The sequence below is a fragment of the Onychomys torridus genome, chromosome 2 (assembly GCF_903995425.1).
Source record: "Onychomys torridus chromosome 2, mOncTor1.1, whole genome shotgun sequence".
NCBI lineage: Eukaryota > Metazoa > Chordata > Mammalia > Rodentia > Cricetidae > Onychomys > Onychomys torridus.
This window is the reverse complement of record NC_050444.1, coordinates 125,643,798-125,932,155: the sequence shown is the minus strand read 5'-3', so window position 1 is coordinate 125,932,155 and position 288,358 is coordinate 125,643,798. Positions and strand designations below refer to the sequence as shown.

Below are 288,358 nucleotides of genomic sequence, written 5' to 3'. Positions count from 1 at the left end.
TCTTGTACTTTCATTGCCTATTTCTGGAAGTCAGCATCAGCCATTCCTCCTAAGAACTTCCTGTATGGTAAGAATGGAGTTGTAGAAACCAAGATCTGGGCACCAGATATGCTCATTGCTACTGAGTGTATAATTTCTTCTAGGCCCTTTTAATAAACAAAGCTAAGGGGGTTGAATGGCAATTTAATTTAGTTAACTGTGTTTAATCATGAATTCATCACTGGTACTTCTAATTCTAAGCCCCTTAGGGTTTTTTCTTTATTTGCATCTCTCTTTTCCCACAATGACAACTCTGGCTCCCAATAACACCGATGTCTTTGTGTACTCAATGTTGTAGCACACAAAATACTTTCAGAATCGCTGTAGTGATTCCATTACCAAAATAACTCACTAAATAGGGTTCAGGATTTGTTTGCAGTTTTGTTGTTTTGTTTTTAGAGTACAGGTGTGTATATATTGAAAGTACTGCAGTTAAAAAAAATACATGGATTGGTCTTCCTTCCCTTCAAAGTCATTGTATCATGGATTTAAATGTAGTTAAATTAATTTGTTTCTGTTGATTTTCAGTTTCAAGATACATATTCTTTTTTGACAAGATCCCTCTATGTAGCCCTGGCTGGCCCCACATTTACTATGTAACCTAGACTGGCCTGTAACTCAACAGAGAGCTGCCTGCTTTTTCTGTCCTTTGAGTTCTGGGACTAAAGATGTGTGCCACCATACTTGGCTTAAGATACTCATTCTTGTTGATTTAGTTTTCACCTTGAATATGTAAAAGTTAGTATTGTCCCCAAATTCAAATGCCTGCAAACAGTATGTAGATGTTCTACAAATCTGTCATCAGATGGTAGGAGTTATGCCTGTTTTCTTTGTATTGTTGTTCCATTTTTGTTTTGTTTTTAACACATGTGCTGTCAAAAGAAACACTTCTAATTCATCCTAGTACCCAATTGTTTTGAATTGGTTCTCTCCTTCCACTATGTAGGTCCCAGGATCTAATGTAGAACATCAGACTTGGTGACAAGCACCATTACTCACAGAGCCATGTCACTGGTGCCTTGTTTGTTTGTTGTTTAAGCTTGGGAGGGTTTATATTGGCCCAGTGTTTCAGGGTCTCAGTTTGTTATAGTGTGGTGGAGCAGACCAGCTCATACCATAGAGTGGGGAAGCACACAAGAAAGTGCATGTTAACTGTGCTTCTTACTTAGCCCCTTCCCATGAATGAACCTTCTCCTCAACAGTGTTCTTACCTCTTTGGTTCCCTTGCGACATCAGCTGAGGGTGGTGCCGATTTTCTTCAAACACTCTCCACTCCTGTTTCTGACAGCCACTGCCGCTCACTTTCTCTTCTTTCACGGCTTCTTCTTATTCCCCTTTTCTATTCACCTACCCTAAAGTTTATCTCCTTCACTTCCCTCTGTCTCCATCGAAAGTCTCAACTATTTCTGTTTTCAAAGGCTGACTTGCTAGTGACTTCAAAATTCATACCTTCATCCCAGACTTTGCTGGTTTGAAAACTTATAAGCAATTGTGCACTGACATCCACAGGTATTTCTCATGGGCTCTCAAGTTTAGAATGTCTAAAATAGAACTTCTCATTTCTCTACAGCCCTGCTCCTCCCAGGACCCTTCCTTGAGGTAAATGCCAGCCATTTGCTTCCTGGCTTTAGCCAGAACCCTGTAATTTGTTTTCAATCTTCTGTTTTCCTCCGCTGCAATGCCCAACCTACCTGTAAAATCAACACTTCACTTCCACATTATGTCCAATTGGACATGCCTGTCTGCCTCACTACCACCCTTAATTCCACATCATTTCAGAATACTCATTCTCTATATAACTGGCTCCCCTCAGGCACTCCTCCTTTTCATTTCCCACAAACCCATTCTCTGTATAATAGCTACAGTACTGACCGGCAAATGCCTTTTAATCCCAGCCCTCTGGAGGCAGAGGCAGGTGGATCTCTATGAGTTCGAAGCCAGCCTGGTCTACAGAGTTCCAGGACAGCCAGGACTATACAGAGAAACTCTGTCTCAAAGAAGAAAAACAAAATTGTGTACTTAATCATCATGGAAGCATATGCCTGTAATCCCAGAACTCAGAAGGCTGAGGCAGGAGGATTGAGTATGAGGCCCGCCTACAAAACAAGACTCTGTAACAACAATAATAATAAATAATAATAGCATCATATAGTCCTTAGGTATCTGATATGTGCCAAACTAGCTCAACCACTATATCTCTATATCTATCTATCTATCTTCTATAGATATAGATGTAGATATATGAAAAGAAAGAGGGAAAAGAGAGAGAGAGCCTTTTCTTTTTTTTCTAAAATTTTTACAACTCCATGAAGTAAAACTCACATCTACCTTAATTTTGTAGAGCACAGAAAGATTAAGAAATTTATTTAAGGGCACACCTTTGATAAATGATAGAACTTAGAACTTAGGTCTCTATCCTGACTGAGTCCTTAGCCTTTAAATACTTTTTAAATTTTATTGTTATTGTATGTATGTGTCATGATGTGGGGTGGGCCCTACTATTGTGTGTGTGTGTGTGTGTGTGTGTGTGTGTGTGTGTGTGTGTTAGGGGACAACTTTCACGGAGCTGGTTCTTCCACTTTTACATTGGTCTCAAGGATGGACCTCAAGTAGTCAGCCTTCCTGAGCAAGCACCTTTACCTACAGAGTGCAGTATTGTGGTGGCCCAGTTTCTTGGTCTTCAAGATTATTTACCACACCATATTGGCTCCTCACTATACCCTAACTACACTCTCAATTTCTTACCAAAGTCCTCATGATCCTGTATGACAGACATACTTCCCAGTGATGCCTCCAAACTCACCCCTTTCCTTTCCTTTCCTTTGCTCTGTGCAAGTGTCTTTTCCTCCCAGCTTCTTGTCTGCCTCCAGCCACTACAGGTTCTCTCTCAAATATTCCTCTCCCTGATCATCATGTGACTGGTTCCATCTTGTCCTCTGACCTCATTTTAGTTTCCAGTCAGAGAGGCCTTCCCTCCTTTGCTATTTTCTTTTAAAAAATGTTTTTGGGCCAGGCGGTGGTGGTGCATGCCTGTAATCCCAGCACTCAGGAGGCAGAGCCAGGCGGATCTCTGTGAGTTCGAGGCCAGCCTGGACTACAGAGTGAGTTCCAGGAAAGGCACAAAGCTACACAGAGAAACCCTGTCTCGAAAAAATAAAAACAAAAACAAAAACAAAAAAAAAATGTTTTTGACCTTGATTTATTTATTGGGAAGCGTGCACTCAAGTACCACAGTTATGAGTCTGGAGGTAGAAGACAACTTTCAGGAGTTGGTTCTGCCCTTGCACCATGCGGATTCAGGGGATGGAACTCAAACTTGGGTCTTCCAGTGTGGTGGCCGGAACCTTTACCAGTTAGGCCATCTCACTGGCCATCCCCAGATATTTCTTTTTTTTTTTTTTTTTCTCGGAGCTGAGGATTGAACCCGGGGCCTTACGCTTGCCAGGCAAGTGCTCTACCACTGAGCTAAGTCCCCAACCCCCCCCCCCCCCCTCCCCCACCGGCTATTTCTTAATTAGGTCTTGTCCTAGTAGGGTGTCTCAGGCCTGTATTTATTTTCTTCTTAGCCCCTAGCAAATTGCAATTATATGTTTACTTGCCTTGCTTCTCTTCCCCACCAAAATTAAGTGCTATGAGACAAATGCTGTCTGAATCACTCTGTTTGTTTTTCGAGACAGGGTTTCTGTGTGTAGCCTGGACTGTCTTGGAACTAGCTCCATAGGCCAGGCTGGCCTCAAATCATTCTTATGTACTCAGAGGCCAACACCATTTGTTGTTAGGGAAGGAACTCTATATTTGTTACATAACATACATTATCATTTTCTACTTTGTAGCTTCTGTTTGCTCCCGATTTCTGAACCCTGACCACTTTAGTCTCATAACCTAGACTCTGTCTCCTCCCATGTATACCCTTAACCCACCTCACCGTCCCTCTCTTTCCATCCCATTAGCTGTGGTTTTTACTGCTGCTAATTGCCCCAGTCGGTTCATGGTTCCTGATTCAGATTCCCAAGGGAGAAATATTGACTCGCCCAGCTCATTTTCAAGAAGCCAGAATGCATTTGTAGGTCATTGGCAAGCCCATGGGGTGTTTGCCTGTGGGTTTATTCCCAGGCCCAGTCCAAGCAGCTGTTTTCTGGCAGGATGTGGGTGGAGAGCACTGCAGAGCACTGCTTTCCACAAGAATGGGGAGTTTACAGGCACTGGGACTGAAACTTGAGTATTAGTGCAGCAGCAGCAGCCGTAGCAACTTATTAACTAGGCTTCACCCAAGGCCCATGTTCCCCAAAAGCTGAACTCTGGAGCAGAACTCAGTCCCTCTCTGAGTCCATTTCACTCTCAGGAAGAATAGTAAACACAAATTGTAACCCTGCATAGTTATATAGTGTTTCTAGAGTGCTATTTTTAAAAGAAAATAGCAAAGGAGGGAAAGCCTCTCTGTTAATGGGCATTAACATCTGCATTTATTTCTCCAGCAACCTCAGGAGGTAAAGAACATTGTTTCCCTTAAACAAAGAAGAACATTAGCTGAGAATAAATGAATAATGGCACATCCCTGTAATCTCAGTCCTGAGGCATGGCTCAAGGTCACACACACACACACACACACACACACACACACACACACACACACCCCAAAAGAAGAGCCCCTACTAGATGTCAGGTCTCTCCACTCAGGCATATCTTGCTGCCTACTCCTCTTCCTTGTATGGTCATTTTGAATCATCCCAAAGGGGTTATAAGAACAAACAATTAGCTGGGCGGTGGTGGTGCATGTCTTTAATCCCAGCACTTGGGAAGCAGAGGCAGGTGGATCTTTGTGAGTTCAAGGCCAGCCTGGTCTATAGAGTGAGATCCAGGAAAGGCACAAAGCTACACAGAGAAACCCTGTCTTGAAGAAAAAAAAAAAAGAATAAGCAATTGGATGTATGGTGAGCTGCTTTAGAGGAGCTCAGTGGTGATGGGAGCTTCCTGGAGGCAACTTTCTGGGCTCTTAGCATATGGCTTCGTAAGTAGCTGACCATCTATGGAGTACCAATCATGTGCCAGTTCCTCGGTTTCACATGTGCTCTCTAAACCTCACAACATCTGTGTGCGGCCAATAACTTTATAATTCCCCACTCAACACATGGAAATTGAAATTTAAAACATCAGGTCACTGGACCAAAGTTCAAGGTCTAATAAATGGCCATGCTGGGATCCTAACTTATGTTTATCTGACCCCAAAGTCCATTTTAACATTCTTACATTAATTAGACTGCCTCCCTTCGCTCTCCTCATTGCTGAGGATTTCACGTGTACCAGGCAAACACCCTGCTACTTGTCCTGTTTGCCATCTTGTGATAAGCTTTGTTACCTACATCAAGTCAATTCATTTCTTACTTTCCATCTCCCTATCTGTAAAATGGGGCTATTTTACAGAATTTGTGGAGTCCTTAGAAGCTTATAGCTTATTCCTATTCCAGGAAGCCCAGCAGGTATAGACTGTCTTCAGTTTAGTCTGAGTCCAAATCCTTCCTATGTGAGAAACAGCACAATTATCAACTCCAGTTGCCAATAAGGAACAGGATTTCTTTCAGGAGACCATGTCCTGCTGGCAAATGTTCAAGGTCCTTTCATCAATTCTGAAGACAGAGGGTATTCTCCGACAATAGTTATTCTCCAAGTTGACAAAGAACTTTCATCTTAGTTATAAGACAGCAGAAAGGAAAGTGGTGTTTTTTACTGTTTGATTGTTCAGGCTTGGTATGTTTAGATAGGGTCTCATGCAGTCAAGTCAAATTCAAGGCCATGAACTTCTGATCCTCTTGCCTCTGCCTCTCAAGTACTGGGAGTACAGGTACGTGCCACCATGGCCAAATAGTGTATGTTCAATAAAGAAATTTGAACTGTGGTTAGAGGGATGGCTCAGAGTTTTCTAGCATGGGTTGCTCTCCCAGAGAATCCAAGTTTGGTTCCCAGCACCCGCATGGTGGCACACAGCTGTCTGTAACTCCAGTTCCAGGGAATCCATTGCCCTCTTCTGGTCTCCACAGGTACTAGGTATACACATGGTGCAAAAACATACATGCAGGCAAAATACTTATCCACATAAAATAATATTTTTATAGAAATTATTATCGCTGGGTGGTGGTAGAGCACTCCTTTAATCCCAGCACTTGGGAGGCAGAGGCAGGTGGATCTCTGTAAGTTCGAGGCCAGCCTGGGCTACCGAGTGAGTTCCAAGAAAGGCACAAAGCTACACAGAGAAACTCTGTCTCAAAAAAACCAAAAAAATAAAAAAAATTTAAAAAAAGCAAAAAAAAATTATTATCTTATTATTTATAAAAATTTTTAATGCTAAAAATTTAATTTAAAAAAGGAAATTTGAACTTACATTTGGTCTTGAGATCTTTTCCTAGGCTAAGGCTTTATATCAAATGATCTTATTTAATATTACCAAAACTCTAAGATAGAATTCTTTATTTTTTTTTAAGACAGGATTTCTCTGAGTAACAGCTCTAGCTGTTCTGGAACTTGCTTTGTAGACCAGGCTGGCCTCGAACTCACAGAGATCCATCTGCATCTGCCTCCTGAGTGCTGGGATTAAAGACATGTGCCACCACTCTTGGCTTTAAGATGGAGTTCTTATGGCCTCCATTTTTTAGGCAAAGACATTGCAACCTAGAGAATTTAACTTCCTGGATCAAACTTCCAGCTCCAAGGAACTTGGAGAAGTTATTAACAAGTTACCTGGGCTCTGACTTAAGAACTCTGGATAGAAGCCAACACCCAGCTCACATACAACCCTGACATCCCACCATTCATTATTCTCAGCACAACTCAAGAGTAATGCTAGATAGAAAAGCACCTACTAGAGGTATGGGCAAATACCAGCAAATACACACAGGAAAGTCATGCTGCATAATACATGCAAAAGTGAGAATAACAGTCTTTATACTTCTTGAGAGATAGTCATATCTGATATATGATTTCTCTTTGCATTACCCCTTTCTTGTATTATTGTTGCTGTTAAAAAGATGAACTAACTCAAAGTTTGTTCAATATAAAAGATAGACATGTATCATGATTTCTTGGTTTTCATTCTTCTTTTTTTTTTCTTTTTACCTTTCTAGAGCTTTATCGAGAGACAGAGAGAGAGAGAGAGAGAGAATCTCATTCTTTCTTCTTTTCATAATGATACCAAGTGTTTTCTTCAGAGTTTAAACACTTTAACAATAGTGATTGGATTAATGTAAACATATGATATTTGATTCAGAGTCAAGCTTAGAGTTTAGGTTTGTCTGTCTGTCTGTTTTCCTCCAAACTAGCACGAGAGAGGAACACCTTTGAACTCATGGTGGGAATCTGAAGTTAAGGACTGCCATCACAAGAAAAAGGTACTATGAGCTAGGTGTGCTGTCTCACACTTGTAATTCCAGATTCTCGGGAAGTTGAGGCAGAAGCATTGCAAATTCTGGACCAGGCAAGGCAACATAGGGAGACTCGTCTCAACATTTTTAACAAGACTGGGGATGAGCTGGGCGGAGGTGGTGCATGCCTTTAGTCCTAGCACTCGGGAGACAGAGGCAGGCAGATCTCTGTGGGTTCTAGGCCAGCCTGGTCTACAGAGTGAATTCCAGGACAGCCAGGGCTATATACAGAGAAACCCTATTTCAAAAAACCAAAAATAAATAAATAAATAAATAAATAATAAAAAATAAGTAAGTAAGTAAATATAAAAAGGAAAACCAGCATGGTGACTCACACCTTTTCTCCCAGCACTCAGGAGACTGAGGTGGGATTCCTGTAAGTTCAAAACCAGCCTGGGCTACAGAGAAAGACCCTGCCTTGAAAAAAAGAAGAAGGTGCTCTAATAAGTGGATTACTAGGGTTTGTAAATCAGTACCACCAAGTATAGTGTTTTGTTATGCCAAGTAATTTAAACTGAAGGACATTGGAAGAACCCTAGAAGCAAGTTTCTCTTTGACCTTCTCCCAACTTCCTCACTCCCACCTGTCTCCCTTGAAGTTAGTTAGTCACTGAAACAAGAATTTCTCAAGGTGGGTCATAGAAACTAGAAATATTAGCCTAACTTTCTCCTTCCTTCCTTCCTTCGTTCCTTCGTTCCTTCGTTCCTTCGTTCCTTCCTTCTTTCCTTCCTATGAAGGATAATTGTAGGTAGAAGTTTCCGTCCTACAAGCTGCTCCCAATAACCACACACAAAGGCTTAATATCAATTATAAATGCTTGGCCAATAGCTCAGGCTTGTTATTAGCTAACTCTTCCATTTAAATTAACCCATATTTCTTGTTTTGTTTTTGTTTTTGTTTTTGTTTTTGTTTTGAGCTGAGGATCGAACCCAGGGCCTTGCGCTTGCTAGGCAAGCACTCTACCACTGAGCTAAACCCCCAACCCCATAACCCATATTTCTTATTTGTGCTTTGCCTTGTGGCTTGGTACCTTTTTTTTCAGTACAACATGCCCATCTGGCTTCTCTCTGTGTCTCTGAGTCTGCTCTTCTTCTTCCTGTCATTCTCAGTTTTGGCCCTCCCACCTAACCTGATCCTGTTCAGCTATTGGCCAGTCAGCTTCTTTATTAAACCAATTAGAGCCACATATAGTCACACACTGTAAAAGAGTATTCCACCAATAATTTTTTTGAAATAAGACATAAACACTTCATCCTCCACCTTACATGAGAAGCCAAGGAGAATCTGAACAGACAGCAGGGTTGAACTGGCCCTCTTGATCTATTTGCCTTTGTTCAACTACATTTCTACTTGATTGCCCATTGTTCACAAGCTGAAGTGCAAAAATAGTTTTCTTTACTTTTTTAGCCTTCATTTCAGAATGATCTTGTATCTGTCTGTCTGCCTGTGTATTGGTATTTTGAGATAGAGCCCAGACTGTCTTTGAATTCTTAATTCTTCTGCCTCAATCTTCTAAATAATGTAACTTCAATTTTAAAAAATCTTATTTTTTTCTCGTTTGAACCTGTTTTTTGTTATAAGGATGTCTGTTACTCTTACAATAGTAGAACTAAATGTTCTTTTAAAAGACTTACTTATTTTGGGTTTTTGTTTTATTTTGTCTTTTTGAGACAGGGTGTCTCTACATAGTCCTGGCTGTCCTGGAACTCACTCTGTAGACCAGACTGACCTCAAACTCACAGAGATCCACCTGCCTCTGCCTCCAGAGTTCTGGAATTAAAGGTGTCTACCACCACATCTGGCAAGACTTATTTATTTTTTATGTATTTGTACAAGTGTCTTTCCTACATGATTGCTTGTGTACTATGCATGTACAGTGCCATCAGAAGCCAGAAGAGGGCATCAGATCCCCTGGAACTAGAATGACAGATAGTTGTTAGGGGCTATGTGGGTGCTGGGAATCACACACATACTGTGACATGCCCCCAAGCACATCATGGGCACACATATAAAATTACAATAAATTAAAAAATTTAAAACCCTCACAAAATAGTGCTCAGAGAAAAGATTGAAAATAACAAAATGAAATTTAAATAATATCACATAAATAAAAATATGTTCATATAAAACAAAATCACATTTTTAAGAAAATATACAAACAAAAAACATTAAACAAAATTTAGTTCTCTATGTGGAAAAGGGGGGAAATTTTTCAGTATTATTGTCAGAGACCAAAGATGATAAAATGTCATGTACAAAATCAAACCAATCAATCAACAAATGAGCACAAAACCTAGAGGCAATTCAATAAACACTGCACAATCGTCTCTGGACTGGGGAAGATGAGGACTTTGGGCTTTTTTCCTTAATACATACATAACTTCAAAGTTTTTGTGCTAAACATCTCTGTTTTTGAAAACAATTATTTTGAAAAATATAATCAGATATATATTAAATCATCTGGAGAATGTTGGTGTCTGGAAGAGAAGCCCTGTCGGAAGCAGGTGTGGCAACAAGCTCAGGCAAGAACAGGGTGGAGAAACTGCTAGACGAGGCTCAGATTACCATCTCAGAGTCCCTGGAGTGCAAGATCCAAGCTCCATAGCAGTTGGAGGGCAGGAGGGCCGCGTACCTCCAGTACCTCCAAGAGGGACGTGGACCGAGGAAGGCAGCCAGCGCTGGAGCGGGCTGCATCTGCGGGGCCTCCTTGAGTGCAGGCTCATGCCTGAGGAAGCAGAAAGTGTGCCGATGGCAGTGACAGAAGTACAAAGGTTACTGAGAACTGGGTACTAAAAGACGGAAATCGGACTCAAAGCGGCTAAGCCACAGAGGCAGAGGCAAGTGGATCTCTGTGAGTTCCAGGCCAGTTTGATCTACATTTTGAATCCCAGGCCAGCCAAGGCTGTGTAGTGAGATCCTGTCTAAAAATAAATAAATAAAGGGCAGATAGGAAGTGTGAAGAGGTGGCTCCTAAGTTGATGATTGAAGGAGGCTTGGAACCTACAAGAGGAACCAGCTGAGCAGGTGAGTCCTCTGCCTAGAGATAGATAAGTTGGCTGGCCTGAACCGGAAGGGCTTGAGGGCAAAGATGAGGAAGAGATCAAGATTCTTGCTGATAAACTCAGAGAGAGGCAGATATGTGTTAGTTTGTTGAGAGGTTGTTAGATAAACTGAACAGACAAGGTATCTTGGAAGGCAAGCTGAACTGCACAGAAGAGGAACACCTTTGTACACGCTCCACTAGGCATGAAGGGGATGCAGAGCTCCTGCCTGCCACTCCCCCTGACTCCAACTCTCCCTGACTCTGCTAGAAGCTGACCTGGAAACAGAGGGCTGATCTTTGGCAGGCTGCTTTCTCAGTTCCTCCATCTTTCTCATCTGCTGGCTTCTGCCTTTTCCCAGAGATCCCAGCTGGGCTGGGGGAGGGTGGGCTTTAGGGAGTGCAATCACAATACAAAATGTCTTTAAAAGCATGGTATGGGGCTGGAGAGATGGTCCAGCAGCTATGAGCACTGGCTGCTTTTCCAGAGGAAAAATTCCCAGCACCCACATGGCAGCTCATAAGATGGTCCAGCAGCTATGAGCACTGGCTGCTTTTCCAGAGGAAAAATTCCCAGCACCCACATGGCAGCTCATAACCATCTGTAACTCTGGTTCCAGGAGATCTGATGTCTTCTTCTGGCCTCTACCTGCACCAGGCACACAAGTGGTAGACAAGCATGCATGCAGGTAAAACACCTACATACATAAAATTTTTAAATTTAATTTAAAAAAGCATTCTGCGATATACACATTTTGTAATTGTAATTATTAATTTTGTTGTTGTAGCAATTTTTAAATTGTATTTTATAGCTTATTTTACTGCTTAGAGGCAGCAATCTAATGTCTTTCTTCTTTTTGGAAGATGTCTTTTCAGCCTAATGCATACTGTCTTCTCCAAAGAGGAGGAAAACAAGTATGGGCCTGCCTCACTATCAGCCAGCTAGAAGCCAGGCAGGGACTCCATCTTGGGAAACTTCACCACTCTGTACAAGGCCCCCATCAAACAGGAACAGGAATTCTAGGGAGAGTTAGCCCTGAACAAAAACATACTGCACTGTTAAGGTTTCCAGCTTTAGGCATCTTTGAATAAACTTTTTTTTTTTTTTTTTTTTTTTTTTTTACTTTTTTTCATTAGAAGTAACCAAATTAAGACGGTGAGACTTCTGAGACCCGCCCATTAGTTCTCCCGGTACTAGGGTATTGTGCATGTCAGGCAAACACTCTGTCACTCATCCACAGCCCCGAGACCAAGTTTGTTTCATGCCTCTCCCCTTTCTCACTGCTCACAAAAAGTATCATGTGCTCCTTAATGCTGAGAGGACCATCTAGCGCTCTCCTGAATCCTTCAGTGGAAGAAAAAAAGCTGTGTTTGTGCCACAGAATTAGCTGCATGAAGCTCACCTCATTGCCCATTTCTGGGTCCAGGCTTCTGTCTCAAAGTGTCATCTCAATGTGCTTTGTATCAGGCAGAGTCAGAGAGATCTGGAATAGCTCATGTATGATATTTTAAAACTTTATATTATTTTGAAACCTTGCCTCTTGTGAATTGGTGTGCCTGGCTATAAGAGTTCTCTACAGTTCATGGGCTGGCAGTGTGCTAATCTAGACAAGTTTCTTTCCACACCCAACTGCCACTTAAAAAATTGCTTTACTTTTGAATTCTTGTATGTGTATACACTGCATATGTGTGGAAGTCAGAGGACTTAAGATGCTTCTCTCCTTCTTCCACATGAAACTCAGAGATGGAACTCAGATGGCCAGCTCTTTTACCCATTAAGCCATCTTGCTGGCCCCTACTCTAAAATATTCTAAGAGTACAAAGCCCACCATTAGGACCTGGGCAGCTTTTGTATGCCTGTAATTCTAGCACTCCAAGGCTGAAATAGGAGGAAGTTCAAAGCTAGCCTATTCATCATAGTAAGTTCTCTGCCAGTCAGTGCAACATGGTTAGACCATGGGACCCTGTCTCAAATGGGGGTTTAGATGCTTATGTATATATGTATAAAATTGCCAAATAATAAATAAAATATATTCTTTTAAAAATCTAAAGTTCAGTTTTTCTAAAAACCAAAAATAGAACTAGGGCCCAGCCTCCAAGGAGGAAGGAAGAACTTCCTGCCACTTTCACTGATCTTATGACTCCTTTTCCTGTTGTCCAGGCTCTTTGTTCTTTAACTCCAAAGCCTGTTCTCTATTTTTCTGCATTCTTCAATACCTGGTTTAAAAGTTACTCTCTTTATGAAGTGGTCTTAGAAACCAGCAGGCATAGACAGTGGGTTGGTTGTTTTATTTTGGTGGTTGGTTGGTTGTTGGTTTTTGGTTGTTTTGTTGTTGTTGTTGTTGTTGTTGTCTTTGAGACAGAGTTTTAGTCTAGGTTGGCCTTGAGCTCTCTGTGCAGTTGAGGGTGAACCCGAACTCCTGATCCTCCTGCCTCTACCTCCCAAGTGCTGAGAGTTCATTCTTTCCAGCAAACATTTAGTGAACATCTTGATTCCTGTTTGTAAACGTATGTTATAGTTATTGGCTCCTTAAATGTTGGATTTTTTAAAAAATACACCCAAAAGGACATTTCTTCCATGTAACAGATTGCCCACGGTCTGTATCAACAGTAATAGACATTCACCCAAATAGCCTGGTACAGTAGAAGGATAAGCTTTGCAACCAGATGAACTTGAGTTCAGTTGCTGGCCCGCCCCTCACTGACTGACCCTGAACAAGTGTCTATGTCTGTAAAACAAAGATAGCAATGGCCTCCACAGTGACCACTGCGAGACTGAATGGGCACATTGTGGGCGTGCTGCAAATTCGTGGGAAAATGCTTTCTAATCTATAAATAACTACAAGAATGCCAGAGATAGTGATGCTGTGCGCAGGTGGAACAAAGCAGATAGAAATAAGGCCAAGCAAACTTGCAAACAAGTAACAGTCATTTACAAATTAGGGCAGGGACACAGCAGGCCAGCAAAGTGACTTTCATGAACTCAATAGATGTTCTGATTTGTGTGTGTGTGTGTGTGTGTGTGTGTGTGTGGAGCTGAGGATCAAACCCAGGGCCTTGAGCTTGCTAGGCAAACACTCTACCACTGAGCTAAATCCCCAACCCCTCCGATTTTGTTTTTAGGTGCTCAATACATTAACAAGAGGGAAACGTTGGGTCGAATCATCAGCACTGCTTAGTAAATACTAAGAAATGCATATATCTAAACAAAGAAAATCCCCAGGAGTACAGGGCTCAACTGAAAATGAGAATCAGGTTTATACAGAAGCTTATTTACCAACAATTAATTTTGTAAACACCACGATAACGATACTAGTTTGAACTACTCCATTTTTTTTTTACAATGTATTTACATTGGGTGCTTTACACACATTACCTCGTCCAGTCACTATACCCACGTCATGAAATAGAAATTACCATTCATTCCCTTTCTACCAATAAGCCAATAAAGCATGGGAGGGGGAGTGGAAATATAAATCCAAAGTTTATCTAAAAAGAATGAGTCATTTTACTTCCCACAGCTTGCTAACCTCATGAGCATTTCCCCTGCTAAGCACTGTCTCTTCCTCTGTGTGTAATCCCTCTCTCTGCAGTTACAGTTCATCCTTCTGATCAAAGCGGACTTCCTTTTTACCCAGAGACGCCCTCTTAGCACTGTCTTCCTCCTCGGAGTCCTCTTCATTGTCCTCCTCATCCTCCTCGTCCAGTCCCCAGATGTCCTCTTTCCTGGCCCGCTCCTTTTCCCTCTTCTTTTTGGCCTCTTCCGCCTCCTTCTTTTTCTCCATTTCCTCATACAGCTCTCTCCACTGCTGCTCCACATCCTGTTTAAAGTGTGGAATTCCAAAGTTGCACAGATGAGATAAACAGATACATTTTAGAAACATCTGTAGACTTCTCATTGGTGTCAGGAGTCCTAGGATGGTGTTCATTTACATGGAAGTTTCAGTACTTCTGGGGTGGAGAGAAATCTGTGTCTGGGTGCATGATGTACAGTTCATTTGTAAATAAAGCAGATTCAAAGCTAGGCATAGTACTGTGTACCGGTCATCCTAGCACCTGGGAGGTGGAAGCAGGATCAGGAGCTCAAGGGCATCCTCTGATGGACATTTAAGGTTGGCCTGGGCTACCTAAGACTCTGTCTCAAAAAAAAAAAAAAAAAAAAAAGAGTAAAATGAGGGGCTGGAGAGATGGCTCAGAGGTTAAGAGCACTGACTGCTCTTCCAGAGGTCCTGAGTTCAATCCCAGCAACCACATGGTGGCTCACAACCATCTGTAATGAGATCTGGCACCCTCTTCTGTATACATAATAAATAAATAAGTCTTTTAAAAAAATTAAATGAAGGCGGGTGATGGTGGTACACACCTTTAATCTTAGCACTCAGGAGGCAGAGCCAGCTGAATCTCTGAGTTCGAGGCCAGCCTGTTCTACAAAATGAGTTCCAGGACAGGCTCCAAAGCTACATAGAGAAACCCTGTATTGAAAAAGCAAAACAAAAAACCAAAAACGTAAAATGAAATAAAATAAAGTGGGCTGGAAAGAGGCCCGGGCAACGGAAGGTTCTGGACCAAGCCTGACCACCTGTTTGATCCCTGGGACTCCTCTAGGAGAAGGCATTGTCCTCTGACTTCCACACACATGTGCATGCACTTACACATGAAATAAATGTAATAAAAAAACTTTTAAATAAAATTATTTCAAAAATGAAAAAATACTAAAATAAAATGAATCCAGATTCATCATGTATTTAGTTGATGCTTATGCCATCGCTCAGCACAGGCTACACGACATTTGTGTGTCATTTGTATTCCTCACAGTGACAAGTAATGTTGCTCATCCTCACTTTCTACATGAGGGAGTCTGATGTTTGGATTTCTTTCTTATTTATTCATTTGCTTATTTTACCCTTGAAGCAGAGTGTTCCCATATAGTCCAGAATGACCTTGAATGCTTTCTTTTTTCTTTAAATTTTTTTTTTTTTTGAGACAGGGTCTCTCTATATTGCCCTAGCTGTCCTGGAACTCACTATGTAGACCAGGCTGGGCTTGAACTCACAGAGATCCGTTGCAGTGCTGGGATCAAAGGTGTGTACCACCATGCCCAGCTCTGGAAGTCCTTCTTAGTCCTTCCACCTCCGCCTCCTCCTGGTAGTTCTGCAGTGTTTGGTATACCATCACAACCAGATCATGTGGACTTCCTATATTTTGTTCTCTCCAGACTGAATACAAGCCCCATAAGATAGAAATGTCTCAATTTTATTTCATGGCTATATTCCTAACGACTGCCGTGGTGAACAGGCTCTTACCAAGTATTTGTCAAGTGATTGTATGGTTTAATAGATTTCATGTATTGAACACATGCTAGATGTTAGGAACTTAGAAGATAGTTGCTATCATTTTTTCCTAATTGATAGATAAGGAAAGTTAAATAAATTGACCAAGTTCATATAACTAGTCAAGGATGGAGCCTGGATTTGAACCTGAGCAGTCTACCTAGAAAGCTCATGCTCTTTACTAATATATGATAATGACACAACATCGGTATTAGAAGCCTGGGGAGTAGTTCAGTAATGGAGTGACTCCAGTATGAACAAATCTCTAGGTGAGATCTCTAGTATCACAAGATAAAGATGATAATATTGAATTAAAACAAGACAAAACTAGATTAAAGAGTATTTTTAAAGCTGAGCACGGGGTCAGCAAGATAGCCCAGTGAGTAAAGGCAAATGCTGCCAAGCCTCACAGCTTCAGTTAGATCTGTTGGGAGTCAGGCTGGTGCCAAAGACCTGTAATCTCAACTCCTTGGGAGGCTAAAGACAAAAGACACATGTTCAAGGCCAGCCTTGGCTACAGCGAGAGTTGAGGGCCAGCCTGGGTAACTTTGTGAGACCCTGTCTTAAAATAAGAAGTAAAACAAGTTCCAGTAATACAGTTCGGTGGTAGAACAATGGCCTAGCACACCTGTCCCTAGAAACACGTACGGCTTTTACCTTTTATGTGGGCACTGGGAATCCGAACTCTGATCCTCATGCTTACACAGCAAATGCTTTATCAATGGAGCCATTTCTTCAGCTCAGGGCAGGGGCAGGCAGGCTGCTGATTTTGCTTTTCCCTTCTGTGTCTGTGCTTTGCTGGTTACCTAGGTTTCCTGCTGAATTATTAAGCCCTGACTATAAACCTACTTGGATTGACCTTCCTGTAGGACCAGGACATCTGGATGCAGGACGTCTTCCTCAGGAAGCCATTGTCCCGAATATCACTCCACACATTAAATAGTTTTGGGAAGGGAGGAGCTGGTAAACAGCACTACCATGTCCTCTGGTTTCCACATCATCTTAGGCAGACTGAGTGGCTCCCTCTAATGGCACACTGAGAAAAGGAACATGGGTTCTGGGTTCAGGCTTCAACTCAACAAGTCAAAGGTTGTGTGTGACCTTGGGCCATTTAGCCTCTGGGTCTCAGTTTCCATACCTAAGAAATGGAATAATACCGATTTTGCGAGGAGGTGGCCTTAGGGGCCAAGTAAGATACATTTTGAAAAGTGCTCAGAGTGACAAGTCAAAGATGTCCAATGAATGTGAGTTCTCTGTCTCTCAAGGCCATGTGAACAGAATTAGGATAATGATTGTGAGTCCTGATTTTGCAAATGGCAGAAATCAGACATCTGGAATTCAGGGTGGAAAAACACCTCACCTTTCTTAATCCCCAGGTCATATTTCCAACCTCTTCAGCAAACTCTTCATCATTTGTTAGAAGGAAATTGTCAAAGATGCTGCCTGATTTCACCTGTTGAAATGAAAACCGTGAGATTATTACAACTAGGTTCCTAGGGGGCTGGAGACATGGCTCATAAACATGAGGACCTGAGTCTGGATCCCTATCATGGTGGAAAAAATGTATGGCTATGAGGATGCTTTACAACCCCAGTGCTGTCTGGGGCAGAGACAGGAGGATTACTGGGGCTTATTGGCTGCCAGCCTAGCTCCAGGTTCAGTGAGAGACCCTGTCCCGAGAGAATAAGGTAGAACAGGACACCTGATGTTCTCCTCTAGCCATGGGTGTCTGCACTCACATACACACATGCATATAAACTCTCTCTCTCACTCACAAAAAGGCTTTGGCCGTATTTATTTGTTCTTTATGTGTGTGCCTACTTCAGTTTATGTTCACCACATGAATAATGAAGGAAGGCTGGAAGAGTGTATCAAATCCCCTGGAATTAAAGTTACAGACTGTTGTGAACCACCATATGGGTGCTGTTAACAAAACTAGGGTCCTCTGCAAGAGCAGTAAATGCTCATAACCACTGAGCAGTCTTTCCAAGCCCTTTCTCTATTTTCTTAAAATAATATGCTAAGAAGCCGTGTATAGTGGTGTATGTCTGTAATCCCAGCACATGGAAGGTAGAGGCAAGGGGATCAGGGTTTCATGTCCCTTCACACTTTTTATGTAATAGTACATGAAACCCTGTCATAAAATCAAAACAAGACAAAAGTTTAGTATTTGTGTGTAAAAGATTAAACCATGCTCTATAATAGTTTCAGTGTTTAGTTCATGACAAAGGAATAGAAAGGAGCACAAGACATACAGTTAAACAGACCAGCTCAGCTACATTCTAGTTTTATGACATTAAGCAAGTCTCTCAATCCACTGAGTTATTCTCTCACAGGTAAATCAAGGAAGCCGGGTATGATGGGCCATGCCCATAATCCCAGGACTGGGGAGATAAAGCAGAATAATCAGGAGTTCAGGGTCATATTCCACTACATAGTGAGTGTGAGATCAACCAGGGCTACTGAGACCCTGTTGATAATGATGATGAGGATGAAGATGAGGAAGATGATGATGATGATGATGATGATGATGATGAATGTGGTATATATTCCTTTGATCCCAACACTTAGAAGGTAGAGGCAGGTGACAGGCAGATCCCTGTCATGTCAAGGCTAGCCAGGTCTAGATAGTGAGTTCCAGCCTAGCCAGCGTATGACATTGCAAAACCATCATCATCATCATCATCATAATTATCATAGTAATGTGAATCATGGAAAATAATAATCTCTGATGGTAGTGTTATGAAAATTAGAACTAATGTATTTAAAGCACAATGCCTAGCAAATGTCATTCAATAGATGAGAAAGATTTTTATAACTTTTCAGTATCTGGATTATTTCAAAGGACCAAAAGGTGGCCAATCTGTGATTTTTGTATGCTGATTAAATCATTGCTAAGATAGGCACAGTGGTGCACACCTTTAATCCCATACTTGGGAGGCAGAGGTAGGTGGATCTCTGTGAATTTGAGGCCAGCCTGGTCTACATTGTGAATTCCAGGATATCCAGAGCTACATAGTGAGACCCTGTCTCAAAAAAACAAAAATAAAATAAAATAAATCATTGTTAATTTCACTCCAACAGCTGTGTGAGCAAGAAAAAGTTCTCCAGTATGAGGATTATGTGCGTCTCCTCTCTGTTTTATAAAGCTCTGTCCTGCTGTTTTGTAACCCAAAGCCCATATATGTTTTTTACATTTTTGTTCTTAATAAGAAAGGCCTTTTATTTAGCTTACATCATTCCACTGATGCTGCTTCCTACAGAAAACTGACAAATAGACACTGGAGAGCAGAATTTTTAGTTTGCTCTGAGTTATTTACTTTTAAATTGGCTCGTAAAATTCCCTTTGCAACTGTGAGATTTTTCTGACCTTTGGGATTTTTTCCTTTTGAGTAGTCTACAGTCTCACTTAGAAAACTGCCCGTTTGTTGGCTTGCCCATCTCGCCTCCTGCAAAGAGTGCTCCTTACCTCCCTGTTTTCTTCAGTGACCTCTTGCTCCCTCTCTCCTTCCCTCCCTCTCTCCCTCCCTCCCTCCATCAAACTCCCAGCCATCCCTGCTTCCTAACCGCATGGTCTTATGTTCACTTTGATCTATTCATCTCCCATCTGTGCTTATAAGTTTGTATCGGCATAATGCAAATAGAAGGAAACACACTTCTTCCCCTGCTGTATTCACATCATTAAGAGCAAAGAACATGTGAGAGAGAGCTGCATTCAATTGTAAAATACAGTCTTAAAGATGTTTCAACAAGTTCATTCACTGGAAGCTACTGGTTTTCCTGTGCCATTCCTCTTGGATCATAGAGTGGAAAGAGTAGGGGCTAGAGAGACGGCACTGGGTAAAGTGCTTACAAGGACCTGAGTTTGGATCCCCAGCTTCTATGCAAAACCAGGCATCATGGCCTAAGCCTGTAATCCCAACCCAGGGGAACAGAGATAGGTGGACTCACTAGATAGCCATTTTGGATAAAACAGCAAGATCCAGGCTCAGTAAGAAACCCAGTCTCAAAAGTAAAATGGGACAGGTGGTGGTGGTGCATGCCTTTAGTCCTAGCACTCGAGAGGCAGAAACAAGCAGATCTCAGTGAATTTGAGGCCAGCCTGATCTACAAAGTGAGTTCCAGGATGGCCAGGACAAGCGAAACCCTGTCTTGAAAAAAAACAAGTAAGATGGACAAATGATTGAGGAAGAATGTCCAGATGTCAACCTCTGGCCTATACATGGGCTAGAGTACCATACATACAGGGATATAGGGTATGTATGTTAGTTTGTGTTACTATCCCTTCAAAGATCATATGGAGTCCTAGATGAAGACAATGTTTGTTTTCTGCTGTCTCCTCCCAGCTTCAGCGCTGACCCCAGAATGCAATCACTTACCAGTAGGGGGAAAAGTAATGGACTGGGTTTGAAGGCACCAGAATAGGAAAGAGGAAGTGTCAGGGCCTAGGCTGTTCATCTGGGACAGAGGCAGGATAAAGACGGTGATTGGGATGGCAGAGCATCTTGGCCTGGAAACTCATGGCTAGAGGGGGCAGGTCAAGAAGACGGGCTGTCTCTGTGCTTAATCCCTTGACTTTTCCTCTAAGATGTAAGGATTCTGTGGCTAACTGGATGTTCTTGGTTAGCTGAGTGAAGAGGAGTATGACCTGGGAGTCAGGCCTAACCAGAAATTGTAAGGGAAAAAAAAAAAAAAAAAGTCTGTGAGGATGATGTCAGCATTATGCAGAGTTATCTCACACACACACACACACACACACACACACACACACACACACATACACACTAAATGTAATTTTTTAAGGAAACAGTATGCACATTAATATGTTTTTATATATTTATATGATATAGAAAGTTCTGGTTTATTTAAAAGGAGCAACCTTAAAAAAAAGGAGAGATAGCAACATGATTTGTGTTTTGTATCCATGCTCTTCAGATAAACCAGGAAGGAAAGAAATATCTGTGTCCCTTCCTTCTCCCCTGCCCTTCTGAACCCCGGCCTGGCATCTGGTAGTGACTTCATTCCATTTCTATGTTGACCTCCTGAAGTCAGAAAACCGAGAAAATGGGGAAAAAAAATAAAGCAGAAAATGAACAGAGAAGCTAAGAAAGTAAAACATGGGGGCCCTTGTTCCAGAAGCTTTGGTGACTGAACAGTTAGAGGTGGAGACAAGAGGATCAGAAGTTCAAGGTTATCTCAACTGCATAGCCAGTTGGAGGGAGGCCAGTCTAGACTACACGAGACCTTATCACAAAACAAAACAACCAAACAAATCATGTAAGATCAACAAAGGCATCAAAAAGTATTAGTAGCACATGGAGTCGGTCTGATGAACAAAGACTTGCTCAGGCCCAAGTGTTCTGCTTATCTTACCAGATGCATATCTTCAGGAAATTTATTTAACTTTTCTGAGTCTCCTTTTGATGTTGAGAAACAGATATGCAGTGAAAATTAAATATGCAAAGTATTTAATACAGTGGTGTATAGGAGGGACTAAGTAAATTTTGGCTCTTATGATTCTGAAGATAAATATAATTACTCCCATTTTAAAGATGAGAGCTTTGAGGTTTAAAAAGATCAAGATTTATTCAAGTCTGTAACTTCCAGGCCGGGGCTGCTTCTACTTTGTGAGAGCTACAAGGACTGTTGGTCAGGGGCTGTGAGCCCAGAGTACTTTACCTGCCAAAGATCCAGGCCAAGGACGCTGATGTTATAATAGTGACAAATGGTGGGGTCAGGCCTGTATTTGGGGTTGTCTATCTCTGGGTGAATCCACTCCCCCTGATAATTGGGATTGTCAATGATCCGAGGTTTCCATTGTCCCTAAACAGAGAACCAAGAGTGGACATGTCAGTAATCATTTCCCAGTCTTCTAATATCATGCAATTAAAAAGCATCAATCAGTTCACAAGCAGTTGTGTAGCAGATTCTTAGAACTTTCCCTTTCTTCGAGTAAAGGCACAGACTCTTCCCAGTTCCCTGTTCCACCTACTGGGAGTGAAATGGCATGGCAGGAGCCTCTTCTGGCCTGGCCCTCTCTCTGAGAAGGCACATTCATGAGGTTAAGAAAACACAACTTCTTGGAGAACATTGTCTAAGTCTCTTGGTACTTGGGGCTGTCCTTGTTCCTCTGTGTGGCACAGGAAACTGTGGCCAGATAAAATGCCTGCTCCAGTCAGTTTTATTGCTGGACCATTTGTCTGCTGACTCCTTCAGTCCTTGCTTCTGACATGACCTCAGGAGTTGACCTTTAAAAACCCTCTATCCCCCAAATACCTTGGACTCTTGGGGATCCTACTCTTTGCCTTTCTGGCCTGCTTCTAAGACACTGGATTCCTGAGCCCGAGACCACTTCCTATTTGTATCTTGTTCCTTTAACTGGCCGCTTTTCCCCACTCTGGACAAGCTCCTTGCCCAAGCCTTCCTGAACCATTACCTTAGTGCTGGCTTTACCAGCCCCTCTCCCCCTTGCAAACAGGAAGAGGCTGAGAACAGGCCTCTGATGTGGCCACTGTCCTGTTTGGAGTGAAGATCTCAGAACTTCTGCTTTGTTTTTACTTTGTTTTCAGACAAGGTCTTGCAGTACAGGCCAGCCTGACCTTGAACTTGCAATCCTCCTGCCTCAACCTTCTGAGGGCTAGGATTACAGGCCTGTAGGTTAGAAATTTTATTTTCTAAGTTAGAATTGACATCTCTCCCATCTGATTTCTCTGTATACATTTTTATTGAAAAGAGAGGCCTCTTACCTTGTACTTGACATTTGGTATCAGGGGCCCTTCCCACACCCCATCCATTGCCTCATTCCAGTCATCCGGCTTCTTGGCCTCTGGGTCTGGAATGAACTCAGAGTCCTCCCAATCCTAAAACAGAATGTTCCTTCATGAAGATGGTGACATGATCTGGGAGGAAACTGGGGACTCAAGTGCATACAGGGGGAAGTGGTTCCCTACCCACCCTGCCCTCTCGATCTGCTGTGAGATGGCCCAGGGCAGGAGAGAAAGGGCCTTTATGGACCCCAGGGGTCACCATCATTCTGACCTTGGGTACTTCAACCTCACCTCAGATGGGTATTATCCTTGTCTCTGACCTCATCCTGCTCTCTGTAGTGGGAGCTGCTGCTATGGTTTGAATGTGGTTTGCTTCTATACAGTCTTCCCCTTGAGTCTTGCTACCTTGAGCATGCCTGCTAGACCTGGCTTGAACTCATACCCTTATTTTCTCATGGCACCAACCTCCCAGACACTTGACTTAATCGTCTGCCCTAATGTCCTGACTATACCTTCTTCTCCCTGAATCAGCTTCCCAGCTAAACGCCCTCTGACCTCGGGTTTCTTATCTTCAGGGTCCTCTATTTGCAGCCGTTCGTCCCATTTCCTAGGTTTCCTGGCATAGGGGTCTTTTATTTTCCTGGGAGGCAAGAAGTCCCAGTCATCTTCCAGGCCCCCAGTTGTCACCTTCTCATTGTCAATTTTGACCTCATAAGTCGCATTAGGGCGAAGGATCAGAGTGTACAGGTGAGTGTCTTTATTGATCTGTAAAGGGAATGGGTGATATTTCAGTTCCATTCAGGACATTGTCATCTCTGGCACTGTGTTGCCTGAATGTCCTCTCCCACATACTTATAAACACTTTACCACATTCCTTTTCCCTTCCTCTAGTTAGTACACCCACAGGGATTCTAGGCTCACCCCGCTGGTGCATACTCCTGTGGTCTCGCTCCCGTGGTCCTCCATCTTGTAGCCCCTACTCTTCTGAAGCTTGATCATTCTGTCTGTTCTATTAAACTGTGAGCTTCTCAACAGCAGGGGTCATACATGATTTCTTTATCATGTCTAAGCATCCAAGCTGAGACTTGCCCCAGAGGAGGACTCAGAACATCCAGCCCCATGTTACAAGGCTGGTCAGGACGGCCTAGCTACAATACAAGATCCCTAATGCCCCCGGCCTTATGGGCTTTTCTAGACTCTATTCCTGCCGTTCTCTGTACAACAGCTGTTATCAGCCCTCAGGCTGTGCCTCAGTTTCTTGGGTCTCTTTGGCTTTGCTCTAGGCTGAGGATTAATCCACATACTCACCCTGCACTTAAGGGTCTTGTTGTTCTCATGGTATTTCCCTTGGTGATAAAGGATGACCTGTAGTCTGTTATTGCCAAAGCCACAGATGTCCGGGCCTGGAAATTAAACCCCAAAGTGTGATTTCACATCTATTTCAGGCAGCATGCCCAGTCTGAGGCCAAGACCCAAGACGGATACAGCCTGTGTATCACTCAGTATTTCCAGAAAGAAACAGATGCCACACTCAAAGTCAGGATTATTTCAGACGGATGTAATGAAAGGGATTATTTACAAAGGGAGAGGCGAGATGTTGAGAGAAGGAAAGGTATAGCACTGCCCTGGGCTAGCAGCAGCAAAGGGGAGAGAGTACCAGGCCAGAAGAGAGGCTGGGGCAGGCATAGCAGGAGAGATGCAGGCTTTCAGTTGAGAGATACAACTCAAAAATTCCTCTAATCTCCTGCCAGGGTCCCACTGGCCAAGCCCACTGGAAACCCCTCTTAAGCCAGGAGTTTCGAACATGTCACTTAATTCTGACAAATAAGCATGACCACCTCCACTTTAGATGGGTGTGGTTCAGAAAAGCCAAGGAGCTTGCCCACAGTCAAGAGCTGGTAAGATGCCTTGCTAGAATTCAAAGCCATTCCTACCTAGTAACAGCCTGAGAGCTCCTCTGCTTTGTGCTAATTCTAGTGAGGAGTGTGGCTTGGAGCTGAGGAGCCCAGAGTTCCGAGACTCTCAGGCTGCTGCTGTCTACTCACAACTCACAAAGGACTTCTCAGCCCGTCAGCTACTATCAAGTGTGAAACACCCTCACACACACAACATGTATACATCCAACACAACACACAACACACACTCACAGTCATACAACACACACTCACAGTCATGCACACAGGGCATTTACACTGTACTCTACCCACACTGGTCTTCTCCCTACTTATTTACCACGCACTTGAATTTCATGCCTGAGCTTTAATACATGTTGTTGATCTTGCTCTCCTTACATGCTCTCCTCTTCCTCCTATTAAAATCAAACTCACAGCCGGGCGGTGGTGGCGCATGCATTTAATCCCAGCACTTGGGAGGCAGAGTCAGGCGGATCTATGTGAGTTCAAGGCCAGCCTGGGCTACCAAGTGAGTTCCAGGAAAGGCGTAAAGGTACACAGAGAAACCCTGTCTCGAAAAACCAAAAATAAAATAAAATCAAACTCACTCTTTAAAGAACAGTTAATGCCTCCACCAAAAGGCCCCCAGTTGTACTAAATCATACTGTCTCTTAGGATCTCATGGTGCCTCATCAATACCTTTTTTCCCAAAAAAAAAAAAAAAAAAAAAAAAAAAAACAACCAAAAACCAAAAAACCTTTTTAAAGATACTGTGTAGCCTTGGCTGTCTCACCAGCCAAATGAAAGATGAAGTCCCTGGGACTCAATCAAGCACCCCATAGTCAACACGGGCATTCAAGGGGTCACGTTTGGTGTGAGGCTCTGAGGTATATATACCTCCAAGCCTCTAGGAGCTCACAGCCTAGGGAGAGAGATTCCATATAACCTTGGGGAGAAGGTGGGGACAAGCAGTAAAGGGTGGGTTGCCTGGCCTAGCACATGAGATGGGAACAGAGGTGATGAACGCAGGTGAGGGACTGTGTGTTCAGGTGATATGCAGACAAGGCTGGCCTCACATTCTTAGCAATCTTCCTGCTTCTGCCTCTGTGTACTGGCATGTAGCATCACACTTGGTTCAATAGCTTTTTTAAATTAAAAAAAAATCCCCCCCCTTCCCGAGACAAAGTTTCTCTATATAACAGTCCTGGCTGTCCTGGAACTCGCTCTGTAGACCAGGCTGGCCTCGAACTTACAGAGATCCCCCTGCCTCTGCCTCCCGAGTGCTGGGATGAAAGATATACACTACCACCGCCCGGCTAAATTAAATGTTTATGTTTATCTTAAGTGTGTGTTTTGCCCGTGTATATGTCTATGTACCACTTATGTGCCTGGTACCAATGGAGGTCAGACAAGGGAGCTGGATCCTCTGGAACTGGGGATGGTTGTGAGCTGCTGTGTAAGTGCTGAGAATCAAACCCAGATCCTCTTGACAAGCTGCCAGTGCTCTGCTGCTCTGTCCAGCCATCTCTCCAGCCTGTCTCAATTCTTTGTTAAAAATGTAGATTTCATTCTGCTTTTTAAAAAGATATTCAGCTGCCTGAAGGCAGAAGATGCAGGCTTTATAGACAGACTGACTCAAATCCTGGTTTTCTACTATCTTGAGCAAATTTCTTACCTTTATTCCCTCATCTGCAAAATGGGAAGAGTAATACACGGTGCAGACTCCGAAGAAAATAGAAAGATGCTGAGCAGACACACTTTACACACCCTGAGTGTTACATTCTGCATAAGAGACAGACTGAAAGCAGGTATGGAGACTTGCACCTATGATCTGAACACTAGGGGGGCTGAAGCAGGAGGATCACTGTGGGTTTGAAGCCAATTTGGGTTACATAGTGAGACCTTGTAAGGAAGGAGTGTGAGATTTTTCCCCTCTACTTCTTAGGGTTTTTTTTTTTAAAGATTTTATTTATTTATTATGTATACAGTGTTCTGCCTGCATATATGCCTACAGGCCAGAAGAGGGCCAGATCTCATTATAGATGGTTGTGAGCCACCATGTGGTTGCTGGGAATTGAACTCAGGACCTCTGGAAGACCAGTCAGTACTCTTATCCTCTGAGCCATCTCTCCAGCCCCAGTGTGAGATTTAATGAAAAAAAAAAAAAAGAAAGAAAGAAAAAGGATGCAGATTTTAAAAGGGGCAATGAAGCTGAAAAAATAATTTGAAAAAGAATGAGTACCGCAGGGGAAAGGGGGGACAGGGAAGGGGAGGGTGGAAAGGGGAGGGGGCAAGTGCTAGCTGAGGCTTCCAGAGGAAGGAAGTGTCTAAAGAGAATTAAGGGAATGTTAATGCCTGCTGTCCAGCACAATCTTCTCACTGACTTTGTACAAAAACATCTGGTCTAGTCCACGTTCTTCATCTGTGCTTCAGAAGCTGGAATGCTTGATTTTTGCTGGTTTTTCAATATCAACAATGTTGAAACTGGGCTCAAGATTGGTTGGAGCTAAAAGCTGGATTGCCTCAAGAATGCCTAGTTACATACATAGACTACAAATGCCCCATTCGGGACATTCACAGATGCTTACAGAATGTCATTTCTCTGACCCTGGCTGTCTGTCTCTTCTCTGAGGCAGAGCACAGTGCCTTGCTGTAGGTCTATATCTCCATGTACTACAGACTTGCCAGTACCAAGTACTTGCACACCTCTTTGGTCTATTTATATCAACATTTGGGTTTAGAGATGCCCCTTTTCAGGTCTCTGGAGAGTCCTACTGCACAAGGGACATGCAGCTATCAAATTACAAACTGTCTGTCACAGGTCTCTCTGAGTCTTTTCAACCATCACAGTGGTTCTCATCCAAACCCCACGGGGCTGAGAGCAGCGATGTAATATGGGGAGCTTACCGAACATGATGTAATACTGAGACTCCGAGTGCATGTCCTCCTGGTTCAGTGTGGCAGGAAAGAGTTTGACATACCCACCGCCGCAATCGATGCCTTGCTCATGCTTTACTGAAAACTGAACCACCAAGGTCTCATTCACATTGCTGAATGGCTTAAACCTGGTGGAAAGGGCGTAGAACTTGGCATCCTCAGTGGTCTGAAGACCTGGTAACAGAGAGAAAGTGCAAAGGCTTCAGGCTGAAGTTCCCCAAAAATACCTAGAGAGACCTAGCCCTTGACTTAACCAAGCTCTAGTATTTCCTCACACATTATGGTGGGTCAGGCGCTGTGTAAGGAGCATTATAATATTATCTCATCTCAGCCTCTGAACAGCCCTGAAAAGTGGGCACTATGCCCATTTAATAAGTTAGGAGGCTGAGTCACAGGGAGGAGACATGAAGCCACATGGCATGGAAGTAACCTAACTGGAATTTTAAGCCACATTGATGCATTCCTTTGCATCCTGTTATCACTTATTTTCTAGAGACATTTCAGCATCATTCCACAGCTTTATAAGTCAAGGCCCTGCTGTGTACAGTACAGTAGAAAGGAGCCCAGAATGAACTCAGATAAAATAGTAACTGTTGTTGCTATTGTTCACTGAATATTTTAATCACTAATTAATTTATCTCTTTTGTAAAAATTGTGTGTGTGTGTGTGTGTGTGTGTGTGTGTATGTGTGTGTGTGTGTGTTTTGCAGGCACATATGTACATGTTTCTGAATACTCAGAGGCCAGAGGAAGATGCCAGGTGTTCTGCTCTATTACTCTCTGCCTTATTCCTTTGAGACAGGGTCTCCCACTGAACCTGGAGCTAACAGCCAGTAAATCCCAGTGATTCTCCCGTCTCTGCCCCAACACTAACACCAGGGTTACATGAGTACACAGCTATCCCAGCCTTGTATATGGGTCCAAGGGGGTCTTATTTATTTATTTTATGTGTTTTGTCTGGACATATGTCTGTGTACTACATGCATGTAATGCCTGCAGATGACAGAAAAGGGCAATGGATCCCATGGGACTGGAGTTCACGGATGGTTCCGAGGTGCCATGTGGGTGCTGGAAACCTGGGTCCTCTGGAAGAACAGCCAGCCACTGCTGAGTCCTATCTCCAGCCCGGGTTCTAGGGATCTGAACACAGGTCTTCTTTCTTGTTCAGCATGACACAATGTCATCTCCCCAGCCCTTTACCATTTAACTCTACAGATGGTTTCTTCATTCTCACGTGTTTGTATACTTAACCCTCCCAGTAACAACTGAAGGTGAGCTATACCAGAGTCCTCACTTTGTCATGAAGTCATTGAACCTGTTTCACATGACAGTGGTCATCAATTGGTTGTCATTCCAGAGCCCCGACCTCCAGTGAATATCAGAGCTGCCAGGGCCCCCAGAGCTTTTCTAGGTTGACCATCTGAAGCCATCACATGGGAAGTTCCTTGCTAAGGATCACACCATCACAAATGACGGACATGTGGAAATGCTCAATGAGCAAGTGTTCAATGAAGCTGGATGTGGCAGCATACACCTGTATCCCAACCTTTGGGAGGTGGAGGCAGGGGGACAGGTAGTCCAAGCCCAACTTGAGCTATATAAGATCTGGTCTTAAAAATCAAGAACAAGCTGGGTGGTGGTGGTGCATGCCTTTAACCCCACCACTCAGGAGGCAGAGACAGGCAGATCTCTGTGAGTCTGAGGCCAGCCTGGGCTACAGAGCTAGTAAAGCTACATAAAGAAACCCTGTCTCAAAAACAAACAAACAAAAAAATCAACCACAACAAAAAACATGCCAAATGACAAGAAGGAGCACAGGGTCTGATTCACTGAGACAAAGGTCTCAAGCATTTCTTATACACCAGGCTCTGTGGTGAACACTTTCACATCTGACATCATGCTGGGAGCTGTTTGCATGGTGAAGAGTATTCCTACTTCTTTTAAGGCCTCCAAGGGGCTAGAAGAGCCAGGAAGGGAGGAACAGACAGATGGCAGAAGATCACACTTTGAGACTCTGCCCTGCCACACTCTGCTATATAAACCAACCCCCTCCTCTCAATCTCACTGTGACCCGAGTGTCCTTCCAGACAACCAGAGTCTAATGGGCTGCCGAGTACGGTATGCAGGAGGGTCAGCCGAGGAGCCAAACAGTGAAGGGATGTGTGGCTGTGCAGACTGCCTGTACTGGAGTACCAAGACCTGGGGGTCTCATGAGATGCTCAGTCTCCAGTTCTCTGTCCTCTAAAAACCGTTTTCCACAGAGGATTCAAATGCGATTTTAAAATGCTCAAGCCAGTTCATAATTCTCTCCTTTAATAAATATGAAAATGAGATTCAGAACAGTAGCCAGATGGAGGAAGATGGGAAATCACTCCAGGGGATGATCAATGAGCTCTATTTATAGAACAAAAGCTTTCTCAGACCAAGAACCCATGCCCACAGTCCCTGTCCTCAGAGCTCACCCTTCCTCCACGACATTATTTGGCCCTTACAAAGGCTCTGTCTGGAGAGCATGGCAGGTGAAGGTTATCCTCATCTCAAATCAACAGTCTGAGAAGCAAAAAGACATGCTCCAGCCAGACAGCTAGTCTGTCAGTCCCAGGTCCATCTGCTCTCCACCACACAAAGCTGTTCTAGAAGGAATGACATTCAGGTGCTTTCTTGTTGTTTGTTGTTGTTGTTGTTTTGTTTGTTTTTTGTTTTGTTTTGTTTTTTTACAAGTGCAGAAGGCTACTTGTAAAATCCTAGGAGTCTGGGAGAAACAGCACACATTAGTGGTAATAGTGGTAATGGACACAGTCCCTGGAGTCAGAGCCAGAGTCAGATCCCAGCTGTTCTCTCAGCTGTGTGATATATAGCCTTGGGCAACTATCAACAAAAGAAAAAAAGGTCTTTGAGGCGCCTCTGCAAAACTGGGAAGACAATAATAACCACCACATGAAAATGTTAGGTGGATGAATGGGATAATGTGTGAAGGATTAGTTTAAAATGTTTATTACTCAGTTACAGGGCATAATAAATTTTGTGGAGAGTCCATCCTTTTTTACTTACTGTTTTGTTTGTTTTGTTTTGTTTTGGTGTGTGTGTGTGTGTGTGTGTGTGTGTGTGTGTGTGTGTGTGTGTGACAGGATCTTACTCTGTAATCCAGGATGTCCTGGAACTCATCATTTAGCCCAAACTGGCTACAAACCCATGGCTATCCTCCTGCCTCAACCTCCTGAGTACAGGGATTACAGGCATTCACTACCGTGTTCAGCTCCATTTACTCTTTTATTCTATTTTATTTTTTAGGTAAGAGAAATGAGTTGGCAATCACCGATAAAAACCACTGGGTAAAAGTCCTGCTCTTCCCAGTCCACCAACACATTCCTGAATTCCAGGACTTACCTTTATCTCTTTCTTTATCTTGATAAAATTTCCCTGCAGTAAGCTGGAATTTACCATAATCTGACTGGTGTTTAGATTGTACCCATCGTTTTGTCCATCCATCTACGGGGTAAAGGAGAGAGAGAACACACATTCACGTGAATTCAGTTTGGGTGCTAATTAAGCCCTCTGGGAAGAATGACAGTGGAACAGAGGGTGACTCAGAATACTCCTGAAATCATGCTCACCACACAGTACCCGGAACTCACTCTTCATGTCTTGACATGAAGAGCTGCTCAAACGCCAAGCAGCTGGGCCACTTTTCCATCAGCACCTCCTTCGTGACAGTTAAGTCTTTAAAATCGCCACGGGAAGGCACAGTTGGAGGGCATGAAACGTTTACCAAGCCCTTACACGCATTTATGCTGGGTAAGGGAAGACAATAAAACCTGCTCTCTAAGGAAAGAGACCCGCAAAGACATTGTGTGCTTCTTGAGTTAGCTATAATGGTCATGAACAGTTTCTACTTACTCCTGTTCTGTTGCTTAAACTTTTCAGACTCCCTCTTGCAGTTCTAAGATGCTGATAAATGTATTTTGCTTTGGCGTAGATGGCATGCAGACAAAGAAGCATTCTTTTGAGGACCTGGCTTTCCATCCAAACACTCAGTGTCTTTCTAATTTTTTTTTTTTCCCTCAGAGTTGCTGACTCCTACTTCCTGGGCCCAATCATAGTCCCAGAGTCACAGAACAATTTGGCAGCTTGTGATAGACAAGGCTTTGAGGGCAGCCTTTATTTCAGCCCCTCCCTGCCTCGGAATGGAGTTTCCCAACACTCATTGCCTGGTAGGTAAGGGCAATGCAGTTCATCTTCCTGTGAAAACCTCACATCAGCATACATCCAGCAGGAACACCAGGAGCTGGTGGTGTCAGTTCCTCTATTCAAGGCCCAAGTCTGATGACTCAATTGCTTCTCAGGAAACCCAGGGGTTTGGTCTCATGTAGTCCAGGCTGACTTTGAACTCCTGATCCTTATGACTCTGCTTCCTAAATACTGGGATTCCAAACTGTAACACCACACTCAGCTTGCTCTCTCTCTCTCTCTCTCTCTCTGTGTGTGTGTGTGTGTGTGTGTGTGTGTGTGTGTGTGCAGGTGGTTGGGTAAGTGCAGTTATATGCACACATTGCACTTGCACGTGTGTTTATTTACTGTCAGATGTCAACCTCAGGTGTCCTGACTCAGGTGCTGTTCTCCTTGCTTTTTTTTTTTTCTTTTTTTTCTTTTTTTAGGTATGAGTACTCTGTCTGCATGATAGAGAGAGCTTCAGATCCCATTATAGATGGTTGTGAGCCACCATGTGGTTGCTGGGAATTGAACTCAGGAACTTGAGAAGAACTGCCCCCTCTCCTTGCTTTTTGAGACAGACTTTCTCACTGTAACCCGGGTCTTGCTGATTAGGCTAGACTGGAGAGTCATCAAGCCCAGGAACCCTCTTGTCTCCGCCTCCCAGTGCTGTATTAACAAGTACATTCACTGAGGATTAAACTCATGTCATCATAAATTATGGCAAGCACTTTACTGACTGAGCATTCTGCTGACTCTAACCCTTTAGTGGCAGGATTTCACTATGCAGCCCTGGCTGGCCTTAAAACTTATAATGATCCTCCTGTCTCAGATTCTTGAGGGCTGGGATTACAAGAACACAACCAGTACTATACAGTAGGATATGGGATTACAAGCACACACTACCAGGACTATACAGTGGGAACCTATTTCAAAAATGAGAGAGAGAGAGGAGAGAGCTCCAAAATACATTGTTATGGTATAATGCCTATTTTGAATTAGCAGCACTTTAAAAAGAGCTGGAATTCAGCAGTTAAGAGCACCTGCTGTTTTTGCAGAGGACCTGGGTTCAATTCCCAACAACCACATGGCAGCTCACAACTATCTGTAACTCCAGTCCCAGGGGATCCAATGTCCTCTTCTGACCTCTATGAATACTGCATGCATGTGGTACAGAGACATACATGCAGGCAAAACACCCATACACATAAAATAAGTAACCAAAGAAAAAAACAGGAGAATAAGTGCAAGATCAGTCTGATCTCCTTCTCTTTCTTAAAAGCACGAATGCCATTTCCGTGTGGACAGTGTCTTCTCTATACCAAAGGAAAGTTCTTATTATCAAGGACAGCAAGCTGAAGCTGAGGGAGTTTGTACACACAGACCTTGATACAGTAATCTTTATCCTCTTGATTACCCCTATACCGACTTGCTTTCCAACTCCAAGCTCACCTCGCCACGGTCCACCACTTACTACTACTTTTCCAGTTCAGTGCATGTGATTGGTGTTATAACGTCTTCATTGGTGTTGTGATTGGTGCTATAACGTCTTCATTGATGTTGTGATTGGTGCTATAACGTCTTCATTGGTGTTGTTGAAGGTTTGTTTTATTCTTGATGTTTCATGTAACCCAGACTAGCCTCAAACTCGAATTACCTTGAACTTCCGATGCTCCTGTCTCAGACTCCTGAGTGCTGGGCTCTCAGGCATACGCCATCCTACCTAGCTTTCCACTGGTTCTTCATTTCTTAGGACTCCTGTATTACTATACTTTAAAAAATGTATCTGCATTAACCTTTTAAAGACACTTACATACTTAATGCATGTGCTGGTTAGTCACAAACCAGAGTCACCTGGGAAGAGGGAACCTCAACTGAAGAATCGCCTCCATCCAACTGGCCTGTGGGCATGTCTGAGTCGGGGCATTTTCTTGATTAATAACAGATCCAGGAAGACACAGCCCACTGTGGGCACTGCCACCCTGAGCAGGTGATCTTGGGCTGTATAAGAAAGCAAGCCAAGCAAGCCATGGAGAGTGACTCAGTAAGCATCTTCACAGTCTCTGCTTCAGGTTCCTGCCTTGACTTCCTCCATGATTGACAGTAACCTATAAGCCAAATAAACGCTTTCCTCCAGAAGGTGTTTTGGTCATAGTGGGTTTTTTTTGGGTGGGGTGGGGGATGGTTTTGAGACAGGGTTTCTCTATGTAGCCCTGGCTATCCTGGAGCCCACTCTGTAGTCCAGGCTGGCCTCAAACTCAAGATCTGCCTGCCTCCTGAGTGCTGGGATTATAGGCGTGCTCTACCACTGCCTGGCTGGTCAAGGTGTCTTATCATAGCAACAGAAAGGAGGCTATGACAAGGATAAAAACATATTTAATAAATATATATGCTTCCCTGTTAATCTGTTTTATGTACGTTGATTGAATTCTCAGGTTGAGGAAAAACATTATAAAAACACCTAAAATTAAAAGGGAGCTGGGGGTGTTGCTCAGGGGCTGTGTTTTTGTTTGGCACAAGCCTGGCTTGATCCTCAGTTCCACAAGGCGCCAAACAAACAACAAATAAGTGAAAAATCCAGAGGGGGAGAGATTAAAAGTCCTCCTCCCCAACACTTCCCAAAGTCTTCCTGTCTCTCTCAATGTCTCAGTGTTCAACAGGTCTCGGTGAACAATTTTATTACCCCATCTTAATAGAGAGAGGGGTCCCAGGAGTTTATTTCTGCAGGAAGTCGTCGTGGCTGGGGTGAAGTGGATCCTACTTCTCTGACCATAGTTAAGCCACTGAAGGATAACGGTTGATACAAAAGATGAAAGACAAATTTGAAAGTTAGTATATGTTAGGCCCTCATGTGGCTTTCTGAAAACTTCACTCCATATTCATAGCTGCTGCTGCTTCGTTATTTCCATTTGTACCTAGGGTGCTGGCTATTTTATGTCAGGTTGACACCACCAGAGTCATCTGAGAGAAGGGAGCTTCAATTGAGAAAATGCCTCCATAAGATCAGCTATAAGCAGACAAGCCTGTAGGGCATTTTCTTAATTAGTGATCTATGGAGGAGGGCCCAGCTCATTGTGGGTGGTGCCACCCGGGGGCTGGTGGTCTTGGGTTCTGAAAGAAAACAGGCTGAGCAAGCCATGATGAGCAAGCCAGTAAGCAACACCCCTCTGCATCAGCTCCTGCCTCCAGGTTCCTGCCCTGTTTGAGCTCCTGTCCTGGCTTCCTTTTGTGATGAACAGTGGTGTGAAAGCATAAGCCAAATAAACCCTTTCCTCCCCAAGTTGGTTTGGTCTATGATGTCTTATCACAACACCAGTAACCCTAACTAGGTCAGCTAGTAAGTGTTGTACTTAAGAGCTGATCACAAAGCTGTCTGATTTCAAAGCTGTCTTTCCTCTGGAGAGATAAAGAAAAGTGTTATGTAGAAAAAAATGCACTATAATAATAGCTACTAAAATAGATTTTTTAAATGAATGGTATTTAAGAAATAAAAAATAGCTACTACTTAGCAGCCGTATATCAGGCATTGTGTTGAAAGCTTTCCTTCCCTGCATTCTCATAATAGCCCCATGATAAATGTCCTATTTTTTCCCCTTAAAAATGAAGAAACTGAAACTCAGAATCTTGCTCAAGAGCTCAGTTTGTAAGAGAACAAGCCAGACTTGCATCCAGATCTGTGCAACAATGGGATCTGTACTTTTAGCCCTTAGATTATATAACTCCCCTTGGGGCCATGTAGGAGAAAAGCCCTTTATAACCTAAAAAGTGTGCAACAAGAAAAGGTAATCATGGCATTTTATAATTTGTGTGTAATTTGAATAATGTCTATCTTTCCCATGTTCTATAATTACTGTGTTGACGGTTATGTGTATCCCAGTATTTAATATGGAATAAACTGCCCCAACTCATTGCTGAATGAATGAAGAGATGCGTGGTCATGTCTTTTGTCTAAGCTGTAAGATTCTCAACCTTCCAAATGGAGGAATGGTTTTATTCATTCACTTGACAAATGTTAACTGAGCCCAACAAACATGTAGAAAGAATTGTACAGTGTTGGCCTTTGACTCCATGGTAGAAGAGATTCAAACAGAATTCCAAGGTTCTCAACCTTATTTTGCAAGGTGGAGACTATTGATACAAATCACACCTGGCACAATTTGAGTTGTATCAAAATAAGGAGCTTCTCTTGGGGGCTGGAAAGATGGTCAACGGTTCAGAGCACTTACTGCTCTTACAGAGGACCCACGCTTGTTGCCCAGCATCCACGTAGTGGTTCACAACCATTTATAACTCCAGTTCCAGAGGATCTGATGCCTCTTCTGACTCTGAGGGCTTTTCACACATGTGGTGCACATACATACATACACCAAGACATATACACATGAACCAAAAGAAATATTTCTAAAAATAATAGCTTCTCCTTAGGAAAATAGTGTCATATAATTAATAAAGTCCCACATTAATACATCATGTTTTTCTTCTTAATCTTTAATATATTAATATCAGAAAAGGCTCAGGATAGAATGACTAACTGGTCATTTACTCTTACTTTTACATATTACACATAGGGAAATGGAGGCCTAGAGACAGAAGTGACCTGTTCACCGACACTTAGTTATCAGTTGTAGATCTGATACTAGAACCAAGTCTTCCTCAAACATTTATTGAATATTCACTTTGAACCAGGCACCTGGCACTCAGACAGGAGTCTGACCAGGCCCCTTCAGAGACCTATGAACCTCTGGGGGTTCAGGAAGTCTGGTGGAAGAGACATTCCTGTAAGCAGCTGAGCAGTAGACAGACAAGTAAAGCACCTGAGCACATGCTAATGGAATTCTGCAAACTGTAGGCTGCTCAGCACCAGAGAGAGCATAACTGAAGAGATGAAATGGCAGAAAGGTGAGGCATGGGTGTTCCAAACAGAAAGGCTGCATGTGAGAAGCCCGGAGTGGGAGAGGATGCAGGGGAGAGCAGTGTGTTAGTCAAGGGGGGAGGCTGCCAGCTCTTCCACCTGCTAAATCCTCCCTTTAAATCTGCTAAATATTTATCTCCAGAGAGCACTCTAACAAAAAGTAATGTGTTCAGGAGCTGGCACATCTAACTGATAAATCTTCCCCAAGCCTGAATTTATCCCATATCTCCACCTTCGAAAGATTGGGTTTGGGGACTCATCACTGCCACCAGCTTCAGAAATATTTTTACTTCTTTGAGACTCAGTTTTCCATCTATAGAACAGTATTATCTAACTCACAGAGTTTCTGGAAGAATGAAAAGAATTGGCATGCAACACTGGGATAGGTTCAGAAAACTACTGGAGGTTGTATCTGTGTACAAATATATACATACATGTAAGAAAGATATATAACTGCTTGGTGGTGGTGGTGCACACCTTTAATCCCAGCACTCGGGAGGCAGAGGAAGGCGGATCTCTGTGAGTTCAAGGCCAGTCTGGTCTCCAAATTGAGTTCCAGGAAAGGCGCAAAGCTACACAGAAAAACTCTGTCTTGAAAAACCAAAAGAAGGAAAGAAAGATATATAACAATTACAATGACGTAGCACTAGAGGTATATATAACATTAGTGGCAAAGAAATATAAATACCTTTGATTTGAAGGTAAACATTGCTCTTTTCCCAGTGGGGACAAAAAGATCCATTAGAAGCTTGCATAATTAGATAAATGTACTTATTTTTCAATATTGTTAAATTGTATCTTTAGAGAATTTTCTAGATAACCTCTTTTTCCCTCCCTCCCTCTCTTCCCGTGTGTGTGAGTGTGTGTGTATGTGTATGTGTGTATGTGTATGTGTGTGTGTGTATATGTGTATGTGTGTGTGTGTGTGTGTGTATGTGTATGTGTGTGTGTATGTGTGTGTGTGTGTGAGTGTGAACATGCCCCATGTACACGTGGAGATCAGAGGACAACTTGCAGGAACCGGTTCTCTCTTTCCACCGTGTGGGTCCTGGGGACCGAACTCAGGTGCTCGGCCTTGGTGGCAAGCTCTTCACCTGCAGAGCCATTTGGCCCCTACTTGTTTGTTTCTTAAAACGCAACTTTTACCCTACAGCATCTTTAGACTCTCAGAAGAACTTCAAGGATATTCCCGAGAGTTGCTGTGTGCCCTGCACCACTTTCCCGACTGTTCACATTCCTGTGCTTGATTTCCCATAGCTGTGTTGAACCACGATGAGCTAAGAGCTGTGTTTATATTTGGACTTCCTTTGTTTTTAAGTAATAATCTTTTTCTGGTCTAGGATGCCACTCAGGATGTCACACTACGTTTAGTTAACTGTGCCTCAGTTGGCGCCTCTGCTTAGTGATCATGTCCCCGATTTCTCCTGTTTGAGGACTTTCACTTTGAGGAACACACAGACTCTTGGTAGAATGTCCTTCAGGTAGCGTGTCTCTGATACTCTTGGGGTTAGATGGGGCTTATAGGTTTAGGGAAGGAAGGCCAGAGGTCAAGTGTCATTGTCCTCTAGTCACTGTTACCATGATGGTTGATACTGGTCAAGTTCACTCAGCTATCTCTACAGTGGTAAGGACTCCTGGTGTTGATGTTCTATCTGGGGTTGTAACTCGAGGCTAAATTATTTATTTTGTTGCTCCAAGGTCTTTCTCCTCAGATGCACTTTCCATTGGCTTCTGGCTCTCTGGAAAGCTCCTACCATGTCCTTACTTTCGAGGAAGTATAAAAATGCTAAGATAAATCTTGTATATTCCCTTCCCAGACCCTAGAATTAACCATCTCTGTAAAGAGTGCTAGCTAGCAGCCCTTTAGTGGCAAATGATATTATAAAGCCACAGTGTGAATGCATTTTTAAAAGTGTTTTATTTTTATGTATGTGAGAGAGAAAGACAGAGGGACAGAGAGAGAGAGAGACAGAGACAGAGACAGAGAGAGATTGTGCATGTGGAGGCTCTCAGAGATAGATGTCAGGAGTCTAGACAATTGCTTCTCCACTTTCCTTTTTGTGCAGCCCTGGCTGGCTTGACACTTGCTATGTATGCTTGACTGAGCCTTGACCCAAAGCAGGCCTCTGCATCCGAAGTGCTAGGGTTAAAGGCATACATCGCCACACCTGGCCGCCGCCTCATTTTTTCTGACAGGATCGCTCACGGAACCTGGAACTCACTGGATCAGCTAGACTGACTGGCCAGTGAGTCCTCTCAGTGCTAGCATGACAGGTGCCCACCACCATGCCCATCTTTTCTCTGAAACGTGGGTCCTGGAGATCATAACTCAGGTACTGGGGTTGCCATAGCAAGCACTTCATCCACTGAGCATCGCCCTGGCCCTCAAGTGTTTTAATTAAAGCATCACATTTGTTTTTTTTGAAGTGGATAACCAGAAATGTATAGTTTAATGAGTGTGTGTGTGTGTGTGTGTGTGTGTGTGTGTGTGTGTGAGTTTTGTGCTGGGGATTACTTCCAAGTCATCACACATTCCAGGCAAGTGCTCTGACATTGAACCATGCCCTCAACCTCATTTAATGATTTCTTTTTCCATGCTGGAGATTGAATACATATAAATACTAATTGGAACTTAAAGAGAGAAACTTTAAGGCAAATTACTCGGATGATTGGGATTATAATTGGTAAATGACATAATAATTCCAAATAATTTTCAGTTCACCCTATTCTTACATCCTTTACTCTGTTTCATTTTGTTTTTAAATGAAATAATCAGGCCAGAAAGATCATACTGAACAAGAAGAGAGGTGGGAGCAGCTTCATCTCTTTTTTTGGTGTGTGTTTATGTATGTATGATGTATGTAGCTGTTTGTGTGTAAATGTGCATGCATATGTGTGCACACTACTTTTGAAACAGGGTCTCTCACTAAACATAGAACTCATGAATTCAGCTAGGCAGACTGGCCAATGAGCTCCAGAGATATGCCTGACTCTAGACCATCCCTGCCCCTCATTCTGGGGTTTACAGACACATGCTGCTGTACCCAGATTTACATTGTTTCTGGGGACCCAAGCTCTGGTCCTCATGCATGCTTGCACAACAAATACCTTACTAAGTGAGCAGACTGGCCAGACCCTCTACCTTTGTCCTAGGTTTTGTGTTTTTGTTTGTTTTGTCAACTTGACACAAGCTAGGTTATCTGGGAAGAGGAACCTCAACCTCAAGAAAATGCCTCTGTAAGATTGGCCTGAAGGCAAGCCAATGGGGCATTTTCTTAGTCAGGAATTGATGTGAGAGGGCCCAGCCCACTGTGGGTGATGCCACCCCTGGCCTGGTGGCCCTGGGGAGTTTGAGAAAGCAAACTGAACAAGCTATAAGCAGCATCCCTCCACAGCCTCTGCCCCAGTTCCTGCCTTGAGTTCCTGTCCTGACTTCTAATAATGGACTGTGATGTTTAAGTGTAAGATGGAATAAACCCCTCCCCCACAAGTTTCTAATGATCTTGGCATTTTCGCTCAGCAATAGATATCTAAGACAACTTTCTTTTTTAAACAAATTTCCTCCTTTCTTTCCTGTACTGACTCACTTGTTTATAAGGCAATATGTACTGTGCAATAAAGAGAATCAAGTCCCTTCCTCCATGGAATTTATATGCTGATTGAAGAGTAAGATGACCCAGTTTAACAAAAGAATGTAGCGACACAATATGCAATCTACAATAGCATGGAAATGATCATTTTAGGAACAAAATTAAAGAGTGCTAAGGTAGGCTTGGGGTAGAGCAGCCAGCCTCTGTGCTGAGATGACATTTGATCAAGTGACTGACGAGCATGAGGCACATTCTCGGTAGCGGGCTGCTCAGGTAGAAACCACAGAGTAGAAATGTGAATGGGAGCAGTTCCTCAGTGCACCAGAGCACATCTCCATCCAGTCTTCACCGCAGCCCCCAGGAAGTCAGGATGGCCACCTCTGTCTTTGCAAACTCAGACAAGTAAGTGGGCCAGGGACTTGGCTCAGTTTCAGAGAACTTGCTTAGCATATGCAAGACTCTGGGTTTGATTTCACACACACACATACACACTAGGTTTAAAAAGAAAAGAAAAAATCAGTGAGATTAATATATTATACAAGGTCACCACTGAGCAAATGGCAGAATCAGAACATGAAGTCCCATATGTCCAAGGCCCCACTCTTCCCGCCTCATCCCTTCGTCCTCCAGAGAGATCCTCACCATCCGTTTGTACTTGAGCTCTGGAAAGGCCAGCTGGACCAAGTCCCTTTGGTTTGGGCATCTATCCAGGGCAATTCTTCCCCAAGCTCAGCATGTCCAAGTGTCCCTGATTCACAGATGGTCTCAATTGCTTATCAGTCGGAGGCCTGAGCAGCAGGGTGTTCCTCAGCCCTGCTGGGCTGTCCCTAGTGTGTCCATGCCAGCTGGGTACAAAGGCCCTTTGTGTCAGAATGTCTCTCCTGCCAAGTTTTCACAGACAAGTCTGAGAGCGAACAGAATTAACATTCACACGCACACTCATACCTTGTGACTCCTGCATCATTCAGACACTCATTGGAATTCCAGTTTCCATCCTCCAGATTCTGTAACTTTACAATGGTGGTTGCTGTGGCCATTGGTTTTCCCCTCATATCTGTTTGTGTTGTTGATATGATGGTTCTCCCATTTTCTCTGTTAGCCTTCCTGTCTATGGTAATGTGCCAGTTCCTGGGAAAGTCTGGGTTTCCACATGCTCCTGTTGTCTCAGAGGGCATTGGTATTATTGTCTGCTGGCCACCAGACACTTGGCTGCTTTCAACAGTGACCCCCAAATGCTTTATGAAGGAACAAGACCTGGGACTGACAAGAAACTCTGCCACTGACGCATTGTGGAACTTTGGGAAAATGACCTTACCTCTCTGGGGCGCAATTTCCCCATCTGTACAAAGGAGGGTGCCTTCTGAGGCATCACACCCTCTCAGGACTGTGATGCTCTATGGCCAGGATACTTCAAGGGATCAGCAGAAAGCAAGGATCTATATCTGTCTCAATTCCCTTCAAAGATTTTGACATGGCATGCCCCTCCTCTTATCTCAGTTCACATGAGGAGAGAGAGGAGAGCATTTGAATTAGATGTTGTCTCTGGCCCTTTTGGTTTGACATTAAAAGCATCTAAGATTTACCTTCAGTGAGGTTGCCAAGGGGTTGGGGATTTAGCTCAGTGGTAGAGTGCTTGCCCTGGGTTCGATCCTCAGCTCCAAAAAAAAAAAAAAAAAAAGGTTGCCAAGCTAGAAAGCCTTCAACTTACTTGGCTCATGTGGGTGGAAGCAGTGGAAGAGAGCCAAATTAAATCATATGGTCCTGGATTCAAATTCCACATTTGCCATTTTAATAGCCAGGTGACCTCAGACGGCCTATTCTGCTTCTTTTGGTTTTGGGAAGATGAACAACTACTTTGTAGAGGTGAACTGAGATTTGGACTATGTACAGCATCACGTCTAGGGAACCTTGTTAGTTGCTATTGCTTGAGCCATCAAATACAGCTTAGCAGGGCAGGAGTGGGGGGTGGGGGGAAATGTACGAAATTCAGATCCAAGAAAAAATGGAATGACAGAACAGATATTTTGTTTAATTTTTTCTTTCCTTTGGTGATTTTTTTTTCTCTTTTAGGATCTTATGTAGCCCAGACTCACCTTGAACTTGCTAAATAGATGAGACTAGCTTTGAACTTATCGTCTTTCCTCTACCTACTCAGTGAAGGGATCACAGGCATTTTGCTTTTTATAATTAAAATCATAACATAAGTTTGTCATAGAAAAAAAATCAAGGGTAAAACCATCTGTCTGTCCTTTATTTACCATTTGCATTGTGGTATATTTTCTTCTATTAGCTTTCCTATGCATAGACATACATGACATAAGGACAAAATATACTTTACATACAGTTTTGTACATTTTTATATAACATGAGACCAAATATTTAAATATTTAGGCTAAAAGTTTTTCTGTAACATTAAAACTCTATATTATTTACTTATTTATTCATTTATTTGGGCCTCTGAGGCAGGGGCTTATGTAGCCTAGGTCCATCTCAAACTTGCTGTGTTTCCAAGGATACCTGGAACCCTTAAGCTTTCTATGTTCTCTTCCTAAGTGTTGGGATTGCAGGCAGGCACCAACACACTCAGCTTTCCCCATGCACTGACTGAGCACTTCCAGTGCACCAAGCCCTCAGTGAGGGGCAAATACTGTAGCTGAAGAGATGTAGTTCTGACCCTCGTCTTGCCTCTCAACTCCCTTTGTAAAGCTCTCATCACCTCATGTGCACTGGACCTGCACTTCGAGTTCCAAATTAGCTCCCTGAGCGCTACTCTTTCCAGGCAGCAACACTCCCTCCACTTTCATCTGCTCTCCAGCCTGCTGGGGTCAGGCCTCCAGCCCCATCACGCTCCTGAGCCATCTACCGGGCTTCCTAACTATAACATGGAAGGGACTAGGCAGGCCAGGCCTTTGTCCCCCAGCTGCTGTGTGCACGCCACACAAGTGCTTTACCACTGAGTTCTACCCCTAGCCCTGCTATCTGCTTCCCTTGCCCCTTTCCGTTTTATTTATATTTTCATTATTTTTTTATTAACTTACTAATTCCAATTGCTGTCGACATTCACTGCTTAACCTTGGGAAAAATCATTCAGCCTCTCTTCCCTTCACCTTCCTCATCTCAAAAACACCTGAAAGGGATATGATTATATGTAAAAAAAAGTTGGCTAAAAACTAAAGTTATTAAAAAAAATTAAGCATAGTAGCATACTTCTTTAACCAGTCCTTTGGTGGTATAGAAGGTTCCCAAGCTCAAGCCATCCTCAGCTACACAGTGAATTTGAGGACATCTTTTGGGGCAGGGGGATGGGAGGATGGGGGATACACTGGGAATGCTAGAGCATAAAGGTGGGGGAAGGTTAATGAAAGGAAATTCTATATATGGATCTGGTTGAAGACTTTCTGATGGGGTTGCTCTAGGGTCGCCCACTCTTCTGTAAGTAGCCCTTCATCTATGCTCTTGAGTCAAGCCCAATAAACTCATGCATTCCTCAGTGGAATCATACATTGGTTTGTTGTTGGGGCCTCATAAGGAGAGGACAGATGTTGATGTCTCCCTAGGTAAGGAATTCTCCCAACAACTTCAAAAGGAACCTTCTAAAATGTATATCAGAAGAAACTGGGTAAAGCTGGGCATGGTGCCAGATGATGTAACCCCAGCACTTGGGAGGTTGAGGCAGGCGATCAGGGTCCAAGGTCAGCCTGGGTTACAAGAAATCTTGTCTCAAAACAAGACCAGTTTGGTGGCTCATGCCTAAATTCCAGCACTTGGGGGTCAGAGGCAGGTGGATCTCTGTGAGTTCAAGGCCAGCTTGGCTTACATATCGAGTTCCAAGCCAGCAAGGCTACACAGAGAGACTCTGCCTCAAAGAGAGAGAGATGTTGCGGTTGTGAGGAAGCAGGAGCAGTAGAGGAGCCAATCAAGTTATTACAGCAGTGCACGTGAGAGTGAGCTGGACGGGTGGGGGTGAGGGTCCTGATGCTGGAGGCTGACCATAGCATCTTCTGAACACATTCACGTTCTGAGTGGTGGTGATACTTTTTGACACAGGATCTCACATAATCCAGCCTGGCCTCAAACTTGCTTTAGAGCTGAGATTGGCCTTGAACCTCAGGTCCTCCTGCCTCTTCCTCCCAAGTGCTGCTGGAATTATGGGCAAAGGTCACCATACTCTTCTAAATGTATTTTGAAGGTAGAACCAGTTAGACTTGCTGATTGATTAGAGGGAGAAGAAGAAAATTAAGGAATTACAGATAATTCTCAGACTTAAATATATAAAACCCAGCGAGTGGGTGGTCTGCTTAAGATGGAGAAGTGGAGTCCCGAAGGATACCTCAGCTGTGTTTTCAGCATATTAAGTATGAATGAACTTCTGAGTATCTGGCTTATATATCAGTCTCCTTTGAATCGGGATAGAAGTCGGTGCCTAAATCTTCTCAGCATTAGGTCCTATCCCCTAGGGCCAGGCTTCAGAAGTGGGAGGCCCTTAGCATGCCCCTCAGCATGCCCCTCAGCATGCCCCTCTGGCCTTTCTCTTTCAGGTGTAACTGCATTTTGTGTGGATTCACTTAATTGTTGAGAGGACCTCAACCATTAGATTTTTGGTCCTCTGATGGGAAGATCGCGTTCTTCTTAGGGTATTATTTTTTGGTAGGTGTCAAAAATCCAGTCCTTTCCTTCTAGAGCCCTATCCTTGGGGACCTCCCTAGGCAGCCACAGACTTTGAAGCACAGAAGAGAATCAGAGAGGTGCACAGTTGTGGAGTGTGAGCGGCTTGACACAGAAGCAAGGATGTCAAGGGACCCAGAGCCTGTCCAGGCAGGGCTTCCTGGAGAAGGCCCCCTCACAGCTACTCTCCCTGCACAGGCGGAGCAGCTTGCTTTCCTACTTCACTCACGATTCCGGCCTCATCTAATCATCTCGGGGCTGGAGGTTGGAAGCCAGTCTTTTCCTGACTCCAAGGAACGTTTCAGAAACATTTCTCAATAAAACCCACGGGCATTTCACTCCCTCCACACTGAACAAGTGGAGCTCAGCCCCTGGGGATGTGCCTGCAGGCCTGTGCATGTCCTCTTTGCCTCTGGTAGAGGGATGAGGGTTTGAATCTCAGCCAGACCAAGCAGGGAGGTGGCCCAGGAGCCAGTGGTCAGAAGTTGCGGCTACATTGGGCTCACTGAAAGGTCAGTCAAGAAAGGGTGCCACCAACCTGTCCTTGGTGAACAGGTTCCCCTGAAGCAAGTCAGGGGGTTGAGGGGCTTCTTGCCAACTGCTAAACACTTTTCCTGTCTTCCCCCCTGTATTCTGATCATCACCGCCCTGGTACCATCTCCACTTTCTACCAAAATTCCAATAGCCTCTTAGATGGCATTCCATCTCTAGACTCAAATTTGGGCAGCCTCACAATCTGTTTCTCTTTTACATTTTTCGGAATTTTGAGACAGTATCTCACTTGTAGCCCAGGCTGGTCTAAAACTCTATATAGCTCAGGTTGGCCTCCAACCCATGAATATCCTCTGACTTTAGTCTCCTGAGTGCTAGGTTGGAATTATAGGTCTGTGAACCACCATGCTTACCTTATTTTATTTAATTTTTTTTTTTTTATCTAGACTTTGGCCTTTACTAGGTCTCGCTATTCTATCTGGCTTGATACTTGCTCTGTAGCCCAGTGCTGAGATTCGTAATGTGAGCCACTATGCCTAGCCCATCTCCACATGTGTGCTCCAGTGTTCTTCCAAGACCCAGGTCAGACCCTGTTTCTCCTTGCTTACCACTTTCACTAGCTCCCTGAAGGTTCCAGCAAAAGACCAGGCTTTGAAGCGGTCCTGAGCTGGCCCTCCTCTCCTACTCCCCTTCTCCAGCCTCACCTCATACTTGCCAACTCCTCCAAGATGCCGCTCTAGGCCCTGTCGGTCTCAGTCCTGACAGTTAAAAACATTGCTTGAATTTTGCCTTCTCCTTGAAGTCCCTTTCCTGTTCCCCTGGCTAGGTCTGCTCAGCCTGACTTCTGAACTATCTCTTCACATTGCTACCCTCAATCTGCTGTTGTCACAGATCAGGGAATTGAGTCTCAGGAAGTAGAAAGGGCTTGTCTACATTTTCAAGGTGGAATGTGGAGTCAAATCCCCAAAGTCCTTCTTGGGTGAGTGCTTGATTCTCTATACTCTCCCCCAATCTCACACACACACACACACACACACACACACACACACACACACACACAGCCTGAAACAGTATCACTGAACCTCTGTGTAGGTAACAACCCCCCCCCCCCCCCACACACACACACAAACACTGGGGGTGTAGCTCAGTTGGTAGAGTGCTTGCTAGCATACATCAAGCTGTGGCTTAGATTTTCAGCATTGGAGACAAACTGGGCGAGGGGACCAAAGCCTGAAATTTCTGCACCAAGGAGGCAGAGTGTGGAAGATTAGCAGTACAGCTACATAGGGAGTTTGAAGTCAGCCTGACTGTATCAAAGTAACAAAGGAAGCCTATGTCATGAGTAAATAGCCCTGCCGTAATTTCCTGACATTCCAGGGAAGCAAGATCCTCTGAGCTCTTGTCTTCTATGGAGTGTGGAAAGTCTTGCTATCCTCACCTGCGTGGCACTTTTACTCTGGGTTCACTTGCTTCTGTGTCTAAGAAACAACATTGAGCACACCTACTAAGTGCAGAACCTTGCACATCTTACCTTCTTTAACTCTCAGAATAATTTTTGCAAGAGCTATATTGGCCTCTTTTACTAGAGAAGGAATACAAACACACACCCAGGGCCACAGCTGGATCTGAACTGGATTTGAACTGTGGCTCTTCTGGCTCTAAATGGATCCCCAAGGGGAAAGTTAGCCTGACCTCCTCTGGAACTGGTGACTGAGAAGGAACAGGGGTGCTCTGGTCCAGAACAGCTTACCCCCATCTTCGAACTCCTCCCGGAAGTAGACCCGGCGGCGCTTCCCCTGCGCCCTCAAGGTGCAGGTGGTCAGCAGCAGCAGAGGCAGCAGCGACAGGTTATTCATCTTCACAGTCCTGCAGCGAGGTCGCGGAGAGCTGTGTAACCCAGCCCAGTGTGTTGTGTGTCTCTTACCTTGACTGTGGGGCTCAGGCTGACATCACCTGCTGCAGCACCTGGCTGCCTCCCATTCGTGGCCTGGGTCTGGGCAATGAAGGCTGCAGCCAATGGTTGGGAACCACGAGCTGAGATTGTTGGAGGATCTCTGACTACATGTCAAGGGAGCTACAGGGTTCCCCAGAGTGTGGGGGAGTGGCAGGACCAGCTGAGGCTAGCCTCTAGAGAGTCCCGTGAGCCTGCTCAACTTTGGAGTAGTTGGATTCGAAGTGTTCTCAACATGATTCCTTCCCTTGGAAGTCCACTCATTCATCCATCCACTCACCCACCCACTGCGCCAATGAAGAAACTACGGAAACAGTGTGATGCCCACTTATTTTAACAAAAATATGCAAGGCCCAAGGTTCCCACAGGAGGCACTAATCCAGGACAGGATCTCAAGGGCAGTGTCCTGAAGGAAGTGAGGGTGGCTGAGCCAGGAAAAAAGAAAGGGGTAGACCAGAGCAGGGCAGGAACAGGGGCAAAGGGAGGGAAGGACTTGTACATTAATCTTGCTTCTCCACAATCATTGCCATGCAGCTGCTGCTATTTCCCCCACTGTGAGGAAACCGAGGCCAAAGAGAGGGAAAGAGGACATCGTTTGTTGACCATTGTACCATGTGCTGAGCACCCCACCAGGCCCTTAACAAGCATGGTGTCATTCAAGCCTCGCACAGATGCGTGACAATAGTGGTGCTACGCTCACCCCCCAGACGGGCAAACAGAGGCTCTTGGAGACAAGCGGCTTGCCAACGTCATAGGGAGGCAGGATAAGAACTCCGGCCTTCTGGGTCCCGTACCTTTGATGAACTTCATGTATCTATTTACTCTATTCACTGAAGTGCTATTGTGTGTGAGGCAGAGCTGAGAACCAAAGCCACAGGAGAACATGAGAAGCAGACTGTGCCCATGGAACTCCTTCTGCTGTAGTGGACAGATAAACCTAAGGAAACAGCAGATAATGGTCATCAGCATGGAGAGAAACAAGGCAAGGAGTTAGAGGGCTGGAGGGAGGTGGGAAGGGCTCACAGACCAGAGAGGGAAGAGGCCAGGGAAGTCCAGGGGATGCTTCGGTTGAGATCTGGATGAGAAGAACTCACGTATTGAACTGGGGCAGGTGTTCCAGACAACAGCAACATCAAGTCCAAAGCCTTTTAGGACAGGGATGATTTGGTCTCATTTCACCATCAGAAATGTGACCAATGTGGCCTCACAGTGAACCTAGAGAGGAGGCCGACAAGGAGTTGAGCGAAGACCCCCACAGGAGCTGGTAAACCAAGGAGTTATCACTGGTGTACAAGCCTGGGAGAGAGTGATGTCATTAGGTGCTGCTTGAGACAGACTCTCTGCCCAGATTGTTGTTTTTATGTTAGGTATTTTGCCTCAACATATGTCTGTGTGCCATGTGTGCCTGGTGCCCCCAGAGGCCAAAGAGGGGGTTTGAGCCACTGGAACTGGAATCACAGACAGACAGATGGCTGTTAGCTGCCACTTGGGTGATAGGAAACTAAGACCTCTGGAAGAGCAGCAATTGGTTGTAACTGCTGAACCATCTCTCCAGCGCCCCCACCTCCACCCCCAGATGTTAGGGATGACTTTGAAACCCTCATCATCTTGCCTCTACCTCCCAGTCTCCAGGATTATAGATACTACTATGTCCAGTTTAAGAGTGACATTTAAAACTATCTCTGGGATCACAGCATGGTATATATGCCTATAACTCCAGAAGCGGAGACAGGTGGATCTCTGTGAGTTCCAGGCCAGCCAGGGCTACGTAGAGAGATACCATCCAGAAGAAATTCTCGGGCTGGAGAGATGGCTCAGAGGTAATGGCACAAGCTGCACAAGCCTGATGACCTTCGTGCAGATTCTTGGAACCCATGGGAAAGCTGGGCTGTGCACTGACCCCCATGCATGGGCACTCCCTCACAAACAAAATGTACACACATGCATGGACATAAAAGCAAATAAAAATGTCACAGGTCAGGCATGAAGAAACACACCTGCAATTCCATCACTCAGGAGATTGGTGAAGGAGAATAGGGAGTTTGAGTCCACCCTGGGCTACATAGTGAACTCTAGCCTAGAAAGAGAACATTGGTTACTGTATGCAAAATTGGGAATGTCAAATAAAAGATTAAAAGCTGTCAGATGTGGAGGCACAGGCCTGTGATTCCAGCACTCAGGAGGCAGAAGTAGAACAGCACAGGCTGCATAGCAAAACTGGATCCTATATCAAAAATGAAACAATGATAACAGAGAGTAGAGATGTGGCTCAGCAGAGAGAGTGTCTTCTCGCACGCATTGCCCTGCTTTGATGCCCACTACCGAATGAACTGGATAGAGTGGTTTAGGCCTATAACCCAGACCTTGGGAAGTAGAGGCTGGAGGATAGGAAATTCAAGGTCATCCTTGACTGTGTATGAGTTCTAGAATAGCATGGGCTCCATGGGACTGTCTCAAAATGAAAAAACAAAACAAAACAAAATAAAACTAAAATTGACAAACTGGAACTCAGAAAGAGTCCTGGCTGCAAATAGACATTTGAGGGATATAAGTGATACTGTAGGCCAAAGAGCTAGGTGGGATCATTCTAAGAGAGAGAAGACTGGTCAAGATCTCTCAAGTTCCCAGCTCTGCCGAAGTCCAGAGGTCTTTTGAGGACTGAGGACTTCAGAGCCTAAGTATTTAATCGCCCTTTGAAATTTTGTCATAGTTTGATAGTGCTGGAACATACAGTCCCCAGGAAGAGGAGGATTCAGAGAATAAGGCAGAGGGAGATAAACAGGACCACACTGGTCCAGGCCTGGGATGGCAGCTGGATGATGCTGGATTTAGTTCCTCAAGGCCAGAGCAGTTTTTCAGTCTGCATTATTAGCATTTATTTCCTTTGCTGTGAGGTTTGTCCTCTGCACTCAGGGGTGCTTAGCTGCTTTTCTTAACAGATGACAATTACCATTCTCCCCAACAGTTGTAGAAACTAAAAGTGTCTACATTGCCAGACTCCTTGATGTGTATGTGCATGTAAGTCTATGGGGGCCATACCTATTCAAATCACCGCACAGGTTCTTGTGTTATAACCCAGAGGGCCTGGTATTACAGGTGTCAGCTGAACCATGCCCATCTGTTGACAATATGATCTGGGGCTAACCAGGGCCATATTATGATTTTCTTTTAGAATCTTTTATTTGTTTTTGACAATTTCATACATATATCTGATGCATTTTGGTCATGCCTACCCAAATCTCCTCTCCCAATCCCCCTGAAGGTATTAATTAATTAATTTTTGAGACAAGCTCTTGCTATGTATGTAGCTCAGGCTAGCCTCCAACTCATGATCCTCTAGCTTCTGCCTCTGGAGGGCTGGATTACAGACACATCACACCTTACATTATATTATGATCTTTATGGGCCTTAAGCTCTTTTGGTTTCTGTAATCTTCCTTTCTCTGTCCCGCCAGCCAGCTCTTAAAGAATGACACAGAGACTTTTCTTATTAACTGTAAAAGCTTGGCTTTAGCTTAGGCTTATTTCTAACTAGCTCTTGTAACTTAAATTAGCCCATTTCTATTAATTTACATGCTGTCATGTGGCTTGTGGTTTTTACCTCTCTTCCTGTATGTCCTCTGTCTCTAGCTGGTGGCTCCCTCTTTTCTTCTTCTCAGAGGGCTCTCTCTCTCTCTCTCTCTCTCTCTGGAAGTCCCATCTATACCTCCTGCCTAGTTATTGGCCATTTAGCTTTTTATTAAACCAATCACAGTGACATATCTTTACACAGTATAACTGAATTTTTTTTTTTTTAGATTTATTTATTGTATAGACAGTATTCTGCCTGCATGCCATTAGAGGGTGTCAGATCTCATTACAGATGGTTGTGAGCCACCATGTGGTTGCTGGGAATTGAACTCAGGACCTCTGCAAGAACAGCCATCTCTCCAGCCCCATAACCAAATATCTCACAATAGGCTTCATGGTCCCTTCCTCCATTAAAAATGTGTTTAAAGGTGACTGAATTGAGCTGAGAAAATAGCCCAGTTGGTACAATGCTTGACATGCAAGCATGGGAACCTGTGTTGGATCTCCAGCACCTATGTAAAAGCCAGGCATGGCAGCACCTACCTTAATCCCAGCATCGGAAGGCAGAAACAGGCAGATCCCTGGTCTCTCGTTAGTAAGCCACAGGTCCCAGTGAGAGACTCTCTCTAAAAAACAAGGTGGACAGCTTCTGAGGAACACCGCCAGAGGTTGACCTCTAGCCTCCACACACATGTGCATGCACACTACACATACATGTGCACTCTCCATGCACATACACATACATGACTGCAGTGACATAAGTAATACAAATACAAATATAAATATAGGTTGGATTGATTGTTAGATACTAGTTATTAGCATATTCATTTTTCTTCTGCTTTAAAAGAAATTAAAATTAAATCATTCTCTTCAATCTGTAAGCACTAAGTGCCATTGGCAGCATGCCTATGGGTAAGTCATCTTTGGGGTAATTACTGATCTCATCCATTCTAATTTCCCGCTCTACACTTACAGGATCTCTCTCTCTCTCTCTCTCTCTCTCTCTCTCTCTCTCTCTCTCGTTGTTGTTTTTCAAGACAGGGTTTCTCTGTGTAGCCTTGGCCGTCCTAGACCAGGCTAGACTTGAATTCACCGAGATCCGCCTGCCTTTGCCTCCTGAGTGCTGGGGTCAAACACATGCACACCACGCCCAGCTGACGGCTTCAGTTCTGGGCGGCTGCTGTAGGAGTTCTTGAGGCACTCCGAAGCCGCATGAGGACAGAGACCAAATCTGATTTATTCTCCACTCTGAACCTAGAGCAGTTGGCATAGAACAACGCTCAATGAGATGAGTGCCAGGACACAGAATATGCTTGATAAATATCCTGTTTATACCATCAGACCACACTGTGACAGAGTGGAGTTTCCTCCATCTTGTCTCAGCTGGAGTCATCTGTGTTTTAAACTGAAACAGACACACACACACACACACACCCTTTCCTACCCCTGCCTTGAAAAGTCCCGTGGGAAAGTACTCAACCCTGTTTTGGAAACTCAGGTCAAAATGCCCTAGCTAACGGCATTTGCGGGGCGGGGGGGGGGGGGGGGGGGAACAGCAGCTTCTGTTAAACTGCTTGCTTGCTGTACTTTCTCTCTGCAACTGCAAACCAGGATGTAGTGTTTCTGTGTTCCTTGCTTTTAAAAACTCCCTGTAAAATGCATTCAAGGCTGCTCTGTGAGAAATGTTTCTCTCTAGGGAGCCGGCTTAATAGAGACTCTCCATTTGGACTTCGGTCATGCAGAGTGGTCTTTGGGTCTTTACCCCACAACAATACATAATAGATATTTAAAAATTGGGATGTATGATACAGATCCTGAAGGCCCAAGGAATTCAGGAAAGACTGTGTGGCCAGTCAGTTCAAATGCTCTTTAAATTTTCACTTGGTCAGTTGTCCAGTCCACTAAATTTGCAACCATAATCTAGCATAAGTTTATAGGCAGAAAAGGGAAGCATTCTGGACCATCAATTTTACCCTCCAGTATGGTGTAGCGTTATAGACCGGCATGGCCTTGCATCTCCGGATCCTCTGCAGATTTAATTACAAAGCTACAAAGTGAGTGCATAAATTATGCACTCTAGCCCATGTTTTGGAAATCACTGTGTAGTCCTGGGAATTAGATGCTTGTAACTTACTCTCTTCCACTCAGGCAGATCCGTGAGAACTTCCCTCTGTCTGGAGGGGATGTGCCTGCAATTCCACAAGGCTAGCTGGACATTCAAACTCCACCCAGGTCTCTGCCCTTAGCCTCAGCCCCCTCTGTGGATGTGCTGGTTCATCTGGTTTAGTCACACCTGGAAGAATAGGCTGCTTCCCAGGTGCACCTCAGGGAGTCTGAGCCTTTACATGTCTCCTAAGCTGCTCTGTTTGCCTGGAATGTTTTCCTTTTTGTTCTTTCGGGAAGCCCAGAGAGACTGCCTATTCTTAGTAGTTCTGCTACAAATGTTACTTTCTCCTTTCTAAACCAGCCAAGATTTTCATGCCTGAAAGCGTAGTGCAAACATCATTTCCTTTGGAATCCTTTCCCCGCTTCCCTAGAAAGAAGTGAAAAAATGCACTTGGATTTGAACACTAATTATGCAGAAGCACAATGCTAGGTCCTTTGCATGTATCATGCTAGGCCCCCAGGCAAAGTTGCATAGATTATCCTGTGTCCTCAGTTCCTAGTCCCAGAAACTACAGTCTGGCTGGAGAGGTGGCAATGGCTATGAACACTTGCTGTTCTTATAGAGAGGACCTGGGTTTGGTTCCCAGGATCCACATGGCAACTCACAACAATCTGTAAATCTAGTTCCAGAGAATTCAATGACTCACTCTTCTGGCTTTGCAAGCACCAAGCATGCATGTGGCACATATACATACATGCAAGCACTTACACATACACATAAAAAAAAAAAGATAAATCATAGAAAAAAAGAAGAAGAATATGTCTAGCCAGGCATGGGGGCACATGCCTATAATTCCAGGACTTAAGTTTTTTTTCTCAATATAAATATAATGACTCAGAAAATTCAGAAGTCACAAAAAGAGCATAAAGAAAAAAAAAAGCAGTTATCTCATGAACTGACTACAGATATTTTGTGTGTTGCCATGTCTTAAGTTAGGGTTTCTATTGCTGTGAAGAGACACCATGACCACCGCTCTTATAAAGGAAAACATTTAATTGGGGTGGTCACATATAGTTCAGAGGTTCAGTTCATTATCATCACGATGGGACATGGCAGCATGCAGGCAGATATGGTGCTGGAGAAGTAGCTGAGAGTCCTACATCTTGCAAGCACCAGGATGTAGTCAGAGTCTGGGCAGTATCTTGAGCATATAGGGGACCTCAAAGCCCACCTTCACAGTGCCCACACTTCCCCCAACAAGACCACACCTACTCCAACAAGGCCATACCTCCTAATAGTGCCACTCCCTATGAGCCTCTGGACGGCAATTGCATTCAAACTACCACGATCCTTGTAGTCTTCTATAGGATAAGTATATAATTTTAAAAATGAAGTTGGAATCTTATATACAGTTTTTATAACAATATATATTGTTTGATTTTATATTTTTTATTTTTTATTTTATACATATGAATATTTTGTCTGCATTTATGTCTGTGCAGCACGGCGTGCGTGAAGCCTGTGGAGGGCAGAAGAGGGGTCAGATCCCCTGGGACTGGTGAGCTGCCAAGGGTGTTGGAAATTGACCCTGAGTCATCTGAAAGAACAACCAGTGCTCATAACCACAAAAACATCTCTCCAGCCCCTGTATGGTTTTTAAAAATAGATCATTGTATCTTAGGGATTTTGTTTGTTAGTTTGTTTTGTAGCACTCAGGGATGGGACACAGGGTGGGCATGTACTAGGCCTGCATTCTACCCTGGGATGTGCCCTCAGTCTTCAAGCATCTGTGTGGGGCCATTGTGATTGTTGGACATTCTGGTATTTCCAGACATTTGCTAATACTTTTTGTAAACCGGCTCATGAGAGGCCTTGGCGGGTTTGAGTCAAGGTGCCCCACAGTGGGGGGGGATGGGAGGGTGGTATGGCACACAGCAGAAAGTAGCTCACACCATGCAGACATGGCATCCACTTTGAAAGTTTTATTATTAAAGGGGAAGGGGAGAGGGACTAGAGAGAAGGAGAGAGAGAGAAAGAGAGGGAATGAGGGAAAGCAGAGGTGCGCACTGCCTCGTGGCTAGAGAGGGAGAGGGGAGAAAGAAAGGGGGGAGGGGTTTTCTCTTAAAGGGGACTTTATGTAAGATGACATCAGGATGCTGGGCGGGTCCCCAAGGGGCAGGTCTGAATGCCACCAAATACAACAGGGACCCTTGCACATAATCTCAGATAACTTCCTCTGTGGTAGACTCCTAGAAGTTCCTGATGCTATTTTGCTGTGGTAGCTGGAGCACATCCTTCCAGTCATGTGAGTGACCATCCTAGACAACTGGCATCCACACGTCATTTCTAGGGCTCAGGATATAGCTCAGTGACACAGCACTTGCCTGGCATGTTCAGGGCCCTCCCTCCCTGTTAATTCCCTAGCACTGGAAAAAAAAAAAAAAAAGGCAAAAATACACCTAGTTTCTACACATTAAATCTGGCTTCTTTAGTCTTCTGCTGAAGTCTCTGAGGAAATCTGAGAATCACCCAGGATTCTTTTGCCATTGTCATCTGGCAGCTTCCTTTATGGGCATTGTGACCCTGCCCCACAGCTCTCCTTTTAACCCCAACCCCTGCCCTGGTATGGCTTATTTCAACTACCTCAAAAATGGAGTGCCCAGACTGTGGTACACTGTGCCCTAACTTCCGAGCCTTGCATAATCTCTCCACCACACACACCCCAGCGCTCACCTGCAGTTTTCTCAACTCTGAAACCCCGGACTTCCTTCTTAGATCGTAACTACTAGTCTCCCACCAGCCCTATCTCCACTACACCTCTCTAACTCCAACACCGTTTCTCAGAGCTTTTCTCTTTATCCATCTTCCTTTTCTGCCACAACCAGCCTAGACTTCATGGTCTATCATCTCAATTAAAAAACTTACCTTTTCCCTAGTCTTTTTAACCCTAGAAGTCCTTCTAACCTTGGGAAATTACAGTTGCTGCTAGACTAAGGTTGCTGAAAATTGTTGGTATTAAAATAAAAAAAAAAAGATGTAGGTCAGTGATTAGAGGACTTGCCTTGTATTCATGAGGCCTTGGTGTACTGGCTGCTTTTGAGTTGAAGTATAAGCCAAATTTAAACCTTTATTTATTTAAACCCTCTCCTCCCCAACTTGCTTTTTGCTCATGGTGTTCGTCAAAGAAATAGAAATCCTAACTAAGACACTTGGGTTCCATCACTAGCACATGGTAGTTCATGCCTTGTGATCCAAGCTCTGCAGAGGTAAAAGCAGGAGGCCATCCTCAGCTACTCCGTGAGTTCGAAGCCAGCCTGGACTACGTGAGACACTGTCTTCAGGCGGATCTCTGTGAGTTCCAGGCCAGCCTGGGCTACCAAGTGAGTTCCAGGAAAGGCGCAAAGCTACACAGGGAAACCCTGTCTCGAAAAAAAACAGGAAAAAAGAAAAGAAAAATTCCACATCTTGATAAATCACTGCTACGAATAGTCTCTACACCCAGAGGGGCTTCATCATCACCTTGAAGTCAGTACTGTTTGTTCTCTCTCTCTCTGGAGGGGGGGTCAGAGGACAACTTTTAGGAATCAGTCCCTCCATGATGTGGTCTCAGGGGTCCAGCTCAGGTCTTCAGGCATGGTGGCAAGGGCCTTTACAGGCTGAGCCGCCATCTCTCGGGTCCCCACTGTGGTCCTTGCTCTTCACAAGTCACCATTTTAAAGCTCACTAAGCAGCTCTACCCTCCACTCCCACCACCCCACATACCTATCCTGTTAATGATTTCCTCATTAACTAAGGAACAGTTCCCAGAGGAGGAGCCGGTTTGATTTCTTGCATTTGACTTGGAAGTGTTTTTTTCCTAGGTCTCAGCTTCGCCCGAACCCTCATTCTTTGACTATTGTAACTGTTTGGTCTTAGTATTTTCTCCTAGCTCCCCTTCTTTCCCCTCTCACTGCTCTCTAGCGCTCCACTCTGTCCCAGACACCTTATCTAGATCCCTTTGTGACCTCTGTGCTTCCCTTTAGCTATCCCTAAGAGTGGAAACGCTGCTGAAGTCTGGGTCTGTAGCTCTGGTTTCCCTCCTAAGCTCCAAATTAGAATATCCACCATTGGCTTAACGCCTGCCATCTGAGTGTGCCACATACTTCAAATTCAACACATTCAGCTTTATGCAGATCAGGAAAACTCCATTTACTGTCCTGTTCTCAGCCCAGAAATCTGGAGTCCTGCTGGTTCTTGCTTTTTCCTAACTCTCCTCCTCCTCTCTCCTCCTCCTCTCTCCTCCTGCTGTCATTTAGGACTCATAGCTCCCTTGTTCTGGTCTTCCTGATGCCAGCATGAAATCTATCCTAATCACTACAGATGAGCTGCTCATCTAAAACATTTCTGGGGACTGGAGGAGTAGCTTGGTAGTAGAACATATATGCTTAGCATGTGAGAGTCTCTAGGTTCAATTCCCAGCACTAGATAATAAGAGTAATTTTAATATTAATAATAATAAAATAAAAATAGTAACAATAATAATAAATAACACTCATATCTGGCCATGTAGCATATTCTTGTCACATACATTACAGATGAGCTCACCTTAATGAGTCCTTAGATGTTTGGGGATGACCATTATCTGTGTGTAATTTGTGGTGGAACATTGGTATAGGTGTGGGTGTCCCACAGAAATCTCAAAGAAGAACTGGTGCTTGAAGTTGTTACCAGTGGTTAGGGTCTAAGTTTAGGTTTTAGGTTCTTGCCTCTTATCCAAAGAACTGTAACTAAGGACTCACGTGGATTTGCAAAAGAAGCAAGAAAACTTTATTTCAAGGGAAGTACAAATCAAAGAGGAATACATGTGCGTCAAGATTGACAGTGGCCACATGAGTGAGTATACTTAAGGGGCCCAATTGGTGTTTGGGGCTTACTTTTATGGGGTTCAAGAAGAGGAGGAGTTTGGATACTAAAGGGTAAAGTAAGAGTGGTTTTCTGTTTTGACTGACAGATTGGGTCCTATAATAATTTTTCTGTGTATGTACCTTCCCATAATGTATTTGATTTTAATCAGATGCATACCCAATTATGCATAAGCATAATGTGGTAAATAGGAGATCTTCACTAAAGTTTGAGGACATAGTTTTACCTTGTTGTGCATGCACCCCAAAGTAGTTCAGGCTGGATGGATCAGGATAGAAACTATTTAAATTCACTTCTTGTTGGAGGGTGGGGAAATTCATCTGTTGTTCAGAGAGAGGTGTGTATGCATAGTATGTGCAGGTGATAGAGCTGAGTGGCTAGGAGCATTATTAGAAGTGAGGAGCTATGTACAACCCAAACCAAGCCGAGTTCCAGGTTACTAGATTCCCGTATTCTTGCCTACTTCAAAGTGGGACTTGGATGATCAGCCAGTTGTTCTCAAGGACAGGACGAGGAGGAGGAGGAGGAGAAGGAGGAGGAGGAGGAGGAGGAGGAATCGCACAGGAAGAAGAAGCAGAGGAGCGCCATTCAGAGCAGTGGTGGCCATGTCCCGGGTAGTGTGCTTCTAGCCAGGGACCTCAGGCCTGGGATGGTGGTGCAGGGTTGCCATCCCAGCACTTAGGCAGAGGCAGGAAGAGCTGGAGTTCAAGGCTAGTCTCTTACACATAGTGAGTTTGAGCCCAGATTGAGCTACATGAGATGCTGTCTGCAAAACCAACAAAAGCCAAACAACAAAGTCTCTAAAGGGACAGCCAGGTGCGGGGGAGCAGAGGGCCAGTTCCACCTAAGAAAGGAGGGTGCTCATGAGATGAATGAAGCCCAGGTTAGCTGGGATGTGGGTCTCCAAGTGAACACTGGAAGGATGACTTCATTCCTGTCTTAGGAACCTTTGCCCACGTCGCAGCCGCATCTTGCCAAGCCAGAGGCTTCACTTGCTTTCTCCCCTTTAGGTAGAGGAGTGGGTAGAAGGAACCTACACTTAGACAAAAATCAGCTGTCACCAAATTTAATCATCATCCATCGCCTTTATACCCAGTTAAGGACAGTTACACTTTTGTAGGTTTCCATGTTTTCTCTTAAGAAGGCAGCATTCTGGACATGTTTTATTTGATGGCCAATAAATACCAATTAAGAAACATGGCACCAATAACAGCAATAACAAAAAACAGTTGGTGGCAAGTTTAGGAAGAGAAGGGCTCAATCTAGCAAGGACAGACTGCACTGTGGAGTAATTTCCACCTACACTGAAGGCTGGGAAAAAAGCACCAATCATTTCTCTTAGAAACACACACACACACACACACACACACACACACACACACACATGCACGAACACACATTCATTTCTAAACAGCTGTGTACAGGAAGGAAGCTTCCTATTGAGAAATAAGGCATTTTTGTCCTTCCTTTAAAAAAAAAAAAAAAAGTAAAGGCTGGGGATTAAAAAAAACAACAACAGCACTTGCCTAGCACAATAAGACAAAGGTTTATTTTAGCTAGGCCTGGTGGTATACACCTACAATTTCAGCATTCAGGGACGGTAGAGGAGGGGGGAGCCAAAACAGGAAGAGTGTCTCTGGTTTGAGGCTAGCCTGAGCTACATAGGGAAACCTTGTCTTAAACAAAGACCTCCATAAGCAAACAATACACATCCGTAGATTCCACCACCAAAACAACAAAGTGGCTACTTAACTGATTGTCCAGTCACACCAATGAGTGCTGAATTCCATGCCTTAACCAAAGAATTAAAGCTTGGTGTCAATCAAACACCTCTAATCTTAGTTCTTGGAAGGTGGCAGTCTCTGGAGCAGGAGTTCAGGGTCCTAGGAGTTCAGGGTCATCTTCCACTTGACGTCAGTTAGAAAACAACCGGGATTATGGAAGACACCGCCTCAAAATGACGCAGAATAAACACACAGTAGCAGATCTTTACCCCCCTCTTTCCCTGTTGTGGTTGTCAATCACAGACTCTTTCGTTACTCACTTGGCTTTTTGTTGACACAGGATTCACTGTGTAGCCCTGGCTGGCCTAGAACTTGCTCTGTAGCATTCCTCTTGCCCTTCTTGTAGGTGCTAGGACCACAAGCACATGCTACTTCCTCCGTGTTTGGCTTCATCTCCAGTCTGCCCCTCCTCATTTTAGCTTCAGTTTTGCTGCTAGGGTGATTTAAAAAAAAAAAAAAAAAAATCAAAAATCTCATCATGAGGAGCTAGAGAGATGGTTCAGTGGTTAGCTGCATTTGCTACACAATCATGAGGACTGGAGTTCCAGCACCTATGTGACAAGCCTCGCGTCCAGTGCATGCCTGTAACCCCAGCTCTGAGGGGGTGGAGACAGGAGGATGACTGGGGCTTCCAGGCTTACAACCTAGCCAAGAAAACTTGAGCCTCAGTCCAGGAGAAACCCCACCTCAAAAGGAACAGGCAGACAGTGATAGAGGAGACCAGTCCAAGCTCCGCTCTGACCTCTGTGTACACATGGGCCCCCTCCTACATGCGTACTCACAGACACAGACACACATGTGGGGGGCCCTGCAAGTCGTCAGGGAAATGATGCAGGTGAGCTAAGAATGAAACTCGGTCCAGCCTGACTTAATAAGTTGGTGCTGGGCCAAGCTTCAGGAGTGTGACACCGGGAGGTTTATTTTAGCCACATTTAAACTCAGCATAATTTTGGGAAAAAGTTTCCTGATGACAATTAACTCCGTCCTGTGTGTACAACAAATTTAAGACATGTTTACATTGAAACTCTTTGCAAAGTATATATGGCTTATTCCATAAAGATGGGTTCTGTTGGCTCACAACCAAAGCTCAAGGTGAGGGCCAGGGAGAATGACTATAGTAAACATCATAGCCTGTGGGAGTCAGGATCGGCCTGCGCTAAGATAACACAGAAGTTACCTGTAACTTTACCTGCTGTAAAGTACAAGGGACATCTCTCATAAGGGTGGGTTTTGTGGATTGAGAAGCAAGGCCCAAGATCTAAGTGAGGGAAACTCTGGGATAAACAAACAGAATATTCTGGGAAATTCAGGTGAAGCCTGGCTCTATAGATAGCAAAAGATCACCAAGTTGTAAACCAAATCCATTCCCAGCATTCCTGGAGGAAGATAGGTAAACATCTTCTTCCTTTGAGGAGATAAGCCTGAGTGTGTAACTTTCCTGGCTTCTCCAGCTCTTATCTGTGTGCCCAAGGACCTCTTGCTCTCTACACACAGAGATACACAGACACACAGACACACAGACACACACACACACAGACACACACACACACAGACACACACACACAGAGACACACACACAGACACACACACACACACACAGATACACACACAGACACAGACACACACACAGACACACACACACAGACACACACACACACACACACTTTTAAAAAGTCTTATCCTGGATTCCGGTGTTTTTGTATAGGCCGGCAAACCCTACTACTTGTGTGACTGGGACCGGAGGATCATGAGTTCAAGGCCAGCCTGAACTATACAGCAAGACCTCCATCTTAACAAAAAACCAAAACAAACAAATAAAATTACATTTTGGGCTAGTAGTGTACGGCCATGGTAGAGTGCCTTAGCATACTCAGGCCCTGAGTACAATCCCAGCACCAAACAAAACAATTACTGATCCTCCAAATGGTAGGATCTATTAGCTGTGATTCCTGTCTGCAGAGTTTATAGTGTGTAATGATTAGCATCATCTCTTCTTTTTACCTCTGAATCTAAGTTTGTTTTTTCTCTATACTTCAGCCGTCTTTTCATTTCAGAGAAGGCCAGTACAGAAGAATGTCTGACCGAGACCAGTGTGTCTCCACCATGTTTAATTTTAGCTGGTGAGTGTAGAATGTAGACAAAGCGTTATGACCTAGACTTTGTCTTAGGAGCCAGGCCCTTCCTCCCTCCCTCCCTTCCTCCTTCCTTATCTTTTTTTTTTTTTTCCCACAGCTGAGGCTAAGCAAAGTCTTCTGATGCCTGGTGCCCTGAGGAAAGCTCAGACAGACTCAGAGGTTGATGACACTGTTTAAAAGTTATTTCTAATTATGTGTATCTGTGTGTGTCTGAGCACAAACTCACATGGATTTGTGAATGTGAGTGCTGTGCCTAAGGAGGCCAGAAGAGGACGTCAGATACCCTGATCTGGAGTTAAAGGCCCTAAGCTGTGAGACCAGACTGAGTTCTGCGAACTGAACTTGGGTCCTCTGTGAGAATAGTACATGCTCTTAATCAGAGATAGCTCTGAAGCCCCACAAAGCATTTTGGAAAACTCATACAGGGCAAACATAGCTTACATCTGGGGGGGATTTTTTTTTTTTTTAAATTTATTTAAGGTAAGATCTCACTCTGTAACTCAGGATGGAAACATGGAATGAAGTTACCATGAACCCCAGGCTGACCTTCAACTCGAGGCAATCCTCCTGCCTCTGCCTCCCAAGTACTGATATTACAGGCATTACATGCATTAGAGCCACTACACTTGGCTGTAATTCTAGTTGTTTTTGAGACATGGTGTCTAGCCCAGGCAGACCTTGAACTTGATCTATAGCTGAATTTAGATTAAATTTCTGACCCTCCTGTCTCCATCTCCTGAGTGCTGGGATCACAGGCACACAGCATCACGCCTCGTTTACGCAGTGCTGAAGACTGAGCCCAGGGCTTTGCGCATGCGGGGCAAACACGCAGTGCTGAAGATTGAGCTTTGCGCATGCGGGGCAAACATGCAGACATACTTTATTTTCACTGGTCTTTTGTCCCCGTCTCTCTTCCCCACTCCCTGGACCCTTCCTCCCAGAAGCAGCCCTCTCTCTGTTCCCACGTTACTTACATTCTGCTACTCCCCCCCACTTCCCCTTTCTTAACCCTGCCATGGTTCCCTTCTAGTTTTATTATCTGTATCCACACCCATAGATGCTTACATACATGTATAAAAATTAAAATCTGGGATCCACACATGAAAGAGAACATGTGGTATTCCTTTTTCTGAGCCTGGATTATCTCTTTTAATGAAATTTCTAGATCTACCCACTTTGCTAGAAATTTCATTTTCCCTCACACTTAGTATGTGTGTGTGTGTGTGTGTGTGTGTGTGTGTGTGTGTGTGTACATATGCTTGTGCCACGGCATGTGTGTGGAAGTCAGAGAATGACTTGTGGGAGTCAGTTCTCTCTGTCTATACTTAGGGTCCTAGGGGTTGAGGTCAGGCTGTCAGGTGTGACCTTTACCTGCTGAGCCATCTCTCCAACCCTCATTTTTCTATATAGCAGAATAAAATTCCATTGTGTATATCTACTTGTTCAGTATCTGTTCATGTCTATTGATGGACATGTAGGCTGATTCCATTTTCCTCACATTGTGAACAGTGCAGCAATAAGATGCATATGGAAGTGTCTCTATGATAGCACTTAGAATCCTTTGGGTATATTCCTGTGAGTGATACAGCTGATTGTAGTATGAATCTTAAAGGTTCTTATTAATAAAATCAAATCTGAGGCCAGTTATTGGGGTGATTGCTGGAAGATCAGAGAAGCAGAACAAGCCACAGCTATCTCACCTCGCCAGTTCCTCAGCTGGTCTTGTTTCCTCAGGCTGGAAGCTTCTGAGTCCTCCTCCACATGAATCTCAGCTGAACTGTGTTGCTCCAAAGCCTGAATGCTAAACCAGCCAAATGCTTAACTTAGTTCCTGGTCCTCAGGCCTTATTTACCTTTCTGCTTTCTGCATCACTCCCTGGGATAAAAGGTTGGGTTTCTGGGATTAAAGGCTGTGTCACCCTGCCTAGCCGTTTCTAAAGTGGCCTTGAACTCAGAGATCCGGCAAGCTCTGCTTCCCAAGTGCTGGGATTAAAGGCGTGTACCACCACCACCCAACTTCTGCTATGGCTTGCTCTGACCCATTTTCTAGCCACCATTTCTGGCTCTGTTTTAGTGGCTGTCTGTTCTCTGACCCCAGATAAATTTGTTAGGGTGCACAATATTGTGGGGGACACAATGCCACCACAGCTGACCATATGGTAATTCTATTATTTTCTTTTTAGAGGGAGTCTCACTATATAACTCTAGCTGGCCTGGAACTAGTTGTGTAGAGCAAGTTAGTCTCCACCTCAGAGAGCTTGGCCTTCCTCTCCTCAGGAGTGGTGGGAATTAAAGGTATGTGACACCGTGCCTGGTTTGGGAGTTCTATTTTTAATTTGTTAGAAGTCTCCATGCTGATGCCCATGGTGGCTGTACCAGTCCACACTCCCACCAACACTGAATAAGGGTTCTTCTTCCCTTGCATGCTCACCTGCCTCTCCTGTCACTTGTTCTCTTGGAGACAGACATTTTGACGGGTGAGATGGAATCTCAAAGTGGTTTGAATTTACATTTCTCAGTAGGGATACTTCCTGAGAAATAGGTCATTCATCGATTTGATCATTGTACAAACACACTTAGACAAATCTACATGGCATCCAGCACACCTACGTTACACAGTCCAGCCTATATATCAGTTACTTGTCTCGTCACTGTGACCAAACACTACATGAGGAGCGGTTTAAGGGGGGAAGAATTGATTTTGGGTCATGGTTTGAAGGGCTACAGTCTATCTCAGTGGAAAGGCGGAAGGAGCATGTGGATAGGACTCCACATCTTCATGGACCAGGAAGGAGAGTGTTGAGCTGGAACGGAGGCTGGCTATAATCCACAAGGTCTGTAACGCAACCACTTCCTGTGTTAGGCCTCACCTCCTGAGTGTCCCACAAACTTCCAAAATGGCACAATTAGCTGGAGATTGAGTGTTTAAACACATTGTCTTGTGGAGGGCATTTCACTACTAAACCATAACAGCATTTAAGCTAGAGTAAGACTGTCAGTATCACTATCTTCTACCTTCTTGTCCCACAGTCAAGTCTTTGTGGGGACACTACAAATGGAGCTGTCACCTCCTATGATAGCTGTGTTTCTCCGGGAAACCTTCTTGGAGGACCTGCCTGCCTGAGGCTGTGTTTCTGTTACGTCTCGCTGTTTTGTTTTTGTTTTTTGTTTTTTAGGTCAAGGTTTTACTATGTAGCCCAGGCTGGGTTGGAACTTCCTTTTCAGCCTAATCTGGCCTCAAACTCACAGCAGTCCACCTGCCTCTTCCCCAGGTCCCATCAGTGTTGGGATTACAGGCATGAACCACCACACCCAGCTTTTCATTTTTAATAACTAGGAATACCCTCTGAAATAATGATTGCGAACGTCATGAATACATAAACCCATGGCACAGTTGTCTACCACTGTCAGGTTTTCATACTCTCCATATTGTATAAGCTATGCAGACTTACACTGCCCTGGCAGTATAAGATTACTTATGTCAACATCATCACAAACACAGCAGTGTGTCTGAACTCTGCCGTTAGGACAGTCTTAACATCACTAGATAATGGGAACTGCCTAGTTTAGCTCTGTTGTAATCTCAGGGGGCCAGCATCCTACATGCTCTGTCTTCTGTGGACCAAAATGCTGTTATGTGGTGCAGGACTGTGCTACTATGCTGTGCTTCAAAGCCCACATCCTTAAATACTGCGCTCTGAGCCTCCCCTTGCCTAGAGGCAGATAGAAGCACACTCCTGCAATCACCACACCTCTGGCACCTAACTCATACACTCCCATCTCCTTTTTGTTGGCATGGATGAGTATGTCTGCTTCTAGATGCTGTTAATCCTTCACTTGAGCTCAGAGTCTCAGTCCTGTCAAGGATTTAGCACTGCTACTTACGCCTTTTTCTAGGGTGTCTTCATTTTGCCCCCTCTGGAAATAAGCAAAGTCATATTTCTCAGGATCTTCATCTATGTTTCTATTTGAGACAGGGTCTCACACTGAAATGCAGGCTAGCTTGGAATTCGTAGTGATCCTACTGCCTTAGCCATCTGTCTGGGTCTCTTCAACCTTAAGAGAAAACAAAACAAACAAACAAAAAAACAAAGAAAACTGCTATACAACCTAATCTCCCTTTCTAGATAATATTTTTTTAGCTCTTTCTAGTATTTTCACAGCTGACATTACCTATCCATTGATATCCTATTACACCAGCTTTTTAAAGTCTCAGCAAAGTGGTGCTGGGTAGTTTCCTTCCTTAAAAAAAACTACATTTTATTTATTTGTGTGCGTGCATGTGTGTTTGTATATTCGGGCACAAGTGTGTACTACAACTTGCACATGAAAGCCAGAGGACAGCTTTCAGGAGTTAGTTCTCCCTTTCATCATGTGGGTCCCAGGGATGAAACACTGTTTAATATACTACATCATGGATTTTATTGTCTATGCTTGTTTTCCTCTCTACCTTCTGCAAAAGTTCTCCAAGCCTTAGAAGAGTGCTTAGGACAAAACACACAATGAAGTGTGGTCTCCCGGTTCTGGGAGTTAAACTTAGGGACTCACACATGCTAGGCAAGCACTCTGCCACTGAGCTACATTTGCAGACCATGGTTATTAGGGCATGGCTGGTGGAAGGGAACCTAAATGAACACTGGGGTGAAGTCCTTTGAGGTGTGAGGAATGACCTACAAGTTTCCTTCAGTGAGGGCGGCTAGGATGGCTGGCCTTGGTTGTCAGTATGACTGTATCTGGAATTAGCTAAAACCCAATGGCTGGGCACACCTGTGAGGGATTCTTTTTTTTTTTTTTTTTTTTTTCTTAATTGGATCATTTGAAGAAGGAAGATCCACTTTTTTTTTTTTTCTTTTTGGGCTGAGGATCGAACCCAGGGCCTTGTGCTTGCTAGGCAAGTGCTCTATCACTGAGCTAAATCCCCCAACCCCGAAGATCCACTTCTAATCCACATCTTTGAAGTGGGGAGAGCCCCCCCTCTAGTCTGGGCCACACTTTCTGCTAGAAGCCTAGATAGAGAGCATGGAAGAAGAGAGCTGGCTCTCTCTCCCCCTGCTTCATCCAGCCCTTGCTAGCAATTCCATTCCTTCACTGGTATTAGAACCTTCTTTTCCAGGATTCTGGCATATACGGAAGACCAGCTGAGACATCCAGCCTCATGGACTGAACAATTACTGATTCTTGGATTTTCTGTACATAGGCAGCCATTGTTGTATTAGCTGAATCCACGGCCTGTAAGTCATTCTAATAAATCTCCATTTTATACACACACACACACACATATATATATATATTCATTCTATACGTTTGGTCACTCTACAGACCCTTGATTAACATAGCAGGGGTGGAATGCTTGCCCGGCAGGCATGCAGCCCTAGGTTTAATTCTCAGCAATCACTGGTTTTTGGGTTTTTTTCTTTACAATAAAAAAAAAAGTGTATGGGTATTTTTGCCTACATATACATTTGTGTAGCACATGTAAGCTTGGTACCATGGAGGCCGGAAGAGGATGTTGTATCCTCTGGAATTAGAATTACAGATAGTTGTTAGCCTCCATTTGGGTGCTGGGAATCCAACCTAGGTCCTCTGCAAGAGTAGCCAGTACTTCAAAAAAAAAATTTATTTATTAAAAATGTTTTCATTTTACATACCAACCCCAATTCCCCCTCCCTCCCCTTCTCCTCCCTCCTCACCTCCCTCCCACTCTACCCCCATCCACTCCTCAGAGTGCGCAAGGCCTCCCATGGTAGTCAACAAAGTCTGGAGCAGCCAGTACTCTTAACAGCTGAACCATCTCAACCTCCCAATCAATCATTACATTTTTTTATTTTTTCGAGACAGGGTTTCTCTTTGTAACAGCCCTGGCTGTCCTGGAACTCACTTTGTAGACCAGGCTGACCTCGAACTCACGGAGATCCACCTGCCTTTGCCTCCTGAGCGCTGGGATTAAAGGTGTGCCCCACCACTGCTCGGCAACCTTTGGATTCTTAAAAAAAAGAATTCTTGTGCCGGGCTGTGGTGGTACATGCCTTAAGTCCCAGCTTTCGGGAAGAAGATCTCTGAGTTTGAGGCCGTCCTGGTCTACAGTGAGTTTCAGGTCAGCCAGGGCTACATAGAGAAACCCTGTTTCGAAAAACAAACAAAAAACAGAAAAAAAAAAAAAAAAAAGAATTTTTAGGTGGCATATCCTTTAATGGCAGCACTTGGGAGGCGGAGGCAGGAAGATCTCTGTGAGTTCAAGGCCAGCCTGGTCTCCATAGCAAGTTCCAGAACAGCCAGGACTACAAAGAGACTCTTATCTCTAAGGAAAAAAAAATTCTTATGTGAATAATTTTAAAATGTTTTATGTAGCCCATACTACTCTTGAACTCATTATGTAGCCAAGGATGATCTTGAACTTAAAAAATTTTTATTTTTAATTATATGTACTTTAAGCGTGTGTGTTCTCCGTGGAGTGGGGATATTTGTATGTAAGTTCAGGTGCCCTCAGTTCTGATGGTCTGGAGTTATAGGCAGTTGTGAGCTCCCCCACACCTCATGTCGGTGCTGGGAACCGAATTCGGATCTTCAGCAAGGGCAGTACATACTCAACTTCTGCGCCTTGATTCTTCTACTATAAATTTCTGAGATTACAGTTTTCTTTTTTTTTTCTGAGACAGTCTCACTTAGTTGAGTTGGCTTTGAACTACTGACACCATCATGCACGCTTGGATAAACAATCTTATTATTCACGCTTGCTTTCTCAGCTCTCTCACCTCCGTAACACGCCGCCCTCCACACAATAGGCAAAGAAAGAAAGAAAGCACGCCGTGTGTGACTCTGATTGCCAGGGGCGTGGGTCCACGGGCTGCACAGAGGCTCCGCCCATGCCCCGCCCACTCACGTCCCTGCCCCGCCTAGGCTCTTGGAGGCCCCGCCCCCTGCATGCTGAATGCCATATAGGCGACTGACGTCAGGCCGTTTGTTGTCATTGGCGGCTCCCAAGATGGCGTCCATCGTGGAAGGGCCGCTGAGCAAATGGACTAACGTGATGAAGGGCTGGCAGTACCGTTGGTTCGTGTTGGACTACAATGCAGGGTTGCTCTCCTATTACACGGTGAGTGGCTGAGGCCGCGCTGCCCGGACGGCAGGCTACGGGGAGCCGGGGCGGGGGTGCTCCGCTGCGGGGACCGCCGTACGCGAGGTTCCCTTGTGGAGGAGGGCTTTGCGTGCGTGTAGCCAATGACCAGGAGGGAGATGCGGACCCAGCCAGTGAGCAGCGCCGGCTGACTGATTTATGGGCCGGGGGGCGAGCCGGGAGCCTCAGGGAGTGGTCCTGGGGCTAGGTGGGGTCTGCGCGCTGGCGAGGTGCGAGTGGGCGTAGTCCCGGTGTGGCATGTCAGCGGTGCGGTCCAGACTGTCACCCCTGTTGCTCCCCGCCCGGGTGCCGGCCGCACCCCTTAGCTCCTCCGGGGTTCGAAGAGCGCTGCCTTCTCGGAGCAGTGGTCAGACGAGCCTGGTCAGGTCCAAAGGTGACCCTCGTTAACAACAACAACGGGCTCTGAAATCCCGCCCGTCTGTCAACTCGGCAGTCCTACTCTGAGGATGCACCCTTTTCCCCAGCGGGGCGCGAGTGTAACGGACTCTGTAACTTTTGAGAGCAGAGGATTCCCTCTGCACGAGTCTTCCTTCTGCTTGCGGAGATGTAGGCAGGGATGGTGCGGTGCGGTTGCCTTGAAAAGTTGTGTTCTGGGGAGGGCCGGCTGTGCGACTTCTCTGTTGTTGACACGAGTCAGTGGCCCAGGGTAGGTAGAAGAAACCTGTGTTCTGACTGCCTCTTCCACCCCCGTCGCATTAGAGATGGAAGGTGGGCGGTGTTAGAGAAATTACTAACGGGGCTACTTTCTTTGAGCTGTATGGTTAATAATAGCCCGTGAGAAAAAGAAAAGCACTCAGAAGGACAAAATATAGAATGTCTTGAAGGCTTTAGAAAATGATAGAAGAAAAAGGAAGAAATACAGATATGGGAGAAGAGTGAGTGTTGATGAGAGAAATAGAGATACATTGTTTATTCATTCATTTAAAAATATCATTGAGTTTCTGTTCTGCTTGTTTCCATGTCAGCAAGAATCAACAGCGGTGTAGGCACAGCCTCTCTTCTCGAGAGCTTTTCCTGTAGTCTAGTGGGCACCTTAGTTCATTTACTCTTAATTCATTTGCAAGATAGGTATTCATTATCCCCATTTAATGTCTCCATTTTACAGTTTTGGAATCCGAGGCTCCGGGCTTTTAAGTAATTAGCTCAAGATCACGTAGGTAGCTGTAAGTGGTGGAGTCAGGACTCCCATCAAGTTGCTCTTTTGCTACGGGAAGGAGAAACGGTGGGCTTGCCAGAGTAAAGAGCATCACCGTTACCATCCTTCCCATATGAACTTCTTTTCTCTGCGTCTTTATTGTTTTTTTTTTTTTTTTTTTTTTTTTTTTGTGGAGCCCAGGGCCTTGAACATGCTAGGTCAACACTTTACCGCCGACCCACATTCCTAGCCTCTTTCTTTCTATGTAAGTTTTAAAAAAATCAAACTTTCCTGAGACATAAACATTGTTCAGAGCTGAATATAGTAGCCCATAGATGTCACCTCTAAGTTTCCACATTTTGGATGGGAAATTTTAAGGCTAAGCCAGGCTAGGGTACCTAATGAGACCTTGTCTCAAAAAAATACAAAACAAAACAAACAAAAGCAAAAACAAAAAACCCTCAAACCCAAAACACTCAAAAACAAGACACACACACCACACTGTTTAAGATTATGTAGGATGGGAAACTGAAAAACTGAAGAATTATGAAATCCCATGACTCAAATGAATAATACTAAGTTTCACTAAATGTGAATGTGATTATCAGCAAATCCCATGGAACCTAGCCATCATATTCATGATGAACTAATTTCAATTAGTGACAACATAGAATACTCTTCAACTCCTAAATTTGTGGGAGTCTGAGTCTAGGGCCATCCTTAAGAGGTCTCAAGTTAGGGTTCTGGGGAGCTCCTAGCCTAGACAAAATGTTCCCTTTTCTTGTTTTCTTCCCCCCTCCCCCTTGCCCTTGTAGATTTGGAGTGCTTGGACTCTTCCTTCTTCTGACTAAATAGAAGTTTCTCATAGACTTCTTAGTACTTTCTTTCCTTCTGAGATTAGATTCTATGAAACGTCCTTGGTAGAGGAAGGAGTGATCATATTTCTCACTAATGGCTGTTTAGAAACATTTCTCCTTAATTCTTTTGTTCTTTGCTTACAGAGAACCGTACTATCTTGTGGAAATAAAATGATAACCAAAAGGAGAGTAGGAGTCCGATTGAATTCAGCTGTGAGTTCTGTCCCAGTTAGTACTTTAGAGTTCTGGTGGGTCTCTATTCATGATTTGTATGTGGCTAATTGCTTACAGCCACACCTTCTAGGAAGACTATCTGAACTGGTTGTGCCACATTTTTTTCTAATGGATTTATTTTTCAAAGGGTGAAACACTCTGATAATTTAAATTAAAATCCAACAGAGCTGCTGTCAGTCAGTGATGATGCCACCGTGTGTTCCCACTTTCAGACACTTGCCAGTTTCTGAGTACTCTCCATGAGGAAGAAGGCTCTGGCACCTTCATATACAGATTACTGCGATGTAATCTGCAATTTCTTGTGGACACAGTACCTTCTCTGCAGCTATATCAGTAATCTCAAATCCAAATTTGTCTTCCATGACCATAATAATCTCTACTTGGTCCCAACCAACAAAGCCCAGATCCTTCATAAAATGTGAATTTTCTGAGGGCTTTTCTGCGTCAGTCTTGTCATAGAGTTTCAAGACATACATCACTTGGTTCTTGATTCTCTCTAAGTCAAAGGGTGTGCATCTCTGTACAGGGGACACTAGGGTGTGACCCTTCCAGGCATCTGTGCAAGCTCTGAGCTGACTGCAGAATCTTGTGTTTGGTTTGTATCCCCACAGGGCACAGCGTTGTGACTGATGGCTTTTCCAAGGCCAGTGTTGGAAGCCAGGGTAATGTGGGAAGGCCAAGGGTAGGCAGCAGGTAGAGGCAAAAAGAACACAAGCTTGCCAGTAGTGCCACATTTTAATCAAGGCAGCAAATAGTCACTTTATTCCTTGTTTTCAAAATTACTTGAGTTCTAGGCTGACACTGTGGTTGTTGATCTCTTCTAGGCTATCCTAGAAAATTCTGAACTAAACTAGATTGCCCTTGTTTTAGAGTCAGCTTCTACTGAGAGTCAGTATTAAATCATCTCTGGATTGAGCTACAGTCACTGGGATTAAACTTAAAGAGATTCAGTCAAGCCTTTTTTCAGCTTATAGCTTCACCAGAATTCAACAAACTCTGGGGATGGAATGATTTCTTTTTAAATTAAAATTTACACTTTTCATTTGTGCATGTGTATGTGTTAATGTGCAGGCAGGTTCATGACAGAGCACCTGTGTGGAAGTCAGGACAACTTGAGGCAGCCAGTTCTCGACTTCTACCAGGTGGGTCCCAGGGATAGAGCTCTGGTTGTTAGCCTTGGTGGCAAGTGCCTTTACCTGCTGGGCCATCTCTCCAGTCTGGAACGATCTTTTTACTTTATTCTTTTTGTTTCTTTCATACTATCTTTGCCAGGCTGGCGCCAGGCTGGTGATTGAATCCACAGCCTTGCACATACTAGGCAAACATACTACCACTAATACATCCCGAGCCCAATATTTTTGATTTTGAAGGAAAGTTTACTGTATTGTTATAGGGACTCTTTCTTTAGGTCTGACTCATAATTTGCGTGTGTGCGTGCGTGCGTGGCTTTTGAGACAGGGTCTCACTAGCTCGGAATGCACAGAGATCTGCCTGTTTGTCTCCTGAGTTCTGGGATTAAAGGCATGTGCCACCACACCCAGCTTAACTCAGTCTCTTAATCATTAGATACAGTGTATTCTAGTGCTGGTTCATTCAGCAAGCATTTTTGTAGGGCTGACGTTTTAATAGTACAATTAGTGTATAGGCTTGGGATGCAGGCATGATTCCTTCTGATCTAGAAGAGCAGATACCCAGACATAATTTGAAAGCAATATGATAAGTGGCTGGAGAGATGACTTAGGGACCAAAGTGCTTGCTGCGCAGTCACAAACCAGACTCAGATCCCCACATCCTGTGTAAAAACTGAGCAGGCATGCTGTAATTCTATCACCTCCAGGCAGAGGCAGGGGATCCACTGGGCAAGCTTGCTGGCTAGAGCAGGCAGATTGGTGAGCTTCAGGGTCAGCCAGAGACCCTAATTCGGTAAATAGAGAATGATCAAGGAAGACACCCAAGCCTGGCGGTGGTGGCGCACGCCTTTAATCCCAGCACTCAGGAGGCAGAGACCAGCGGATCTCTGTGAGTTCAAGGCCAGCCTGGGCTACAGAGTGAGTTCCAGGACAGGCTTCAAAGCTACACAGAGAAACCCTGTCTCAAAAAATCAAACAAAAAAAGACACCCAGTGTTAACTTTGGGCCTCCACACACACATACCTGCCCCCACACATGTGAGCACATGTACACATAATGCACACACACAAAATCAGTGTGACAAAGTCAACAATAGAAAAAGAAATCTGCAGAAATATCGCCCAGAAAAGACAAGAAGGATAGCAGCACTAATGTAAAGATCTATTTGAGAGCTGCTCAGAGATTGACTCTAGAAGGTGTTGGGAGTCATAGCAGGCCTGGAGATAGATCAGGATTTATTGGGTGATAGCACAAAATTGTTTCATTGTATTATTGTTAGTATTATTTTAGGTCTTTTTAATTGCATATGTGTGGGACATGAATGTGTCCACCTGTGTATGTGCCAGTGTGTGTGCATGTGGAGGCTAGAGGGTGGACATTGAGTGTCTTCTTCAATCATGTTCCTCCATATTTATTGATGTAAAGTTTTTTATTTTATGTACATAGGTGTTTTGCTTGCACATGTGTTTGTATCATGTGTGTGCCTGGTGCCCTAAAGGCCACAAGAGGGAGTCAGGTTCCCTGGCACTGGAGTTTCAGTTTGAGCCTCCATTGGATGCTAGGAATTAAATGCAGGTCCTTTGGAAGAGTAGCCAGTGCTCTTAACTGCTGAGCCATCTCTACAGCCTTACTTTTTGAGATAAAATTGAACCTGGAGCGCATCCATTTGGCTAGGCTGGCTGGTCAGTGAACTCCAGGGATCCACCTATTTTCGTGTCTTCATGCCTTGGTTCCCCTGACCCTCCACTGTATTTCAGATGCATGGTTGGTATGCTCGGCTTTTATGTTGGTCCTAGGTCCTCGTGCTTGTGTGGCAGGCACTTTACTGACTGAGCCAAACCTTTAGCTCCCCGCATCGCCCCTTTTTTGAGAGTAGACTTGTATGCAGGCTCCTCCTGCCTCCACCTCTTAAGCAAGTTCTGTTTTTATTATTAGATGAGATAAGCAGAGAAAGCTAAGGATGTAAATTTGAGACCACTATGTGAACTCTCAACTGTTAATGGGAGTCATGATCATAGGAAAGAGACGAGAAAGGAAGTAAGCTTTCAGGAGAATCAGTTTGTGAGGAGTTGGAAGATGGGAGAGTTGGCAGAGTTGGTATAGTTTGCTGGAGAGTTAGCGAATGGGCTGGAAGCCGCCCATAGTGTGTGATACCTAGAGTGTGCCGAAGAGCGAAGCAGGCAAAAGCTTTGGGAACACACGTGATGTTTGGGGTATGGGCCCTAGAGGTGTACCCCTGACAGTTTTAGCAGGTTAGGATAGACTTTCAAGAGGAAACTAGATTGCTGTGACCTGATCGGTGAGTACAGAGGAGGCATATGAGCAGAGAGGAAGCAGGGCTGGAGACACAGGGAATGGATGCCTTTGGAAGAGACAGGTAAGGAGCCTCTGGCCATGCAGCTTGGGCCGGAAGTCTATAGTGACATGACCTTGAGTGCCAAGCCAGCAGAAGTGGGGGATGTGGTGGATCTTGAAAGGTTTTCTTGGCATTTCAAATTGAAATGCTAAGCAATTTGAACTTTATCCCTAGGGCTCTGAAGAGCCATATTCTAAGTACTTTTAATATTGAAAAGACTTTTACTGTAGACAATTTTGAGCTCATATAAGAGAGGATAGAATAGTGAATTATTGACATCCAGCCGCAGTTATCAGCATATGCTAATCTTGTTTATTAATGCTCTTATCAGCTCTTTTTCTCCTCCCTCCCTCCCTCCCTCCCTTCGTCTCTCCGTCTGTCTCTCTCTGTCTCTTTCTTTCCTTCTTTCTCTCTCTCTTTCTTTCTCTCTCTCTTATCTTAGTAGAGATATATTGCTGGGCGGTGGGCGCACGCCTTTAATCCCAGCACTCGGGAGACAGAGCCAGGCGGATATCTGTGAGTTCGAGGCCAGCCTGGTCTACCAAGTGAGTTCCAGGAAAGGCGCAAAGCTACACAGAGAAACCCTGTCTCGAAAAACCAAAAAAAAAAAAAAAAAAAAAAAAAAAGATTTATTAAAGACAGGGTCTCACTGTGTAGTCAGAATAATTTTGTTTTGTTTGTTTTGGTTTTGGTTTTTCAAGACAGGGTTTCTCTGTGTAGCCCTGGCTGTTCTAGAACTTGATTTGTAGATCAAACTGGTCTTGAAGTCACAGAGATCCACTTGCTTTTGCTGAGTGCTGGGATTAAAGGTGTACACCACCACTGCTCGGTGCCAGAGCTCTTTTTAAACTCATAGGATTACAGGTGAGGGTTGCCGTGTCCAGCTCAACTGGATTATTTTAAAGCATATTCCAAATATATTAGGGTTTATTTGTGAATATTTCTGTGTATATTACTAAACATTAAGAATTTTTAAGCTGGGCGGTGGTGGTGCACGCCAGCAAAACTACACAGAGAAACCCTGTCTCGAAAAACCACAAAATTTTTTTTAATGCTTTTTAAAATTAAAATTGTATTGAATGTACAATTCACTTGTACATATGCATGCTCACAGTCAGAGAACCGCTTGTCATAGTTCCCTCTGTCAAGCATGTGGGTTCTGGGTTAGAATTCAGTTCATTGGGCTTGATAACAGGTACCTCTACTCTGGACATTTCAATGGTCCAAAGATTTCTCTTTTAAAAAACGTTGCCAAAACCCCTTTATTACGGTTGAACAGTAGTAATTTAGAGGTATCAAATTTGAAGTCTATTTGATTTCCTGACAGTCTTGACCATCAATCCCCTCAGCAGTTGCTTTGAGTCAAAGTCCAAACAAGATCCACACATAAAATTCTTGACTACCTGGAGTTGGAAATGGCTCAGTCTAGAAAGTGTCTGCTGTGCAAATGTGAGGACCTGAGTTTAGCTTCCCAGCACACAGGTGAAAAGCTGGGCCGTTGCATTGCTGTCTTCCAGAGCTAGAGAGGTTGAGATAGATCCTTGGAGTTTCTGGCCTGCTAGCCAAGATGAATGGGGGAAGGGTAGTAGTTTTGGGGCCTGATGGGTTGAAGTGAAGTGTTAAGGGTCTGGAGTTTGGGACAGAAATCTGGGCTGAAGAGAGATAGTAATTTTTACACAGGAAGAATTGAGTGACTGAAAACTGCTATATTTGGAGACAATTCAGGAAAACACCATTGGATTAGTTACTCATGGCCTTGTCGCCAGTCACTCTAAAGCATAGCAACAGCAAACATTACCATTTCACAGATTCTGTGGGATGGAACTTTGGGAGTTTCAAGCTCAGGGTCTCATGAAGTTGCAGTCAAGACATTAGTCAGGGTTGCAGTCATCTGAAGCACTTGGCTGGGGTGGCTTCTGAACTGCCCTTGGCAGAAAGCCTTGGTTCCTTGCTGGCTGTTGGAAGGCTGTTCCTCATCAGGTAGCCTCTCCATTGGGATACTTGAGTGCTAACATGACAGGGAAGCCAGCTTTACCCAGAGAGATTGATCCATGTGGGATCAGGTAGGAAGCCACCATCCTTTTATAGTTACTCTTATCATTTCTGCTGTATTCTCTTCATTGTTTCAGCTCATGATCTTATAGATGGGAATTTTACATATGGGGAGGAAAATTAGGCTTTGTCTTTCAAAGAAGTTGTGCCGAGATTGTAATGCATGACAGCCATGGTTAAAGGAGTGGTAGATAGGAAAAAACAAAAAGCCTGTACAGGAGAGTGAACAGCAACAGCGAGGTAGAAGAAGGAAGAAGGAAGTGGTAGTCTTGGAAGCCAAAGTGGGAAGCATAAAGTGGTTTGAATACTGGCGAGAGGTTTGTACAGTTGAGATGCAGTACGTACCCCAGGATTCATGATGGACTTGGATATCACTGATGTCTGTGGTGAGGGCAGTCTGTGAGTGGTGGGTGTGGGAGGCCTTTGGAGTGGCTAGAAGAGTAAATAGTAAGAGTGGACAAGTGATGGAGGGTATCCGAGATGTCTCACTGCAGAAACATGGCAGGGTGGATGATTGAAAGGACAGTTCCTGAGCAGCAGTGTGTTGTAAGGTAGCAAGGTCTAAGGTAACAAGGAGAACAAGGTGGACTTGAGTGAGGACAGGGTAACAGCCTTGGGAAGTAGGGAAAGGGGAAACCGGTTGTGAGGAAAGAGCTGGGCCTATAATATGTGGGTTGCTAGGAAGATTAGAACCAGAGACTTAGCAAGAATGGGTCTGTGATGACTTTGCATTAAAAACTCCTGCTAGTCAAACAGTTATTTGACAATTGATAGCGATGTCTAGAGGATTTTTTTTAAAGTTTATCTAATTTACTTGGATTTTAGGTTTCTTCTTTTTAAAGATGTATTTTATTGTTTTTTATGTATGCATATTTTGCCTGCGTGTATGCCTGCCTGTGCATCCACAGAGGCCAGGGAATTGGAATTGGAGTTACTGACAGTTTAAGCCACCTTGTGGGTGTGGGGATAGAATACATGTCTTCTGCAAGAGCAGCCAGGGATAGCCAGCTTAGCTATCTCTTCAACCCCTGGATTTTAGGTTTTTGAAGCACTAAGATGTGCCTCTCTCTCTTGTAAATATGTAGAAGAAGTAGTTTCATTCTAGAATGATGTTAACATCAATCTCATCCCATATTCAAAAGTAAATTTTTTCTTTCCTAAGTAAACTTTTTTTTTTTTTTTTTTAAATGAAGGATTTTGTTATCAGCTTAGGCTGCCTTGGAACTCATGATCCTCCTGCTTGGCTTCCTGCATTAAACCTGGGATTATAGACATGGACCAACCAGCACACTCAACAGTGAACTGTAATTGCTTATAATTAAATGAACTTTTCATTAAGCTTTGTGGTATGTGTCAGTGCAGGTTGAGTCTCTCTTATCTGAAATGTTTGAGACCAGAAGTAGTTTGTATTTTAGCATTTTAAAAATTATTTTGGAATTTGCACCTGTCATGAAATATTTTGGGGTTAAGGGCCAAGTCCAGGTTTAGTGAGAGATCTTGCCTCAAAAAATGAGAAGAGTGTGTGGACTCTTGCCTCTCCAAACAAATGCACAGTACATATGTATGCGCACGTGAACATGTATACACACACCAATTTCAGATTCTGGAACATTTTGAATTTCAGATTTGTGATGCTTAATCTATATGTAAAGTGGCTTTAGATTTGTAAAAGTGTATCTCATTTTAAGGACCCAAAGAAAGTAAAGGAACTCCTAAGGAAATAATAAGTGGCATCAAGTGGGTGAAAGTGCCACACCTTTCCTTTTGCTTTAGTGCTCTCTGCCAGGTGTGTCCAGGTTTTGACATTGTTGTACATACAGTGTTGTCACCTGCAAAGTTCAGCGCTAAGAACCGAGTAATCGCCCCCCCCCCCCAATAAACTCATATTTTACATTACATTTACATTAGCAGCTATACCGAGGATCTTGTACTACATGAGTCTCAGGTTGAGCGTGGCTGTACAAGCCTTGTTTTTTTTCTCTTTTCTAAGACTCCAGGGCCTTTCAATCTAATTCTTTGGGGCATTTAGTCATTTTTATCTGCGATAGTCAACTAGCCATATCTGTAGTACATTCTTTATCTGTACAGCAAGCTTGTACCCTCCTTGATGGCAGTTTGTACTTACACTGAACTTTATAATCTTCAGGGCCCACAGTGTAGCACATTCCAGGGAATGGAATGTCCCTATTGATACAGGAGGCAGTTAGGGATTCTAGTTTACAGAGCAGAATTTGTAAGTTTTGCAGAATATATTAGTAGAAAATCCACCCATGGCTGTGGCTTATATAAAACCCACCCTGAATTTATAGTAACTACAGTGGCTTTTAATTAATCATCTGGAGGCTGAAGAATTGTGTGATGTGCTTCTTGTGTTAATTCAGACAGGCTGTCAGTTCTTGCTGCTGTTGTCCTGGAACTTGCTGTGTAAATCAGGCTGGCCTCAAACTCAGAGATCTGCCTGTCTCTGCCTCTGGAGTGCTGGGAATAAAGGCGTACTCCACCACCACCCAGTTCTTACATTTGTTTTTGCTTGTGGAGACTGGGCTTGTCTGTAGCCCAGGCTGGCCTGGAACTCATGGTGCGTAGACATACACGAAGGCAAAACATCTGTACGCATTAAAAAGAAAAAAACAAACAAACAAAAAAAAAACAAAAGAAAGAATTGTTAATGTTAATATGCCATGTCTATATATATGTGGCAGTTACCTTGAATTAGATTTTCAGATATGTAATAGGCAATTGCAGCCAAAACTAGAACAACACATAAGTAAATGATTTAGATTAAGAACTGCATTATTTTAATATTGATAGAGAAAAACAAACAAATGGCCAGCCGAATTATTTGTTTTCCTTCTTAATAACTTTATTATAAAAGGCTATCTTCTCAGACCAGGACCATTCTCCCTCCTTCCCTCCCTCCCTCCCTCCCTCCCTCCCTCCCTCCCTCCCTCCCTCCCTCCCCCCCCTTGTTTTGAGAAGTCTTCCTAGATAATACAGAGTAGCTGAGAGATCCTATTCTTCTGTTTCAGCTTCCTGAGTGCATGGATTTCTTTTAAAAAGAGAAATTTAAAAAATTACTGCTTTAGAGATTAAGTTTATAAGATACATGGATTCATATAAATGGAATCATGTTCAAAGAAAGCATTTTGAGTTACTCATAACTTTTTTTTCCTACTTAGCTGACACCGTTAAGTTCATTATGGAGGCTGATTTTCTTAGTGCTTTTTTTTTTTCAAAGATTTATTTATTTATTATGTCTACAGAAGAGGGCGGAGGCTGATTTTCTAAGTGGGGTGTGGTGGCACCTTTAACCCCAGCGCTCAGAATGTAGAGGCAGGAGCATCTGGATTTCAAGTCTGTCCTGGGCTGCACAGTGAGCTGGAGGCCAGGCTGGGCGACATGAGGTGCTGTCCCACAAATTTTAAAAAGAAGGTGGGATGATTCTTGGATTTTGTCCACATAAAGCCTCTGTGCTCACTTATTTCTTGCATTTTAGTTTAGCAGTATTTTGCTTTTTGAGGCAGGGTCTTGCTATATAGCTGATTTCCAACTTACCATTCTCCTGCCTCCACCTCCTGGTAGGACATTGCTGACTTAGCAGTAATTACGGCATAGCTGGGTAAATAAACCTCTGGGTAAGAATGTGCTCTGTCCCTCTGAGGCGCTAGGATTTCACACGCCCCCTTTCTTGTTCCTCACCACCCACAGACAATAAACCAGTCTGCTGGCAGCGCTCAGAATCCTGCGCTCTCCCCTGTTCACATACTCGCTTTTGCTTCGCTCTTACGGGAGAGGCCCCTCTGTGCACTGGGAGTCATTGGCTCGAGTTTTGAAGGATTTCCGTCTGTGGGTTTTCTCCTCCACTGCTTTATCTCCTCTCTTGCCCATTGTCTTAAAGTCTTAGCTCTCTGGGCTTCCTTTGTCTGTTAAAGATCTTAGTAAACAGTAAACAAGCATCTTAGTTGTAACAGCTTTTAAAAAAATCTTATTAAAAACCCATGTTGTTATTTTAGCCAAGTTTAGTTGTGTGTGTCTGCATGTGAGTGTGTGTGGGAGTGCAGGTGGCGCTGTTAGGAGCTAGAGTGGAGGTGCAGCACTCTGGAGTAGCGGCCAGTGCTTTTCACCTCGGAGCCGTCTTTCCAGCCTAGAACAGTTTTATGTAGATTTTAGGATGCCTGTTGTTTTCTATCTTCCCAACAATTGCCCTCTCCCATGCTGGTTATGGAACACAGACCTTCATCCTTCCAGCCCTCAGCACCTCAATAGCTTCATTTAGATTTAATTGACTTGCCATACAGTTCATTCATTTAAATGAATGTGATTCACTGGTTTTTAGTAAAGTCACCAAACTGGGACAATCCGCACAGTTTTAGAAACCTTTCTCCCCTCTTGAAACTGTTTCTGTTCACATCATTTGTCCCTTGCCTGCATTTCATCTGCAAGCCCTTTATTCTTTTCAAGGTTCGTTCAAGTTTGGTGTAGAAGATCGTGTGTTGGGTCCTCATTTCTCTTTTTTCTTATTGCTTAGAAGCTTCTTCACACAGTATATTTTTGTATCATATTCTTTCCCCTCCCCCAAATCCTTCCAGGCCCCTCCTTCCTCCCTACCCACTCAAATTCATGGTCTCATTTTTTTCTTTGACTTTCTCACTCAGACAAAACAAACAAACAAACAAAAAAACCCAACAAAACATGAATTCAAAACCAACCAATACACAAACAAAACTAACAAAACAAAACAAACAAAGCAAAAGAAAAAGCAGGCAAAGAGTGAGGAGCACCTTTCATTCCTGAGCGCGCAGTCTTGTCTGACCCAGTGTCATCCCCTCACCACATCCCTTCCCCAGCTGCCATCCAGGAGTACAAGGAGCTTCATGGTCAGGGGCCACCTCCTCCGTGCTGGGATTTCGTCTGGTTCTAACCTGTGCAGATCTTACACGTGCTGTCACAGTCTCTGTGTCTCTGCAGGATGTCACTGGGTATTTAATTGTGTGCATAGCCCACATTTTCATTCACCACTTGATAGAGATGGAGTTGTTTCTGCTTCTTGGCCATATGACTAATGGCGCTATGAGCTTTTGCATGCAAGTTTTGCTGTAAGTAACCTTTATTATTTCTTGAGTATAGATCTAGGATTGGAATTGCTTGGTCATGTGATTACTCTTTGTTTAACCTTTTGAGGAACTGCCAGACTGGTTTTTTGCTTTGTTTTGTTTTGTTTTTTAAAATGGCTCCTATTCACTGAATAAGGGTTCTAATTCCAAGAAGATCTGTCTCTTCACTTTGATCATAGTCATCCCCGTGGGTTTGCAGTCCTATCTTTACTTGTATTTCCTTATAGCTGTTACAGCCTTTCATATGTGATTGACCAGTGAATATCTTCTTTGGAGAAGTATTGATTCATAGCCTAGCCAATTTTAAAATTAGGGTTTCTTTCTTTGTTTTCTTTTTTTGTTAAGTTATAAGAGTTTATGGCCAGGGAGATGGTTCGGTGGGTATTGGTGCTTGCTGCCCAGACTGAAGGTCTGAGTTGGATCCTGGGATCCACATGGTAAAGGGAGGAGAGGACTGACTCCATGTTCCAGGTGTGTGGCATGCCTGTGTATACATGTGCATACACACACAATTTAAAAAAAATACTTGATTTTTGTCTTTTTTTCCTCTCCGCTTTGTTGAGACAGTCTCAGGTAACCCTTGCTGGCTTCAAACTGGCTGTATAGCTGAGGATGACCTGGACCTTCTCATTTTCCTGTTTGAGTACAGGTATGTGCCACCAGGCCCAGCTGAGTTTCCTGTTTTCAAGATACCAATTTTGTATCAGATACTTGCAGCCTTGTTCTGCTCGAGACTTTAGTTCCTTCTCTCTCTCTCTCTCTCTTTTTTTTTTTTTTTGTCAGAGCTGAGGACCGAACCCAGGGCCTTGGGCTTACTAGGCAAGCGCTCTACCACTGAGCTAAATCCCTAGCCTCCTTCTCTCTTTTTTTGGTTCAGTATTAGGATCAAATCCAGAGCTACTGCGCAATGAGCAGACGCTCTGCCGCCAGCCCGTAAACAGCTGTGGTGCTTCCTTAGGTGGTGGCTTCCTCTGATGCACAAAATGTCTGGTTTATTCTTCTTATGGTAACTATGCTTTGGCATCAGATTGGAGATGTCACTACTTACTCTAATGTTAAAATGGCCTAAGGCTATGCCACCCAGAATGCTCCTGATCTTGTCTTGTCTAAAGTCCCAAGATAGTACATGTGTTTTTTTGTTTTTATTTTATTATCTTTTTTTAACATTTTATTTTAAGAAATTGATAATTTTGGACCCAAGGTTTAGGTCTTAGGTAATTTTTAAACTTTTTTTTTTTAATTGGAATGTGGTAAGAATCCAACTTTATTCTTTTGTATATACAAACCAGTTACCCTGGACCATGGAAAAGATTTTGCTTCCATTGAATTGTCTTGGCATTGCTCACAGTCCAGTTTGTACTTCTGTAACAGAAAACCTGAGGCTAGGGAAGTTATAGAGAAAGGAGATTTATTTAGTTCACAGTTTTGTTTTTATTTATTCATTTTGTGGATTTTTTTAAGATAGGGTCTTACATATGCCAGGCTGTCCTTGATCTCACTTTGTAGTTGAACTGGTCTTGCACTTGTGATCTTTTGGCCTCTACCTTCCAGCTGTTTGGCTACAGGCCTGTGTTACCATGACTAGCTAGCTCACAGTTCTAGAGGCCATGCACATGGTACAGGAATCTGTGTGGCCTCTGGTGAGACCTGTATGTGCCAGAGTGATGAGTGGGTACATACAGAGACTAAACACACAAGGCTGCTTAGCATTGTAACATCCCAATTTTGGGGTAATGAGTCTACTTCTTGGAGATGAGCATTAACCCCTTTTAAGCGTGGTCTTTTGTGACTGTCTCCTGGTAGTTGTGACTTTACCTATCATTGTTGTTTTCTCAACCTGTAGTTCACCACCGCTAAAGCCTCTGCCAACTCCTACTACCATCACACTAGGGCTCTAGCGACGAGTGAGTGAACCTCTGAGGACAAATGAATTAACTATAAATGTCAGGGTTTACTTTTACGTATATTTTGTATGTGTGGTGCTAGGGGTCAAACCTAGAACCTCATGCACGGACGACACTCATTGTGCCGTGGAGCTGTGCCCAGCTGCGGTTGACTTTTTAGGTTCAGAACTAGACTGCTGATTGATATGTTTGTTCTCATGCCACTTTATACTTTCTCAATTACTGTAGCTTTGTCCAAAGTGTTTAAATTTTGCTTCTGGTTTTGAAGATTTTAGTTCATGGTGGGTCTGCTCTCCTGTTTTTGAGCCCAAGATGACGCACGATAGTTACTGGTGGGGGTTAGAGCAGGGCTGCTCACTTCACTGAGGGGAGGGTGTGAGGCGTGCTTTCCAGGCATGTTCCTGGTGATCTGCTGCCTTTACCTAGGCCTGTTTTCTAGCTTTCCATTACCTGTAACCCCACTATAGTAAGGCTCCACCAAAGTGTTCATTCACTGACTAGGTGAGAGTCTTCAGGGTCTGATCTTACCTATGTCATCCAGACCTTTACATGCATCTCTTGTAGGAAACCCTTAATACCTACAGTAAACAGAGATCATTTTGTCTTTTGTTGTTTGAATCTTAGATCGTCTTTTAATAAAAAAACTCAGAGCCAGATATCAGGATGAAAGCTGAAAGATCAGAGAAGCAGAGCAGTCAGCCACTAGTCCTTACCTCTACGAAATCCTCGCCCTAAAGAGTGAGTTCCTGTTTCCTCATGCCTCATATACCTTTCTCTGCCCTGCCATATTACTTCCTGGGATTAAAGGCCTGTGTGCTTCCCAAGCAAAGGCATGAGATCTCAAGTGCTGGGATTAAAGGTGTGTGCCACACTGCCTGGCTCTCTTTCTCTCCTATACTGGATCAATCTCATATAGCCCAGTGTGGCCTTGAACTCACAGAGATCCAGATGGATTTCTGTCTCCCGAGTGCTAGGATTAAAGGTGTATGCCACCACTGCCTGACCTCTATGTCTAATCTAGTGGCTGGCTCTGTCATCTGATCTTCAGGCAAATTTATTAGGGTACACTATATCACCACAGTCTTTGAATTTTAATCACCTGGATTTGGGGAATAAGAATATATTTCTGATCGGTAACATCCTAAATGACTTAGCCCCCGAGTTGGGTGTGCCTGCATTGTAACTTTCAACTTCTGCTTTTATTTTATTTTGTTTTGTATTTTAGTATCGGGGTCTCACTATATAGCCAGGACTGACTTCAAGCCTGCTTTCGACCCTCCTGCCTCCACGACATGAGTACTGGGATTATGGCAGTGTACCAATATACCTTTTGTAAATCTGTAAATTTCGAAATTATTATGTTGGTCAAGAACCAGGGTTTGTTTGTGTTTTGGTTTTAAATTGCCTTACAAAAGTGGTTTTCCTCTCATTTTAAAAGCAAAATGTATACCTTGTCTCAAGTCTTGGGGAATTTCTTAACCTCTTTGGCTGGCTCTGGATTCTCAGCTACCTTCTTATTCTCTTGTAATCACATTTCTCTTAATCACCAACATTTGTGATAGAAATTCTGTAAGGAAATCTTTTCTGAGAAAGTATTTGAATTCTTAAGACTTACCCTCTGTTTTCATATTTACATACTAGATTTCAAATGCTTTCCCTAGCTAACTTGGGAGTCAAATGTAAGTCTCTTTGCAAACACTTTTTTTCTGAATCCTAAACTCCAAATATGAACAAGGAGTTTTGGAGCACAGCCCCTTTCTAAATTGGGCTCTGCAGAATGAGTCCTGGGATTAGACAGCGTTCCAGCTCTTGTTCTCGGAAACTAGATTTGTATTTGTGTGTTATACATATTTTCACACACATGTATTTTAAAGTTCTTTAGGGGGCTGTTATTTGTGTGTGCATGCCTGTGCGTGTACATGTGTGCAGATATTTATACAGTTCACGTGTCGGGGGCAGAGAACAATTTAGGGTTTAGTTCTTCTACCGTGTGGGCTCCGGAATCAAACTCAAGTCATTGTTTTACAGCAGCGAGTGCCTCTCTCTACCGAACCACGCTCGCTCTTTAAAATGTTAGGGGCGTTTCTTCTTCTTCTCTTTTCCTCATTTTATTTTGTGCCCACATTGGTCTTTTTCCAAGTAAGGAAAAAGTTCCTCAGGCTATTTTTGATAAAGATATGAAATTGAATGATAAATAATAGATTATAATTTCACAGTTTACTGGGGGAAATACTAATATTGAAGCACAAACCACTTGGAGTTTAACACTTCTCCATTATTTCCCTCAGTCAACTCTCTTTAAAAAAACATGAATCAATATTTAGTGTTTTGGGCGGTATTTGGGAAACAAAACAAGTCTGCCTTGAGGTCTAGCACACATTGCTGATGTGCTATAAATAATTTGTGAAGCGTGTGCTGCTCTTTAGTATTTAATATTTAACTTGATAAAGAATGCAAAACCCTAAGTCATCATGGTTGTCCTTAATTCAACCTGTGCCTCTTCCCTGAGCTGTTAGCCTGAAATTTTCCCTTGCAGATAAAACTGTCCTTTTTTAGAAAGAAAAGTGACAGAGCTGAGTCTGTTGTCACATGCCTCTGTCACCCTAGCGCTCTGGAGGCTGAGGCAGAAGGATGGCCTGGAATTGAAGGCTAGGCTGGGCTACATAGTTCCAGGCCAGCCTGGGCTATAGGACAATCAGGTTTCAGAGAACCCCAAACCAAACAAAACCAAACACAGGGGAAGAGCTGGCCCAGTAGTAAGGTGCTTGCTTGGTGCGTCCCTTCATACTAGATTTGGTCCTTAGCACTAAGAGCCCAAACCAAAACAATACAAAAAGCCCCAAATCAAAAGGGAGCAAAAGCCAGCAGCTTTCCAGTGCTGCAATAGGTAAACACCAGAGATAAATAGATAATACCAGAGCACCAGCCTCTACTCCTAAATTTGAAATCCCTAAAGCTTTGAATTCTAAAAGCTTTTTCTTTAAATTTATGACATTTTTTTGTTTGAAAGCAAAGCCTGTCTTGAATTAATGTGTAGCTATTTATAATCTTCATTACACTTATAAATATTTATATGCTGTACTGCAGAAATAGTAATGTGCTTGTGAGATTTGCATGCCTGGTTACCCCAGATTGTACTGCAGGTTTTTACTGTAATTTATGTAATGTATGTATATTACCTTTCTGCGGTTGTGATTTTGAAAAGATCCAAAAAGCTCTTGGGTTAAAGGGTGGAGGCCTACGTTTGTGATCTGGTGATGTAGGAGTTTGCAGGGAGGCGGAGGCAGGGTCTACTGAGAGCTGTCCTGGGGTGACAGCAACACATCTGAAACAGGACAGTCACTCATTTTCCATTCAGTCTCTATGGCACACAGACCCTTTAAGGAAGATGTAGATGGAGCAGGCTTACCAGGACTGTTAAAGATGTACCTGGGGTTTGCATTCTGTTTCTCTCATTTGCTGTCTGAATGCCCATGGTCAAGTTCCTTAAACATTCCCCTTTGCTTTCTCAGTTATGAAATAGTTGTGGTTAGGGCTGGTGGCATGGTTCAGCAGGTAAAAGCCCTTGCTATGCAAGCTGGACACCCAGAGTTCAATCCCTGGAAGTCATGGTCGAAGGAGAGAACTGACCCTTAAAAGTTGTCCTTTGACTTCTTCCCCATGTGCGCCTTAGCACGTCAGCCCTCCTGCCAACACTAAAATAACCGATAGAGAGAGTCTTTGGAGCTGCGTGTGGTTGCTGTGCCTGTAACCCAACATTTAGGAGACTCGAGGCGAGAGAATCGCTGTGAATTCCAGGCCAGCTTGGGTTACAGACTAGAGTGAGAGCCTGCTTCAAAAAACAAAAAAGTAAAAAGAGCCATCTCATAAGCTCTTTGTGACAACATAAACATGGCAGGAAGTAAAGCTCCAGCATAGTGTCTGGCCCAGAACACATGGTGATGATAACAAAGCCAGTGTTTGTTTGTTGGATTTAGTGTTACTCAGGAAATGTGGTCCCACTATGAAAGCCTGTGTTCCAGTTCGTTAGTTCATAGCGAGGGGTGAAGCGGCACCCTTGGCCATATGAGTGCTGCATCAGTGCTTTCAGTTTCTGAAAGTAGGTGACATGGGATGCCAAGTTTATATGCAGCATCAGGTCAAGGGGAATTTCATGTTACAGATGTTTAATGGCATTGATGTTGACAGGGAAGATGCAGTATTTCCAAGTCAGAGACACACACATTACCACAACCCACTTGTCTAACCTTGAATCAACAGAACTATCTTGACCTGGTTCTAGTTTTGATCTGCTTTCTGTAATGCTAATTGTATCAAGTAAAAAACAAAAACAAAAACAAAAACAGTCTGTTTTAAGTATAGTAAAATAAATTTTCACATTTGTTTATGACCTCTTTGCTGTCTCCTAATCAGAGCATAGAGAATTATTATCATTGTGCAAAGTTCCTTCCTGTCCTTTATCTCTCCCTCTGTGAGAACAAGTGTTTCTGTATTCATGGTTTCTGCCTTCGTAGTGCACTGGTGTATTGTGGTCCTGCACTGGGATTGATTGATGGATGGTCTAGGTCCCAACACTGGCTAGGCACACACCCTCATGGGGATTCACACAATGCCCACTATCATTTACTGAATGCTTTTTATTTTTACAGAAGGGTGGCTGGGTGCCAAATTAGGGGGAAAGATACAAGAGTAAATCAGAGACCTTGTCTCTTTAGAAAAAGTGGTGAGGCGCTCATATCCATTATAATGTGAGACATAGGAGTGCTGTGCTGGGACACAGGTCAGAGACCTCAGATCACAAGTCCGCTGTAGCTGTGAGACTCTTGTTTCAGACAAATGTTGTTTTTTTTTTTTTTTTGTTTTGTTTTTTTTTTTTTTTTTTTTGTTTTCGAGACAGGGTTTCTCTGTGTAGCTTGGTGCCTTACCTGGAACTCACTCTGTAGTCCAGGCTGGCCTTGAACTTAGAAATCCTCCTACCTCTGCCTTCCGAGCTCTGGTACTAAAAGTGTGTGTCACCACCGACTGGCTGACAAATGTATTTTAAACAAAGTGAAAATTAACATTCAAATAGAAGTTTAAGTATCTTTATATAGCAGGTTTGGGAGACATTCTTTGCTTTCTGAAAGGATAGCATGATTGGTTTAAATGGCAAGCTAATCTTCTCCAGTGAGTCTTAAATATGTTTGTGCAAAACTTTTCCTAACACATTTCCTTGTAAAGCAGTGTAACCCGTATTTATATTTTAATTAAACAGGTTTTTATAGATAGCATGGTCTACTGGCTTCAAGCCAGATTCTGTGAGCAGTTAAGGCCTTACCCCCTTCTTTCTTTGCAGCGCTGGACCCAGGATCCAGGACCTCAAGCATGCTAAGCAAGCCATCCATCACTGGGCTGCCTCCCCAGGCTTCATATTTTTGAGTAGCTGTTATATGCTAGGTATATACTGAATTGATTTTCTTAAAGCTTATAAAAATGGCCATGGCCAGGAGGTGGTGGCGCACGCCTTTAATCCTAGCACTTGGGAGACAGAGGCAGGTGGATCTCTGAGTAGTTACAATTAACATAAAAGTAGGTAGATACTCCAGGGTTGAAGAGATAGCTCAGCAATTAAGAACACTTTCTGGGGCTGAAGAGATGGCTCAGAGGTTAAGAGCGCTGCTTGCTCTTACAAGGGTCCTGAGTTCAATTTCCAGCAACCACATGGTGGCTCACAAACATCTGTAATGAGATCTGGCGCCCTCTTCTGGCTTGCGGGGATATGTGCAGACAGAACATTGTGTACATAATAAATAAATAAATCTTTAAACAAAAAAACACTTTCTGCTTTTGCAGAGGACCCAACACCCACATGGTGGCTCCCAATTTACGCAACTCCAGTTCCAGGGGTTCTCACGCCCTCTTCTGGCCTCCTCAGGCACTGCATGTATCTGTTGCACATACATTCTTGCAGGCAAGACATCCATACAATAAGAAATAAATTAAAAAGTATAAAAAATAAGTAAGTACTTTGGCACTATTTTGATTTCATGTTTATATATTATTATTAACCTGTAATTGTTTTTTTGTTTTTGTTTTTTTTTGAGCTGAGGATTGAACCCAGGACCTTGAGCTTGGCTCTACCACTGAGCTAAATCCCCAACCCTAACCTGTAATTGTTTTATGGTACTTTTCAAAATGCAATTGAAAAAAATTTGGTCAAAAAACCTGAAAGTAGGGGTGGGGGAGTGTTGAGCAGAGGGAAGTGCTTCTCAAGCCTGGTGACCTGAGTTTAGTCACTGGGACCTACATGGTAGAGGGAGAGAACAGACTCCTGGAAGTTGTCCTCTGACCTCCTGCATGCCAAGTGCACCCCCCTCCTCCTTAATAAAGGCAATACAAAGGGGAAGCCACCTGGAGAGCACGCTTGTAACCCCAGGACTGGGAAGTGAAGGCAGCAGGAGGAAGAATTCAGGGTTATCCTCAGCTACAGAGGTAGTTTGAGACCAGCCTGGTCTATCTGTCTTCACAAAAACAGCTCAGAAAGTTATCAGAAAAAGAAAAAAAAAAGTTTCTTCTGTTTTATCTGGGAGTGTTGAATAGCTTGAATTGGGGATAAATAAGCATATTTCAAGTAAACTATGTATGTTGAATGAGTAGGATACCTAAGACAGGAGTCTGGGACCATGTCTACATTTATTTAACACCTCCCAGGACCCAGATAGTAATAAATTCTAGGAGATAGGTTGAAGGCAATCATAGTGAAATGGTCATTAGGCTTCTCCTAAGGACAAGGAAAACGGTACAAGCATACATAACATAACATAATAACCAGTGCCGCAGAAATAGTTGTCTGCTGAGGAGAGAGCATATGTACATGTACATACAGGTCTGCATGATTTCTGTAGACTGGGCAAATTTGATGAACCAAATCAACAGCACATTAACAAGAGAAAGTGTGTGTCCAAGTTTATCAGGGCGCCTGGAGCCACACGACATAGGAGATTCCAAGGAATCAGGTGCCTGTGGCTTAGCGTCCTTTCACAGGGAGAGTAAAGTGAGGAGCTAGTGATACTCCAATGGGGGTAAGTCTTTGGGGGTAGGAGGGCCCAAAGAACAGGCAGCGGCCTGAGACAGAGTTCCACTGGCTCTGGTGTTTTGATTTTCAGCTTCCTCTGTGTTCTCCTGATTCCTAATCGCCCTTGGTTAATGCAGTTTTAGTAAGGAAGTCACAGGCAATCCTGTTCTTGTTCAGTGGATCTGCTCCTTAGGAAGACCACTTGGAGCTTTGGGCTGCTGCTTAAGTTTTAGGTGTTGAAGTGTCATATTTGGGAGTGTTTATTCTTGTTACCAGTTATTAGGGTCAAAGTCTGGGTCCTGGAGCCCTGACAAGCTACACTCCAGTCCACCTGCTGCCCTCAGTGGGCCAGTTAAAGCAACAAATAATAGTGAGAAGCAGAGAAGGGTTTCTTCAATGTGGCCGTTCTGGGACGAGGAAAAATGAAGAGGTCCAGTGACCCACTCATTCCAAGTCCATCTTCAGGGTCCAGACTCCAGGCTTAGATTTAAATAGAGGGCAGAGGTATGCATAACTGAGCAGTTTAGTCAAGGTGTAGTCCTGCCTGTCACTGACTCATAATTGGCTTCTGGTTCCTGGTCTGTCTTCCAAGAAGTTAGCATTGTGTGAAACCTCTCTGATAAATAAATCTCTCTGCAGACACCAGCCCTCCTGGGAAATTCCAGTTCCTTAGGATCCATGGTCTCTGCGGTCTGATAACTGAAGGGAGGAGGCACATGTGCCCTTCTTTAGAATACCTTGGCTCCTGCCTGCATAGTTAAATGCTGAAGTCTGATACAGTGTGTCACACCTGAGAATAGGGCCTGTTTCATTCCAAAGAGTATCGTTACAGGTTGTGTTTGCTGTACTTAAGGTAGGAGCAAGGAAGGGGCATAAGCCTTGTGCTAGCTCTACACAGGTGTCCTGCGTGATTTCCTTGTTAAGTACTTAGGACAACCGCGTGATCTTTTTCCTGGACTAGCTCTGTAGACCAGGCTGGCCTCAAACTCACAGAGATCCACCTGGCTCTGCCTCCCGAGTGCTGGGATTACAGGCATGCGCTACCACCGCCTGGTAAATATTTCTTAATTAACAAAAATTTTTGTTTATTGTCAGTGGTGTGTGTGTGTGTGTGTGTGTGTGTGTGTGTTGTATAGCAGATGTGCCAAGGCACAGGCACAGTATGGAGACCGGAAGACTACTTTTGGAAGTCAGTTCTCCTTCCACCAGGTTCCAGGTCAAGTGGTAGGCTTGTGTAGCAAGCAGTGTTACCCACTAAGCCATCTCGCCTGTCCTTGAGATGAAGAAATTCTATTTCGTGTATATGCTTGCGTCTGAGTGTCTGATGTGTGTATGTGCCCATCGAGGTCAGGAGAGGATGTTCAGTCCCTAGAACTGGAGTTACTGGTGCTTGTCACCGTGTGGGTCCTGGGAACCAAACCCAGGTCCTCTGCTAGAGCAGCAAGTGCTCTTAACCACAGAATCATCTCTCCACCCCCTGTAGATGGCTTTTTAAGTAGGATACCGAAGTTCATCTAAAGCGATAAAACATAATCAGAGCATAGCAATTCAGAGCCCCTGTTGGGCAGCAGGTTTAATACATTGAGCTGAATGGTTCTTAAAATGCTCTTAAAATGACTTTCCTTCCTACTCCAGATACAAGTTTTCAGACTCTTCTGGGAAAGAAAATATTTATTATTATTCTTTGAGATCAAAGAAAAATGAAAAATTTAATTATTATGACATGCCCTACAGCCTTTGAATGGAACACAGAGAGATCCAGGGAAGTTTTATTTCCCCACAGTATTATGAAGGGAAAGATTGTCTTTTAAAAATGGCTCATGACCGGAATGGTTATAATGTAGCCCTGGACTTCAGCTAGAATTCTCTGAGGGTAAGCAGGAATTAGCTTGTTAAGGAAGTTGGAACGCGTGCAAACAGTGCAGCAGGCAAGAGAATAGTCTGTAAAAATCCCTAGGCATGAAGTGATTGGCTGGTTCAGGGAGCTGGAAAGTCAGCCCTGGCCACAGAAATGATGGGGGCTTTTAGATCAGATCTTAGGAGGTTAGAGCCGCTGAAGACTGTTTTGCTTTACATATTTATATGTATTTTGAAACACTCTAAATTCAGTGTGTAGCTCAAGCTGGCCTGGAGTTTGCTGTATAGATCAGCCTACCTCAGACTTCAAAGCAGTCCTGCTGGTCTTGATAGCAGGATTCAGTGGGCACCTCCTGGGCGTGGTTCCAGGTTATTGTGTTCTGGAAGAAAGAATCAAACTGGTGTGTGTGTGTGTGTGTGTGTGTGTGTGTGTGTGTGTGTGTGTGTGTGTAGGGGTGGGTGTCAGCGTGTAGTTACAGCAAAGGAGACGCTTACTGAGAAAGGAGCCGCAGAAGGGGTGGGCTGGATCAAACTGCTCTGAGTGCCTTCACCCATGGAGCCAGCATGCATTCACTCCTGCTGCCCAGGCCCGAACTCTCCTCTTTGAAACCCCTCAGTTGCTCTCTGGAATTTGTGACACTTTGTATTCGCTTTGCTCTGTATTAAGACTGTGATGTGTTTAGCCTTTCCCCCCCACGTGTTAGAAGAGTCTGTCAGTTGTTTCGTAGAATGCTCCATATTATGATTCTCTCGAGCAGCTCCTTAGCTAATTGCTTCCAGTTGTCTCTTCTGGTGTTTTGTAATTCATAATCTGAATGGTAGCAACATCACTGGCCTGTCTGGCTCTGCGTCTTGTGATTTAAAAACTGCTTTATGATGTGGACGGCTCCAGGATGAGTATACCAACTTTCACCCTTTTTTAGCTTACTTTGCAATCTAATCTCATGGGTTGTTGGTAACCTAATTAATGTTTTCGCATCCTGCCTTTATTTTGGAGAGAAGATAAGTATAGTCCATAAAAGGGTTATTAAATGCTTAAGGGGGATGCTTTTCTTAGCAATGTTTTCATTAGCTGTGTATTATTAGTAAAGATCTCTTTGATCGTGTTTGGTAGTAAGGATATTTACCCCCTAAAATGTATGTCTTTGTTCTTGTATTTATTTGTAAATAGAATAAAAGCAGCTGTCTTGAGTACAATCATAATCACTTTTGAACATGAGTTCCCATGGCTTAGAAATGTGAAGGTTATAGGTTATCTGTGGCTTCAAATGGACCAATTACAGAGTCACATAGAATCAGCTTGTTTTGATTTTTTTTTTTTCTCACATAGGTGGGATATTGAAAATACCAGTTATTCCACAAGTATCATGCACTTATTAAACTCCTTCTCTATATTTTACTTCATTTTGTGTGGCCAGTTTACATTCAGGAGCATCTCCTGGATGTCAGCTCTGTGCTTATTGTGACAGCCTGTGTTCCTCCCAGTCTAGAGAGGGGACCGAAGGGACAGCAGTGTCTGAGCAGGAAATGCTTTTGGAGCACCTAATGTATATCAGCACTGTCCTAAAGCATAAGATAAGGCAAGATAGACTTGTTACCCTCTGAGGAATGCCCACGGGTGTACATGTACAGAAAACACACAGGGGGCTGGGTGCTCAGGGATGGGAATCCAGATCAATCACTCACGCACTTTGATGAGTATCGACAAGACAGAAAAGGAACCCTAGATGAGAACTGACATCTGGGATTGCATGGATAAGCTTGAACACTGCCTCTAAAGTGTGCTCCTTTGCCTTTGTCAGCTGGGCTTATTTGTATAAACTAAAAACCATTTTCAGTTAAAAGCTGGTCATTCCCCTGCAAAAATTTTCTTTTGGGGCAGGTGATGGGCAGAAGGAATGGTCAGTTCTTGTAAATTTTAGTTGATTTTTAGCTCCTGGATGACTAAAAACAGTTGTCTGTTACCTCTTATTTACTGAGTGTTTTGTTTTCCTTTTAGTCCAAGGACAAAATGATGAGAGGCTCCCGAAGAGGATGTGTTAGACTCAGGGTGAGTATTCCTTCATTTTATGAAGACTAATTTCAATAGAAAAGATATGTTTTGATGGCATCATGGAGCCTGGATTTAACTTAATTTCCTTACTTAGCCATTGGGCCAGATAACCAAGTCTCAGGGAAGAAAATTGGGTTTCTCCAAGTAACTTCTAGAAGTTTCAGGACCAGGACAAGATTCAATTATTTTGATCCATGCTTTAATCTATGACTTAAAGCATCTCCTGGCTTTCCTTTAAAACCTTATTTTACCGAAAAGGGATAAGTATAGAATTATACTGTTGGTGTCAATAGCAAAAAAACAAAAAAACAAAAAACCAAAAAACAAAACAAAAACCCCTCATTAGCTGTTTTGTTTTTTGTTTTGTTTGTTTTCAATGCTGTTTAGTAATGTATGTATAGCAGTGCTGGGCAGTAGAAAGATAATTTGAACCACATATATATAAAACTTAAAAACTGGTGGTAGTCCAACATCCGTCCCATCTGTGATAGGCTAGAGCGTGTGTATGTGTGTTTGTTTGTGTGTGATCAGTCCCGTGGACCCAGGGCTGCAGGATCTCCATGACACAGGGCAGCAATGGGGTATCCAGGAAGAGTCCCAGTGAGGGCCCAGTGTCAATGGTGCAGCAGAGACCAGGGGGCCCCAAATCAGACCAATGATTCAGTGATGAACACCTGCCTGTGAAAATGTGTGGACAGAGAAGTTTACCGCGTGACTCACTGGGTCACACTGCAGCTTCCATCATCAGATTTTTCCCCTTCTTTTTTTTTTCTCTCTTGAATTTTATTTTATTTTGGGGGAGATGGGTGGGATTGGGAGGCATGATGTGAAAGACACAAAGAATAAATAATAAAAAAATTGATGGTAGCCCACATTTAAAAGGTAAAACTAAACAGATGAAATTAATGAGCTAATATATCTAAAATATTTTTTTCTTTTTTCTTGATTTATTTATTTATTATGTATACAGCATGTTTGTTTGACTGCAGTCCAGAAGAGGGCACCAGATTTCATTACAGATGGTTGTGAGCCACCATGTGGTTGCTGGGAATTGAACTCAGGACTTCTGGAAGAGCAGTCGGTGCTCTTAACCACTGAGCCATCTCTCCAGCCCCTTGGTTTTTTTTTTTTTTTTTTTTTTTCAGACAGGGTTTCTCTGTGTAGCTTTGCGCCTTTCCTGGGACTTGCTTTGGAGACCAGGCTGGCCTTGAACTCACAGAGATCCACCTGGCTGTGCCTCCTGAGTGCTCAGATTACAGGCGTGTGCAACCCCCGCCCGGCCTAAAATATTATTTTAACACATAGTTAATACAAACTTTTTGTTGTTTTTTGAGATGGGGTTTCTCTGTGTTGCCCTGGCTGTCCTGGAACTTGCTCTGTAGACCAGGCTGGCCTTGAATTCACAGAGGTCTGCCAGTCTCTGCCCCCCAAGTGCTGCTACTAAAGGCATGCGCCACCATCACCTGGCTAATACAATTTACTAAGATATTTTACATAACACTTGGGAGGCTTAGCTGGATCTCTGAGTCTGAGGCTAGCCTGGTCTCCATGTTAACCAAAATTATGAAGTGAGACCCTGTCTCCAAAGAAAGAAAGACATTTGGCATGACATTTTTCCTTCTTGGTCTTCGAAGTCTGGCTTGTCTATGGTACTAGTTACACATCTCAAAAAAAAAAAGCTAAAGAGCAGCGCATGCCAGGGCCCAGCCCAGACCCTCTCCTCTGTGTGCGTTCCTGCCCCCAGCCGAGTCCTCAGCTTCCGGCAGCTTTCCCCACTTCACCTCTCCATCCCTCCTCCCGAACCTTACCATCTTCTGTCAGTGGGGCTTTGAACTGGACTGTAGGCTACGCCCTCACTTTTGAAGATGTGACTATGTTTGATATTCAGTTCTACCAAGAATTGGAAAACAATTCTAAGCTCAGGCATAATGGGAAAAGTCTTGAATTGAGATTGGAGTAAGTGTGGCTGGTTTGCAGAGTGGAAACCAGACTAACTTGAATATATGATAGCACAAAGACTTTTTTGGTTTTGTTTTTTTGTGACGGGGTTTCTTTGTGTAGCCCTAGCTGTCCTGGAACTCACTCTGTAGGCCAGGTCGGCCCCAAACTCACAGAGAAAAGTAACTTAGGCTGTTTTTTAATGTTTTATTTGGTCTTCTTTCTCTCACTGTTGCAGGCTGGTCTTGAATTCGTGGCGATCCTCCTGCCGCAGCTTCCCCAGTATTGGGGTTGCAGCATGACCAACTACACCTGCCTTCTACTTCTGTATTTTTAAATTTTCCTGTGATTCCTCTTGTCGTGGTCAGATGGCTTTTCTGAGTCCTTGGTGTTGATCCCAGTTTCCACTCCCTCTGGTTTTAACTGCTTTTTTGGCTTGAGATAGGCCGGTGGTGAGGCTTTGCAGGGCTGTGTTGAGACAGCAGGTCAGCAGATTGTAGAACAGGGGTTAGGCCACTGTCTTCTTGTTACAGTCAATGTGCTGGCTTAGCTCTTGGCTTTGGTTTCTAAATATAGTTGAATTCTTAACCCTTGTGCCTAGCACTCAGGTTAAGAGAGAGAATTTTGCCAGCTGCCTGAAAGCTCAGTATGTGTCCCAGTCCGATTATGCCTCCTGCCTCCTAATTAATCACCCTCTGCATTGCTTTGTGATGTTACAGAGTGACATCCCTAAATTTTATAGTTTTTAAATGGAAAATTTTAGATGTGTTACTGTGTTTCCCAGGCTGGTCTCCAATTCCTGAGCTCAGGTGATCCTTCTGCCTCTGCCTTTCGAGTGCTGGAATTAGTGTGCCAATACCCAGCAGTTTCATAGTTTTGATCTGCTTATTTTAAAACTTTGTGCCTTTTGTTCACAATTTATGGCTGACACGTCCTACCCTTAGACCGGTGGGATTTGCACGGGTGCATTACTGCTGCCGCTCTGGTGCGGCCTGGCACCTTCCTCTCTCCTCTGTCCCACTCTGATTGGTCGCTGCACCCAGAGACTGACTCAGACTCACATTTGATCCTGTTGACAAGACTCTAGGTGGTGAGTTCTTATAGCAGGAGACACATGTGTCCAGTTCTTGTTCCTTATTGATAGTATCGGATGATAATGCAGGTGAGTACTTATACTCATTAACTCACACGGAGTTGGCAAAATGGAGATAGTCTATATTTATATTAATCTCGTGAGGCTTAATTTTATGAGGGCTTTCTTTCCCTCTATGATCTGTTTACCAAACAGTGCAGTTCAAATAGGATAACTGCTTCATTATTTCCTTTCACTTGCCCAGTTTTTAAGATAATGACTTTGTTTCAGCCCACACTCATTTATATATTTTTAAAAAATGGAAACAAGGACCTAAGTAGATATTTGTGCACCATTTGTTCATAACAGTATTAGTCAAAATAGCCCCAAAGCTAAACATTACATGTGCCCATACACAGAACACTGAATAAAATATTATAGATATCATATGTGAATATATATGAAACACAAGTAGAAATCTGTGACGGATTATCTCAGTCATCAACTTGATGAGATCTAGAATCACCAGGAAGGTGGGCCTCTGGGCATGCCCCCTAGGGATTATTCTGATTAGGTTAATTGATGTGGGAAGCCCTACCCACTGTGGGTGGCACCATTCCTGGGCTGGGATCCTGGACTGTATAAATTAAGAAAGGGAGCTGAAATAGGCCCTTTATCTCTTGCTTTGCTTTTGTCTCAGGGTATTTTATCACAGCAATTGGAGCAGAAACTAAGACAATACACTATTCAGCCTTAAGGAAAGAAAGGACTATTTCACACATGCTGACATGATGGACCTTGAGGGCGGTATGCTAAGTGAGATAAGAGCCGCTGCAAGACGTCGTGAGTCTCCTTAGACTTGGAGAGTCGTCAGATTCATACAGACTGGAATAAGGTGGCCGTTTCTAGCCTAGGCATGGAAAACAAGTTGTTATTCAGTGGGTATGGAGTTGTTTGAGTTTAGAAATGGAGTTTCTGGTCAGGCGGTGACGGTGCACACCTTTAATCCCAGCACTCTGGAGGCAGAGGCAGGTGGCCAGTCTGGTCTACAGAGAGAGTTCCATGATAGCCAGAGCTACACAGTGAAACCCTGTCTCAAAAAATGGAAAAAAACAAAAACCCAAAACAACTTATGTGGCCTACCATGAGAGACATTTCACCCCTGAGGGCTAAGACCCAGAGGCTGGGTAATCCCGAGACCTAGGATAGAACTAAACCTGACTGGCAGAGAGAGCGGGGGTGGTCTCTGGAGATGGATAAATGTCCTTAGTACTGTAGACCTGATATGTTTTACCACCGTACACAAAAACACATTGTGGCCTCCAGCTCACAGAGACCTAGCTGCCCCGGCCTCACTTGGATTTTCTGCTAAGACTCAGAAGGCTGAAGTGAAGAAGCTGACTGGGATGGGTCCTTATCTGGAGGCTCTAAGAATCTTCTAGGCTTTTGGTCAGATGTAGTTGTTTGTCAACTTCCGAGGTCTCTTTGTTGCTGTCTTGTCACTTGGGGCCCTCACTCAGCCTTGTGCTCACCTGCCAGGGCTCTTCTCCAGGAGTCCACATCGGCCCCGGTGGCTGGAGCCCTCTGACTACCCATTTTGCTGCCAGCTGCAGAAAGAGCTGTCTTTAGAAGGCTCATGTGGTTAGGTCCGGTCAGATAGTCTTTCCGGTATTTCATGTAATATAGGCTTTGCAGTGATCTTACGTGTCCAGTTTGCATCCATAGTCCAAGGAAGGAGAGGAGAGTATCTAAGAACAGGTGTCATTCTAAGAATCCTGCCTGCTGCATGGCAGGACAGAGAAGAACCTACAGAAACCTGCAGCTAAATCTCATTTTACCCTTTGTTTGGTTGACTGAAAGAGGGAAGCTATAAGCTTGAATTTGAGTTTTCTTTAAGTTGGAATTACAACACCTTTTTAGCAGAATTCTGTGAGTTATTAGTTAGGTACGTGGCACATTGATGGGAGAGGGTAATAAAAAAGTATTTATGACAGTGCTGGAATGCAATTCAGTTGGTAGTGCTTCTTAGCATGCACAAGGCCCTGGGTTCAAACCTCAGCACTACATAAAACCAGGCATGGGTAGGGTAGTGCATGCCTCTCATCCCAGCACTGAGAGGGTAGAGGCAGGAGGACCAGAAGTTCAAGGTCATCTTGTCTTACAAAGTGAATGTAGGGCCTGTCTTAGGGTTTCTATTGCTGCAATGAATCACCAGGACTAAAGAGCAAGTTAAGAATGAAAAGGTTTATTTGGCCTCTACTTCCATATTGTAGTGCATCACTGAAGGAAGCCAGGGCAGAAACTCAAACAGGGCAGGAACCTGGAGGCAGGAGCTGACACAGAGGCCCTGGAGGGGTGAAGCACCAGGTGAAGCAGTTACTTCAGGAGTCATATATTGGGGTAAAGACCTGATAGATCCAAAGAACGACAGAGGAGTGATCAGCTGACCCTGCCTCTCCACATTTCCAAATTGAAAAGGCCCACAAATCTGCCTAAGCCCCTCCCTATTCCTTCCTGTGTCTCTCTATCTTAATCTGGGTCCCCAAAACTCCATGGTTAATTCTGGTCAACTGAGTGCTGACTCCACCCTCTGGTGGTTCAAGGTTTACCTTTATTGGCAGTCTCAGGAGTGTCAGAGAGCCATCAAAATATCCCACAACAGAGGAGTGCTGCTTATTGGCTTGCTCCACATGGCTTGCTCAGTTAGCTTTCTTACAGAACCCAAGACTACCAGCCCAGAGATGGCTCCACCTACAATGGGCTGGGCCCTTCCCCATCAATCACTAATTAAGAAAATACTCTGCTAATCTTGTGGAGGCATTTTCTCAGTCGAGGTTTCCTCCTCTCAGATGACTATAGTTTGTGTTAAGTTGATACACAAGGCCAGAGTGAGTTACATGAGATCCTACCCCAAAAAGAAGGGGGAGGGGATAGATTTTCCGTTTGCTTCCTGTGTTTGAAACATCTGGGCATTTTTAAAAAAATATTTCCAGGAGCCCCCTTCTACACACCTTATTTAGAGTGAGGTTCTAGAATCTTAATTTTACAGATTCTCTGGTTGATTGTGCTATGCAGACAAGTTGGGATCACTGTAGAAAATCTCCATGATCTATGCAGGATCCCAGGGAGTTCACATCTTACTGCCTCAGACACACAGATCTAGTGCAGACACTTGCAAGGTGTCAAGCTTAGCAATTTTATTTTCTGGAGCTAGGGATTGAGTTCAGTGCTTGGTAATTCTCTGAAAGGACTCCACTACGGAGCCACATCTCCAGGCACTTCTGAGACTAAGTTGACTGTTAGTAATATATCAAGGCCACACATAGATGGAGAATCTTAGACTCAGCTTTGGTCTGTTCCCATTTCCCAAGCTGCCTTTAATCCTTAGGGTTCCATTTATTATAATTTTTTTTAGGCAGGATCTCTAGCTCAAGCTGGCCTTGAATTCCCTAGAAGACCTTGAACTGATCCTCCTAAGTCTACCTCCTAGATGCAGGGATTACTGGCATGGCCCACTTTGCCTGACCTGGGAAGTACTGGGAGATTGAACCCAGGGCCGTTTCCTTCTAGACATCCATTCTACCAGCTGAACACCTTCCCCAGCCCGGATTCCTCCAGGCTAGAAGAATTAATGCAAACATGCCAATTGTTGCAAAGCAGCAGAAAATCAGAGAGAAAATAGGGAAGTGAAAAACATCCACCTACTCACTCACCCACACATCCTCCCCCCCCCCCCCACCTCCCACCCCTAGACAGAGACTTGCTTTGTAGATAGGCCTGGTAAGTCTGGAATTCACCATGTGGTCTTGGCTATCCTCAAATTTATGGCAATCCTGTCACTGTCTCCAAGTGCTGTGGTTACAGGTTTGAACCAGTATACCTGTCAGCAAAGTTTTGACTTTGTTGGTTACAAAGTATGTACCACTAGATGGCGCCCTGAACCTGAGGAAATAGTGATAGTTGGCGCTTGGATCTGATAAACCCCCCATGTTTTATCCGAAAGCAAAATATAAACATTTTCAGAAATATCTGCAAAATGGTTAAGTAACAGCATTAAAGAGACATGTGAGGTAGAGCTAAGAGCATGGCATCTGTGGAATGGGGGTTAAAAATGAATTCTGCCTTTTAACCAGCTTTATGAATTGAGCCAACTCTTCCCATTCATTTTTGAGCTCTTCAAAACAAAAACAAAATAAACTGGCTGGAGAGATGGCTTAGTGGTTAAGAGCACTGGCTGCTCTTCAGAGGACCTGAGTTCATTTCTCAGCACCCATATGACAGTTGAAAACTCTCTGACTCCAGTTCCAGGAATTCTAACACCCCTACACAAGCATACATGCAGGCAAAACATCAGTGCATAGAAAATATAAATAAATAAATTATTAAAAAAGCAAAATAAGACTGGGTATTATACTATTCACTCACAGGATTGTCAACATCACATTTGTTAATATATTTGTAAAGTAGCACAGATTGAACCTACTGCCTTAGAGACCCAAGGTAAGCAATCCACCATTGAGTGGTATTCCCGGCCCTTTTAACTTTTTTTAAAAAGATTTATTTATTTATTATGTATACAGAAGAGGGCACCAGATCTCATTATAGATGGTTGTGAGCCACCATGGTTGCTGGGAATTGAACTCAGGACCTCTGGAAGAACAGTTAGTGCTCTTAACCTCTGAGCCATCTCTCCAGCCCCCCTTTTAACTTTTTGAGACCATAGTTTACTGATGCCCAAGCTGGCCTTGAACTTGTGATTCTCTGCCTCAGCCTCTCAAGTAGCTGAGATCATCCATCTCAGGCACTATTGATGCAGATGAATCTCGGATTCTGATGTCCTGAAGAGGCTTAGGGATCACCAGAGTGAGATGAATTATAAGTCAACAAAGGTTTAATGTTAAATAAAAGTACTGTGAAAACCACTGATCTGCATAAGACTTAAAGTAGCCCAGTACAGTGGAGAGTACAGATATCCCCAATATGGAATGTTTGGAGCCAGAAAATATTTCTCTTTTGAACTTTGGGATTTTGCATATACATATCAATCTATTTTTGGGCTGGGACCCAAGTCTAAATGTGAAATTCAATTATGTTTCACATATACCTTACACATAACTTGCAGGTAATTTTATACAGTATTTTTGTGTCTTAGTACATGAAATCAGGTGTAGAATTTTCTTATTGTGTTGCCTGGTTGGCCCTCAGAAAATTTTGAATCTTATAGTGCTTTGGATTTCAGATTTTCTTTTTTAACTCAGGCTACTCAACTTGTATGACATATGTCTGTCATGTGTAGGGTATAAGTGGATTGAGTACCTGTGGAGACATCATGTGTTCTGTTTTCTCTTAGCTCATGATGAGAGATCAGCAGCATACCACGTTAAATTATTAATACCGTCAGCACTGATGGATACTAATGCTTTATTTTAGCCCTGTGACATTTTTCCATATCGCTGGTATTGGGCTGCATCTAACAGTAAGTGACATCCAGAGCAGATGTGGGGAGATAATTTAGATTAATGTATAAACTTAAAAATGTCCTTCTCGCCGGGCGGTGGTGGCGCATGCCTGTAATCCCAGCACTCGGGAAGCAGAGGCAGGTGAATCTCTGTGAGTTTGAGGCCAGCCTGGTCTACAGGGCTAGTCCAGGACAGGCTCCAAAGCTACAGAGAAACCCTGTCTCGAAAAACCAAAAAAAAAAAAAAAAAAAAAAAGTCCTTCTCTAGCCTGCAAGCCTGTATCCCACAAGGGATGCTATCATTGTTTTGTCATATCATTATGAAAAATTACTCTGTTGATTTAGGGCTCACTTGTTAATGTAGTAGCCTTTTGCTAGCTCTCTCTGTTCCCTGTGAATTTGACATTGAAAATATCCTGGAATTCCTGACCCTCCTGCCTCTACCTCTCAAGTGCTGGGATGATAGGCATTTACCACTACACCTAGATCAAAATAAACATACACACACACACACACACACACACACACACACACACATACACACACACACACACACACACACATATATATGTATATCTATAAATCATATATCTATACATACATATACATACATACACACACATATATGTATATGGTATCACTGTTTAGCCCTGGCTGTCCTGGAGCTCACTATGTAGATCAGGCTAGCTTGGAACTCAGAGCTCTGCCTGCCTTTACCTCCTGAGTACTGGGATAAAGACATGTGCTATTACACCTGGCCAAAATGAGCATCCCTAAACCTCATAAAGAATGCACCAGGCGGCAGTGTCGCACACCTTTAATCCCAGCACTCAGCAGGCAGAGCCAGACAGATCTCTGTGAGTTTGAGGCCAGCCTGGTCTACAGAGTGAGATGCAGGACAGGCACCAAAACAACACAGAGAAACCTGGTCTTGAAAAACCAAAAAAAAAAAAAAAAAAAAAAAAAAGAAAGAATGTTTGCTAAAAGGCTGTTGTATACTTAATAATGAAGCAGTATATGAGTTCTTTCTTTTTTATATGTGTATGTGGTATGCATGCATGTTCTCATGTGTGTGCATATTTGTGAGGGTGTGTGTACATTTATGTGTGGAAGCCTGAGGTTGACACTGAGTCTTCCTTGATCGTTCTCCACCTTATTAAAGCAGGGTTGCTCAAGTGAACTCTGAGCTTGCCACGCTAACCAGTCTACTTCAGGAATCCCCTGTCTCTGCCTTTAAATGCTGGGTTTGTAGGCAGAGCAGCATTCATGCGGGTTCAGGGGACCCACACAAAAGCTCAGGGCTCTTAGAGAAGCTGTCAGCATGAGCACCTCAACCACCGGGTAATCACCTAGCCTCACAGTCTTGGTAAAGTCAGCAGCAGGATAGGATCCTGTGTTTGTGGCTGCTTCACTGTCACAGCCTGCCGGCCTAGAATGTCAGACAGAGAAAGCAAGAGGTAAGCCACACCAGTGGGCCTGGCACATGTCGTACCATGAGAATGAGGAACAAAGAAGAAGGGGTCAGAATGGGAAAATAAGTTACTCCACAAGAACCTACAGAAGCTCTGGTGGGATGGCTCAGTGGGTAAAGATGCTTCCTGCCAGATGCAGAGTTCTGTTGCAGGGCTGCACATGGTGGAAGGAGAGGACCAACTCCCATAAGTTGTCCTCTAACCTCCACATGTGTGCATGACACATAAGCACAGCCCCTGCTAATAACTGAGTGAGTCTGAGAACAATTACAGAAAATGTCTTTGTATAACTAGCCTTGAGCACAAACTTTGGATGTTGAGGGACTGGAGTGATGGATCAGTGGTTAAAAGTGCATACTGTTCTTTCGGAGACCTGGGTTCAATTCCTAGTACTCAATTCAGGTGACCCACAACTGCCTATAACTCCAGCTCCAGGGTATCTAAACCCTTCTGGCATCTGTGGCCACCTTTACAACTACAGCACATATGCACAGAGATACACCCACAGACTTGTAAATAAAAAGAAATTTTAAAAATATATGGAGCTGGATATGGTGGCACACATCTTTAAACTAGTACTCAGGAGGCAACCCTCCCCCAAAGTTGCTTAGTATATTACTGGAGCCTAAACTTGTGCCTGAAAACCTCAGCACTTGTTGAAATAGTGAATGACTGAATGATGCTGTAGCAGGCCCTCCGTTCAGCACCTTTGTGAGCAGCTTGAATGCAGGCATTTCTGCTCCCCTTATACATTGACTTCTTTTTCCTTCTTGCATGTTCCTTCAGGGTGCGGATACATCTTGTTTCTTTTATATTATTAGCTGCTAGTGTTCCTGGCCCAGAATAGGTAGGTATTCAGTAAGTTGGCTGAAGTCATTAGTAAATATTGCTTTGTATCAGGAATTGCTAGAACTGGCTTCTACCTTTTACCTGTTACCTTTGAACAAACACTTTCCCTCTTTGAGACTGTTTTCTGTTCTCTAAAGATGAGGTACTAGTTGTCCATCCTAAATCTCAGCGAGCATATTCAAAGCTCTGTATGACTATAAAGTTCCACTGTCATTTCTGCAGTGAGGGGCAGTGTGTGGTTAGTGAACAGGGAGTCACTTGACATCGTTTAACACCAGCCATGTTCCTTTTAGGGGGTATGTGAGCAATTGATGCTCTGAAGTAATCATTCCTTTGTTACCTTTGGAATCAGTTCACCAACCTACTTTTATCCTCTATGCCAAAAAATCCATAGAATGGCCAGAATCTTGTTTAGTTTTGCAAATCATGAAGGCAAAACTATTTCCATCTTAGGCATTTGAACTGTTATTCAAGTTTAAAGTATTTCTGTGTGTATAGAAAAAAGAGAAAGAGAAAACTAAGAAATCCATCCTCTTTGTCTTGATGTTTTTATTTCTGTGAAGAGACACTATGATCATGGCAACTGTTATAAAGGAAAACATTTAATTGAGACTGACTTGCAATTTTCAAAGGTTTAGTCCATTATCATCATGGTGGGACATGGCAGCGTACAGGCAGACATGGTGCTGGAGAAGGAGTTGAGAGTTCTACATTTGATCCACAGGCAGCAGGAGACTGTGCAATACTGAGCATAGGTTGAGCATAGGAGACTTCAAAGCCTGCCTCCACAGTGACACACTTTCTCTAACAAGGTCACACCTACTGTAACAGGCCACACCCACTCCAACAAGGCCACACCTCCTAATAGTGCCACTCCCTATGGGTCAAGCATTCAAACACATGAGTCTATGGGGGCCATTCCTGTTCAAACCAGCACACACCTGGGGGAAGACTCTGGAGCTGTAGTTACTGTTTGTAACCTGAAGCAGTGTGCATCAAGTGCTGTGGTGATATTTTGTTTGTGATCTAACAAGTAAATCTTGCTTGAAGATCAGAGTGCAGAGCCAGCCACTAGATTAGACATAGAGGCCAGGCAGTGGTGGCGCACACCTTTGCTCCCAGCCCTTGGGATCTCACTCCTTTAATCACAACACTGGGGAGGTGGAGACAGGGAGTGCTGTGGCTGGGCAGAGAGAGGAGGATAAGGCGGGAGGAGACAGGAGCTGGCTCTCTCAAGCTGAGGCGTTGGTGAGGTAGGAGGTGGTAGCTGTGATTTGCTCTGCTTCTCTGATCTTTCAGCATTTACCCCAATATCTGACTCTGAGTTTTTATTATTAAGACCAATTAAAACTTGTGCTACATTGTGCTACAAAGTACTGATGGAGCATGAAAGACTGACCATTTGAAAATCCCAGAGAACAGTCACAAGAGGCTATGGAATATAAATATCTATCATGGCGTAATGAGCCTTAAAAGCATCACAGTAAAAATGTTGGGATTTTGGGGGAGGTTAGCATAACAGTTTCCTTGATCATAGAGCACCATTCCATGTGTGAGTTGCCAAGAGGAACTTTGCTCCAGATAACAAAAAGGCAGAGCAAATCCAGGTGGATGAGAGGAAGGATGTGGCAAAGGGAACAACTGGAGATAAGTGGTTGTGGAAACAACTGGTAAACCTTGAGCAGTTCAAGTGCAGAAGTTGCTAAGAGATGAGTCTAGAGAGGGAGGTTAGTCTTAAGGCAAAGCTGTGGTGGAGTGTGACCATCTTTGAAACCTGGATAGTCTTGGCAGTGAAAGGGGGAAGTTCTTCATTATTGTGCCAGGGCAACAGGAATAATCCAGGACTGTTCTGGGTATACCAGCCATAAAGTCACCTAATGTGAGGTAAAGACGAGCCAGTGTGGCTAGGTATCTTCAGGAAATGGAAGGATGAAATGAATTACAGGCAGGAGGCTTGGGTGACTGGATAATCTTGACTGGAAGGGAATTAGAGAAATAGTCTAATTGCTGGAGTGGATCAGACTCAGAGCGTCCTCACTGTTGTCAGAGAAGAGACTTACATGTATGTACACACAGCTGAGGAGGAGGAGGAGAGAAAATTTGCTGAGTAAGAGATCTGAGGAAAGGTGATGGGGAATGGAGTAATGGCGGGATGATGATTAGCAAAAGATGATTGGAAACCTTTACCAGGAAACTGTAAGCATTGTTGAAATTGAAACTGTCAGTCAGTGGCCTTCCCAGTCAGTGTGCTGCGGTGTACACACACTCGTGCGTGCAGCTTGTGAGTCGACTGACGGTTTTAAAGGGTTAAGAATACCACTCCTGACTCTGGCTTTCCCAACCACTTTCAAAGACCTCAGAAGAGAGGTTCCATGTTCTCACCTACTTCTGTGGATGGCCAGCCAAGACTGTGGTGCCAGTGTTGATTCAGAACATAAAAGGCCAAGAAGAGTATTGAAATCCAAGGGCTTCTAGAAGACAATGTAGGAAAGTATTTCCTTGGCCTTAGGACTGAGAAAGACTTCTTGAAGGATACACAGAAAGCACAACTATGAAGTATAAGCTCAATACGTTATAGGGTAGGAATTAAAGTTAAGGACTGTTCTCAGAGGGCAGGAGATGCAAAAGGCAGGCGGCAGATACTGTAGTCAATAGAAATTTGCAAATAGAAGAGGGTCTGTTTCTTGCTCATTGACAACACTGAACCATCACACAAAGGATATTCAAATAGCAATAAACATGAAAAGGTACTTCATCAGTTACCAGGGAAATTAATCCACTGTCAGATGTCAGTGGTCACTGCTGGGTGATTTCAAATGTGTACATGCAGTGGGAGTGTGACCACAACAACTACTCTCAACCCTTGACCATCTGTGGGCCAACATGTGCATGCCCCGATCTAGTAAATCCACCCCCAGTTACTGTGTAGAAGAAAAGAGCAGCAGTCTCCACAGCAGCATTGTCCTAGTGTAAAACTAGAGCAGTATGTCTGTTCACAGTGAAATGGATACATTGTGAATAGCCATATGGAAGAGGCACAACTATAAAAACAAATAAAAATCTTCAACAAACTGTGCTACCTGCAGCATAGGTGAAGTTCACAGACATTTTGTGTGAGAGCGGGTGAAAAAGATAGATGAGTCCATTTGTGTAAAACTCAAGACAGACAGGGCTTCCTAGTGTTCAGAAACAGTGTTTACCTCACTTCATGTAAGGGCAGTCTGCTAGCAACGTCTGTCACCCCAGGGAAGCTCCCGTTGATTGGCCAGTCTCCTCCCTCCCTCCCTCACTGCGCTCACGCCTTCCCGAGGCAAGCCTCCAGGGTCTTGTCTGGTAGAGGAGGGCTGTCCTTTGGTTAGGGTGTGAGAGTACTGCACTCCCCTGCGACAACCCCAAATAAACTCTCAACCTTAGTGTTTGCCTTTGGGTGAGGGGTGGGAAGAGAGTAGGAGTTACACAGGGGAGTTGCTCTTTACTGACCTTGTACACAGCATTTGTGTAGGTTACATTTCAAAATGAGTGTGTGTAAAATGCCTAGCATGATGCCCCACTCATTGCAGATGTTCGCTTGGCAGTAGCTTTTCGCTGTGATTTTCTTCTCAGTGGCCAGACAGCATTGTCCTCTTTTTTGTGGTGCTACACTGCTTGTGACTTCCACAGTGATGAAAATGGTCTGTGTTTGTGCCATCATGTTTCGTACCCACTAGCTTTCTGAACCTATTGAGCCTCTGACATTCCAGTGTGTTTTTTCTGGTGCTGGAGACCAAACCTAGGGCCTTATTGGTGTTAAGCATTGATTTGCTGAAGAGCTGCCCTTTTGACTTCAGTTGTTTCTAAATGTTGCTTAATTTTAATTATAGTTAAATTTAAATGGTCACACAGGACTGACCAGCTACAGCATTGAACAAAGTGTGTCTATGTGGGGGTGTCAGATCTTAGAGTTACAGATAGTTATGCCATATGGGTGCTGGGAATTAAACCCTGGTCCTGGAAGAGCAGTTAGTGCTTTCAACCGCTGAGCCATCTCTCTAGTCCCAATCTAGGGTATTTTCAAGGGAAGAGTGTTTTTGAACAGACCAGATAGAGAGGCCTGAATGTCAGGTGCAGTATCCTTCTGTACTGAAGGACACTCAGGGAGTGGCATGTCCTGATTGGAGCAGGAGACGGCAGTTCTATTAAACAGGTTTCGAAGCCTTTAAGGAAGTGCAGTGGACCCAATTGGAGTTCCTTTCCCATGTTAGATTTAGCAGCGGTTCTTGTGGGGAGAGCTCTCTGAGGTACAGAGGCCTCTGAGGAGGAGCTGGTGACAGACAGCAGGTGAGGAGTACTGAAGTGGCCATGGGATGCAGAGAGAGGAGGAGGCGTGGATGCTGGGATGGAGACAGGGTTCAGAGCTGGGCAGTTTTTATAGAGCAGGAGGGAGCTAGAGGGAGGTGGGTGGGTTTTGTTTAGAAAATGAGCTGGAAGTGAACTAAGCTGGAAAAATGATTGGAAGAAGAGAGCCTGCTGTTTTTTTGGTGTGTGGAAGAAATACTGAAACTGAGCACATATAGGGTTCCCTCTGTGTGGGGACAGGAGATGGCCGAGGGATGACAGTAGAAAAGGTTAGCTGAGCCAGACTTGAGCAGCCTGGAAGAGCATTAAGAAGTAATGTTAATTTTATTAGTTTATGCAAGGAACATTTTAAAAAGATGTGTCTCCTAAAGTTTGCACTTTAGAAAATACTTCTCTGTCAATAACAAAGACTGGCTCAGACGGTGTCCAGACTGAAGACAGACTGCATCAGTGAGCAAGAAATTGGTGAAAGCCTCCATTAGATCAGCAGCTGTACAGATGGTGAACTTAGGATCCCTGTTCCTGGCTGGAGACGGCTCAGTGTAGTGGGCCTTGCCTAGCAGCTGTGAAGCCCTAGTTTCAGTCCCCAGCACGAAGAAGGAAAAACAAAGGTCAAAGTTCCACATGAGCATAGACAGTTATGAGATGAGAGCATTTGTGAGCCCTCCTGATACTGTCTTGAGTGGTTAGATGATGGGCAAACTTGAATTAAGAAACCCTAAAGAAAGCATGAACAGGCGTTTGGAAGTGGGTATTATAGCTTAGTTAGTTATAATTTACATACTGAGCCTGGGGATGCAGCTTAGTTGGTAGAGTGTTTGTCTAGCATGTGAACTGAATCCCCAACATCAAATAAACTGGTATTGATACACATACCATTAACTCTAGTGCTCAAGAGGCAGAGGCAGGAAGATCAGGAGTTCAATGTCATCCTTGGCTAAATAGAACTAGAGGCCAACTTGGGTTATATGAGACCCTATATTAAAGAAAGAAAATTGTATAGTATATTGATATGAAGTATATGGTTAATGTTTTTGGTATATTCGTAAGATTTTTCAACTTCCATAATGATACGGTCAATTTTAGAATGTTTTCATCACTCCATGAAGAAATATAATGCCAGCCAGGTATAATGATTTATGCCTGCAATTCCAGTGGAAAACTGAGACACAAGAATTTTTTGAGCTCAGGAATAGAGGCCTTCTGGGCACAATAGCAGCACCTTGCCTCCAAAACAACCCTTCCCACCCCTGCTTACTAGATTCTCAGTCCCTGTTCACCATACCCTCAGGGAACTACTCAACTACTTTCCATCTCTGTGTACTTGTCCATTGTGGTTATTCCCTTAGTGACAAGCTTCTTTGATACTGTTTCCAAGGTTCATCCTGGTAGAGATCACTGCTGGGAGTGTGCTGCACTCTTCCCTGTGTGTTTCCATCTGCTCTTCGGAGCAGAAGGGCCTTAAAAGCAAGGACCATTGTTCCATGTATCAGAGCTACATCTAGAACACATTCTTATACTTGGTTATTAAGTGCTGCTGTATTTGTATTTGGGCCCAGGGAGTGTTTGAGTTATTAGAAATTCATGAAGTTGGCCTCATTAACAAAAAAGTGAAGTTAACCAGAAGGAATTGCTCTAGTACATGATGGAGGTGTCCGTGCTCACTGCTGGACTAGGAGGTGCCATGCCAATGGTGTCCAGTCCTGGTCCTGCTTTGAGCTTCTTGTTGGATCTAGACTAAGTCTGCAGACATTTCTGTATTTGAGAATGGGGACACAATTCTTACCTACTTTGAAGTAAGTAAGCTAAGTAAGGTCTGTAGAACTTAGGTCGAGGTGAGGTTTGGCTATACGGTATCTAGGGAAGAAATGAATAAATATTTAGTTCTTAATATTTTTGAGATAATGGTAATTACCCTACGTACCACTGTTTTCATGTGATGGGGTTGATGTTTGTTTCTCCCTCCATTCTTTTGAGCCTTCATGTTAAGGTATCTAATAATGGATTGTGTGAGAGTAATGTACTTCTGTAGTGTGGTGTGTTTGTTCTCTAGCCCCTTGGGTATGTATAAGATATTGATTCCTTGAGAACATTGCCCAGTAGACTTTGAATTTGTGTACCCCCTCCCCCATTAATTCTGGATGTCTGAATAGGATGCATATAGCTGTATATAAAAAAATGTTTGAAGTTCCTGAAACAGCCAACCAGTGTAGCTCCCTGCCCTCTCTCATGCTTTCTAACTTGAGTGCCGTGTGTCAAAATAAGTAAAGTTGTCCTGGGTCCCCCAAACCTCACAGCAGTTTAGTGGGAGGAGGCAGACATAGTAGTAACTCAGTGTGAAAACTGCAGCTCTCCCACAGCACAGTGGTTGTGGGAGCATCTGGCCACTGGACAGTGTTTGGAGCAAATGTCAGCTGGTGTTTCTGCACTAACAAGCACCAGACAGAAGCAGCCTGATGAAGAGCACCTGCTGTCTTTGAACCGCACAACAACCTGGGGCGGTGTACGTTTCTGACTCCCATTTTAGAGAGCAATTTAAAGCGCAGAAGGGCTCGGTGTCTGGCTGTTAAGCAGATTCCGAGTCAGCTTCTGCGTTTGTCCCCTCTCACTGCATCCATGTCCCTTATGCAAGGCATGGAAAGTCTCCGTGCAGGGTACTACTAAGGCGTCCTGCCAGCCCTTCTCCGTTAGTTCTTCCTCCTTAAGCAAAACAAGGTTCTCGGATTTCTCTGCTCTGGCTAGCCTGCTTCCAGTGTCCTCGGTGCTTCTTCAGGAATTCCAGGGCTGTAGCAGTAGTGAATATTGCTGATGTCATTGTTTGCCTTATTGGGATTTTGCTCTTTGTTTCACAGGGAGCTGTGATTGGTATAGACGATGAGGACGACAGCACCTTCACAATAACTGTTGATCAGAAAACCTTCCACTTCCAGGGTGAGCTGAAAGGAGAGATTCTTTCTCTTCATGGTCCCACCTGCTTCTTCTTCCCTCTCTCGTGGGTTGTTTGCTGAGTGACTTGAATGGTTTTGCAACTGATCCTGCATGAACGAGTGCACAGGAACCTTCTGGATGAGGTGGTACTGCAGGTTAGGCAGGGATTGGTATCTGCAGTGGATGCACATTAATTTGAAGCGACTGTGGATCTGGCTGCAATTGGAGATTAAAAATTTAAAGGATAAAAATCAGTGAGACGCAAGAGTAATGGGCTGCTGCTGCTGCTGGCTTGTGCTTACAGAAGGTTGCTGATCTTCTTTATCAAGAAGTGTGCTTCTGCTTCTGCATGAAGGGTCTAAAGACTGAATGTGAAGGCTGCAGTGTTTGTCCTTGTGAAACTCAAAATGTAAATGCAATGGAAGCTAGAGGCAGCCTTTGCCTGAGAGGTGGTGCTCTGCTTCAAGAATTCCAAGTTTGCATTCATTTCATCTGCATTTCTGTGTCTGTCTGCCAGCCATCATTCCTCTGCTGTTATCCTTTCTGTAGTTAATAACGCCAATGCCATCTGCCATTGCTATGTTTCGGCATTGCATGCTATGGCTCACCGGTAAAAAGGGTAAGGTACTGTATGATCATTCACATTTCATCTTGCTTTGGAGGCTTTAAACCAGCAAATCAAAGCTGATCTTAGTGATCTCGTCCTAATGACCCTGTCGTCTGTTAGGAGTGCCTGTTAATTTTGGTGCTGGTGCTTTTTTGTTTTTTGTTTTTGTTTTTATTTTGCCTATCCAGAACAACCTCTGTTGGGTTTAAAGCAATCCAGGAAACTTAGAAATGAGACTATTTGGAGATGTTAGCACTTTCTCTGAACCTGTAAGTGATTACCACTGTTATGGTTGCCAGCTACATCAAGGTGAATGAATACTAAGCACAGTTACAGTTTAGAACTGTTTGGTTATGAGATCTGCTGGTGACCATATACGCTGTGCAAAGGTGTTTAGGCCACTGCTGTCCTACACTAGGCAGTATACTGTAGTTGTTTTCTTCATTGTCTTGCTTAGGACATTGACATGTAGCAATGAAAGATGCTGCCTATGAACAGTAAAGACAGACCAGTATACTCCACAGTGACATTTCTAATGTGTCGTCATGCTTATGTGTAAATATTAACTGTGCTTTAGAATATTATTTGTTTAGAACTGCTTAAGTAATGGTGCTCCCTGGAAATTTCCACTCCATTTGACTTTATAAACCCTTTTCATCATAAAGCAGCCCTGGTTTTTAGGTTAAATATGCAACGCTGCTTATAAGCCAAAGCAGGTACCTGGGACTCTTTACTCAAGCAAAGTTGAATACTTCACTGCAGTTCTAGTAGGAGCTGCTGGGTGCAGGGGGCTGCAGCACAGGGTTCTGCTGCTACTGGGGAGTCCCTTCTGGGGCAGAGCACCTTTGTTTGCTTGGTGGAAAGAGAGCCTTGGCTCTCTGAGCAGAGGCACCTACCTTACCTTAAATTATTTATGTTAAACTGATCTCCTTAGCATTTTTGTACTTATGTGGCTTGCTGATAAAAGAAGACATTGTTTAAATGATAAAGATAAATAAGAATTTTGAAAATGAACCCTGAGTTTCCAGTCTGTCAGATTGTTTGTTTTCTGCTGTAGCATCTGGAGGGTATGAAGCAGCATGAGCTTGTACAAAGAACTTAAGGCTGTTGGTTTAGATGATCAGGAAGGTTAGTTCACACTTAGCGACACTTGCTTAGAAGAAAATCTGCAAATTTGATAGGAAACATTTCAGTGCCTGGTAGTGCTTAAATTTTATGTTATTCTTTATGATCTTAAATTGCTGATGAGAATTGAAAGCAAATCCAGGTTGATATATAGTGTCATAACATGTTTGAGTGTAATCTTTTTCCTGTGTCAGGATAGAACTAGGCTCTGTAGAGTGAGTTTCAGGCTGGTTTGGGATACAGAGTGAGACCCTATTACCAAAATAAAATAAAATAGAATTGGATTGCCATGAAAGAACAGTAGGACATTTTGATCAGAGAGTGACATGATGAGAGTCATATTTTACAGGGTTGCTCCAGCCACTGTGTTGAGAATAAGGCGCAGAGGGGCACAGACCCAGGACACCACTTAGGAGGCTGTTGTAGACAGGAAGAGAGAAAGAGTGATGGTTTCTGTACTGTACCAGTGGGGGTAGGGAGGTAGCAAAAAGTCATCAGATTGTAGGTGTGCCTAATCAACTTTAGTGGTGTATAATTAACATGAAATAAAATTTATGCATGAGGGGCTGATGAGATGATGGCTCAGTGGGTAAAATCTCTTGCTGAAAAAGCTTGATGAGTTTGATCACTGGGGCCCAGTTAAAGGTGAGAGGAGAGAACCAACTCCATAAAGGTGTGCCCTGGTCTCCTCACAGGTGCTATGGCATGCCTGAACTCCCTCCATCATATGTGCATTCATGTTACACATATACTGAAAAATATAATAATAATAATAGACAATTTTAAAAAGACATTCAGATAAAAACATTTAAAAATATATGTCTCTGTAGACCAGGCTGGCCTCGAACTCACAGAGATCCGCTTTCCTCTGCCTTCCGAGTGCTGGGATTAAAGGCGTGCACCAGCACCACCCGGCTTATATGGAATATCTTTATCACTCCAAAAGGTTGCTTCCCTTTCAGATGCCCCTTCCTAAGCCCTGGGCTAGGCAATTACTGATGTGCTTTCCGTCGGTAGAGGTGAGCATGCTGGTTGGGGAGCTTTGCTCAAATGGGATCATTCGTGTGTATTCTCTTTTGCCTTCCTTTATTTTAGCACAGAACAGTATTTTAAAGACCATCCATATTGTTGCATAACTTAGTTACTTTTATGTTGCTAAGCCATCGTCTATTCAATGGATGTTTTATTTTATTTTATTTTTCAAAACAGTGTTTCTCTGTATAGCCCTGGCTGTCCTAGAACTAGTTCTGTAGCCCAGGCTGGCCTCGAACTCACAGAGATCTGCCTGCCTCTGCCTCTGAGTGTTGGAACTAAAGGCTTGTGCCATCACTGACTGGCCCATGATGTTGTATTTATTTAGAAGGTTGAGTTGTAGCATGTGGTTCAGGTTGACGCCGAGAGTTTTGACTGGGGTAAAAAGAACAATGTTGCCATTAACTGAAGAGAAGGATTCCAAGAAGAGCTGGTTTGGAAGAAAGGAGAATTCAGTGAAGATGCTGAATGTGTGTAGCTTGGATGTGGAATTCAGGGGAAATTTTCTGGTTAGAAAAATAAATCTGGGGACTCACTGGCACAGAGACAGTCTTTATGGCTGTGACGGTTTGGGAATGGGAGTAGAAGGACGTCCAAACACTGAGCTGTAGGCACTTGAACATGGACTCTAGAGGCCTCAAGGTGAGGCCGAATCAGCAACAGAGACTGATGACAAAAGCAAGTGGACAAAGCCTGGGGACGGTGCTTTCTAGGGGGAGGGATCAGCAGCCGTGGCGGCTGCTGCTGCTGCTGCTGCTGCTGCGTAAGAAATGAGGTCATCCTGGAGTGAATCATGAGGAGTTCTGACAACCTCCAGAAGGGCCGCTGTGAACCAGGACAGAGTACTTTCAAATTCTGCTGCGCCAGTAGCAGGAGCAGAAGGGTTTCGAGCAGTGGGAGTCTGGGGAGGTTTAATCATGTTTAAGGACAAAAGAAACAGTAAGATTGTTTCTGTGTTGACAACAGTGATTCCATGGAGAAGAGGAGCTGATGATGCTGGGGAGAAAAGGGGTGAGGGGCGGGGGCGGGGGGTTGGCTCAGTGTTCTGGAGAAGGCGAGAGCTGATGGGACCCATGGCATAACCGCAGGCATTGCTTTTGGCTAGGAGGATAGACCATTCATGTGTGGTGAAATAGCTGTGGCTGGTGATGGGCCCTGAATGGACCATAGCAGTGGTAATGGGGAAAATCAACAGGAGCTGGTGACTGATTAGAAATGAGGGAGGAGAATTCAATGGTAATGGTGTTCTTGGCTTGGTTCACAATTGAATTTTGTCACATCTGAACAGTCCAGAACAGCAATCTTGAGGAATTTAGTCTGAAGACGCAGAGAAGATAGAAACTGAGTCTGAGCTCAAGTGCAAATGAAGAAAGTTATTAGCATATTGCTGTTAAATAGAACCAGAGGTTGAAAGTTTACTTGACCAAGTAGGATTAAAGCTAGACAAAGACTAGCAATTCGGGATCTGCATGTCTGATGACCAGAGTTCAATTCCTGGAACCTACGGGACGGAAGGAGAAAACAGACTCCCCAAATTCGCCTTCTGACCTGCACATATGCTGTGGCACATGTAGACACATACGCACGCACACACGCGCACACACACACCATACACATACCACGTGATAGAAAATGCAAGGATAATAATAAAGGCCAGCAATGTGGAGGGGAGCTGCTGCACTCGGTCCAGACAGCTCAGGCAGATTTTGGTAAGGCTTGCTGAACGTTGGCAGATTCTCCACTTCTTTTCAAGAGAAGTCAGATTTAGTTCTTCTTACTTAATGGGAAATGAGTGTGTAAAATTTCCATTTTAAACATTTTAAAACATTTTTTAAAATGTTGGCCAAACTGCACCTTTGTGAGCCAATAAAGCCTTCGGATTTTAAATCACTAGTTTAAAACATTGGCAGTAGTATCTGTTATCTGTCTAGGAGATCACAGTGAGCAAAGACTAAGGTCAAATAGGATGGAACACCAGCAGTCTGGGAAGAACAGAGATGTTAGGATGTGTGTGTGTGTGTGTGTGTGTGTGTGTGTGTGTGTGTGTGCGTGCGCGCGCGCGCAAGTGTGTGCAAATGCCCGAGCTTATGTGTGGAACCAGGTGTATATCAGGTGTCTTCTTCTGTCACTCTCTACCTTATGTTTTTTGAGCTAGGGTCACACATTGGCTAGTCTGGTGACCAGGTTAGCCAGCCCAGGGGAACTAACTGCCTATCTCAGCTTTTAAAGTGCTGGGGTTCTGTGAACCCATGACTTTACATGTGAGTGTTGTGGATCTGAACTTAGGTCTTCTGAGTGGCAAGCACTTACCTCATTGGGGCATCTTCACAGCCCAGAAACTAATCATCTGAAATTATTTTTATGGATCAGAAGTAGTCTCATGTCAGCATTTCATATGGCTTAAACTAATAGAAGACAGTAATTAGCAAAAGTCCAGTTGTTTGAGTTTTACTTTCAAATAAAGTTGTAACTTTTTTATTTTTTGTCTTCATTTTGAGACAACCTAGGTAGCTTCAGAATGAGGCCTAGAATGACCTTGAACGACTTATCTGTTAGCCTGAGTTTCCCAGGTGCTGGGATTACAGGGGTGAGCCACTATGCCTGGCTTATGAAATTGTATCTTTGATGATTTAATGTATGTAATGATTTACAGCATTATGGATGTAGGGATAATAATATCAAACATTTATTGAATGTTTATCTTATAGGAGACATTATTTGGAATTCTACCTTTATTAAATCATGCAGTTCACAACTTTACAAAGTACTAGTGCCATTTTTATTTTATAGGTAAGGAAACTAGGGTCCACACAGCTAATATAAAGCAAAATTGAAAATGGAACACAATACTTAGTACCTTTATCTGTTGAGATAGGTTCTCATAAATTCTTGGCTCACCTAGAACTTGATCTGTGGCCAGAGAGGCTGACCTTGAACTTCTGATCCTCCTGCCTCTACATTCTGAGATCTGGGATCACAGGGTTGCATTACCTTGTCTGGTTTATGAGGTGCCAGGATCAAACCAAGGCCTTCATGCATACAAGGCAAGCTCTCTATCAACGGAGTTGTAGTGAGCTATCAGTTTATCAAGAAGGAATTAATGTAAAGTAGGACGACTTTCAAATAACAATGCAGTTGAATGCAAGTATAAAAATACCATGCCTTTAATGTTCCCTGTGCTCCATTACTCAGCACTAGGTAACAACTATCCGGTTGCAACTAAGTAACTGATAGGAACCAGAGGCTGTTCAACAGACAGTGTACACCACTTACATAATTGCTAAACCCGTAATTACAGATAGCTTTGTTTCCAGAGTTGGAGAAACTGAGTTTTAGGAAGCCCCCGTGGTAGAGGCAGGATTTGCACTCAGATCCATCTAGGTCAGTGGTTCTGAAAGTGTGTTTGTAGACCGAGCTTCAGCACCATAGGGAATGTGCTAGGAATGTATCTCCTGCCCCTTAGGAGCCGGAAGCTCTGGAATGGGCCCATTCCAGCGCCTACAATACATTTGAAAGCTTGAGATCCAGAGTCTGGAATAGCATTTACACATGTGTTTCAGTTAACTCTCACAACAACTCTAGGATCATCCTTAAATATATAGATGAGTGAGAGGCAGAGAGTCAAATGACTTAGCCTTGATCACAGAGTGCCCTTAATATGATCAATCTAATTTGTATTGAAAGGGTGTCTTGCCTTCGGCAAACTTGGTGAATAAATTTTTTTTTTTAAATTTTTAAAAAGATGAAAACTATGTAGCTGGGCATGATCATAAGTTTGAAGCCAGCCTGGGTTACATAGTGAGGCCCTATCTTAAAAGGGGGTTGGGAGCTTTACTGAGGACATCTTTTAAACATTACAAACTTTAAACAGTATAAATGTATTTGGACGTTTTTAGAGTAATACAAGTTTCCCAAGGTAAAACACAACACTTGTAAGCATTGAAAAGAAGCCTAAATTAGAACTCTGAGTATCAATGGAAGCAGTTGTCTGCAGTTGGTCAGATAATCAACGTTTTCAACTCAGCCCATTAAAGCTGGGTTATTTACTAAAATGCAAAAGTATTATACCACCTGGGGGCTAAAAAAAGTCATATTGATCAAGCATATCAGTGCAATGATGCCTCCAGTACACTAATACCAACAGCTTAGCACACATCTGCATGGTCAGTTGGTTGGAATAGACAGTAAGTCGTTCGACTAAAGCATGGTTACAGGTTTACCTGTCTCCTGCTTTGAGAGCAGCTACCTCAGCATTATCACTGGTAACTATGGTACTGTCTTCTGTTGACTTGAAATATTTCCTCTGTAGTTATATATGTTTCTGCTTTTTATGTGGTAACCTTTCCAAAACAAAAGGTCACACATTTTATGTAAGGGAAGTAAATCAGCTGTAATTAATTCTGTTATTAACTGTTATAATTGCAGTGGTGCTCAGGATGTTTATGTAGGGTGGATAGGGCTAGATTCATATGTTGGGAGTTTGTTGTATTACTGTGGGAGGATTAGATCTCACTAGTGTACCTATGTTCTTCTTAATTTGATTTCTCTTCATGATCCTCCCTAAGTTATTTGAAATCATAATCTTCCCAAGTCTAATTATGAACTCTGGTATAGTGAGTAGCTAGTTAGACGTCTCCAATCTAGTTTTATATTTGTTAGTAATTTATAATTTATTCCACAATTCATTTTTCTTAATTGCTAATGTAAAGTTTCAATGTGGCAGTCTGGGAGAGTAATGTAAAGATGATGCTGATTATCACTCCAGTCCTACTGCCTGAAGGCGAGAACGATTTGCTTGTCATCTCCCTGACCCTCCGGTCCTGTGGATGTGTAAGAACAAGTCATCCTGTGGCTATCAGTGACTTCCGTGTAGTGGTGACCAGATACCGCATGGAGACATCTGAGGGAGATGTTCTTATTTCAGCTCCTGGTTTAAAGGCATTAGTGCATCATGCTGTGGAGGGTATGGCAGAGTTCATTTGGGTTACTTCAGGAGCGTGGCAACTGAAGGGCAGCTGTGTCATGGAAAGCCCCACCCCTGCATGGGTGGTGACCCTTGGAAGCTGCTTCTGGAGAGTTTCCTGCAGGAGTCACCACCAGTTTTCCGTCCCAGGCAGTTCTTACTGCTTATATAACCTTGGGAGGGACCCTGTATATTTTAGTAAGCAATCTGTTTAGTTTGGGGCACATTGCTTGGTGTGAAGAGTGAGTAAAGATACATAATGAAAGGAAATTTCTACTTTTTACAAGACGTAGGCTTTTGTAGAAAATACTAGTGTTCAGTTTACCTCATCCATTCTTTGGCTTTTTAAAGACAGGGTTTCTCTGTGCAGCCCTGGTTATCCTGAAACTTGCTCTGTAGACCTGGCTGGTCTCAAATCAGAGATCTGCCTGCCTCTGTCTCCCCAGTGCTGGGATTAAGGGTGTGTGCCTCCACTGTCCAGCTTATCCACTCATTAAAAAAAAAACAACAACTATTTATCTTTATTTTATGTGCATTGGTGATTTACCTGCATTTATGTCTGTGTGAGGGTGTCAGATTTTGGAGTTAGCTGCCATGTCGGTGCTGGGAATTGAACCCAGGTCCTCTGGTAGAGTAGTTGGTGCTCTTAGCCACTGAGCCATCACTCCAGCCCCGTTATCCACTCATTTTTAAACTTTGTTTTTGTGAAGTCAACAAGCACCTGAGTGTGTATTGTAACACAAGAAACTAGGCTATCTTCTCAGTGTAAAGGGCAGACAGTGAAATTCGTGGATTTCAAATTCTCCTTCCAGCAGCAACTTCTTGGTTGCACAGTTTCTGCTACTTTTCACATCATGGGTTAAATGAGTTAAAACTTTGGCAGTTCTGATAACACCTGGATCACACTGATCCTTGCTTTCAAATTTCAGATTACCTACTTTTGCCAACATTTCTTTTCAGCCTTTTTATTAACTCTTATACATCAGGGTATGAAAATTCATTTTCATGACCATGAAACTCTCACTAATATACTCTACATGTAACATCAGTTTATCTTATGAACTAAAGTTACATTGTATACTTGCTTTGTGTGTGTTGTGTGTGTGTGTGTGTGTGTGTGTGTGTGTGTGAGAGAGAGAGAGAGAGAGAGAGAGATTGATTCTCATGTATCCCAGGTTTTGAACTTCAGACCCTCTTTCAATTTCCTAGTGATGGGTTGGAGTGTACACCACCATGCTTGGTTTATGCAGTACTGGGGATCAAACCCCACAGCTTTGTGCATGTTAGGCAAGCACTCTACCAGCTGAACCACATCCTTAATTCACATTTTCTTCAAATTAAATTAAGAGGACCTTAGGACAGCTTGACTGACATTTGGGAAGGGCTCAAATTCAAATCAATTAGAAAAAGCTCTGAGGCTTCTGGATGCAGTGAGGACATCTTCAGGTGACTGACTTGTTGGAGGTGTTGGATGTTTGTTACATAAAAGGACATTGGTCTGAGTGCTTATGTGTGGGTGATACAAGGGATGTGGGCAGGGATGTGATGAGTGGTTTTTGTTTTGCTTTTTTTCTTTGTAGAAGATGACTGGAGATTTTTTTGTCCCTAAAGAAGTGACTAGAATGCACAGTAGAAGTGAACCTCTGGTGAATAAAAACGGACTTGTGGAGAACTAGCCACTAAGGGTCAGCTTAATGTTATGCTGGGCACGATAATCCTTGGTGGGAGCACATCCACACTAATGAGGTAGATAGTGTGGGGAAGACCTTGAGGCTTACAGGAGTTTTTATTCGTAGTCACAATTGCAGGAAGTAGCAGAGCCTCTTTCTAAACCAATGCTTTCTACCATCCCAGTGTTATCAGTGGTTCATGGTGGGTTTCAGGTAGTTTGTTGTCGGGGTTCTTCTGTGCTCGTATATATCCCAGCAGACAGTCACCACTGTGCCAGGCCCACTAGGCACGTTAACTGGTCTGTCACCAACTGTTCAGGAGACTTAGGAGCCCGGCTGCTGCAGGCATGGGAGTGTTCCCTGAGTGGAGTTAATGAGCAGGGTGTCAGGCTTTGGCCTGTGTTCCGTCTTATTTCCGCTCTGTTCATAACCACACAGTTTTCTTCTGCTGCGGACACAGGGAGCAGTTAGAGTTTTTGAGGGAAACATCTTCTCTTAGTCATTTGTTCTATTCAGAAACTTGGTTTTTTTTTCCATGAAAACTCATGGTGGAACATGAGGTGTTTGGCATTGGTTTAAGCATAGTGATCTGGCAAAAATATAAATCCTGTGTTGTGATAAGTGCTGAATCAATGACATTTTGCTGTGTCTAGATTGTCTTTTACAGGACAGGGCTGAAGCTTGTGGAATGTACAGGGTTATAAGAACAGTCTTGATCTAGAAGTGTATCCTTTCTGAAGGAAAGGCAAAGATATTGTGTTAACAGCTTAGTGCTAAATATAGAAGAGAGAGGAAGTGGCTTGCTGCTCTTTGCCCTGGGCAGAATTCCTTGGAGAAACTGGAGCCAGAGCAAAACCTTCCGAAGGAACAAATATTATATATGATAATGCAGCATGCCTTCCTGCTACTCTGCTCCAAAGGAACATGTACACATCTTTCCTTTTATGCACAAAAAACTTCTCTACCCACAGTGTGTAAAGGATAATGTCTATTTTATTTAAAGTAGTTAAAATTGTTATAATTTCTTGATAGGATTCTCTTACTTTGTTAGGTCTCATCTATTTGATCTTGTCTACAAAAAGCAAACAAGAATTGATAGCTAATTCTCTTTTCACATTTGTTGCTTGCTTTATTTTAGTCTATTTCTTGGATTTCATTTATTATTATTATTATCATTATCATCATCATCATTATTATTATTTTGGTTTTTCGAGACAGGATTTCTCTGTGAAACAGCCCTGGTTGTTCTTGAACTCACTCTGTAGACCAGGCTGGCCTCAAACTCAGAGATCCGCCTGCCTCTGCCTCCCAAGTATTGGGACTAAAGGCGTTTATTTTATTTTTCATTGGCATGCCTCACTCTGTGGCCTGGCTGACCTGGAACTCTGACTCAGCTTTCCAAGTGCTGGGCTTATAGACATGAGCCACCACACCCTGCTCTTTCCTGAATTTTTGTAAATAGGCATTGATTTTCCTCTTTAGTTTCCTTTCATTTATTAAACCAAGCAAAGTGACCATGTAACATCTTCCTTTCTTTCTGACATTCTGTATGTCCCCTGTGAGCTGAGACTTGGCTTTGGACCCTTAAAATTACCTTCCTCCATCCTTCTCTCCCTTCTTGGGTCCAGAATGCATTAAAGATATATTCTCATTTTTCCTTTTTTTTCCTAAAAGGGGATTTAAAAAACAAACAAACAAAAAAACACGTGTTTGAGTATTTGTTCATAAATTCAGTAAAAGTTTTAATATTTTCTTAAAGATAAGACCTACAATATGCCTTTGGATGGATTGGTATTTGCTTTATCCCAAGCTGGCCTTGAATTCACAGAAGTCCTCCTGCCTCAACCTCCCGAGGGTTGGGGTTATAGGCCTGTATCAGAACTTCCGGGGCTGGAGAGATAGCCCAGGAAGGTGTTTGTCACATAAGCCCGAGAGTCCAGAACCCATGCAAAAAGCTGGGTGTCAAGTTCTGGTTCAATGAGAGACCTTATCTGAAAAAATAAGGTAGAGAGAGTGATTGAGGAAAATGCCTGACTTCACACATATGCACACACATACCCATGCACACATACAAATGCACTCCCTCACACAAATGCACACACTCCACATTCATCTCATGTACACACACACACACTTACACACATGTATGAGTGCGCATACACATATGCATGCTCACATTTTAAACAGAAAACAACCCATTATGACAATAAAAATTTGGGAGCCATCTTGTTTTCCATCTTGTATATTCTTTTGTTGTCTTGCTGGGCTGTCCTGGAACTGACGGTCCTGTTCTGATTCCTGAGTGCCAGGATTGGGTGCATGTGTTACAGCACCTGGGGCTTGCCAACTCCATTCGCTAAGTCATGGACCAGCACCACCATTTTCCCAGCTAGCCAAGCTGAACCTGCTCTTCCCTGTGTCTGCATCTCCTTGTATTCGTGTGTCACTCTGTCCGTTGGATGCTCCTTCTGTCCGCTAAGTCTGTGACTTGGCTCAGGGCTTTATCATTTCCTTCCATTTCTGTTGCTCCATTAACTCCCCTTCTCCGCTTTCCTGGTTTCTGTGCTGCCAAAGCACCTTCCTGTTTAGTGTCTGTGTAAACTCTAAAACCACAGCCTTCCTAAATGTTCATCATTCCCATGTCTTAAAAAAGACTTTAAGGGGTTGGGGATTTAGCTCAGTGGTAGAGCGCTTGCTAGGCGCAAGGCCCTGGGTTCGGTCCTCAGCTCCGGGGGTGAGGGTGGGGGTAGAAGACTTTAAAAAGGCTTGCTTTTTTAAAGTTAAGGAATAGTGATTGACTGACACTTTTACTCCTTCACTAAAACCTGAAGTTAATGCAGGATAGAAAGCCCTGTAGGAGCTAAAAGTATTAGTATATATTTGCATATTAATTTGTCAAGGATTTTCATTGAGTAGGAATAATTTGGCTGACAAGCATGTGATTGGTGAATGAATTGAAAAGAACTCATGGTTTTCATTGTCTTTGACTGAATGAACACACAGTTGCCTAATACAATGCTGACTCTGTCCTGGAGACTCACAATATTGCTTCAGATAATCAAAACAGAAGTTATGGAGGAGAGACACATTTGCAAATATTTGCATGTATTTTGACAGTTTAGAGACTTCAGCTATAACTATTAATAAATCTTTGAAGGAGCCAATTATGGAAGATATAATAAGATATCAAGCTGGGGTTGGGGATTTAGCTCAGTGGTAGAGCACTTGCCTAGAAAGCGCAAGGCCCTGGGTTCGATCCTCGGCTCAAAAAAAAAAAAAAAAAAAAAGATATCAAGCAAAAATAATTTCTCAGAAACTCTAACTTGCCACGTATGATATAGCACATGCCTTTAACTGCAACACTGGGTAGGCAGAGACAGGTAGGTCTCTGTGAATTCGAGGACAGTCTGGTCTACAGAGTGAGTTCCAGGACAGTCAGAGTCACATAGTGAGACCTTGCCTCAAAAAACCAAAGCAGTGGGAGGGGAGGGGAGAGGAGAGGAGAGGAGAAGAGAAGAAACCCAACTTTAGATTACAGACAGAAAATGGATACTATGCCCAGTAGTATGATTAGTGGGTCATCAAGTCTCATTCAGCAAATATTTTGTTGAACAGTTGTTTCCCTGATGAGATTCTAGCTGCTTGAGATATGTCAAGAAGTAAAGACTGACTTCTACTTTTTTTTCATTTTTGTTTGTTTGTTTGTTTTTCGAGATGGGGGTTTCTCTGTATAGCTCTGTAGACCAGGCTGACCTCAAACTCAGAGATTTGTCTGCTTCTGCCTTCCAAGTACTGGGTTTAAAGGTGTACATCACCCCGACCCTCCAGAAAGACCCCTGCTTTTGTGGAGCTTAATATTCCAGTGACAGGAGAGATGGACAATAAATAATAACCATGAACCATCATGTATGTTAAGGCATAAAGAAACAGCAAGGCTGGGTAGTGGGAATGGAGGATGCTGGGTTATGGGCAGTCTTCTGTAAATGCTTGGGATGGTTAGTATTAATTGTCAATTTGACAGACTGTAGAAGAGAGTCCTGGGAGATGGACCTCTGGGCATGCTTGTGGGAGTTATCTTGATCACATTCATTGATGTGGAAAGACCTATCTTAAATGTGGGCAGAACCATTCCCTGGCCTTGGGTCCTGGACTGGATAAAGTAGAGGGAGAGAGCTGAGCCGCAGCATGCTTCACTGCTTTCTGCTGGTGCTCCATTGCCCTGACTTCCCTGCTGTGCCTCACACCCTGAGCTAAAATCAAACCTTCCTCCCTTAAGTTATTTTTACCAAAGCATTTTGTCACAGCATCAGGGAAAAACAAACATACAAAACAACAACAACAAAAACCAAAAAACCAAACCAAAACAAAAAACCAAAGACAAGGCTGGTCAGGAGACTTGAGAAAAGGCATCACTCTAGAAGACAGTGACTATTTGTTCCACAATTGTGAGTACCGGTTAGTTGCTAAGAAAATGGTAGTGTTAGAGAATTAAGAAAATGTGGACCAGGTTCCAGTCCAGACCTCAGGGAGTCCGGAGATGAGCTAGGGAAGTGGGGCTTGGGTGGGGTCATAAGCCTGGAGCATTCTATCTGCTTTGATTGAAAGGTACACAAGGTATAAGATAAACATATCTTTTTATCTGCTCTCCCCTCTAACTTCTATAATAAACAGTTTATTAAAGTCACAATTCTGAAAATTTCTGGCTATCAAAACATCGGCTTAGATTTGATCATATGAACATTTTCTTTCCTTATCACCTTACTGTCTTCTAAAAATAGCTTCTCCTGGATGTCTGGCTCAGTGGGTGAGCTTTGGCACAGCATGCTATTCTGAGTACCTGGATTGACCATTGTACAAATAGCACAAAACATTTTGACAATTCAATATGTCAGTTGCACTCTGAGCCACCAAGTTATCTAAATGGAATGGTTGTATTTACCAACCATCCGTCCATCCATCCATCCATCATGTAGTGAGCAAGGTGGTTTGCTAGTTATTTGCAATATAGCAACAAATTAGACTGACCTGATTCTTCTTTCTGGGTGCTTAGAATTCAGTGGAGGGAGTAATAAGTAAGCTATTACATAATGTGCCAGCAGTTCTCAGACTTCTTAATCTGAGTATTCTTGCTATGTCTTCTAAAATTATATGCCTCCAGAAAACTTGTATTCACATGTGTATAGTAGCGTCTTCAAGTTTAGAAATTAAAACTGATTTTAAGCATATTTACTCATAGTATCAATAAGAGCCAGCATAATTATACACTGCTATAAACCTAGCACTCAAGGCTGAGGCTTTAAATTCAAGGCCAACCTGGGCAACATAGTTGAGTTCTAGAAGGGCCACTATCTGAAAAAAACAACTCTCAAACAATATAAAATCTCATGATATTAATAAATAAATCCATTTTATTAATAAACATGTTGTGACAAAATAACCACCCCAGAGGGTGGCTCAGAAGTCAAGAGCATAAAACTGCAGAGAATCAGAATTTGGTTACTAGCACCCATTTTATAATTGGCAACAGACTGTAAAATCTCCTTGGAATACAGGCTGTCTTTATTGAATAAGATCATTTTTCAGCTTGGGTTTTGTTATTGGTTTGTTTGTTTGAGACAAGGTCTCCCTGTGTATTCCAGTCCGGTTTGAACTTACTGTGTAGCCCAGGCTGGTTTGGGACTCACTGTGTAGCCGAGGCTAGCTTTGAACTCCTGCCTCTAAGCCTTGCAGTATAGATGAGACACTTAAGTCACAGAGGGCATAAGGAACGTGTGACAATCCTGGTGAATAAGGGCAAGGCCAGGAATCAGACCAGAGTTTGGACCCAGGAGCCAGCCCTCTTGGTTTTTACCTCATAGAGCATAAGGGTTAATGATAAACAATGTTTTTGTGTGATATTGAAATGGCTTACAGTAACCTTTGCCAAATAAGAGTTGAATTATTAGTTTATGAATTATATTTTTAAGATTTTTCATGAACTTTTTATGTGTGTTTGTGTGTGGATACATTAGTGTCTGCACACATGAGGTCAGAGGACAACTTGTCGGAGTCAGTTCTCTCCTTCCACTGTGTGAGTCTTGGACATCAAACATGGGTCTTGACTACAAGCACCTTTAACCTGCTGAGCCATCTCACTAGCCTTGGAATATCCTAAGTGCAAATCAACATTCATGTAGGGGCGGGGAGATATGTGTGTATGCGTGTGCATGTGAAGGCTAAAAGTCAACTGTTGGATGTCTTCCTCTGCCATTCTGCATGTTATTTTTTGAGACAGGATTTCTCACTGGACAGGAAGTAGTGCTGAGTGGCTGAGGAGTGCCTGGGATCCCCCTTCTCTATTTTCTGGTTCAGCTGTTACTTTTTGGTTGGATGCTAGAGATCCAGACTCAAGTCCTCACGTTTGTATGGCAAGCAGTTTCTCCTCTAAGCCATCTCCTCAGCCTTGTTCCCCATCATCATAAAAGTGAAATATAAAGAGAGAATGTGCTGGGCTTTGCGGTACACACCTTTAATCTCAGCACTTGGGAGGCAGGGTGGGACAGGTAGATTCCTGCCAGTTCCAAGCCAGTCCTGTCTATAAAGTGAGTTCCAGGCCAGCCAGGGTTATACAGTGAGTCCTGGGGGAGCAGGAAGAGGGGGGTGGAGAATGAATATTAGTAACATGTTGTAAAAGCAAGTATTGTTTTGTGAAACGAATGTTCAGGTTTTATATGTACATATGTATCCATATACACGTATATATGTTAACCAGGCCATGTTATAAATATGCCCCTCATTGTGACCATAGTCAAACAATGCAGCTTACTGTTTAGAGGTGTAAAGCAGGCTTCATCATGTATGAAGAGGAATGGTAGATGCCAGAGAATCTTGAGGTGAACTGGGTGTCTAGAAATGTACGGGTTGGGGATTGTAGCTCAGGTGCTAGAGTGCTTACCTAGCATTTCCAAAGCACTGTAGGGAATAATCCCAGAATTTGTGAGTGGGAGGCAGCAGGATCAGTAAGGGGTTCAAGGTTGTCCTTGGCTATGTAGTAATTTTCAGTCCAACCTGGGCTACATGAAACCCTGGATTTTAAAAGGCTCATAAAAGGAAAAGAGTATTGACTTGCACATGAACTGTCTGTACATTTAGTAACAACATAGCACTCGAGTTGTAGCTAACTCACTAAACCATACTTTTAGGCATGAGCAGAGTTCACTCAGAATGAACATAAAGAATTCTCATTTTCCCTCTAGAGAGCTGTTGTGCAGGCTATCTGTGACTTACTATATTTCTCATATGAACACGTAATTTGTTATGATTGAATAGCCAGTCACCTCATTGTACACAAAGATACCTTTCCTAGTAGATCCCATAGGGCAGAAGTTGTTTACTGACACATAGGAGAATTGGAGAATGTGGACTAAACCAGTCAAAATAATACAATCTAGACTCTTCAGCGAGCAGGGATGATTTAATCCAAGCCCCTAATGTAGAGACACAGTCAATACCTGGATGCTGTACGAGGCTTTCTAAGGCCAATGACAGTAAAAGTAGCATGGCATGGGCCAGGCCATGTCTTCAGATGCTCACTTAGCCCTTTTCTCAGCCCCTCATTTGCTGTAGTCTGTCCTTTCTGCTTGGGATATTCCTGTCAGGGCCCTCCTCTCCACATAACCTGCACCCCTACCCCATCTTTGCTTTAAATTCCTACTCAGTCTGTAAAATTCAGCTATAATCTTCTTACCCCAGAGCCTTGCTTGAATTGGCCCCCAACCCCCACTCGTTGGGGTAGTTTATGTCATTTTTGCTTATAATTGGAGGTTTTGTGTCCCCCTTAGGAGTTTTTTTTTTCTTTTTTCTATAGCAAAGTTATAAAGATAGTCTCCTTTTTCACTTCAAACTCTGATTTTTCTTTCAAATTAGGAGTAAGAATATTTGGATTTGGTTTATGTATAGTACAAGGTAGGGTCAGATTTCATTTTTCTTTGTTATTATCCCAGTGCTGTATACTAAAGAGTTGTTCCTTACTGCACACTAGTGCACATGTCTCAAATCAAGTGTCTACATACACAATGGGACCCATTTCTGGTCTCTAATCTGTTTCATCCATTCCTTTACCCTTGCTCTTTCAATAGCCAAGGATAACCTTGAACTTGGATCTTCTTGACCCCACTGCTGCTGAGAGAACCAGCTCTCAACAGGTCAAAGAAACTAGAGAGGAGATGTGGAGTAGGTGAACTACTGGACAGACACACAGACACACAGACACACATGGGAACTTTATGTGAGGGCCAAAGCTTAATTCTTCATTTTATTATTCATTCTGTTACTTGGTTTATTTTTTATTTTTTTAAAGATTTATTTATTTATTATGTATACAGTATTCTGTCTGCAAGTATGCCTGCCAGCCAGAAGAGGGCACCAGATCTCACTACAGATGGTTGTGAGCCACCATGTGGTTGCTGGGAATTGAACTCAGGACCTCTGGAAGAGCAGCCAGTGCTCTTAACCTCTGAGCCATCTCTCCAGTCCTCGTTCTGTTATTTGTTATTACTCTGTTCTTTTTATATTTTGTTCTTCTGCCCTGATGTTCTTTTCCTCCACCTTCTTTGGTGTTCTCCTGCATCTTCCCTGATGTTCTCCTCTTCCATCTTCCCTGATGTCTTTCTCCTCCATCTTCCCTGATGTCCTCCTTCTCCATCTTCCCTGATGTCCTCCTTCTCCATCTTCCCTGATGTCTCTCTCCTCCATCTTCCCTGATGTCTTTCTCCTCCATCTTCCCTGATGTCCTCCTTCTCCATCTTCCCTGATGTCTTTCTCCTCCATCTTCCCTGATGTCCTCCTTCTCCATCTTCCCTGATGTCTTTCTCCTCCATCTTCCCTGATGTCTTTCTCCTCCATCTTCCCTGATGTCTTTCTCCTCCATCTTCCCTGATGTCCTCCTTCTCCATCTTCCCTGATGTCCTCCTTCTCCATCTTCCCTGATGTCTTTCTCCTCCATCTTCCCTGATGTCCTCCTTCTCCATCTTCCCTGATGTCCTCCTTCTCCATCTTCCCTGATGTCTTTCTCCTCCATCTTCCCTGATGTCTTCCTCCTCCATCTTCCCTGATGTTCTCCTCCTCCATCTTCCCAGATGTTCTCCTCCTCCATCTTCCCTGATGTTCTCCTCTTCCATCTTCCCTGATGTTCTCCTCCTCCATCTTCCCTGATGTTCTCCTCCTCCATCTTCCCTGATGTTCTCCTCCTCCATCTTCCCTGATGTCCTCTTCTTCCATCTTCCCTGATGTTTTCCTTCTACTTCTCTTATTTTTTTCTTATCCCCTTTGTAACCCCAAGACAAAAATTTCTACACAAGGAAAAGATTACCTCACAACCACAATTTACACATTTTCCAAAAACAAATTAAAATCTTTACACAGGAAGAAATCACATTATGACCACAAGTTATATGACTTTCTTAGAAGCCCCACAAGTAGTTAGACATTTTTGTATTAATTTTCCCACTATAAAATCTTCACCCAGCAGTGATTCTTTCATATTTGATTAACAAGGTTTTAAGCAAGCTGAGTGTATTTCAGCCAGTTCCTTTTGTACTGGCATGCAGCTGTTTGCGGTTTCAGGTTAACAGATTCCTGCAGAACTTTACTCGAGTTGTCTAGCCACTGTCTACTGTTCTCACACAATAGAGTCATTTAATTTCCTTTCACAACTTTGTTTTTTCAAGTTATATCCTGGGGCCTGTGATTAATTCTGTAAGCTACATGACCAAGGGACTCAGGTCTGACTTTAGGTGTAGGGACATAATTGTTTTCTTCGATCATCAGCCTGTTTTTCCACAGGCAGAATGCATGAGGCTTTCTTGTTCTTATTTTCCATCCTCTGCAGATCTCACATCTAACTAAGGGGAAGGTGACTTCTAGCCTATTTTTATCTTTTTTTAAGGCATGCATGCACCACCACTGCCTGGCAGAGAACCAATGTTCTTTTTTATTTTTTTATTTTTATTTTATGTGCATTGGTGTTTTTGCCTGCATGTATGTCCCTGTGAGGGTGTCAGATCTTGAAGTTACAGACAGTTGTTAGCTGCCATGTGGGTGCTGGGGAATTGAACCTGGATCCTCTGGAAGAGCAGCCAGTGCTCCTAACCACTGAGCCATTTCTCCAGCCCCCCCCCCCCTTTTTTAAATCTTTTTGTATCTCTTATGGGAGCAATTGGCAGAATAACCCAAACCATTTCCCTAATCATCTTCAATACCTGTTTTAGCCACCTGTGTCTTTTAGGCTGACTCAGAAATGTCAGTTAAATCATACATCTAACTAAGTATCATTGTTCTTATAAAAATCATCTTCATTATGATCTGCAAGTAAATTAATTGCCCAGTGCGGAGTGGGATTTTTCCCATGAAACAATTAGACTATACCAGATACATAGTAATCACACTATGCCAAATACAGCAGGAACACAGCATCAGCAAGCCGGAGGAAGTGGAGGACATTGTGGAAACAATCCTTCCGGGGCTTTACCTCTCCAGGATGTACCCAGTGTAGCTTTGCTAGCCACCAGGCTGTATTCCATAAGCTCCATGGCTGATTGCAGCTTCTCCTGTATGCTGGGATTATTGGACTCAGGGCCTCTTGGGGAAACACCATCAACTGAGCTACACCTCTAGCCCCATATTTGATCTTATCTTGGTTAGAGGTGGTGGAAGCAGGCAGGCTCAGCTGCATGGGGAGGAACGGCTGCTCTTCAGAGGGTGAGCATGCCCAGACTAACTACAGTCAGGCTTAGAAAGTGGGCAGGCCTAGCAGTGAGGATCGTAAGTAGCTGCCCATGTCGTCTTCACTACCACTTCATGTGACTTCATACTTGAATTAGACTCTCCAACAAGGCTTCTCTGTCTTCAGGTAGTTCTCTGTCGTTCTGTACTCTGCATTTCTAGAAAAGCTGTAGAACCAGCTTGGCAAAACTCAAAGTTGTGAATTTTAATTAGCATTTTATTAAATCTAGAATTTGAATTTAAAATTCAGCATTAGAATAGGAGTTCTTCATGAATATTGTTTCCATTTATTTAGATTGTGTTTGTTTTATTATTATAATGTTCATTGTAGAATTTAAAGGTTATATTTAAAAATCTCAATCTTGGTCTGGTGAGATGTTTCAGTGGGTAAAGGGACTTGCCCCCAAGCCTGATAAACATGACCTGAATTTGACCCTGGCACCCCCACATGGCAGAAGGAGAGAACCTACTTCTGTAAGTTGTCCTCTGACCTCCACACGGGCACACACACTACAAATACGTAAATGTCCAAAAACAAATTTAAAAATCATCTCAACCTTATAGTATTAAGAACCTTCTGAGTTCTTTATTTCCTGTAAACAGAAAATTTGCCACATATGTACAATATAGCTGTTAGCATTAGAAATATTCATGTAGGGGAATTGGCATTGATATATTAATACCACTCGATTCATTGACTCAAGTTCCACAGTTGACCCAGTAATGTCCTTTATGCTAAGAGAATCTAAGTTAGCATCACATGGTACGTGTACATGTGCACACACACACACTGGCGCACATTGATCATACACGGTATTAGGCTTCATTATGGCATTTTCCACCAGAATCTTGTTTTTGTTGGCTCTCCCTCTGCTCCCTCATCCCACTGATGCATTCCCTCCTCATGTGTGAGTTCAGGCAGGGGTGTGCCACAGCGTGTGTGTAGCAGTCATAAGACGGCTTGCAGGAGTTGGTTCTCTCTTACTATGGACTCCAGGGGTCAGACTCAGGTCATCAGGCTGGCATGACAAAGTTCTTTTTCTTGGTGAGCCACTCGTCAGCCACCATGGCTACCTAATTTTGGACAAAAGTGTCAAAAAATACACTGGAAAAATGATGGCCTGTTCAGTAAGTGGTGCTGACGAAAATGGGGTGTGCACTGTAGAGGAGTGAAACTAGATCCGCACCTTCCAACCTCTGCAGAAAATCATTTCTGATGCACACATACAGACACACAGGCACAAATATGTATGTATATTTCTGTGTGCTTTATCCACCACTTTACTCTGGTGTACTGAGAGTGCCTTCAGTATTTGCTGAAGTATTGGATTCTATAGGAATAACCTGTCTGGGATTCCGAGGGCTTCTGAAATCTGTGGCTTAATGTCTTTCATCAGTTTTGGGAAATTCTCAGCCAGGTAGCAGAGCAGTGTAACTTTACCAGCTGTGACTCCTGAGGGGTGGGTACTATAGGAACCGCTGTTAAGTGAAGTCAAGATCTTGATTCAAGTCTCAGGAAAGGATTTCAGGAAGTCAGTATGAAGCAAGACTGAGGTTTATTACAAACAGGCAGCATGCTTCTCTCTCTCTCTCTCTTTCTCTCTCTCTCTCTCTCTCTCTGTGTGTGTGTGTGTGTGTGTGTGTGTGTGTGTGTGTGTGTGTGTGTGTGTGTGTTGGGAGTGGGGTGGGGATACCGTACACATGTACAGGGAAGTGCAGGCTTCTTGAGAGAGGTTAACTGAAATTTCTTAGGGGCAGCTGGGTATATGAGTTTTGAACTGTAGCTGTGTTTAAAAGATTAAACTGTTTTTGGTATGTTTTTATCTAATGGTAAATGAAAGCCAGTAAAGTGATTTATGAGGTGTATTGTAGGGGTTTGCAGATAAGGTGTGCTGATTATATAAAAGTATAGGACAAGAAAGATACAACACATAGGTCATATGCGATAAGACGTCTTGTTTTGAGTGTTGGCATGATTCATAATTGTGGTAAGATTTCCTAAGAAAATGCGTACTATGTGTGGTTACTGAGAGGTCGTGATGTGTGTTTTGACTGTAAACATGTTTCATAATCTTTCTTGTTCATGAGATTTTTCTTAGCAAAAGGGAGTATCATGTTCTTTGCAGGTGTCATCAGAATTCTTGGCACTCAGCCAGCCAGGAATGCACATAGATCTGGGAGAATGATGGGCTCTTTCCCTTTCTCATGTCCCTGTATTTATTTCCTGTTTTTCTCTTTCCTCAGTGTGGTTTCTCATTTATTCTTTATCTCCCCCTGGTATCCAGTCATGGGCAGAGTACATTTCCTTATTTATTTATTTACTTACTTACTTATTTGCCCCTTTATCTGTTTATGTGTGTGTGTGTGTGTGTGTGTGTGTGTGTGTGTGTGTGTGTGTGTGCAGGTGCCCACAGAGGCCAGAGACTATATCAAATATTCCTGGAGTTGGAGTTTCAGGTGGTTTCGAGTTGCCCAATGTGGGCACTGGGAACAGCACTTGGGTCCTTTGGAAGAGCAGCAAGTGCTCTTCACTTCTGACGCCTCTCCAGCCCACTATGAGTGCTCCACATCCTTGACTGGCTGCTGCTGTTGCTGTTTCTTGTAATCTCTTCCAGATCTCTAATTTCCTTGTTAACTGTACTTAATCTGTTAAACTCATCCATTGAGCTCTTAATTTTTATTATTATAGAAATTAAAACTATCATTTCAATTTGAGAATTCATATTTGGTTATTTGAAAAATAAAATGAAGAGCCAAATTTAGATCATTCAGCATGATCTAAATTTAATCCTTAGAACACAGGAAAAGGTGGAGAGAACTGAACCTCCAAAATTGTCCTCTGACCTACATGAAGTGCCCACACAATAATAATAAATAAAAATGTAAAATACCACCTGCTACTTATAAACTAATCTGGAGTCCCTGTTGACCTTGGTTTCAGTCATGTGTGGTTTCATCTTCAGAAGCATCTCCATTTATGTATATTTGATTGGATTTACTTGTGTGCTGGACTATATTTGAAAAATGGTTTATAGAAATACAAGTCAGTGATGGTACATGCCTCTAATCTTAGCATATGGGGGGCAGAGGCAGGCAGATCTCTGAGTTTGAGACCAGCCTGATCTACAGAGGGAGTTCCAGGACAGCCAGGGCCACCCAGAGAAACCTGTTTTGAAAAAACAACAAAGAAAGAAAGACAAGTCAGTTACCAAGATGAGGTTGCCATCCTGTAGAGGAGATTTTCACCAGCTTTGCTAGCCAGATGCTAGAATCACTAACAATATGGCGGCTCTTTAGTCTGTTTCGGGTACTGGGATCTTCCTGGACCACACAGATGACTAAGCAGTTGATTTAGTTCTGATTTATCCTTAGTTCCAAAATGAAGCCTAATTTACCAGACTCCATTTTGCTAGTTTAGTGGTTCTCAACTTTCCTAATGATGGGACACAGCCCTCATATTGTGGTGACTTCCAACTGTAAAATTATTTTTATTGCTACTTCATAACTGTAATTTTGCTACTTTTATGAATTATAATGTAAATATCTGTTTCCTGATGGTCTTAGGTGACACCTGTGAAAGGGTCATTCTACCCCCAAAGGAGTCACAACCCACAGGTTGAGATCCATTGTGCTACTGGGTCCTATCTTCAACTCTGTGAGTTTGAGGCCAGCCTGGTCTACAGAGCGAGATCCAGGACAGGCACCAAAACTACCTAGAGAAACCATCTTGAAACTCCCCCCATCCCCACCCCCATCAAAAAAACCTTTTAGGTTCAGTCTCAGTTTACCAGAAAATAGTTCCCAAATACTCTTGGTCCACACACTGACAGATCTTAAGTGCATCACCCAGCACACAGCTCCTCCTTAGGAATTTATAATGCTGCCAGGCAAAGAGCATCCCTAAATTCCAGGCTTCTCTAGATGTTTGCCTTCTAGAAGATGCTGACTGGTAATTCTTTACTAACTTGGTTTATGGCAGCTACAACCTTCCTTTCTCCCTCCCTCCCTCCCTCCCTCCCTCCCTCCCTCCCTCCCTCCCTCCCTCCCTCTCTCGCTCTCATTTTCTTTCTTTCTTAAGTTTATCTAAGTTAAATTTATCTTTTAACTGATACATAAAAATGTAAGATCCTGCATAGGGCTAATATTAGCCTTGGTGCATGTATACATTGTGTTATTTAAAATCAGGCTAAGTGTACCTATTTCTGCAAACATAATAACTTCTTGATGGTCCAAACTTTCGAAATCTTCTTTTAGCTATTGGTATTGGCAGTCGTCCAACAGTATGACAGTTTACCAGAGCTGCTTGCTTCTAGTTAATGTAACTTAGTACCTGCCAGTCTACTCTTTCCCCATCCGTTCTCTCCACTCTACTTACCCTCTTCTAACCTCTGTGAGTTCCACTGTTTGGGATCACACAAGTGATATATGGTGCTTGTGTGTCTCTGCCTGGCTTATTTCACTTGTTCCATCTGTGTTGCCACAAATAACAGTTTTTATTCTTGTTAATGACTGACTGGTATTCCACTGTGTATATGTGCCACGTTTTAAAACCCATTCATCTGTTAATGAAGCCATTAAAGAATAGCAAGTCCAGCTTTTTTGGTTGATCTCCATGGGAATGTTAATCTTTGACAAAAGTCGCCTATTAGTAAACACAGTCATTCCTTTTGTTAAAATTGTTGTAAATAGTTTGTAATTCTTTCAGATAGTGGATCTATTTAAGAAATCAGATGTTTCCTTAAGATGAACCTGTCAAGGAAATGACACAGCAAACTCTAATCTTTTGTTCTAGCTCGAGATGCAGATGAGCGAGAGAAGTGGATCCATGCCTTAGAAGAAACTATTCTTCGACATACTCTCCAGCTTCAAGTAAGAGGCTTTGCATGCTGTTTGGATAGTTTGTGTATGGTTTTCTTTTTCAGGGGAAGGGGATTTTTTTTTTTCAAAAATAACTGATGTAATACAATGAGAACTTATTCTTGCTTTTTAGTGTTACATAGAAAAGTTATAAGCATTTATTTTTTTTCTGCTTTCTGTAGGGCAAAATACAGATTTTTATCAGAAATGAAGTTAGTGTAAGGCAATTTGAATGTGAAATGATATATTAAAATGTGCCAGATTCATTTTTAAGTATTTTGTATCAATATTGGGCTATTGACAAAACCAAATTATAAAGTTAGGCACAATGATTTATAAGTGCTGAGAAGGTTACCTCATTTTCTTGTTAATAGAATTTGGTTATTACCACATATACCTGGTTAATGCTAATTAGGATAAAGATGAAAGAAAACTCTGCACAAAATGGGTCCAGAAAAACAGACAAATCTAGCTGAGATCTGAAGTTTGTACTCAAGTCCCTGTCTGTTTCTCAATTCTGTTTACTCTGATTAGTGCCCATTTTCAGATGGCTTTCCCCTGTGGTAGTGAGCCTGGTGACAGCAGTCTTCAGCCTCATATTGTAGGAAGTTAGGTCTACAGTCAGTAAGATTAACAGGCACAGGCCGAGTGGCAGAGCAGCAGAGTGGTGACCACATTCAGGAGGTTGAGCCAGAAGGATACTGAGAATTTAAGGCTAGCCTGGGCTACAGTCTGAGATCCTGTCTTTAAAAAATAAAAGTATTTCTAGAGTGCTTTTCACCTTAGCTTCGGTCATGCATCTGATCCTAACCCAGCTGGAACTGAGGTGATGGGAGAAACACCTTGTAGTAGGTAGTAGACGTCCACACCATCCTTGCCATAGCGGCTTCAGCACAGGAAACAGAGCAGGGTGAGTGACAGATGCAGCACACGCCTCTTCCCACATAGAGAAAATGCTTGCTCACGTTTAGCCTCTAAGGTGCTTACAGGCATGGCAGATAGATGATTTAGTCTTGAATTGTAGAAAACTGGTGCTTTGTGACCCCCTTCTACTTTGTCTTACCCAGAAATTGCTCGATTTGATAAGGTTTACCTTAGGTCTTTGCACATGATGAGCTCCCATCATCTAAAAGGGCTCAAGCAGAGGCTTAGAAAACAGTGTGTGATGATGCGGTTATTAAGGGATGGGAGCAATGAAGATGGAGTTGAAGAGGTTTGTAGATTACCCTGAGGTGTGTTTTGTAAAAACAGTTTTCATGACTGTGATCATTTTTTTTTTTAATTTAGGTAGTTCCATAAATAATATAGCATATTTTGGACAGATGTGTGGTCCAATTAGAAGGTAGTTACTCTACATTTAATTGCATTGAATGTGACAGATGAGATTTTCCCCTAAACTGGCTAAAGTGACATGGAAGTGTCTGGTGTGTCTTCAGCCTGCCCTTAGAGGCCTCTGCTGTAGGGCCATGTAAACCCATCAGGTGCTTTTACTTGCTTGCTTTCCTGAACACTTTTTAAAGCTTTTTGCCCTCTACATTTTTCTGAATGATGTTCTCTCTCTCTCCCCCTCCTTCCTTCCCTCTCTCCCTCTCTTTCCCTCTCTCCCCTCTTCTTCTCCTCTCTCCCTCTCCCTCCTTGCCCTTATTCATAGCTTAGTTTAGAACTGGCCTCTTTGGTAGAACTTGCAAGGACAGACCCTCATGCCACAAGCCCAAGGACCTTTGGATGACAATCATTGCAGCTACTAGGCACTTTTGCTGGAGTGGTGGTGGCAGTATCTTGCTGTCTAGCCCATGTTGGCCTGGAACTCAAGATCCTCTGCCTCTCTCTCCGGAGTTCTGTGACCTTCTCTATCTTTAAAGCACATTATTAGGTAACTCCTTCCAGTCAGGTACCGACGTGGATCCAATTTTAGAGTCAGATTTAGAGTTTGGTAAAAAGAGAGCTTACATGTTTTAGGAACAGCAGGAAGAAGAAGGAAGGTACTTTTGAGATATTCTAGACGTTGACTGCTTTGGCATTTTAAGAACATGTAATATGAAAGTTGTTAGTAATAGAGAGGCTAAGATGTTTAGAACTCTGACGCTGAGTGTTTATTTGAGGCAGTGTGTGTGATAAAGACCGCATTGTGGAGCTGGATGTCTGATTTGTAGTCCAGTGCAATGGCTTAGCATTTAAGCATTAATATTGACCTCTCTGACTGACAGTACTGCTCCTTAGCATCATTGGGACAGTATATGTGAGTTCAGTGTAGACTGTTGGAAGAGCTGCACAGATGTCAGCTGCCATTTCTTCTCCTGTGCCCAGTGGTCCATTAGTGCCCAACAAATATTAGTGATGTGAAGACATTACTGAAGTGATACGTAAACAGCTAACATTCTTTTCCACCCTTACTTGTCGAATACGTGGAGACAAATAACACTATCTGGTAGGCACCTTTGGAAGGGCCTGGGAGTAGAGTTGGCGGCTCATTCATTAGGGTCTGTGTTGGTATCTCTTCCTGTGCTGGCGGCTTCTCTTCCATCACTTTGCTTTAGTTACATGTATTCTATGAGTTACATATTTTGTCTTTATATCACTAAGGAAGCTTATGACATTTCTTCCTCATCACATCTGCATGCTCTCCCTTTTCTGTTAAACTGTTTTTCTACTTTGGCTACAAAACAGCATTGCTCTGGCCTGGTTATTACACCACACAACCTCAGACGTCAAGGAATGTGTTCTTAACATTCTACTTCCTTCTACTGCCTTACTTCCTCCAAACCTCTCTTCTTTCTCTTGTATTGATCTGAGCTTTACATAGCCGTTTTTCTTGGCCATTTTAGGCTTTGCTCACCTGGTTTCCCAGTGGAGACCTTGTGGCCTACTTCTTTAACCCTGTTTTTGCCAGCACTGTCAGAATTTCTTGCGGCTGGACACTTTTACCACTGTCTGTTTGCTTTGCTTTTAGTGCCCATTTTAAGATGGCCCAGTGGCTAAGAACACATTCTGTTCTTCCAGAGGACCTGGGTTCAATTCCCAGCACCCACATGGTGGTTGACAACCCTCTGAGCCTGTGACTCCAGTTCCAGAGGATCAAATGTCCTCTTCTGACCTCTGCAGGCAAAGCATCCATGAACATAAAATAAATTATAAAAATAAATAAGTAGCTACTAAAGTGAGGTGGCTGTATCTAACCCAATTTAATTGTTTTCCACTTCTAATAGAATATTCATCACAATTTCAAATTCCTCTATCTTTAAAAAAAAAAGAGGGTCACTTGTACTCCAGGCTGGCCTTGAACTCATTGTGTAGCTGAGGATGACATAGAATTTGATCTGCCTGCCTCCACTTTCCAAGTGCTGAGATTGCAGGCTTGATTTATCATGCCTGGTTTAGGCAGTACTGAGGATCAAACAGGACTTTGTGCTTGCCAGGCAGCACTCCACAAACTGACATATATCTCCAGCTCCAGAAGCCTTTTCGTGACCTTTTGTTAAGTTCCCGTTGAATCTCTTGAAGTGAGATCTTTTCATTAGGTTAGTATCTAATGAAAACCTGTTTGCAGCTGGATGTGGTGGTACCCACACCCTTAATCCCAACACTTGGGAAGCAGAGGCAAGAAGATCTCTGTGAGTTCCAGGCCAGCCTGGCCTATATAGTGAGTTCCAGTCCAGTCAGGATTACATAGTGCAATCCTGTCTCAAAAACATCAATAGACCCTAACTCTCCAAAAAGGAAAGAAAACAAAACAAAAAATAAAACCCAAAATAAGAACACCTGTTGTTCTCTTCATATAAAAACGGTTTTTCTCAAGCCTTCATCCTTTTTTTAAAAAAAAGAAAAAAAAAAAGATTTATTTATTTATTATATATATACAGGCCAGGAAAGGGCACCAGATCTCATTATACATGGTTGTGAGCCACCCTGTGATTGCTGGGATTGAACCCAGGACCTCTGGAAGAGCAGCCAGATGCTCTTAACCACAGAGCCATCTCTCCAGGCTCAAGCCCTCATCATTAAGCCTCTCTTGTCTTTGATGATGCCAGCCTTGACCTCTGTGATGGATGAGAAAGTTAGGTCTTCAGGTGTTCAGTCCATGTGACCTGCTTGAGCTGGGCTGCTTCTATCAGAATTGCTTTCCTCCTCCCTCACTGGGTCTCAGTGCAGTCACGCTCAGGTTAGGTTTTGGCTTTATCTTGGGAGCTCTATTTCTTGTACTATCCCAACTAATATTCCTTAATTTATTCCCTTTTTTCATCCTTTAAATAAACAGCCATCATTAATGATGCTGAGGCATTCATAAATGAGGGGTGGTGGAAATCCTCTAGAGCAGAGCAGTAGTTCTCAACCTTTGGGTCATGACCCCTTTAGAGATTGAACAACCCTTTCAGAGGGGTTGGATATCAGATATTTACTTTTTTTTTTTTTTTTTTTTTTTGAGACAGGGTTTCTATGTGTAGCTTTGCACCTTTCCTGGATCTCGCTCTGTAGCCCAGGCTGGCCTCAAACTCACAAAGATTCGCCTGCCTCTCCCTTCTGAGTGCTGGGATTAAAGGCGTGCGCCACCACCGCCTGGTCCAGATATTTACATTTTGATTCATAACAGTAGCAAAATTACAGCTTTATTATATTTACTATAGTAAAGGGTGGTCTCTTCCTCAGCCTGTGCTGTGCTTTCATCTCTTGTAGCCCTGGAACTCTCTGCTGTGTATTCATAGCAGTGAACATGTGGACACAAGTTTTTGCTAGGAATGGTGTGAGTTCATGTACATCCTCTCTTCTTACTCATTCATCTCCCTCTTAAGTTTATGAAGCTCATGAGATTAGAGAGGAACCCATTTTACTGATAATATGCTTATGGTACACATGCAGAAGCTCAGTACTGACCAAGCTTTCATGGGTGGTTTGAGAAGTGGATAAACGGAGAAATTGCTTTAGATCTAGGTGAACCGGGACTTGGGGCCTGCCTCTGCCCCTTTACTAGCTGTGAAATCTATGGTAATACTTAATTGCTTTTCAACCTGTTTCTCTCTCTCTCTCTCTCTCTCTCTCTCTCTCTCTCTCTCTCTCTCTCTCTCTCTCTCTTTTGGACAGGATTTGAGACAAGATTTCTCTTTATAGTCCTGGAACTCCCTATATAGACCAGGCTGGCCTTGAATTTATAGAGATCCACCTGCCTCTGCCTCAGAGTGCTGGGATTAAAGGCGTGCACCGTTATGCCTGGCTTCAACCTCATTTGTGTGGTGGAAATTTGATATCTCCAGCCTGTAATGTCTGCACATAGTCTTCCATTCCTACATCATTTCAACTAAAGCTTTCTTTATCTTTCTTCCTCTTAATTCTCTTCCTTCTTTCTCTGGGTCACCTCTGCTTCTTTGTGGGTATCAGCAAATTGTAACTAGTCTGGAGATGGAAGTAAAACTGAAAATCTCTGTTTAAATCCTGTTGAGCTGAGTTTCATACTGTTAGTTGATGTTAACTGTAGGCTCTTCTCTTTTTTCTTTGCTCTCTCTTAGCCTCCCCCCCCCCCCTTTTCTTTTCATGAGTCTTTTTTATTAAGTCTTTATTAAGTCTGTTCTCTGACTTTTCCACACACGGATTGCTTGTCCTCACTGCTGTCAACTACTCCCTACAGATTCTCTTGCCACATTCATCTCTTTTTGTTTTGGTTTGTGACTCACTGTCCCTGTTTTAATGTCTGCCAAGTTTGGAAGCTCCCTGTAAAGAGTCAGAAGGCCACTGGGCCCCTTAACTCCCTCTCAGCCTGTGAGTAGCTTACCTGGTTGCTGTATAGGTATAAAAAGCAGTTTGTAAACTTGAGTAAGTTTGGGCTCAAATTTTAGAAAAAAATCTTGCAGGCCCCAAAGGGTAGTACTTGAGTTTTATGCCATAATATTACTTAATGTAGGCAAGTATAAAGCAAAATGTAAGTATCTCAGGTTTAAACTCTTATAAAATCATTCAAAAAGAACTTCCAAATGAAATGCAAATATAATCCAAAGCAACAGAATCTAAACTAAGATTCATTTAAGCTCAGCTCAGTGACAGATGCCTGTACTTCATTTAGTAATGTAAGTTTTAAAAATGAAATGTAGAAGTTCTTTCAGAATAAAGTTAAGTAACCAATGTAAGAATCTTACCTATGAAAATTAGGGCAATAATATGCCTCAAACTAAAATTAAAAATTGAAGGAAACTAAAGACTCATAGAGGAAAAACTGGTCTCTTGTTTTCTGACTTCCCTGTTGTATACCCTAGACTGTTTTTTTCACCTCCCTCCACCCCCAGTGTATCGAGGCACAGTCCCTGGCATTTCGTTACCCCAACAGACATTTCTAAGCACCTAATTGTTATGGCAGTCCCTTGAGATGAGAAGCTGAGGATACAGCGGTGAGCAAGACTTTGCACTATCATAGACACTGTGGGCCTGTGGAGAGGCTGCTAATTCTAATTCTGAACAGAGTATTTCCATTGGATAATGTGTTCACGGCAGTTTCCCTTGGTGAAATATGGCAGCTTTGATGGTAAGCTAGGTATTGTTTCTTCCATATGCCAAGTGACATACGTACTCCATCTGACCTATGTTCCTATATAGGAATTGACTTCAGTTTAAAATTTCTGAAGACTTAGCCTAAAATACTGGGAGCCTGTACAGACTGCTTCTGAAAATCAAGTTGTCTTTTGTCTGCTCTGGTCACGGCCTCTGTTGCTAGGTCAATGCCTAGAGAAATTGGCTTAAAAACAAAAACAAAGCACCATATATTTTAGAGTTTTGCTTTGCTTTAGGTTAAAAGCAAAAAAAGAAAAGAAAAAAAAAAAAAAAGAAAAGAAAAACCAGGAGCTTCAGTGATTCCCTCCTTATAGCCCTGTCCCGCATATGCATAGCTTCCCATTATCAGTATTTCCCACCAGGATGCTATATTTGTTGTCACTGATTTCTAGTGACTCATCATTACCTAACACATAGATTTGTTGTTTTGAGTTTTTTGAGGCAGGGTCTCATGTAGCTCAGGTTGGCCTCCAACTCACTATTTAGCCAAAGATAATCTTCTTGCATTCAAATCCTAAGTGCTGTTATATGTAGTATTTGGAATTGTACAGTCTTTTGGGATAGGCTTCTGATATTTAGGAAAATATACTTGTTTCCTCCTGGTCTTTCCATGTGTGCTGGTTAAATTTTCTTACAACTTGACACAAGCTGGAGTCACCAGGGAAAAGGGGACTTTGAGAGACTGCCTTCCTCAGCTTGCCTATAGGCAACTGGGGAGCATTTGGGGGCTGCTAATTGATGGGGGTGGGAGCCCACTATAGTGGTATTGCCCTTGGGAGGTTGTAATAAAGCAAGCAGTAAGCAGAGTTTCTCTGTGGGTTTCTGTCAAGTCCCTGGGTCGAGTCCCCTAGCCTCCCTCATTGCCGCTTGTAACCTGTGAACAGAACAAACCCTTCCCACCCTGGCTGCTTTTTGGTCATTGCTTTATCACAGCAGCAGAGAAGGAAATGCAATAACATGACTCGATGGATCATTTTGGGTTTTTTTTTGTTTTTATTTATTTATTTTTATTACTGAGGAGTAAATCCAGGTCCTCATGTGCAAGCTCACAGTTACTGAGCAACATTACCAACAAGGCCACACCTCCAAAATCCTTCCCAGATAGTTCCATCTGGAGAACAAGTGTTCAGATATATGGCCTTTGGGGGCCAGTCTCATTCATGCCACTACATTTTATTATGTATGAATTAAGAATTAAAAAATTATTAAATAACCCTAAATATAAAGTGAAATTATAGCTGTGTTAAGTTACACAAAAAAGTTTCCTGGGCTAATGATGACCTAAAATAGGAAGAATTTACATTGTGTAGAAATGATAGTGAGAAGTGAATGAAGAGCCCAAGTTGTCAAGGAGATAGTGGGAAAGAAATAGCAGCTGCACAAGGGCTGGAGTTGGAAGGTCCTTGGCAAATTAAAGAAGCTTGAGAAGAGCCTTTGTGAGGATGACAGAAAAATAGAGAGTACAAGTTGAAAGATGTAGGTTGGTAGGGCTCTAAAACTGTTGTGTGGATTAGTGTCAGACACTGAGTTATATCCTTTTGAACCATGCAGAGCTGTGGTAAGTCCCTTAATTGGTCGTGAGATGCTATGGAAATCACTCTAGATCTTTTGTTGAGCATGAGTGGTAGGTTCAGGAAGACTGTAGTAAGGAAATTATTCCAAGAGGGTCCATTGTTTGAGATGAGGAGAGGTGGAATTGAAAGCACATTTAGGAGGTAAGAATTACAGAACTTGGTTGATAGATTTGAAGATGTCAGGACTGCTACATTTTTGGTTTGCCTTTTAGAGTGGATGATAGTGGTTTCACTTACTGTGATAGAGATCATAGGAGAACTAATTCCATGCTTATAAAAGGGGAAGCAGAATGAACTTTGAAACAATTTACATGAACTAAAAATACCAATGAGCACAGCAGTGCAGTTTGAGTGTAGCGAGTATTTCTTCAACTCTGCGCCAAAATTACAGCAAATAATTGTTTTGTAGAGCCTTAGAAGGTTCGAGATTCCAAGGAAAAATAGAAAAGGAGATTACTCTCCAGATTGATAAACCAATCACTGGTGTCTGTGATTTCCTGCATTTTGGGCCTCTGCCCAGGTGCTCCAAGCCTGAACTTCACAGTTACACCATTTGGATTCTTGAAGTTCTTCACAAGCCACCTACACTCCTTACGGTGCTTTCACAACAGCAAGCCCACAGACGCCTAACCGACAAATAAAACAGACGCCCAAGCTCTTGTTTACTGTAGTGTTTCCTCCTCTCCCGCCTTCCTCGAATGACAGAACAACTTTCTGGAGGCAACATCAGTAATCAAGATGAAACTTCTGAGCTCAGGAGCTGCCGACTCTAGGGTGCTGGCGAGCTAGCCGGTGAAGCGCGTCTCCCGGCCTTCCCCACCTTTGGGGGAGAAGGCGGGCGGGCGGGGTGGGAGTCCTGAGCTGCCGCGGCTCCTTCGGCCTTGACGCCTAAGGGGCCAACCGCCAATCGGCAGCCGCTCACCTCCCATGCAGGTGACCCGTGGCCAATCGCCAGCGGCCTCTTTGCCTGGGCCAGCCAATGGGGCGGCGCCTGGGCCGCGGCGCAGGGGGCGGGCGGGGGAGGGCGTCCTCCGGCTGCTCTGGGCTGGGGCGCCGCCGCGGAGGGGCATCCGGGGCGGGGAAGGCGCCCCTCCCCTCCCCTGGGACGGCGGTCGGCCGCGGCGAATGGCTCTCCTGCTGGCCGCTTGCGAAGTGAGTAGACCCCTGAGGTCCGGCGGCGAGGGGCCGCCTTCCCTCAGCCCACGCCCCCAAGCTCCCCGGAGGGGCCCGCTGTCCTGCTTGGGAAACGCTGGTGTGGAACTCGGCTCTCCTTTCGAAGGTTGACTCACAATGACCCGTCCCGGTGGAGCTCTGAGCCTGAGCTCAGCTCGGAGCCTGCCTGCCTGCCTGCGCCCATTCGTAGAATCTTCACTCCAGGCCAAGTAGAATTCGGGATGTTTTGGCGTTGTGCTGGTGCTTGGCCCGGTATTCGTTGTCAGTTATGGATGCTGCTGTTTGTGGGTGCGTGAGGAAGGAGGTGGTTTTGTTTTTAAGTAGCTGTTGGAAATGTTTTGGAAACTCCAGTACAGCGTTATGGGGTTCACAGAACGACTGTAGGGAAGGTTTTAGATTGTCAGCCTTGCTCAGTTGTGGAAAGTTTTCTGTGATTAATATAGCGGGAAGGCCCCTGCTGGCCTTCCTGCTGGACTTAACATTTTTTTTTCCCAATCATGAAAGATTGAGAATTAAGTTGAACAAGACATTTTCTAATTTGAAGACTTGGTTTTGCGTGATCAAATTGTTTTACTTTTTAGCTATTTTTAAAGGAATTGAAAGCCAAATAACTATTTCCAGGTTTCTCATTGGGGAAACCGGGAAGGGTCTTAAAGTGGTAGTTGCGGTTTAAAAGCCTTCCCAGCGCCTTTAAAACGGGAATTCTGATGAAGCGGCTCCTAAGTCATTTTTCAGAAGACCTCCTGTATTGGGACAAGCGCTAGGGCCCTGTAGTGACCAGTACTAACATTTCTTGTACTTCGCTTTTACTTGGGGATTTTTAAAAAACTTACTTTTGGTGCATCTCAACAAGGGATTACTTAAATAAAAGCCAGATGGTTTTCCCTACTCCAGAGTAGGCATACATCACTAAAAATGAAATTTTGAGAATTTAAACAAGAAACATTTTTTGTTGTTGTTGTTTTTAAAGTTGGGTGTTTCTTGAGTGTCCTGAGTTTGGTTGGAACAGGGATGACGTTGTGCTTGAAGCACATCTTGTAAATAAGAGGTCGAAAAGTATTTTGGGCACAGTCAAGTTGAAGATCAGCAGAGGGTTTAGTTCAGTGTAGGGTCTGTTTGCTGTGACCTCCCTCTGTCTGTTTATTGGAGAACCACTTGTGTGGCTGTATATTTTTGAAACAGGGTCTTGGTACTTGAACTCTTTCCCTTCCTGCAGGGGTTACACACGTGCACTGCCACACCCACGTTTTGTGTGCTTGATTTAGAAAGGTAATGATGACGGCAAGCAATCCATAATCATGTGTGTCTACTAAAATATCCCAGATGACCTCGGATGTGTCGGGTTCTATCACTAAGTGCTGACCTGTGGAAAAGTAACTGATTCTTACACTACAAGGAGAAGTTTTTATGGTTACTATAATGTACGTAGCAGAAAATTATGTCTTGAAAATTTTCAGTAAAGGTTTAGACAGTCACTGCTGATCTTGAAGCCAGTCTTCCTCTTTAAATATTCTGACAAGGTCCACCACACAGCCATTCTTCTGTTTCCATCTGCCTTAGACTTGTCCGCCTCTTGGACTTGACACTTTCTTGCATGATAGTGCTCTGAGTCCTACATCATCTCAGTGCACTTTTGGGAAATCTGATCCAGTGTGTGAGAGGCAAGTCACACCCAGCCTCTTTACTCAAAAACACGTCGCCTGAGTCACTCCACGCTTCTGTTTTCTGTTTTGGGTGCCTCTGCAGCCCAGCTCCCGGCATGCCTTTAAGGCTCTCCCCAGTGGCTAATTCTCACAGCTGTCTGAAGCGCTTTACTCAAGGCATTTGCTGTGAGTGGTTTCTCGTCAGAACATGTCTAGCCTCTGAGTTCTTTCTCTTCACACCAGCTGCCTTTCTCTCTTGCTTAGATTACCCCACCTTTCAGGTGGTTAAGCTTTGGCTTGACCCTTGGTGCACAGCACCTAGCCCCTTCCCGTGCTGTCTAAAGGAAGACAGTGAGTTACTTTGTGTGCCATTACAGAATCTGTCCATATCTCTTAACAGCTTTTGCTAAATTATGAATTTTTTTGTTCACATGTCTGATTCTTGTTAGGGCATAATTTGCTAGAAATCAAAGGTTTGCACTCCTCTTTGTCACTAATGGAGTGCCTGGCCATGTAGGCTGGTCTCATGTCTCCTTACCCATAGGGTCACAGCTGGCACCCTACAAACAAAACAAATTAGCAAGAGAAATTCTTTTTATTTTTTAAAGCCTCTGTGTAGCCCTGGCTGTCCTGGAACTCACTCTGTAGACCAGGCTGATCCTGAACTCACAGAGATGTGCCTGGCTCCGCCTCCCAAGTGCTGGGATCAAAGGTGTGTGCTGCCATTGCCCAGGGGGGTTTGGTTCCTAAGGCTAGCCATGGGTAAAGGAATTCTAGTTTCTCCAACTGCTTTGGGAGAAAAGGGGAACATGAGAAATTCAGAGACTACTTGTAAGCCCTTCAAGTGCCCTTCATTTCAAGGGTGCGGCATTCACAAATGCCAGACTTGGGGTTTGGCTTTCTGAGCCGAGTAGAACATCGTAGGTGTTTAGAAAAGGGGTAAGTTGTATAAACTGGTGACACAAGCACGCATGATACGGTTAGGGGGAAGGTTTTTACTGTATATATGAGGGAGAGAAGCTTCTGGAAGAGTCCAGAGCAGAAGGAGAAAGTAGTAGACTGGACCTTGCCGTGACAGAAGCAGGAGCAGAAAACAGAGAAGGTGCAGGGGAGAGCGCAAGATGAAGAAAGGACCAAGAGAGTGCATTGCTGACTTAGCAGGGTCAGAAGGAGGGTGAGAAACGATGCTCCTGAGCTGGAGGGGATTTAGGACGTGTGTGTGTGTGTGTGTGTGTGTGTGTGTGTGTGTGTGTGTGTAAAAAGCTAGGATGTTAGCATGGACCCTGGTATGTATAACAGTGACTTGTGATACTGAGGGAGCCTAGAGGCCAGCATGTGTTTTGATATGCTAATAGGCACCACAGACAGCATTTGTCCCTTCTGCCAGTGTTAAGGGAAATGGCACCTTTGGTAGAGGGGAACTAGCTTCACAAAGGAATGTTGGCTTTTGTCTAACCAACAGAATTTGGGCAAATGGAGTTTCCTTTGGACGTGACATAAATGATCCAAATATGAACCGTTATAATATCCTAAAATACAAACCTTTTACTCAGGTGTGTTGGAACTAGATTTTTTTCTCCAGTATTAAAATATTTCTTAGGTCGCTAGACTGAACTGGTTACAAGTATAACGGAATTGGAGAAAATGTTTAGAAACTGTGCTGTGATGGTGGGTGGATTCTATATCTTGTATGTGACTTCCGTATGACTTCTGGTGTAGTTGAAATAATGCCAGTATCACAGGAAGAAGCATGTTATTGGCTAGAACAGTCAAAGGAACTCAGGAAGTGTTCTGAAATTTTAGTTTTTTAATATTGAGTAATGCTTGATCCTATTTGCTGTTTTCTCTGTTATCCTTAAAGAAGTCCTTTGGAAATCCTAATTAAGTACCTGGCCATAGCAGAGAGTCAGTGCATGTTTTTGCCATGAATGAATGGTAATTTTTGCTTTCTGTGTGTATGGGGGGTAGGGGGAAGAGGGGAATGGTATGGCAGTATTGACATTGAAGTTCATTTCTGTAGACACTTTAAAGAACTTGACCATTGAGCCGGGCGGTGGTGGCACACACCTGTAATGCACTCAGGAGGCAGAGGCATGCGGATCTTTGTGAGTTCGAGGACAGCCTGGTCTACCAAGTGAGTTCCAGGAAAGGCGCAAAGCTACACAGAGAAACCCTGTCTCCGAAAACAAACAAACAAACAAAGAACTTGACCGTATTATATTGACTACAGCTCATTTTGTTTTTCTAATATGTGGTCTTTAGCCAAGTTGCTTACTCTGTTTTCTTTGTATTCTTGGCATTCTAAGCTTGTTTTAAACTCTGGTTGCTTTAGTCTTTATATGTTTCAAGGTTATAGGGAACGAACAATAGTTCACTTGAGTTTTAGCATTCTTTGTCAGACTGTGGAAGACCTTGTATAGTTGAAAACTACAGCTTTCTGTCTTTATTTAAATGAGGTCAGCCGTAGATCTTCCCAGTGCAATGGAGTTTTTACTGTCTGCACGAACAGTCATTAACTTGGAGGTATTTGCTTCAGGAAATCCTAGAACGGGAAGGAAGAAAGTCTAAGATTTAACCGATCTCCGTTCTCCCCACCTCCTCTCTAAGCTATGAAAGAAGGTGTCTTCCAAGTGATTTGCCAAGTCTGGAATAACAGGGATTGAGCCTAAATCCAAGCTGTATCCTGGTGTTCTCGGCACACCTCTACCCATTGCTCACCTTGCCTCTCAAACCGTAGAACTTTTTCTGATTCGGCCACTAATTTTTGTTTCCTTTGAAGTCAGCATCTAGATCTGAAAAATACTCTTCAAGAGACGATTCTTCTTTGTCACTCAGGCTGTGTAGCCTGTGCTCTCCCTTCTTCCAGAAGCATTCTGTTCTTCTCTTGGTGTGCCCCAGGAGGCTTTTAGAGCCAGTGTTCCAGGCTCTTTATTCTCGGGCTTTTGTTTGGCTTTAGCCCGTGGGAGGCAATGCTAGAAGACCTAAGGGAACCCGAAACTTGTAGGGTGTTACTTCTGCCCTTACCTCTCTGCTTTGGAGCCGCGTTCCCTGTAGCTGTTGTGCCCAGTCCTTGCTCTCCCTTCAGGCTCAGAGGGATAAAGCTTCCTTGCTGTTCCGATTTCCTAGAGTCCCACAGACTCTTTTTGTTGGCTTGCTTAGCCCTGAATAGTCATCATGAAAGAAGAGTTGGAACTTTGCATTGGATGAGCCAGAGCCCACTGCTCTAATACAGACTCCTGCCTCTGTCCATAGCCTGGATTCCCCTCTCCAAACCTCTCTTACCCTCTTTTCCTCTGCATCCTTTGGAGCCTTTCCCATTGCACTTACTGTTCAAATCAGATACTCGAAACCAGTGATTCTTAATCTTCCTAATGCTGTGACCCTTTAATACAGTTTCTCATGTTGTAGTGACTTCCAACCATGACATCATTTTTGTTATTACTGTAATTTTGCCACCGTTGTGAACCATAATGTAAACATCTGTGTTTTCTGATGGTCTTAGACAACATCTGTGAAAAGGTCATTTGACCCCAAAGGGGTCATGACCCACAGGCTGAGAAACCACTGTTCTAGACGGACGTTGCTTTGAAATAGATGGAAACTCTTAGGTCAGGATCAGTGTCTGCCTCACCTTGGCATCTCTAGGATGTCCAGTACAGAGTGTAGTCACAGGAGATACCCAGTGAATAAATAATTATTGTAACATAGGACTGTAAAGCCCAGAGTAGTGTGTGTAAAAATGTGCTCGTGACAAGACTTGGCATGAGAGAATGAAATTTGTCACTGCCTGATCATCTTGTGTATCATACTGCTGTTTATTGCAATAGCCTTTTGTCCTGTTAGCTCTTATTTATTTATTTATTTATTTTTATTAGAATTCCTCATCAGCATCGGACCTCAGCATCTGTGCAGTCTTTACTAACGGAGTGAGGCACTGTTTCAAGGGATGCTGATGTAGAACTTGCAGGGACTTCTTTATGTTCTTTATGTAATAGTAAGTAAGCACATTGAAGGATTCAGTATCCACCATCTTTCCTCCTCCTCCTCCTCCTCCTCCTCCTCCTCCTCCTCCTCCTCCTCCTGCATTTGCCCAAACCACGCACTGGCTTGGGGGAATATAGTAAAGAGCAGTGAATTCAGGTCATCTTGGTAGACTTCCAACGTTTTTAATTGTACAATTTTGTGTGTACCTTGAGCAACTTTAGCAAAACTGAGCCTATGTTTCCTTCCACTGGACATCCACTGGCAGTAGAAATCAGTTATACAAACACAGTTTGGCAAACGCAGTTTAAGGGATACAGCTAGGACAGTGTGGAACGTATTCTTTTAAAGGTTGTTTTTCATTCAATGTGAGTTAAAAACCTTTGGTATAAGTAGTTTTATCATGCAGGTCCCCTTGTGCGTTAATTTGTCAGCTTGTTGTCTGCTGTGCAGAGGTCAGGTCATGTCAGAAGAGCATAGTGGGTTTGTTTAGAAAACATTGCATAACCACAAGTAGTTAGGAGAATTCTCAGTGCTTGCTTAAATGCTCGGCTTACGGACTTACATGATCAATTTTACTTTCTCCTGCTTGCACAAAGAGCATATTTCCAGGAAATTTCCCCAAAACAATTGCATTTGGTAGATTTTTAAGAATAAAGCGAATAAAATGCTGATACTCTCAGACTAGGGAAGGGAAGAATGTTTGTTCCTCTATTTCACAGTTTACTTAAATGCTGAGATAACTTAACCTGATTGATAACCTGAGAAACGGCTTAGAGGGCAAAATAAAGCCCCTGCCATGCGGGCCTGATGACCTGCCTGCCTGAGCTCCCGGGGTCCCATAGAAGGTGGGGGGACAGCATCGACTCCACAGAGTTGTCCTCTGTCCTCCGTGTGCATTCTGTGGCAGACTCCCACCGGAGAATAATAGCAAAACAAAATACAAAAGCCTTCAAGTAGCCCAGCTAACTCAGTTGTCCCTTAAGAAAAGTGTTGTTTGCAAACACCTTGAGTTTGCTTTCTTAGAAGTTGAGTCATGAGCATGGTGGCAGGAAGGGCATGGAATCCCCTCAGTGTCTTGCTTTGTTTTTTGTTAAGGGCTCATTTTTTCCAGTATGCCAACAGTCTCTGTTTTCAGGGCTTTTTGCTGCCTGGTGCTTTACCTTTAAATGATGTTACAAATTTGGCTACGATTCATTTCGCTTGGAATGGGGTATGAATAGTTTCAGCAATGCCAACTCTTTGGAAGATTTTAGAATTTCATAGGTAATCTTAAAATAATAAAACTGGTGATTTTGCATATAATTTAAAAAACGTGTAGCTTGTGATTTCTAAATGTTTTTCCATGAAGCCTTGGTGTTTTTATAAAAGAAATACTTAGAAAAATTAAATGTGTCAAGCAAAAACTGTGAGAGTCTCTCTTGGTCCCCCTATTTCCTCAGTCCTACTGGAGACATAGTAGAATTTCAATGCCTTTTCCTATGTTTGATTCAGGAAGAAATGGAGGTGTGGGGGGTATATAAACTTAAAAACACAGCTTAGAATGTATTCCTAAAATGATTTCTAAAGTGTGCAGTTTCAATATCATTCATATCTGTGAGATAAGTACCAGTTAGTGCTAACTATCTTATAAAGGCCTATAAATTCGTTTCCATGATTGTTTTGTTTTGTTTTTTTGAGACAAGGGTTCTCTGTGTAGTCCTGGCTGTCCTGGAACTCTTTAGACCAGGCTGGCCGTGAACTCAGAGATCCACCTGCCTCTGTCTCCCAGTGCTGGGATTAAAGGTGTGTGCCGCCGCTGCTGCTGCCGCCGCCGCCGCCGCCACCACCACCACCACCACCACCAGCTAAACTGTTCCATTTTTAAGAAATCTTATCACTTTATGGAGTTCATATTTACAATTTGTTCTGTCAGTGGAAGGGCGCATAAAAGTTTCATCTTAAAAACTAAACAGTTGTGCCCAGTCATGAATTTTAGTGCTGGTTTGTACTGATCTTCATTCTTGATTCACCTGTTGGGTGAAACAGCCCATTTCTGTCCTGTCTCTGTGTGAGCATTATAATTTTTGGTTTGGGTGGAAGCTTTCTCTATGTTGTTTGACTCTTGGTTCCCAAGGTAAATTATTAGATGCAGCTTACATTGTGTGCTTTAGGCATAATTACCAATAGTTTTCTGAACCATCCATACTGGATTTTCCCTCTGACCTGTTTGTTGGATGTATTTTGCCACATTTTGCTTATTGCTTTAACCACTTTTATACCATCCATTATCTTCTTCAGGATTCATCAACTTACTATGTTTTCTTTTTTAAAGGAATGTTAAGTTTAATGCTTGTGTATTTTTCTAGATTGTATATTCCCTGAGAAAAACTGCACGTGGCTTATAGTATTATTCGCTAGTCTTTTTTTGTTCTTTTTTAAAAAAATCCATCAAAATGATTTACCTGTGAAGTACTGTGTGGATCTTGGGACTAAAGAAAGTGAATTCTGGCTCCCCAAGGCTCCGGATCTAGAAAGGAAATTGAACAGCTCCTATTGGGTTACTGGTCCCTCTTGTTGACGGGGGAATGAAAGCAGGGGCAGTGAGCTGTACTGACCACTCAGGTAGTCTGTTAGACGTTGCAGCGTCAGGATGCAGAACCTGCTCTGTCCTTACCGCCTGTTTGTGCTCATTCCCCTCAACTCCTCAGATGATTTTCAGACCACATGTCTCTCCAGGCTACAAACTCCTTCCAATTGTCTTGTAATTTAATAGAAAAGTAAGTGTAGTAGCATTTGTAGGTAGAGGAGTGGGTTAGAATTCTAATTAAACATTCTAACTGGGGAGGAGTTGAAGGAGGGGAATCTGCAATCAGAATATATTATATGAAAAAACCCATTTTCAGTAAAAAAAGAAAGAGTGATGGACGATCTGAATGTTCAGTAAGCACTTGTGAAATAGGTTCAGTCTATCTCACAATCTTTTTTTCTTTTTTAAGACAAGGTTTTGCTTTGTAGCCCAGGCTAGCCTTGAACTTTCAGCTGTTCTCCTGCCTCAGCCTCCTCTTAAGTGTAGGGATTCTGGGCCTGAGCCTTGCCTATAACTATTTTACAATGTCATAAATGAGATACAATGAGAAAGAAATATGTAACAGACTTTATAGTATAGTACTCTGAAAAAGTTCACTATGTCTTATTCATGGTGAATCCATAGCATTAGTATTGTTCACTTAGAGTTGAGAAAAGACCTTTTAGGGCATTCTTAGAGTACTGAGCAATTTTTGGTAAGAAACCAACAGCTATTATGTGGTTAAAAGAACCTAATTTGAAGCCATGTGTAGCCTTGGGAAAACATCTTTCAAGAAGGTGCAGTGGAGGGAAAAGTTGATCCCTGTGCTCAGTGTTATGGGTATTTCAAAATTGATGATCTTGTCTCCAAATGAATTGGTAGTTGAACATTATATCTTTAGGGTTAAAAATACTCTACAGAATTGCTTACTTCAGGATTCCTCAGTAGCTCCAAGGCCTGTTCTTTAGCTGATGTAGGTAGACTGTGGGGATAAATGTTTCAGGATGCTCAGGTAGCCGTGGATGTCATTAGTATCCCTCATGGAATCATGCGCACATGAAAATTACTAAGTTGTTTCTTTAGTATACTTTTTTGTTATTAAATGAACTTTCGACCCATCTGATAGGAAGACAGAATGGTGTCATTTCTCCAAGAGCCTAACATGCTAATTTATTTTTCTAAGAAACAGAAAAGCCAGTAATTTTGGCAGACAGTTTGGCTTTTAACTTGTCACTTGCTTGTGTCCTTATTTCCTCTGTGTAGATACAGTTTTCTCATAGTCTTTTGCTTGATTAATGATGACAGACGCGCAACATGGTAACTTTCTGCTCTCTCTTTTGTTACCTTTATGGAAGATCAGTACCACACTTGCTTTTTTCCAGTCTTCTGGTATCTCTCCAGTTCTTGAATTTTCAAAAATAATTGTAAGTGATTGAATCGTAAGTATGCCCTCTGCTTCTTTGATTGGGTGAGAGGTCATCTCAAACGTGCCATCCCCAGTTTAGACTTTGCAGGTGCTCTTATTTTAACTAAAATGGCATTTGAGTAAAAATTCGTTATTTTTAGGGTATTTGTTTTGCTAATAAAATGCCTGTTGTCCATATTCTTATTTCCTTTCATTAGATGGGTTTTCTTTGAAGTTTTCCTTTGTTAATATTTTAAGCTATTTTTCTGTTTTATAGTTCTACTGCTAATGACTTTTTACCATTTTGAATTTCTGTGAAGACATATAAATAATATTTCAAATATATTTTTCTTTCTAAACAAATTGTTTGTTTTGAGGCAGGAGCTAATGTATCTCAGGCTAGCTTTGAACTTGTGAACCTCCTGCCTCCATCTACCAGATCCTGGGATTCTAGGCATGTGCAGCCCTTTTCTTTTTTAGGGAGGACTTTTTTTTTAATTGTATACTATTTTGTTTTGTTTAAGGAAAATACTGCATCTAGCAAACTCAGCCCTTTAAGTTTTCATTAAGAAATAAGACTTTGATAGGAAACTGTCTCATTTTTCACATTCTTTTGTGTAATTTCTCAGTCTTCCTTCTGTTCAGTGTTATTCTTAGCTCCTCAAGTTACCCATAAATTTCTTTTCTTTTTTTTTTTTGCGGGGGCGGGGGGGGGGGGAAGGGGGTTCTGATACATTTTCTCTATGTAGCCCTGGCTGTCCTGGGACTCACTCTGTAGACCAGGCTGGCCTCGAACTCAGAGATCCGCCTGCCTCTGCCTCCCGGTGCTGGGATTAAAGGCGTGCACCTCCACTTGGCTACCCATAAGTTTCTTAATTCCTGATTATGGTCAAGAGAACCTCAAGCCGCCTTTGGTCACTCTGACCTTTGTTGTTTGGTCCGTCACTGCCTATAGGAGTTATTTTAAAAGCTTTTACTGGCTGCCTCAAAAGTCTTACTAGGAGAGTCTCCAGAGCAAGCTATGATTTGCACAAACCTCAGGGTTTAAAAAGAGCCCTTGTAATGCTCCTTTTCATGGGAGTGAAACATTCTGTTGTGTATTTAGTGTCCCACCTAAAATCATTAATAGGAATTTATTTAATTTAACTTGCTGACATGTTAGCTTTTAGGTGTCCCCTGAGAATATCAAGCTAGTCCTGTGTATTAGAAATTAGAAAATACTGATTTCATTTTTCTTGTTATATTATAGACCATTTTGTATTAGTTTCTCTATGGACTGCTTTTAATCTTGTTAAAATTTGTTTTAGTGTTTTGAGAGAATCTGGCTGCCCAGAACTCTTGATCTTCCTTCTAAATGCTGAGATTATGACTTAAAATGTAAAGTGAATTTCTGTGTAGACTGAGAAGAAATAGAACTGTGGTCCATCAATCTTGTAAGCCAGAGAGCAGCAAGGTCCTGATTGCCAGCACTGCAGAAGGACATGGACAAGAGAAGGAAGGAAAGAAGGAGCAGAGAACAGAAGTACGGGACAGAGATCCAAAGGGAGCCTGGGGAGCAGCAGTTGACATTTGGTGCAGCTGGTGCCACAGGCATTTGTCTAGCGCTGAGACAGCCTGGAGGGTGCTGATGAATGAATGGCACAGTTCCTGTCTTCTGTGTCTTTCTTCAGAGAAGCCAAAGAGTACTGTGTTCAGTGTTAGAGCAAGTGCAGACTACTGTGAAATGTATCTGTTTGACTCCGAAACTGCTCTCTAGAAGTTTGAAATCACAGTTTTTAAAGGTCTGCCCTGTTTGCAGTTCTTTCCAAAGGAGGATAGACCACCCTCAGCTTGGGAAAGGTCTATGTTCTTAGTCTTAATTTAAAAAGAAGTCTCCAGCACCAGCTCCAGGATGGCTCACTGGGAAAGGCCCCTGATGCAGAGCCTGATGATCCGATTTCATTTCCCAGGATCCACATGAAGGAGGAAGAGAACTAATTCCTACAGGCTTCCCTCTGACATCCACACATGTGCAGTTGTGTGTGTGTGTGTGTGTGTGTGTGTGTGTGTGTGTGTGTGTGAGAGAGAGAGAGAGAGAGAGAGAGAGAGAGAGAGAGAGAGGTATATGCACAATAAATAAAAGTACTTTTTAAAAGTTCCATTAAAAAAGGACCAATATGGATAAGTGTGATGTTTCACTGTCTGAATATTGGCTGGAAAGAAGAACAGGTATATAATACAATTTTTAAAGTTCTTTTTATGTTGTTTTGTCTTTTGTGTGCATGCATGTGTGCCTGTGTGAGTTCATGTGCATAGAGTACCTGTGGAGGCCAGAAGAGGGCATTGGATCTCCAGGAACTGGAGTTACATGAAGTTGTGAGCAGCCATTGGGCACTGGCAGCTGAACTACAGCCTCTCTGCAAGAAGCGCTCTGAGCTATCATTTCAAACTCCTTTTTTTTTTTTTAAATAAAATCTCCAACAGTTTTATGTTTTTATTTTATTTTATTTTAATAAAACATATTTATGTTTGTTTTATTATATTACAAAATATAATCAGAAATTTAAAATGTCTTTTGTTATTCCATGAGATAAGGAGAGACAAAACAACTCGGATGTCACATGTAATGTCTGAGTGGGAGGATAGAAGTGGTGACTGATGCTGAAACCGGTGATACTTTCCGTGCATTCTTAGTCATTTGAAGAAATGTGTCATTACTGTCACCTGCCTGTCCATCCTACCCATGAATGTGTACATATTATTTCATTGGCTGCAGATAAGTTAACTCTGTAGAATTCCTTTTAAAGCACACCTACAGTTTTTGGATTGCTGTGCCAGTTCTGTGATTTTAGGCTGATGACCATCATTAAAACCTCCCCATAAACATTCCATAACTTGACGTTATGAAGCCCGGGGTTTATTCTGATGGTGAAGGACAAGTGTCCAGGGGACTGAGAAGAGAGCCCAGTGAGGCTCATAGATCCAAGAAACAACAATTAACTTTGAAGAATTAATTGAAGTGGGGTTCAGACTTGAAGTTTAAATAATGTGTATCTCTTCTGTAGAAGAGGTTCCCTAACAGATTTGTTTAGAAGGCACTGCACTGTTAATTAATTTGCTGACAGTGATAGTTCTTAATGAACTTTGAAGAGGAAATTTCTTAACGATCATCTTTCCTCTCTCCCACTCACCTTCTATTCACTCTTGATGTGTCATTGATATTTTTAACTATTGAGTAAGAACAGTGTATTTAACTGGTGTTAGCAGGGTCTTGATAGTTAAATCATTGCTAATTATGCCATAATACTCTTGAAACAAAACAAAAACCAGGCCACACAACCCTGTTTTCCTGTGGTGTCTTAAGTGACAGAGGAATTGTCCCTTCTGTGAAATGTGATGTGTGAACTCCACTCTACTCAAGCAAACATTTTAAATACGAAGTTCTCTGGGATTTCTTTAAAAGTGAAAATGTGTAGCAGGGTGTGGTGCATGCACAGACAGATCTCTGAGAGTTCCAGGCCAGCCAGAGCTACATAGTAAGACCCTGTGTCAAAACAAACAAAACCCCAAAGAATGTGTTTAACTATAATTTTGTTATTATATGGATTGTGAATACATTGCTTATAATTTTTCTTAAACATTGTTTTCATATATATCACTTATTGGAAAGGGTTTAATTTGAAAGAGAAAATAATCACAAGATAAATTGGCTTTTCCCATGGTCATAACAGGGTGTAATTTTAAAAATTTTTTAACATTTTGTGTCAGAATGTCAATTTTAGTTGGAGAACACCACCAGTAAATAGTAGTAACACAATGGTGTTTTTAATAGATGGGGCAGCTGCTGCTTTAGTAACAGGAAGCAGAGGGAAGGAGACGGGGAGAGCTTGGTTAGAAACTAGGGACCATGGGCCGGGTGGTGGCGCACGCCTGTAATCCCAGCACTCAGGAGGCAGAGGCAGGTGGATCTCTGTGAGTTCGAGGCTAGCCTGGTCTACAATGCGAGTTCCAGGAAAGGTGCAAAGCTACACAGAGAAACCCTGTCTCGAAAAACCAAAAAAAAAAAAAGAAAAAAGAAACTAGGGACCAGTTTGCAGCCCATGCTTTGGTATGTCAGTTTGATGTTTTGAAGTTGGGTTGTGTCATGCTTTAACAGTGAGGAAGTGTTCTTATGTGTGCCCAGGTGGGATGCTGCTATAACGTCAAAGAAGCTTCAGCATCAGTCAGCTCACTTAATGGAGACTATAAAAACAAGCAGTGTGCCTTGGCCACAGGCAGGGAAGACGAGGAACGGCTGAGTTTGTTGAGCTGCACCATTTGTCACCCACTTAGTACAGTTTTGTGGCTGACTTAGAAGTTGATGGTGGTAGTTCCTTCGGACAGGACAGCTGGGTGTGCAGGTAGACACCGTAGACTGGGAATATGGTTCTCTCCAAGGGCTTAACCTTTAGAACTAAGATTTGTTCTTAGTCAGAGATGATTAAGAATTTCTTTTAAACAAAGTCAAAACAGGAAGCTTATGGTCTTTTGGGAACTTGAGATGTAGGTGTACAAAAAGTAGGATATGCTGTTGCTGGCTTTTGGACTGAGAAAGAAGTGGGGCCTCTAATAAATAAACATTTACACCCTGTCCAGAGGGTAGTGTTCATGCCAAGACTGACATTGAATAGGGAGAGAAAGATCAGCAGTTACACTTAGAAAGGCTGGGAGACTGTTTAGCCCAGGCTAGCTGTAAATTTATAATTCTGTCTTAGCCTCCCCAGTGCTAGGATTGTTGATGTATGCCACTGTGCTTAGCTTTCTTTAAAACAACTTTTTTAATAAGGAAAAGAGAGAGTGGAAAACTTCAGAGCTGATGGAGTGGGTTAAGAATCTTTAATCCTAGCACTTGGGAGGCAGAGGCAGGTGGATCTCTGTGAGTTCCAGGACAGCCAGAACTACATAAGAGAAATCCTGTCTCAAAAACAAACAAACAAAAGTTAGGTTAGCTAGGACCAGTGGGTTAGCTCAGTAGGTTAAGGCAGTTGCTGCCAAGCCTGAGTTCAGTTGCCAGGACCTGCATGGTGGAAGGAGAAGACTGACTCCCACAAACTGTCTTCTGACCTCCACACACATTGAGCCATCACTTCCAACAACAGTAAATAAATCCGATTAAAAAAACCACACGAAGATTTTGGGGACAGGAAAAAATGGGGAGAAATAGGAAATAGTCTAGGAGGTTTTATATTTCTTAAATGACCATGGCTCTGGTGGAAAATCAAGCCAGTTGTGGGGAGTTTGGGGAAAAGGATTTTATTTTGAGGGCCAGGGAACCAACCCTCTCCTTTGAGCAGCAGCACATGTAATTGGAGAGAGGGAGGTTGGTACAGTACTTTTCTTGGAAAATTTAAACAAACTCATTTGTGTAAATACACTGTTTTGAAAGTTGAAATTCCTCATGTGTGAAGGGTAAAGAGTTTCCTGTAGTAATACGTGTTGCTTGGGCACTGCCAGATCATTCACTTTGTTTTCCCCCAGGGTTTGGATTCAGGATTTGTTCCTAGTGTCCAAGACTTTGATAAGAAACTTACAGAGGCTGATGCTTACCTGCAGATCTTGATAGAACAATTAAAGGTATGATATGCTGTTCTGATGTAAAGTAGTAAATGTTGCTAAGTTGGACTTAGAAGTTACTTGATGGTCATTTACATCCCTCGTGATTTCAGCAGTTTTTAAAGCTGACTCCTTAAAAGATATTTTTCTCAATTATATTGATAAAATTTATGTTCTGTAATTTTTAATTATTGAGGAAAAGGATGTTGTAAGACCTTGGATTCCCCCTTCCTTTCATTTTTTGGGGGTGGTGGTGGTGACTGTATTTCTCTTTGAATTAAAATGATAGGTCATAGGAAGAAAAAGAAGCTCATCAACTTAGAAGACAAAGCAAGACCCTATTTTCTAAACAAAAATTAAGAAGTCTATGGAGACGCTGGGGAGATGGCTCAGTGCTTGATATGCAGGCATGAGGGTCTGAGTTTGGTTTCCCAGCACTCATGTAAAAACTGGGCACAGCAATACATGTCTGTAACCCCAGCACAGGTGATACCACAAGCTTTCTGGACACCATCAAGTCATGTGTGTCTGCTCCATGTTTATTGAAACAGTTACCCTGTCTCCAGAAATAAGTTAGAAAATGATAGGAGACACCCAGTGTTCTCTGGCTTCCACATAGAATGTGCGTGCACACACATAAACATACACACGTGCATGCTACACACATTTTTTAAAATGTTCAAAAAAAAATCATAGTTTTGGAGATAAGAGAGATGACTCTTTCAGTAAAAGCGGTTGGTAAGAAAGCAAGAGGCCCTAATTGAAATCCCTAGCTAGCACCTCTGTAAAAAGCATTGCCACAAGTGCTTATAAGCACGCCACTGCAGGATGGAGACAGGCAGAGCCTGGGAGCTTGCTGGCCAGCTAGCCTACCCAGAATAGGTTCAGTGAGAGTTCCCATCTCAGAGCAAAGTGGAGAGTGGGAAAGGACATTGGACATGCTCCTCTGGCCTTCACATATACACACATGCACATGAATTGCAAACATACACAAAAGTCACTTGGTTTTTTTTGGCTGTAATTCTACCATAGCATTGGATCTTAACAGTTCACAGTCATTCACACAGAAGAATGATTTTAATATAGAACCTTGAAAAAATTTATGCTGTCTTAAAAATGCATGTTAGCCACAGCAGAAATGCTTAGGAACTGAGGTTTACTTTTCTGTTTAGTAAGTGTACACAATGTAATAAAATATCTTGATACTAAAAGTGTCCTTTTCATACCCTGTAGCTTTTTGATGACAAGCTTCAAAATTGTAAAGACGATGAACAGAGAAAGGTAATTTCTACAACCATAATTTTATTTAATTTTTCAAAATTCAAAAGCTTTTTGGAAAAGTAATGGAAGTATATCAGTATTTTATTATAATAATATTGTTGAATCTGGGGGAACTAAGGTATGCTTAGAATCCCAGCTCTGGGGAGGCTGAGGCAGGAAGATAAGGAGTTCTTGGGCAACTTGCACTATCTAGCAAGATTCTATAGAAAACAAAACAAAATGGATGAGGCATGGTGGCACATGTCTTTAATCCCAGCACATGAAGCTTTGTGAGTTTGAGGCCAGTGAGGACTACATAATGAGAACCCATCTCAAAACAACAACAACAAAAACCCCAAGCTTACCAAAAACAATATTACTGATCTACGATATACTACTGCAGTGTGCCCTCAAGTGGTGGTTTCTGGTAAGTATTGAGTTACAGCTTGATAATTAAATAAAAGGGTACTAATCAGATTTTAATATAATTCTGTTTTGCAAGTATTAGATGTTTGTGAGTAAGTTCTTTTCTATATAAAATGTGTTGAAGGTAGAAAGTTATTAAAATTCTAGGGCATGGAGGCTCACGCCATTAATCCCAGCCCTCAGGAGGCAGAAACAGAAGGATCTCTGAGTTCCAGGCCAGCCTGGTCTGTGTAGTTTGTTCCAGGACACTACACAGTGAGACCCTGTCTCACAAAACAAACAACAAAACAAAAAGGAAGTTACTGTTTCCCTGTGGTCACTTCAGATGGAGAGGACTGCTCAGAATAGCATGTGGCAGTGGGAGCCTATACTTGTACCCCAGCCCTCCAGGCCTTGGCTTCCCTGGGATTTGGGGGTACTCATGGGTGCCACACTTTCTCTATTCTTGCCCTGTTCCCGGTGCAGCCTTTTTTTTTTTTTTTTTTTTGATTGCTATTTTGCTTTCCTGCTAACAGTGGCTGTACCGTTGGGTCAGCTACAGTTAATAATAATATTAATTCATGTTCTAACTCACTTTCTATTAATTCTTAGCTTTGGAATTTATTTCTAGATTATTTAAAAAACACTTTAGGGAAGGTTATTTTGTTTTTGTTTTTTTTTTTTTAGTCATGAAGTTTATAATAAATATAAAATCTCTTTCTTAAAACCCTTGAAGTGTATGAATTTTATGAGTGTTTATCTGTAAAATATTTGGAATTTTAAACTTAAATACTGGATTTAAACTAGAAAATATAACAAAAAAGTATTTCCTTTCTCACTTGATTACACTAACTTAGAATAATGTAAGTAAAAAAAAATCTTTATATACTTAATCCTAAAAACAATAGTATGTACCTCTTTGTAATTCTCATTATTTCTATTTAAAACTTATTTTTCACAGAAAGTTGAAGCTCTCAAAGACACAACAAATGTAAGTTCTGTATTAAACTCTGACTTCAATTGAGAAGCTGCTTTTAACCCACTGCTGCTAATAAGAACAAGCAGTGTATTGGTTTCTGTAGATTTTATGAGAATGTTGAAGAATTGAGTCTTGGGCCACAGATTTATTATCCCTGTGGTTGACATTGATCCCATGCACCATTTTGTTTCTGGTCTTAACTTCAGTGGTTTCTTGGGATAAAAGTGTCCCCCATGCATAGGAGGTGGGGGGTGGAGGCAGAAGGATTAGAAGTAAAGGCCAACCTCTGCTACATAGTGAGTCTCAAGCCAGCCTGGGACAGTTTTGAGACCCTATCTCAACAACAACAAAAACAAAAAAAAGGAAAGAAAAAAATCTGGTATCCCATATCTGAGATACTGGGCACTGGATCATTTGCGCTTGCATAATGTAAGCTAAATAGAGGAGGGACTCCAGTCTGAACACAAGATGTGGTTATGTTTCTTAAATACCTTACCTTGCAGTTGATGCTTGCAATTTGACCCTCTGACACCTGAAATTGAGACTTGAAACTTAGAGGATTAGGGATACTCAACCTGCACATACTCTCCCCTTTAAAATGCCAACACAATTTGAGTTTCCTTCATTCACTGTTCTTTGATATATTCCAATAGACTACTAATGATATTTGTATCTTGATAACAAGTATTTTTAAAATGTACAAAGTAATATTTCAGATCTGAGTGTTCTGACCAGATCCTGTCCTGTGTCTTGCTTTAAGAATTGAAATTGAGGTTGCTGCTGTTGATCTAAAGAATTGAAGGCCAATTGGACTCACATAACTTTCTTTCTCTTTGAGAGAAAAATAGTAGATACTATTTGGTATAAATGATAGTGTGATATTCCTTAGTAAATCATAGAATTGCTAATAAATAACTTGTCACACTGTCAGCAAATTAGAACTCATGATACATGGAAGATAGTATTTGATCTGAAGACTTTACTCTTTTGTATATTTGAACTGATTTTTTAAAAATATTTTAAGCTATAATATAACTATTTTATTTGTAGCAAGATCCTAAAATCAGTGTTTTGTCTTTATAGAGCATGGTAGAGTCAATTAAACACTGCATTGTGTTGCTACAGATTGCTAAAGTAAGTACATTTTACTTTGTATTTCCTTTCTAAGTTTATAATTTAAAAAATTGTATTGGAATTTTTCTTTAGTAGATACAAAACTCAGTTCTGAAACATTACCTTTCAACAGTAAACTGAATTGTGGGACTGTATATTTTATTGAACAACTAATGTGTTTGGATGTTTTTACACACACATTTCCCTGTTTGCTGGTAATTTCTGGTGGTGGTTAGGAAGGAAGGGAGCATGTTTAAAGAACTCATTCTTTGCTTTAACCACAACTGCAGCTTGGAATGGAAGGCTATATTTTGTTAAATTGTTTACATAATTTTTTTTCTTAGAAATCAAGTATTAAGCTTTAGCACAACATTATTCTCGTACATAGTAAAGAATATAATAGATACATTTTTGAAATTGGTGTTTGACAAAGGTTTTATTTTTTGTTTGTATGTTTGTTTTTGAGGAGAAGATACTGAACTACATTGGTGAACCACTCATTAATTGTTGTTATCATGGAACAAAATGGGTAGTGAATTATTATGGGCTAAATACTAATGTATATCTACTTTTATGAAAGCTTTTTGGTATACTAAAATATATAGGCCTGAAATTTTCAGGAAGAGAAATACATTTGAGAATAAGCACTTGGTAAAAAGCCTTCTTCTTCTTCTCACCATTGTACTTGACACCTGTGCGTCTGTCTGTAGCTAGTGGGTAGAAGAAGGTTTCAAAATAATCAGTGGTCTGTTCTACTCATTTGCATGTTTTTGATTGTCCAGTTAGAGAATCTCTTTTTTACCTCACATTGTTAGTGACACAGTAGCATTAAGACAGGGTTGGAGACATGAAATTCAGGCTAAGGTTTTTACGTCGTTTTTCTCGGATCTAAATTTACATGACTACATGGAGAGCATCTGCAGATATTGTGGGCGGGGGAGGAATTACACACCCATGGAAAACTCTAGTGGTGATGGAGGAGATACAGTTTAGACTTGTGGGCCAGCCTGGGTAGTCTCTGAAGACATCAGAACTTTCGATAGCTGCACTTTAGGTGCAGCCTTTCTTAGCCACTCGTTAAGAACAGTTTATTACATGATTTATTCATTGTGTGTAGCGGTCAGAGGCCAACATGTGGGAGTTGACCCTCTCTTGCGGTCAGTCTTCTGTCATGTGGATTCGGGTCTTCAGCCTTGGGGTCAAGCACCTTTACCTGCTGAATCATCTTGCTGATCCTCATCAAGAATTTTTGATGTTTTCTGTCTTTGAACTGTATTGAAGTTCAGATTATTAAATTTTTCTACCAGAAAAGCAATGTTTTAGTCTAGGTTGACAGATCTACTTTGCAGGGTATTTTAGAATGAGTAGTAGTATTCGGGAGTCGCTTACACATTGGCTCTTTAATCAATCCCAGAAGGAAGTTTTACATTGTGAAGGCCTTTAAAAAAAATTTTTTTTTTGAACTTTGAAACGTCTTGGCACCCTGTATGACTCTGTAAGGTAATTTCAGCGTGCATCATATCAGTTGCTTTTCTCTCACACTTGGAGAGGACTGCTTGGCAGTATAGCATCGAGCCATCCCAGCTCAGGTTCATCTCCTGCCTCTCTCTGTGTGATCGCACTGTTGATAACAGGGTCCTGTTTGCCTCTGTTTTTCTCTTCAGAGGAGGCAAGCATTCTCGGTTTAGGGACCTTTACTTCTGTTGGGTGACTCCTTTCACAGATGTCTAGCAGGGTGGTCTCTTACCTCACATCGTTCGGATTTCTGCCACACAAAATGTCTTGACTATCTGAAATAACCTCTGTATCACACTAGCTTCTTTTTTCTTCATAACTTTGCATCACTTGGCCATAGCTACATATAATGTATTGTGCTTACTGACATTTATTTTCTCTCTGTGAGAGCATTTGTCTCAAGGACTCACTTGCCACTTTCCATTTTCACCATAGGCTTTCACGACAAAATATCATAGGAACGGGGTGGCTTTTCCAGGATTTGTTTTCTTACAGTTGTGTGTTAGAGTAAGGCTCTACCCTTTTCAGTTTCTGATGGGGATCCCTTCTCAACCTGGCATCTGCCCTTCTGTCTGTCCTCTCAAACAAAGCCTTTCTGTGGTTGTATGCTCAGAAGAAAAGATTCTCTGCTGTCTGTGATCATAAAGATTTTGCTTGTATGTTTTTATTTTGTCTCTTACATTTATGGTAGTGTTGCACCTTGATTTTTGTTACACTCTGAGTAAAGGGTCCAAATTCATTATTTGTTGTTGGGGTTTTTTTTTTGTTTGTTTGTTTTTGTTTTTCGAGACAGGGTTTCTCTGTGTAGCTTTGCACCTTTCCTGGAACTTGCTTTGGAGACCAGGCTGGCCTCGAACTCACAGAGATCCACCTGGCTCTGCCTCCCTAGTGCTGGAATTAAAGGCATGTGCCACCACCGCCCAGCTGTTGTTGGTTTTTTTAAAATGTACATTTTCTATCATCACAGCTCCATTTGCTGAATGTCGTAAGACTTGGGTTTATATGTTAGAATTTATGTAGGTATACAATTAAGACATTGCCTTGTTAGGGCAGTTCAGAATGTATTTATGCTTTAATCTTTTTAAAAGTATGAATGATTTAAAAATACTGGAGTTCCTAATTCTAGTCGAAAGTGCTCATGCTTATTTCAGTGACATGTTTCCAGATCTCCATCGTGCTTATGTGTTTAACCAAGTCACAGTCCTTGTGCTTTTCACCATATGCACACATACTCTGATGTATGTGCGACAACTGTGGGCCCATTGGTTAAGTCATTTGAATTCAGTAGAGTCTCTGGTGCAGGAATACTGGATACTTTGCTTTAGCTAATCCTGATGAGCTAGCTATAGCTTATGATGGGTCATGAAGCATTGACGAGGCTGCTTGCTTATATAGATTTCATATACCTCAAAAGGCAAATAAGCTCTGATTCAGAATATCCCATAAGATAGCATATATGAAAACAAACATTTTGAGTGAAAATTGTCAAATGTAGTTTAGTAGTTTATTTTATTTCATACAGAAACTAGAAGTGCTAGGTTTTTGTTGTGTTAGAATTTTTTTGTTTTTGTTTTTATTTGAGATAGGGTCACATGTAGCCCCGGCTGTCTTCAAAGTCAGTGAGCTGAGGATGAATTTGGTGACCAGTGCTTTGCTTTGCCATCGTTGGTGCTACAAGAGTGTGCAGACATCCCCAGTTTGTGCAGTGCTGAGGACCAAACTGGGTTTCCTGTAAGCTGAGCTATGTCCCCAACCCTAGGTTTTAGAAATGACAGTGTGCCAGTGATAGAGTAATCTTTAACAAACCACCCTAAAACTGAGTCTTAAAATAGCTCGTGTAATGTGCTCTTACTGAGAATAGTCACAAAGGTCTATATAGGTTCAGCAGTGGAGAGGATATGATACTTGCCTAACAACAGACCATTTTTGGCACATTTGATAGTCCATATTTCACTTTCTTAAAGTTTTGGGGGGATATTAGTTTACTGTTTAGAAATTAGAAGAGGAAATCTAAATGTCATGAGTTTATAATCTGAGTGGCAAACTTGGATTTTCTTTCTCTATACTTCTAAATGATTCATATTTTTAATTTTTCTATATCAGAATTACTGAGACTTTAGAATTTCAAGTGTGTAGTTAACTCAGTTGTTGACATAAAGGTGAAAATAGCAATTTGAATTGTGTAGATATTAAGTACAATTACTCTCTGAGATTTGTAAAGAATATGTGTACTGGGCCAGGAGTCCCTAGACCACAGCTAGGACACAGCATTTATGTTATCTGCATAACACTAGAGGATGATTGTGGCTGTGCGTGCTACTGTGGAACTGTTCTGTCACACTACTTGTGTACCTGGTTTCTCTTTGCATCATTGTTTTGGATTGTCTCCCAAGACAGCGGAGAAAGCAGAGGCTATAGCTTCTACCTTATCCCATTCTGAGTCTCTCCGGTGTCTTCCTTTGGTACTTACTACATGTCCTAGTTACAGTTCCTAGTCTGTGACAAACACCATAGCCAAAGGCACCTTGGGGAGGAAAAGGTTTACTTCTTACATCTCTCAGGTCACACTCCATTGCTGGAAAGTTAGGAAGGGAACTTGGAGGCAGAGCTGAAGCAAAAACTATAGAGGAATACTGCTTACTGGCTTTCTCTCCATTGCTTGCTCAGACTGCTTTCTTATACCACCAGGATCATCTGCCTCGGTGGCACTAGCCACAATGTGCTACCCCTCCCTCATCAATCATTAATCAAGACAATGCCCAACAGTTTTGCCCACGGGCAGTCTGATGGAGACACTTTCTCAATTGAGGCTCCTCTTCCTAGCTATGAGTAGGTTTGTGTCAACCTGACAAATCTATCCAGGACACTGCATTTATAGTATATATCTGAGTGAGACAAGGACTCCATGAGTTCCTTTTAATTTAAAAAACTTGCTTTTATATCTGACTTCTCTTCCTTAAATATTTTCCTGTATTTTTTATTTTTATCTTCATAAAAACTCTGAAACAGGTACAATTTTACATGAGTGAACATGAAGAAACCCAAGAAATGTAGTTTTCTGAGGTTGTAGTATTCTAAAAGTACAGTAATCATATGGCATAATCTTTTCTTTAAAAAATAAATTTATTTATTTATTTTACATCCTGACCTAAGTTTCCACTCCCTTCTCTCTTCCCAGTTCCTCCTCCAACCCCCCTTTGTTCCCACCCCACCCCCCCAATCCACTTCTCATTTTCTGTTTAGGAAAAGGGCAGATCTCCCATGAGTATCAATAAAACATGACACATCAAGTTGCAGTTAGACTGAGTACCTCCTCATATATTAAGGCTGGTCAAGGCTACCCAGTATGAGGAGTAGGGTCCCAAAAGCCCGTAAAAGAGTCAGAGACAGCCCCTGTTCCCACTGTTAGGAGTCTCCCAAGAGGACCAAGCCACACACCTGTAACATATATGCAGAGTGCCTAGATCAGTCCCATGCAAGCTGCCTGGTTGGCTCAGTCTCTGTGAGCCCCTGTGAGCTCAGGTCAGTTGATTCTGTGGGTTTTCTTGTGCTGTCCTTGACTCCTCTAGCTCCTACAATCCTTTCTCCTCTTCTCAGGATTCCCCAAACTCTGCCTAATGTTTGGCTGTGGGTCTGCATCTGTTTCCATCCGTTGCTGGATGACTCCTCTGTGATGACAATTGGGCTAGGCACCTATCTATCTGGTCACAGGAGATAGCCAATTCAGACTAAAGGTTTTTTTTGCTTCCTAAGATTTTTCTGAGTATGTGCTTTCTCCCAGAGATCTTTGATGGCTTTCTAGACTAGAGTACTCACCAGGAGATGCTCTTCCATCCCTATGAATGAGACCATCCCAGAAGACTACCAATTCTTCATGTTCACACCCATGTTGGGCACAGAGCTGTTTAGAAGGCAAGTGGGAAGGAGGGGTACAGAAGAGACGAGTCCAGGGCCCACAAGACAAAGTTCTAAGTCCTTTTTCATGCAGTTATGAGAAAGAATTTTGTGTCACCAACTTTCCACCACTTTCTTCACACTCTGAGGCATAACCTTGGAGAGGCAAGACAAAATGGTATTGAGCCAAGAGTGGGAATTCTTCAGTGGGGCTGCCTGTATTTGGAGCTCACCTCTATTACAACATCCAGTGGTGACAGTACTAATACCACGTGGGCCTGGGGATGTTGTTCAGTTGGTAAAGTGTCTTCCTAGCATACACAGAATCCTGGGTTCCTTCTCTAGCCCCATGTAAACCAGGTGTGATGGTGTAATCCTGTAACTGGAGACAGAAGATCAAGAAGAGTTCAGGGTCATCCATTGAGTCCAGTCTGGGATGCGAAACCCTGTCTCAAAAACCCAACAAGCAGGCCCAAACAAAACAAAGCAAAAAAATCCTGTGAATGTTCATAAAATACTTCCCAGGCAGTATTAGCTGTTACATCATCACTTCACGGATACAGCTATTAAGTTTACTGAGACAAAATTAGAACATATCTCTAGAAAAGTATTGGTGCAATTCTGAAGTCATAACCAGATATGTGAAATAATGACCATCTTGGGTTTTTCTGATCATAGTTCGTTCAGACAAGGGTCATGCCTGTAGTAGTGCAGTAGAGGTTTAGGAATTGGGAGGAGCTGGCATAACTTACTGTAAAGTTGAAACTTACAAAGTGTGAAGGTCTCGATCCTTATATTAGCATATCTGATTTTAATTGTTGCTAGGAATGTAAGTAAAGTTTGGTAGGTACCTTGCTGAGCTCCAGTCAGGGCCTCTGTAGAGGTAATGGTCAGGGATTACTCCTCTTGGCTGTGTTGCCTGAGTTGGAAGGAGTACCACATGGAGTGAAAATCTCAGTGGAAGCAGAGAAGTAATGTTCTAACTTTATTACTTACCTAGTAAAAGAAGCTTTCTTATTAGGTAAAGTACACAAGGCATTACTTAAATGTGAGAATAAAGTTAATATCTTTAACATTTTTCCTTAAGGACCAGAGTAATGCGGAGCAGCACGCAGATGGAATTATAGTAAGTCTAATGTGGTCTCTGTTCCTTTACTCTTGCAGCGTTATAACCAGTCATGTCAGGAGAAGCCTGAATTTTCTGTTCACTTTCAGCACAAACTCCACTCTTCACCTACTCACTGCTTTTTGTTTTTAACTCTTGCAATTTTCCTTGAGCTCCTAAAGTTGGCCATCTTTCAACAATCATTTGGAGGGGAAATGGCAGTCTTAAAATTGTTCTGTGAATGAATCACTTTGCATGTGTCAACTTGAAGGGTTAATTAGCTTTTACGAGGCATCATTCACCAAGCTGCATTTCTTGTCAAACTTTTTTTCTCAGATTGAAGCAGAGGGAGGGGTGTGCAGTATTGAAACATACCTTCGTCTATTAAAAATACATTTCTATCTGTATGTTCCTCTTGTTTGATTTTTAGATTTTGTATTTATTTGTCATCAGTACTGTGTTGCATAATGTATTCTTGGTAGAACAAATAGCATGTATTCTTTGATGTAGTTATTGTCTTTTTCCTCCTTAGCTTTTACTCTTCTGTTGCTCTTAACATTTCATTTATAAATAGGACATTTGTGACTAGATTTCTTAGCTGATAATAAAAGATTTTAACAGTTCGTAGTTTGAAGCTGGGGAGATATCTCAGTTGGTAAAGTGCCTGCCATGAACCATGAGGAACAGAGTTTGGATCTAGTGTACCCACATGAAAACCAGGCACACAGCCACAGCTGCAGCACTTAGGGTAGGGGAGAGACCTACAGGTCCTGTCTCAAACAATATGATAGAGAGTGATAGAAGAAGGCAGCCATTGTTGACCTCTGGCTTTTATGCACAGATGCATATGTGTGTTACACAGACACACTGCACATACAAAAATAAGATCAGTAGTTTTATAGTGTTAGTGACTTCTGTTGACTGTTCTTAAAGCAGAGCTGTAGATGTAGCTTAGTTGAGAGTTCTTGCTTAGCATGGGAAGCCCTGAGTTTAATCACATCTGCCCCCCAAAACACACAGCATCCAATAAGATGTAGTGGTGACACCTATAATCCTAGCATTCAGGAAGTGGAGGCGGAAGGCTTAGGAGTTAAAGGCCATCCTCAGCTACATAGGGAGTTTGAGGCCAGCCTAGGCTATGTGAGACCTTATCTCAAGAGATAAACAGAGACTGTTCTTGAAACAATAAGCAGCCTCGTTACTCTGAAGCTCAGTGCCGGCTTGTCTAAGACTTGGAGATGACACATTAGACCCTTGACAAGGACCCTTACGGCTCCAGGGAGGAGGGAGCTTGTTGGCTTTACATTTGCTTCGAAATGGGAACGTTCATTAATTACAAGTTTTTTTCAATCTTTTTTTAAAGACAACAGATAAAGGAATCATTTTTGAAATACAAATTAAATATTTCTCTACCCAAAGTGTAAACCCTGGTGATATGATAGAACTGCGCGGAATAAACACAAGTGCAGTGTAATCTGCCCTTCCTGAGGTCCTCTTGTGGGGCAGGGGTATATTTATGGCCCCTGAGGAAGACGCCTTTGCAAATGCAGGTTTGGGTTATTTTTAATCTCTTCCCCCTTAAAGCCCATTCATTGTGTATGAAATAGGCAGGGTTTAGAGAGCACGTCACACGTGCTTGGTCCTTGTAGTTTAAGAACACTGGGAAGGCTCATATGTAGACAATTAAACTTGTAGAAAGCAATTTTGAATAATTTGCTCTGAAACTAGTCCTTTAGCATAAGGGTTTTATTTTGAAGATGGGAACCCATAATACAGGCTGAGAGCTAGAGTGCTTGGGCTTGTACAGTAGTCCTGCCACTCACATCTGAGACCCTTGGCAAGTTACCCATCCTTTGTGGGTCTTAGGATTGTCATCTATGACAAAGCTGAAGCTTTACTCCTGCATGTTCTTGTAAGGTACAGAGTGAACACACTGTAATAAATGTTAGTCGTGCATATTTTACATAATTTATTTAAACATTGCTTTATCATGGATACATTAATGTCCCAACAAGTTACAGTTGAGGATTACTTGCATAAACATCTTTTTTTTTTTTTTTTTTTTTTTTTTTTCCTTTTTGGGAGTTTTGTTTTGTTTTTTCAAGACAGGGTTTCTCTGTTTAGCCTTGGCTGTCCTGGAACTCATTCTGTAGATCAGGCTGGCTTCAAACTCAGAGATCTGCCTGTCTGCCTCCCGAGTGCTGGAATTAAAGCATGCACCACCACTGCCTGACTATAAACATCCATCCTTTTTAAAGGAAGTTGTAAAATGTTTTTTTTGTTTCTTGTTTTTGATTTTTAGCTGAAATTGACAGATGATTGAAGATAAATACAGGCTATTCTTTTTTCATCAAAACAAGGAAAGGGTATATGTTTCATATGCTATCAAAAAGACAAAATTACAACAAACTTTATTATAGGTCTGATTAGTATTTCTGTGATTCATGGACTTTGGAGCCTCTAATTTATTTTAAAAAGATGAGTTCTACTGAGGCATCAGATGACATGGGAACTGAGCAATAAAAGCAACACTGATGAGTATCCAGTTAGCCCTTCCTTCCTTCCTTCCTTCCTTCCTTCCCTCCCTCCCTCCCTCCCTCCCTCCCTCCCTCCCTCCCTCCCTCCCTCCCTCCTTCCCCCCTTCCTTTCTCCCTTCCTTCCTCTCTCTTCCTCCCCTCCCCTCCCCTCCTCTCCCCTCCCTTCCCTTCTTTCCTTCTTCCCTTTCCTTTCTGTCCTTTCTGTCCTGGAACTCGCTCTGTAGCCCAGGCTGGCCTCGAACTCAGAGATCCGCCTGGCTCTGCCCCCCCCCCCCCCCCCCCCCCCCCCCCAGTGCTGGGATTAAAGGTGTGCGCCACCACCATTTGGACAGCTAGTTTTCTTATAGATCACTTATAGATCAGAGTGGACTCAGGAGAATTTGAATTTTTATGATCAGGGAAAGTTTTGTCATCTACCTGTTTTCTTGGAGTTTCACTTTGACTGTTGACATGTAGCACGGATGCCTCAGTTTGGGCTTGCTCTGGTCTTTTGAGGCCTCGTGTAAGGAGCTCAGTCCCAAACACCAGGACTTCTAGTTTTTAAAAGTCCGATTTATTGTTACTTTTATGATAATGGGGATTAAACCTAGGGCCTTACATATGCTAGGTTACCGTTGAGCTGTGTCCCCAGCCATCATTTCTATTTTTTTTTTTAAATTTAGAACAGGATCTCGCTTAAGTTGCCTAAATTGTGCTTGAATTCATTCTGTAGGCTGTTGTAGGTCTTGAACTTGGGATCTTCCTGCCTCCATTTTCCAAGTAGTTAGGATTATAAGCAAATGCCAGTGGGTTAGATTAAATTCCCATATTTGTTTTTTAATGCAAAGAAGTTTAAAAGTTTTTGTAAAATTTGTTTTGTTTGTTTGACAAGCCTAATATTAGGATATTTTACCTGGAAGAAATATTTTATCCAAAAAGTTGAGTTCCAGTCCCTGATTGTAAAGTTAGTTATTTCTTAGATTCTTCAATGGGAAGAATAGTACGTTTTCATTCGTGCGGATCAAAATATTAGTGAGGGGACTTTGCCTTTGCTTAGTTTTGGTTTTACAGTCCTGGGGACCAAGCCCAAGGCCTTAGACATGTTAGGCAAGTGTGCCAACACTCAGCTGCAGCCCCATTCTTGTGTGACGCTCTTGGTGTCCTTAGAGAAGAGCTCTAGGGACAAGCAGTTTATCCTCAGAACTTGGTTGTCAGAGTAAGAACCAGAAAGCCACTGGAGCAGTGATTTTCAACCTTCTTAATGCTGGTATCCTTTAATACAGTTCCTCATGTTGTAGTGACCCCCCAACCATAACATTATTTTTGTTACTACTTTGCAACTATAATTTTGCTATTTTAGGAATCATAATTAAGTATTTTTAGAGATAGATGTTTGTCAAAGGGGTTGTGACCCTCATGTTGAGACCTGCTGCATTAGAGGTTATATAATCAAGGCTCTTGTTCCGTTTTACTCACTATGGGAAACTGAGGCCCAAAGAGGATGAGAGGCTTAAGTAGTTCAAGGAATTAAAATTCCAAGTCTATTCCCTACTTCCCTTTACTAGATATTTTATTATTTAAGATTATTTTCACGGTGTCATCTGTAAGTGTTCTTTGGTTTTTCAGTTAATATCTGTGTTAACTAGAATCAGAATCTTAGGTTCAAATTATTTAGTTTAAGAAAATCAGATTGAATGCTTTTTAAAATAGAGAAGGGTTTTGATAGCCTGAAAAACAATTTAGATATTAAATGGCAACACTTTAAAAAAATCCATCTACCATTTTCTCACTTTTGTTGCTAAGTGGTTTTTAAAGTTGTATGGATACATTTGGGGATCATTCAGTAGCAAAGATCTTGTTTAAACAAACCAGGCATGGCAGCAAACCTCTGTGCTCACAGTATGAAGGAGACTGAGGCAGAAAGATACAAGTTTGAGGCCAGCCTAGTCTACATGCTGAGATCCAGGCCAGCCTGGACCTCAAAACAAAACTGTGTCTCAAAATCAGTTCTTTTAATTAATTGAGCAAATTAAATTCACCTAGACTACCTCCTTCTTTAAAAAACAAAGTGAGGCTGGGTAGTGGTGGAGCACACCTTTAATCCCAGCACTTGGGAGGCAGAGGCAGGCGGATCTCTGAGTTTAAGACCAGACTGGTCTACAGAGTGTGTTCCAGGATAGTCATGGATACACAGAGAAACCCTGTCTCAAAAAACCAAACAGAACAAAACACAAAATAAGTAAACTATGGAGTTTGGGGTTAAAGTGCATCATGCTGTCAGAATAACTTCTTGATTTGGAATCGGAGAAATCTAGATTTTTTTTTTGTCCTTACCCTGACATTTTCACTACATCTTTTGAGCACCCAACCCCCAAAAAGTCCTCAAGGAAGGCTTCTTCCCCATACTCAGTACAAGGGACCCCACTGTGGAATGTATAGTCAGGTGACTCTGCTGTGTGGTTGGTGTACAGTGCTGGGGCAGGAGATGTGGGCCAAGTGGCACAGACCATTATCTAGTGACTGGTTGGTGTTTAGTAACACAGAGCAATACTGTGTGAGGTAAGAGTTTGAGACCTCTGAGTTGAACTGAGGTAGTTGGTTGCTTTCTTGCCTTGCAGGTTTTTCTACTTATCGTCCTTCTATGACAATGATTCATTTTTCTTCCTTTCTATGCTTTATTGGGAAAAACTCCTAAAACTCTGCATAAAAAGATACATTTCCCCTTTGCAATTTGACCAATTTACTTATATACTATCCTGTGGATCTTGCTGTTATAAATGTGGCATTTTCTTGTTTGGGGGAGGTGGTCAGCATAAGAAGAATATTTAATTAAAAATAATTCTGCTGTGTTTCTTATCTCAGAGTACTATTAATCCTGTAGATGCAATATACCAACCTAGTCCTTTGGAACCTGTGATCAGCACAATGCCTTCCCAGACTGTCTTACCTCCAGGTACGGTATTTGGAACCATCATGGAGTAGTAGATATGAAAAAATTCATTTGTTTGATACTCACAGTACTCTTAGAATTTCTATATATTTTAAAATAATAGTCACATAGTATAGCTGAAAGTGAACTGGAAAAAGAAGGCAGTATCTTGGATAGTGGTGCTTTTGAGGTTGATGGAAGGAATTTTGGTTTTTAGAGGTGGAGGACAGCATAGCAGTGAAGGTATAGATTTGCTGATAGGACTAAATTCTGTGACTCAGAATTCATAGCCAAGAAAATGTGAAGCTCCTGATCTAGTTAAATGGAACCCAGCAATATGTAAATGTGAGATATTCTTTATAATTTTGAACAACATAAATATTTTACCACAGTAGACATTAATGAGAAAGGGAATATATGTGAAGTGTATATATACGTGTGTGTGTGTGTGTGTGTGTGTGTGTGTGTGTGTGTGTGTGTGTGTAGGGGAAAATATGTGAAGTGTATATAAGTGTATATAACTAGATGTCCTGCTAGTTGAGAGGAGAGTAATTAATACTGTTAAAGGAAATAAAATTAGCAGAAGCTAGACCTGTGATCTCAGCACTTAGGAGCCTGAGGTAGGAGAGTCCACAAGAGTTGAGGCTAGCCTGAGATAATAGTGAGCTCTTTTCTCAAAAATCCATTTGTTGCACCATATATTTCTGTGTTCTTTCAATGACATATTAAAGCCACAGACTACACTGTATAAAAGGAAGTCATTCATAAAGACCACAAGAAATTGTTTATAAACTTTTACTCTAAGAATGAACTTATTATCACTGAGCACTAGTGAGGGGGAGTGGGCCCTGTGTCTGATCTTACAGGGTTTGAGTTTCGGGAACACACTCTTGTCAGAAGCATTATTGGTTTTACACAGCAGTTGTGCTGGGTATTGGCCACGCTGACTGGTGGTGCTGGTGCTGGTGCTGAGAGTGTCAGTGACTCTGAGGGGCTTAGAGATCATAAAGAGAAATAGCATGAATTTGACCTACTATAGAAAAGTCCAGATCTTGGAGTTTTATATTCCAAACAAGTGCAGCTGCTGAGTATATGTTGAGCTGTTTCCTCACTTATCTCACATATTCTAGAACCTGCTCAGCTGTGTAAGTCAGAGCAGCGCCCATCTTCCTTACCGGTCGGACCTGTGCTAGCTGCCTTGGGACACCATCAGACTCCAACGCCAAATAGTACAGGTACAGGCTTGTGTGACCTTTACTTCTGGAACTTCCCATTAACATATGGGATTTGTGTTTGGCTTCTAGTGGGGAAAAGGATGAAGAAACGTAATAGCTACTAACACTAGCAATAGCTTAGTTTTTAATTATAGTTCCTTCTCGAAATGGATAACTTTGTGATTAAACCAAGAGTATTAGTAAATGTAAGGCTTTCTTTGTGTACCCTTTACTTAAAGCTCCTGATTGAATCTTCACACATACACACACACACACACACACACACACACACACACACACACTCTACTCTCTAGACTTGGACACTTTCTTTCCCATGGAAAAGGCATCTGGGACTGCATAAGGACAGACTGGAGCTGAAGGCCTTGTTGATGCTCTCTGTTCACTTATGTGTGTGCGGCTGCACCTCCTGTGCGGTTTTATTCTCCTCTGTTCTGCCCTCAGTGAAGCTGTGTGTTCCTGTGACTGGCTCTTAGAACAGAGATGACTGAGAGCTTCCTATATTTACATGGTTTGATCAGCAACATTTCTTTTTGTAGCCACCTGAGCGGTTGTTACTGGATTGCCCACTGACTAGATGATTCCAGTAATTTCTTTGTAGGGCAATACCTCAGTGATTCACCTTTTAGGAAACATTCATCAGTCACATTTTTGTCAGTTTGGTAGCATTAAATATGTCATTTTACATTTTATTTACTTATAATGATCTTTACTCTTTTTCTTAGATGCAGGGCTACACCCATGTTGGATACTAGATTTACTTCTTCTTTTTAAATTAGTTAAATGTGCATTGTGTTACTTGTAGAACTAGACTCAATGAGGTGCAGTTACTACTTTTGACTTTGTTAAATCAGGAGGTTTAAAAACTATAAGTCCTGGTTAGCAGGTGGGACCTTGGCATCTGTTATCACTCCATAGGCACTTCGTTGGTAGAACTTTTCTGTGTAACAGTGAAAAAATATGTGACTTTAGCCCATATTAAATTTTGGGGGCAGTGAGTGATTCTCTACTTGGGTCTTTCATCTTTAACAGCATTAATTCATTCTAAAATTTGAAAGAAAAAAAAATGAGTCAACAGTAGTTCATTTTCTTGGGAAATGCCAATAAGCAATTTCATTAATGAGGCTAAGTTTTTGTTTTGTTTTGTTTTTTTTGCTTCTGTATTTCATGAACTGTGTCATATCTTAGCTTAAAAACAGAATCTGTAGCTGAGTGTAGTGGCACACAGGTGTCATGCCAGCATTGGGAAGCTGGATCGGGGAATTGCTGCAAGTTTGAGGCCAATCTGGCCCATATAATGAGTTTCACTAGCCTGTGAGGTTTGCTTCTATTTTTGTTTTGTATGGTGTATGTTCAAGTTATGAAATGGTCAAGTATTTTTACACTTGGAAATACATAAAACTGGTTAGTAAATGAAAATGTGAGGAACATTTCTGTATATCAACTAATTTTAATATAAATTATTTTCAAAGGGAGAAGGTTATCTTCTGAGAATTACTTCTGAAGAAGATATCTCAAAGTACCTTAACATTTTAGAGGTGTATTTAGGACATTGGAAATTAAGTTAGCATATGGTTTTTGTCTTATTTTCATCCTAATTTCCCTATTTTCTCCATCTGTTTTCTTCCTTCTTTGGCATAGAGAAAAAAATTCCCTTTAATAATAAGTTGTTGTTGAACTCTTAGTACTTGGGCTTACAGTTCCCATTCAAACTCATTTTCTTATGTTTTCCATTATATGGTCACCTGGAGTATTTGTGTGTTACTTTTTGTGTTTCATGGTCTATTTTTCCTGTTCCAACAAGAGTTTCTTTGGTCCCTTATTTTTGCCATTGAGGAACAGAGAGAAATTAATTATTTGGTAAGGAGAGTTACCTTTGGAATTTCTTCAATAAGCTTTACTTTAGGGAACAAGCTGTTTTATCTAAAAGGGATCTTTGTGAACATGGCACAATGGATAGCTAGTTGGTTTATTAACTGAACCAAGATAACGAGAACAGACTAAGAGTCTAGGGACATATCTTCACTTGTTTCTGTTACTGCTGTTTTTGTTTTCCTTGTTAGTAGTTATTTTTGACAGGGTCTCTCTCTAGGTAGCCTTGGCTGGCCCATAACTGGCTATGTACAGCAAGCTGGCCTTGAATTCACAGAAATCTGCCTCTGTCTCCCAAGTGCTAAGATCGAAGGCTTGCACCATCATACCTGGGTTCCTTGGCTTTTGATTGCCAGCAATAGCAGTAACTGAACTTCAGTTTGCACCTGGCATCTATAATAGATTAGTCACAAACAGCCTGACAGCCACTAGGCGTTCAGTGAATTAGTCTCAGTATCCTGATGCATGTTTGTTCTTGCTTTATTACTGAACAGTGTACCAAATAGCTACTTCAAAGACAAGATGATTGTCTTTTTTCGGCCTCTCCAGTAGTTCTGGCTCCTGTAGTTGGTAGTTGGACTACATCACTAGAAAGATGCTCTTCTCGTCTTCCTTTTCTTCACACCTCCCTCCCTTAGCTCTGTTTATCTCTGCTCTGATAGGCACCTGACTTAGGTTTAGGCAGAAGGGTCTGGGCTTCATGGAGTGGTTTTATAATTACTGTGACGAGCGCCATGAATATGAGTGTGGTATCCCAAGCAGTATCTAACAGTCAGGCAGTCTTGGTCTTATATTTCCATAGACGTTAGTATCTGAGTTTATGGTATAAAGAGCCATGGCTCCCATTGGTGCTAGTGTCTGTTATGAGGTGCCAAACACCAGCACGTGTAATATGAAAAGAACTCCCTTTCTGACACAGAATACAAGTTAATCTTGAATTACAGAGTGGAGGTATAGAAATTTTCCCACATGTTTAAAAGGCCATATCCAGACTGGGCGTGTCATTGCTCAGTGGGAGAACGTTTTCCTAGTATGTATGAACCCCTGGGATCAGTCTTCAGTACCAGAAGGAGAATAAAAAGGCTGTGTCCCCATCTTGTAGTACATTTTTCCTTCTTATTTCCATTGTCTAAGTTAACTGTTGATTTAAAAAATACTATAGAGAATTTTATCAGTTTAACCAAACTCAGTCTTGACTTTAGAACGATCTGTTGTGGGCCCATCTCCCTAATTATCATCATTTTCCCTAATTGAAAACTTTTGACTCCTAGGCAGTGGGAATTCACCACCTAGCAGCAGTCTCACTCCTCCCAGCCATGCCAACTTGTCTCCAAACACAGTCCCAGAGTTCTCTTACTCTAGCAGCGAAGATGAGTTCTATGATGCTGATGAATTCCATCACAGTGGCTCATCCCCAAAGCGCTTAATAGAGTAAGTATGTGAGTATTGTATGTATTCAAGTGGCTCCTGGTTTTGAAATGATGTGGTCTAGAGCTGCTGTTAGTGAGACTTGCCTTGTAGAGTCTTTGAAAGGACTGCTTGCTTCACTGGCTTATTGAGCAAAGTCAGTTCAGCGACAGTTTTGACTTGTATTCCTGATTTTGTAATACAGCCTGAATAAATAAGTCAGCTATGGTAATATGCCAGTAATGTTGGGTTGGCTCTATGTATTTCTACAGTGGCACTGTCATCAGGAAGAGGATCCAGGGAGAACTGAATAAGCTGTGAAGTATTATGAAGGAGGAGTCACTATTACATGTGTTTGTATTAGAGTGGGAATATTTAACAACTTAAAAGCAGGGATTTTCCTGGGTGGAAGAATGACAGAAAATAACTTAGTGTGTTGGGAGAAATAAACATTTATATAAACATTTATATAATCCATGGTACGTGGTATATCTGTTTGAATGATTATAAACTAGAAACTTATAAATAGTAGGGTTTTATTTCTCACAGTTCAGTTCAAAATCTGGGGGCTGGCAGATTTGTCTATGGTTAGGAGGCTTGCTTCTGGTTCACAGGTAACACCTTTAGTAGAATTCTTGTATGGTGGAAGGCAAGGCAGTTCTCTGGGGCCTTTAGTCCCATGTACAAGTTACTGCCTCATGACTTGATTGCTAGCTACTCAAAGGCTATACCTCTTTTTTTTTTTTTGAGCTGAGGATCGAACCCAGGGCCTTGCACCTGCTAGGCAAGGGCTCTACCACTGAGCTAAATCCCAACCCGGCTGTACCTCTAAATACTGCCACATTGGCAATTTGAGTTTCAGTGTAAGAATTTAAGAACAGGACTGGAGAGAGAGCTTGGGGGTTAAGAGCACTGGCTGCTCTTCCAGAAAACCCAGGGGGAGTCTGTGTCTAACAAATTGGCAAGCAGCTCTGGAAGCAGTCAGCGACACTGTTTCTTTTCCTGTTGGTGTTTAGAAAGCCCTGGGGACAGGAGCCTGCGGTCACCATGGCCCAGAGTGTCTTAAATGTGTGATGGGATTTGCAGCATTAACGGATAGGCTCTGCAAGTCGGATCATGACATGGACAAACTGGCCATCATCTTCGGTTACTCCGTTAGCAGTGCTGTGGAGCATTCAGCAACAGGAATCACTGGTGGTGATTGGCTTTGTTTTGGAAGGGATATTTACAATATCATAGGGAATCTGAAACAGTACCCCAAGTGACATCATTACCCTGGTGGGATGCAGTCTAGAGATATAGAAGAAACATGAGCTTAGCTACACCAGCGAAGACCAGAACCTTCAGCTGAAGTAGGCAGTAAGCTCCAACTGAAGAAAGAGCAGCATAAACGTTGGAAAAGATAATGACAAACTGGTAGAAATATTTGCATTTCCTATGGACTAAGACTTAACATAGGAGAAAAACCGGCAATGGACATGAATAAAAGATACATAGATAAATACACATTTAACATGCAAAATAGCTGACCAGCTTCTTAATAATTGTCCATTGAGAGTATGTTGAGGTTCTATTTCTTTCTTTAAAAAAAAAAAAGATTTATTTATTATGTATACAGTGTTCTGCCTGCATGTATGCCTGCATACCAGAAGAGGGCGCCAGATCTCATTACAGATGGTTGTGAGGATTCGGTTGCTGGGAATTGAGCTCAGAACCTCTGAACCTCTAAACCATCTCTCCAGCCTCTATTTCTTAATTGTAGATAGGCACAAATTCAGATGGTGTACACCAGCTCTGCTGGGGAGGAGTGGCTGTGCTCATTCTCGTGGAGAAGATCGCTGTCTTTAGCCTAGCAATTTCACTAGTGGACATTGACCCTGCCGCTGACCTACATCTGTGAAATGTGCTTGCAATGCTGCTGATTTTGGTGTGGTCTGTAACACGTGAAACAGTCTAACTTTAGGAGGCTACTGAAGAGTGGCGTTAAAAAGACTGTCATAACAATAATGGTGCCTACTCAGTGAGATTTTCTGTAGCCTTTAAAAAGTAGCCTGTTCTGAGTGTGGTGGTGCACATTTTGATCCCAGCACCAATAAGGCAGAGACAGGCAAATCTCTGAATTCAAAGCCAACCTGGCCAGGGCTATGTAGTGAGACCCAGTCTCAAAAAAAAAAAAAAGGTAGTATATTAATAAATTGTAGAACCTCCATAGTGTACCTAATTGAAAAAAAATAAGGTGCAGAGCTGTGTTTAGTTTAGTACTTTTTGTGTAGAGAAGGAAAAAGACTTTGTTTGTTTATACTTAAACACTAGAAAAATATATAAGAAACCTATAACTACTTAGTGGGGGAAAGTTGGTTTTAAAACAAATAATTATGTAAGCAGAATCAAGCACTTTCTTACTATTTACAATTTGTTCTTGTTTTGTTTGAGGTTTGTTGCTATTGTCTGGTGTGGTGGTATTGTGTTCCCCAGAATATTGTGCACCCTAATAAAATGATCTGGGGTCAGAGACAGAACAGCCACAATATTAAATATTGGCAGTGGTAGCACACACCTTTAATCCTAGCATTCCAGAGGCAGAAATCCCTCTGGATCTCTGTGTGTTCAAGGATACAGCCAAGCATGGTGACTCACGCCTTTAATTCCAGGGAGTGATGGCAGAAAACAGAAAGGTATATAAGTCGTGAAGATCAGAAACTAGAAGCTTTTGGCTGGTTAAGCTTTCAGGCTTTTGAGCAACAGTTCAGCTGAGATTCATTCTGGATGAGGACTCAGAGGCTTCCAGTCTGAGAAAACAGGATCAGCTGAGGAATTGGCGAGGTGGCTGTGGCTTGTTCTGCTTCTCTAATCTTCCAGCATTCACCCCAATACCTGGCTTCAGGTTTGACTTTTTTTTTTTTTTTCTTCTTTTTTGGTTTTTCGAGACTGGGTTTCTCTGTAGCTTTGCGCCTTTCGTGGATCTTGCTCTGTAGACCAGGCTGGCCTTGAACTCACAGAGATCCGCCTGCCTCTGCCTCCTGAGTGCTGGGATTAAAGGCGTGTGCCACCACTGCCCGGCCAGCTTTGATTTTATTAATAAGTATCTTTAAGATTCATGCTACAGTCTGGTGCTGGAAATTGAACCCTGGGCTTTGTGGGTGGGAAGCATTTGCTTGACTACTGAGTTACACCCCCAGCGCATATGATTTGTTACTCTATAACGACCACAAAGAAATGCAGGGAAAGGTAAAAAGCTCCAGCAGAGGCCAGAGTTTTCCCAGTGGCAGGGTCAGGTTGTAGAAAGCCAGGAATAAAAGTGAAAGTGTTCATATTTTCATTTTAAGAAGCAGTAGTTAGAAACCCTGCTTTGTACACGGCACCCTGTCTGCTTGTCTGTTTCTGGTTGGTTGTTTCCCTTTTCCTGTTTTTGTGGAGGCATCGTCGATATGGTTGCATGAATGTTTGTGTACTTCAAACCATGAACACACTCTCACAAACACAACCATTTCCAAGTTGTGTGTGTCCTTTGCCCTTTCTCCCACCACTTACCTCCTGATCCACAAGCAACCCCTGATCTCTTCTGTCACGAGATACTTCTTTTTCTTTCTTACGAGGTTGTGGGCTGAGATACAGCCTAGTGGTTAAGTGCTTGCCTGGTGTGCAGTAGACCAGCACTGGGTTGGGGCAGGAAGTGTGACCATGACAGAAAGGACCAGAAGATCGTTGTTAGCGGCATCGAGTGAGCACTTCTGTTCCTTTTTCCCCAGGTTTACTTTGTCTGGAAGCTCCCTCGTGTTATCACTGTGTTTCTCTGTCACCAGCTCATCCTTTTCATTGCTGGGCGTTTTTCTGTTGTAGGACTATATACTGCACTAGTGTGTTCATCAACGGATTTTAGTTGTTACAAGTAAAACTGTTATCACATCTTTTGTGGGGGGGGGTGCTGACTGTTAAGAGTGCTTGATTTGTTTGTGAGTAGTTGGGTGTGGCTGAAGTACAAGGCATACTGTGTTATTTGTTAGACTTTTAGGAATTTGGAACCTCGTTCTAAGAGTGTTGGTCTCTATTTTGTGGATAGTGCCCCAGACTGTGTAGCATTGGGGGTGTGTAGCTGAATTTCTAAGCGGTCTTATTAAATAAAGAACACGGGGCCGATTATAGGGGGTGAAAGCCTTAGAGATCAGGGAAGTAGTGAGAGCCACCAACCACCTTAGCTCACCAGCTCCATAATCTGCAAAATGCCACAACTTTCTGTCTACCCAGGCTTGTATTGCCTTGTTGTTCTGCCCTCTCATTGGCTATCTTAGCCCAGCCAACTCACTTCCTTGTCACCGTCTGTCTGTACAGACCTTCAGGTCTCTGTGGTTGGTACTGGGATTAAGGGTGTGTGTCACCACCCTTGGCTCTGTTCCCAGTGTGGCCTTGACCACACAGAGACCCTGCCAGATAAGTGATAGGATTAAGGGTGTGTGCTACCACTGCCTGACTTTTGTGTTTACTGGCTTGCTATTTCCTCTGATCTCCGGATAAACTTTATTAACCTACAAATAAAATATGACCACATTTCAGCACAAATACAGTATCCCCACAGGGTGGTGTAGAAAGAGAAGACAAAGCCTGGTGGTAGAATAAGGAGCGCCAGGCCCTGCCCTGTGGTGGTTCTGGGGATGGAGGGAGTGCTGGAGCTGAGATACTGAGCGGGAGAGGTGGCAGACCCTCTGACAGGTTCTCCTCAGTAGAAAATGTTTGACTTATTTTTTACTGTTAATTGAAAGCCAACTACATAACATGGTTCAGAAAAAGCTTTCAGCTGCCTCTTAGGCTTATCAACCTCTGTACAGGTAGGTTGCTATGGTTCAGATGTTTGAATTCTAGAATCTCAGATACATTGCATTCTGAATCTGTTTTGTTGGGTGACCTTAGTCAACTTACTTACCCTGTGTAATCCTCAGTTTCCTCGTTGGTAAAATGGGGATAAGAATAAGTTCAGTGTGGAGGAGTCATTGTGAATATCTAAATGAGGACTGCGGAAGTCAGCTGTGCTGTGCTTAGCGTAACTGCTCTCACAGAAGACTCCGGCTGTTTACTTTCATGTTACTTCTGCTTGGCAGAGGTGTAGTTAGCTTTATTTGTTGCTGGACATTTCTTCCTGATTTTCCTGCTTTCTTGGAGTTAGTACAGTTGCTTTTAGGTTGGGTTTTGCTTTGCTTTTATCCAGGATAAATTTGGAACTGATTATATGTGGATTGCAAGCAGCGTATCAGCCCTAGTCATTGAAATGAAAGACTGTAGATTGCTCTTCTCCATTGTCACCTTGCCTGTCACCTCTGGTACTGTGAAGGCTAGTCCTCTGGGGAGGCTTCCGGGTCATATCCAGCTCAGTACCTCCAAGTCCTGTGTCCAAAGTGTGTTTTCAGCAATAGGGACTTCTTCAAATTCTGGGAGGGCAATAGCAGTGGCCTGTGACGTTTGGGGATTTGCGTGGGCTCTCCTGACCAACAGTCAGAGGCTCCCTATGTCTCTTACTGGGGTTTTTGTTAGTCTAGGCTCTCCGGGCAGCATTATCACCCTAGTGACTATCATAACTTCATTGAAACTATACACATATGTATACACATATACTTATGTATTATATGTAATTTTAGGTAACTATAAAATATGACTCTCTTGTGGCTTTTTCAGACATCTTCCCTCCCTCCCTGTGTTGGCTTCCTTTTCCCTACCCAGTTAAAGCCCCTCCCCCCTATTTTCCATTTTCCCCATTTATAGTGTCCTACGCATCTTACGTTTCCCTGCCTCTAGAGCGCCTTCCTTCCCTCACCTCCATGGTTTCTTTACTTTTCCTGGCGTCTACACAGTCCGAAGCTGTGGAGCTAGGAGCCACAGATGAGGGAGAAAATACAGTGTTGTCTTTCCAGGTCTGGTTTACTTAACTCAGTATAATATTTTCTATTCCGTCACTTACCTGCAAATTTCATAACTTCAATTTCCTTTACTGCCAAATAGTAATCCATTGTGTAGAAGTAACCACATTTTCATTTTCTGTTCATCAGCTGAAGGACATTGAAGGCACTTTCATCTCTTAGCGTTGTAAGCAGTAAGTAAACACAGCTGAGCAATGAGTAGGATGTCTGGTCCTTTGGGTGGATATACATACCAGGGAGTGCTATACCTGGGTCATATGGTCTATTTTTAGCTTTTTGAGAATTTTCCACACTTGATTTTTCTCAGTGGCTACACCAGTTTGCATTCCTACTAACAGTAATTGAAAGTTCCCTTGTCTGTCTGTCTGTCTGTCTGTCTAATCTAATCCAATCTCTAGAACTCACTGTTAGGCCATGTTTTTTACTCTGTTTCTTCAGTTCTTTGTATAATCTGAATATTAATCCTCTCTCAGATGTATAGCTGGCAAAGATTCTTCTCCACTCTCTGGCTTTCCTCTTCCTTTGCTGTACAGCTTTTTAGTTTTATGAGGTCCTACTTTTCAGTTGTTGGCCTTGATTCCCGGGCAAATCGAGTCTTATTTAGAAAGGCCTTTGCTCCTCTGTGCCTTGCAGGGTGCTGTGTTTTCTTCCAGCAGTTTCTCAGGTTTCTCTAGAAGCCTCTGGTTTGGCTCATTTGGGTCATCTCTCTCTCTCCTTTTGGTGAGTTTGGGCAATGGTCTGTGAATCTTGTCTATCTTCCCCAAGAACCAGCTTTGAGATTTGTTGACTCTTTGCATTGTTTTCCTTCGTTTCTGTTCTGAGTTCTTATTATTTCTTGCCTGGATTTGGGTTTGGTTTGTTCTTGTTTTTCTACATTCTTGAGTTGGACCATTAAGTCATTTATTTATGCTTTCTCTGAGTTTTTAATGTAAGAGCTTAGAGTTATAAATTTCATCTTTTAGTGTGTCCTGAAGACTTCATTGTGTTGTTTTCATTTTCATTTAGTTCCAGAAATTTGACTGTTCTTTTTTCTTTCTTTTTGTTTATTCTGTGCCTCTTTTACATCATGTATCTCTGTCTCATTCATTTCCCTGTCCCTTCAAATCCACCCTCCACCCCTGCACACTCCCCAATAAAACAAAATTGAAGAGAAAAAAAGAGAGGGAAAAAGGTGGGGGGAATTAATACTCTCGTCATGGAAGCTGCAGTGGGGCACAGTGAGTCACGAAGTAAACCCTTTGTCCATCTGTCTTTAGTTGCAAGTGTTCATTGCAAAGAGTCATCGGTCTGGCTCGAGGCCTCTGGTTTCTACTACACTATCGATGCTGGGCCATCACTGGGACTCCCCTTGAGTATCCCATTGTTGCCCTGTGTTGTGGAGACCTGCAGCTTTTGGTCTGCAGGTCAGGTCCCTTTACATACTTCAGCAGATCATTGATGGGGTAGATGTTGGGGCGGGCCAAGTCCTAGCCCTGATTCTGGGCCTGGGCAGCTGCAGGGTTGGCCCACCAGACACTTTTCCCCTGACCTCACCACCAGGGTGGGCTCTCCAGCATTGCCCTGCTAATTCACCTCTTGCTGCTGTGAGATTCTCCTGCTTTCATGCCCTTAGGGTCGGCTCTCCCACACCTATACCTTCAGGGCCAGCTCTATCGTGTTGCCCAGGTGAAATACAGGGAGCACTCTTCTGGGTGCTGCAGCTGGTAAGGGGTACAGACAACCCTCCCATCCTTATGACCCCAGGGCCAGCTCCTCCACCTGTCTCAGGCATTGATGGGTGGGAGGTGGGGAGTAGGGTATCTCTCCTCCGCCCATGCTACCACATGTCTAATGAGTAATGGGGTCAGCTGTCTGTGGTGATATCGTGTCCCCTAATATATTGTGCACCTTACTAAACTTATCTGGGGTCAGAGGACAGAACAGTAGCTACATAGAGGCCAGAAAATGGTGGCACACATACCTTTAATCCTAGCATTCTGGATCTCTGTGAGTTCAAGGCCACACTGGAAACAACTAAGCATGGTGACTCACGCCTTTAATCCCAGGAAGTGATGGCAGGAAGCAGAAAGGTATATAAGGCCTGAAAACCAGGAACTAGAGCCTGGTTATGCTTTTAGGCTTTTGAGCAGTTCAGCTGAGATCCATTTGGATGAGGACTCAGAGGCTTCCAGTTTGAGGAAACGAGATCAGCTGAGGAATTGGCAAGGTTCTGTGTCTCTGATCTTTCAGCGTTCACCCCAATACCTGGCTCTGGGTTTGTTTTTATTAATAAGACTTTTTAAGATTCATGCTACAGCTCTCCTTTGCTCATAACATTGGGGCTGGATCACCCTCACCTCCAACCACTAGGCAGCTCTGCTGTGCTGCCTAGCTGGGGGAGTGGGGGCAGGGCCTGTTTCCTGAGTGCTGCAGCTAGTAAGGGCCAGGGGCAGCTCTCTGGTTTGTTGCAGGTGGTAAGGGGTGGGGGGTGCATTTCTCACCCTCCCACACTGCCACATGACAGATGAGTAGTGGGGACAGCTTTCCCATGCTTACAACTTGAGGCTGGCTCACCCGCACCTCCACCAACAAGGTTGGCTCTATTACATTACCCAGGTGAGGGGTAGGTGGACAGGAGCAGCCCTTCCTTCTCTTGTGACCTCAGGGCCAGTTCTCATATCTGCCTCAGGCACTGATTGGGGGTGGGGTGGGAAGGAAGGCAACTCCCCCTCACTCATGCATCATAGGACGGATAGGTGATGGGGCAGCTCTCCCTTGCTCACTACTTTGGGGCTGGCTCACCCACACCTGTGCCAGCAGGGTTAGCTCTATTGTGTTGCCCAGGCAAGATGCGGGGTCTGCTCTCCCGAGTGGGGAGAGGTCAGAGACAGCTCTCCTGTTCTGTTCTTACAACCACCAGGCCGGCTCTCCCGCCTGCTCAGATACTGATGCCCCATGGGACAGATGAGAAATGGTGGCAGCCCTCTCATACTCACAACTTCGGGGCCGACTTGCCCATACCTTCGCTAACACAGTCGGCTCTATTGTCCTGCCCTGGAGAGGGTCAGGGCCTGCTCTCCTGAGTGCTACAGCTATTGAGGGCAGGCCCTGCTCCCCACCTGCCTTAGATGTTGATGGGTGCGAGCGGGAGAGGGCATCTCTCCCAAGCTCATGCCACCTCCGTGTGGCAGGTGAGTGGGGCTAGGTCTCCCCAGGTCACTTTCCCAGGGTTGGCTCACCTGTGCTCTCACTAACAGGGTCATCTCTGTTGTGCTGTCCAGACAGAGTGCAGGGCTCGATTTCCTGTGTGTTGCTGCTGGTCGATGGTTCAGCTCCCTCACCATCTCAGCCTCCTCTCTTCCTCTCTCATCTCTTCAGGCATGTCTCTGTTCAGTGGACCTGAACCATTTTGTCTCTCTGCCATACCACACCAGACCACACCTCTGCTCACTCTGATAGTGCCCACCTGGCTGGTGCTGCAAGGTACCAGATGGGCCTGTGTTTTCTCCTCGGAGCCTAGCATATGGGCCTCCCTGTTCTACGCAGGTTGCCATGATGCTGGCCTGGGCCATGCTTCCTCATCTCAGAGAGACTATTATAGTGCCCAACTGCCCCGCACCATGGGTGGGTCGGTGGGTGGGCTCCTGGTTGGTGCATTTGGCTGAGTTTCTCCCACCCCAGCTGCATAGCGTGGGGCGTGGGCTTTGCAGAGGTTAGGATCCTGGCCCTGCTTCGAATGTTACTTTTCTTGAGATCCTTTTTGGCACATTTTGTCAGTCAGTACTGTGTTGTTTAATCTCCATGTAATACTAGAGATTTATTTTCTGTCCATTTTAAGTTTTACCACATTGTCTGTTGGATACACAAAAATTCCGGTTCTTCTGAATTTGTTAACATTTGTTAAGATTTGTTTTGTGTCCCAGTATATGATCTATTTTAAATAAGCTTCCATGGATTTCTGAGTAGATGGATGTTCTTTGGTGTTTGAGTGGAATATCTTGTAGGTATCTCATAGCCCATTTCCTGTAGATGACATTTAATTCTGAAGTTTGTTTATGTGGTTGTCTGGGTGACCTATTGAAGAGAATACAGTCTTGAAATCATCTGCAGTGAAGCTGGAGTCACCTTGGAGTCTTTTCATTGTAGTTGGACACTTTCTGTGAAGTCAAGTACTTCAGAATCTGATCCATATATGTTTGGATTAAAATGTCTTCTCAGTTAACTGTTCCCTTGATTAAAATAATGTTTCTTTATCTCTTCTGGTTGGTTTTAATTTGACGTCTACTTTGTTGAATATCAGAATAGCAACACCTGCTTGCTTCCCTGTCCTATTTGCTTGGAATCCCACCCACTTTTAAAGTGTCCTCATTTGAATTTAATCATTGTCTGTCTTTACAGCTGAGTTTCTTCTAGACGATGGAAAGAGAACTTTGGTTTCTTATACACTAGCTCACGTCCATTAATATTTGAAGTTACTACTGAGCAGAGTATGTGGTTTGCAGCTGCTTCGTCATTTGGATCTTTCTGTTGTTGATGGTACTGTGGGTTTGAATGATTACACTTTCATTTCCCTCTTTTCCTGGTCTCTTGGCTGTGCTTGTCCCTCTCTTCAGCCTAATGTCTAGGCTGCCTCTGTTGAGTGGAAGTTTGGTTTTGTTTTGTTATTGTCCATGTTTGGGTAATTTCATATGATCTGTAAGGAGTTGGTCAGTCCATCTTCAGATATCAGTGTTGATTTGGGATTGGAGGAGTAAGGTGATTCCTGTTCAGTGTTAAGTCAGAATTTATGTAAATGAGACAAATGACTGAATCTGAATCTTGCTGTTGTGTAAGCTGTGCTGCCCAGATCTATACGTGGGAATGAGAGGATAGCATGGGGGGGACAAGGGTCTTGGACACTTAGACTAGCGTGCTGTAAGCAAGGCCGAGGGCTGAGGATGGCCCAGGTGAGCAAAGTTCCAGGACTGTCATAAACTATTGAGAAACCATTAACAGTTTGCAGAAGAAAGTTTTGAATTTTTAAAAATTTAACATACTTTTATTCATGTTTGCCTAGAGATGGAGAAATAGATCACTTAACAAAAACATACAATAAAAGTGGGGGAATCTTTTTTTTTCTTATGTATGTATGTATTTATTTATTTATTTTGAGCTGAGGATTGAACCCAGGGCCTTGCACTTGCTAGGCAAGCGCTCTACCACTGAGCTAAATCCCCAACCCATGGGAAGCTTATGCACAACTTTTAAACTACAGTAATGATGTGCCTTAATTACTGCCATGCATAACATTACAGGGTCAGCACATAACCATTTAGAAAAAAGATTGCAAAGTAAAAGGTTTTCCTTTTTAAACAGATTTTAAAGTCTCTTAAACATTAGCTATTTTCTTTTTAATTTGTGTGTGTATGTGTGTGTGTGTGTGTGTGTGTGTGTCTGTCTGTCTGTGTCTATACCACAGTCACCTGTGGAAGCCAGAGGACAACTTGCAGGAGTCAATTTTCTCTCTTCACCGTGTGTGTTCTAGGATTGACTTCTCATCATCAGGCTGGGTGACAAATGTCTGTACTCACTGGCCCACCCCACCAGACCAACATTAACTATCAGTCTAAACAATAGGATTGAAAATCTTTTTGCCTGTCAATAGCTTCACTTGCCCATCCACTAAAATCCTCTAAAGTAAACTTTAGCAGCATGTGATGAACTCCTTACAACATCACCCAAAGTCTCCGGTCTAGTCAAAAGACTCCTCTTGACATGTTTATGATGAACTCGTCCTAGCATGTCTGTAAGACCATCTGTACTGTTCTGGCCCCTCTCACTCTTCCCTCTTTTTGGTTCCCTCCTCTCTTTCCTGTGTCTCCTGCCTCCAGTTCATGAACTTACCCTTTGAAATGACCCAAATGTAAGCATTGTGTTCAGTCTGGCATTCCGGGCTCCTCTCCTTCCTCAACCTTAGACTCTAGTTGGATCATCTCAGTTTGGGTCTCAAACTCATGGAGAACGTAGATACTTTGGCCAAACTAGGTTCTTTTTGTTATTGGTTTTTACTTAACTTGCTTTCTATTTGTTTGTAATGAGGCTTTAAATACTCTCAACTGGATGTATTGGCTAGCCTTGCATATTGTCTCATAATCCAGCCCTATTTAAACAGTGTATTCACGTTCTCTGTTGCCTGCCATCTGGACAGAGCTGAGACGTCTGTCACTAGCTGCTGCCTTCAGTTTTGTAACTGGGGTCAAGATCTTGCCCTTATGTGTTTCTCTGTGTATCTCTGATGGAAGAGAGTTCCAGAGTCTGTGCCTTAGGGACTGTGTAACTGTTACACAATTAGGAATTCCCTAACTGTTACAGATTGCATAACTAGCCAGTGTGGTTCCATGTCTGTACATCAGAGGAGAGTATGTGCTGGAAAGAACTTGTGCTAGAATGTGCATTCAAAATAACCCCTCTGCTTTGCCGTCATAGGACATCAGGCCTTCAGTGATCTCTGGTGCATCTCTGTGTTGTCAGAATGATTAATTTTAGAACCTTAAAACCTTTCCTTATCCTGAATGTACAAGCTAAATGTGTGTGACCCATTTTTGTTCTGAACGAGCTGGGCTGTGGAATGGCTGGAAGTTTATCCCATGCTTTTTTTTTGTTTCTATCTTGAGACTGTTTCACGTGCCCAAACCAGTCTTCTGCAACCAAGGGTAAAGAGAAAAGGTACAAGATAAATCATAGGCCTTTGGAATGTTATCAAAATAAAACTCATGTTTTATAGAAGTTGAGGTTTGAAGATTGATTTGGTAAAAATCTGTTATAAATTTAGTTTACAATTGAGTTGGTTTAAAAGCTTGATTCTATTTTGATGATGGTCTGTCATAGAACCACATATTTTGACAAGAATTCTCATGCAGTTCTTTCATGTAAAAATAATTTGATCTCTTACCTGGGCCTTTCATTCATTACATTGCTTCTTAAAGCAGTGAGATATACACTTTTATAGGCCCCTATGATGCATACTAAATTTAAATTAGAGAGTAAGTAATTACCTAAGGATGTATGCTAAATAGATACACACACAAGGCAACCTAGGCAATTATAATTACAGTAGGATACATGCATACCCTATTCTAAACTTCTAATATATTGATCCAAGCAAAGCCCAGAGGATTTTTAGGTGAAAGTATTCTGTACGTGTCATTCTTCATTTGTCTCACAAACCCAGAAAGTAGAGAACAGTAGAGGTGAAGCCTGAACTGTGTGCTAGGGCTGGGGCTGATCCTGTCGACTGAGAGGTTGGAATAATGAGTGCACGGCTCTAGTGCTGGGTATTGGAGGGAGGCAGTGTGCTGTGCAGGGGTAGGAGTGTTGGGCACTCTGCGCTTGCTTAGTTCTTCTGTGAAATAGTTCATTAATTTTTTTTTTAAGATCAAAAGAAGACAACAGGGTAAACTATTGTGTTATAAACTAGAGTGTATAATATATAGTGTTCACAAAGATGTAAAATGACTGGTTATTCTGTAGCATTTTTAAGTGTCTGTATTGTGAGAAATTTGGTTTATGTTTTTATACTTTACGTAATTGCTTGCCCTTATAATTATTTGGTTTTTTGAGACAAGTTCTTACTATGTAGTCCTGGCCTTGAACTCACAGAGAATGGCTTGCTTCTGCCTCCCAAGTACATGGATTAAAGGTGTGCGCCACCATGCCCGGCTGGTTATTTAATTTATATATGAATTCCTGGGTAGATTTTGATAATTTTTAGGAGAGGCTCTTTTTAGACCTTCTTAAGCCTGCTTATAGAGTTAGTTGCCATAAATTTATTTTTAAAAATAATATACTTTAAAATGTTGTTAATTCAAATTTACTTTTTAAAGATTGAGAAAAAATGTTAATCCTCTATGGACTACCTCAAGGATCTCAGAAAATAAAGACCCAAGATGGATTATGTCACCATTTTTTTTTCCCCAAAGAGTCTCACTCTGTTTTTTTGTTTTGTTTTGTTTTGGTTTGTTTTTTTTGGAGCTGAGAATCGAACCCAGGGCCTAGAGCTTGCTAGGCAAGTGCACTACCACTGAGCTAAATCCCCATCCCAAGTCTCACTCTGTAACTTAGGCTGGCTTCAAACTCAAACATCCCAAATGCTGAAGGTCATAGGTGTGATCCACAGCCCAGCCTGACTGTTGCCATTTTTGAAGAAATTGCCAGTGACTGGCACATCTCCATGTGCACAAAGAAGTAAGAAAGTGAATCCAAGTTTCAGATGTGGATACAGAGGCAGAAATCTCACTGACTTGATCATGGCCTTCAGCTGGGCTTGGTTGAACACATCCTATGCACAAAGCTCAGACCTCAGAGTGGCTGCTTATAGGAGGAGTCTGGCTGTTTCCGCCATCTGCCCGTGTATTGGTTTCAAGTAACTTGTGATCAACCTCTTCATTCCCTGTTGCTTTCTTTAGCTATAAAAACTGATCTTGTTTCACTTTTTTTTCAATTTCAGTTCTTCAGGATCTGCCTCAGTCTTGACACACAGCAGCTCTGGAAATAGCCTAAAGCGCCCAGACACCACAGAATCCTTGAATTCCTCCATGTCCAATGGCACAAGCGATGCTGGTGAGCTGCCTCTGAGCATTTTCTTTTCTTAGAAATGTTTGCATTACTGGTAAGGACCACCAGCCAATCTAAAACCAGCCTAAGACGACCTGTTCTGTTGTAGATCTTTTTGATTCCCATGACGATAGAGATGATGATGGGGAGGCGGGGTCAGTGGAGGAGCACAAGAGCGTTATCATGCACCTCTTATCACAAGTTAGGCTCGGGATGGACCTTACAAAGGTAAGAAGCAAATCTGGCCTTCTCTGCAAGTCTTCCAGGTTACACGGGTTACACAGGGTTGATGGAGTGGGGGGTGTTCACAGAATGAGCATAGTCATCCAGCATGGGTTTTGCTTGTCTCCTGTTTCATGTGTATGCAGATGACTAAATGAAACCAAACTAACAAACATGTTAGTTTTCAGAGACAGTGATGGATGGGCTGTATACATTAAGAATTGATAACTGATTTGTAGCAAATGAAAAATCTTTACCAACCCTGCAATACTTAGGTTCTGAATCATATTTAGATCCATGACCTCTGGCATGAAAATATTTATTTAAAATTAAAACATTGGCATCTGGTAGGATCCATACTAATTTCCTGGCTAGTACCTGTCACACTCTGGTTTTGTGTTTCTGCCTGCTGTGTCTGTGGGGGAGGGGCTGGCTGTCCCCACTATGTTCATATCGTATTCTTCTGTATCACTTTGTCTTATTACAGCCTCATGTCCTCTAAGAAGCACTTGATGCATTGTTTCTTAGCTCTGCCTTCCTCCTAGTTCCCAGAGCATATTTTCCTCAACTGGACCCCAGGACACTTGAATCTTGTGTGATGTTTATCACGGTCCAACTAAGCTCTAAGTGCTGTTGTGTCATGCTTAGGGATGGCAGAGACATGCACCGAGGAAGCACATAGACCGTTGAACCCCTTCTGGGGTTCCACATCTAATGGGCAGGGCCCTGGGTATTCTGAACCAGGACATCTTGGGAAAGGGGTCCGGTAAAGCATGCCGGGGACCTGTGGTGGGTGTGCTGGGATGAATGAGTGTCTTTCTGCAGTGCAGAAATCTCTTTCTCATAGGATTTGATCCTCAGGAGTCAAACGTATGTTTTACAGGTAGTTCTTCCAACGTTTATTCTTGAGAGACGATCTCTTTTAGAAATGTACGCAGACTTTTTCGCACATCCGGACCTGTTTGTGAGGTACTTGGCTGAGCACAGTAGTTTGTAGTCTTTACAGATGTTACTGCTTGGTAGCCTTCTGTCTGGGTGCACAGCTGGACCCTCCATATCCTTTCAAGCATCTGGGGTAGTAGTTGAATCTCGTGAGGGCGTGCTGCTAGGTCATGTGGTGGAGGAATAGGGCCATCGAGTCAGTCACCTGGGAAGCTGCTTTAAAGCCAGCTAACAGGCAGGCAGCTGGAGCTTAAAAGGTCAAGGCTATGAACTTACTTGAAATTCCTTTAATTTTGCTCAGCAAACCTTTCTGAAGGGCCTATCATTTGGCAGGTACTTTGTTACAACATGAAGAAAGGAAAAGTTTAAAATGAATCATAAGTTGTAATGTAAAGCCTGCATGCAGTCTGAGCTGCGTGCACAGGGAAAGAATCATGTCAAAGAGAGACTGACAAAGTTCATGCTTTTCCCTAGCAGCAGGCAAACTTCCTTAGCAGGAAGAACAGTCAGTGTCTCTGACTGTATCCCTTGTTCTGGAAGAATCCAGGCTTCTTGAAGCCATATGCACATCACTGAGGTTTCAGAGTAGATGAAACTAGCTAACCACAGAGGCAGGTGGGGAGAGGGAGCGGGGAGAGAGTGTGAGATTTAAGAAAATTGTATAGCCAGTTTTCAAAGTGCAAGTATTTTAAAAATCTGTAATAGTGCTAAGCTTAGTATATAATTGACAGATGAGGTCCATTGGTAATGCTGTCAGGGATCAGGTGCCTAATGACAGTAACTTATTTACGGAAATTTAAAGTTTGTTTTCCTCAGAGGAACCGCTTTAGAATTTTAAGAGTATAGCTAAAACATGAATAAATCAGGTAAAATGGAATACTAAAATGCATTCATGATTAACTCCAAAAAGGAAGAAAGAGTAAATAATGAGTCAAGGACAAAGGGGCCAGGTAGAAGGTAACCTCAGGTAAACCATCAGTGTCAGAACCACTAAATGTAGGTAGAACACATCTTCTTCAAGAGACAGCTGTTGTCAGACTATCTAAAAAAGCAGGACATGTCCTTATCCTCTTTGAAGGGGGAGACTTTAAATACAGTAACACTGCTTAGTTAAAAGTAAAAGGCTAGGGTGGAAGATATTGCTCAGTGGTGGAGTGCTTACCTAGCAAGTATGAGGCTCTAGCTTTGACCTCTAGTATTGCAAATAATACAAATTAAAACAATACTATACCGCTCCAGGGCAGGGGAATTGCTTAGTGGGTAAGAGGGCTTGCACAAGCATGAGGTCCTGGGTTCTGCACCCATATAAACCAGGCCATGCTCACACATGCCAAAGCCCTAGTGCTGTGGGACAGAGAAGAGAAGGGTTCCACAGGCTTGCTGGCTGCTAGCCTCTGTCCAGGTCTACTTGGAGACTGTCTCAAGGGTGAGGCAGAGAGTGATAGAGCAGGACACCTGATGTCTCCTCTGGCCTTTAAGACTATTCTGGGCTTACATATCTGCACACTTGTCCATATGCACCATACATGTATTTATCACACACACTCATAAACACCCCCCAAAAGGGGGAGGGATTACCATGTTTCTTAGTTAGTGTTCTATTGCTGTGAAGAGACACCATGACACCATGACCAAGGCAGCTCTTGCAAATTATTTAATTGCTGGCTTGCTTACATTTCAGAGGGTTATTATGTTGTTATCATGGTGGAGAGTGTGGTGCAGACAGGTGAGCAGACATGGTCCTGGAGAAGTGGCTGAGGGCTTTACATCCCAGTCTGCAGGCAGAGAGAGAGAGAGAAAGAGAGAGAGACAGACAGACCCTGGTCCTTGTGTGGGCTTTTGAAAGTTCTAAGCCCACCCCCATTGGTATGCCTTCTCCAACAAGGACACACCTCCGAATCCTTCCAAACAGTTGATGACTGGGGACTAAGCACCATGGGGGCGGGGTATTCTCATTCACACTACCACCCATGTGAAACACTGAGCACAGCCAAGTTGTTATGGCTGTATTAGTACCAAAGGAGCAAAGAAGATAAATGTACTGTAGCCCCAGCATTCAGGAGGTAGAGGCAGGAGCATTGCTGTAAGTTAGAGGCCAGCTAGCATACATAGTAAACACTTGAGCTAAAGAGTGAGATCCTGTCTCAAAACAAACAAATGGGTAAGAAATACAACCAGAGACAGATAGGGACAATTTGTAATGATGAAAGAATGAGGGGTTGGGGATTTAGCTTAGTGGTAGATTGCTTGCCTAGCAAGTGCAAGGCCCTGGGTTCGATCCTCAGCTCTGGGGGAAAAAAAAGACAACAAAAAAAAGTATGAATTTATCAAGCTTCAAGATATATGCAGCAGGCCTGGAGTATAGCCAGTAGTGAGGTGACCCTCTGGCATGTGTGAAGCCCTCACATGGTCACCAGTATGACCCCCAGTACCAAACAAAACAAGAATAACCACAGGGAGAAATAGCCAGCTGGGTCCTCTAGAGTTGACTGTGGAGTCATCCCAAGAAATCATGAGGGCTGGAAAGATGCTCAGTGGTCAAGAGTTCTGGCTTTTCTTCCAAAGGACTCAGGTTTGGTTCTCAGAACCCAGACATCTGTAGCTGACAGTCATCTGTAGCTCCAGTTCCACAGGATCCAGCATCCTCTTCTGGTTCCCACAGAAACCAGGCATACATGTGGTGCACATACCTACATGCAAGCAAAATACCAATACACATAAAATATAAAATAATAAATTAAAAAAAAGAAAATCAGTAAGCCCATAGAATATCTGAACCAATTAAAAGTGCTTATAACCACATAATGGTTTTTGACCATAAAAGAATTAAGCCACCTGAGTGTGATGGCACAAGCTACCTATAATCCCAGCTCTTAAAAGAACTGGGCAGGAGAATCAACTCAAATTCAAGGCCAGCATGGCCACAGACTAAGACCCTCTTTCAAAATCCAAGCGATGATTAAATTAGCAGTTGGTGGTTTGGAATATAGGAAGTCTCTCTGGCAGTGAAGCAATGTGCTTGTGTGAGGTCCTCGGAACAAGCAAAGCAGATTTGGCCCCAGAAACTAGCATCAGTGTTTGCCTCGGGAGGGCATAGAACATGCAGAGGGAGCCAGGAACTCTGGGAACGAGGGAAGTGCTCTGTGTTCCAATTGGGTGATGATTAACTACATGGACAAAAACATTTGCTAGAGTCTTCTAACCACACGCTACATTGAAGGAATTAGTTCTGTATGTTGTGTCTTGGTGTCAAGCTGGGATCGGTGTCCACAGTTTATGTTCCATGTGGCCCAAGGTAGATCATACTGGTCATGCTACACCAGTGTCCATCCTGCCAAAAAGTAGAGCATCACATTTGTCCTTGTCTTTTCCAGCATTAGTGACCAGAAGGATCCCAGGGATCGAATGGTTCAGGTTGTGAAATGGTACCTCTCGGCCTTCCATGCAGGGAGGAGAGGATCAGTAGCCAAAAAGCCGTACAATCCTATTTTGGGTGAGATCTTCCAATGTCACTGGACATTGCCAAATGATACTGAAGAGAACACGGTGAGTCTCAGTCTGTGTGTGTGTGTGTGTGTGTGTGTGTGTGTGTGTGTGTGTGTGTCTGTGTATCTCTGTCTGTCTGTGTGTGTGGTTGGAGGACAGCTCTCTGGAGGTAGTTCTATGTGGGTCTTGGGGAGTAAACTCAGGTCCTCAGACTTGGCAGCTGACACCCTTCTCAGTGGCTCTGTGTTGTGGTTTTCAGTTCTTTCACACTGTGTGAAATAATTGAAGATTCCTTTTATCAGGATCAGGTAATGGTGAAGGCAGTGACCTCAGATGCTCACCATGCAAAGGACGTTGTTGATGAGCATTTTCTCTTAAGTAGTGGGGGTGAGGGAGTAACATGACTTAAGGACGGGCAGGCAGTAAGTCAAATCACGAAAGCCTTGTACACCATATTGGTAAGTTTGTGACTTATTGGGGTCTCAGTTTTGCTTTGAAAAAAGATCATAATAATGATTTTATGCAAACTGAGTTTGGAACTAGAATACTTAACGAGGCAGTGTTCTAGAAAAAGAGCTGGTTCCAACTACATTTGTCAGGTGGAATTGATGGGTGGAGAGCGGAGCTCGGGAAGAGAGACATCAGAGTGGCCTTGTGCCTGGCTGTCAGCAGCTCTGGTTGTCAGTTTACTATCAAAGGAAGGGTGAGCCAAGATGAATTGAGACTGTTGGATTGCAAAGGGAACTTTCAGCGTGAAATTTGAGTGTGGTACTTGCTAGAGAAGTCTGAAGGAGAGAGATTTTAGTGTAATTGGATGGTCTGGATGAAGTTGGACAAGAAGACAGCCAGCTAGAGAAAACTAGGTACCTAGAACTGAGACCAGGGCTCTGATACTGAGGTGTTTGTTTATTGGGGCAGGGGACAGGGCAGATGTGAAAGTAGATGCTAACTTTGTGGATTCTCTCCAGTTTTACATGAGTATTATAGATTGAACTCAGGTCTCCAGGCTTGCATGGTGTGTGTCTGTTGAGCCATTTCACTGTTCCAGGGACCAACAACAAAAAGTATAAGCCATGGAGCTACTTAGGCATGAACAAGGAAAGTCCTCAGTCCACAGTGCCTGGCCTATAATAATGGTGTGGAAAATGAGACTACTCTATCTATTTCCAGGAGACACATTAATGTGTAGTCATTACTAAAAAGAGAGACAATACATACTACTTCTTGTTCATTCACAAGGATGGCTGTACCAGGCCTGGCTTTCATAGCCTGTCTCACATTAAGACACGTGAAGCCTTTAAAATTTTAGTCTAGTTGGGGAAACTTCAAATCCCTAACTGGTAGTGTGGGTAAGTGCTGTAATGGAAATGTGTGTGTGTCCAGGAGGGACCAGAGATGCTGTTTGTTAGATCCTGCATTGTCCTGTTTTATCTGAAAAGTTTTTTAATTGATGTTACAATTGCTTCCAGGAGCTGGTTTCAGAAGGGCCGGTACCCTGGGTTTCTAAGAACAGTGTAACATTTGTGGCTGAGCAAGTTTCCCATCATCCACCCAGTAAGTTACAGGTTTTTCCTACAACTTTTAGTCTTAAACTGCCCTAAAGCCTGTCATCTGGTGCACAACAGCCAGGTCGAATGGCTTCTTGTCACTTGAGTGCTGTCCTCCTCCTGTTACCTGAACTGGAAACTGTAATCTCAAAAACTCAGCATCACTGATGGATATATACAAAATGAAGGAGTTTGGGAACCAGCGTTCAGTGTTTTTGAAGTCACCTTACCCATGGCAACTTGGAGACCATTTGTAGTTTTTGCACAATGTATTCCAGATGTGGTGGGGAGAATACATAGCCTCAACATCTTTGTTCAGTGTAGAGTGGAAATATTGAACTGGATGTAGTGGTGCACACCTTTAATCCCATGACTCAGGAGGCAGAGGTGGGTGGATCTCTGAATTTGAGGCCAGCCTGGTCTACATAACAAGTTCCAGGACAGCCATGGCTACATAATAGAGAAAACTTGTCTCAAGCAGCAAAAAAGAGTGGAAATATTGGAGGGGCCCAAATTGGGGGTAGGAGAGCATAAGCATCTTTGCCAACCAGAACAGATTGCCTTTTCGATTTTAGATTAAACCTCTGGATTGACCATGACCCTATATATGTGTTTGTTGGGGCGGGGGTCCTGCCCACCAGCTCTGAGTATGCTCATTTTGGGGAAGGGATAAAAGACACCCACACCCAGCATGACTTGAGGCTCTTCTCTGTGAGGAGGAAAAGACTTTTCTGTGGGGCCAGTTTGGACAGTGTCTATAGAGCACTCACAGAAAACACTTTCTTTTCCAGTTTCTGCCTTTTATGCTGAGTGTTTTAACAAGAAGATACAATTCAATGCTCATATCTGGACTAAATCAAAGTTCCTTGGGATGTCGATTGGGGTGCACAACATAGGTCAGGGTAAGTGTGTGATAATGTGCATTCTAGCATGTACTGACACTCAAGGCAAAGTGACCTGACAGTAAGCTGGGGATCATAATTTACATGTAAACATGAATTTGGAGACAGTAGGGTGGGTATGTACCACATCATCCCTGAAGTGAACTGTGCTCCGTATCTGTCAAGCAGAAGGCAGGCCTGTGGCTGCTGCCCTAGCGGAGGCTGTTCCTCTCTCCACAGGCTGCGTCTCTTGTCTGGAGTATGATGAGCACTACATCCTCACATTCCCCAATGGCTACGGAAGGCAAGTAGACTGTGCTTTTCATCAGCTGCAACCTTGTTGTTCTTAAGCCACACCCCTGCTTTCTCTCCTAACTGCCAGTCTTACCTGAGAACCTTGGCTCTTGCAGGTCTATCCTGACAGTGCCCTGGGTGGAATTAGGAGGAGAATGCAACATTAACTGTTCCAAAACGGGCTACAGTGCAAATATCGTCTTCCACACGAAACCTTTCTATGGGGGCAAGAAGCACAGAATTACTGCAGAGATTTTGTAGGTATTTGGTTCTCTGCCTCCCTCAGTGTTCCACTTTTCTGTAGTACTTTCCTCTCTTGAACTTCTGTTAGGAACTAAGCAACTGACTTTGTAACCTTGTTTCCATCTTTAAAAACAAAACAAAACAAAAATCAAAACTCACATCAGGAGACCTATGCCTTGGGCCCAGAACAGTCAAGGGTGGCGGGTGCAATCTCCCTCAGGACTTGTTATGTACTGGGGAACTGAAAGACCCCTAAGTGTCAAGAGCCCTGTGCTATAAACTCCAGCCTTCTTGCCAGGTTGGGCCATGAAAACAGGCTTTGTGACTTCCAGGAAAGCATCTGTAAGCCCTCACAAAGCTCTCATTTTTCTGTTCCTTTGCTAGTGAAAAACAGTGAACATCACACATAGGTATCTGGCACCATTTATTCTCTGCAAGTAGTTAGGACCTAGAAGGCAGCTGTGTCTGAGGAACAGGGAGTTTGTGGTCTCAGAAACTGCCTGCAAAAGGGTCTGTCCTGTTGTGTCCTGAGGCTTTCCTGGAAACAGTGTCCCAATGGAGTAATGCTTGACCGATTGGTTAATCAGTTTTCTAAGAGAATTTAATTTGAATGAAAGAATCAGCTACCACCATCCCCTTCCCAAAAAAGAACATAAAGTTTACTATTGATACGGAAGTGGACAGGCCTGAGTGACAGGCCACACTGTCACTCTGCTGTCTCACAAAAGACAGATGATGTTATTAGTAGGGTGGTCAGAGGGAAGACATAATTAGTCCTGTTCCTAAAAGTTTTATTTTCAAAATGGAACCTGGCCCTGAGCTTTGATGTAATTTATAGACGACAGATGGATTCTCTTCTGTGGTATTTGTGTTCAGTCCATTGCTACATGCCACACATCCTCTGAAGAGCACTGTCCCGAGTAAGGAACCACGGGAAAGACAGCATCTCCCTGTGAAATGGGTTTGCAGCTGCTTTAACCAGACCTTGCAGTCGCTTTCCCATGTTCTTCTGGACACTTTGAGTAGAATAGCTTTCAGCTTGAGACTAATATAAATCGTTTCTTTTCTGTTTAGTTCTCCAAATGACAAGAAGTCTTTCTGCTCAATCGAAGGGGAATGGAATGGCATCATGTATGCAAAGTATGCAACAGGGGTAAGAACCGTGTTTGCCATTTGTCTACGCTTCATTGTGCAGCCTGCCCCTTGTGCTTGTTTTCTTCCTCTTGACTTTAACCAAGAGCATTTGGCATCTCTTCCGGGTGAGCCTTACCTCCCCCTCCTCACACTCCTACAGTGCAGGTAACAGGATGGCCTTTACTTTTTTCTGCTCTCAAAACACTTAAGAATAATTGGAAGCAATGCTTGGCAGTCACCTGGTAAATGTTCAGTCTGTTGTCAAAAGGTCTGTAAGATGAAATGTGCTTAGTTGGGGTTACTATTGCTGTGACGAAACACCATGACCAAAAGCAACTTGGGGAGGAAATGCATTATTTCACTCAGTTGCATACAGTTCATCGTTTTTAAGGAAGGAGACAGGAACTCAAGCAGGGCAGGAACCTGAAGGCAGGAGCTTATGCAGTGGCCATAGAGGAGTGATGTTTACTGGCTTGATTACCATGGCTTGCTCAGCCTGCTTTCTTATAGAACCCAGGACCACCAGAATAGGGGTGGCACCACCCACAATAGGCTGGGCCCTCCTCCCTTGATTAGTTAAGAACATGTCATAGGACTTGCCCATAGCTGTCGTGTGGAGGCAGTTTTTCAGATGGGTCCTCCTCTCAGATCACTCTAGCCTGTCAAGTTGACATAACATTAGCCAGTACAAAGTGCTAAACTAATTTGTGTTTTAGACACTCAGGTTTTTGATTAATTCATTGACTGGCTTTGCATCAGATAGAGATATAGGATAGTCCTGCCATGAAGGAACTTGGGTTTTATGCACTCAGATTAGCAGGGAGAGCTGGTGAACTGGAGTTTAGAGAGAATCTGCAACCTGTCTTCAGAGGCCACTTACCACGCAGATTACTTGATAGAGGTGGTGTAGCTCCAAGAGATATCTCTAACATGTAGTGAATGCACAGCCATGCTGAATGTATCTGTTGAACTGAGCCGCTAAACTAAGAATTATTTTAGACTTAGGTTGCAAATGAAACTCACTGTGCTGAGACATATGGGATTTGTGTGTTAAAAGTCTCCTGGGAAGTTGACTCTGTAGCAACACTGACTAATAAAGCATCCTCTTGCTGTCTAGGAAAATACCATCTTTGTAGATACCAAGAAGCTGCCTATAATCAAGAAAAAAGTGAGGAAGTTGGAAGACCAGAACGAGTATGAGTCCCGCTGGTAAGGAGCCATAACTAGAGCGGCTGCCATGCTTCCTGCTTGCCTAGGCCGGGGTCAGGTGTGTCTGGGAGACAGCATTATAAAACTGCAAACTGAGCTCCAGTGCCTGGGCCCTTTGTCAGTCCCCACACTTAAGAGCTTTGTAACTACAGCCAGGTTTGCTGACAGAATTCTGCCTCTTTTCCCACAGTTGAAATAGCAGTGACATGAAGAAGCCACTTCTTGTGCCCTTAAGTCCCTGCAGGTTGACCTCTTGACCCTTTTGAGGTCACATTCTTAATCTGAATTTTTCTGGAATGAAAATTATCAGACCCTTCATTTAACCCTTTCAGTTTATAGTAAGAAATAAACTGACTCCCTAGAGTTGTCCAGAGAACCAGAGAGGCAGTCAGAGGCAAACACCTAAGTCTTAGCTGTCATGTGTCAAGCTGCCTGTCCCTTACTTCGTTGACAGTTAGCAGTGGGCTCTTTACTGCTCTGTACTGTTAGCAGCTTAAGGAGGTCTAGTCTACATTGTGGCGCTCAGCAGCTGTCGGGTGGCTGTAGGCTTGCATTCTCCGGCTCACAGGCTCCTTCCATCTCTTTAGCCTTTGGAAGGATGTCACTTTCAATTTAAAGATCAGGGACATTGACGCAGCGACCGAAGCAAAGCACAGACTTGAAGAAAGACAAAGAGCAGAAGCCCGAGAAAGGAAGGAGAAGGAAATTCAGTGGGAGACGAGGGTAAGTCCTGGTCCTGTTTCCTCTGGGGCCTCTTGAGAGTTCCCTGGTCCCTACCTAACACTCTCTTCAGTGGGTGGGAATGGCACAGAATGAACAGAACATGTGTGCACTAACCGATCCTCTCTTCTGTTGTAGCTCTTCCATGAAGATGGAGAATGCTGGGTTTATGACGAACCATTACTGAAGCGTCTTGGTGCTGTGAAACATTAGGCTGGCAGCTGGGTTCACGCCTGGGGACCAGGGCAGTAGGCATAGCTAAGCAACAGTCGATCTTCCTTCAGGAGAACCTGTCACTTCCTTTCTTATTGCAGTGGTTCCTATCTCAGGGATACTGGACTTGACGACGCAGATGAACAATTAAAGTGGAAATCGCTTCCCTTTTCTCCTCTGTGGCAGTTACAATTCTGACTTCAGTCCTGAGAAAAACTTCAGGTTTTGAAACAAGATGTCTCTTCCTTTTCTAGATCCCATGCGTTGAAAAGCATTTACACACAGACCTGGGTCTTAGTGTCCTGTCCTCTAAGGATTCTGCTGTTCAATCATAAAATCTTTGTCTCCTAGTTCATATAATCTTGGGTTCTAGTTACCACACACACACACAAATACACTTGACAGTTTTATCACAAGTATACCCCACCTGTAAATACTGTTTCCTCAGAGTTGTTTTAGAAAATAAGAGCAATGTACGAAAATCAAGTGTTAGGAAATTTCATGGTTTCACCTATAACCTTTATTTTAGAATGGAACTATTAGATTGTATCTAAACCTGGATTAGTATAATTATATGCAGTGCTTAAGGCTTCATAAAATAATTTTCCAACCTTTTTAAAAATACGTTTCTTTCATTGTTTATAAACCAACTTGGCAACCTCGGACTGAGCTTTTTCCCCAGGACTCCAGCCCTCCCTCTCCCCACTCTGTAGCACATGTAGCTCAGCCTGAAACACCTTCCTGCCTTACAGGGCCAAGGAGCAAACTATTTTCCTCCTCCCCCCACCCCAAAAAAGCCACAGCAGATGGCTTGATCTGAAGGGAAATACAGAACTATGTTTATTTAAAAATACATTAAAAAACAAAACAGGGCAGTTTGGTGCTATAACAAATTAGTTACATGTAGGCACACAAGAACTGGGTTCTCCTCAGAGGACACAGGCCAGGCAAGCTGCTGACATAAGTGTCTGGATCACACTTGGCTACTAGCTCATTACCATCCAGTGCAGTAACCCTGGGTTAGTCTTGCGGAGGAGAGAAAAGTAAATCAAATCCTAGGTTGCCATCGCAAAATCCAACAGAAGCCCTAAGGCAGTAGTGTAACTCCATAAAATTCACACACGTTTTTAAATACATGTTGCTTCAGGCCAATGAGACTGCAGTTTATTTGACTATTTTGTGGTAGGGGAAGAGGCTGAGTGTTGATGTGAAGGCCCTGATGTCAGTAATGGGGATGGTAGAATCTGCCAGGAGAGGAGAGGTTGGCAGGTAGGTCAGCTGCATCCCTTCACGAGAATTGGAGTCCTCACCAAAAGGGGTGCCATCTTCTTCCAGTTCATACTTCCCATATCCGACAACCTGGAAGAGGCCAAAGACTCGGGTGTGACGTTTGCCAGCTCAATGTCAGCAACTGCAAATGGTTGGGTGTACTCACATGAACGCTGAGCATTTTACTTCCAGGTCCTCTGTGAGCCTTGAACCAGCTGACCAGGTCTGACTTTGAGAAAGCCTTCAGAGCTTCAATCTTGAGAGAGGAAAGTAGACATCTGTCTCCACTCCTCAGCACCTAAGTTTATCTTAGGGAGCTTGTCTCAGCCTGCCCCACCCTTCCACCAAAGGACAGAGATCCTCAGGGACTGGGTCTTCGTACTAGGGTCTTAGCAGCTGTCTACATCGGCAAAGGTGTGATGACAGCTGAGGACTGAAGCCAGAGCTAGAAACCCAGTCTTCCTCATGTCTCACAGGGCCTCTCCTACTCAGCAACTGTTAAGACGGTTCAGCTGGCTCACACAGTGTGATACGCAGTGCATCCAGTTGCCTGGATGAGAGGACCAAGCACTTTTGTGATGGTTTCAATAATTTCAGCTAGAAGTCCCCAAAAGACCTGAAGGAATTCCATGTTCATAAAAATAGAAACTATATATCCTTCAGTAGAAACCCATAATTACCCCCATAAAATCTCCTAATAAACCTCAAAGTGGAGGAGCTGCTCTGGCTGCAACTGGTTCATGTACAGAGGTAAAGGTTAGCATCTCACAGGGAAACTCCAGTGACTGACAACCAAAGATTTAATTCCCTCACATACTACTGTTTCCATTCTGTACGTAATACTCAATGTACAGTCAAGGGCCTTCCCAGTCCCTCAGGGCTGTCCTGGTCTGAAGAATCATTACCTCGTGGGCAAGGCGGTCAAAGAGATACTGCTGCGTCACCACTTCATTCCAGTTCCTGTCCACCTCCTCCCCAAGGTGGGTGTCCTCACACTCTTTCAACTTGATCAGAGCTGTCACCTGTCAGCCGCGACATCACACCCATTCAGAACTAACTCGGCTGGTGATGGACATGCCCAGCATGCAAGCATGGTAGTGACCAGCTCTGATGTGCTCAAGGCTTACAAAGACTGGGAAACAGTCACCTGAGTATTGAATGCATCTTCAGTGAGGTTCTCGATCTTCTCCTCAAAACTGGAAAGAAATTCTTCTATCTTCTTGTCAACAGTTTCAGAGCTGAAACAATTTGGGTTAGAAGCCAAAGTAATTCAAGCTCACTCGCATTAAAGGCTGGAAGTTTTCTACCCTAAGCCAGGAGCACAAAGAAAACAAGGAAAAGCTCTTGTTCCTCTCATCTACAGCCTCATTTCCTGGTACCACAGTGACAAAATGTAGCCAGTGGGGCCATGCCACAGCTAAAACTGTCAAGGCCTTATATACCTCAGCATCAGAGTGTTTGTGTGTGTGTGTGTGTGTGGTGTTTTTTGTTTGTTTGTTTGTTTTTTTTTTGTGTGTGTGTGTGTGTGTGTGTGTGTGTGTGTGTGTGTGTTGCTCACATGTGTACCTGTGCCCACAGAGGTCAAAAGAACACATTGGGTTCCCTGAAATTGGAGTTATGGACAGTTGTGAGCCACCATGTCAGGAATGGGAATCAAATTCTAGTCCTCTCCAAGGACTAACTGCTGAGCCATCTGGTGGTTTTGGGGTTTAAGACAGTCATGCAGCCTGGGATGCTATCATTTCTAGCTTTCTGTGGTGCTAGGAATCAAACCCAGGGCTTTGTGTATTCAGTGATGTGTAGGGTTTGAACCACACCCTATGGAACCAGTAAAGCCTCAGATTAGTCCTAGATGAGCTGTCCATTATCCACCCAACCCCTTCTAACTAAAGCAAACCATGCTTAGCCACAGTTGTACAAGACTCAGGGAAGCACCTGTAGTGTCACCCCCACCCCCACCCCGTATCTAGAAGAATATACACAATTACTCTCTTACTTGTATTTGGTTGCCTGAGTCCCAACAGTTACAGAGAATCCTAGAATCCCAGAGGTGTTCCTACAGGTTGGGTAGACATGGTACCTGAAGCCAGACAGAGAAGTTAGAGGAGTTCACTTGGTCACTTAGTTCTTGTCCAGAGAGGCACTGAGCATGGGGTGAAGGGCTTCTGCCCTTTTGGAAGTCCCAAAAGGAACATAAGCATGTGCGCTGCTGCTGTAGGCTCAAGAGAAGGTACCCACCCTGACGCTGAACTGGGTACAACTCACTTTTCTGGCTTATCCAGACACCTGAACAAACTGAAAAACTCATCATAGTCTTAACATATAAACTGCAAAAGTAGGTACTACACAGTAAGGTATGGGAGGGCCAAAGTAGACTGGCAAGTTGTCTGCAAGGGAGCTCCAGGCCCTCAGTGCTCTTGCCAGCCAGCACTTACCCAAGGGTCTGCTTGGTTCGAAGGAAGTCAAAGCAGGGCTCTTCCATATGCATCTGTAATTCAACATAATTTCCATCAGCCAAACTCCCAGAAGAGAAACCTCAACCCTCCCATACAGGCCTAAATGGTCTAGGTCCCTGACTGCTCATATAAGAATAAATGACCACCTGTCCTTTCAATTACAAGTTTCTAACTACCCTAGGTCCACAGCCCTTACGCATGAAGGTTGGCCTCAAGGTAGGTAGACCAGAACTCCTGAATACCACTTCCATGCACTTACCACAAGCAGCTCCATAAGAGTGTACTCTCTTAGACTCCTGGCACCTGACTGAAGGGAAAACTCAATCAGACAAGCAATGGCTTACGATTACAAGCAAGGGTTTAACAATCCTGGCAACCACTTTCTTAGGTTTCACTCCCTAACTTCTTGCCCCAACAATCCTGTTTACAATGCCTGCCTTCCCATGAGCCTGAGAACAGGAATAGTGCTGAAACACCTGTATTGTTGGCACTCGTGTATACTTCCAAGTAGACATGGGTGAAGACAACAATACTTAGCCTACCAGCTCCTGCCTGCCAGACTCAGGATACACTGTAAAATAAGTATGTAGTTCAAGGCCCCAAGGAGCCTTGAGTGATTGTGGAGGATCTGAATCTGTTTCTCAAATGAATAGTAGCTTCTGCAGTCAAACACACAGACACAAACCAAGTACTATGAAGGTACCCAAGAAGTCAGGAGAATAGCAAACTAACTCAGAATAAAGGATGGATGGAGGCCCAACAAGGATGTTGCTGCACATTTTGGAGTAGGTCTCCTGCAGCCTTCTCTGACAGATGCACTCCTTATCTTTCCTCTTTTGCCAGAGGAAGAGGACAGAGTGATTAACAAGCACCAAGAAGTCCTGTTTGCCTTTAAGAGGGCCACCACAGAACCAGTCAAGTGTGTTCGGTGAGGAGGGAAAGCTTCCTAAAGGAAGCAGTTAGTATGGAGATGAGCATGGCATCAGGCAGATGCGTTTGCTTCTGACAACCAGAAGAGGAATGACTGGAGAGGGCTCAGATGGTGAGTGCTTCCCTATGAGCACAAGGACCTGAGTTCACTCCTCAGAATCCACGTTTAAGAAATGCTGGAGTTGGGGCTGGCATTAATTCCCAGTACCCAAATGGTGGCTCACAACCATCTATAACTCCAGTTCCAAGAATCCAACACCCTTTTCTGGCCTCTGCAGGTACCAGGCATTCGTGTAGTACACAGACATACGTGCAGGCAAAACACTCATAAAATAAAAATAATTCTTTTGAAAAAATTCTCAACATGGTGGCATGTACTTGTAATCTTTCGGCTCACTGTCTACTAGCCTTGCCTGCTTGGTGCATGCCAAACCAGTGAGGGACCTTTGTCTCAATGTCTTTAAAGGAAGAGGCAGGGTATGGCACCTGAGGAATGGTCCCCAAGGCTGGCCTCTGACCGACTTCCACACGCACCTGTAGAACCTATCTATAGAATAGAGGGGAAAGACTCGGCCCAGGCTACCATAGTCTCCAACCCCCACTCCCCACACCCTCCACCACACACACAAAGGAGATCTGAGTCCCAGAGAATAAAGAACTCTGCCCTGGATTTACCATCCCACCAAACGCAGGTGAAGACTTTTTCTCATCTGGTAGTCATTCTGTTTGTTCTGCTGATAGCTTAGCTAGGTAGGTTTATTTCATTTCTTTCCAAGTTGTCCTTTAAAAATATCTTCTTATTGCTTAGGTTTTGTTAGGGACTATGTAGGAATTCCCATCACATTTTATTATGTGTTCTACATCACCAACTGGTTGATTAATAAAACAATACTCAATGTGATTTACTTTAAAAAGAGGGAGGCCCATTGTACTGACAGTTTTATTATTATTATTATTATTATTATTATTATTATTATTATTATTATTATTTATATGTAGAGCTGAGGATAGAACCCAGGTCCTTGCGCTTGCTAGGCAAGTGCTCTACCACTGAGCTAAATCCCCAACCCCGTACTGACAGTTTTTAAATGCAGAAACTCCAGGGGGCAAATGGCCTGGAGTTTGATGCAACAAAGGGCCTTGAAGCCACTGGGTGAGCTCATGTCTAGCTACTACAGCCCTGCTGTGCAATGGGGCCAACTCACCTGGTAGTACACAGTGACTTCAGAGTTGGCATCGCCTTTATTCAGAGCTCTGACTTTGCATAAGTGGTGGCCACTTGGCAGCTCCACCACCTGGAACTGCACAGGCATCCCCTGCTCCAGGGGCATGAAGTTCAGCTTGCTGCAAAAGAGTCAGCGTGGGTCACAGAGGCAGACCTTATGCTCTCCCGCAACCCCAAACTGAAGAAGGTAGGTTTCTCCTCCCTTCTGAACTGCTCTGTTTACATCAGGCTCAAGAAACCAAGCAGAGGGAGGAGCTGAAAGAGCTGTGAAACAGTCGGCTGAGCTACAGCATAATGCTTCTTCCTGGGATGAGTACTAAACCTCAGAGGAAATAAACCAATACTTACTCAACAACGTATTTCAGGAAATCCATAGACTCCTAAAAGGTAAAAGAGAATAATTCCAATTTTCTAATTCCCTGCAGTACTTAGGACAGACAGCATTAGGAAAGCAGAGAGTCTGTCACCTAATCCCTGGACAAGCTGTTTCTCAGGCCAGTTATGTTCATCAAATACTATGTGACTCAAGCTGCCCCTCTGCCTAGTGTAAACACACTAAATTTACATTTTTAACAGCTCCCGTTTCACACTGGTTTACCATGCGTATGGCCAGGGCTGTATTTTGGAAGTCTGGGCAGCTGACACATCTGCCATAGTAGAATAGAAAATAGAAAAACACTGGACTATCTGAGTACGTCCCTTCCGTTCCTCCTGAGACCTGATTCACCTGAACGATGCTAAGTGAAGGTGAACTCAACTCTGAAGTATTTCTCTGCAGCTATTTCATGACACCAAATCGTCAGCCCAACCCCTGCCTGGCCCTCCACTGTGTCAGACAGACAACTAGCTAGTCCTGCTTTTCTAGCTATTGAGACTTGGAAGGTCTTTCTGTTGGCAGTGTGGAAACCAAGGCTGGTTTGGGAGATAAAACCAGAAAGAGCCGGGCGGTGGTGGCGCACGCCTTTAATCCCAGCGCTCAGGAGGCAGAGGTAGACGGATCTCTGTGAGTTCGAGGCCAGCCTGGTCTACAGAGTGAGATCCAGGAAAGGCGCAAAGCTACACAGGGAAACCCTGTCTCGAAAAACAAAAACAAAAACAAAAACAAACAACAACAACAACAACAGAAAGGGGAAGAAGAGAAGCCACAGTTCTACGAATGACCACTTCCATATTCACAAAAGGCCACTGCGGCTCAGGCCCCTCTCTCCCCCTCTGCCTCACCCAGTCAGCCAGGGAGTTCGGGCATCTTCCCCAGTTGTCTCCTAAGCACTTTTCATTTATTTCACTATCCTCAGGCGTATCATTTTCATATGACATGGCTTGTCACTTGACAAAGTGCGCAATTCTTAATTCCAGGACAATTTTTAACCCTCGGGAGGCAGAGGCAGGCTGATCTCTGCGAGTTCAAGGCCAGCCTGCCCTACAGAACGAGTTCCAGGCAGCAGCTAGGGCTGTACAGTGAAACCCTGTCTTGAAAAATCAAATATATATTATATATATTACATGTACATATATAATGTGTACGTATGCACACACACAAATTCAGTTAACTATTGTCACACTTGTGAGACATATTTTCATAATATTTCCATCTTGGAAAATCAGAACTATATACTCATTAAACACTTCCCTACTTTCTCCCTCCCAGCCCCACTGGCCCCTGGAAACTACCATTCCACCTTTTCTGTCCATCTTACCATTTAGATACTTTAAAAATAAGTGGATATTTCACTGCTTAGCTTGACCAAGCTCAGCATGCAGATTCTGGCTGTGCATGTATGTACACATACTTTAGCACTCTCCTCTTCCTATTGTAATCTCTACATGATGGTTTTCTCATGTGGTCTTCAGCAAATTTAACCAAAACAATTAATAACAATCTCCTTCCACTCAGTCATAACCAGTCTTCTTCTTCATATGACATGACCTGGCCTGGCATCGGGGTCAGGAACTCCTACCCGAATTTGCCGATGCTAGCCCCATAAAGCCTTTAGAACAGTGTAATTCATAGGCTCCGCCTACCGTAAGAGCACCTCACTCACCGTGCTAGTGACATTCCCTTGTACTAGGCCTTCAACAAAGAGCTGGGACTTAAAATCCTTGACAAAGTTCAGCAGAGAATCAAGGGAAAGGCCATCCATCAAAGCCTGGTACTTGTCAATCATAGACCAGCGGGAATATTCCAGGATTAAAAGCCTCACATCTCTGTACAAAGGACATTTAAAAACAAATGTTGCAAGAAATGTATCTTCAGAAAAATGTTAGGTCAAGATTCTGTAGAAGACGGGTGATTCCTATCATAATATATGAAGGAGAAAAATGCCAAAATAGCCAAAGTAGCAATTAAACTGCATACAAAGTTTTAAATGGGTTTATCCACCAATACAATGCACCTTCCTATCTCAGGTATAGAGTGAAATATTTCCTGTAAGTTGCTAAGTAAGTCAAATTTAACTAATTGTACACAAATTTTTAATTACTGCTGTTTTGTTATAAGTCTCACTAATGTGTAATTCCAGCTGTTCACGACCAGACTAACTTCACTCCCCATCTCCAAACTGCCTCCATAATACTGGAGTTCTTAGTATCTGTGACTCAATTTCTTTGTCATGTATAAACGAAGCAGGGCCTGTGTTTAAGGTCAGGCTGTTGGATGACCATTTACAGACACCCAAGCAATGAAGTCCTGAAGGGGCTTAAAGCCATGTGGACAAAGAAAGGGCTGTGTCTATTCACAGGAGGAGCCTTCTCTGCCCTTCCCACAGAGCTCTTCTATCAGCTCATGAGGAGTACCCCAAGGCACCTTTTTCTGATTCACACCAAGATACCCATGCAGGTTGCAATTAGCCAGGGGATCCATGTCATAAAGGGTTTATGCTTTTGCTCAGGTGTTCAGCTCCCTTCTGCACTTTTCTCGATAGAGGAGGTTAAAAGGTCCTGACATGGTGAGCAATTTGATTCAGCATCTCATCCGCTGCCTCCTACGAAGCATTTTTAGGCATACCCCATGTGTACCTACTTGGCTAGAGTCTCAGGCTTGATGAGGATATTGAAGTAAGTCTTCTTCAGTTGCTCTGTTATCATTGTGAAGACAGCGGGTGTGGAACTGAACTCCGCCAGGTAGTCAATAATGAGCTGAAAGAGCAGCTAAAAGAGACAGCATTTTAAGCAGCAAAGCATGGAAAACACTCAACTTCAAGGAAGAAAAGCTTTTCTTCAGTAGCACAAGGGCCAGGGAGGAAAAGATACTGCAGGGGACCCAAGAGAAGTTCTTAGGACTCAGTCCCCAGAGGCCAAAGCTGCAACATTCTTCAAAGCCGAAGCAATATGCCTTCAGTTTTCATCCCTAACTATTTTTAAAATGTGCCTTTAAATGGAAGGGTATTATGTTTGCACATACATTTTGGAAGCAGTGATAACTGTTTAATATTGAATTATCTTATCCAAGACAGACATGGTGGCTCACGCCTTTAACCCCAGAACTTGGGAGGAAGAGGCAGGTGGATCTCTGTGAGTTCAAGGACAGCCTGGTCTAGAGAGCATGTTCTAGGACAGCCAGGGATACATAGTAAGACACTATCTCAAAAAACAAAAACAAAAATTGTCTTATCCAGAAATGTGAAGTTTTATGATTTTCTTTAGATAGAACTTAACCTTTTTCTGTTTCCTAGGCATTTTTCCCCCAACATGTAACTCAAATATTTGTTTCCAATCATCTCTAAAGGGCAGTAGCTGCTTTGAAGGGAAAAGCCTATTGGATCAACCATCACAGTTGTGTCCTGAACCTCCTCACACTAACCAGCTCTGTCATCAGGAACGTAGCCAAAGTGCATTATTTATTGTACAATGTTCTTATATTCAATTTTCAATTTTTTTAAAGGAAGTTTGCACCTATATTCTGTAAATAAAATCAGTCTTTAGTTTTCTACACATAAATATATATTATTCTTAAGTATTAAGGTGAGGTATACCTAAAAAAAAAATAGAGAACACCAATTTTCTAAGATTGGTATTTTAAACATTTTTCTAAGCATATTTCCCAAATGACATCCACTGTATTCTGGGATTTAATCTGTTTGAATCTTAAAGCTACATTTGAAGGTGGACAAAAGTAAGTCACTCCATAGTGCCTCCTGTCGGTCAGACAGAGACAAAGGTGTAAAGAGAAGAGTTAAGTTTGTCTGCATAGCCTGGATTCTGCCAGGTTCTTTCCTGTGTGACCTTTCTTACATGAACCCAGTTCCCAGAATGTTAATGTCCTTCCTTAAATTTGTTATTGCTCTTTTGTGAGAATTTACCTCACACCAAACCTAAATGCCAGTGTGGGCTTCAGAGAAACAGAGCAAACAGAAGTGAGATCAGACCTAAAGCGGAGGTGTTTCTTATGTACTGTCAGTTATACATTAATGTCTTATTAATACATATACATATATTTATATAATGTATGTATTTACAAATGTCTTGGGGTTAGGCCGGGGCAGTGGTGGTGCACGCCTTTAATGCCAGCACTTGGGAGGCAGAGGCAGGTGGATCTCTGTGAGTTGGAGGCCAGCCTGGTCTACAAAGTGAGTTCCAGGACAGGCTCCAAAAGTTACACAGAGAAACCCTGTCTCAAAAAAATAAAAATTCTTGGGGCCAGGGAGATAGCTCAGTCAGTAAAATGTTTGCCACACAAGCATGAGGACCTGAGTTCCACCCCAGCATCCATGTCAGAATAAGCCAGGCACCACGGCACCCCAAGATGAAGGATCCTTAGATTGAGAAGCCCCAGATTCAGGGATAGGCCTATTCTAGTCTGCTTCTCTGTTGCAGTCATAAAACACTGACCAAAACCAGCTTACAGAGGGCAGGGTTTATTTAGCTTACACTTCCACATCATAGTCATCACCAAGGGAGGCCAGGGCAGGAATCTTGCTATGTATGTTCTAAGTCAGAGCAGGTGTCATATGCAAGGAAGACCTGGGACACCACCACCGGGAAGCCCCTATCAAAGGACCACATATGGGCCTCTGCTTAGTGCTCTGGGGCAACCAAGATAAATATGGGATTTCAAAGCTCCTCTGAGAAAAACAGGGCCCGTATACTTACAGGTAGTTTGTGGTTGAATCCTTTTACTCGAATAATTAAACCATGTTCTCCAGCTACCAGTTTATACTCCAGCTGTGCCACATCCGCTTCATAAGCTGGTTCAGCAAGGTTATGAGTAAGAATATTGACGAAGATGTCAAAGAGGACAACACTGGAAAGTACAAAATGTAACCAGCATCACTAATTGGCAGAAAAGACAGGAATACATACACTTGTTTCTATCAGAGGAAGAACCTTCACTTTTAGTAAGGCGTTCCTTCTCTACTCTAGAACACACAACCCATGAGGTGTGAAAGGAAATCTAGTTCACTCAGGACTCAGCTTCACAGGTCTATCCTAGGACTACTTCCCAGCTTCCCCAGTCTTTTCACGTCAGACACACACAGAAAATGACAACATGCACACGCACAATGAGGAAATGAACCAGCATCAGAAGCAACCAGCCCCAAGCAGCCATCAACCCTGGAAACGATCAGGCTTAGGCTTTCCGACTTGATAATTTACAATCTGGGATGGGGAGAACAGTAACACGGGGTGTGGGGTGGGTAGTAGTGATGCTTACCATTTAAGGCTGGATTTCTAATTAAGAGGCAAAGAAAAAGAAATGCAGCCAAGTGGTAGTGGCATGCACCCTTAATCCCAGGGCTCAGGAGGCAGAGGCAGGCGGATTTCTGAGTTCAAAGCCAGCCTGATCTACAGAGCAAGTTTCCAAGACAAGGTTCCAAAGCTACACAGAGAAACCCTGTCTCAAATCAAGAAAACAAAGAAAAAGAAGAGCACTGATGTTTTCTGAGCCTTTCCTATAACTCACTTTTGGACCCTCTGGTCTCCCACAGTACAGCTATCTATATAAATACATGAATAATTTCCTATAACTCACTTTTGGGCCCTCTGGTCTCCCACAGTACAGCTATCTATATAAATACATGAATAATTTGTTTAAAAAAAAAAAAAAAACAAGCTCTTCCTGTAAGTGGGTTAAGGTGACCTGTGAAGATGGTTCGCTCTTCGCTTGACCCAGAAAACCCTACAAAATCATGCAAATTGAGAGGTTCAAATCTTCGGGTTCACTTTCAGAACACCTGTGAAACTGCCCAGGCCATCAAGGGTATGCATATCCGAAAAGCCACCAAATATCTGAAAGATGTCACTTTGAAGAAGCAAGGTGTGCCTTTCCGGTGGTATAATGGTGGAGTCGATAGGTGCGCCCAGGCCAAACAGTGGGGCTGGACACAGGGCCGGTGGCCTAAAGACTGCTGAATTTCTGCTGTACATGCTTAACAATGCAGAGAGTGATGCTGAACTCAAGGGTTTCGATGTGGATTCTCTAGTCATTGAACACATCCAGGTGAACAAAGCACCTAAGATGCGCAGACAGACTTACAGAGCTCATGGCCGGATTAACCCGCACATGAGCTCCCCCGGCCACATCGAGATGATCCTCACTGAAAAGGAACAAATTGTTCTGAAGCCAGAAGAGGAGGTTGCACAGAAGAAGAAGATATCCCAGAAGAAACTGAAGAAACAATAAATTCCGTGTAAAATAAATGCAGATAAAATTAAAAAAATAAAACAAAAACAAAAAGCAAGGTATAATTAAAAGCCTGGAAGTTGGGGTTGGAGAGATGGTTCAGCAGTTAAAAGCTCTTGCTGATGACCTGAGTTCAATTCCCAGCGCCCACAACAGACAATTCACAACAGCTTATAATTCTAGCTCAAGAGGATCCAATGCCCTCTCCTGGCCTGTTCCAGAACCTTCCTTCACCCACAGGCAGCAGCAGCACCACCCCATCCCACCCCTGCCCCCACCCCACCCCTAGACACATATATACACACACATACAATTTAAAATACAATAAATTCTAAAACGCTGTAAGTCTTTAGGTACTAGACCAACAGAAATGCAGTCAGTCTTTCCTGTAGACAGGAGCCAGCCCCTAGTTCATAGTGAGGGCTGAACTTTAGGGCCTTCCCCAACGCAGTCATTCTGATTTGTTTACAAGCTATTCTAACTTGTCTAAAGCACAGAAAACAAACAGAAACCATAAAACAGCCAGTACAGCTCAAGTACTGAAAGAGAAAATAACCAACTGTTCAGACTGAAAGAAAACTGCTTTCCGATAGTTAAATAACAAAGTCAGTGTGCTGGCCCGGAGGAAACACTTCCCAGAAGAGTCTGCCTCCATAATACTGATCTCGTCTTAGTTACAGCTGATTCCTCAGCTCCAGCTAACCAGACACCACAGATTCTTACTGTAAACTACCACACAAAAGGCCCCACAGAGTCTTGGCTTCCATTTGGAACTTCCTAGGGCAGGCTTCATCATCTGCATCACTCTCAGAATTACCCTCCAAGTTCCCGGAACAGCTCATCAAGCTCTGAACACGCCAGGACTTCTCTAGCCCAAAGTCCTTCCACAATCCTCCCCAAAACATGCTCCAGAATGTCACAGCGATACTCCACTCCTGGCACCAACTTCTTAGTTATGGTCATCACTACTGTGATGAGACACCATGACCAATAGCAACTTGGGAAGGAAAGAGTTTATTTTGCTTACACTTACATATCACAATCCATCATCAAAGGAAGTCAGGACAGAAACTTAAGCAGGGCAGGAACCTGGAGGCAGGAGCTGATGCAGAGGCCAGGGAGGGTGCTCCTTATGGCTTGATGGCTTGCTTACTCATGGCTTGCTCAGCCTGCTTTCTTATAGAACCCAGGACCACCAGCCCAGGGATGGCACTACTGACATCAACTGTCAATCAAGAAAATGTTCCACAGGCTTTCCCACAGGCCAATGTGGTGGCGGCATTTTCTCAATTGAGGTTCCCTCTTCTAAAAAAAATTCTAGCTTGTACAAGTTGACATAAAGCTAGCCAGCATAGTCAACAGTTGAATTTTTTTTTTCTTTTTCTTTTGAGGAAATACCACCACCACCACCAACAACAACAAAGCCAAACACTCACTTTGCTGCAGACTTCTGTATCAAAGGTGAGATCAGATGGAAACGGATGTAGGCTGGAAGAAAAAGACCGTGAGTAAAAACAGAGAGGGCCAGAGGCTCAAACACTTTAACACCTGCTAGTCCCTAATGTGGCTCTGAAAGTCTAACTAAATTACTAACCCTTAAAGCTTCACTACACGTCTACTCTCTTTTTTCCTTATGTAATTACTCTTAAAGCTTTTAAAGGGTATTTTTACCATTCCAAATAAAGTATCATAGAAGGCACACTTTAACCTATGGGAATATCAGACATATACAGAAAAGTCTATGAATAACCATATTTATCAGTAACTTCAGACAGGCAAAAATATGTATACAAGTATACATGTTCAGAACATTAATCAAGCAACTCAGTATTCACAGAAGTCAGAACAACAGCCTTTTTCTAAAGAAGCTGAATAAATGGCAATTACTATTTCTAAGTTCTTATAAGCCATTCAAGAGACTCTGATGGTACAGCCTCAACTCCCCAAACCTGGGAGACTGAGGCAGGGGGGTTGTCATTTGGAGGCAGTTCTGGACATACTGAGTGAGGATTTGGAGAAAGGAGGCATGGGGAGGAAGGAGGAACGGGGGGCTGTGTAAAGGACAGGACATTGATTAAATGGCGGCCTCGGACTCCAATCCAAGCTGCCAACACAACAACACAGTCTGGGCCATCATCTAAAAGATAAGGAATTTAGAGTCTGTTTAGCCCCAGACTACACATGCTTTATGCTAGAAGCAAAGGGCAGAAATACGCAATTGGGGAAGATTCACGTTACAATTCTGGATTAGGCTTTCTATTGTATCTAGGAATAATTTTCCTCATATCTTATTCTATCTGTTTTTAAACATAGTGTTCAAATAATATAATCAATCCTTTAAGATAATCAAATATCTGGTTCTAATTTCATTGCTCTGAGAGAGAAAATACTTAAAAACAATTTCTTTCTAGAACTGAATTTTTTAAATTGTGTGTGTGTTTGTGTGTGTGTGTGTAAGTCAGAGCACAATTCTTAGAAGCTGGTTCTCTCTTCCCACCACATAGGTCCTGGGGATCAAAAGCCTGAACATCAAGCTTGGCATCAAGTGGCTTTTAGCTGCTGAGCCATCTCAGCAGCCCTAGGGCTGACTTTCTGTCTCCTAGAAAGCAGACGTCTATATAGACTCCTAGGAGCACAGGAGGAGCACACCATGAACCTGTGAGTGTACAAGGGGCTTCAAAGGGAAAGTCATGGGGAAGGAGGCAGGCAACAGAAACAGAGAGGCTGCTGTGTAAGAGAAAGACTTCCTACTTCACTCCTTTAGAGTGCAGGTCTTACCTTTAGGGATTTTGAATTTGTTGTCTTTCTTATACCACAGGCAACCTTGTGGAGTGTTCACAATTTTAGCGGGGTATTCAGTTTCAAGGCAATCAAAAGCCTTCAATGTAAAGTCCGTGGCTAACAACATGAACAAAAGAGTGATCATTTTTCAAATATTGGAATACAGCGTACACTTGGCCTTACATTAGAGGAAAACTGAAAATGTCTAGTTCCCAACAGTAGATTCTTACCTCTGAACATTTAGCTTCATTCCCTTTCTCAAGTAATTGTTAACTAAAAGAAGGTGGCCTTTGGGTCAGGGTACTTGTATAACTCAATCTTTGAATGAATATATTCTTTAATAAGTATATCTTTTGCCAAACTTAAGAACTCTGAAAGGTTACCAAACAGTTCTATACAAATTAAACCCTAACTTGTCATTTCAAATCAATGGCAAACTGTTTAGTTAACATGTTAATTAGATAAGAGATAGGAGATAATTAATTTAAAGAAAATGGAGAATAAAAGATGCACATAATGTATTTATTAAAAAGTACTGATGGGGCTAGAGAAATGGTCAAGAGCACTGGCTGTTCTTCCAGAAGACCAAGGTTCAATTCCCAGCACCCATATTGTTACTCTACAGATGTTGAAAATTCTTGGGCCAAACCATATGTAACTCATGTCATGTGGGTGCTGGGAACTGAACCCTGTTCCTCTGTAAGAGCCCTTAACCCCTGAGCCGGCTATCTGCCCCTGGCAGTATTTTAAAATTCATCACATTGTCATATGTATCAATACTTCCTTTCTTTACATTACTGATAATATTCTAAAGTATCTGTGTACCAGTTTGGTTCATTGACCGTGTGACTCTTGTGACTAGTGCTGCCATGAGGGTTCAAGGACATGGATGTGAGTGCCTTCTTTTATCTCTTTTGGATATGGATGATGACTGGAACTGCTGGGAAGGAAGGTATCCTGAGTAAACTATAGTTACAAACATTTGCAAAATCTCCAGTTTTTAATTTTCTCACTGAAACTTAGAAATATATTTGTCAATGCAAACTAATAGATTAGATGCCTATTTAGAACAAAATGTTTTGAAATCACACCATTTTATATGCAGTTAAACATTTGGCTATCTTCCATTCACACAGACTTGTAAAGTTTCAGTACTCATCACAGCAAACTCAAGCCCATTATGCTGACTTCCCAACTTTCCATCTTCTTTTTAATACACTTGCTCACTGGGAGGGGAGGTGAAGACAGAGACAACTTGCAGGAATTGGTTCTCTCCTTCCACCATATGGACTCCAGGGGTGGAGCTCAGGTCAGACTTGGTGGCAAGCACTGTCACTTGCTAAGCTATCTGACTGGACCTGATTTCACAACCTTCTACAGTTTCTTCCTATGAAAGGGTCAGCTATGACCATTAGAAGCCTGGTTCCTCGGTGACTTGGATAAGTCACTTTGCATTCTAAATTTGTTTTTCTCCACTGGAAAACAAAGACAATAGTAATTCCCACCCCAGAATACTGCTGATATCCTAAAATATTAATTCAATTGTAAACACCATGTACTTCACATAGGTTTTTTTGTTTTGTTTTTTTGTGTATACAGTGCTCTGCCTGTATGTTTGCCTGCAGGCCAGAAGAGGACACCAGATCTCATTACAGATGGTTGTGAGCCATCACATGGTTGCTGGGAATAGAACCCAGAACCTCTGGAAGAACAGCCAGTGCTCTTAAGCCATCTCTCCAGCCCCACAGCTGTGTTTTATTAGCACATGGATCAACATACACAATGATTCCATTTTACTGACCTATGTACTTGTTTTCAGCTGGAAGATGAAGATCTGGATTTAAGTTAAAATTACTCTTCCACAGTTCAGCCCAAGAGTTTTCAACATCTGTAGAGAGGAAAAACAAACAGATCCAACAAATAATGCAACACTCAGAATTCTCTTAACAAACCAGCTATCAACTGGCCTTTACCACTAAATCTCTCCTCAGGCACAGCTACAAAACCTAGAAACTTGCTAGTCAAAGCAGTACCCAGCAGCAACGCCATCATCTGAGACAGTGTTCAGAATGCAGACTCTATCTGATTCAGAGTCAATCTTTCTTCCTGTACCTCCCTCCCTCTTCATTCTTGGAGACAAAGTCTCATTACATAGCATGCATTATGCTCTAACTGGAGTTCCTCCTGTCTTGGGTTCCTGGGTAATGGGACTATAATACATGCTACCACATGTGGCCAGAATCTATTTTGGATCGCACGTGACACACATGCACAGTGAAGTCTGAGAAGTGCTCTCCTTCCTTCCTTCCTCCCTTCCTCCCTTCCCTCCCTCCCTTCCTTCCTTCCTCCCTCCCTCCCTCCCTCCCTCCCTTCCTTCCTTCTTTTCTTTCTTTCCTTTTCTTTTCTTTCTTTTCTGGTTTTTCTTAAAGAATAGTTTGGTATTTTAGTTTGCATAGAGCAGGAGCTAGACAGTGATGCCTCCAGAGAAACAGTCCTCTAAAACAGTGGCTCTCAACCTTCCTAATGGAATGACCCTTTAATACAGCTCCTTGTGTAGTGGTAACCACAAACATAGAATTCTTTTCATTGCTACTTCATAACTGTGATTTTGCCACTGTTATGAATCATAACATAAATATCTGTGTTTTCAGATGGTCTTAGGTGACCCCTGTGAAAGGTCATCCAACCCCCAAAGGGGTTGAAACCCACAGCTGAGAACCACTGCTCTAAAACAAGGTGAAACCAAGGGCTGCCTTGCATTCAGAGGCGCAGGCAGGAAGATTCTGAGTTCCAGGCCAGCCAGACCTACATAGTAAGACTTTGCCTCAAAAACAGTAAGTAATATCAATGAGTAACAAAGTAAAAAAATCTACCTACCAAATAAATAATTAAGTAGGATATTTTCACTAATTCAAAAATAAAAATATAGCAGAAAAGAACTGCTCAAACGTGCAAGTATGTTTCACTGCAAAATAAATTTTTAAAAACTTATACTTTTTGTTCTTTCACATGTAAACAAGTTTCCAAGTTTCCTTCATTTCCCAAGATCAGGAAGAGCTTGATTATGTTGCAAATTTCTCTTTTCTTCCTCTCTCTCTCTCTCTCTCTCTCTCTCTCTCTCTCTCTCTCTCTCTAAAGAAAAGGTCTTCTCTGTAGTCATGGATAACCTGGAACTCACTATGATGTAGACCAGACTGTCTCGACACTTGGACTCTTCTGGTCTCTGCCTTCTCAGGTTGTGATAGTAGATGTGCACCACCATGCTTGGCTATAAATGTATCTTATTTGCTTGGTTGGCTTTTTGTTTTGTTTTGTTTTAAGTATTTTTCTAATTATGAGATTAAACTGCATTTGTTGTTGGAAAAAAAAACAACTTAAACTTTTTGCCAGGCATAGTGGTGCACTCCTTTAATCCCAGCACTCAGGCAGCAGAGGCAGGCAGATCTCTGGCAGTTTGAGGCCAGTATCCTGGTTGGTTTTTGTCAACTTGACATGAACCTAGACTTATCTAGGAAGAGGTAATCTTAATTGAGAAAATGCCTCCATCCATATTGCCTATAGGAAGGTCTCTGGACTATTTTCTTGACTAATGATTGATATGGGAAGGCCCAGCTCATTGTGTGTGGATGGTATCACCCCTGGCAGGTAGTCCTAGGTGCTATAAGAAAGCAGGCTGAGGGGTTGGGGACTTAGCTCAGTGGTAGAGCACTTGCCTGGCAAGTGCAAGGCTCCAGGTTTGATCCTCAGCTCCAAAAAAAAAAAAAAAAGAAAGAAAGAAAGCAGGCTAAAAAGCCAATAAGCAGCCCTCCTTTGTGATCCCTGTTTCAGTTCTGGCCCCCAGATTCTCACCTCAAATTCCTGCCCTGAATTCCCTTGGTGGTGAAGTGTGACCTGAAGCATTGTAAGAAGAAATAAACCCTTTCCTTCCCAAACTGCTTTTGGTCATGATGTTTTATCACAACACAAACCCTAACTACGGTCCAGGAATGGAGTATTGCTGTGACAGAACAGACCATGTTTGTAGGAAGACTGTGAAAGGACTTTGGAACTTTGAACTAGAAAAGCCATTGTTCAGAGCTTAATGAGCCATTATGGGGAGTTAGAGATAATGCTAAGAACAGTGCAGAGCAGAGAAACCTTAAGACAGCCGTCTCGAGCCTGGTAGGGTAGCACTGGCATGCTGTGGTATAACCGCAGCACTCCGAGGCAGGGGCAAACCGATCTCTACGAGCCTGAGGCCATCCCGGTCTTACATACATAGTAAGTCTAGGATAGCCAGGGCCATGTAGAGAGACGCTCTCTTTAAAAAAAAAAGATAGCAATCCTGGTCTATACAATGAGTCTAAGGTCAGTCAAGGCTTCAAAGTGAGACCCTGTCTAAAAAATTAACAAAAATTAAAATTATATAAATGCATGTGCGCGCGCGTGCGCGCGCACACACACACACACACTTTTTGTCTTCATAAGAACCATAAAATTCCCCGCTGGGGCTGGAATGGCTCAGCAGTTAATAATACCTACTGCTCATGCAGACACACAGCAGCTCACAACTGCTTGTACCTCCAATTCCATGGGGTCTGACACCTTCTGGCTTCCTCAGGCATCCACATATACATGGTTGCACATAAACTCACTCTCTCTCTCTCTCTCTCTCTCTCTCTCTCTCTCTCTCTCTCTCACACACACACACACACACACACACACACACACACACACACACACACACACACACACACGGTTCTTTTTAAAAGTCCCCGGCCGAGTCAGAAACACTTAACTAGAGGAGAACCGTCAGTCTCTTACCTTCTATGCTGTACTGAGTCCCAAACCACTTCTCCTTGAGGTCACATCTCCCCTCATTAGCACCAGACAGAAGAACGAGGTTTGCCTTCTGAGGAACCAGCTGATTGAGGGCTTCAGCAATGACCTAACAAAGGGAACAGGAAACAACATGAGACAAGGGAAGGCAGAAAACTTGGTAACAATTTAAGTGAATACACTCCTGTTAGAAAAATAGTTGCATTGTTACCCCAGTGTCTTGATGTCAGTGAACTGTTTCTAATGCATGCACCTAATTTATAAAACTCTAAGTTTATTACTATTTCAAAAACTTTATTTTTACCTCTATTGAGCTATAATTGACAAACATCAAATGTTGTGTCCTCATTGTGCTAAGGCAGCTCATCTGGACTCTCACACTCCAATGGGACCAGCAATAAAGGAGCAGGGCTGTCATTTACTGTACTGTCACTAGGCAGCAGGAAGCAGTGTCTAACATAAGCTATATCTTGGGACAGCTAACTTTATTGTTGGGTCCTATCTTGTGCATTTTAAGATCGTTTGTACAATCTCAGGCTTCTACCCACTATACCCTAGGAATACCCTGTAGATGAACTTCTAAAATAAAATATCACCACAGTACGCCACTATCCATCCCTAACTGTCCCAAACAAAGTATCTTAGACACTAACAAATATTCCCTGAAGGCAAACTATCCAGGCTGAAAAAGCTACTCTACAGGAAGAAGCTGATTTGGTCCCCAGGAGTGGAGGAGTGACTAGTCAACTGTTGTCCACTTGCACATAATATTATATGTAAGTCTTTAATCCTTGTAGCCCTGGGGATTAAACCTCGGACCTTGTACATGCACATTAGGCAAATTCTCCTCCACTGAGCTACATCCCAAAGCATCTTTTGACTTTTTATTTTGAAACAGGATTTTAACCTGCAGTTCAGGCAGACTTGAGCTTAAGACCCTCCAGCCCAGCCTCCCAAACAGCTATAATTATAGGCCTGTGCCATGAGACCCAGCCCATAAGTAATTTATTTCTAATACAGGGACAGCCGCATTTTTCTTGTAATATTAAGTATTAATTTTTTTTTTCTTTCGAGACAGAGTTTCTCCATGTAACAGCCCTGGTTATCCTGAAACTCACTACGTAGACCAGGCTAGCCTTGAACTCACCGAGATCAGACTACTTCTGCCTCTCTGAGTGCTGGGATTAAAGGCATGTGCCACCATACCCATCTAAGTTTTAAAATTAATTGTCCTGGGTTTCCAATCAAAAGTAGGCTAGGCAATTTTTTTAAAGAATGCTTAGAACCAAACTACATAAATGTTAGAAACTGCCTTAACTATTTTAAGTGTTCTAACACTTGGAAAATTACAAATGGTGTGTAATAAGATTCTATTTCATCCTTTATATCAAAAGATGAATGAATGGAGTGAGAGGTCTAACTCATTGCATAAGTGCTTGCCTAGCATTCAAGAGGCCCTGGGTCTGGCAGCCGGCACCATGTGAACTCAGCATGGTGACGCACACTTGCAATCATAGCACCTGTGAGAAGCAGAAGGATCAGGAGTTCAAGGTCATCTTCAATTACAGAGCAAGTGTGAGCCAGCCTAGGATAAATGAGACTGTCTCCAACAACCAGAAAAGACGGCCTGTGTAAGAGACTCTGAGAAATCCCTCATTAGTCTTCTGTTTAATCAAACAACAATTCTGACTAAACTTACCACATTCTCTCCATTCTCACAGTTCTTAAAAAAAATCTCTACACTTTTTCACCCTCTTTCCTAAAGCAAGTTCTAAACTGGATTGCTCCTTACTTCTGGCTTGTACTCGAACAGAAGCTGATCTCCGGTGAGAAAGTCCTGAAGTGGGTACAGCTGCATGTTCTCACACATGTTCTCCACGTACTCCACTGGATCTGTCTGGAAAGAGGTACGTACAACCGTTACATTTCATACGAGAGCCACCACTGATGTCTTAGTCCATCACAGCAGACACTTGAGACAGAAGCATCTGAGTGACTCTAACAGGACGCTATGTCACTCTAAGAGGACGCTCAGGACTCCAAGAGCGCAAGCCCATGCTGCAGGGCCAGGAAGCTTCACCTGCAAAGTGCCACCCGAGCCCAAGACCAACCTACCCTGCTCCAGTCACACCAGCCTCTCATGAGAGCAGCCCAGCCCCACACTGAGCAAGTGCACAACGTGACTGCTATGTCAATACAGATGGGGACTCAACACTGAAGCATCACCAGTTAAACTACAATGTGTCACTAGCTAAGAGTGGTGACAAGTAGAAAGTAGAAGAGTGGGTCTCAACAGAGCAAGGCAGGGGCTGGAGAAAGAGCCATAGGCCCCACAGGACAGGAGCAGTGACTGCTCTGCAGAGCAGAAGGAGAACTATGGATAACAACAAATACCTCAAAATAGCCAGGAAAAAAAGGAATTTAAACATTTCCTAAATATATAAAAATGTTTTGGTAACAGATACATCAATTACTCTGATCTGAGCGTTACACATTGTATATATGTATTAAAATCACACTGTACTAAAAAAATGGACATTTATTATGGTGTATAAAAATAGTCTCGGGCTGGAGAGATGGCTCAGAGGTTAAGAGCACTGAGTGTTCTTCCAGAGGTCCTGAGTTCAATTCCCAGCAACCACATGGTGGCTCACAACCATCTGTAATGAGATCTGGCACGCTCTCCTGTATACATAATAAATAAATAAATAAATCTTTAAAAAATAGTCTCTAAGAAGAAGTTATATTAATCAGTATGTTATCTCAATTTAAAAGTGAAAAACGATCAGTTCTCTGGTTTATAAAATAGAAATAATTTTCCAGGAGGGAAAAAGCAATCAATTCAAGAATTTACTCACACCCGGAACACTGGCGGTTTGACTGAGAACCCCCCTCAGGCCCCTATGTTGGAACTATCTGAGGAGAGGAGGTGTGTTACTGAGGGTGGGCTTTAAGCTCTCAAGAGCCTCCCCATCCCCGTGCAGGCTCTGCTTCCTGCCTGAGTTTCAGCGGAAGCTCTCAGATGGTCCTGTCGCCGGCTGCCATCGTAGTCTCGAACCCTCCAGAACCATGAGCCAATTAAATGTGCTCATTTATAAATTGTCTTGGTGCTGGTGTTTTACCACAGCAATGAAAAAGTGACTAACACATACACAAACTCTGTTTTTACTTTATTTTGAGACAGTCTCATTAACTTGCCCAGGATAGCTTGTAACTCACTGAGTAGCCCAGGCACGCCTGCCACCGTCTCTAGAGTAGTTGGGAATACAGGCTCACACCATCAGGCCTGGCTCTGTTTCACCTTTTTATTGCTTTTAAGATTGATTGACTAATTCATTGATTATGTATGCAGTGTTCTGCCTGCATGTATGACTGCAGGCCAGAAGAGGGTGCCAGATCTCATTATAGATGGTTGTGAGCCACCATGTGGGTGCTGTGAATTAAACTCAAGACCTCTGGAAGAGCAGCCATTGCTCTTAATCTCTGAGCCATCTCTCCAGCCTTGTTTTACCTTTTTAATGAGCTATTTTTACCAGCTTCTTCCTTGTAATGCAACTGCTCTAACCAACATGGTAGAAACCTGAGCAATTAAAAGCATTTGCTCTGACAAATGGACCCTACCTAAAAGCTGACCCGTGGCACAAAAGCAATAGACTAGGTACTGGTAAAATAAACAAACTGGGTGTGTATCACAGTGGTAGTGGTCTTCTTGGTATGACAAGGATTCAATCTCTAGCATCACAAATGAAAATGTGCACACACATATTTTTAGTTATAATTTTAGATTTAGACTTAAATTGGTTATAAATTTCAGATTTAACATTGGAAGCTGTAATCCATAAACCACAAAATCTACCCTTTTAAAGTCTATAATCCAATAGTTTTTATATTCACAAAGCTGTCCCATCATTACACTAAGTTTCAAACACTTCATCATTCTCCAGCTCATAGTACTCAATACTCTACTGCCCTCAGCCCATAGCCATCACCTGTGTTCTTCACTCTACATTTACTTGTACTATTCCAAATAAATAGTGTTGTTTTTAACAAAATCTCAATCATTCAATTTTACCAATAAAGACTCTGGAGCCAGATATTGGAAAGCCTGCTAGCTCAGAGGAGCAGAGAAAGTACCTAGCTGACCTTTCTCCTCTGCTGAAATCCCTGACCTCTCTTGTCCTATGCTATCTCAAACCCAAACCTCAAACTGAATGTCCCTCCCTTCCACTTCCTGTGCATCTCTCTATCCGCCCTCCTGACTCCCTCTTACTCTCTATGGTTTTTTCTTGTTCATTTCCTGTCAACTGGTTGCCTGCTCTACCTCTTGACATGTGGTTGACTTTATTTAATCCTGTTTACAATATTGAAGCAAAAAGCTCTTGGATTAAAGGTGTGTGCTAGGGCTAGAAACAGGTTTCTCCAGTAAATAACACAATCTTGGGGTTCACAGTGATCAAATATCCTGCAACAACATAGACTTGTTTACCAAGAAACCTTTAGTGTCTGGTTTCTTTCATTAAACATAACATTTCAAAGGTCCAGTTGTAATATAAAATCACTTTTTTATGGCTGAATAATATTCCATAACAGGAATTTCTGCTTCATTTTTTTTATTTAATGATTTATGAATAGTTACTTTTACTTTAGGGTTATAATAAATGATGCCGGTATGAACCTTTGTACATAAGTTTGTGGATATCTATGTTCCCAATTCTCTTGGGTATACACCTAAGAGTCGTGGCTAGGTGGCAACTTTTTCAAAGCAGCTGTGACATCTATCATTGCCAGCTATGCCTGAGGATTCAGATCCATCTACAGCTTCTCAAACATTTGCTAATACACATCTTTTACCTGTTTTGTCTTCTATAAACCCTTTTTCATTTCAAAAAACTGCCTTCCATTAATTGCTACATTATTGGTCCTGCCTACAAAAATAATCTTTAACAACATAGCTCTAGAAGTCAACAAGATAGCTGAGTAGGTAGAAGCACTTGCCACCACGCATAATGACCTCAGTTTAATCCCCACATGACAGAAATTGTCCAACTCCTACCAACTGTCCTCTGACCTCCAGATGTGTGCTATATAGCATACACACAACAAATAAACAAGTAAAAAATTTTAAATAGATCCATTTCAAACATTTGACTTATGACACATACTGAGTACAAGTTTCTATATAGAACTTAAATTTTTTCTTTAAAAATATTACTTCGAGAAAGGCATTCCTATTTGCCTTCATTGATGAAAGTCAGAAAAAAGTGTGAAGAGGAAACAGTTTTGTTTAAAATAGAAACGTACACACCCCCAAACAGAACTAACTTGGCATACTTTAAGTAATTACACAGTTTATGCAGCAAAACCGGCCTTTTCTGACTTGTTCTCCTTTCACATTTGCTTAGGTTTTGATCTAAGATGTCTTGATCATATGTTAATATCAAGGTGGCATACCAAAGATGCAGGAGAAAGGGATGAGGAGCTGTGACATATGGAGATGTCAGTCAATGTTTATCTTGAGATGTCCTGCTAATGACTAATAGCACAGAGGGACAGGGGGTGGAAACAACACTCTGAACCATGAAGAATATAGGAATCTGGGTGTCACCTACGGCTCTGGTACCCAAATGCCCACTCTGATATCTCCCCTTGTGATTCTGACTCTCATGTTTGCCACCACAACTGATGAGAAAACACACTCTCAGTAAGGTGGCTGGACAGAACTTATATAGGTACCAACTCTATCAATCAGCTTACAGGGAAGAGTGCCTATAGGGCCCTCTAGGGGCTCAGGTGAGACACTGCAGCCTTCAGTTTCAGAGTAAGACTTTTAATTTTAGATGGCTTCAAGGATAGAAAATACTACAGAGGAGTCAATAATAACTGGAGTTTCTGCAACTTCCCTCATGAAATTACATCTTCCCTACTTATGGTATACATTGAGAGGACAGACTTTGGTAACCATCAAAAAAGCCATCTTTTTCAGATGGTCTGATTGGCTATTTATTAATCAGAGCTCTCTTATCTAGGACCCTTATGTCAGTGGACAAAATAAGGGAGACCCTGAATTTGGTGAGAAGAAATCACATATTGTAACATGAATTGCTAAATGGTCTTATTAATAAAAAACGCAGAGCTAGATATTGGGGTGAAAGCTGAAAGATCAGAGAAACAGAACAAGCCAGCCACATTCTTACCTCTACAAAATTCTCAGCCTCAAGAGAGAGACTTCTTGTTTACTCACGCCTTATATCCCTTTCTGTGCCCTGCCACCTTCCTTCCTTCCTAGTGTTGGGATTAAAGGCATATGCCACCATGCCTGGTTCTGTTCCCAGTGTGGCCTTAAACTCAGAGATCCAGATGGATCTCTGCCTCGAGAATGCTAGGATTTAAAGGTGTGTGCTACCACTGCCTGACCTCTATGGGTTTTTGGGGGTTGTTTTTTGGGACAAGGTTTCTCTGTATAGCTTTGCACCTTTCCTGGAACCCACTCTGTAGCCCAGGCTGGCCTCGAACTCACAGAGATCCACCTGCCTCTGCCTCCCAAGTGCTGGGATTAAAGGTGTGTGCTCTGACCTCTATGTTTAAAGTGGCTGGCTTTGTCCTCTGATCCCCAGGCAAGCTTTATTGGAGTACACAATGTATGACCACAACATATTTTCATTAGTCTCTTAATTTTTTATTATAAGAGGCCTAAATTCAATCCCCAGCACCACATAAAGATAAATTAATAAAAGTATCAATATCAGCATTACACATGGTAATATGAACAATGTCTATGACTACCACCCACCAAAACCACAATACAGTTACTACAGATATTTAAAATACCATGCATAGTCACTGCTGAACAATTTTGAAAATCACTAGACATTCCACTGGATCTTACACAAGAAAGACACATATTACTATTTTACTATTCTGAGCATTTTATTCCTATATTCTTTTGTGAATTATACTTTTACATACTTAAAAACACTATTCTATTGGCTGGTATATTAACAGTATTGTCTCTGTTAAATTTCCCAACTGTGCTACACAGAGAAACCCTGTCTCAAAAACCAAACCAAAACAAACCAAAACAAAAAAACAACCACATGCAGAGAAGAAAGCAAATGAAAAACATTACCAGTCTCTAGGTGAGGGTATACCAGCCATTCCTGTGCACTGACAGCAATTTCTCTAAAGCTTGGGAGCTGACAGGATGCGTTATTCTGAGGAGCAACCCACAGGCTTCAACAGACTTCCAAAGGGCATGTACACATTCCAGCACACACCCCTTCTCTAAACTGTTTACTTTCAATATTATACAGTACTTTCATTTGAATGTCCTTATACTACACATACACAGGATGGTTGACTTTTTCATAATGCCCCAAAGATCATTTGTATGTATGAATGTGGGACATGGGTGCCCTCAACAAAGCATAGTGTATGTCAAAGGCCAAGGCTGAGTATCATCCCCTATTCCTTCTTTTGAGATAAAACTTCCTACATAGACCAGGCTGGCCTCAAACTCAGAGATCCACCTGCCACTGCCTCCCAAGTACTGGAATGAAAGATGTGTGCCACCATGCCAGGCCTCCACTCTTATCTACATGATCCATACTCAGTTCCTCATGCATACGCAGCAATTACTTTACTCACTGAGGCACTGGCCAAGACTACAAAGCTCTTTACCTAAGTACTTTCAATTCCCTGGAATATAAACAAATCTTTTGTCTTTGGCAAATTCAATTCAAATTTATCATATCCATGAAGACCTTCAATCAAGGAAAAACTCCTCTCCCTTAAATCCCCAAATCTCAAGTGTTCTTAATATTACACGTGGTAATTACTATTGATTACCTTGTAAAATATCTTCACAATATTTGAATTCCCAAACTATTGAATTTCACGGCAAACTCTCCATTAAATGTTTATCAAGGGGGACAGATAACAGGTGATCACACAGAAAAATGGTCATACATCATGATCTAGGTCATGGGCCCAGTCTTCCCTTGTAACCTAAGTGCTAACAACAAAAGTGTCAAGACCATCTTGAGAAGCACAATTAAAATTCCAGTGACACTTCCATAAAGTGGGACAATGGTCACACCAGTTCCAATTTGTTCATATAACATGCAAAAATAATCTGACTTCTAATACCTGTTCTTGGTAATGAAATTCATTATCCTCAATTTTCTGAATCTCTTCAAAAACTCTGTGAAAGAGAACATGACAATTAGAAGCTATATTAACATTTCTCATTGCAATCACCCCCAAGAAAGAGGCATAAGAATAAAAAGAGCTAGCTAAATAATAGTAAAGGTTACAGTCTGCACTCAGACGGAGAGGGATCAGGACACAGAGCCAATGAAGGAAACAGTAAGAAATAACAGACCACCATCTTATAGGATTAAAGCATGTCTGTTGGCAGTCTGAAACTAAAATTGTACTAGGATCGACCCAGTTTCATTCTAGGAAATTTTATTACCTTTTCTCTGGGCCTAGCTTCTGCAGCATTTTTAAATACTGAAAGACAGTATGAGCAACCTAGAAACAGAACATTTCATTAGTCTTTTGCATAAAGTAATATCTAGAGAAAAAAAAATAACTCCATTTAATTACTTACCTCATAAAAATGCTCATATCCCTCATCAGTCAACGTAATAGAAATGCTGAACACAGAGTAAGTAGAATTTTGCTCAAAGCCTGTCTCACCATTTCCACCAAACAATGCAAGAGCCCAGCACCTACAGTTGGGAAAATTAATCTAATCAGTAAGCCTTTAAATTAACAAAGTCAACAAGTTTTCTATGTAAAATTATGGACTCTGAGCTTTTGATGTAAATGTATACTTTAAAGTGTTCAGGGGGTTTTGTTTGTTTGAGATCAGGTCTCACAACATAGTTTTGACTGGCCTTGAACTTGCAGCAATCCTTCGGCCTCAGCCTCCCCAGAGCTGAGATGACAGGGTTGTGACACCCCACCCAACAACAGTAAGTTTTCAAGTTCAGATCTTAAGAGCACAAGGAATTACAGTAGAAGTCACCAGAACCAAACAACAGTCAACTTTTCCTGTCTAATGGGAAACTAATACTGTTCAAGCAGCTTTATGATGCCAATGTGATTCTTAATGGAAAAATAAAATAAAAACACACAATTAACTATTACATACAGTTACTGAGAAACATTTCATTTATCATCTTTGATTCTGTCTCCTAAAAGACTTAAAACAATTAAACTATAACCCAACTCAGAATGTCAAATGAGTTCTTAGAAACTTTAAGCTATCCTATACGGTTAGCGAATAAAGCAACAATGAGTAGATCATTTCCTGGCTAAAATAACACCAAAAACTTAAATCAGAGGGTGTACACCAAATGAAGAGTTTGCAAGTCCAATAGAACTCAGTAAGAAAAATGTTTACACATACCAAAAAGCACACTGCTCACATCCTAAAAGGGTCCCACATATACTCAATGTCAAAGTTCTTAGTAATAACTGCCCTCTCAATTTCTGTGAATGTTCTAGAATACAACGATAGTATTTTAAATAGTATTTCTATAAACTTTTCATTCTCAAATTAGTACACAGGAAAAAACAAAGAAGAAATTAAAAGTATTGATCTAGACTCTAAAGTTCTATTTCTATTGTTTGGTTAGAAATGAAACATCTGCATAATTGAATTAGGACACACTCTACTAATGTAGCTGTATTTTGGTGGGGGTGGGGTGTTAGTTTTTTGAGACAGGGTATCTCTGTGTGGCCTTTGTTGTCCTGGATCTCACTCTGTAGACCAGGCTGGCCTCGAACTCACAGAGATCCGCCTGCCTCTGCATCCTAAATGCTGGGATTAAAGGCGTGCGCCACCACCGACTGGCTACCTATACTTTTCTTAACTCTACATGTTCAGAATGATTTTTCTACAGTTCACCTTTTGGGTTGGAAACCCTAGAGAGCCACAGAATTGAAATAACTGACTTACTTATCCAAATTATCTTATTAGAACTAGCCTCCTTATATAATTATGGAATCAACTGTTAATTCCATATATAATTTTTTTAACTTTGTAATTATTTCCAACATGAACTAAAAAAGACAGTTTATAAGAAACCTCACAAATACAGTCATTAAAGTGACCTAGGTAATTACTATGACTATATTAGCATTTTGATTCCAGACCTCATGGCAGCTAAAGCAGAGAAATGCAGGTTATTATTAAGAGACTGTTACAGAAATGCTTAATAACTCAATACTTGCTTCTTTCTAAGGTAAGAAAGAATGCTGCCTTTGCCTTCATGTCCAACCAGCCAGGAAATATAATGAAGTGGCTTCACCCTTTAAAAAAAAAAATTAAGGATCAGAAGTCAAAAGAAGGTTTAAATATACCAGGTTTGAGAACCTAAGCTTATTCTTATAAATTCAGTAAACATGACATTTTAATCAGTTAACAGTCACAATATAAAAACAGAAAATGGTAAGACACTTCATTTGAAGTTACTTTTTGGAGGAAAGGGTGGTATTTTTGATTTTGAGGTTTTTCTGAATATATGTGTGTGTGTGTGTGTGTGTGTGTGTGTGTGTGTGTGTGTGTGTATAGATGTGTACACTTGCATGTGTGTGCTCAGGTACATATGCACATGCATGCATGTGGAAGCCAAAAAAAATCTCAGGTGTCAGCTTTATGGTCTCTATCCACCTCCTCTGAGACGAGGTTTCTCACAGGCCTGGGGTTTACCAATTAGACTAGACTAGACTAGACTAGACGACTATGGGGCCAGCGAGCCCCATAGGCCCTCCTGTCCCTGCTCCTCAGCTCCCTCTATCAGAACATGGACTATATGAGTCAGTGTCCAGAATCAGATTTTTACAAAGTCCTTCATTACTCTATCAGGCTATAGGATAAAACAATGTTATTCTAAAGGTTGGAAATCTAAAGTCTAGTTTCAGTTTCCTTCAAGTACATTAGGATCTTAAACAAAGATATGATTTAATGTATTTCTCTTTTCCTCTTCATCTGACTGGCCATCACTGCTCCCAGAACCTCATGAAGCAGTCAGTTACAATAATAGTCAATGTAAAAATACGCTGTTCACATTCTTTCACCATTTGTCTCTACTACAATTTAAAGGTGTGTTCCCTAGAATAAGGAATAATAAAAAATAAAATAAAATAAGAAGACAAGAAATCTAATTAGACTACAAAATTCAATTTAGTAGTATTTTTACAACATGATGAACATACAGTGACTACTGATACTGGCTACATGTCCACCAAAATTTAGTAAGTCCTTGAAAATCAAATTCTGCTAAGCAATTCTCAAAGCCTTGATAATATAGATTAAAATGTGAGTTGAATTACACACACACTAGAGAGGTACAGAGTAAGGCAGCTACAGAATGAGGCCAGCTGAGTGAATGTTTGCATTTGAACAAAACTAATAATGCTTCCGATGGCAACACTGAAAGGAAAAACATTGCTTCTCTGTGAAAAACGGCTCTCCACTAAAGTTAATTTATTGAGAATTCACATATTTGGGGTATAAAAATGACTGATAAGGAAGTGTTAAACAAAACCCTACAATAACTTGTCACTTTTTGTAATTTTTGATATTTCTTCAAATACTTTGTGATTAAGAAAAGTCTTTGTTGACAGCATGTGTTGAGCTCCCACTCCCATAAGAGATGTTTTATATTTGATTCCTTTTAGTTTTTAAAATATTTATTTGTTTTTACTTTATGTGTGTATGGGTGTTTTGCTTGTATGTCTGTCTGTCATCACATGTATGCAGAGCTCATGGAGGTCAGTAAAGGATGTCAGATCCTCTGGAACTGGAGTGATAAACAGCTGTGTAATGCTTGAAGAATATAAAATGAGCTACTAATGTTGGGCCATCTTTGAGGACAGAGACAAAGACAGAAGAACTTGTTAGCTAGTACCCTTTAGTATTAGTTTAATAATGTCAATATTTCTTAAGACATTCATAACAACAAATATATATTGCTTTTTGCTGTATTATTCTTGTAACATACACTTTCCTGCTTTCTCACTACAACCACAATGTTTTTGTTAATTTCAATGAACTTGATCAAATACTCTAGCATGAAACAAAAAACATTTACTGAGCTCAAACAATACACACTGCTTCCTTTCCTTCTGCTGGGTTTGCCTGCACAGCTTTGCTTTGTTGGTATTGTTGGTAGTAGTTTAAGAAAAAAATAAGATGGGCTGGTGAGATTTTTCCATAGTTAAGAACATGTACTGCTCTTGCATAGGACTGGACTTTGTTCTCAGAACCCATGTTGGAAAGCTTACAACCACCAGTAACTCCAGCTCCAGAGGATTCAAAGCCCTCTGCTGGCCTCCACAGGCATGTGCATTCATGTGTACATACCCCTATGCAGGCACACATATACACATAATTTTAAAATAAACCAGATGGTGATGGCATACATCTTTAATCCCAGCACTTGGGAGGCAGAAGCAGGTGGATCTCTTGAGTTCAAGCTGCAGGCCAGCCAAGGCTATGAAGAGAAGCCATGTCTCAATACAAAACAAAAAATAAATGTATTTTTTAAAATAAGCAAAATTTATATCAATTCATTTGCATTTATTTATTATAAAGCATTTATAGAATTAACTATTCCTTACCTAAAAACAAAACAAAATGAAACAAAACAAAAACTGCTTGCCCAAGCTGTGTTGTTCATACATAAACTGACATTTTTACCCTAGTTTATATAATGTCCCTAACTCACAGAAGTAAATCCGCTGGCCTTGAACTCACAGAGATCTGCCTGCCTCTGCCTCCAGAGTGCTGAGATTAAAGACACACACCACCACCACGAGCTTAACCTTCACTTTTGACAAGTAAAAACTGAACAAATAAATCATAAATTAATATATTTTATTCTACAAATATTAAAAATAATTAGAAAAGTAAACATTAATGCCAAATGTTTGATTTCAAAGACTCAGGTAAAGTAACTCATTATAAAAAAATTCTACTTTTTACACTGAGAAAAACCATGAAATACGTAAAGACTTGAATAATCTAGTAGTTAAATTCCAGTTTATAAGACATCCGAGTTTTAAATATAGAAACCCCAAACTTAAAGCACACAGCCTTCTCTAAATTATGATCCTGACTCTATATTAAATGAAGCCAATCTCCCTTGACCTCTCACCTGTAATGTTGCTGTTGAGGAGGAAGTGCCCATGTGATGGTCAGAGCATGGATTTTTCTGATTGGAACAACTAAACAAAAATGCCACAAGAACTGTTATAAGTATTTTTCTATGACATTTTCTGTTATAAAAACAAATTTTTTGTTCAATATATCTCATCCTCCAGCAATCACAGGATGGTTAAATAAAATGCAGTTGTTACTTCAAGTTGCCAATATTCTAATTTGAGTAATTGTTTTAAGCAAGAATGAAAAGAACAAGGAGAAAATGAATGCCCTTAGGGCTGAATCCTTTTGTCAAGGGTCAGGAGGTCCATGGGAGATCTGCCCCATGCTCCTGGTGGCAGTGCTTGAGGTTCCTGGTAAAACTCACTTGCATTTAAGTCTTCCTGAGTCTGCTTCTCATGATAAAAATGTGTGCACTGGCTAAAGTATTTCTGGAGATTATGAGTCCATAAATAGAAAATCTAAAGCTAGAAACAGCAGAAAATACTCTCGGAATATCTGGCTTAACAGGATGAAGCCTGCAGCAGAAAGGGTGTGCCGAACTGACACGGGGAGAGGAGAAGCAGAGACCGAAAGAAACAGGGAAAAAGAGAAAAGTCCCCTGACTAAAAGAAAAAGAGGAGACAGAAGAATGTCTCTGTAATAATCACTATTGGCAAGCTGGAAAGGAATTACAATGTGATCATGCAGCAGCTCGTCATGCAGTTACTACAGATGCCAAATTTTAAAAAGAAAAGATCAGTATATATTTAGTAAGTATATATTTTTATAATCTTGAATATTTATGTTCATTTACCTATAAAGTATCAAAGGAAATTTGCCAAACGGGCTCTCTTCCTAGTAAGACTTGAAGACGCCCTTCCAGTTCCCTGACACTTGATGACCTCTTCATTTAATAAATACAAATATGTATAATGAAGTTTAAAGAAATGTTTTCTCTCTTCTACTTCCACTTTCTTGAGGATAAAATGAGGAGGGTTGGGAAGGTGGAGACAAGAACAAAAGGAATATGGGAAACTGGGGAAGCATGAAGTAGACCAAGGAGCAGCAGGGCGCCACAGCCTGCCAGCGGCCTCCATCTGCCCTAACCGGATCTCCACCACCCAATCAGTCCCTTTTCAACAGACATGATTTCTGTTGTGCTTTGCATTTTCAAAGAAAACTGGCAGACTCACATTTTAGGAAATGTGCTAAAGTTATTTCAAGCAATTTTAAAACTTAGGTTTACAAACCTCTATAAAGTTTGTTAAATGCTGGTGTGTCAAAAGGATCCGTTAAATGGCCAAAGTTTGGTTTAGGTAGCCCACTGAAAAGAAAACAAACACATTAAGACTTAATTGGGAAAAGCCTTATGAACAGTAGTATCAGGGATGCTTCACTGACTAACAAATATTTCTAAGCAATCTACTCTGCACAGTGCTGGCTGAAGAGTATTCTTGGCATGAGCAAATGGATTGAAATCCCGACTGCACTGTCTTCACCTCTATACCAGAAGACCCTGCCCCTATCTGCACCAGAAGACCCTGCCCCTATCTGCACCAGAAGACCCCACCCCTATCTGCACCAGAAGACCCTGCCCCTAACAATTACTGCCTCTTTCAGTGCCATTTACTTCTAGATTTTCTCCTGTAAGAAGTACTTGCAGTTAGTAAAGCTGTACTAGAAATAACATTTTTTTAAAATGTAACTATATATGGAGTGATTAGGTATAAATCACCATCATCTACAAGATATTTCTTTAATGAGGAAAAACATTCCATATTCCAAACAACTGACAAAAGAAAAGGAGGGAAAAAAAAAACACCTTTCAACACAAAATTTGTTAGGAGAGGTAGGTGTACATGATATGCTTTTCAACTCTTATCATAGTTCCAAATGCTCCGACGGAAACAGAAAAGGGAAAAAATAAATGTAAAAAGCAGCATAAAATCTTCAGAATTATTGCTTACTATAAATTTACAAGCATGTAATTTTTGAGCTATGGAAATAGGGTCCTATCCTAGCTTTTCTACTCAAAAGCTATACAATCTTGACTAAGCTAGTAAACTTAGGTCTCAGTTTTATGACCTTTAAAAAAAATACCTTCGGGACTAATACAAAAAGGTGTGCTCTTGAATGGTGGAGACATGTAACTTACAGAAAGCGACTGTCTTACTTGTTCGGTATCTGAGAGAAGATCTCTGTCACCCACTTTTCCAAAGTGTCCAGGGTTTCTTGAAGGAGGATGAGGGGGAAGGGTGCAGGAGAATAGACACAAAATATCATTAGTCAATGCAGAAAACTGTAACACACTGGTGGTTGTTTTTTATACACATTTGAATTAGGCTAACACTGACTTGTGTTAACCAGTCATGAGAAACTGGAAGGATATCAACAGATCAGAAAACTCTATGGCCGGGCTGTGGTGGCACACGCCTTTAATCCCAGCACTCGGGAGGCAGAGCCAGGCGGATCTCTGTGAGTTCAAGGCCAGCCTGGGCTACCAAGTGAGTTCCAGGAAAGGTACAAAGATACACAGAGAAACTCTGTCTCAAAAAACCAAAAAAAAGAAAGAAAGAAAGAAGAAGAAAACTCTATGACACCACAGTTTTGTCAGACTTTAAGTTTAAAAACACAAAAAAACTTTTGTTTACCACTAGGTGAGCATGAAGAGGCAAGAGACATGAATATGCCAACTGTCTTCCTGCACCCATTCCAAAATATGTCTTTCAGGAAGGTTCTTTTCTCCCCAGACTAACCCTTCTCTCTTAGCATCCTACTACCCCTTCCAGGCTCCACCTGCATATACACACTGATACTGTGCTATATGTGCTGAGGCTTTCCCCACAATTATTCTTAGGGTTCAGAATGTACATCACAGTAGTCTTCATCGTCAACTTGGGTGGATTTAAGATCATAGAAAACACACCTCTGGGCACGTAGGTGAGGTCTAATTTAGGAAGACCAATCTGACTGTGGGTGACCTCATCCCATAACTAGTGTTCCAAACTGAGTACAAAGGGCAAAGGAGGGGAAAAGCTGAGCACCAGCCTTTGCCTGTGTCTCTGGTCTGCACAGGATGTAGAGGACCAGGCATACTCTATGACAGTGAATTCTACCAAACCTTCCCAAGTCGCTTCTGTCAGTATTTTGTCAGAGCAGTGAGAAACGGAACAAAAATAGTGCATGGTTTCTAACTTTTGGTTCCTTTCCTACACTGCATAAGAAATTTTAAAATGTCTATTAAAACACAAGATGAAAAAGAACCCATCACACCAAAAAAAACAAACAAACAAACAAACAAAAAAAAAACCAAAAACCCATCACTGGACTGTTTGTGTTAATTCCAACCAGACACCTAAGTTTCAATAATTCTCAATAAATGAGCCCGAGGTTTTTAAACCATGTGATTATCATGAGAGATATCCTGAGCTTAATTCCCAGTACTTCAAAGAAAAGAAACAAAAGTTAAAAAAAAAGATATATACAAATTAGACTAACCAAGTGTTAAATTTAACCTAAACTACTTTCCTTACACAGCTATTTGATTTTGTTAAACTTTGTGTGTGTGAGTGTGTGTGTGTGTGTGTGTGTGTGTGAGAGAGAGAGAGAGTATTCATGTGTATCACTGTGCATGAGAGGTCAGAGGACAGCTTGCAGGAATTTGTTCTTTCCTTCCATCATGCTGGTCTCAAGGATTGAACTCAGGTAATCAGGCTTGGCAGGAAATACCTTAATCTGCTGAATCATTTTGCTGGCTCTAAGTAAATATTTGACTCTGTGTGTGTGTGTGTGTGTGTGTGTGTGTGTGTGTGTGTGCATGTGTGTACAAGTGGAGGCTGGAGGTTGACATTTGGTGTCTTCCTCAATTGTTCTCTAACATTTTTTTAAAGTTACTCCTGCTTGCCTTCAAAAAACTAATTTTAATTACATTTATTTTGTGTGTGTGAAGGTCTACCATGTAGATTTTGTAAAATGAACTCACATTTGGTGTCCTAACCTGCTAAGTCATCTCACTAGCCTTTCCACCTTAACATTTCCAGCATGGCCTCACTGAACCTGGAGTTTACAATCCAGCTGGACTGGCCCATCTCTGCCTCCCTAGTCTGGGATTACAAGTGCATGACATTGGGCTTGCCTTTTACACGAGTGCTGGGCATCTGAACTTAGATCTTTAATCCTGTGAAACAAACTCTTTACTAAATGAGCTATCTATCTTCTTAAACCCAGAAATTTGACTTTTAGATAGTATAATGAGAAAGCCTCAAAAATCAATGTAATCTAGATTACATGTGATTTTCATCAAAATTCTATTGTTTATTTAAAAAATTTACAGTAAGACTTGGGAAGCTAAGACAAGTGGATCTCTGAGTTTGAGGCCATCCCAGTCTATACAGCAAGTTCCAGGACAACCAGGGCTATACAGAGAAACCCTGTCTCAAAAACAAACAAAATCTGTAATATTAATCAGCATATCAAACTGGAAAAGAGTACCAAGAAACTAAACTCCTGGGTAAATAAAATTCCATATACATGAAATAATTTGCAACAATTTATAAATTAATGTCTATACTAAAAATACCAATGTATGTTATAATAATATAAAAATAAATTTAGAATCACATTTGTGGATTAATTTTGAAAAATGAGAAAAATGTTTCATATGTAATCAGCTTTGATCTCAATTTTGAAGAGGTTTGGGGAAAATCTTGTAAGAAGGAAAATCATTCAAATAAGGATCAAGTTCTTCAAAAGAATGTGCAAACTGTAAGTAATGTCAGAAGGAATGGTTAAGCAAATGATTTTGAGAAGTCTAAAAATGGTTCAAACTTCAAGACAACAAAAGAAGGCTACCAGAATTTCTTAAATGAAAGACTCACATGAACTCTATTTGTGGTTTTATATTTAATCCATGTTGATTATAAACTTAAATATAAAACTGCAAATAGAGTCATCTGAAAAGAAAATACAACAGCCAAGCTAGGTAAGGTGGTACACACCTGAAATCCCAGGAGGTCAACGCTACATGAGACCCTGTCTCAAAACCCTGAATGACCTATGAGTGCATCAGCATACACACAGAGACACTTGACACTAGCCTATAAATAAACCTATTTCTACGAGAAAGAATTTGTATGAGATCTTATATTTCTGTGAACTTTGCCATTATTTTGTAACATATTCAAAATTTACTTTCCTTCAATTTTAAAACATTTTATTTTTATTTATGTATAGTGGAATGTGTGTGTGTGTGTTGGGTGCACTAGTGTGTGGCTACTGAGGGAGGCCAGAAGAGGGTGTGAGATCTCCTGGAGCTATAGTTCTAGGTAGCTGTTAAGCACCAATCATGGCTGCTGAGAACCAAAGTCTGACCCACTTCAAGCACAACAAATTCTCTGCTGAGTCATCTATCTAGCACCTGTTTTTCATTAATGTCAAACAATGGAGCAACTAATATGCCATATTTATTCAGAGAAACATCCTATGAAAGTAATACCCTTGAACAATGTGGAAATGTTGACCCCTGGAGCAGTTAAAAGACAATGGACTACCACATATAATCTTATCTCTGTGGGAATGTGAGTGCATGCTCTATGTTTGTGCATATGTTCATACACATGTACTGTGTATATGCACGGAAGCCAGAGGTTACTGCCAGGTAACATTCTCAGTTGTTCTCCATCTCATTTTTGAGACAGGGTCACTCACTGAACCTGAAACTTACAAGTTCAGCTAGACTGGCTGGGCAGCAGCAAGCTCCTGAGATCTGCCCTTCTCTGCCTCTCCAGCACATGTGCAGGCAACACACTGGTATTGGCTTTTTTACATGGGAACTCAGGTCCTCGTGTTTACAATGAGAAACAATTTGCCTACTGAACCATTTTTCTAAACCCTGATATAAAACTTTTGACTATCCCAAAAATTGACCATTAACAGCGAGCTCTTAACAGAAGCCTTATCAATAACATAAACAACCTATTAACACATATTTTAGATTTCATGCATATTATAAATGGTGAAAACCATGTAAGCACAATGAGACCTTTTTTAAAAGATGAACAAAAACAAAAAACTACAATACAGTTTACTAGAGAAGATTTGGACACGATCAGCAGTGCTTTATGCAGATGTCACAACACTGGTCACCACCACCACAATGGAGGTAAATAAACTATTCCAGTAGTAACTTACTACCATCAATTTGATGTAGTTATGCTTTAAAACAGCATATTCACATCTGTTTACATTTCTCTCTGCTGTAAATAATGCAGTGTATTAATCCAAGTTTAGATTAATTTTATCTTTTTATAGATTTGTGTATGTAATAGTAAATAATAAAATAACTATTATCTACATGTATTTTATGCATTTATGACACCTTTTTCTTAATTTTTTTTTTTTTTTGACATTTCTAGGCTGTGTGTTTCATCTGCAAATTTTTCCAAAATGCTGCAGACCTTCAAAAATAAACTTTGATTCAAGCCCTGCTCATTCAGAGTAACTTTAAGGATGTAACAGATAATACTACCTTTGGACTGAACAACTAAGGTCATGTAATGAGCAGAGTAGTAACGCATCCAGAATTCCCTCAGTCTAGCATGTGTATCGATGTTATTTTTCTTTGGTTCATGCTTAAGTGTCTCAGCATTTCCTATAAAAAGACATAAAAAATTAAAAATTATAAAAGTAACTAAATGTACTTTGTTAAAGGTCTTCACACAAACATGAATGTTTTATAAGCTTAAAAGACCTAGGAAATTATCCAAGAAACTCAAGAATTCTGAGCTGGCATGTAATAATAACATAAGCCAAGAAACAGTTCTGAAATAGATACATAAGGAATTAATCAATGGTTGGAAAAACCTCCATAACAGATAGTAATAATTGCCTAAATTTCCTTGCTTTATAGTCTAGTATTGATTTAGGTTTTCCCCTCTAAATTATTTTACTAATATTCTACCTAATTTTTTTTTTGGGGGGGGCGGGTTTCGAGACAGGGTTTCTCTGTGTAGTTTTGCGCCTTTACTGGAACTCACTTGGTAGCCCAGGCTGGCCTTGAACTCACAGAGATCAGCCTGGCTCTGCCTCCCGAGTGCTGGGATTAAAGGCGTGTGCCACCACCGCCTGGCTGTCTACCTAATTCTTAAAAGTAAAATATAAAAAGCCAGGATGCCACCATTACCCTATAGGAATGTATAATAACATAGCCTTTGATTAGATCAACTCATTCCGGTCTCCACGCTATGACAGGATTAATAGATTTCAACTGATTTCTACCAACAACAGAAGGCCATTATGAAAAACAAATACCAGTTCAACAGCTTACCAGTTAAACAAAATTAGGTCACAGCTCAAAAACTATTAGAGAAACCATTCCTGAGTGTCTGTTGATAAATGGAAACATCAGGTTGGGGTACAGGCTTTACAATCAGATAAACAGATACTCAAAATCCCATCAAATATTTACTACCTGTGTGACTAAGCAAATTACACAACTTCTTGAGCATGTTTCTTTAAATGGAGAGTATAGTGGTCCCTATCTCTTAAAACTGTGATTATGCATACATAGCCAGCACAGCATATGCACCTAGACAGCACTCACAAAACGTCCAGTTCTACTCTGCCAATACCCAGTGTTAAAGAAGCAAGCACAGCCATGCGCACACCTTGCTATTTGAAGTTTCTAGCGGACCTCTTAGAAGGTATAGGCACTTAGCTATCCCTGCTTATTAATTTTCTTTTGTTCTGGGGAGTTTAGGTGTATGGGTTTTGTTTTGTTTTTGTTTCATTTTGTTGTTGTACTTGCTTCTTTATGACAAAGTCTCATATATCCCAGGCTGGCCTGTAGGTTGGAGATGACACTGAACTTCTGATCCTCCTGCCTCTACCTCCCTGAGGAATAACAAGAATGCACCCACCACACCCAATTATATGCAGATCTGGGGATCTGCTTTCTAGACATGCACTCTAACATTTCTAACACCCTTTATCAGTGTGTCTTATTCTCAGTTTTCCTTACCTAGAAATAAGATAAATTATAGTATCTTACCCCAAAAAAATTTCCCCATAGGATGTCCAGGTCTAGCGAGGCTTCCAAACAACATTTCTTTTCTGTTTGCATCAGAAGGTCTTGCAAGCTGATATTCTGTCAGTTTTAAAGAAACATTTACAATAAAATGAAATTTCATTATTTTCTTTTTCTTTTCTTTTTGGTTTTTTCAAGACAGGGTTTCTTTGTGTAGTTTTGGTACCTGTCCTGGACCTCACTCTATAGACCAGGCTGGCCTCACGAACTCAAAAGAGATCTGCCTGGCTCTGCCTCCCAAGTGCTGAGATTAAAGGCATGCCCCACCGCGCCACTACCACCCGACCCATTATTTTCTTGATTGTCTGGAAATTCAAGCTTACAGAACTGAAAGCAAGGTAGTAATAAAATTGATTTTAAAAATATGTTATAAAACTGAAGCTGGCAACTCAACAACCTAAACTTGGTCTGATCATTGAATCTATCATTCTGAGTAAATTGATCACCTTTCTAGAGTTTTTCTCTTATTTTCAAATGAGGCAATGTAGTTAATGATCTGAATTTTTCAGTTCTAGATAGATTGTTATGTATAAGAATACCCTGAGGAAAGCACTAATAAAATGCTCTATAAGTCTTCAGATCTGAGACCTTAGTCATATATTTTGTTTAAATATCATCAAATAACTATGTTGATAATAAAGTATGATGGTTCAGAACAATTACTTTAAAGTCTGAAGTATCTTTGCTAATGCTATAGTTTCAATGTTTTTAATCACTCTAAAATTCCTGTGTTAAAACACAATCTCCAATGTGACAGCTTCCCTCATGATTAAAGTGAGTGTGCTTATAAAGTGACCCCAGCACTGGAGAGATGGCTCAGCCACTGAAGGCTCCAAGCCAAAACAACAAAGCAGTCCCAGAGCACTCCCACCCTTCTGTTACATGAGGACACAAGACAAAGGTGGCAATCTACAAATCAAGAAGCAGGCCCTTGCCAGACACCAAATCTGCTGGTGCCTTCATACCAGACTCTACAACAGTAAGGCACTGCTGTCTGCAAGCCCTGAGCCCACGATGTTCTTTCTAGTAAGGTAGCCCAGACAGACAAGGACAACCACAATCCAGCTTTATCACTGAACTCAGAAAACTCTGAGCAAGTAAGTTGTCTAACTGTCCTGATTCCATAAAGGGACCTAAAAGGACCAAGAGCATATGACTCTTACATGAGATTACATAAGATACAGTCTTCCAAAAAATATTTACAGAACACCCGCTGTTCATCAGCCACAAAAAAATAGCTGGAAGCAGAAATGTGAATAAAGCCCTATTCCAAGTTTATATTCTCATAGGGGAGATAAGCAATAAACAACAAATACGTTTGTGTTAGGTAGTAATGGATACTGCAAAGAAAGACTTCTTAAGAAGTAACTCAAGCTGAGCTTGAAGGACAAATGAGAATTTTCTGAGGAAAGGAAGGATAAATGGGGATGCACAAAACATTCTAAGGGAGGAAGGAGAATATTCCACCTCTTATAGAGACAGGTCAATATGATTGAACATATTTGAGAATTAAAAGAAAGACAAAAGATCACAGAGTATAGAACTTGGCCATACAGTTGTAAATGACTACAGACATCTGAGGAAACCACTGACTCTGGGACTCTATGTTATCAAACCCTCTAAGCCTAGTTTCAACAAGGACAATAATGCAAAGAAGTACTCAATAGATGCTGATTATTAATTATCACGGAGTAAAGCACTACAGAAATGTGACAGGGACTGGGGGATATGGCACTATTAGGTTTGCATTTAAGCAATACATTCTTTTTCTTTTTCTTTTCTTTTTTTTTTTTTTTTAGCTGAGGATAGAACCTGGGGCCTTGCGCTTGCCAGGCAAGTGCTCTACCACTGAGCTAAAGCCCCAACCCTTAAGCAATACATTCTTTATGTCAATGTGAAGAACTGACTGATGATAACTAAGAGTAAAGCCACGAAAACTTAAGAAGCACAACTGTTACAGTCAGTAAGAAACTAGGGAAAAAATAGACACATTAGCATAAGTCAGCATTCAAAAATATACTTTAGTTATAAATTATACAGGTGAGACACTAAAAGTACATTCACTCTTTGAACACATAAATATTTTTCTTTAAAGTCTCTGTAAAAATATGAAGATGTGGCTGTAACATAAGAGAAACTACTTTAAAACAAGTGTACATCTTGGCTGAGGTGTGCTTATGCACATGCACACAGAAGTACAGGGAGGGTGCTGGAGGAATCCATTCCCTAATCTTTGACTTGTGGGAATAGATTAGCTTCATGGGAAATGGACTTTGCAGGTAAGAGAAAGGCAGGAACCCTGGAAAGAAGAAGTTACTCTGGGTTATTTGAACAGATTTGTATGACAGTGAGGGTCTTCAGAGTGAGGGATGGGAACAGCAGAAAAAGACTGTCAGAAGCACAGATCAGAGAGGAAAAGAGTCAACACTGCTGTCTCTAAGGTGGAAATGGGGTCATAGCCTACGAATGAGGAACAGTCTCCCTTTGAGAAAAAATGGCATGCAGCCCTTACCCCAACCACTGGGATGCATTATGAAAGCAAGTATATCTGCTTAAGTAAAATTAAGAATTATCATTAAAATGGCTAAGTTTTTTTCCTTTTTTTGAAACATGGTTTCATATTGTAGCCCAGCCTGCCCTGGAATTCAAGTCTATCCTCCTGCATCAGCTTCTCCAGCACAGGAATTACAAGAATATACCATCATAACTAGCTTAAAATAGCTAATGTTTAAGATTAATTTCCCCTTCAATCTTCTTTTGCAACAAGTAATCCCATTAAAAGTCTCCCAATTGATTTTCAGCATTACAAATAAATCCCCAAAGTTAAGAGAAAGTAAAATGAGTGCACTTCCTAATAGGGATTTAATTTCTTCAACCATAAACATATCACAGCTATTTTTATAATGAAATTCAAGCCGCAAAGAATACACACATAGTTGACAGGTAACAAGGGACAAACTGTAAATATGTACACTTAAAATAGAGCCTCAGAGGAAGTGCCTCTTCACACACAAAGAGTAACTCTACTTTTGAAGTTGTAAGATCTAACATCAGCTTTCTTTCGGTTCAGGGCAACTCAATCCTGAATGAGATATTTACCAACCCCATGATTAAAGATGATCCATCTATTTCAATGTTGCCCTTTGAAATATACAGATAAAATGACTTAATTTTGAGGGGCTGGATAGATGGCTCAGCGGTTAAGGGCACTGACTGCGTTCCCAAAGGACTGGGTTCCAATCCCAGCACCCACATGGCAGCTAACAACTGTCTGTAACTCCAAGATCTGACACTCTCACACAGACTTACCTGCAGACAAAACACCAATGCACATAAAAGTAAATAAATTTAAGAAAACAAAACAAAACAAAATTTAAAAAAAACGACTTAGTTTTGAAAAAATGAAAAATGCTAACAGCCAGTTTAAATAAAAGAAACAAATTGTTACAAAACATAAGAGCTTCCTTACCGCTATCAACAGCTTCAACTTCCCGATCAATTGCATCTCTGATCATCAGTGGATGGATGAAAAACTGGGCCCATCTGCAAAGTCAAACAGGTGTTTCTAGGATTGTTCAGTTTCCTCAAACAACATCCATTTTAATTAACTATTTTTATTTAACTGGAAAATAAACCTCAAAACCTACAAGATCAAAATAATAATAATCTAAGTTTCTATATTTTAAAGTCCAAAAACCACTTTATTTCTTTGTGAAATAAAATACTCATTCAGAAAAGTACTTAGGACATAAATACACAGATTAAAGCCTTTTCAGAACTTTCCTATCCCATATCTTGCCCTTTCTTTGCAGTGCCAAGGATCAAACTCACAGCCTCCAACATCCCAGGAAAGCACTCTGCCACTGAGGTACATCTCCATCTTAAGATGAAATATTGCTGTTATCCAGGCTGGCCTCTAACTCATGACTCTCCTGCCTCAGCCTCCAAGTAGCAGAAATTACAGATATCCAACACCTCCAACTCTCTCTAATATAAAATCTTTATATCAAATCCATATTTTTGCATATTAAACAAAGCTCACTCTATTGATTTAATAGTGTTATAAGTGATATTTTAAGTTACAAAATAAAAATTAGAATTTTAGTTTTATTTAGATTTTATTACATATATACATGTAATATACACATACTGCCTACATGGCATGTTTGTGCACCATGTGTTTGTCTGGTGCCCATGGAGGTCAGAAGAGAGAGTTGGATCCCTTGGAACTAGAGTTACAAAAAAAAACTAGAGTAAGCCACTGTGTGGGTACTGGGAATCCAACCCAGGTCTTCTGCAAGAGTAACAAGTGTTCTTAACCACTGAGTGAATAGACAGACAGACAGAGAGAGAGAAGAGTATGAATGAATATGCAGGTGCACATGTGGAAGTCAGGGGACAACTTTCAGGAGTCTACCCTGTAGGTCCCTCTGGTTGTTTCTAGTTGACCCTGGAGCTTCCAGGCTATAGGTGGCTGCCTCCCATTTCTCCTTAGGAGTGCTAGGATTACAGCTGCATACAAACACATCTCGGGTTTTTTTTAAATATTAGTTCTAAGGATTGAACTCAGGTAATCAGGCTTGAGTAGAAGACACTTTTACCCAATGGCCCTGGTTTTCTTAATATATTTACTTAGATGAACTGTTTTATACCAAATTACACATGTAAATGTCATTCATATAAATGTATAATAATATAATTGACATTGGTTTTACCTAAGCATTTAAAACTATTTGCTTATTGAGACTGAGTCTCACACCACAGTCCAGCCTGGCTTTGTACTGTGGCAATCCTCCTGCCTCAGCTTACCAAGTGCTAGGATTACAGGTGTAAGTCATCACACCTGGCTCTATTTTGTTGTTTTGTTTTTAAGTCAAGGTTCTCACTATGTTGCCTGTTCTGGCTTTGAATTCCTGAATTCAAGTGACCCTTCTGCCTCAGCCTTCTGAGTAGCTGAGATCACACAGATGTGTGCCACTGTACCCTTCCCAAAACTGTCATTTTTCTATTAAAGATTAAACAATTGAAAGACTAACTTCCTGAGTTTTTTGCAATGTAACTTTTGCTCAAGCATCTACATATTCATTAGGACATTCACATTCTTCCTAATACTTACTATAACTTAAATAAAAACAGGAAATATTTTTACTTAGTTCTAAAAGAACAAAGTCATATGCAAAATATTTCAAGCAACACACAAGGCAATCAATAACAACCAACGGGCATAGAGTCTGGGATCAAATCAGTCTCACAGCACTAATCCTGCTCATGTGTACCCACCATGACTCCACCGTTGTATTAAATGGTGATCACTTGACACACACGAGAATTAAAAACAGAGGAAAATTAAAAATGAAGTGTAAACTTTTAGCATGTGGGATTAAATGTAGGAGAACCAAAAATGAACAAATATCTTTGTTTGTTTTTTTGAGACAGGGTTTCTCTGTGTAGCCCTGGCTGTCCTAGAACTCACTCTGTAGACCAGGCTGGCCTTGAACTCACAGAGATCTGCCTACCTCTGTCTCCAGAGTGCTGGGGTTAAAGGCGTGCTCAGGACTAATCTTTTTTGTTGTTGTTGTTATTGTTGAGGACTAATCTTTTAACTTCTCAAGAACTATTCTTTTTTTTTGGTCACCAAAGGAAACAAATACCATCACTTCCATTGAGAGTGCATGTTTTAAGCAAATGATTTTGTTCCTGAACTTTAAATAGTGGCAAATACATGTATGTAATTGTTGGTGTGTTGTTCAATTCAATGCTATGACAGTCTATCCATCCACATGGGCAAATGTGACTGTAGTTTATTTTCACTATTGTTACAACATTCACTGGAATGAATTTATATATCGGTTCTACTGCTATTCACAGATATCTGGGCTTTAGAGCTGGAGAACCAGAAACAGTGCTACCATAAGTTAGTTTTTAATACTGTGTATTGCAGAAACTTCTCTAGGTACCTAGGAAAGACCTCAAAAGGAATAGAACACACACGTTACCAAATAATAATGTACAGTACCAATAAATCCTTGCTCAGTGGTTCTGATCCTACCACATCTCTACAGCCTTACTTTCCTTTGATAGTATCAGAGTCTAAATTGTTCTCTAACTTTTGAGATAGTTAAATCTCACAAGTTTTGATTTACATTTCCCTGATTCCTAATAAGGCCAAATGCCATTTTATATAGTTATATCAGGAATTTATTTTTTAAATATTCACTCAAATCTTTTTATTAAATTGTATTTTTTAATTCTAACAATATATCTAACAGTATTTATGTTTCACATATCAATTTAAACCACACTGAATACTTATATACAAAAAAATCTAGGGTTGGGGATTTAGCTCAGTGGTAGAGCACTTGCCTAGCAAGCACAAGGTCCTGGGTTTGATCCCCTGCTCAAAAAAAAAAAAAACAAAACAAAAAACACACACACACAAAAACAAAAAATCTAATAAGTTAAAAATCAGTTTTTATTCAAAATTTGCTATTCACTGCAAAAATACACTCCCATACTTTTGATTTGCTTTGATTTGTTTTGTTTTGTTTTATTTTTAACAACAGAGAATGGTGCTGGGATCAAACCTCAGCCTTGTTATCACTAAGCCAGGTCCTCACCTCTCCAGTTTCTTTTCATGAAATATATTATACCATTTCCTTTATGTTCTTTGGTTTATTTGTTTTTAATATTATGTGACAAAGCTTACCTAAATTGTGGCCTTAAAAATTAGCTGTTTTGTTCTCCTTTTAGTCTACATCTATCCAGAACATTTATGTGTGTGTTTTTAAGGAGTCCATTTTATTCCTATATTCAAGGAAACTCAATTTTCTTGGCATCATTTCATTTAAAAGCCCATTTACCACTTTCTCATAGTGTCTTTATCTAAGTGTCCACATATATGTTAACTATTTCTATCATTTATTACTCTGTTTGTCTCTTTGCCAACACCTCATGGCCTAACTATCACCAAATATAATAAGGTCACAAAGGTTGACATTTTCTTCAAAGTTTCATAATCTTTGTTCTCACATTTAAGTCTGTGGCCCAAATGGAATTAAATTTTGTAAACAGTTGAATTAAGAACTTTGGTTCATTCTTTACATGTGGACACTCAGTTGCTAAAGATCTTTTTTCTCCTACTAAGTTGTCCTGGCACTTTACTGCAGACAGCAAGTGTGCAGGGTTATTTCCAGAGTCCCAGCTCTAGTCCACTGAGCAGCGTCTATTCTTATGCCAGAACCACATTACTGGGATTTCTGCAGCTCTCAGAATTGGGGAAATGAGAGTCCAACTTGTTCTTAAATGTAACTTGGGTTACTTTTGCTTTTATACTTTTCCCATATGAACTATAAGATCAGCTCACCAGTTTCTCTAAAGGGGCAGCTAAATTTTTGAAGTAATTGGGATGAATCCATAAATCAGTTTGGAAATTATTGTCATTCTTAACAATAAGAAGTCTTCTATTCTCCCATTCTTAACAATACTAAGTCTCAGGCTGGAGAGATGGCTCAGGAGCTGAGAGCACTGGCTACTCTTCCAGAGGACCTGGGTTCAATTCCCAGCATCCACATGGCAGCTCACAACTACCTATAACTCAAGTTCCAGTGGATCTGACACCTTCATACAGACATACACGCAGGCAAAACACTAATGCATATTAAAAAAAAAAAGAAAAGAAAAGAAAGAAAACTTAGTTTCTCTGGCTCATGGCATAGCTTCTTATCCATTCTTTCCTTATTACTTATCACTTATTTTTTGACTTTCCACTGTTACAGTCTTTTACTTCTCTTTACGTTTATTCTGAAGTGTTTTATTCTTTTAGATGCCATTATTAAAGAAGCTATGCTCTTAATTTCGCTTTTGGACTTTTCATTGCTAGTATAGAAAAATGAGGGAGCTGGAGAGGTTGCTTAGTGTTTAAGAGAATTTACTGTTCTATCAAAGGACCAGAGTTTAGATCCCAGAACCCATATTAGGTGGCTCACAAACACCAATAACTCCAATTGCTAAGGATCTGACACCCCTTGTAATATGTGTGGGCATCCATACACACACATACAAGATAAATTTTTAAAAATAGTGAGGAGAAGCTGGGAAGATGGCACAGTCAATAGAGTGCTTGTCACCTAAGACTGAAGGCCTGAGTTCAAGTCCCAGCATCTACATAAAAGCCTGGCATGAAGCCACACAACTGTATTCTCAGCACTCGGGAAGGAGAGCCAGGAGGATCTCTGGAGTTTGCTGGCCAAACAGTCTAGCCAAACTAGTGAGCTGCAGGTTCCTGAGAGTTCAAAAAATGACGAGCCAGGTGTGGTGGCACATACCTCTAATCCCACTTGGGAGGCAAAAGGCAGGTAGATCTCTGTGAGTTTAAAGGCCAGCCTACTAATACATAGTGAGTTTCAAGATAGCTATGCATATACAGTGAGACCTTGTCTCAAAAAGAGAGAAAGAAAGAAAGAACATTTAATAGTTTGCTCTGATTCCCTCGAATATTCTGACAGGTCTAGAGAACTAGATAACTTCTTGAAATACCACAGAACATGTCCAATATTTCCATTTGTATAGTGTTATTAAATAGTTACCTATCCAAGGCTTCCTTGAAATACTTTCTCTGGACATCAAACTGGAAGACTGTGCGTTCACAGTCAGTTGAGGCATTATCACTACCTCCATGTTTCTTGAGGAAGGCATCAAATCCATTTTCATCTGGGTATTTCAAACTGCCCATGAACACCACTAAATGAAAAGAATAAAAAGTCACACAACACAAAGAAATAGACAACATTTTTATTATCAAAGATAAAGTTTTCTATGCATAAAAGATAAAGCAATGAAAAAAACAGAGAAAGTAAAAGCAACACATTAACAATGGCTGTGTCTGACACTTTGTTACACTGATGCTGTGCAACATTCCACAATGCTCGTATTTCTATTCCAAAAAAACCCAAACATTTCATTTTTAAAAACAAACGAATAATTTAATTTGCTTACAAAAAGGTTAAAAGTTAAACATAAGCTTGTGTGCAGATTAACCACTACTGCAAAGGATGTCAGGTAAGAAGTTTACTTTTAAATAGCATAGAAACTAAAAATATAAAAAGGTGACAAATGCAGAAAAGCAAGTTATGTGTGTAAACATCTGTAGCTATGCAACGGCCACACCGTTTTATTTAGGCACACTCACAGCTAAACGGATGGTTCCTTTTTGTGATATATTAATCATGTCTTTTTATTGTTTGTATTTTCAATGCTCTGACGTCACCAGGTACTATTAATACTGAAACAGACTATTCCAACCAGAGCTAGCTAGTTCCTAGAGAATGGCAACTGTCTCTTGCTCTGTTCATTGTAAAACAAGTTTGGGGCCTGGGAAGATGGCTCGGTGGTTAAAGCACCTGCTGAACAAACATGAGCTGAGATTCAAATCCCTAGAGCGTACAGAAAACGCCAGGTGGGTGTGGCAGCCCCTGCAATTCATTTCAGAAGGCTGAGTTGGAGGCTCCCCAGAGCAAGATAGCTAAGGAGACTAGCTGTTTCGACAAGCTCTGGGTTTACTGAGAGACCCTACTTCAACAAATAAAGTACAGATTGAGGAAGATACCATTTTCATTCAAATCTTATTTAAGTATACTTAGATGAAAAGTCTTTCTCTATGATTATTCCTAAATCAGCATTTTCTTCTTAGCTTTTTCTTTATTTAAATGTACTTCAGTTAACCAATTACTATTCTTTGAAACCAAGTCATACAAATTTAAAGGGAAAAAGGAAACCACACCCGGGAATGATATTTTACAAGATCTTACTGTGCTCCAAAAAGTGTGCCAGCCCAGGCAGGTCATCTGGATCAGCAAAGCTCCCAACTCCAACACACAGAGCCGCTGCAGACTGGGGTAAGTAGAACACATACAAATAGTTGAGTCAATCCTAAAGCAATACTAGTCCCTCAAGGGTTCATTCGGAGAAGCTGTCCAACAGAAAGGACCAGGATTCTTTCCCTGGGGATCGGGAGGAGCAGCAAAGTGAAACTCACCAGCACTGTGTCAGTTTCACCCTGCTGCTCCTCCACTTGCCATCCTGCCAAATGCTCAACAGGTGCAGACCTAAGGGAGAAAGCAGAAACAGACAGCGACAAGGACAGGCCAGCCACCCAGGCAGCATTTCATGTTGCTGAGTCAGATTCTGAACCAACTTTGTTCCCTGAGTTACTAGATTTTGGAAATCTGAAGAACTAACATATCTAGGTAGAATAAAGAGCTCTAAGCAATTTAAAACTTTGACGTTCAGTAACTCAGTTACAAAACGTGAAACTTCTCAGTATGTTACTCAGAAGATTTTACTACTAAAATGGGATGGGGGGTAAAATAACAATTCAGGAAAATATCTAATAAAAATAGTAAGTAAATGATTAAGAGAGAAATTTTTTTTATACTTAAAAGCTACAAGAATAGGATTTAAAGAGGCTTTTTAGTTCTTCACTTTGTATTGAACACACACATATATATCATGTATTTCTTATCAATAAGCATTTGCAAAATTCCTTGGGTAATTAGTTTTTAACAATATAGACGGCCAAGATGTACACAAGACTCTGTTTAAAATGATTGTGACATACTATCACCATTAGTTAAAAGATTTTTTTAAGTAGAAGAAATAGTCAATTTGAAAATAGGAAAGTAAATATTAACTTTTCTAACGTGGTATCAATTTTCCAAGCTAATCCATTTGGTGAAGCATTGTTTGACAAGGTTATCCTCTGAAAAATAGCTTGTGCCTGGCACAGAAGCCAGCCTCGTACTTTTAGAAGAACCAAACAGCCTCACTTCATCCTTCAAGTCCATTTTTGAAGACTTAGACACATAAGCTCATTTAAAACATGGGAGAATATCCACTTCTTCAAAGCACAGTCTAACCTGTTCTGTGATGTTTAATAGATGCCTAACCTGCTTTCAGCTCCAACTACCCCATAAAGATTTCTTGTCTCGACCAGCAGGGTTGAAGACATTTTTGAATAAGTTGACTTAAACCACAGTCTATCAGTCAGCTTTGACCACAGCAAAAACAGGTTCTGCGATTGCTAGAAAAGAAATTCATACTTGAGAATTTTCTACCCAAGAAATTTATACTTGAGAACTGAGTTATAAAACTCAAAATTATGAACAAATCATAATTCAAATATATCATACTTAAATTTCAATCTTGTTAATTTATTAACTTTTCAGATCAAGAAAAACTTCTTTTTGAAGGACAGAAATAGGGATAATAAAAAAATCTGCAGGAAAGTAACTTCTAATTAGATAAGGTTTTCCAAAAGCTAACAGAGTTTTTCTTCCCATTTCATTAATGAGATTTAAATAAAGCTCACATTTCTCAAATAAAAATTAAATCCTAAAATCACTTCAGAACTTATGCAAGTCTCAAGCCACCTCGTACCTAAACTAACCTGTTCATTTTCCCTCCAGATGCTATGTACCCACTAAGTAGAAACCATTTCCCACTGTAATAATCATGGAATCTTTTCTTCCACTAGGATACCTCTGCTTCAGAGCCAAAATGATCTGATCTCTTTAAACCCAATTGCCTATCAAAAAAAGTCCAAAGCACAGGAGAAGTTGCTGGCAGTTTTATAAACAGAGAGACAGGTACAGAAACTCAGAGGCAAGGATCTAAGATTAATAATATTGTTATTTGGGGAGCTAAGATAGAGCTCAAAAACTGTGAACTTGAAGTGGGTGCAAGAGAAAGAGAGCCAGTCAGTGTCAGATCATCCAAGATGCCAGGGAAAGACCTGGGCTACAGCTCCATTTTGGCAGTAATTTCTCCATTCTACCACTACTCTATTAAGAATTAGAAATAAGCCTATTAATTCCCAGTTTGCCTATAAGAACTTTAGAATGGTCTACAAGTGGTATATATACAAATTTATTCAGTGTTTTGAGTTTCACCTCTCAAGTTCTTTAAGCTAACACAACTTGGCCTACTGTGTGACACACACAAAAACATAACTTAAAAACATAACTCAATCTACACAAAAATCTGGTGAAAAAACTGGTACAACCTTTCTTAAAAGAAACAAAAAAGGGGTAGGGGGTGGGGAGTCGTGGTGCATGCCTTTAATCCCAGCACTCTGGAGGCACTAGCTTTCTGCCGGTAGCTCTCTGTGAGTTTGAGGCCAGCCTGGTCTACTTTTAGCAAATTGGAGGCCAGCAAGGACTATGTAGTAATACTCTAGCTCAAAAAACTTAAAGAAAAAGAGGAAGAGGAAGAGAAAGAAGAGGAGGGACTCTCAAAGAATTAATTTAAGAGAATTATTGAAGCCAAGAGCAGTGGGACATGTCTACAGTCCCAGCTACTGGCAGTAGTACCACTTGAACCTAAGAAACTGAGACCAGCCTGAGCTACCAAGTGAGATATTCCCATCTCAAGAAAGGGGGTAGGGGACACAGGCATGATAGAGCATGTCTATAATCACAGCACTCTGAAATTCTAGCACTTAGGAGGCTGAAGCAAGAAGGTAGAAGAACATTTAAGACTAACCTAAGTTAAATAATAAGAGTTGGTCTCAAAACACCAACAACAACCATCATTACTAATTACAAGTTATATTTTCAAATCTTTGAGGGTTAACCAACCACTTTTTAAGAACTAGGAACTAAATCTTGATGATGATGATTGGTGATGTGTGTATGTATGGTATATGTTGAATACAAGTATGCATATGGAGGTCAGAGAACTTTCAGAAGTTGAATCCCTCCTCTGCTCTGTGAGTTCCAAGATCAGATTCAAATCATCAAACTTGGATAGCAATCACCTCTACCCACTAAGCTATCTTGCCAGTACCACAGATCCTTTTGAGATTAAATTAATAATCTAACTATAACTCCTGTATATTAAGACTATACCATGTTTAAAAAGAGCATAATGGTGCATGCTTGTAATCCCAGCACTTGAGAAGTAGAGTCTCGAGCAGTGGTTCTCAACCTGTGAGCAGCAATCCCTTTGGCAAACCTCAATCTCCAAAAATATTCACATTACAAATACAACAATCGCAAATTATAGTTATGATGTAGCAATGAAATAATTTCATGGTTGGGGGCATGAGGAACTGTATTAAAGAGTCAGAGCAGTAGGAAGGTTGAGAACCACTGCTCTAGAGGATCAGGAGTTCAAAGTCATTCCATCTACACACAGAGTTCAAAGCCACCCTGGGCTACATCATACTCTATCTCAAAACAAAACAAGAAACTAACTTTAACAAACATCTGCTGGTCAATTCTACTGTAATATCTCCAAAATGTTACCTACCCACTGATACAGGAATTCCCTCCTGCAGAATGGAAGCATTCTTCAACAGGTAAGTTGAGGAAAATCTCCCTATCAAGATCCACATACTGATTCACTGGTCATTAAACTAAGATCAACTCTCTCACTTAAACTTTCCTGATGTACTTATTAATTCCAACTGTTGACACTTTTTCATAGATGAGATCAAATTCAGTTACCTACTTAGGAATTACCTGCAGGGTAACTTAGGACTCTAGGGCAGGTGAAGATGTTACACCACTAGCCTTGTTCTCCTTTCTCAAGTCTTTCCAAGGATGGTATACTCTCTTATTCCTTTATCTTCAGCTAAGAATTGTACAGATTCTCACCTCCTGGCATTTTTTTAAAGCATATAATGTACATAAATACATATAAACTCAAATATTGCCATTTTTACCTCTAATGAGTGAGTTTTATGTTTTCTTTAGTCTCTACAGTAAGCATTTATTACTTTTATAACCAGAGCAAACTGTTTTCAAAATATAACCTTTATATAGACTAGACCCTTACTTAAAAAAAAAAAAATCAAAAGATAGCTGTATACTTCCTTTTTGCTACTAAGAAATAAACCACAAGTTCAATCAATAGCCCAAGGAGGTCTCAAATGAGAAAGACAATATAGACATGACTCACACCTGTTTCTCAGTGGTTTTCTTTCTGGTGTCTTCCCTCTCTTCCAATTCTTCCAGTTCGTTTTCCTCATTATCAAGATCGTCATCATCATGTTCATCATCATCAAATTCATCTTCATCATCAAAACCTTCTTCTTCATCATCCTCTATCTCAGCTCCAGAGTCTTCATCATCATCGTCATCATCATCATCATCATCATCATCTTCTTCTTCCTCGTCCTCTTCCTCTTCCTCCTCTTCCTCTTCATCTGTTGTATTTCCTGTTTTACCCTCAATATTACTTAGATCTGAAATCAAAAGTGCCTGCAAGCCATTCTGTAATTTGATGTATCTGGGGAAAAAGCAAAACAAAACACAAAGCATTTTGATTCAACTGTTCAGAAAAAAGAACCCACATATGTGTAATACACACACTGAATACTATATAAGTACCCCCCACTTACCCTAAGTTTCAGTTACTTACCATCAACCATGGTCTATACATAATAATTCATACATTTTTTTTTTGAGCTGAGGATCGAATCCAGGGCCTTGCGCTTGCTAGGCAAGCACTCTACCCCTGAGCTAAATCCCCAACCCTTAATTAATACATTTTTAAATTGTGCACCAATCCATCCAGTTAGAACATGAATAAAGATTTCATAAAAAAAGTAATAACTACTTGTCCTGAGATATGGATATATAAACTATTTATACATTGCTATACTGTATATTTATGCAGGCACGCGCACACACACACAATCTTATTCACTTAATAGCTGTCAGGTTTTTGTTGTTCTTTTGGCTTTGGTTTGGTTTGATTTGGACTTTATTTTTTAGCATTCTTGCTTTCTTTTTCTTTATTTTATTAGGAAGTTTTTTTATTTATTTTACATAATCACAGATCCCTCTCTTCCCTCCTCCCACCCCTCCAGCCTCCCTCCCCAGCCTACCCCCCATTTCTTCCTACAAAAAGGTAAGGCCTCCCATGGGGAGTCAGCAGAGCCTGGTACACTCAGTAGAGGAAGAAACCAAGCCCCTCCCCTTGTCTCAAGACTGTGTGAGGTGTCCCACTATAGGTAGTGGGCTCCAAAAAGCCTGCTCATGCACCAGGGATGGATCCTGATCCTACTGCCAGGGGGCCTCTTAAGCAGATCAAGCTACACAACTGTCTTGCTTATGATTTGGACTTTTGAGACAGGGTCTCTCTATCAGCCCTGGCTGTCTTGGAACACTGTGTAGGCCATGCTGACCTTGAACTCACATATGAGATCTGCCTGATTACAGGCATACACCACCACATCCAGTAGTAGCTGTCAGTTTATGGAGATGGACATTAATGATATTCCAGTGCTTGTGTTCAAAAGTAACTGTTATGGTCTCCCAAGCTTGAGACATGTAATGAAGTAATGTGGACACAACAAAGAGAACCCATAAAGTGCTTTTTTTTTTTTTTTTTTTTTTTTTTGAGTTGAGGATCGAACCCCGGGCCTAGCACTTGAGCGCTTTACCACTGAGCTAAATCCTCAACCCCATGGGCCCGGGGTTCGATCCTCAACTCAAAAAAAAAAAAAAATGCTGAAGTAGCCCAGGAGACCTACAGTGAGAGCAAATCATCTAGCCACGAAATTGTGACCTCAAACTGCAAAAGTTCTCTTATTTCACTAAGACTAAGAATAGAAAAGGCATTAAATGTGTGTGTGTATATATGTATGTATAACATACATAGGTTTGGCACTGTTCATGGTTTCAAGTATCTGCTGAGGGTCTTAGACTGAGTCCTCCACAAATCAGGAAAGGCTACCACAACTGTAATTAATCAAACTGGTCAATCTGGGGAAGGAACCTTGAAAGCAAAATTAGTTTTAGCTGGAAAGAAATGAAGGGACCAGGTATCTATTATATCCTGCTCCCATTTATACTAATTCTTTTATGTATTCACTCAATAAACAGCTATTTAACAACTCCATGTACCACACATCATGCTACATCAGAAAAAAAATGCATAAGACTACAGTCTTCACCACCAGGTACACACTGTTCAGTAACAAGATCATCCAACTGGGAATGACAGCAGTAAACACAGAATATTCTTGAAAGAAGGAAGCAATCAGGGAAACCCTCTGAAACAAAATACATTTCAGCCAAGCCTGGAAGCTCAGAAAGTATTGCCCACTGGGGAGATGGCTCAGTGGGTAAAGCACTTGCTATGTACACACATGTGAGAACCCAGTTCAGACATGGGAGCTCCAGTCTATTCTCCCAGTGCTCCTATGGGAGAGGAGAGGCAGGGACTCCACAGGAGCTAATGGGCGACTAGCCTGTCATACTCAGTAGCAACAAGAGATCCTGTCTTAAACCAAGTAGAAGCAAGGACTGGTATCCAAGGTGGTCCTCTGTTCTTCATAGCATGTGTATCCATACAGAGGAGTAAAAATGTGGATTTATCCCCCTACCACATCAAAATCATATTTAAACAATAAAAAAAGTTAGTGGTTATGTTTTCTTTGTGTTCAGGAATAAAATCGTAAGATTTGTGAAGCTGAAATGGCCATTAACAGATCATAAATTTTAGAAATTATGAAAATTTGATCAGATTAATGAAGAAAATAAACATGAAAAACCACAACCACAGATCTAAATACATGATAGTGTATTAATTCTCCCCAACAATACCCCCCCAAAAAAAAGTCAGTTTCAGACCAATAAATAAAAAGTATGGAAAGGCTCAGGATAAGCTCAATTATTAATTGTGGCAATTTAAATAAGAATGGTTCCCATAGGTTCACAGATTTGAATGCTCAGTCATCAGGGAGTGACACTATTTGAAAGGATTATGAGGTGTGACCTTGTTGGGGGAAGTGTGTCACTGGGGGCGGGCTTGGAAGTTTTCAGAAGCCCAAGCCAAGCTCACTCTCTCTTTATGCTGCCTGTGGATCTGAATGTAGAACTTTTAGCTGCTTCTCCAGCGCCATGTCTGCCTGTGTGCTGCCATGCTTCCCACCATGATTATAATGGACTAATCTCTGGAAATGTAAGCAAGCCCCAATTAAATGTTTTCTTTTATAAGAGTTGCCGTGGTCATGGTCTCTCTTCACAGCAACAGAACACTGATAAAGACATTAGTCAACTTGGAAAGAATTCAAATGTCTACTGACAACACAAGGATAAATTATGATTCAGTCACACAGTAGATGTCCCTCTACAACGGCTTATCATAAAACAGGAAAATATATTTAGCAACAAGCTTCAAAACTGGGTAATCGTAAGGACATAACACGGGGGAGAAAAGCTCGTCACAAAAGACAACATACCACATGAATACCATTCAAATAAAGCCAAAAGGCAAGCAAAATAAATAATCATTGTTTACACATAGACTTATATGTGATGAAACCTGAAAAAAAGGTTTACCAATGGAATCATACACCAAAAGCTTTAAAATAGTGTTGGAAAGAAAGGCAACAGACAAGAAAATAGAAGCAAATCCTAGTTCTTGAGCTCAGAGGAAAAGGCCAGATGAGATGATCCCATGCCAAGGACAGCCAACTGTGCTGAAATGTACCACATTAAGAAATGTGTCCCCGACCACTCCATAGCACACCAGCAATCTCTATTCTCTTTAATCATACTTTGAGAGTGTTTGCTACATTTCCCACTACTTTTTAAACATTTTTCTGCCTCATTAGAATGTTACAAAGATTTTTTTTCTTCCCACATATGCTATCATCTGGCAAATACTAAATATTTAAGAAATATTTGTAAATATTGCTAACTAGACAAAACAATGTTAATAAATGAGTATGTTGGTATATATCTGGTAACCCTAGCCTAAGGAGGAAGAGACAGGAGGATCCTAATTCGAGGCCAGTCTGAGATATATAATGAAACAATGTCTCAAAAACAAATAAAAAAAAAATGTTGAGTCAGAAGAAACAGCTCTGTAGGTAAATTGCTTGCCACCAAGCCTAGCAACCTGAAACTCAGGTTCCAAGGCTTGAAGGAGAGCACTAACTCCCACAAGTTAGCCTCTGACCTTCAAGCACATGCTGTTGTATACGTACACACACACACACACACACACACACACAGAACAATTTTAAATTTTTTTAGATTTATTTATTTATTATGTATATAGAAGAGGGCACCAGATCTCATTACAGATGGTTGTGAGCCACCATGTGGTTGCTGGGAATTGAACTCAGAACCTCTGGAAGAACAGTCGGTGCTCTTAACCTCTGAGCCATCTCTCCATTTTTTATTTTTATTTTTATTTCTATTTATTTATTTATTTTGGGGGGGGGGGAGACAGGGTTTCTCTGTGTAGCTTTGTGCCTTTCCTGGATCTCGCTCTGTAGACTGGCCTCGAACTCACAAAGATCCACCTGCCTCTGCCTCTGCCTCCCGAGTGCTGGGATTAAAGGCATGTGCCACCACCGCCCAGCAATTTAAAATTTTTAATTTAAAAAAAATTCCAGAAGAGGCCTGATAAGTGAACAGAGAAGTCCAGCTGGAGCCTAACTAGAGCCTTCACCCCTAATGACTAGTGTTCATGGTACTAGAAGTTACTCTCCACACTACCAGAAGATAAAGGTAACCACTAATTCAGCTGCAACCCTGCAATCTACAACAGTGACCTGCCTGCATGATATGCTGGTACCATAATGGCACAAATGTTGTGAGAGTAACCAACCACTATCTGATTGCATTTAAGGCCAGACATTGCTATGTATATCCCATGCCAGAAACTGCTCAAGTGGCCCAAAACCTGAAGACTAGATAGACTGTGGGCCTAGGAGAAAGCCAAATACTATTTTCCTGCTAAGGGGCACAGCAACAAAAAGACTCCTACAGACATTCTGCTACACCCACAGACCAGCATCCCACTCAGCCATCATCGGAGAAGCTTCCCTTGCAGTAGACTGGAAGTAACAGAGATGCATAACTGGACAATGTGAAAAGAGTGAGGAACTTGGAAACATTCAGCCCTAAATGGAGTATCTTCATCAAACCCCTCCAGTGAGGATGGATGGAAGACACCAAAGAAACAGTGTCACCTAGAAACAACAGGAATGAAGGATATTATGAATTCACAGACTGTGGAAGCATGCACAGGGCCTGCACAAGTTTACGCCAGATGGGGTCCCAGTGCTAAGAAGGAGAAGTGAACACTATTTCCCATCTCTAACCAAGAAGCTATCTCCAACTGACAATTGCTTGCAAAGGAAAACTCAGTTTTCTTCAATGGAGTCTCACTGGGTATGTAAACCACACTTAAGGGCAGGCCCTATGCCCAGCAATAGATGACCAACACAAAACTAACTCAACGGATTTTTGTAGATTTCTTGGGGGAGGGAGGGGCTCGTATTGCTTTATTTGAACCTTTTTTTAAATCTTGCCAGCCTTTTACTTGTAGAGTACAGCTTCCGATTTTATACTTTTATGGTGTGGGTGTGTGTATGTGTGTGTGTGTGTATGTATATGTGTGTGTATGTGTGTGTATGTATGTGTGTGTATATGTGTGTATGTGTGTGTATGTATGTGTATGTGTGTGTGTATGTGTATGTATATGTGTGTGTATGTCTGTGTGTATGTGTGTGTATGTATGTATATGTGTGTATGTGTGTGTATGTGTGTAGTGTGTGTGTATGTGTGTGTGTATGTATGTATATGTGTGTGTATGTGTGTGTGTATGTGTGTATGTGTGTAGTGTGTGTGTATGTGTGTGTATGTGTGTGTGTGTGTGTATGTGTGTGTATGTGTGTATGTGTGTGTATGTGTGTGTATATGTGTGTGTGTGTATGTGTATGTGTGTGTGTGTGTGTGTGTGTATTTCCTGTGCTTTTGTCGTTGTTGTTGTTGTCACCGTTTTAACTCTGACTTGCTTGTTTTTTTATTTGCCTATTTGTTTTCTAAAGAAAGAAATAAGGAAAGCATTGAGTTGGATAGGTGAAGGGGTGGAGGAGGATCTGGGAGATGGAGAAGGAGAAACCATGATCAGAATATTATATGAATTTTTAATTTAAAAAAGAGGGCCTGATACATTGTAGACACTTAATCTCTGCCAAATGAAACAAAATATCAAATAAAATCTAACAGCTGGTTTTGTAAAAATCAATTAATAATAAATTTTGTATATATAAAATGTATATACTAAATGTATCTAAAAAGTATACCAAAAATCTAAGTCTCAAATGTAGCAATCATCTGTACCTGATGAGATAATAAGAGTGGAGAAAAATACAGATGTCCATGCATCTTAACCCAGAACTTTGTGATAAGACAGTACATATTTACATATACTATATATATAATATATATATTATAGAGAGCTATAAAGAATGTTTTAAAAATATTTCAGAGAGGGGCTAGAGAGATGGCTCAGTGGTGAAGAACACTGACTGCTCTCCCAGAGGACCCAGGTTCAAATCCCAGCACCCGAATGGCAGCTCACAACTGTCTGTTACTCCAGCCTAGGTCGCATAGTGAATTCCAGGTCAGCAAAGACTACATGAGACCCTATCTCAAAAGAAACAAAACAAAAACACAACTAAACCAAACAATAACCTTATATAAATACACTTAGTAACTATAAATATATAGTGGGGTTTTGTGTGTGGTGGGGGGGGTTGGGTTTTTTTTTGTTTTTTCGAGACAGAGTTTCTCTGTGTAGCTTTGTGCCTTTCCTGGAACTCGCTCTAAGGCCCAGGCTGGCCTTGAACTCACAGAAATCAACCTGCCAAGTGTTAGGATTAAAGGTGTGCGCCACCACCACCCGGCTATATAGTTATTTTTTAAGTGCTTGCTATATGTTAAACACAAGCTTCCATATAAATCAGATATACAATATTGCCTAGGTTATTATTTCTATAACCAGTACTTGTTTTGTAACTTGCCTATTTATACTTGTTTTCTAGGAAATAAAAATATTTTTAAACTTAATCTAAGAAATTTCTGGGAAAAATATTACTAAGAGTTCTACAAAAATGCCTAGCAGTCATTTACTGTACAATACCTAGCATCTACATACTGTATACATGGTATTAGAGAATCGACAATGTACTAGGCACACAGCGACTAAAGCAGACACGCTCTCCATATTCATTACGTTTTAGTCTGCAAACATTTATTAAATTGAGTTAGTAGGGGAACAGCTAAAAGAAAACTGAAGGGCTGGAAAGATACCTCAGTGGATAAGAGCAATTGCTGCTCTTCCAGAGGACCTGGGTAGATCCCAGCATTCAAATGGTGGCTCACAACTGCCAGTAACTCCAGTTCCAGGGGTTCCAACAATCTTCTGGCCTCTATGAGCACTAGACATGCACATAAAACACTCAAACACATAAAATAATTTTTTAAAGATTTAAAAATAAAAAAGGAATCCAGATGTTATGGCACACACCTTTAATCCTAGCACTTGGGAGGCAAAGGCAGGCGAATCTCTGTGAGTTTGAGGCCAGCCAGTCTACAGAGCGAGATCCAGGACAGCCAGGGCTACACAGGGAAATTCTGTCTCAAGAAGATAAAAACACACACACACAAAAAGAAGAGGGAGCATACCACTTAGAGAAAACTTGGTGTCACATGTGCCAGTGTACACACTACTCAACACACAACTTTGCCTTCTAAACCAGTCTTGACAAAGACTCTAAGCAATAGCCTTCAGATTAATCTTAAAACATCATTCTCCTTTTGCCATTGTGCACACAAAGAATCCACAAATTCTTTCTGGCGTTCAACAACTGTTTCCTATTCTCTGCAGTATTCTCTGCATTAGCTATCAACTTCCACCAATGCCCTGCTTTTCTTTCTATTTCTGTGACAATCAACATAACCAAAAGCCACCTGAAGAGAAAAGGGTTTATCTCATTTTACAGCTATCATCATGAAGGGAAGTCCAGGAAGGAACCTGGAGGCAGGAAATGAAACGCAGACCACACAGACCATGGAAGATCACTGGTTACTGTCTTGCCCTCCATGGCTTGCTCAGCCTGCTTTCTTATACAACCCAGGACCACCTGCCCAGGAGTGGTACTGCCCACAGCGGGCAACTATTAAATCAACTATTAATCAAGAAAATGCCCCACAAAGTTTCCTATAGGCCAATATGATGGAAGCATTTTCTCAATAGGGGTTCCTTCCTTCTTCCCAGATGACTCTAGCTTGTATAAAGTTCACAAAAATAAATAAATAAAAACAAGCAGAAACAAAAAATTAACCAGCAAAACTGACCCCTTGTCAAATTGACATACAAATACATCACTATTAACCCACAACCTTTGCCTTCTTGTTTATCTCTAAGTTCTCATGTTACTATCACAATACAAAACATAGTATAACTTTCAAAGCCCCGCAGGTTTGTTTTTTCTTTTTTGGGGGGGAGCTGAGGATCGAACCCAGGCCTTGCGCTTGCTAGGCAAACGCTTTACCACTGAGCTAAATCCCCAACCTGTCCCGCAGTTTTTAAAATTTTCATTTTTGGTTTTTTCATTTTTTGTTTTGTTTTGTTTGGTTTGGGGTTTTTCTTTCAAATTTGGTTTGTTTCGGGAAGAGGTTGCAAGGACAGAGGGAGAACTCGAGGGGACAAGGGAGATGGGGGGGGATCAGAATGCATGATGTGAAATCCACAAAGTCAATAAAAGTAAAAATTTTTTAAATTTTCAACACTTTAGAAGTTCAGTCTCTTTATATCCAACCTCTCTTTAAAAATCCAAAGTGGGGGTTGGGGATTTAGCTCAGTGGTAGAGCGCTTGCCTAGCAAGCACAAGGCCCTGGGTTCGGTCCTCAGCTCTGGAAAAAAAAATCCAAAGTGAAGCTGGGCAGTGGTGGAGCACACCTTTAATCCCAGCATTTGGAAGGCAGAGGCAGGAGGATCTCTGTGAGTTTGAGGCCAGCCTGGGCTACAGAGTGCGTTCCAGGACAGGCTCCAAAGCTACACAGAGAAACCCTGTCTCAAACAAACCAAGGGGGGAAAAACAATAAAAATAAAAATCCAAAATGTCTCAATTGTGGGTGTCTGTAAAATCAAAAGACTTACTTATTGCTTATTCCAAGAGGGAAGAACCAGGGCAGTTACAATTAACTCAAAGCAGAACAACATCCAGCACTGTTAATTAAATCTGTTAGCTCCATGGCGTGGTACTCAATAATGATTTCCTGGGCTCCAAAGAGCTTAGGCAGCCCACTTTTCTGACTCTGTCCTTCACAGCACACAAAGCTCATCCCACAAGCTCAGGCTGGCTCCACTCCACAGCTGCTCCATTCTTGGCAGTCATCCCATGTTTCTGACATCTCCAATATTCTAGGACCTCCACTGAAACTGAGCCTGAACCTTCAGCAATGGCCTCCTGGCCTCTCAGCCGGGACTCTGACCCTGTCACATGGTGCCAAACCTCAGCAGCTCCCCAGGACCCTTCAATACCAAGTGGGAGTCTCTTACACATTACCCAGTTTGGCTATCCACTTAAGATGCAGCCTTAGCCATCCTCTGTACTACAGCTTCTGTGTGCTGACCCTAAGGAAACACTTTGCCGAAGATTTCACCTCAGTGATGCGCATCTCGTATGAATCATGGCTGATACTTCAGCACCAGCTAACCACCATCAACTGTCCACTAAAGCAATGGTTTTACTTCACTGATACCAGTCTCTTGCAAATCACAGCTGATTCTTAAGCCCTAGCTGCCAAAACCACAGATTCTTAATTCAAAATATCACACAAATAGCCTCAATGGAGTCTATTGAGGGACACTTAGCTTCCTTCCGCAACTTCACAAGTCAGGCCTCTATCATCTATCTGTACCTCTCTCAACAGTCTTGTCTTCCAAGATCCCCCACAACAGCCCATTAGTCTCTGAGCATTCAAGGCCTTTTCCAACCACAGTTCCAAATCCAATCCTCCTGAAACAACATGGTCAGGTCTATCACAGCAATAGTCCATTCTCTAGGGCCAATTTCTGCCCTAGGTGTTTTCTGTTGCTGTAATAATAAACACCATGACCAAAAGCACCCTAAGGAGAAAAGGGTTTATTTCATATTACAGCTAACAGTGCATCATGAAGGAAAGCTTAAGCAGGAACTAAAGCAGAGACAATGGAGGACCACTGCTTACTGGTCTGCCTTCCAAGGCTTGCCCAGGGCCACCTGCCAAGGGTGGCACTGCCCATAGTGAGCTGAATCCTCTTATATCAATCAACCTAGAAAATGCCCCACAGACTCTCCTACAGACATTTTCCTAACAGCAGTTTTCTCTTTGGAGATAACCCTAGCTTGTGTTAGGTGACAAAAGACTGGTTCCACCTTTACTTTAAAGTAAAAAACAAAAACAAAAACAAAAACAACCTTTTTCTTCAAAGTCAAACTAGGAGTTGGGAATTTAGCTCAGTGGTAGAGCACTTGCCTCAAGGCCCTGGGTTCAGTCCTCAGCTCTGAAAAAAAAAAGTCAAACTGTAAGACAATGTGGTAGTGCACGTCTATAATTCCAGCACTCAGAATCAGCCTAGTCTACACAGTGAGTTCCAGACGTGCCAGTTAGTGAGAGCCTGACCAAAAAGAAAAAAAAAAAGTCAATTTGAAACTTCAGTACATTAAAAAAGGCAAAAGTGGTCAAAAGGGGAAGATCATGATTTAACAAAGGCCATAAAACAGAAATTCAACAATTTACTCAGAGTAACTATTAAGCATTATCTTTTCTGCTTGATGTGGTTTGTTTTGTTTTCCCTTTTTTGAAACTCAAGGTTTAAGCATTGTCTTTTCTGCTTGGTTTGTGTGTGTACGTGTTTTTGTTTTTGTTTTTTGTTTGTTTGTTTTTGGTAACTCTTAAGCATCTTGTTTGGTTTGGTTTTTGTTTGAGATAGGGTTTCTCTGTGTAGCCCTGGCATTCCTGGGACTCAATTTATAGACTAGGCTGGTTTTGAACTCAGGGATCCTCCTGTCTCTGCCTCCCGAGTGCTGGGATTAAAGCTGTGCACCACATCCAGGTGCATTTTCTCTATTTTGAAGTATTCTTTTCCTTGTCCCACAAACTAGCTCAGGAGTTTATTCAGGTAGGGTTTGCGTCACCATTCATTACAGATGACCCTGGAGGATTAGAAGAGGTCTTACATGCTACCATTCAACAACTGAGGCCCAAGGCCTGTCTCATACGTTTTTGGAAGAAGCTCTCTAGCCACTCTGGCTTATCACTTCCTACTCTATTCTTTAATCTACTCTATCATATACACTTCCAGGAGGAGTGCCATAAACCTTAGGTCCCTGATTTTGCTTCCCCCTCCTCAGTTTGCTTTTTGAGCCAGGGTCTCATGTGGCCCAAGCTATATAATGACTCTTGACTTCTGATTCTCCTTCCTCTGCCTGCACAGTGCTGGGATTATAGGGTTACATTACCATGCCCCACTCTCGGTTTATTTTTTTTTTAAACATATTTTTATTTATTATGTATACAACATTCTGCCTCCATATATGCCTGCACGCCAGAAGAGGGCACCAGATCTCATTACAGATGGTTGTGAGCCACCATGTGGGTGCTGGGAATTGAACTCAGACCTCTGGAAGAGCAGCCAGTTCTCTTAACCTCTGAGCCATCTCTCCAGCCCTGGTTTTACTTCTTAAAATGTCTATATCCTCCTACACTATAAGTTTAATCATTTTTGTATGCCACCCCGGATAAAAAATTATTTATTGCAGTATATATGACCAAGATGCAGAAATGCTACTTTGGCATCTGACACATAAATTTAGTTAAGTATTTCTTAAGTCAATTTGCAAAAAATAAGGTCAATGAATAAATACATCTAAAATAATCAGAACAGTATCTGACATTTAGCTATTATTGGGTAACTTTGTATGAACAGGAAACAAAAAACAAACAAACAAACAAAACCCACTAAAGCCTGTACGGACAATTTAAACTGGGGAGTAAAAACCACATGATGTTATTGCTTTCTACTTGTTCACTTACATGTTATAACCACATCTTTGATAAGAAAAGTTATCCCCTATTTATAAAGATACCTTGACCCTGACAGCCTGTCAAAAAATATACAGAGAAATGAAGCTGGTCTTGAAGTGTGTGTGTGTGTGTGTGTGTGTGTGTGTGTGTGTGTGTAGGGAGGGGGGGATGTGTCACTGCTTTCTTCCCTTTTTTTTTTTTTTTTTTTTTGTGGAGCTGGGGACCGAACCCAGGGTCTTGAGCTTGCTAGACAAGCGCTCTACCACTGAGCTAAATCCCCAACTTTATACATACAATCTTTTTTGCCCCGAGACAGGGTTTCTTTCTGTAGCTTTAAGCTTTTTCCTGGAACTCACTTGGTAGCCCAGGCTGGCCTCGAACTCACAGAGATCCACCTGCCTCTGCCTCCTGAGTGCTGGGATTAAAGGCATGTGCCACCACCACCGCCTGGCATGTGTCACTGCTTTCTGGACCTGAGTTTTCTGTAAAATAGGAGTGGAAGAAAGAAGAAAAGATCTCTAGGGTTCAAACAAGCTAACTCTTATGTTCATTCAGGTGGGGACTGAGTCACCACTCATTACTGATTGAAACACTGGATTAGATGGGATTTTACAAGCCTATCATTCACCCAACTGAGGCCCAAGTCCTATCTAATACATTTTTTTGGAAGAAGTCATCTAGCCATTATAGTTACGGCGAACTACCCATGGTCACAAGCCACCCCATCTTAGGCTATGTTGTAAAGTTCTTTTACTAAAAGCACACCATCCTCGTCGTAATTGTCACTCCGTTTTACCTTTCTTTTACTTCAGGGACTCTGATATACCTTTGTATTGAAACTGAATAGAACTAACAGACACATCTCGAAAATTAAGATCACCAACTCTCAATCTTTCTTCGTAACACACCAAACCGCCCCTTACCATCCATCCTGTCTTCCTCATGGAAACCTCAGTCCTGGCTTTAATGGAAGTCAAAATTAGCCGGGCGATGGCGGCGCACACCTTTAATCCCAACACTTAGGGGACAGGCGGACCTCTGAGTTCGAGTCCAGCCTGGTCTACAGAGAAAGTTCCAGGACGGCCAGAGCTACACAGAGACTCCCTTTGAACACCCCAAATTGCCCTTGCCACCTCCACCCAAACACACATTTGGGATGAGAAGTAATAACGCCCTGTTGCTCCTCCGGGAGACACGGAGACCAGAAGTCACGGCAGCGCCAACCGAAGCCCGCACCCTGTTCTCCCCAGTCCGAGCCTCGTCCCTCACCGGTACTGCTTGGGGTCACTGGGAGACTTGATGATCTCAGGGTCGCCGGCATTACTGAGAGACCCGCTCCGTCCCTCCTCCTCAGATTCATCCGCTCCTAGACGGGCAACCCGGCCGCTCTCGCCCAAGTCTTGTCCATTGGGCTGCAGGTCTGGACAGCTGCAGGTGGACTTCGCCTTGTTTCTTCCAGGCATGGTCAGCGTAGGAAAAGGTCTCGCAGAGTCTTCACACAGACCCCGTGCTCCGATTCGCCCCAGAGCCGTAAGCTCCCGCCCGGCCTCACACCACAACTTCCTCCCGGTGGCACAGACTGCAGCAACCGCGACTCTCCTCAGCCTTCACCAGCAAGTCGTAGCGCTGGACATCCCGCTCCCCAGGACCACCTCCTCCTCCTACTCCTCCAGCCACTCCTCCTCCTCCGCGTCCCAGGGGCGGCGGCGGCGGCCGGCGTTGTTGCTGCCGCAGCCGCTGGGGAGGACAGGCCTGAACCCCTCCTCCAACCCGGCCTCGCTCACACCGACTTCCTTCATCCCACCCTCCTGACAGCCAATGACGCTGTGGATTCTAGCCAATCACAAGGCAGGACAGCCGTCACGTTTGCCGGCACAGCCAATAGGAGCACGAAAGGAGAGGAGCCAATAGGAACCGGCCGGGCTCCTGACGCACCCAGAGAGCATTTCGAAACCTGACGTGGGCGGAGCGAAGGAAAAGAGGCGGGGGATGATGGGAGAAGCTTTGCTGCGATTGTGACGTGCTCGGGTGGCTGTTTTAAGGAAGCCGCGTAGTGCTCCGCGTCTCTGAGGAAATACTCCCCAGCGAGACGACCCAGACGTGAGTCGAGGTAGTGGATGCTGACCTTCCTCTTCACCCATTTGCGATGTATTTCTTGTACTCTGCTCTCAGAGTGACTCAGCAAGTCTTTTAAAAATGCGGAGCACCGGAAGTCTTTTCCTACTCTATCCCGAGATGAACGTTGTTCTTGTGGGTCACTAAGCACCGGAAATAACAATTGCACCTTTCCATCCCGTTGGTTCTTTTCTCGCCCAAAAATCCGAAAGAGTGCCTAAAAGACAGGTTTGGTTATCTCACTCCTGTATGCGAAATTTTTTTGTTTGTTTTTTTTTTTTTAGCTTCCCCACAGACTGGAGTCCTCGGTCTGCCTTTTTAAGTTTAGCCAACTTTTACTGAAAAGCAAAAACATGTTAGGCTGCTGCCCTCAAGTTACTTTCCCAAGTTTTTTGTTGTTGTTTGCCAGAGCCTTTGCTGAGACTGGAACAGACACACTATAAAATAAAAAGCAGATGACAAGATACAGTACGCGGGTAACATTAGATAGTGAGATCGTACTACATGGAGGAAATGTTTTCAACATGAGTAAACGAAAAAAAGACTTGAAACCGGTAGATGTTGTTGCGCCCCTGAATTTCAGGTGCTGAAGATAGAGTCATGAACAAAACACAAATCGTTACAGGTGTGATAACCCACACCTTGAATCACTCAGGGAGGCAAGAGGCAGGTGAATGTCTCTTGAGTTCGAGGTCAGCCTGGTTTTACATAGCAGTTCCAGGTTAGCCAGGGCTACCTATTGAGACCCTGCCTCAAAAAAACAAAACAAACAAAAAGAACAAATCCTTGCCTTCTTGAAGATCTTATGGAAAGAAACAGACCATAAAATAAACGATATGTTCAAAAGCAACAAATGCCAAGACTACAATACAGGGCAGGAGGATAATGTGTTGGAGAGGTGAATTGGGGCAGAAGAATTTGAGAGTGTTGAGATATACTGGTTTCAGTGCACTTTCAAAGATTTATCAGTTCTTAAGCAACTCCACTGAACCCCTCTCATTCAAAGCTGCATCTGTGTCTCTCCAGTCCTAGAATGGCTGCCCAGTGCATTATAAAACCAATAGTAAATGTTGAGTAGATACCTGAGGTGGCATAGTCTACGCTTTGTACAGGGACGTTTTGTGTGTGTGTGTGTGTGTGTCTATCTCCAAAGCAATAATGCCAAAAATAAGAAATCTCCAGTTCAACTATCATATTTTTCCCTAAGGAGAAAAATAATTTATGCCCTTAATTGCAACTTGCTAGATTTTCCCCTATGGTGAAACATTCATTCCTTTAAATAACTAAGTGATGTCCTGCTGTGTGCCAGAAATTAGAAGTAACGAACAAATACTTCCCTTTCTCTTGAGCTCACAAGAGAGCTGGTGGAGAGATGGACACTAAAGAAACAGAGTGCTCCATTTGGTAGCACATCTACTAAACTGGACCAATACAGAGGTCAGCTCATGGGTGATAGGCAAGTTCATGAAGAGTTCCATATCTTTCTGAAGTATCCTGGTACCACAATCATATTCTTCAATGCTTTCCTGTCCCCCCTCTAGTCCCAAGAGCAGACATTAAGGGCAAAGATGATGTCTCTGTAATTTACCATTTTTCTTTTTTCTTTTTTTTTTTCAGTGTAGAAATTTGAGTATAAAGCCCCCCCCCAAAAAAAAACATACAAATTTTAAGTCTATAATTATCAATAACTTTAGTGGAGATACACAAACAGATACACCCTTTCCAGAGAATGTCCCCAAAGGAAAATTTAAGCTAATGTAAGTTTTCTAAACTAATAAAGATTGGTGTGGAAAGAAACTTAATGGAAAGCTCTGAGTATGGTTAAACTGGCAATCTGGAAACAAAGGGAATGCGTCCGTGGCAAAGATCACATAGAACATTCCAGAGAATATGGCATTGGCTTGCCTGTTTCGTGCATCATTGGATTCCCAGATCTTAGAATGTTTTCCAACAAGCTGTAGGTACTCACTAAGCAGTGTGTGAGCAAATGAAGAGAAGGAATGATCACAATTGTTAGGCAAGGCTGGCAGGCAGAGAGAATGTATAAGAGAAATCTGGCGGGGAGAAAAGGAAGGAGCCAGAGAAGAAGAACTCCAGGGGCCAGCCACCCAGCTACACAGTCAGCCATGGAGTAAGAGTAAGATTTACAGAAGTAAGAGAACGGGAAAAGCCCAGAGGCAAGAAGTAGACAGGATAGTTTAAGAAAAGACAGCAAGAGAAAAGCTAAGCAAAGCCAGACATTCATAATTAAAAATAAGCCGGGGGCGGGGGGCTAGAGAGATGGCTCGGAGGATAGGAGCAGTGGCTGTTCTTCCAGAGGTCCTGAGTTCAATTCCCAGCACCCACATCATTGTGGCTCACAACCATCTGCATTGAGATCTGGCAACCATCTCCTGTAAATAAATAAATAAATAAATAAATAAATGAATGAATGAATGAATGAATGAATAAATAAATAAATAAATAAATAAATAAATAAATAAATAAATTCACCAAATGCAAAGCTCTGTGGAAAGCCTTACCAATAGAATGGACCAGAGGGAAGACAAATATCAGGACTGAAGATAAGATAGAGGAACTAAAACTTTCAGAGATTAATAAGAAGATAGAAGCAGACCATGTAAGGTCTGTGGGCTCTATGAAAAGACCAAATACAGCCGGGCGGTGGTGGTGCACGCCTTTAATCCCAGCACTCGGGAGGCAGAACCAGGCGGATCTCTGTGAGTTCGAGGCCAGCCTGGGCTGCAGAGTGAGTTACAGGAAAGGCGCAAAGCTAGAGAAACCCTGTCTCCAAAAACCACACACAAAAAATAAATAGATAGATAGATAGATAGATAGATAAAATAAAAAGACCAAATACACAGGTCATGGGCATAGATGAAGGAGAAAAGTTACATTCCAAAAGCACAGACAATATTTTCAATAAAAATCATAGATGAAAATTCACCAACTCTAGGAAAAGAGATGCTCATCTAGGCCTAGGAGGCACAGACAAAATCAGAAAAGATCCTCTATGAGTCATATTACATTTAAAACACTAAATATACCAAAAAAAAAAAAAAAACTAGTTAAAGAGATAAACACTTCATCACACAAAAAAGACAGGCCCATCAAAACAGTACCAGGTTTCTCCACAGAAACTTTTAAAAGCCAGGAAGACTTGAAATGATGTATTTCAAACTCGGGAAGAAACCAAATACTAACCCAGACTACTGTATGCAGCAAAACTATCTGTCATAAATGAATAAAGACAAAAAGCTTTCCACAATGAGAAGAGTCTAAAAGAATCCACAGCCATTAAAGCAGACCTGTAGACAATATTTAAAGGAGTCTGTGACCACTAATCCTGTGGTCAACTTTACATTCTTGGGAACAGGGAATCTCAACTGAGGAGTTGCCTCCATCAGATTGGCCTGAAGTCATATCCATGGGGGCATTTTCTTAATTGCTAATTGTTGTAGGAAGGCATCCTGTGGGCAGTGCCATCCCTGGGTAGGTGTCTATGAGCTTGGGAGCAAGTTAGTAAGCAGCATTACTTTGTGAGTTCTGCTTCAGGCTCCTACTTTGAGTTCCTACCTTGGTTTCTCTCAATGATGGACTGTAAATTGAAAGAGGAAACAAATCCTGTTGTGGAATAATCTTCTTGTACACTGTGAACATGTGTCACTCTGATTGGCTGAATAAAAAGCTGAATGGCCAATAACTAGGCAGGATTTGGGGGGCAGAGGGAATGCTGGAAAGAAGAAAGGAAGTTTCCAGCCAGACACAGAGGAAGCATGGCATGTAGGAGATGCGATAACAAGCCATGAGCCACGTGGCAGCACATAAATGAATGGAAATGGGTTAATTTAAGTTTTAAGAACTAGTTAGAAACAAGCCTAAGCTATTGACTGAGCTTTCATACTTTATAATAAGTCTCCGTGTTGTGATTTGGGAGCTGGATGGCAGGACAGAAAAATCCACCTACAAAACCTTTTCCTCTCCCAGTTTTTTTTTAAAATATATCTTTTTTTAAAAAGATTTATTTATTAATTATGTATACAGAAGAGGGCGCCAGATCTCATTACAGATGGTTGTGAGCCACCATGTGGTTGCTGGGAATTGAACTCAGGACCTCTGGAAGAGCAGTCAGTGCTCTTAACCACTGAGCCATCTCTCCAGCCTTTTTTTTTTTTTAAATCACAACAGGAAAATCATATAAGAAAAGTAGTTAAACATGAGAAGGATAGGAATACTCCAAATACCACAAAACCAACAAAATGATAAGTATGAATACACATCTTTCAATAATATCTGAATGTCAATTTCCAACCAAAAAAATTAGATTAGCAGATTGGTTTAAAACACACCAAGTTATGTATAGTTGCACATGCTTATAATCCAAGCATTTGGGAGGTGGAGGCAGGAAGATCAGGTGTTCAAAGCCAGTCTCAGCTGTACATTGAAAGTTCAAGGCCAACATAAGCTATATGAGAGCCCAATCTCACAAGCGAGCAAACAAATGAATGACATCATTCAAGGCCAGCAAGATGGCTTAGCAGGTAAAAGCACTTACCACTCAAGCCTGACAAGCCAAGCTAGATTCCTGGAACCCATGGTACAATTTCTGACACCTCCTAAACATAGGTGTAGTGGCATATACCTGTAATCCCCCAGGAGGCAGGTTCAGGAGGCTCAAAGAGTTCATGGTCATCCTTAGTGACTTAATGAGTTTGAAACCAGTCTGGGCTACATGAGACTGGGAAAAACAAGGAAAAACAATCACAAGTGGTGGTGGTAATGTGGACAAAAGGGAAAAGCCCTCATATACTGTTAGAGATAATGTAAGTTAACCTAATTACTATGGAAACCAGTATGGGATTCCTTAAAAAAAAAAAAGAAAAGAAAAAAAAACTAAAACTTTATATCATATGATCTAGCTGTATCATTCCTGGATATTAAACCAAAGGATTATAAGTTGATATATCACAAAGATACTTGCTCACCAGTGTTTATTACAGCACCAGGCACAATAGCTTGGTTATGTTATGGAACCAGCCTCGGCATCCAGCATCATAGGAATGGGTGAAAGGACTGTGAGATGCACACATGGCTGTGACAGATGGACTTTGCTTCAGCTATAAAGAAGAATGGAGCTAAGTCATCTGTAGAAAAATGAATGCAAATGAAGATAATCATGTTAAGTGAATTAAGCCAGCCTTGGGAAGGCCAATATCAGGTGCTTTCTCTCATTTATGGTTCTTAGACTTTATGTAGATACATACTGTTGTATATGTCTATAAGACATGAAAATAGAAGTGAAGTTGTCTGGGGATGAGGGGGACCAATGAGAGAGAGAAGGGTGAAAAACAGAGGTTAAAAAGATGTGAGGGAGGAAAATGCTCAATGTACGTACGATACATACTTGCATGAAAATGTCCTTGTGTAACATGGTCCATGTATAATGAATATGAAATAAAGAAAGTGGAAATCCATGAGGCCATTACCCATGATGCAGTGTGACTTTGCAGTGATGGGCTGTTTGGGGGTCACCCACGTGCCTATAAGAAAGTCCAACAAACTGATTGACTTGCTAAATTGGATTTTGGTGGAATCTTTACTTTGGTCTACTATTAATGCCCTATCTGGGGTGAACAGTGTTTGTTCATATCCCTTCCCCCCCCCCCCTGTAAAAAGTAACCCAACGGTAATGCATTGATGTGAACTTCTTGATTCAGGACTGGGTCTCTCTGCTAGTGGTAGAATATACGCTTCGCACATACAAAGGCCTAAGTTTGATCCCTATCATCAAAAAATAAAGAAAATGGAAGGGAAGGGAAGATAGCCCAGTTTCAATCATTTGCAGTGTCAGTTGGGCACTTCCTCTCAAAAGGCTCAGGGAAAAATTGACTTTGTACTACTATTCCTGCACCTTTCCTGTAAGTTTGAAATTGTTGCCAAAAAGAAAAAAATATTACTGAATGGCAACAAGATGAGTAACACTTGAAATAGTAGAACTGACTGCTGGTGCCTTAAAATGCACAGTGTGGTGCCTGGATTTGTGGTCAGATACAGTTTGTGGGAGAATTGTCAGGGAATCTCCATCTAGCCACCCCCTCCACCTAAAGAGGTTCCTCTCACAGGCCTTCACTGAGTAGTCTTACACACACACATCACCCATTCCATGCCTGGACTGGAGATACATGTTGTTTGCATTGCTTTCTTGGTGAGTAATCATATATAAATCATATAGAACCATGGGACTTCTGTATGTTATCAATTTATATAAATTTTAAGTTCCTGTTTAAATCTTCTTATGAATGTTATCTTCCTAATTATATTGTAATCAGTTTAGTAGTAGATACATTTATAATATCTTTTTCTCCTTGTTGTGCCTAATATACGTTTTGCAATCCCATTTCCTCATCAGTGCCAAGGACTGTCAAAGACTAATTATCAAGTTTTTCTTGTGTATCACATACAAGGCACTGTAAATAGTAATTTATTACAAGCATAGGATACATTGCAGCTTTATAAAAAACACTTACACACCCATGATCTCATTTGTTTTCATAACAACTCTGTGAGGTCGGCGCTGCCCATGATAAACTCAAAGAACTACTTAGTGGTAGTGACGTAACTATTGAATGGCAGAATTGGAATGTGGACCTTGTTCTTCAGATTTCCAGCCTAGTGTTTTTTCTGCTCCACCACAAGAAACAGAATAAATCTGCACACAGTGATGGTCATAGATACTGTATTAGTTTTCTGTTGTGTCTGAAACAAATTGATACAAACTTAGTGACTTGGATAGTACAAGTGTATTATCATCTAGTACTATAGAACAGAAGTTGGACACAAGTCACACTGTGCTAAAATTGAGCCAGGTGTAGTGGCTGACCCATGCCTATAATCACAGCAATCAAGAGCCAGAGGGAGGAGAATTGTTACCAGTGTGAAGCCAGCCTGGTTTGCAGAGTGACTGCCAGACCAGCCTGGGTTACAGAATAAGATGCTATTTCAAAGTCAAATCTAAAGAGAAAAGTAAAGGCATTGACATAGTTTTATTCCACTCTTGCATGTCATTATTCTCTGTGCTAGGGGCCAGAGTAGGCGCATGCTCTGCCTCTGAGCTACATGCCTCGACTGTTTGCATTCCTTTCTCAATGCTCTAGAAGAGCTAGTCCTCACGTCTAGATACTGCTCAAACTCTTTGGCTTGTGTCCCTCTTCCTCATCTTCAAAGTGAGACACATGACATCTCTCTGTAGTTATGTCTTCCTCTCTCTGTTCTACTTTGAAGGATCCTGTCTTGAACCAACCAGATAATCCAATATAATCTTCCTATTTCAGGATTAGCTACCTAATAATCTCAATTTCCTCAGCAAACTTAACTCATACCTGACATTTATAATAATATATTTGCAGATTCCATGGATCAGGACATGGACATCTTTGGGAGGTCATCATTCTGCCTATTGTGTATGTATTCTTCCAATTTCAAATCCCAAAGATCCATCAGCATGATCAGATCTTAACTCAAGTCCTGAATAGCTTTCCATCTACTGAAAAATCATTAGATCCCAATAAGACACTCTAATTACTGGAACAGTAACATTTGATTACATAAAAATTAGTATGCTCTGAGTTCACTCATGCCTCACTCAACAGATAAGATCATTGAGGTCAATGGCTTTGTTTGTCAAGGATACACAGCTAGTTAAAAAAAAAGCAGGGAGGTGCAAGCCTTTAAGCCCAGCATGTGGGCGGTAGAGATAAGTGGATCTCTATGAGTTCAAAGTGAGTTCCAGGACAGCCAGGGCTACACAGAGAAACCCTGTCTCAAAAATGAGAGAGACAGAGAGAAAGAGAGCACAGGAACTCAAATTTAGATCTCTCTCTTTTTTTAAAAAAATGAACAAATCTTTTTTTTAAAGATTTATTTATTTATTATGTATATAGAAGAGGGCACCAGGTCTCATTACAGATGGTTGTGAGCCACCATGTGGTTACTGGGAATTGAACTCAGGACCTCTGGAAGAGCAGTCGGTGCTCTTAACCTCTGAGCCATCTCTCCAGCCCCAAATTTAGATCTTAATACTCAGTTCTCCATTATGCTTTCTCACTGATATTAACTACCAAGGCTTATATCTAATGCTTGTCATTTAAATCTTAACTTGTTCATTTACCACTTGCTATAGACTGTTTGAAAATGCAGACCCACGTAGTAGAGACTACTATATCAGCAGATACCTGGCATTTAATGGGTCCAGTGTTGTACTTTCCACTAATCAGAAGTGAACTCCAAAAGTCCATGACCTGGAATAATTTTTAAATTGCTAAAACCACACACTCTCATGCTGGTGTGTGAAGTAAATCGGCCTAGCCAATCTCTTAGCCTCTCAGTCTTAACTCTGCTACACTGTACTCTTCCATTATATACATGTACACATGCATACATCAACACATATCTTATTTGGAAATTATATTCTTTGAAACATTTTAAAAATGATTTTCAATCTCATTTAGGAATTCTATTTAATTTTTTCATATAATATATTTTTTTTCATGTTTCCCCTCCTCCACTTCCTCCCAGATGATCCCCACTTCCCTACCCACCCAACTTTCTTCTCTCTTTCTCTGTCAAATAAAAATCCCACAAACAAAATTCAAAGCAAAAAAAAAAATCAATAAGACAAAAAAAAAATGCCAAAATGAAACAAAAGAGTCTACAAAACAAACAACAAACAAACAAACAAACACGGATTGGTTTTTGTTGGTTAATACTCCTGAGGCTTGATGATATTCTTTTGTGTCTTGTTTTTCAAGGCAGGTTTTCTCTGTGTAGCCCTGGCTGTCCTGGAACTCACAGAGATCCACCTGCCTCTGTTTCCAGACTACTGGTATTAATGGCATGAGCCAACACTGCCCAGCTGCCTGATGATGGTTTTTGTTTTTTGTTTTTTTTAGTTATTTGTTTATTTTAGTGGTGTTTTGCTTGCATTTATATCTGTGTGGAGTGTCAGATCTCCTGGAACTAGAGTTAACCGACAGGAATTGAACCCAGGTCCTCTGGAAGAGTAGTCAGTGCTCTTAACTGCTGAGCCTTCTCTTCAGACCCCTGGTAAGGTTCTTAAGGCAAGTGCTTTTATCAAGAGTCTCCAGGTAAATTCTTTGGTGATATCAAGGATCTATAATGATGACAAGATGTCGAGGCTGCTCTCAAATCAGATTGAGAAGTTTCATAATAAATACAGAAGCCTGGATAAAACTTAATACTAAGAGCCATACAGCCAAGGGAAAAGTATGTTACTTCTCTAAGGCTCAGCTCCTAAAGAAGGGATATTGAGTCTCCATTGAATTGTGAGGGTTCATTAAAATGATGGATATATACATGTGCTGTATGGGGGCGACTGATGGGTGTGTACATGGGTATGTGAGCAGTTTGTAAAAGAAAGGAAAAGTACAAAGGGGATAGGCTGAAACCTTCACTGCTAAAATCACTTACATGATTTTGAACAAATCTCTTTGCTTTGTTTTTGTTTTTTGTCTGTTTATTTTTTGTTGTTGTTTTGGTTTTTAGTTTTTAGTTGCTTTTTTTTTTTTTTTGAGACAGAGTTTCTTTGTGTAGCTCTGGATGTCCTGGAACTCTCTATGTAGACAAGACATGCCTCCAACTCAGAGATCTGCCTACTTCTGCCTCCCCAGAGCTGGGATTAAAAAGCCTAGGACATCACACCCGACCATTGGTCAAGTCTCCTAACTTTCGTTCTCTCATCCACAAAACACATCATCATAGGAATGTCCTGAGAATTCGGTGACCTTACAGTCAGTGAGCATTTGTTACAAAGCCTGATGCATGGCAGTGTTTTCAGAACTGTTGCCTCAGTTCTTGAAGTTTAATGTCAAGACCCTAATGCACCTGTTGGTTTGGGCAGCGATGATTTCCTGATCGGCCACAAGGGGGAGGTAGACACACAGAAGTGGATGTCTTTCTTCACTAGGACTCTGAAAAGGGGATAAAAAGTTTCCAAAGCCGTTTGCTGGTAACTGGACAAGGGCGAAGGAAACCAGTTTGTCTTCAGAAACAGCTGGACTCAGTATGCTTCTTGGCACATGGTGGGAACATTAGGTAATGCATGGACACGTTAAAGTGTTTTCATTTTCAAGCAAACACCACAGCTTCAAGAGGAGACAGATTATCACCTAGCAAAATACTAATGCTGTAAAAAAAAAAAAAAAGATGGTAGCCTTTTCTCTGGATTTTGTCAGAATAGCCCCAGGCTTCTTTTTAATCAGTATTCATGTTCTTCCAGCAGGAAAGCCTTTAGTTGTTGTTTGTGGATTTTTTTAATTTAAATATATTTATTTATTAAAATTCTTTTCATTTACATACCAACCCCAGTTCTCCCTCCCTCCCCTTCTCCCGCCTCCTCACCTCCCTCCCACTCTATCCCCGTCCACTCCTCAGAGTGGGTAAGGCCTCCCAGGGTAGTCAACAAAGTCTGGCATACCAAGTTGAAGGAGAGCCTAGCCCCTCCCCATTGTATCAAGGCTGAGCAAGGTATCCCACCACAGGGAATGGTCTCCAAAAAGCCAGTTCATGTACCTGGGTTAAGTCCTGGTCCTACAGCCAGGGACCCCGCTAACAGATCAAGCCACACAACTGTCACCCACATTCAGCGGGCCTAGTTCAGTCCCATACAGGTTCCTGAGCTGTCAGTCCAGAGTCAGTGAGCTCCAAATAGCACCGGTCAGCTGTCTCTGTGGGTCTTAAAAAGTTCTTAAAAGTCTGACTTAGCATCCTAGGACACCAAGGATGTAGATTAGGCTTTGCTTGTCCTCAAAGGATCACTTTGAAGGTATATTTGGTAACTTCATTAAAAATTGAACTCTCAAGCCAGGCAGTATTGCTGCACACCTTTAATCCCAGTGCTCGGGAAGCAGAGGCAGGTGGATCTCTTGAGTTTGAGGCCAGCCTGGTCTACAGAATCAGTTCTAGGACAGCCAGAGCTACACAGAAAAACCTTTCCTCAAAAAACCAAAAAAAAAAAAAAAAAATTTGACTCTCATTGTTGGGGATGTAGAAAGAAAGAGTGAGGTGAGGAAAAAGAAAGCAGTGAAACTGTCACAGCTAGCGTTTACTATACCCACTTTACTGAATAGTTTATAGGTATTACCTCATCTAGCGCTTACAGCAGCCCTATGAAATGTCCCTCCTTTCCAGACACGGAATCTGAGATAGAGATTAGGTGATTTTTCTTTCTTTTCTTTCTTTCTTTCTTTCTTTTTTTTTTGTTTTTTGTTTTTTGGTTTTTTTTGTTTGTTTGTTTGTTTTTCGAGAC

The 288,358-nt window shown here is 42.2% G+C and overlaps 3 protein-coding genes and 1 pseudogene across 12 annotated transcripts; 2 read left to right on the top strand and 2 right to left on the bottom strand.

The window, feature by feature from the left end:
* Window positions 1-13,602: 13,602 nt before the first annotated feature.
* LOC118577732 (calreticulin-like) lies at window positions 13,603-47,140 on the bottom strand. Its single transcript, XM_036178361.1, has 9 exons — window positions 47,035-47,140; window positions 30,804-30,905; window positions 27,388-27,591; window positions 23,897-23,991; window positions 23,144-23,353; window positions 22,568-22,681; window positions 21,501-21,644; window positions 17,182-17,274; window positions 13,603-14,312 (listed from the first exon to the last, which is right to left on the bottom strand). The coding sequence occupies exons 1-9, from the start codon at window positions 47,138-47,140 to the stop codon at window positions 14,085-14,087; spliced, it is 1,296 nt and encodes a 431-aa protein (XP_036034254.1). The 3' UTR covers window positions 13,603-14,084.
* Window positions 47,141-68,663: 21,523 nt separating this feature from the next.
* Window positions 68,664-208,537, top strand: Osbpl9 (oxysterol binding protein like 9). Of its 10 annotated transcripts, XM_036178351.1 has the most exons (25): window positions 68,685-68,824; window positions 94,559-94,609; window positions 112,589-112,667; window positions 137,615-137,691; window positions 156,485-156,553; window positions 162,031-162,126; window positions 163,339-163,386; window positions 164,732-164,761; window positions 165,833-165,883; window positions 172,359-172,397; window positions 177,755-177,845; window positions 178,952-179,056; window positions 182,197-182,356; window positions 196,703-196,815; window positions 196,919-197,037; window positions 197,915-198,000; window positions 201,348-201,519; window positions 202,929-203,013; window positions 203,798-203,908; window positions 204,128-204,191; window positions 204,298-204,438; window positions 205,499-205,577; window positions 206,676-206,767; window positions 207,355-207,490; window positions 207,626-208,537. In XM_036178351.1, the coding sequence occupies exons 1-25, from the start codon at window positions 68,714-68,716 to the stop codon at window positions 207,698-207,700; spliced, it is 2,280 nt and encodes a 759-aa protein (XP_036034244.1). In that variant the 5' UTR covers window positions 68,685-68,713; the 3' UTR covers window positions 207,701-208,537. The 10 variants fall into 10 exon arrangements, with proteins under 10 accessions (XP_036034246.1, XP_036034245.1, XP_036034247.1 ...); XM_036178353.1 differs by lacking the exon at window positions 156,485-156,553 and having other exon boundaries at window positions 68,664-68,824; XM_036178352.1 differs by lacking the exon at window positions 172,359-172,397 and having other exon boundaries at window positions 68,664-68,824.
* Window positions 208,538-208,842: 305 nt separating this feature from the next.
* Nrdc (nardilysin convertase) lies at window positions 208,843-276,719 on the bottom strand. Its single transcript, XM_036178591.1, has 34 exons — window positions 276,586-276,719; window positions 276,190-276,525; window positions 262,996-263,323; window positions 259,981-260,114; window positions 259,071-259,140; window positions 258,844-258,925; window positions 257,623-257,776; window positions 252,507-252,580; window positions 249,002-249,097; window positions 247,481-247,603; window positions 243,128-243,185; window positions 242,205-242,278; window positions 240,968-241,037; window positions 238,041-238,118; window positions 236,410-236,530; window positions 236,272-236,330; window positions 235,944-235,998; window positions 229,591-229,695; window positions 227,784-227,907; window positions 224,782-224,868; window positions 222,978-223,097; window positions 221,636-221,687; window positions 218,669-218,819; window positions 216,600-216,727; window positions 215,623-215,785; window positions 213,929-213,960; window positions 213,561-213,699; window positions 211,685-211,732; window positions 211,405-211,457; window positions 210,966-211,049; window positions 210,117-210,207; window positions 209,875-209,991; window positions 209,136-209,225; window positions 208,843-209,059 (listed from the first exon to the last, which is right to left on the bottom strand). Exons 1-34 carry the CDS (start codon window positions 276,717-276,719, stop codon window positions 208,865-208,867), a joined length of 3,825 nt encoding a protein of 1,274 aa, XP_036034484.1. The 3' UTR covers window positions 208,843-208,864.
* LOC118577734 lies at window positions 219,651-220,199 on the top strand (annotated as a pseudogene).
* Window positions 276,720-288,358: the final 11,639 nt, after the last annotated feature.

Bases quoted from the DNA above. Each gene is read 5' to 3' on its own strand.
- LOC118577732 (XM_036178361.1), bottom strand. From the start codon at position 47,140: ATGAATAACCTGTCGCTGCTGCCTCTGCTGCTGCTGACCACCTGCACC. The intron at 30,906-47,034 runs GTAAGCTGTTCT...TTTACCCCGTAG, and splicing joins GGAGGAGTTCGAAGATGGGG to ATGGATGGACAAAACGATGG. The intron at 14,313-17,181 runs GTGAGGTGTTTT...CACTTTAAACAG, and splicing joins TGACCTGGGGATTAAGAAAG to GATGTGGAGCAGCAGTGGAG.
- Osbpl9 (XM_036178351.1), top strand. From the start codon at position 68,714: ATGGCGTCCATCGTGGAAGGGCCGCTGAGCAAATGGACTAACGTGATG. The intron at 164,762-165,832 runs GTAAGTTCTGTA...TTGTCTTTATAG, and splicing joins CTCTCAAAGACACAACAAAT to AGCATGGTAGAGTCAATTAA. The intron at 205,578-206,675 runs GTAAGAACCGTG...CTTGCTGTCTAG, and splicing joins ATGCAAAGTATGCAACAGGG to GAAAATACCATCTTTGTAGA.
- Nrdc (XM_036178591.1), bottom strand. From the start codon at position 276,719: ATGAAGGAAGTCGGTGTGAGCGAGGCCGGGTTGGAGGAGGGGTTCAGG. The intron at 241,038-242,204 runs GTTTGTAAACCT...ATTTTTGTTTAG, and splicing joins ATTTAACAAACTTTATAGAG to TTGTTCCAATCAGAAAAATC. The intron at 221,688-222,977 runs GTAAGACCTGCA...TTTTTCTTCCAG, and splicing joins CAAATTCAAAATCCCTAAAG to CCTACATCCGTTTCCATCTG.